This window comes from Pongo pygmaeus, chromosome 15 (genome assembly GCF_028885625.2).
Source record: "Pongo pygmaeus isolate AG05252 chromosome 15, NHGRI_mPonPyg2-v2.0_pri, whole genome shotgun sequence".
NCBI classification, from domain to species: Eukaryota; Metazoa; Chordata; class Mammalia; order Primates; family Hominidae; genus Pongo; species Pongo pygmaeus.
The window spans coordinates 48,182,589-48,433,123 of NC_072388.2; the positions used below are offsets into that span (position 1 = coordinate 48,182,589).

General features: G+C 41.8%; 7 protein-coding genes, 1 non-coding gene and 3 pseudogenes across 20 annotated transcripts; 6 read left to right on the forward strand and 5 right to left on the reverse strand.

Annotated features, from left to right (window-relative positions):
* Positions 1 to 53,900: 53,900 nt before the first annotated feature.
* Positions 53,901 to 54,417, reverse strand: LOC129012876 (large ribosomal subunit protein eL32-like; annotated as a pseudogene).
* Positions 54,418 to 60,136: 5,719 nt separating this feature from the next.
* Positions 60,137 to 63,655, reverse strand: RPS29 (ribosomal protein S29). Its single transcript, XM_054449037.2, has 3 exons — positions 62,871 to 63,655; positions 62,536 to 62,635; positions 60,137 to 60,240 (listed from the first exon to the last, which is right to left on the reverse strand). The coding sequence occupies exons 1-3, from the start codon at positions 62,930 to 62,932 to the stop codon at positions 60,232 to 60,234; spliced, it is 171 nt and encodes a 56-aa protein (XP_054305012.1). The 5' UTR covers positions 62,933 to 63,655; the 3' UTR covers positions 60,137 to 60,231.
* Positions 63,656 to 75,035: 11,380 nt separating this feature from the next.
* LRR1 (leucine rich repeat protein 1) lies at positions 75,036 to 91,084 on the forward strand. Of its 4 annotated transcripts, XM_054449034.2 has the most exons (5): positions 75,036 to 75,425; positions 78,074 to 78,210; positions 78,875 to 78,973; positions 83,895 to 84,616; positions 90,668 to 91,084. In XM_054449034.2, the coding sequence occupies exons 2-5, from the start codon at positions 78,205 to 78,207 to the stop codon at positions 90,906 to 90,908; spliced, it is 1,068 nt and encodes a 355-aa protein (XP_054305009.1). In that variant the 5' UTR covers positions 75,036 to 75,425; positions 78,074 to 78,204; the 3' UTR covers positions 90,909 to 91,084. The 4 variants fall into 4 exon arrangements, with proteins under 4 accessions (XP_054305009.1, XP_054305006.1, XP_063507656.1 ...); XM_054449031.2 differs by lacking the exon at positions 78,074 to 78,210 and having other exon boundaries at positions 75,040 to 75,753; XM_063651586.1 differs by lacking the exons at positions 75,036 to 75,425; positions 78,074 to 78,210; positions 78,875 to 78,973 and adding an exon at positions 75,454 to 75,753.
* LOC134738145 (rho-related GTP-binding protein RhoQ-like) lies at positions 76,539 to 77,182 on the forward strand (annotated as a pseudogene).
* A 4,052-nt stretch (positions 91,085 to 95,136) lies between the features above and the next one.
* Positions 95,137 to 97,131, reverse strand: RPL36AL (ribosomal protein L36a like). Of its 2 annotated transcripts, XM_063651194.1 has the most exons (3): positions 97,005 to 97,043; positions 95,972 to 96,049; positions 95,137 to 95,590 (listed from the first exon to the last, which is right to left on the reverse strand). In XM_063651194.1, the coding sequence occupies exon 3, from the start codon at positions 95,552 to 95,554 to the stop codon at positions 95,234 to 95,236; it is 321 nt and encodes a 106-aa protein (XP_063507264.1). In that variant the 5' UTR covers positions 95,555 to 95,590; positions 95,972 to 96,049; positions 97,005 to 97,043; the 3' UTR covers positions 95,137 to 95,233. The 2 variants fall into 2 exon arrangements, with proteins under 2 accessions (XP_063507264.1, XP_054304335.1); XM_054448360.2 differs by lacking the exon at positions 95,972 to 96,049 and having other exon boundaries at positions 97,005 to 97,131.
* Positions 97,005 to 99,751, forward strand: MGAT2 (alpha-1,6-mannosyl-glycoprotein 2-beta-N-acetylglucosaminyltransferase). Its single transcript, XM_063651193.1, has 2 exons — positions 97,005 to 97,476; positions 97,670 to 99,751. The coding sequence occupies exon 2, from the start codon at positions 97,693 to 97,695 to the stop codon at positions 99,034 to 99,036; it is 1,344 nt and encodes a 447-aa protein (XP_063507263.1). The 5' UTR covers positions 97,005 to 97,476; positions 97,670 to 97,692; the 3' UTR covers positions 99,037 to 99,751.
* Positions 99,752 to 101,609: 1,858 nt separating this feature from the next.
* DNAAF2 (dynein axonemal assembly factor 2) lies at positions 101,610 to 111,766 on the reverse strand. 4 transcript variants are annotated; one of them, XM_054448350.2, is made up of 4 exons: positions 109,937 to 111,692; positions 109,691 to 109,834; positions 104,461 to 104,604; positions 101,610 to 102,469 (listed from the first exon to the last, which is right to left on the reverse strand). In XM_054448350.2, the coding sequence occupies exons 1-4, from the start codon at positions 111,563 to 111,565 to the stop codon at positions 101,963 to 101,965; spliced, it is 2,424 nt and encodes an 807-aa protein (XP_054304325.2). In that variant the 5' UTR covers positions 111,566 to 111,692; the 3' UTR covers positions 101,610 to 101,962. The 4 variants fall into 4 exon arrangements, with proteins under 4 accessions (XP_054304325.2, XP_054304327.2, XP_054304324.2 ...); XM_054448352.2 differs by lacking the exon at positions 104,461 to 104,604 and having other exon boundaries at positions 109,937 to 111,766; XM_054448349.2 differs by having other exon boundaries at positions 109,691 to 111,692.
* Positions 111,767 to 121,139: 9,373 nt separating this feature from the next.
* POLE2 (DNA polymerase epsilon 2, accessory subunit) lies at positions 121,140 to 171,151 on the reverse strand. 5 transcript variants are annotated; one of them, XM_054448355.2, is made up of 19 exons: positions 171,063 to 171,151; positions 166,490 to 166,590; positions 156,478 to 156,553; positions 151,089 to 151,166; positions 150,862 to 150,955; positions 146,276 to 146,350; positions 143,082 to 143,165; positions 142,213 to 142,269; positions 141,705 to 141,753; positions 140,413 to 140,485; positions 133,057 to 133,229; positions 132,398 to 132,487; positions 132,177 to 132,231; positions 131,544 to 131,600; positions 131,379 to 131,456; positions 128,835 to 128,943; positions 127,831 to 128,007; positions 124,866 to 124,933; positions 121,140 to 121,255 (listed from the first exon to the last, which is right to left on the reverse strand). In XM_054448355.2, exons 1-19 carry the CDS (start codon positions 171,128 to 171,130, stop codon positions 121,237 to 121,239), a joined length of 1,581 nt encoding a protein of 526 aa, XP_054304330.1. In that variant the 5' UTR covers positions 171,131 to 171,151; the 3' UTR covers positions 121,140 to 121,236. The 5 variants fall into 5 exon arrangements, with proteins under 5 accessions (XP_054304330.1, XP_054304328.1, XP_054304331.1 ...); XM_054448353.2 differs by having other exon boundaries at positions 131,544 to 131,603; XM_054448356.2 differs by lacking the exon at positions 146,276 to 146,350 and having other exon boundaries at positions 121,145 to 121,255; positions 131,544 to 131,603.
* Positions 153,751 to 154,661, forward strand: LOC129012573 (serine/threonine-protein kinase 16-like; annotated as a pseudogene).
* Positions 167,449 to 167,570, forward strand: LOC129013453 (U6atac minor spliceosomal RNA). Its single transcript, XR_008493927.1, has one exon. It is a non-coding gene; the product is annotated as a U6atac minor spliceosomal RNA (small nuclear RNA).
* A 4,612-nt stretch (positions 171,152 to 175,763) lies between the features above and the next one.
* On the forward strand, positions 175,764 to 238,777 carry KLHDC1 (kelch domain containing 1). 2 transcript variants are annotated; one of them, XM_054447600.2, is made up of 13 exons: positions 175,764 to 177,708; positions 193,571 to 193,641; positions 194,121 to 194,238; positions 194,683 to 194,801; positions 208,193 to 208,271; positions 210,011 to 210,094; positions 213,237 to 213,320; positions 213,788 to 213,846; positions 217,005 to 217,117; positions 218,909 to 218,981; positions 224,738 to 224,822; positions 228,401 to 228,453; positions 236,308 to 238,777. In XM_054447600.2, the coding sequence occupies exons 1-13, from the start codon at positions 177,322 to 177,324 to the stop codon at positions 236,492 to 236,494; spliced, it is 1,512 nt and encodes a 503-aa protein (XP_054303575.2). In that variant the 5' UTR covers positions 175,764 to 177,321; the 3' UTR covers positions 236,495 to 238,777. The 2 variants fall into 2 exon arrangements, with proteins under 2 accessions (XP_054303575.2, XP_054303576.2); XM_054447601.2 differs by lacking the exon at positions 236,308 to 238,777 and adding an exon at positions 228,542 to 228,976.
* Positions 238,778 to 250,535: the final 11,758 nt, after the last annotated feature.

Sequence of the window (250,535 nt, forward strand, 5' to 3'; positions counted from 1 at the left end):
TTCACCTCACAACCTCAAGGTTCAAAGTTCAGAGCAGAAGCAGCCAGTTAGCCAAGGTGAGGTTATCTTCCCAAGTGGAGGGTTGGCCTTTGGTAGGATGAGGGAGGGATACCTCACCCCCTCATTCTCTCTAGCAAGAGGGTGGATAGTTTGGGTACAGATGCTGGGAGGGAGGTGGGTTTGGAGAAGGGAGATGAAGAAATCTGATTGCTTGCTTCTGCTTTCTCAATGCATGATGACAAAGGACTATCATGTCCTTTGAAGTGAGAAGTGAGAAAGCACCATTAGAGATTTGAAAAAAGAAAAGGTGTGAAATCGCACGTTTGGAGGGGGGTGGTCCAGTTATTTATGCTACATAACAAATGACCCCAAAACAGTGGCTTACAAGAATATAATAATTTATTTTACTTATGATTCTGGAAGTCAAATGTGTCCAGCTAGGCAGTTCTCGCTTAGGGTGCCTCATAAGTTTGCAGTCAGATGGTGGGTGGGGTGGGGTCATCTGGAAGGCCTATTCACATGTAAGCCTAGCTCCTGGGCTGGGGAGGCAACAGCTAGGGCTCCTCAAAGATGTCTCTTTCTCTCTTTATATATATATATTAAATATTTATTCATATATATATACATACACATACATATACATATATATAATTTGTTTATATAGCTATATATGTGTATTCACATGGCAGCTTAAGGTGTCCAATGTCCTAGGATAAATAAATAGAATCTTCATGGCTTTTTCTAACCTAGCCTCGGAAGTTACCCGATGTCCTTTCAGCTGTGTTCAAGTCATGAAAGCATTCACAAAGAGCTGCCCATACTCCAGAAAATGGGACACAGACTCTATCTCTTAATGGAAGAAATGCCCAAGCTGAAATATTTTGAAATCACTACAAATGGAAAGAAAAACAAAAATATTAAAGAAGTATAATAAAACTGTTGGGCTATATCAAGTGCTCATTTGAGATAGGTACTCATGAATTAAAGAGAGACCCTTTGGCAGAGCTGTGTTTTTTTTTAATCGACTTTTGGCTGCTTGGGTACCAATCCAGGAAGGAGGATGGTTGGGTGTAACATGGACTTTGCCAACGACTCCTGTCATCTCTATGAAGATGAAAGCACTAGGAGAGCAGGGACCTTGTCTGTCGCACTCATGGCAAGATCTCAGAGATTAGAATTGGGCTTTGTACAAAGGGGTCCCTCAATATGTCTGTGTTGTGGTTGAACCTGGCCCCTTTTTGCAGCTTTTGTTTAAGATGTTCTTTCCAATCAGGATGCCTCCCCACCGCCCCCATCACCAATCGACTTTATGACTTTGCACAGATCACTTAACTGCTTGGAGCTTCTTTTTTGCACCTATAAAATGAAGATTATATGGTATTTAAGGTTACTTTCAGGTGTAAAAATCATATCTTCCTATCTTATCCCATTCATCTGATGACTTCCAACAATGATGCCAAAATACATCAGCTCAGATAAGGGCACTAGCTCAGGTGCCCTCGGGTTTTTGCCTTACAACTGATCCACTTAAGACACAGCCTCTGAAAACACATTGAATCTAAAAGCAAAGCCTCCTACACTCAATAAATCCTTGTTGGATTTCAGCAAGAGACTGCAGATAGAGAAGTATTGATGCTGGAGCTGTAAAGTGCCTTAGAGAAAAGACAGATCTGGCCCATTCTTTGCCCTCTTGGGTGTTCACATCCTTTCTTAGCTATCACCCAATCCAGTCGGATAAATATATCTCTTTTTATCTTTCCACATATGTCAATCCCTTTCTTTCCTGAATCATTTTTGTTGCTTTACTCTCAATCTTCCCCATTCTGTCTCTTCCTTTTCTAATGTCAGGACCATCCACAGGGTAGAAGGTAGGGGGGTATGCAGTGGAAATAGAGGGGTGGAGGCAATAGACAAATAACACTTAGTAAGACAGCAATATTCACTGAGCATTGTCTGTGCCCTGAAAGCTGCAGTACATCTGGGAGTCAGATTCACAGAACTGTCAACTACCTATGTGGTGAATTTGGGGGCCTGAAGTAGGATCTCCCACTAAAAAACGGCTAGCCTAGATTCAAGTGCCACCTCTATCACTAACTAAATGTGTACGTGACCTTGAATAAGTTAATCCTTAACCATTCCATTCTTTAGTTTCCTCCTCTAAAAAGTGAAGATGATAGTACATCTGACTTCACAAAGTTGTTGTGAAGACTGAATAATACAATATACGTTAAGTGCTTAGAACAGTACCTAGCATATAGTAAGTGCTCAATAAATGTGAGATATTATCTATTATCTTTCATGGTGTCTGAAATTCTACCTGTTAAAGACTTAACCCTTGTGATTGAGGCAGAGAATCTATCCTTGGTGTTAGTCAAGGATATTCTATTAAATATGTTCTATTATAGTCTATTCATATTCTCAAGTTAAGACACCAGTTGTGCTCCTGCCTTACTCTGTGATAAATGGGATTCCAACCTTGGGTCCCTGTAACTATTCCTGCTTTTATAATCTGCCCAATGTCCAATTCCTCTACCACAGGCTCTATGCCTTTAGTCTCCAACTAGTTACTAAAATCCAGCTTCTGAAATTCAGACCCATGGATGGAGTTCTTCCAGGTATGCAGTAGCTATACAATACATATTCATTGACTGACTGGCCAGCTACCGTTTACTGGTCTCCTTGATGCTGACCTAGAATGATGCCCCATATACACCCTCCTCTGTGCTCTCTCACCTGCACTCAGTGGCTGCTCCCTTACTGCCCACATCTGAGCCCTCCTACCATCCTCCGTGAGCAGACAGGTCCAAAATGTCAGCCAAACCACCACCCTGTTTCCATCTTCTTGGCTGATTAAACTAGATCATAAAATCTTTGGGAGCTCTTCTCTTAAACACATATTCCATGAATCCCCTGCTCTAAAACTTCACTTTTCCAGAGTCAGACAACAAGGATCCACTAGGCACATTTAGCAACGTGTACCAGCTTCCTCCCTCTTCTGCATTGCCCTCTGCAGCTCTCCATGGGTGTTCCAGTGACAGCCCCCCACTCCTCCCCACTGCCCAGGATCCCTGCTGAGTGCAGGAAAAGAGTCAAAACTATGACAGAGGAGATAAGGCTACCAGATCAAAGGGTTCAGAACAAGAGAGGAGTGTAAATTAAGGCTGGAAAAGTAGGATGGTACCAGATCAAGGGGACTTGAAAGTAAGCAGACAAGTCTGAATGGGAGATTGGTATAAGAGTGATGTTTCGGGAGGGGTTCTGGCCCACGTCACCATGTTGGGATGAGAAGGGTTTGGAGGTGAGAAGACCAGTGAGGGCAGCACAGGCCCCCTTGAAACTCAGCAGAAAGGTAGACCTTTGGTCCAGGGGGGAAAAAATACTGAAAATTTTGCATAATATTTCAGGGAGTTGGCAGATCTTAAAGCCCATTCATAGGACTCTCTGGGGCATCCCTGAACTTTTAAAAATCCCTGGAGCAGAATCTTACAACCAATCAGCACCTGGCATAGGGTGGTCACCCAAATGGTAGTTGTTATGCACTGAATGTTTGTGTCCTTCCAAAATTCATATGTTGAAGCCTACTGTGGTTTGAATGTGTCCTTCCAAAATTCACGTTGAAACTTAATCCCCAGTGAGATAATATTAACAGCTGGGATCTTTAAGAAATGATTGGGTCATGAGGGCTCCACCCTCATAAGTGAGATTAGTGTCCTCACAAAAGAGCTCAAGAGAACTAGCTAGCCCCTTTTGTCTTTCTGCCATGTGAGGACACAGTGGGGATGCAGTGCTTCTCTCAGAAGCAGAGAGCAAGCCCTCCCCAGACACTAAATCTCCTGGCACCATGATCTTGGACTTCCCAGCCTCCAGAACTATGAGAAATAAATTTCTCTAAAAAGAAAAAGAGAGAGAGAGAGAGAGAGACAAGTTCTCACTATGTGGCCCAGGCTGCTCTTGAACTCCTGGGCTCAAGCAATCCTCCCACTACAGCTTCCTGAAGTACTGGAATTACAGGCATGGGTCACCATGCCCCACCACAAGAAATAAATAACTATTATTTATAAATTACCCAGTCTAAGGTATTTTTTTTAAAACAGACTGAACTGACTAAGACAAAGCCCTAACCCACAATGTGAAGGTATTAGGACAGAGGCCCTTGGGAGGTAATTAGTTCTAAATGAGGTCATAAGGGTGGGCCCCCATTATGGGATTAGTGCCCTTATAAGAAGAGGAAGAGACACTAGAGCTCTTCCTACTCTCTACCATGTGAGGATACAGCAAGAACATAGCCATCTACAAGCCAGGAAGAGGATCCTCACCAAAAAGTGAATATGCTGGCACCTTGATCTTAAACTGCTGAGCCTCTGGAAATGTGTGAAATAAATGTCTATTGTTTAAACCACCGCATATGTGGTCATCTAGTATAGCAACCTGAGTTAAAGCAGCAGTGTTTAATCCAAAAAAAAACTACTTAATCTCTGCTGAGAGAAAACAGAACTTGATAAGCACAGTAGTAAATGGTACTAATGGAATGGATGATAGGAAGTAAACTCTAGGCCATTAAGAAGGAGGGGGCCAGACGCGGTGGCTCATGCCTGTAATCCCAGCACTTTGGAAGGCCGAGGTGGGAGGATCACCTGAGGTCAGGAGTTCTAGACCAGCCTGACCAACATGGAGAACTCTGTCTCTACTAAAACTATAAAATTAGCTGGGCATGGTGGTGCATGCCTGTAATCCTAGCTACTTGGGAGGCTGAGGCAGGAGAATTGCTTGAACCCAGGAGGCGGAGGTTGCAGTGAGCTGAGATCGTGCCATTGCACTCCAGCCTGGGCAACAAGAGCGAAACTCCGTCTCAAAAACATAAGGAGGGCAAAAACCAAGACTTTGAATTTGGGGATTTTGGAAATGAAAAAAATGGAAGTTTGAATATTTCTAAATAACCGGATAGATGGTGATGTATCCAAATGAGAGAGGATGCCTGTGTTTTGTTGATTTGGGTTTTTTGCATTGCTTATGGGAGGGATGTAAAGTTTGACTCATTCATCCAACAAGCTTTAATAAACCGCCTAGAATGTGCTTGGCCCTGGAAATATCAAGAAGCAAACACAAGCAAATCCTTGCCCCCACAGAGCTTATACTGCTGTGAGAAAACATGCAGGCAAAGAGCAATGACAATGCAGGGGTTGCTGAAGGGCAAGGGAGGTTTGCACAAAGCGTGAGGAGCAGGCTGGAAGGCACAATTTGCCTGGGAAAACCATGGTGGAAATTGAGGTTGAGCTGAAACTGAAAATAGGCTTAGAGCTTTGCCTAATGGAATGAAGAAGGTTGGTATTACAGAGCCCTAAAGTTTGAGCAAGAGGAACTACATGTTATACTTTTTCCCTCAGGCCCAGTAGCCCACATCTCCCCTTTATGTTCTTGGCCAAGTGCCGCGTATGGGAAATAGGAAGAAAGCATCCATCCAAATGTAGGAAAATCACAGTAACAACTGAGGGGAGGATGGGAAGCAGGAAAAGATTTGAGACACTAGGGAAAAAAAGCAAAACAGTAAGGAGGTTGTATTCATGAACCTAAATTCCAAGCTGTTTCCCCCAGTGATAAGACAGAGGAAAAAGACAAAATATGAAAATCTGGACAGGCACAGTCAGATAGACTCCAGTTAGGTGACCTCTGGGAAAATAGTAAAATCACCCTGCAGGGATCCCAAGGAGCCTGAGTCTTTGAATTGAGTTTTAACAGCAACAGAGCCAGATTTTTTTTCTCTGCTCTGAAGTTGTATTGGCCTCCATGATCTCGGAATAAGTCAAGCAAGGGATTTTTCCTGAAGTGGGAAGCTTTCCATGGCTGGTTTCTTGAGAGCCTTGAACACGATGCTTTGGCAGGTATGTGGCTGCCCAGCAGGGAATCCTGGAGCTTTGAGCAGCTCTGGCAGTTGCAAGGAGGCAGGTCACACAGCTTCACAAATCTTCTAAAAGAAAAAGCAGGAGAGTCTAAATTTAAAGAGGAGAAGCAACGGCTACGGAAAAGAGGAGAAAAGTACCAAAGATTTTTAGAAAACAGAATAGAAAAGATAAATTAACTTCAAGCTCAGAAAGAAGCAAAGTAAAAGGAGGAATTGAGGCCGGGTATGGTGGTGTGCACCTGCAGTCGCAGACACTCAGGAGACTGAGGCAAGAGGATGGCTTGAGCCCAGGAATTTAAGGCTGCCATGAGCTATAATCATACCACTGCACTCCAGCCTGGGCAACAGAACAAGACTCTATCTCTAAGAAGAAAAAAAAAAATGGAGGAGTTTAGAATGATGCCCAAATTTCCTATCCAGGGAACTTGGGTTTTGATAGTGTACTTCACAGAAATAAGGACTGGTGGGAATTCCTGGAAGGTTGGGTGGGGATGGAGATCACTAGAAGGAGAGATAATGAGCTCAGGTAAGTTTTAAAAGTGTTGTTTTCATGCATCTTTGCAATACACCACTAAAAAATATATTAAATAGGCCAGACGTGGTGGCTCATGCCTGTAATCCCAGCACTTTGGGAGGCCGAAGCGGCCGGATCACTTGAAATCAGAGTTTGAGACCAACCTGGGCAACATGGCAAAATACAAAAATACAAAAATTAGCTGGGCATGGTGGTGTGCACCTGTAATCCCAGCTACTCGGGAGGCTGAGGCAGGAGATTCACTTGAACCCAGGAAATGGAGGTTGCAGTGAGCCGAGATTGCACCACTGCACTCCAGCCTGGGCAACAGAGCTGACTCCATCTCACAAAAGAATAAATAAATAAAATACATTAAATACACTAGATTAGAGTTCCAGAGAGAGTAGACTAAACACAGTGACTTTGGAAGTAACTCATGTAAGTGAGTGAAGTCATGAGCAGAGATGAGACTACCCAAGAAGAAGGTAGAAAATAAGACTACAAGGAGGTTGAGAGGAAAGAGGTTGAGGAAGATTTCCCTAAGGGAAACTAATATTTAAAGACTAAACAGAGGAGATTGAGAAGGAATGAGACAACTAGATTAAACAGCAGAATAGTGCCAAGAAAATGTAGAGAAGAATTTCAAGAATGGAGTGGTCAAAAAGTTCAAATGCCCCATAAGGTTTAAATAAAATGTCAACTGAAACATGTCTATTGAATTTAACAACTGGGAAGTCATTGATAACCTTTTCAAGATGGGGAAGAAAATAGATTACTGATGACTGAAGAGTAAACAAAGGTGAGGCAGTGTAGACAGCCTTGTGATGAGACTTGACTGTGAAGGGAAGAAGAGAGCTGGAGGTGAGCAGGGGATATCTACAAGAGGCATTGGGCCATCAGCAGATGTGTGTTTGTTGCCATTGTTTTCTATGGGGTAGATTTTAAAGTGTTTATATTTGGCAAGGAAGACGCCATTGGAGAGGAAGAGGATAAAAATACAGAAAATGGAAGGGAAATTTGATAGAGTGAGGTCATGGAAGAGACTGGAGGGGTAGTACTTCAGCTCACAGATGAGCCGTGGGAAGGAGAGACTCAACCTGAAAGCAAGGCAGCAGGAGGTGAAGGCTGATGCTGATGAGACAAACATAGACATGGAGCAATTACTGTCTGTCTTTTCCCGGGAAAATGGTAGGTAAGATTGTCCATAGAGAGTGACGTAGCTGGAGGAGAGCTGGAAGCCTGGAAAGACTTGGAGAGGTGGAAGAAAATGTTAAAGGGTTGCCAGAATTGTACATTGCCTTGACATTGGATGCTATAAACCTTCATCTATACCAGTATATGTGTATGTTGTGTGACTGCCTCCAGCATTTCTCAGACTCTCAGGTTTTGGAGATGGATCTCCCTAGATGTTAAGAAGATATGAATTGGAAGTTGCAGGACAGGTCTAACAAACAGACAAGGGAACAGAGGAATTAAGGATGTCAGCAAGGAAGATTGAAGGATTGATGTGCCATGAAATTTCATCTGGAATGATAAAGAAATGAAACCAGGAAGGGGCTGACAGAATTGAAAGAAACATGAGGGATCAGGAAACTGAAGAGTACAAAGAGCAAAAAGAAGCAGATTTTTAAAACCATCTTAAAGGACGTGTTAAGAGGTAAATCTTATGTTTTCTAATTTGGGGTACCCAAAATGTTTTTATTGTGATTATTCTACCTTGGGAAATGAGGGAATGAGAGCAAAGACCTAGTATGTTTATGAACTGCAAATACTATTTTTAAAAAGTAAAAGTCAAAACAAAATTCAAAAAATAACCTAACAATGCATCTTAAAGAACTAGAAAAGTGGCCGGGTGCGGTGGCTCACGCCTGTAATCCCAGCACTTTGGGAGGCTGAGGCGGGTGGATCAGGAGGTCAGGAGATCAAGACCGTCCTGGCTAACACGGTGAAACCCTGTCTCTACTAAAAATACAAAGAATTAGCCGGGAGTGGTTGCAGGCACCTGTAGTCCCAGCTACTCGGGAGGCTGAGACAGGAGAATGGCGTGAACCCAGGCGGCGGAGGTTGCAGTGAGCTGAGATCGCGCCACTGCACTCCAGCCTGGGCAACAGAGTGAGACTGTGACTCAAAAAATAAAAATAAAGAAAAGATCACTCATCTCATGTCCCCTGAAGGGACATGGATGGAGTTGGAGACCGTTATCCTTAGCAAACTAACACAGGAACAGAAAACTAAATACCATATGTTCTCAATTGTAAGTGGGAACTAAATGGTAATAACACATGAACACATAGAGGGGAACAACACACACTGGGGCCTATTGGAGTGTGGAGGATAGGAGAAGGGAGAAGATCAGGAAAAATAACGAATGGGTACTAGACTTAATACCTGGGTGATGAAATAATCTGTACAACAAACCCCCATGACACAAGTTTACCTATGTAGCAAACCTACACGTGTACCCCTGAACTTAAAATTAAAGTTAAAAAAAAAAAAGGATCCCTCATCATGACCAAGTGGGATTTATTGCAGGAATGCAAGATGGTTCAACATATGCAAATCAATCGATATCATGTATCATATCAACAGAATGAAGGATAAAAGCCATTTAATCATTTCAATTGATGCTGAAAAAGCATTTGATAAAATTCAACATCCCTTCATGATAAAAACCTTCCAAAAAGTGTGTATAGAAGGAACACACCTTCACATAATAAAAGCCATATATGACAGACCCACAGCTACTATCATATTGAATGGGGAAAAACTGAAAACCTTTCCTGTAAGATCTGAAACATTACAAGGGTGTACACTTTCACCAGTTATTCAACATAGTATTAGAACTCACAGAGCAATCAGACAAGAGAAAGAAAGAAATAAAGGGCATCAAAATTGGAAAGGAAAAGGTCAAATTATCCTTATTTCCAGATTATTTAATCTTTTTTTTTTTTTTTTTTTTTTTTTTTTTCCCAGATGGAGTTTCACTCTTGTTGTCCAGGCTGGAGTGCAATGGCGCAATCTTGGCTCACTGCAACCTCTGCCTCCCGGGTTCAAGCGTTTCTCCTGCCTCAGCCTCCCAAGTAGCTAGGATTACAGACATGTGCCACCACACCTGGCTAATTTTGCATTTTTAGTAGAGACGGGGTTTCTCCATGTTGGTCAGCTGGTCTCAAACTCCCAACCTCAGGTGATCTGCCCACCTCAGCCTCCCAAAGTGCTGAGATTACAGGCGTGAGCCCCTGCTCCCAGCCTATATAACTTTATATTTGGAAAAACCTAAAAATTTCACCCAAAAACTACTGGAAGTGATAAATTCAAATTCAGTAGAGTTGCAGGATACAAGATTAACATATAAAACATAGTAGCATTTCTATATGCCAACATCAAAAATCTGAAAAATCAATCAAAAAATAATCCCATTTACAACAGCCACAAATAAAGTTAAATACCTAGGAATTAACCAAAGAAGTGAAAGATCTCTACAATGAAAACCATCAAACACTGATGCAAGAAACGTTTTCACATGCACAAAAAAAAAGATATTTCATATTAATGGATTGGAAGAATTGGTATTGTTAAAATGTCCATACAACTCAAAGCAATCTACAGTTTCAATGCAACCCCTATCAAAGTACCAATGACATTCTTCACAAAAATAGAAAAAACAATTTTAAAATTTATGTAGAACCACTAAAGACCCAGAATAGCCAAAGCTATCCTGAGCAAAAAGAAAAACACTGGAGGAATCACATTACCTGACTTCAAATTATACTACAGAGCTATAGTAACCAAAACAGCATAGTACTGGCATAAAAACAGATGCATAGATCATGGAACAGAATAGACAACCCAGAAACAAACCCACACACCTACAGTGAACTCACTTTTGACAAAGGTGCCAAGAACATACATTGGAGAAAATAGTCTCTTCAATAAATGGTGCTGGGAAAACTGGATATCCATATGCAAAAGAATGAAACTTTATCCCTATCAAATCAAAATGGATTAAAGGCTTAAATCTAAGACCTCAAACTATGAAATTACTACAAGAAAACAGTGGGGAAAATCTCCAGGACATTAGTCTGAGCAAAAATTTCTTGAGTAATACCCCACAGGCACAGGCAACCAAAGCAAAAATGGACAAATGAGATCACATCAAGTTACTATTGCACAGTGAAGGGAACAATCAACAAAATGAAGAGACAACCCACGGAATAGAAGAAAATATCTGCAAACTACCCATCTGACAAGGGATTAATAATATAGGAGCTCAAATAACTCAATAGGAAAAAAATCTAATAATCTGATTTTTTAAATGGGCAAAATATTTGAATAGACATTTCTCAAAAGAAGATATACAAATGGCAAACAGGCATATGAAAAGGTGCTCAACATCACCAATCATCAGAGAAATGCAAATCAAAACTACAATGAGATATCATCTCACTCCAGTTAAAATGGCTTTTATCCAAAAGACAAGCAATAACTAACAAATGCTGGAGAGGATGTAGAGAAAAGGGGACCCTCATATGCTCTTAGTGGGAATGTAAGTTAGTACAACCATTATGGAGAACAGTATGGGGGGTTCTCAAAAAACTAAAAATAGAGCTACCATATGATCCAGCAATCCCACTGCTGGATAAATACCCGAAAGAAGGGAAATCAGTATATCAAAGAGACAGCTGCACTCCCGTGTTTGTTGCAGCACTGTCTGCAATACCCAAGATTTGGAAGCAACCTAAGTGTCCATCAATAGATGAATGGATAAAGAAAATATGGTACTTATACACAATGGAGTACTATTCAGCCATAAAAAAGAATGAGATCTTGTTATCTGCAACAACGTGGATGGAAGCAGAGGTCATTATGTTAAGTGAAATAAGCCAGGCACATAAAGACAAACATCCCATGTTGTCTCTTATTTGTGAGATGTAAAATCAAAACAATTGAACACATGGAGATAGAGAGTAGAAGGATGAGTATCAGAGGCTGGGAAGGGTAGTGGGGCCAGAGGGGAGGTGGAGATGCTTAATGGGTACAAAAAAAGTAGAAAGAATAAATAATACCTAGTATTTGATAACACAACAGGATGACTATAGTCAAAATAGTTTAATTGCACATTTTTAAATAACTGAAAGAGTATAACTGGATTTTTTGTAACACAAAGGATATACGCTTGAGGGCATGAATACCCTATCTTCCGTGATGTGATTATTACACATTGCATGCCTGTACCAAAACATCTCATGTATCCCATAAATATATATACTTACTGTGTACCCACAAAAATTAAAAATTAAATATTTTTAAAAACAAAAATAAAAGTAACTTTCTACTCATCTAAAACTGCTAATTGCGAAAGACATGACAGTTACTGGCATTGTTATATAAAAAAGCTGGAAGCGGTGAAGCCAATGAGAAATAAGTTCCTACTTCTGATGAAAACGGATCAATGAGAAGTAAACTGCTTCTAACAATAATTGAAAGCAAAACTCTATACTAAGATTGGTCAAGGACATGCCAGTGAGTTGTAGATCTAGCTTTTTTAGGCATCAAGTTGAAATGTTACTCGATTAATAATTTCCTCCGTGACAGCCAAAGCCATCGTCCAAAAGGAGTGATCTTCACTGCCCAGCCATGAGAGCAGTCTGCTTGGAGATGCCATTCTCCTCCCTTCCTCCACCTCCTACCTCTTCCTCTCACTGGCTGAACCCAATAGGATGCCAGAAAATGGCCATGGATGCAGTACATTCCATACAACATAGTGTAAATATGTTTTCAAATCAGAGGTTTGCTGATATAACTGGAAAGTCCAAGAAAAAATCAGATATAGTACAAGTGTTTTCAAATCGGGAAATAATCACATTAAAACGTAGATTCCTGGCTTCTCTTAAAAGTTGAAAGATCCCCCAGCCACGATGGCTCATGCCTGTAATCCCAGCACTTTGGAAGGCCGAGGCGGGCTGATCACTTGAGGTCAGGAGTTTGAGATAAGCCTGGCCAACACGGTGAAACCCCATCTCTACTAAAAATATAAAAATTAGCTGAGCATGGTGGCAGGTGCCTGTAGTCCCAGCTACTCGTGGGGCTGAGGCAGGATAATCACTTGAACCTGGGAGGCAGAGGCTGCAGTGAGCCAAGATCGCGCCACTGCACTCCAGCCTGGGTGACAGAGCTGGACTCCGTCTCAAAACAAAACAAACAAAAAATTTTTTTAATCTGGCAACACCAGATCTATTTTCTGTAGGGCAGCACTCAACTGGAACTGAGTAACTGCAGCTGCTCTAGACAGGGCACGCCCTCTCCAGCTTTCCCCCGGCCCTACCACCTTCCCATGTGAGGCTGAGGGTGAGTTTTCACCCTTGAGTTGTCAATCAGCAACAGGCTTGCAGGGTGTTTTCTTATAATAGAAAAGTCCTTTTCTGTATTTACATCTCTACTAAATAGGAAAACAAAAGATAGACCAAGAAGGCAGAATTATTCCTGAAAAATGGAAGAGAACATGTTTCTTATGAAAGGGAAGAGTATTCCTATGTTTTAATATGCACACAAAGTATTTCTTTATCAAGTGAACACAAATGAAGAGACCATCTGTCCACGGGAACAGAAAACCACATATGGCATGTTCTCACTTATAAGTGGGAGCTAAATGATGAGCACACACAAACACACAGAGGGGAACAGGCACTAGGGCCTACCAGAGGGTGGAGGGTAGGAGGAGGGAAAGGATTAGAAAAAATAACTATTGGGTAACCAGGCCTAATACCTGGGTAACAAAATAATCTGTACAACAAACCCTCATGACACAAGCTTACCTATATAACAAACCTGCACATGTACCCCTAAACCTAAAATAAAAGGTTTTTTTTTTAAAAGAAAAAAAAAAAAAAAAGCTGGGCACAGTGGCTCATGCCTGTAATCCCAGCACTTTGGGAGGCTGAAACAGGAGGATTGTTTGAACCCAGGAGTTTGAGACCAGCCTGGGCAACAAAGCAAGATTCCATCTCCTAAAAAAAAAGAGACCATTTGTCTTTTACCCAACCCTTCACTCAATTATGTTACTTGCCTGGACTCTGCTGGCATTTCAGCTTGAGATCCCGGACCAGAGCCATGCAGGCAGAAAACAGAAAAATCACCTAAATTTCATGTAATTGCCCACAGTATTCTTTATTCTTTATTACTTATCGCTATACCCTGCCACTGGTGTTAAACCTCTGTATGTTTCTGAGCCCAGGAGCTATCTTTGTCCTCTAAGTAACTTGAGGCATCTAGAGCTCAAAGGTTTTGTGGCTTTGCCAGGTGGGGACATCCTCTAGGCAGTTAGAAAAATGTTACTAAGGAAAAGGACACATAAGTCAGAGATGTTGGTTGAAGGCATGAAAGTCGATTAATTCACTTAAAGAATATGCAGAGGAGGCCAGGAGCGGTGGCTCATGCCTGTAATCCCAGCACTTTGGGAGACCAAGGCAGGCAGATCAAGGTCAGGAGTTCAAGACCAGCCTGGCCAACATAGTGAAATCCTGTCTCTGCTAAAAATACAAAAATTAGCCAGTCGTGATGCTACACATCTGTAGTCGTAGCTACTAGGGAGGTTGCAGTGGGAGGATCACTTGAAGCTGGGACGTGGAGGTTGCAGTGAGCTGAGATCGCGCCACTGTACTCCAGCCTGGGCAAGAGTGAGACCCTGTCAAAAAAGAATGAAAGAACAAAAGAATGAAGGAAGGCAAGGCAAGGTAAGGCAAGGCAAGGTAAGGCAAGGCGGAAGGAGAGGGAAAAAGAAGAGTGCAAGAACAAAACTATAACAGACACAAATAATTAAAAATTAAAGGCCAGTCATGGTGCTCACACCTGTAATACCAGCACTTTGGGAGGCCAAGGCAGAAGGATTATTCAAGGCCAAGAGTTCAAGACCAGCTTAGGCAACATAGTGAGACCCTATTTCTACTAAAAATTTTTCTTAATTAGCCAGACACAGTGGCTCAAACATGTAGTAGTCCCAGCTCCTCAGAAGGCTAAGACAGGAGGATTGCTTGAGCCCAGGAGTTCAAGGTTACAGTCAGCTATGATCACACCACTGCATTCCAGCCTGGGTAACAGAGTGAGCACTTATCTCTATAAAAATAATAATAAAAACAACAAATAAAATTGAAAGGAGACAATTCAAGCAGGAAGAATTTAATACAGGGAATTCATTACTTGAGTGATAGAAGAGCTGAGAAGCTAAACAGACAAGTTAATGCAGAGATTAGCAATAAATACCTGGAAGTTTTGCCACTGCTAGGGCTGATAGGACACAAGACAAGGGGGTGATACCAAAGCCAGGAGCCAGGCCTGCCGGTGGAAATCAGAAGGGCAGAGGCTACCTACCATGAGCTGGGACTACAGAAAAAGGGCTGTAGAACCTAGAATCATGGAGAAGACTAAGCCACTGCCAAAGAAACCACCTGACATCCTCTGTCAGCTCCTCTCATTGTCCACACTTACTCAGAAATGTAGGTTTAATACAGACAAAACAGGAAAAGAGTAGAGAATAAGTCTAGGAGCAATTGATAAATGACTAGAAATCAGGTTTTAAGGGATTTAAAAGGAATTGGGGAATAAGAAACAGAAGCAGCAAATGTAGACCACACATTTCAGCAGTTTGTTCTGTTTCAGTATTTCTGTGCAAACTTCCATTGTTTGCATTCTTCCTGTATTCTTAAGATTTTCAAGAAACTAATTCCAAAAAGCCTACTTATTAAAAAGCTCTGTTTCAAATTATGCTGCCCAAGATGAAATAGCTTTTTCCCAAGTTTCTCCTTCCTCTTTTCTACTGAAATTTATAACCTCTTCATTAACTTATAATTCCTTTTTTCCCAGAATATTAATGAAGATAATAAATAAGTGTATGATTCTCCCCAATAACATCCTGAATTCCCTCCTGGTATAAGCTCTTCTTATAAAAATGTTTAACTATTCTTCAATCAGGAATTAAATGCAGAATGCTGGGCCGGGTGTGGTGGCTCACTCCTGTAATCCTAGCACTTCAGGAGGCTGAGGTGAGAGGATCACTTGAGCCCAGGAGTTTGAGACCAGCCTGGGCAACATAGTGAGACCCCATCTCTACAAAAAATACAAAAATTAGCAAAGCATGATGGCACATTCCTGTAATCCCAGCTACTCAGGAAGTTGAGGTAGGAGGATCGCTTGAGCCTAGGAGGTTGAGGCTGCAGTGAGCTGAGATTGCATCACTGCACTCCAGCCTGGGCAACAAAGCAAAACCCTGTCTTGAAAAAATTAAATAAATAAATAAATAATTTTTTAATACCAGACTGCTGTTCTTGTTATTACTTTGTAATTACAAAACAGTAAATTTATTCACCTAAGAGAAAACCAGTGATTTAAAATAACATATGAGTAAGAGCTAGGAACACTCCCCTACTGACCAGATAAGGTTTTCCATTAAATCATGTGAATCACCTGAGTACAGAAACGCTATCGTTTTCAAGTTGTCTGTTCCTAAATCAGGTGATTGTTATTTTATCATATGTCATTTGGTCAGCGAAACAATCTCTAAGTGATTTATGAGAGAATGACATTACAGGGAGACAGAAGACCCAGACCTAGAATTAAAAAAAAGAAAAACTTAGATCTTACCTTCAGTTTCCTCATCTGAAAAATAGGAATAATCATTGGTGTCCAACTCCCTCATAGAGTTTTGGAAGGTCAAATAAGAGAAGTAGTTGGTTGCTCCTTATAAAATGCAATATAAAAATATAACTTGAGAGCCAGAATGTCTGGGATCCAAACTCAATTCCACCACTAATTTGCCATGTGGCCTCAAGCAAATTCTTCAACTTCTCTGTGCCTCAATTCCCTCATTTATAAAAATGGAAAGGGCAGGAAGGCCTTCACCATGACTTGTAACTAATAGGACAAGTGTACAATAGCCCTGCCCCCTTCCTCAACAATGGGACATAGTGCAATTTACACTCAAGAGCTCCCAGTGGATCAGGCTGAGACCACACCTGAAATCCCACCTCTAAATAGCACCTTCTTTCCTTACTCTGTTTCCCTCTCTCCCTTACCAGTTTTTCCTAAAAGCATTCTCTTAATAAATCTCATGTACACAAAATGTTGTTGCAGGCTCTGCTTCTAGGCAACTCAAACTAAATCAGTACGTGCTACTCTCATAGGGTTGTTCACAATACAGGTAGAACACTTAGAATACCACCTAGAACATAGTAATTGCTCAATAAGTCTGAGCAGAAAATGGTCCAGAAAGAATGTGATATGATGATTAGTCCAGAAAGAATATGATATGATGATTGTGGTGATGATGTTACAAAACCCCTAGCTTATGGTATAGCATGTAAGGTGTTTGGAAGTCACTACTCTATTCTAACAGGTGGAATATGAACAAAAACTGAAAAACCAAAAACTCTTCCTAGATCTGTCAGAGAAGTGAGATCATGAGGCAAACTTCTGCCCATAAAATTGGAGAGACAGACAGACAGATACAGAGAATCACAACTTATCAGAGCAGAAACTTCCACAGGAACCAGTTCTAGGGTAGGAAAACTCATGAATTGCTGGAGGCTCAGTGTGGACAAACTCCCAGGGGATCCAGTCATTGTGGGGGTCCCCACATTTTTGTGAGTTTTACCTCCAGAACCTCTACCAAATTCTCAGAGAGAAGACTGGAGAAAAATTCCTTCTGGCTTCTAGTCAGGAAAGGGGGAAAAGAATCATTTTTAAACGCACCAGAGCATTTTGCTTTTCTTATCAAGGCCTGCCCTCAAGAGAAACTATGGTTACTAGAGCCTAACCTATTGGGGTTTATTAGACCTAACCAGCCCAAAGGAAGGGAAACACCCAACTGCAGCACTCCCGAGCCATTCTGCCAATGGCTCAAGAGAAACTATGGTTACTAGAGCCTAATCTGTTGGGGTTTATTAGACCTAACCAACCCAAAGGAAGGGAAACACCCAACTGCAGCACTCCGGAGCCATTCTGTTCAACCTCAGAAGGGAATAAACTGAGAAGCACTTGTGAAGTTCACAGTCCAACGGCACAGGCCCACTAAAAGCCCCAATCATAGCAAATCATAGCACTACAGATTGCTTCCCCTCCTCCCACACCTTACCACCACATCACTTAAGGCCTATTTATGAGATATTTATTTTTACCCAGTGATATGGTTTGGGTCTGTGACCCCACCCAAATCTCATGTCAAATTGTAATCCCCAATGTTGGAGGTGTGGCATGATGGGAGGTGACTGGATCACGGGGGCAGATTTCCCCCTTCGTGCTGTTCTTGTGATAGTGAGTAGGTTCCCATGAGATCTAGTCATTTAAAAGTGTGTGGCACCTCCATCCCAACTCTCTCAAAGGCTGCAGAAATTTGCACGAGTAAAAAGGAGCCAAGTACTAATATCCAAGACAATAGGGAAAAGTCCTTGAAAGCATTTCAGAGATCTTCTCAGCAGACCCTCCTGGAGGCCTAAGAGGGAAGAATGGTTTCAGGGGCTGAGCCCAGGGCCCTGCAGCCCTGTACAGCCTCAAGATACTGCTCCCTGCATCCCGGCTGCTCCAGCTCCAGCTGTAGCTCAAAGGGGCTCAGGTACAACTTGGGCTGCTGTAGGCCCTTTAGAGGGTGCAAGCCATAAACCTTGGCAGTTTTGATGAAGTGTTAACCCCATGGGGCAAAGTGCAAGAGTTGAGGCTTAGGAGCCTCTGCCTAGATATTAGAGGATGTATGGAAAAGCCTGGATGTCCAGACAGAAGCCTGCTGCAAGGGTGGAGCCCTCATAGAGAACCTCTTCTAGGGCAGTGCAGAAGGGAAATGTGGGGTTGGAGCCCCCACACAGAGTCCCCACTGGGGCACTGCCTAATGGAGCTGCGAGAAGAGGGCCACCATCCTCCAAACCCCAGAATGGTAGATGCAGTGGCAGCTTGCACTGTGCACCTGGAAAAGCCACAGGCACTCCACACCAGCCCATGAAAGCAGCCACAGGGGTGAAGCTGCCCACAGCCTTGGGAGCCCACCTCTCACACCAGTGTGTGCTGGATGTGGAACATGGAATCAAAGGAGATTATTTTGAAGCTTTAAAGCTTAATGACTGCCCTGCTGGGTTTCAGACTTGCATGGGACCTGTATCCCCTTTTTTTTTTGGTTGATTTCTCCCTTTTGGAACAGGAGTGTTTACCCAATGCCTATACCTCCACTGTATCTTGGAAGTAACTAACTTTTTTTTTATTTTACAGGCTTATAGGCAGAAGGGACGAGCCTTGTCTCAGATGACACTTTGGACTTTGGACTTTCAAGTTAATGCTGGAATGAACTAAGACTTTGGGGGAGTGTTGGGAAGTCATGATAGCATTTTGCAGTGTGAGAAGGACATGAGATCTGGGAGGGGCCGGGGTGGAATGATATGGTTTGAATCTGTGTCCCTGCCCAAATCTCATATCAAATTGTAATTCCCAGTGTTGGAGGTGGGGCCTGGTGGGAAGTGATTGGATCATGGGGGTGGGTTTCCCCCTTGGTACTGTTCTCATGATAGTGAGTGAGTTCTTGTGAGAGCTGGTCATTTAAAAGTATGTGGCACCTCCTCCCCCTCTCTCTTGCTTGTGCTCTGGCCATGTGGGATGCTTAACTCCCCTTTTGCCTTCCATCATGATTGGAAGTTTCCTGAGGCCTCCCTTGAGAAGCTGATGCCGCCATGCTTCCTGTACAACCTGCAGAACTATGAGCCAATTAATCTTCTTTTCTTCATAAATTACCTAGTTTCAGGTATTTCTTTATAAGAATGTGAGAACAAACTAATACACCCAGCATATCATGTCAACTTTCAACAACAACAACAACAAAATGACAAGGCAAACTAAAAGACAAAAGCCAAGTTTGAAGAGACCAGAGCAAACATCAGAACCAGACTCAGATATGGCAGAGATGTTGGAATTATCAGACTGGGAATTTAAAACAATGATGATTAATATGTTAAAGGCTGTAATGGGAAAATTAGACCACATGCAAGAACAAATGGGTAATGTAAACAGAGAGAGGAAATTCTGGGAAATAACCAAAAATAAATGCTAAAGATCAAAGATACATTAAAAAAATTAAGAATGCCTTAGACAAGCCTACTAGTAAACTGGACACAGCTGAGGAAAGAATTTCTGAGCTACAGTGTATGTCAATAGAAACTTCTAAAACTAAAGAACAAGCAGAAAAAACATTTTTTAAAGAAAACCGGAATATCCAAAGAACTGTGGGACAACCACAAAACCCTTGGCTTTCCAAAAACCTCAGATAGATTCATAATATTTAAAAAGGACCTCAGTTTTCCTCCAGATAAATGAAAATTTTCCAACACTGAGTTAGGCCACCAGCTGCCATTAGTATGATATTAGAGAAGAGGTGAGTTCCCAGATTGGATCTCAGTGGCATATCCCTGGACAAAAGGGAGTAGAAAGGAAATAGAAGAAAATAGCATGGCTTCTGGACTTAAATTTTTATGAGGTCAAGAACCTTGTTAAATCCCTAAAGCCTAGCAAGTGTCTAGCACATAGTTGTAAAACTGTAAATAATTGTTGGGCACAGTGCTCACCTCTGTAATCCCAGTGCTTTGGGAGGCTGAGGTGGGAGGATCACTTGAGCCCAGGAGTTTGAGACTAGCCTGGGCAACATGGTGAGATCCTGTCTCTATAAAAGAAAAAAATTTGTAATTAGCAGCGCACCATAGTGTGTGCCTGTGCTCCTGGCTACTAGGGAGGCTGACGTGGGAGAATTGCTTGAGCCAAGAAGGTTGCGGGCACAGCAAGCCATGATCATGCCACTGCACTCCAGCTGGGTGACAGAGCAAGACCCTGTCTCAAAAAAAAAAAAAAAAACTATAAATAATTATTTAATGTGATTGTTTTAAACATATGTCCATAAATTCTTTGATACTCCTCTCCTTAAAAGGTAGAGTTTAATTTCCCTCTGACTGAGTATGGACTGAACTTACTGGGTCACATATATTGATTAGAATATGGAAGAAGTGATAGAAATGTCACTTCCAAGATTAGGTTATCCAAAGACTGGGATTTCCACCTGCTGTTCTCACTCTCTCTCTCCCTCTTTCTCCTGGATCCCTCACTATGAGGGAAGCCATGTCATAAGCAGTCCTATAAAAAGGCCCACATGGCAATGAGCTAAAGCCTCCTGCCAACAGCCATGAGAGAGCTGGGAACGGATTCTGGAGCCCTTCAGATGATGGCAGCCCAACAGCTTAACTGCAACCTCATGAGAGACATCAACCCAGTGTCTTGGTTCCCAACCTACAAAAACTATGGGATAATTTTTTTTTAATTTGTTATAAAATTTGAGGTAATCTGTTACACAGCAATAAATCACTAATAATGTGGAAAGACAATAAAATTCCAGATATCAGTGGTTTGATTGAAGAATAAGGGCAAAATAGCAAGACAAGGAATAAGAGGGGTTACACTGGAAATGGAGTTATCTGTGTGAATAAAGGGCGTTGGGAGAAGCAAACTGATGCTTCTCCAAATGTCAGCATGCCAATATAGAAAAAGCAGAAAGAAATATGAACTATGGCAAGCTCAGTGGAAACTGGATTCCTAAGTTCATTGAGGCCTCTGGTACTGTAGGGTACACTACCAATAGAAACTCGGTAACATTAAACAAATGCAAAGTGCTATCATTAAGGAGAAAGTGAACAGAAAATTTTTCCCTTGGGGAAAGAGAGCAAAGGCAAATCATCAGACCATTAAAAAAGATCAAGAATTAATCTTTACTCTTCTGCAGCTAGAACAAGGAATACCAGATAATACAAACTCTGTATTCAGAGTCACTTTTTCTGGTCACCTGAATATAAATTAATGAAGTGTTTGTATAAATTCAATCTTAACTAGATGAATTTCAATAAACTTTCCATAATTATACATTAATAGATTCCCCAGAAATTTTCCACCATGTTCAACTTTTCCTAGGCAGATCTTGCAGCTCTTTTCCTGAAGTTTGAATTACTATGTGATGACCCTGTTTGTCCCCCTGGCATTATGATGGGGGTGAAGTCCAGCAGGGTTAAGACTTGAGTTCTGGTCCCAGCTCTATCTAACCAGTCATAGGACCTCAAATAGGACCTTTTCTTTCTAAAACCTACCTCCTTATATATCAAACAATTGATAATGCCATACTTCACAGCACTGCTGTCAGAATAAATAATAGATGAAAAAGCACTTGGGAAACTGTAAAGTACAGTGCAAATTGGAAAGGTGAATTCCTTTTAGTGGCCATATTTTTCAAAGAAGGCCGCCTCTCAGCTACTGTCCTTTCCTCCGTCATTTTAGATCTTTTATTAATAGGAAATGTTCTCTCTAGTATCCGCTCTCCCTTTGATTATAACGATAACGATATATCTGTGCTTTCACCCACCCGCCCACCTCCTTTCCTCTCCTGTTGTTCACATTATTATTTCTGCCTTCTCAGAGCCTGCTCTCCATTTCCTTTCACTCCCTCTCTGCCTTCCTCCATATGGGAGACATTTCTCCCCAGTAACTGCTTCAGGCCCGCCCTTGAAAAAACCATGGTGGAGTCATTCTGTTATCTCTTTTCAAGAGAAAGAGCTACCTGCCCAGCGAGGGCTTGTGCCACAACTGTAAACGTCAGGTCTGAATTACCTGGGCCAGTGCAGTCCAGGACTGCCTGTAGCCCAGGGACACTTACATTCTGACCAACACTTTCTCGCTTTCCTAAGGCACCAAATTCTCCAGTGTTTTAAATTCCAGGAGATCTTATCTCCTACCAAGTTGGCCTACACCGCTTTCCCACAGGGAGACAGTTGGTGATTAAGAACATAGACTTCAGGTCAGGCCGAGGCAGGCAGATAACAAGGTCAGGAGTGTGAGATCAGCCTGGCCAACATGGTGAAACCCCGTCACCACTAAAAATACAAAAATTAACCGGGTGTGGTGGTGCCCACCTGTAATCCCAGCTACTCGGGAGGCTGAGGTAGGAGAATCACTTAAACCTGGGAGGCGGAGGTTGCAGTGAGCCAAGATCACGCCATTGCACTCCAGCCTGGGCAATAGACTGAGACTCCGTCTCAAAAAAAAAGAAAGAAAAAGAACATGGGCTTGAGAATAGAATGAGTCACCCTGGGCAAGTGACCTAAACTTTCTGGGCTCCAGTTGTCTCATGAGGATAATGTCTGCCTCCCAAGGTCACAGGTATGTGTCAGATAGGACCCGTATATAGAGTGCCAAAAAATGTACCAGGCACAGAAAATGGCTCCATAAATGTTAACTAACCAGTGATCATTACTGTTCACAAGGTTTCAGTTCTTCTCTCAAGCTATCCTGGCCTCCTGCTGCCACATTCCCTTCCTCTCTTTCAAAGTTCTCATTCCCTTTCTTCCTGCTGACCCTAATAGGCCCATTAGGGCCCACCCCTCTGCAAAGCTCTTCTTGCCACAACAGCCTACAATGAGATCTTCCTTATTAGAACTCTCATAGGCCTTGTCTTAACCACTCATTTACTTGTCATGTTCTTCTAGTGCTGGTCATTACCTTTCTACACGTGATGCCATTTAGCCTGAGCAAGCTTTATTTGCTGATTTTGTGACTTGTTATAAGTACTTTACCAAAAAGTACTTTACCTTTATATAGGCCCAGTCATGTGGATGCTGAATTTTGAAACAATACAAGGATATGCCAATGAATAACACTGAACAGATCAGTGTCAGCCACACTTAGAGTCCAGCAGTGGGCCAGGATTTCTTTGCAGCTCCCTTTGTATTTTCTAGAGATGGTCCAACTAATAAGAGGATACAGTTCCAACACTGCTTTGTCAGTAAAATCATCAGAAATGGAAATAACAAAAGAGATATAGACTTGTGTTCTGGAGTGGTAGTGAGAAGATTCTACAGTTAAAAGGTAATCAGATAAAAGTCAGTAGAGTCTAATTAAGGTCATCTGGCTGGAAATTGCAAAATGTACACCTGGAAGTCTTGATCTTTAAAACAGATAAAACCTGGGGCAAGGTTAGTAAAGTTGAAAAGGAGGGCCAGCAATAGACAGCAAGGAGGGGCAGTCAGGAGAGAGAGATATCCCACCACATCCTAGGTGCCAGGGCAGGGCTTCCCAGGACCCAGGAATAGATTTCAGCAGCCCCTACAAACTGAGGACGCCCTCTGGAAAGACCACATATTCCTTCGCCTCTCCTCCTGGCCCTATCCAAAGAGACTAAATCAGGGCTATTCCCAAGGCCAACATTAAAGGGGGCCTAGGATGATTGCAAGGATCCCTACCCAAAGAAATCTCTCCCCACCAACTTGCTGATTCTTAAAAAGCCTTTTTTCCTGCAATTAGAGACTGAGGTTTAAAAGGTAAATGCAGTTCACACATTGACTGACCAATTAACAAATGCAGACAGTGCTAAACCACCCTTTCTGGGTTTTATTTGGGTATGAGAAAATCAAAAACACTAGTGAAGGATGAGACTCCAAAGTGAGTCAACCAACTGTGAACTTCAAAGCCAAAGAGAATTTGTGTTCCAGGATAGCTTTCTCCAGCTGTGCTGGTATGCACAAAGGCAACTCTGCTACTTAGGACACTTTGTGACTCTAGTAAGGTGTAGACTTGAATTGCAAGCAACTCTAAACCCTCCAAGAAGTAAAACATCTTAAGGCTAGACAAGGTAGAAAAAGGTGACCACTAGCAAACCACATGGGCCTGCCCTGGAACTGTGCCACAGTCAAAGTACAGTGGTTAGTAGTCAGAATAATTTTTGAAGAGATTTTCTCCACACATGTCAATTAGCATTGAAGGGGGTTGATATGGACTGAACTGTGCTCCCCCTCCACCATCCACATGTTAAAGCCTTAACCCCCCATGTGACTGTATTTGGAGACAGGGCTTTTAAGGAGGTAATTAAGATTAAATAAGATTATAAGGGAGGAGGCTTAATTCAATAGCACTTGTGTCCTTATTTAAAAAAAAAAAAAAAAAAAAAAGGGCCGGGAGCAGTGGCTCATACCTGTAATCCCAGCACTTTGGGAAACCGAGGCAGGCAGATCACGAGGTCAGAAGATCAAGACCATCCTGGCTAACACGGTGAAACCCCATCTCTACTAAAAATACAAAAAATTAGCCAGGCGTGGTGGCAGGCGCCTGTAGTCCCAGCTACTCGGGAGGCTGAGGCAGGAGAATGGCATGAACCCAGGAAGCGGAGCTTGCAGTGAGCTGAGATCGCACCACTGCACTCCAGCCTGGGCGACAGAGTAAGACTCCGTCTCAAAAAAGAAAGAAAGAAAGAGAAGATCAGGCATGGTGGCTCATGCCTGTAATCCCAGCACTCTGGGAGGCTAAGGCAGGCAGATCACCTGAGGTCAGGAGTTCGAGACCAGCCTGGCCAACATGGTGAAACTATCTCTATTAAAAATACAAAACTTAGGCATGGTGGCACATGCCTGTAGTCCCAGCTACTCAGGAGGCTGAGGCATGAGAATAGCTTGAGCCCGGGAGGCAGAGGTTGCAGTGAACCAAGATCACACCACTGCACTCTAGCCTAGATGACAGAGCGAGACTCTGTCTCAAAAAAAAAAAGTAAAAGAAGAGACACCAGAAATACATGTACACAAAGGCACTGTGAGGACACAATGAGAAGGCAGCCATCTGCAAGCCAGGAAGAGAACTCTCACCAGAAACCAACTCGACCAGCACATTGATATTAGACTGGTAGCCTCCAGAACTATAAGAAAATAAACTTCTATTGTTTAAGCTACTCTGTCTGTAGTATTCTGTTATGGTAGCCTGAGCAGAAAAATACAGGGGTCTAATTTATAACTGTCCAACACACACGCACACACACACACACACAGAAAGAGAGAGATAGAGAGAGAGAGGAATACTTACCAGCAGAGAAGGCAATAGGGAACTAGGGCTGGCCCCTGCAGAATTCTTTCAATGGGCTCCAGGATAGGGGATGCAATGTCCGTGAATACTCCTGATATGGTTTGGCTGTGTCCCCACCCAAATCTCATCTTGAATTCCCACGTGTTGTGGCAGGAACCCAGTGAAAGGCAACTGAATCATGGAGGCAGGTCTTTCCCAAGCTATTCTTGTGATAGTAAGTCTCACAAAATCTGATGGTTATTATAAGGGGGAGTTTTCCTGCACAAGCTCTCTTTTGGCCTGCTGCCATCCATGTAAGTCATGACTTGCTGCTCCTTGACTTCCGCAATGATTGTGAAGCTTCCCCAGCCATGTGGAACTGTAAGTCCAATAAACCTCTTTCTTTTGTAAATTGCCCAGTCTCAGGTATGTCTTTATCAGCAGTGTGAAAACAGACTAATACACTCTCACATTAGTAATTTTTACCCCATCCCAACATAGTTATTATAATAGAAAGAAGTTTTTTCATAGGGTATTAGTACGTACAGGTCAACAAACACTTATGAGGCACCTACTGTGCCAAGCAGTAAGACAGGGAGTACAAAGATGATGATATCTGCCTTCAAGGACCTTATAGCAGGCTCACCAAGATCCTGGACTGAGCCACGCTCTGCCCACTCCTCCAGGCAGTTCATGCTGTGCACCTGAACCATAAGTATTCCCTAATCCTACAGACCCCCAGCTCTCTGGATGGTTTGCTAATGGACTCCTTTTTCTACCTTGTCTTGCCTTAAGAGGTTTTACTTCTTGGAGAGTTTAGAATTGCTTGCATTTCAAAAAGAACCCAAGGTTCTTCATTTGCAGTTTTTCTTGTTTTTGGAAAGCAGAATGGTGGCTGGGAAGAGCTCTGGACATGGAGTTGGGTCTGGGTGAGTTCCAGGCTCCCACTTCAAGCCGATGACCTGTCTGACCTAGTCTCCACCATTGGTAAATGAAGACAATAATACTTACCTGATAAAATGTTGTGAGGATTTAAAGAAATGTGTATACTTAAGTGCAAAGTTACATAAACAAAATGCAGTAGTACCGATAACTATCACGTACAGACTATTCTCTACACACCAGGAACTGTGGTTCTTAGAGATAGAGAAAAAAAAAGTGTTTTTCCTTTTCTCACAGACTCAACAAAACATTCTGACACCAGGTGTGTGGGGATTTCTTCCCACACATCCAGCAATCAGTGTTCCAGCAGACACCAAATAAATGCCCTCTAATTCAATTTAACTCTGATGCTATCAACCTGGAGATAGCATCAGGCCCCACAGGTTAAGGGTTCCTCCCACAAGACGGCCTCCCACTTCAGATGCCAATTGCAGGCCCCAGGTTGTGACCTGTGCTTCTGCCCAAAAGGCTGTAAATCAGGGTTCCCATGACTTCCTCCTAGGGTTCGATTAATTTGCTAGAGCAGCTCACAGAACTCAAAGAAACACCTTACTTGCATTTACCCACTTATTATAAAGGATATTCAAAGGATACAGATGGACAGCTGGATGGAAGAGATGAATTGGGCAAGGTACGGGGGGAGGGGCATAGAGCTTTCATGCCCTTTTGGGTGAGCCAGGCTTCAGGCATCTCCACATGTTCAGCTATCCAGAAGCTCCCTAAGCTCACTCATTCTGGGTTTTTATGACGGCTTCATTGCATAGGCATGATTGATTGAATCATTGACCAGTGAAGATCAACCTAACCTTCAGCTTCTTTCCCCTGTCTAAAAGTTGAGGGCTGAGGTTGAAAGTCCCAAGGCTCTAATCACATGGTTAGTACCCCTGGCAACCAGCACCCCCACTCCTAAGGCTGAGAGCCCCGGCCACCAGTCATCTCATTAGCATACAAAAAGACACCTACCACTTAAGGGATTTCAACGGATTTAGGAGCTGTGTGCCGGGAACAAATGGCAGAGACTAAATATATATTTCTTATTATATTACAACATAACGGTGGTCAATCTTCACAATAACCATGACGAGTCTATGACATGGTACTATTATGATCCTCGTTTTTACTAATAAAAAAAGCAGTGATTTAAGTAGTTACACAACCTGGCCAAGGTCACAGGACTGAGAATCTGAAGCTTGGTAGTTCAACTCCTGATCTCTAGGTACCTATTAACTTATTATATTTTCCCCCTGGTTGCATAACCTTTTCATCAATTATCTTAGGTACTTTCAAGTCATTTGGATTTATTCCTGATCATCATAATGTAAAGGATTGATACATACTTTACAGATGAGAGCCGCAAAGAAAAGAAAGAAATAAAATAGGTAGAAACTTAAGTAACAGGCTAATCATTAGAAAGGTTTAAGAGAGACTACTCATTCAGGCTGCTGCCAAGTCCACACCTCTGAATGCACTCCATTACTCTTTTAAAGAACCCTAATGCATGAAGTTGGTTATTATTATCAAATCTCTGGCATAAGGGAAATTTTTCTGATTTTTTAACCTTAAAAATTGTTCCTTTTAAATAATCATATTAGACTACATTTTTTTACCATTCAGACAGGTAAGCAGGAATGTCTTTTTTTTTTTTTATTGAAGAAAAGCTTAGTTTTTCCCTGCAACTGCATATAAAGCCTTTTAACTGTGTGATTACTCTGCCATCTAGCTTCCTAAGCCTATATAGCTGTTCATGAGATACTCCTGGGGTATATTAGGGATAAGCACTGCTTTGGTTTAAAATGCCTTGGTTTAGATTACTTAAATGTTCAATGATCATACACACACACACACATACATGACAATAACAGTAATCATCATGTCTCCTCCTCAACAGAAAACAGTCCTTGTTTGAAATGTCAATCTACAACGTTGTAAGGAACCCCTGAGCCAGTTGAAATTTCTTCTTGTTAAATAAAGGTCAACTGAACAGCGTTCTTTCTTTTCAAGTATCTGGAATGCAGATTTTGGACTTAAACTGTGTAAACTTAACATGAAAGGCCAACAGATAAATCATTGAGCATTCATCCATCTGTTGTTTGACTAAATCTTCTCAATTTAGATGAAAAGAGAAAGCTTTTTCTAGTTGTCTGTGTATGTCATGGGACATACCCTTAAGTTACCCAGAATAGTGTTTATTATAGAAATATTACTGTTCCAGGGCTAAGTGCAGTGGCCCATGCCCGTAATCCTAGCACTTTGGGAGGCTGAGGCGGGCAGATCACTTGAGGCCAAAAGTTCAAGACCAGCCTGGTGAACAAGGTAAAACCCCATCTCTACCAAAAATTATTATTGTTCCTAGACAATAGTAACATATCCCTTAGGAAATGAAGAGAAATCTCTATTTTTGGCCTGAACCTGGGTTTGAGACCATATGAAATCACAGTCCTTAGAGCTGGACATGGTGGCGCACACCTGTAGTCCAAGCTACTCAGGAGGCTAAGATGGGAGGATCGTTTCAGCCCAGGAGTTTGAGCCCAGCCTGGGCAACATAGTGAGATCCCTCCAACTAAATTTTTAAAAAAACAAACGCTGTCCTTGAGTAGAGTCATCAATATCAGGAAATAAATGTCCTCATCTCCCTCTGGGTAGGGGACTATGTTGCCAGCAGAGTATGAACACATGAGTGGCAAGGCTATTCTCATACCACATGGGACCTGAATCTTTTCCTATGAAATTGCTTCTTTGTTATCAAAGGATTTGTACTCAGTTGCCCTGGAGGTCTTGGTGTTCTACTGTGTGGCCCCCCTACACAACACAAACACATACACACACGCACACATGCACACACACATTTCTTTCTGTTAAGACACCTAATTCTAAGATGTTTTCAGTTTAAAATGAGTAGGAAAAAGTATGCTTCCTATGCCATCAGCAGTTTTCAATGAGCAATTGTAATGCAAGAAACAATTATAAAGTGATCAGATATACAACGTGATTTGTCAGAAAAAATTGTGGAAGACCTAGAAATGGACAGGCCAGGCACGGTGGCTCACGCCTGTAATCCCAGCACTTTGGGAGGCCGAGGCGGGTGGATCACGAGGTCAGGAGATCGAGACCATCCTGGCTAACATGGTGAAACCCCGTCTATACTAAAAATACAAAAAATTAGACAGGCGCGGTGGTGGGCACCTGTAGTCCCAGCTACTCAGGAGGCTGAGACAGGAGAATGGCATGAACCTGGGAGGCAGAGCTTGCAGTGAGCCGAGATTGCGCCGTTGCACTCCAGCCTGGGTGACGAGCGAGACTCCGTCTCAAAAAAAAAAAGAAATGGACCAAAAAGTCTATAGCCATACCATTCTGAACACGCCAATCTCATATGATCTCAGAAGATAAGCAGGGTCAGGCCTGGTTAATACTCAGATGGGAAGAATAAACCAAAAAGATAGCTAAGCATTTTCTGTAAACAAAAAATAAAATCCTAAGCCCCTCCACCAACTGAACAGACTCCCTCTGAGCCAAGGGAGCCACAGAGAAACCTGAAAACCTGACTTCCCAGCCATGACCAGAAAGGAGGTTAGATATGCCTCGTTACACCCTCCTCCCTTTTGGAGTTTAGGCACAACTGACTAGCATTAACATTAAAACAATGATCATAAGACTGACAAAACAGACTCTTTGTGACAATAAGATACCAAATTCCAACCTGACTCTGGTATAGCATCACATGACAGAGAGCAGACCCTGAAGAAAATGAAAATATTTTACCCCCAAATATATTTATTAGACATATTTTGAAATGGCCCTGAAAAGCTGTCTTTCATAGGGGAAATTTGCATCTTAGAGAATCTTTATTAATATAGTCAGGCCTTTCCTGGATATAGAAGAGATTAACTAACAGTCTGACACCTTTTATGATTCAAAAAGAGACATTTACTATCTATTCTCTCTGAAGGCTGTTACCTGGAGGCTTCATCTACATAGCAGGAAACTTGGTCTCTTCTGCTGAGTCATGAAAAGAAAATTTAAAAAACCTAGTCCCCTAAACCCCCTTTATCTTAACTAAAGCATTTCTTTCTATAGTCTTCAGACAAAGCTTAATTCTTCAACCAATTGCCAATTAGAAAATCTTTGAATCCAACAATGATCTATAAGTTCCTCCTCTTCAAGATATCTCACCTCTGTGTGCTGAACCAATGTACACACGGCATGTATTGATTTATAATTTCAGCTATAATTTCTTTCTCCTTCAATTGTATAAAACCAACCTGTAACCCAACCATTCTGGACAAACTTTCTCAGAACCTCTTAAGGCTGTTCCTGCGCCATGGTCACTCATATTGGCTCACAATAAACCTCTTTAAATATTTTCCAGAGTTTGGTTTTTTTAAATCAACATTTCAATGGGAAAAAAATGTATTGTTTCTAGCACTCTCTCCTGGCTTATCTGATTCTATTGATACAGGAGCTAGAAAAAAATTATTTAGGCAGATAGTAAGGGTAAGAGAGTCCTCAGCAAGATTTCCCTTTTAATAAAAATCAGCCCCAAAATCATTTCTTTTCTACAAAGAGCAGCCTGAAAAATCAAGCTGCAGACAGATAAGCAAACTGGAAGCTCCATAAGTAAATGCCAGCAGCTGTGTGAATAGAAAAGGGATACCTGGAAGCCAGGTATGCTCAACATGGAGGCTCCATCTTCCCTTTTCTTTATCACCAAGTATGCAGTAAAGAAGCAGGCAACATGGTGCTGGCCAGGTAGAGAACCTATCTGCATAATAAAGGATTAGGGTGGTGAAAGATTAGGGTGCAATGTAAATGGCATACCTGGTCCAACCAATCCTTTGCACCCTATGTAAATTAGACACCATCTCCTCAAACTCATCTATAAAACCAACCACCTCTTACTGCAAACCAGGAGATCCACTCAGAACCGCCTCCCTCTGCATGAGGGAGCTTTTCTCTTTTGCCTATTAAACTCACTCCTTGTGTGTCTGCATCCTTGATTTCCTTGGCAGGAGGTACCTCAGGTATTACCCCAGATGGATGATGCCGCTTCACTATTAGGTTTTATTATCTTTGGCCTATTCATAACTCTGTAAATAACTGATAGCAAAGCAAAAATTCTTGTCTACAGACATGCAAGTAGATTCTGACAGCTTGGAAGAAACACTGATTTCCCTCCACCCGTAGTGTTAAAGCAAAAATTATAGGCCAGGTACGGTGGCTCACGCCTGTAATCCCAGCACCTTGGGAGGCCGAGGCGGGCAGATCATGAGGTCAGGAGATGGAGACCATCCTGGCTAACACAGTGAAACCCCGTCTCTACTAAAAAATACAAAAAATTAGCCGGGCGTGGTGGGGGGCACCTGTAGTCCCAACTACTTAGGAGGCTGAGGCAGGAGAACGGCATGAACCCGGGAGGCAGAGCTTGCAGTGATCCGAGATAGTGCCACTGCACTCCAGCCTGGGCAACAGAGCTAGACTCCGTCTCTAAAACAAAAAGAAAGAAAAAATTATGGCCAGGCACAGTGGCTCACGCCTGTAATCCCAACACTTTGGGAGGCTGAGGCGGGCAGATCACCTGAGGTCAGGAATTCGAGACCAGCCTGGTCAACATGGCAAACCCCGTGTCTACTAAAAAAACAAAAATTAGCTAAGTGTGATAGTGGGTGCCTGTAATTCCTGCTGAGTAGCAGCTACTTGGGAGGCTGAGGCAGAAGAATCGCTTGAACCCGGGAGGCAAAGTTTGCAGTGAGTCGAGACCGTGCCACTGCACTCCAGCCTGGGGAACAGAGCAAGACCTCAACTCAACAAAAAAAAAAAAAGAGAGAGAGAGAAAGAAAGAAAAAATTATTCAATGATACTTGTTAAAGCATGGTAAGGCACACTTTATTCAGAACCCTTGAGATAAGTATAGGGACCACTACAACAGGATTTTGTAATGAGGGAGAGAGATTGTGCCCAACTCCAAATACAGCATGGGCAAGTGAAAATTTACAGCCAAGAACCAGGGTGGAGGTCAGTGGATGGAAAATTACTAAGGGGAAACATCAAGGGTAAAGGGGATTCTGCATAAACCCACCTAACAAGAGTCTTGCTGAAGACAAGCCAGGGTGATCAGACATCACCTGGGAGATGCTGGAGGATCGAAGGTCGAAGATGATCAGACATTGAGAGTAGGGGGTTTTTGTTAAAATGCCTTACCAGAGTTCTTGCTAAAATTGGATTTTACAAATGCATAAATGGGCCTAGGAGAAGTTTCAAGAGCCTGACTAAAGTTTGGTCAAGCAAAGAATATTTGTCAGTAGGAAAAGCCAGTTTTACATTCATTTGTAAATTTATTTCACGACCTATTTTTGTTTCTACTCTTTCAAGTTCTTCTTTGAAATAGCTGTAAAATCTTTCTGGTTCCCTCATCAATTAATGAGTTATGCCTGTAAGAAAGTCACGAATTTGCCGAATTTACCTTTTTTTTTTTTTTTTGAGACGGAGTCTCGCCTGTCACCCAGGCTGGAGTGCAGTGGCGCGATCTCAGCTCACTGCAAACTCCGCCTCCCGGGTTCACGCCATTCTCCTGCCTCAGCCTCCCGAGTAGCTGGGACTACAGGGGCCCGCCGCCATGCCCGGCCAATTTTTTTGTATTTTTAGTAGAGATGGGGTTTCACCGTGTTAGCCAGGATGGTCTCGGTCTCCTGACCTCGTGATCTGCCCACCTCAGCTTCCCAAAGTGCTGGGATTACAGGCGTGAGCCACCGCACCCAGACCCATTTTTTTTTTTTTTTTTTTTTTAATTATCCTCTAAGAGACCTTATTTTCTTACCAGCCAACTTAGGAGAGGAGTGGAAATCAGGTAGCAAGAAAATAAAGGGCTAGATATTCCACCGGGTTTCTCTAAAGTCCCCAGACTCAGTTTAAAAGAGAAGGGGCAGCCAGGTGCAGTGGCTCACACCTGTAATTTCAATACATTGGGAGGCTGAGGCAGGAGGATCTCCTGGCCCAGGAGTTTGAGACCAGCCCTGGCAACATCTCTACAAAATGCCATCTCTACAAAAAATAAAAAATAAAAAATTAGTCAGATGTAGTGATGCACACCTATAGTCCCAGCTACTTGAGAGGCTGATGTAGGAGGATCAGATGAGTCTGCGAGGTTGAGGTTACAGTGAGCCATGATCTTGCCACTGCACACCAGCCTGGACAACAGAGTGAGACCCTGTCTTAACAAACAAACAACAGACCAGGCACGGTGGTTCACACCTGTAATCCCAGCACTTTGGGAGGGTAAGGCGGGCAGATCACCTGAGGTCAGGGGTTCGAGACCAGCCTGGCCAATATGGAAAAACCTCATCTCTACTATAAAAATACAAAAACTAGCCAGGCGTGGTGGTGCGTGCCTGTAATCCCAGCTACTCAGGGCGCTGAGGCAGGAGAATCCCTTGAACTTGGGAGGCGGAGGTAGCAGTGAGCCAAGATCACACCACCACACTCCGGCCTGGGAGACAGAGTGAGACTCCATCTCAAAATAAAATAAAATAAACAAACAAACAAACAAACAAATAAGAGAAGGGGCAACATGACAATCCAGCCAGGCTTTCAGCCTCAGGTCTGAGCCTCATAGCCTGAGTGTCATTGAAGGGGTCACATCTAGGCTCAGGGATCCCTTTGATTTCCCAGTTTTCTAATTAAACCAGCTTGGATGAATCATGGCTTTTCCCAGAAGAGTCAGGAACCTCAGATATCACATTGTAGACAATGTACTAAGCACAATGATTACTTCCCTTTACCTTAAATAAGAATACTCCAAAAGCATATTTCTTATTTAGCAAAGATATGATCACGACCATTCATACAATACAGTAACCAGAGTTTCCCAAAAACTGAGACAAAATTGAGAAAAAAAAATACTCAATTTATTTAACATCCCTTTGTGCATTGTTGCAGGCAGTGTAATTAAGACCTTGAACTTTGAAGTCAAACAGCCTGAATTCAAATCCCAATTCTACCTTTTTTTGTAGCACTGTAGAAGTAATTGACCTAACTTCTCTGGATTCCAAATTTCCTTATGTGTTAAATGAAACTAATAATAATTCCCTCGCAGAGGTTTTGTGAGAATTTTAAAGTGTTTGGCAGGAACAGATGCATAGTAAATCCTCAACAAATGGTAGTTATTATTATTGTTATCATATTCTACACTTCTTTTATATAAAACATATAACTGGCCCAGCGCGGTGGCTCACACCTGTAATCCCAGCACTTTGGAAGGCCGAGGCGGGCGGATCACGAGGTCAAGAGATCAAGACTATCCTGGCCAACATGGTGAAACCTGTCTCTACTAAAAATACAAAAATTAGCTGGGCACGGTGGTGCGCACCTGTAGTCCCAGCTACTCGGGAGGCTGAAGCAGGAGAATCGCTTGAACCCAGGAGGCAGAGGTTGCAGTGAGCCAAGATCATGCCACTGCACTCCAGCCTGGCGACAGAGCGAGACTCCATCTCCAAACAAACAAACAAACAAACAAACGTAACTATACTATCGTACAGTAGTAAATAGGATAGGAGTTGAGGCTGAAGGCTTTGTGATCAAGACTTTTAATTAATTTTGAGGCCCACCCCTCCCCTGCCCCATTCCTAAGGTCCAGCCTCTGGAGCCTCTTTTATAAGGGCACTGCAGTAATTTGAATGTGTTCCCTAAGTTTAAGGGTTGGAAAGTTAATCCCCAATGTAACAAGTATTGGGAGGTGGGTCCTAATAAGAAGTGATTAGGTCATGAGGGCTCTGCACTCACGAATGGATTAATGTCATTATCAAGGGAGTGAGTTTGTTATGAAAGCAAGGTTAGCCCTCTCTTGCTTTCTTGCTCACACCCTCTCTTGTCCTTCCAGCATGGGATGATGCAGTGCAAAGGCCCATGCTATATGCTGGTGCCATGGTCTTAGACTTCCCAGACTCAAGGACTGTGAGCCAAATAAACTTGTGTTCATCATAAATTACCCAGTCTATGGCATTCTGTTATAGCAACACAAAACAGACTAACATAGGCACTTATCCCACGACCTTATCACCTCTCAAATGCCCCACATCTTAATACTGTTACACTGTATCACACTGTGGATTAGGTTTCAACACATGAATGGGGGGAAGAGGGGGCCGGGAACAAATATTGAGACCATAGCAACAATAAAACTTCCAGAAGATAATACAGAAAAACATTCTCATGGTCTTCAATGAGGGAAATATTTTTAAATAAGTTTTTTTAAAACCATAAATATTGATAAATCATACTATATTAAAATAAGTAATAACCAGAGGGTTTACCAGGTGATTACATATAAGATTTTTATGCAAAAATTGTATTTCTTTTCTATATCCAGCAATAAACAACTGGAAAACGTAATTTGAAGAAATACACCATTTAAAATAGAATTAGAGAAAATCAAGTACCTAAGATTCATTCTAATGAAAGATGTAGAAGAACACTACAGGGAAAAATAAAAACTTATTAAGAGACATGAAAAAAGATCCAAATTAGATGTATACCATATTTGCTGACAGGAAGACTATCATAAAAATATTAGTTTTCCCAAAACTGATCCACAGATTCAATGAAATTCCAAACAAAATCCCAACAGGATTTTTCATTGAACTTAACTAGCTGATTTTTAAATGTATATGGAAAAGTAAAGATTTTAGAATAGCCAGAATATTTCTGAATAAGAAAAGGCAGGGGGAGACTTGCCCTACCAAATGTGAGGACTTATTATGAAGCTGTAGCAATTATAACAGTATGATCAAAAATAGACCAATTGACCACTAAAATAGACGATAGAGCTCAGAAACAGACCCAAGCATGTTTGAAACTTCGGTATATGAGAGACGTTGCATATTAGATTTGCTAAAGTATAATTTTCTAATGGATTAAAAAAACTCTTTCATGCAAAAGATTTTATTCAATTCATTGATTAATGAGGAAATCTGTCAGATGCTAAAATTAGCCCAAAGAATATTTAATGAGTTAGATGTGTATAGAGGCAGTGTAAAAAAAAGAAATTTTAGGTAGTTTTGGGTTTATGGAAAACCAGTTCCTATTTCTCTAAGAATATTTGTTCTATTGGATAGCAATGATTTACATCTCTAGTAGAAAAAATCTTTAAGTTAATCTCTGTTCCTACAGAGTTGTAAATTGCTCATCCATTACAGAGTCAAGCCCAGAACCTCACCTGAAGGATACCCAGTAATCTCTTTCTGCTATTTCCACATTTCAGTAATTATTTTGACACATGAATGGGAAGAAAAGAGACTATTTAATAAAATAAAAAGAACTATTTAATAAAATAAAAAGAACCATATATAAATGGTATATATACCATATATGCATATATGGTATTTCATCTCTTTTCGTATGAATAACTACAAATATATATAAAAATAAACTCCAGATGAAGTAAAAATTTAAGTATCAAAAACAAACTTGAACAATCTAAGTATTAAATATACGTGAATATCTTTTAGAATGTGAGAAATTAAAGAATCTCTTTTTTATTTTTTCAAACTTTTACATTCAGAAAATACATATGCAGTTTTGTTACCTGGGTATATTGGGTAATGCTGAGGTTTGGGTTATGAATGATCCCATCACCCAGGTACTAAGCATAATACCCAATAGTTAGTTTTTCAACCCTTGCCGCCCTCCTTCCCTTCCCTCTTTAATGGTTCCCAGTGTCTGTTCTTCCCATCTTTATATCCATGAGTACCCAATGTTTAGCTCCCACTCGTAAGTGAGAACATGTAGCATTTGGTTTTCTCTTTCTCCATTAATTTGCTTAGGATAATGGCCTCCAGCTGCATCCATGATGCTGTACAAAGGACATGATTTCATTCTTTTTTATGTCTGCATAGTATTCCATGGTGCATAAGCACCACTTTTTTTTTACCCAACCCACTGTAGACGAACACCTAGGTTGATTCCATGTCTTTGCTATTACTGTGAATAGTGTTGTGATGAACATGTGAGTGCATGTCTTTTTAGTAGAAAGATTTGTTTTCTTTTGGATACATATCCAGTAATGGAATTGCTGGGTCGATTTGTAGTTCTGTCTTAAGTTCTTTGAAAAATCTCCAAACTGCTTTTCACGGTGGCTGAACTAATTTACATTCCCACCAACAGTGCATAAGCATTCTCTTTTCTCTGCAGCCTTACCAGTATCTGCTAGTTTTTGGCTTTTTAATAATAGCCATTCTAACTTGTGTGAGATGGTATCTCTGTGGTTTTAATTTACATTTCACTGATGGTTAGTGATGTGGAGCATTTTCTCATATGTTCGTTGGCCATTTGTAAGTCTTCCTTTGAGAAGTGTTTGTTCATGTCTTTGCCCACTTTTTGATAGGGTTATTTGGTTTTTGGGTTCTGTTTTGTGTTTTGTTTTGTTTTGTTTTGGACGGAGTCTCCCTCTGTCGCCCAGGCTGGAGTGCAGTGGCGCGATCTCGGCTCACTGCAAGCTCCGCCTGCCGGGTTCACGCCATTCTCCTGCCTCAGCCTCCTGAGCAGCCGGGACTACATGCGCGGGCTACCACGCCCGGCTAATTTCTTTTTGTATTTATGGTAGAGATGGGGTTTCACCTTATTAGCCAGGATGGTCTGGATCTCCTGACCTCGTGATCCGCCTGCCTCGGCCTCCCAATGTGCTGGGATTACAGGCATGAGCCACGGCACCCAGCCTAATGGGGTTATTTGGTTTTTGCTTATTCAATTGTTTAGGTTTCTTATAGACTCTGGATATTAGAAATTTGTCAGATGCATAGTTGTGAATACTTTCTCCCATTCTGTAGGTGGTTTATTTACTCTATTGGTAGTTTCTTTTGCTGTGCAGAAACTATTTAGTTTAATTTGGCCAACTTGTCTATTTTTGGTTGTGTTGCAATTGCTTTTGAGAACTTAGTCATAAATTATTTCCCAAGGCTGATGTCCAGAATGGTGTTTCCAAGGTTTTCTTCCAGGATTCTTCTTTTTTTTTTTTTTTTCACTTTTTTTTTTTTTTAATTATTATACTTTAAGTTCTAGGGTACATGTGCACAACGTGCAGGTTTGTTACATATGTATACATGTGCCATGTTGGTGTGCTGCACCCATTAACTTGTCATTTACCTTAGGTATATCTCTTAATGCTTTCCCTCCCCCCTCTCCCACCCCTCTTTTTTTTTTTTTTTTTTAAGTTCCGGGATACATGTTGATATGGTTTGACTGTATCCCCACCCAAATCTCATCTTGAGTTCCCATGTGTTGTGGGAGGGACCTGGTGGGAAGTAATTGAATCACGAGGGCAGGTTTTTCCCATGCTGTTCTGGTGATAGTGAATAAGTCTCATGAGATCTGTTGGTTTTAAAAACTGGAGTCTCCCTGCACAAGCTCTCTCTTTGCCTGCTGCCATCTAAGTAAACGCAACTTGCTCCTCCTTGCCTTCTGCCATGATTGTGAGGCTTCCCCAGCCATATGGAACTGTAAGTCCATCATAAACCTCTTTTGTAAATTGCCCAGTCTCAGGTACGTTTTTATCAGCAGCATGAAAATGGACTAACACACATGTGCAGGATGCAAAGGTTTCTTACATAGGTAAACATGTGCCATGGTGGTTTGCTGCACCTATCAACCCACCACCTAGGTATTAAGCCCTGCATACATTAGCTATTTAACTTCTAGGATTCTTATAGTTTGGAGTCTTACATTTACATCTTAATCCATCTTGAGTAAATTTTTGTATATGGTGATAGGTAGGGGTCTAGTCTTTTTCTTCTGCACATGGCTAGCAAGCTATCCCAGCACCATTTATTTAATATGGAGTTCTTTCCCTATTGCTTGTTTTTGTGTACTTTGTCAAAGATCAGATGGCTGTAGGTGTGCAGCTATATTTCTGGGCTTGCTATTCTGTTCCATTTGTCGATGTGTCTGTTTTTGTACCAGTACCATGCTGTTTTGGTTACTGTTGCCTTGTAGTATAGTTTGAACTTGGGTAATGTGATGCCTCCAGCTTTGTTCTTTTTGTTTAGGATTGCTTTGGCTATTCAGCCTCTTTTTTCTTCCATATTATTGTTTTTTTCTAATTCTGTGAAAAATGCTATTGGTAGTTTGATAGGAATCGAATCTATAGATTGCTTTGAGCAGTGTGACCATTTTAGTGATATTGATTCTTCCAATCCATGAGCATGGAATGTTTTTTCATTTGTTTGTGTCATCTATTATTTGTTTTAGCAGTGTTTTATAGTTCTCCCTGTAAAGATCTTTCACCTCCTTGGTTAGATGTATTCCTAGGTATTGTGTGTGTGTGTGTGTGTGTGTGTGTGTGTGTGTGTGTGTGTGTGTGTCTGTTGTAAATGGGATTCCTTCTTTTTTTTCTTTTTTTTTGAGACGGAGTTTTGCTTATGTGTCCCAGGCTGGAGTGCAATGGCATAATCTCAGCTCACTGCAACCTCCGCCTCCCAGGTTCAAGTGATTCTCCTGCCTCAGCCTCCCGAGTAGCTGGGATTATAAACATTTGCCACCACGCCCAGCTGATTTTTGTATTTTTAGTAGAGATGGGGTTTCCAACTCCTGACCTCCAGTGATCCGCCCACCTCAGCCTCCCAAAGTGCTGGGATTACAGGCTTGAGCCACTGCACCCAGCTGGGATTGCTTCTTGATTTGGCTCTCAGCTTAAATATTGTTGGTATATAAAACTGCTACTGATTTTTGTACATTGATTTGGTATCCTGATACTTTACTGAAGTCAAGGATTTCTTAAACAAGACCCAAAAGTACAAACTATAAAAGATTGACAAATTTAGTATATTAAAACCATCACTTTCATTCATTGAAATACATCTTAAAGAAAGTGTGACATTATAAACTGAGAGAACTACTTTCAATAGGCATAACTGAAAAAGGATTAGTATTAATAATATATAAGGGGCCGGCACCATGGCTCACGCCTGTAATCCCAGCACTTTGGATGGCAGAGGCAGGAGGGTCACCTGAGGTCAGGAGCTCAGGAAGAGCCTGGTCAACATGGTGAAACCCCGTTTCTATTAAAAATACAAAAATTACCTGGGCGTGGTGACACACACCTGTAATCCCAGCTACTCAGGAGGCTGAGGCAGGAGAATCACTTGAACCTGGAAGGCAGAGGTTGCAGTGAGCTGAGATTGTGCCATGGCACTCCAGCCTGGGTGCTCTGTCTCAAAAAAAGTAATAATAATATATAAGGAACTCCTACAATTAATAAGAAAAAGACAAATAGCCCAATTGAAAAGTGGGTTAACAACATGAATAGGCATTTCACAGAATAGGAAACACATATGGCCAGTAAAAATATGAAGGGATATTCAATTTTACTGATTATCAGGAAAATAACAATCAAGACTCTAATGTATCATTTTATGCCCGTTTTACTGGCAAAACTAAAACAATACACTGACAATTCCAAGTGTTGATGAAGAGGCAGATCCATGGAATATCTTTAAGCTTAACAGTGGGTGTGTAAATTGATACAACCACTTTGGAAAAACATTTGACAATATCTACTAAAACTAAATATATACCCTAAAGTGCATTCCATCCACTATTAGAAATAGACCCAAAAGAATGTACACCAAAAAAACACATATGATAATGTACATAGCAGTACTCTCCACAATGGCAAAAACATGCTAAGGAAGCAAATGCCTTTCAAGAAATACTAGATGGGCCGGGCGTGGTGGCTCCTGTCTGTAATCCCAGCACTTTGGGAGGCCAAGGCAGATGGATCACTTGAGGTTAGGAGTTCGAGACCAGCCTGGCCGAAATGGTGAAACCCCTTCTCTAGTGAAAATACAAAAAAAATTAGCCAGATGCTGTGGTTGGCACCTGTAATCCTCACTACTCAGGAGACTGAGGCAGGAGAATCGCTTGAACCTAGGAAGTGGAGGTTGCAGTGAGCTGAGATCAAGCCACTGCCCTCCAGTCTGAGAAACAGTGAGACGCCATCTCAAAAAAAAAAAAAAAAAAACTGGATGAATAAACTGGGATATATTCACATAATGGAACATTATACAACAGTCATAAATGATGACATATAGCAATACCCAACAAATATGAATATATCATAGCAATATAAAAACAAGTTGTCAAAATTGTTTAAGATGAAGACACATCAAATGTTTCTAATTCCAAATGTCTTAAATTACAATATAAGTAAAACTGGACATTTAAGCTGAGATGTAGCTGAAGAGTAGTTATGCCAGGTCACAACCTTTAGATAAACAAACTCATCTATTTTTTTGAAGTATAGGAGTAGGTTGCATGCAGTGACTCACGCCTGTAATCCCAGCATTTTGGGAGGCCAGGGTGGGAGGATCACTTGAAGCCAGGAGTTCCAGCCTGGCCAACAAAGTGAGACACTGTCTCTACTTAAAATAAAAATAAAAATAGTTAGCTAGATGTGGTGGCACACACCTGTAGTCTCAGCTACTTGGGGGACTGAGACAGGAGGATTGCTTGAGTTCACGAGTTTGAGGCTGCAGTGAGCCATGATCATGCCACTGCACTCCAGCCTGGGCAACAGAGCAAGACCCTATCTCTGAAAAAAAAATTAAATGTACATTTATCATATGAGCCAGTGATTCTACTCCTGGAAATTTATCCAAGAGAAATAAAGACATGTGTCCACAAAAAGACTTGGAAAAAAATCGTGCTAACATCCCATCTCAGCCTCCCAAGTAGCTATGACTACAGGCACACGGCACCATGCCCAGCTAATTTTTGTATTTTTGTAGAGACAGGATTTCTCCATGTTGTTTAGGCTGGTCTCAAACTTCTGAGCTCAACCGATCAGCCTGCTTTGGCCTAACTCAAATGTTTATCAGCAGAAGGCCAGGCGCAGTGGCTCACGCCTGTAATCCCAACGCTTTGGGAGGCCGAGGCGGGCGGATCACAAGGTCAGGAGTTCAGGAACAGCCTGGCCAACATAGCAAAACCTCGTCTTTACTAAAAATACAAAAATTAGCTGGGCATGGTGGCACGCGCCTGTAATCCTAGCTACTCAGCAGGCTGAGGCAGGAGAATTGCTTGAACCCAGGAGGCAGAGGTTGCAGGAGCCGAGATCGTGCCACTGCACTCCAGCCTGGGTGACAGAGAGAGACTCTATCTCAAAAAAAAAAAAAAAGTAAAAGGAGATGGTACTTGGAAAGTTCCTGGTCCAGGAATTTCATCTAATGGGTAATCAAAAATGTTGGCTCTTTAAAACAAAGCAAAAAAAATTTTTTTAAATGTTGGTTCCTTCTCTTTCTCTCTCTTACTCATTCTCTCTCTTTCATCCTAAATATAGAAACTCTTATGCTCTTAAGCACCTTGCTGGCATCTTTGTAGAAGATTTCAAAGGATATGTACACTGGAGAAGACAACAGTTTCTGGATTCTAATTGATTCTGCTTTAGAGAAATTTTTTGTACCTTACTGCTGTAAGGAATGGGAGTCTATTCCAGTCAGCTATGGAAAGAAGCAAAATTGAACTTATAGAACAAACTGATGAAATTCATGGTTTAGGCAATGGTGGTCTATAGTATGCCAAGCAATACCTCCCTGGTGTGGAAGCAATGTGGTCCTATGCAGCCCTTGCAGATTTAAAGCATCAAACAAAGGACCAACAGATATTTACAGATTCTAAAATGATACTACTCAGAAGGCCGAAGGGGGAGGATCACTTGAGACCAGAAATTTAAGACCAACCTGGGCAACACAGTGAGATCTCATCTTAAAAAAAAAAAAAAAAAAAAAAAAAAAGAGGCCGGGCACAGTGGCTCATGATGAAACCCCATCTCTACTAAAAACACAAAAATTAGCCAGGTATGGTGGCGGGCACCTGTAGTCCCAGGAGGCTGAGGCAGGAGAATCGCTTGAACCTGGAGGGCAGAGGTTGCAGTGAGCCAAGACTGCACCGCTGCACTCCAGCCAGGGTGACAGAGCGAGACTCCACCTCAAAAAAAAAAAAAAAAAAAAAAAAGAAGAAGGCTGGGCACAGAGGTGGCTCAGGCCTGTAATCCCAGCACTTTGGGAGGCTGAGGCTGGTGGATCACCTGAGGTCATTGTTAGAGACCAGCCTGGCCAACTTGGTGAAACTCCATCTCTACTAAAAATACAAAAAGTAGCCAGGCGTGATGGCAGGCACCTGTAATCCCAGCTACTCGGGAGACTGAGGCAGGAGAATCACTTGAACCTGGAAGGTAGAGATTTCAGTGAGCCAAGATTGTGCCATTGCACTCCAGCCTGGACAACAAGAGCGAAACTCCATCTCAAAAAAAAAAAAAAGAAGAAGAAGGCCAGGTACAGAGGTGGCTCAGGCCTGTAATCCCAGCACTTTGGGAGGCTGAGGCAGGTGGATCACCTGAGGTCAGGAGTTCAGGACCAGCCTGGCCAACATGGTGAAACCCCGTCTCTATTAAAAAAAACGAAAAGTAGCCAGGCATGGTGCTGGGCACCTGTAATCCTAGCTACTCGGGAGGCTGAGGCAGGAGAATCGCGTGAACCTGGGAGGCGGAGGTTGCAGTGAGCCAAGATCATGTCACCACACTACAGCCCAGGCGACAGAGCGAGTCTCCGTCTCAAAAAAAAAAAAAAAAAAAAAAATTAGTCCGATGCGGTGTTGCATGAATGTAGTCCCAGCTACTGGGGAGGCTGAGCAGTTTGGTTTCATTCACTTTTGGTTTTCCCCCCGTGTGCTGTCCTGAGATTGAGTAGCCATTATCTCAGTGTTTTAGTCTAGTAAATGCTAAGTCCCTTTATTTGCAGACCTAACACTCTCGATCAGGAGCCTGGATGTTGCAAGGACCACTGGAATGAGAACAGTGGCAATGAAAATAGGAAGGCATCTCTGGAAAAAGTGTGACCTCTTGGGGTGACCGAGGCACTCACTCCATAGTGGGTTGAGATTGTGCTCCCTGAAGATGTGCCAGGAGGACCAACATACTCTTCAGGCCCCCAGAGTTATAGTAATTCCCATTCTGGGTGATTATCTGACAAAACAACAATGTGAGATGTTTGCTCCTAGTGTGTACGGCCTCCCCTTGGGTCCTCAGATGCCTGGAGATGATTTATGCCTCAAGTCCCCAGCCTTCAAGGTCGTGCACCATCAAAACCATCCACAATCAGCTATCTGTGCCCTTTTTATACATTAACTCATTTGGTACTTGCAACACTTCGGTGCTTATTTTATAGATGAGATTATCTTCTAGACTGACCCACATTTCATTGACATTGTATTATGAAAACAACTATCCAATTAGGAATTTTTCGCTAGGACAGGAAGGATTATTTTAGTGATTAGATAACTGTAAACCAGCTAGTCTTTGTGTAAATACAGATCAAAAAGAGAAAAAAAGAAATTAAGCCTTCAATATCAGCCAGGAGAGGGTTTTGTTTGTTTGTTTGTCTGTTGCCCAGGCTGGAGTGCAGTGGAGCAATCTCGTCTCACTGCAACCTCCGCCTTCTGGGTTCAAGCAATTCTCCTGCCTTAGCCTCCTGAGTAGCTGAGATTACAGGTGCTCACCCCTAAACCTGGCTAATTTTTGTATTTTTAGTATAGAAAGGGTTTCACCATGTTGGCCAGGCTGGTCTCAGACTAACCAGGAGAGAGTTTAATAAATATTCTTGCCTGGAGGTTGCCTCCACTGGATCAGATGCTGATCTATCCTGCCTTACAGGAATTCAGGAAATTAGCTTCACTTATTGCATCTCCCAACTCCTCTGTCTTCACCTCTCCCCATCTCTACCCTTCTCTCCCTCATCTCCTAGGAAGATTCACCTTCAGTCTTGCCCAAATGCAGACCTACTAATTCCAGGCAGGCCTGAGGATTCTTCTTGGCTCAGGCATCCACATAATGCAATTAGGTTTAGGTAAGGTCTCAAAACCTAGCATCCCCTGCAATTATAACAAGGCCGAGTATGTGCACTTATGGGCCAATTACTCTCAACAAACTTTACAGATATTGTCTCACTTTTTCAACATTGTATTGCATTGAAAGAGGTAGGGGCCAGGTGCAGTGGCTCACACCTGTAATCCCAGCACTTTGGGAGGCCAAGGTGGTTGGATCACTTGAGACCAGGAGTTCAAGATCAGCCTGGCCAACATGGCGAAACCCATCTCTGCTAAAAAGAAAATACAAAAATTAGCCGGTTGTAGTGGCACACGCCTGTAGCCCCAGCTACTCGGGAGGCTGAGGCATGAGAACTGCATGAGTCTGGGAGGCGGAGGTTGCAGTAAGCCGAGATCCCACCACTGCACTCCAATCTGGGTGACAGAGTGAGACTCTGTCTCCAAAAAAAAAAAAAAAAGAGGTAGGAAATCAACATTATCCTGATGTTTTTCACACAGAGGTTAAGAAATTGAGCAAAGAGTGAATGACAGAGTCAGGAAATAGTGAGACCCTCAGAGCCATTCTGTTCATTTGCTCTTCACATAGAGACAGAATAGAAAGGAACAACGTGGTATAAACCAGCACAGAGTCCTAACTTTCTTACCTCAGAAAAGCCTAAGTTTAACAACTGCCTGTTATAGAAATCCTGATCAGTCACCTGGTTCTGCTATTCTAAATTTTGAAAAAGAGGTAAGAAATCTGGTATAGAGGAAGGAGGTATTATTGCATATAGCAAGTTAGCAGTGTATCTTGGTCTGTTTTGTGCTGTATAACAGAAGACCATAGACTGGGCAATCTATAAAGAAGAGAAATTTATTTTCTCACAGCTCTGGAGTCTAGCAAGTACAAGATCTGGGTGCCAGTATCTGGCGAGGGCCTTCATGCCATGTCATCCCATGGCAGAAGGGTGAAGAGAGAGACAGTGCAAGAGGGGGCCAAACCCTGCCTTTTATAAGGAGCCCAGCCCCAAGATAACAAACCCACTCCCAGATAATGGCATTAATCCATTGGTGAAGGTGGAGCCCTTGTGACTTAAACACTTCTTAAAGCTCCCGATACTGCTGCATTGGAGGTCAACATATGAACTTTGGGGGATACATTCAAACCATAACACAAGACTTTGTAGAAAAAGACTTTTGTAGCCAGAAAGAACCTTAGATATTAAAGGTCTAATAACCCTTTCATTTCACAGGAGATACAAATGAGGCTTGGTCAAGGTCACGCACCACGGTTATGACAGGAGTCTTGGGTATCCTGACTCCCAAGCCAGTGTTCTTAGTTCTTAGTTCTTTCTATACAGCATGAATGGTCCAATGACTCCAGCTTCCAGACAAAGTACAGATGTATCCTGCACATCCACTGTTCATAAATGATTTTCCACCATAATGGCTCTTGAAAATACCTTCTTTTGGGCCAGGCGCGGTGGCTCACACCTATAATCCCAACACTTTGGGAGGCCGAGGCAGGTGGATCACCTGAGGTCGGGAGTTTGACACCAGCCTGGCCAACGTGGTGAAACCGCATCTCTACCAAAAATACAAAATTAGCTGGGCGTGGTGACGCATGCCTGTAATCCCAGCTACTCAGGAGGCTGAGGCAGGAGAATCGCTTAAACCTGGGAGGCGGAGGTTGCGGTGAGCCGAGATCGCACCATTGCACTCCAGTCTGGGCAATGAGCAAAACTCCATCTCAAAAAAAAAAAAGAAAAAAGAAAAGAAAATACCTTCTTTCTCAGTTACTCTGTAAAGTGGTAAGTCAGCAGGCCCAGGTGGCTCAGACAACTACACATTCCAAAGAAAGGCCTGTCTTCGGGAGGACTGGCCCTTGACCCACTCCAAGAAGATAACCTCTGGGCCCTTGGAATATCACGCCTATTAAGAATGTTTTTCTATAGCTGAAGCCTTGGGTCATTTTGTATCAATGTGAGCTCTGAGGAGCAGTGTCTGAGGAGCTGAGGTCAGTGGGTGCTGCATGTCTATCTGACTGACCCCAGTAAAAACCCTAAACACCAAGGCTTGGGTTAACTTCCCTGATTGACAACACTTTGCACATGCTGTCACACATCCTTGCTGGGGAAGTAGGCAGCGTCCGTGTGAGTCCACTGGAGAGGAAAACTGGAAGTTTCTACCCAATTTTTCCTGGATATCACCCCATGTGCCTTTTCCCTTTGCTGATTTTAACCTTTATCCTTTCACTGTAATAAACCATATCAGTGATTATAATAGCTTTTCTGAGTCCTTTGAGACCTTCTAGTAAATCATTGAGTCTGAGAGTGGTCTTAGGAACCCCCAGGATACCAATATACATTTTTTTTTTTTTGCTCTAAAACACTCTAAATAAATGACTATGAGAACTGATCTTTCAACACTACAACTTCAGGCAAAGAGACACCAATTTACACAACAAAACAGAGACCATCACATAGAACAAAAGTGTGTTTGGATGAACTCAAAATGTTTATTTTGGGTACATGCACCAACTGAGTAGGAATAAAAGGAAACATCTTGAGAGACTTCATTCTGTGCAGATGAATGAGTACCATTTCCATGAGTTTAGCCTTTATTGTGCCCTAAAGAAGTTTTCCTGCACTGTAACTTTATTTTTAAGAGTAGTTTGAGTGCAAAACTGTAATAATCCCCAGAAAAGGTGAAAATTGGTCAAGAAAATGGTACAGAAAGAATACACTTTGCAAAGAACGATGCCCTCAGACCTCTCCTACCAACCAACACTCCACCATTGGCAAGTTCAATAGACTTGTGTTTGTTGTGTGACATAGTGTACACAGTATGTTTTCACATGCTTTCTGTTTTATAGTAAAGAATTTGACTGGCTTTTGTCTCTGGTTCCTAGGAGGCAGACTCAAAATAATTAGAATTCCCTAAGTAACAGGGATATCTTTGTTTTTCATGAACCTCTTGGATCACAGCTGAATTTGGGCTGGAAGATGAGATGACTCAAGATGGAGGCCAGTTACCAGTGAGAACAACCATGTGATTAGATAGTTGGTGCTCTGAGTCAGCGTGACCTCCAGAGTAAGGGGTAGGGTGGAGATTTAGTTCAATCACTTGGCCAGTGATTCAATCAATTATACATATATAATGAAACCCCAATAAAAACTTTAGACACTGAAGCATGGCAAAGCATCCTGGTTGGTGAACATATCAATGTGTTGAGAGGGTGACACACCCCAATTCCACAATGCAGGACATGAAAGCTTCACATCCAGGGCCCTCCTAGACCTTACTTTATGTGTCTCTCCATTGGCTGGTCCTAACTTGTATCCTTCATAATAAAACATAATTTTAAATACAGCATCTTCCTGAGTAATGTGAGTCATTCTAGCAAATCGACAAACCTGAAGAAAATCTTCAGAAACCCCTGGGTTTTATTTTTTTATTTTGTTTTTATTTTTTATTGAGACCGAGACTCACTCTGTTGCCCAGGCTGAAGTGCAGCGGCGCCATCTCAGCTCACTGCAACCTCTGCTTCCCAGGTTCAAGCAATTCTCGTGCCTCAGCCTCCCAAGTAGCTGGGATTACAGGCGACTGCCACCATGCCCGGCTAATTTTTGTATTTTTAGTAGATGCAGGGTTTCACAATGTTGGCCAGGCTGCTCTCAAACTCCTAACCTCAGGTGATCCACCTGCCTTGGCCTCCCAATGTGCTCGGATTACAGGTGTGAGCCACCACACCCAGCCAAACCCCTAGATTTGTAGCCAATTGACTGGGGACTCCCAAAGTGTGACTGGCATCAAAAGTGAGGACAACCTCATTTGGGATCATGCCCTTTAACTTGTGGGGTCTTCTCTAACCTAATTAGTGCAAGAATTGAATTTCAATATACCGGTTGAGGTCAGAATACTTTCAAATTATTGTACATTACTTTTATGAGCTTTTTTCAAAGTTTAACTAGTATATTCTTTTTGTGAAAATTACTCAAGTACCTTGTAATGTCATAGAATAAATAATTTTTTCCAAAAACTTAATGGAATTTTTTCACTTAATAGCTTTTAACTCAGTGGTGGAGTTTTCTGGAACAAATTAAAGTCATTAACAATGAGCAAGTGTATTTAGAAAATCTATAATGAAGGACACAAATGAGAAGTGGTCACTGTCATCATGCTTTGCTCCCTTGGCAGTAAAGAAGCTATAGTACTCAGAAATCAGATAATGAAGTCTCCTGACCATGTAGAAAACTTTAAAGAAAATTGTGTTTAAAGAGATTACCCTGGCCTGGCATGGTGGCTCACGCCTGCAGTCCTAGCATTTTGGGAGGCCGAGGCAGGTGGATCTCTTGAGCCCAGGAATTTAAGGCCAACCTGGGCAACATGACAAAAGTTTATCTCACCAAAAATACAAAAATTAGCCAGGCTGGTGACGCATGCCTGTGGTCCCAGATACTTGGGAGGCTGAGGTGGGAGGATTGCATTGAGCCCGGGAGATTGAGGCTGCAGTAAGCAGAGATCACACTTCACTCCAGCCTGCATGACACAGTGAGACCCTGTCTCCAAAGAAAAGAAAGAAAGAAAAAGCAAGAGAAAGAGATTACCAAAAGAAAATACAAAAAATAAAAAAATAGGCTGGGCGTGGTGGCTCATGCCTGTAATCCCAGCACTTTGGGAGACCAAAGCAGATGAAAGCAGATGGTCTTGAGACCAAACTCAAGACCAAAGATCACTTGAGATCAGGAGTTTGAGACCAGCCTGGCCAACATGACAAAACCCCATCTCCACTAAAAATATAAAAATTAGCTGGGTGTAATGGTGCGCACCTGTAATCCCAGCTACTCCAGAGGCTAAGGCAGGAGAATCTCTTGAACCCAGGAGACAGAGGCTGTAGTAAGCCAAGATCATACCACTGCACTCCAGCCTGGACAACAGAGCTAGAATCAAAAAAAAAAAAAAAAAGAGAAAGGTGACTTCTCCCCAAGAGTCTTGACAACACCAACAATTAAACCACACTGGGCAGAGGACTATTCAGAATTTCAGAAGCTATATTTGACAGAACCGGCCTAAGACAAAATTACACAATGGTAAAATTTGTCTCCTATATCCTTTTTACATTAGGTCAACACCCCTTGGATTTCTCAAGCATATCAGCACTGTTGGAGTGGACCATCTTTATCTCTTGGCCTCAGTTCCAAGTATGCATTAGTTTTTATAAACCCTATCTTTTCGTGATTGTCTGAATATGTCATCTGTGCCAGAGGCCCACACTTAGTCTTCGTGAGTGTTAATAAGAGTTAATTACCATCAAAGGAAGAACAGATGCACAAGCATCATCATGAAATGGGATGTGTGGGTGTGTGAAAAGAAAATCCAGGGTGAACCAGACTCAGCCTATGAAATCCAACTAAATAAATTGCCAAGAGACAAGTTTCATTTCTTTTTATTTTAGCCTCTTATTGATTTGTCTGTGCTGCCAGGAATGTTTATCACTCCGTCAACTTGTCCTTTAATATGCGATCTTGTTATTACTTAGGAAATGAAACGAAAACCTCCTTTGGCATTAAAATAATGAGATATTACTCTTTATGGGCAACTGTTAGGGGTTTTAGTAACCCACATATCTTTGGTTCCCTGGGTAAAGACTTATTGATTTTTCTAGCACTTGCTGTTAATGCTTGATGTTTGGCAATGGAGTCACAAGGGAGCTGTTCACACAGTCAGCATAATTATTATTGGGTTGTACAATGTACATGAAGCTACTGGTACTTACACTCTTACAACATTATTATTAAACTAAACCATTTTTTTAATTTCATTGCTGTTACAGTTAAGGTCATAAACACACCTACGGTGATCCCAGTCAAACCTAGATTATATACAGTAAGAAGTTACAAAGTCAGCTCCCGAATATGGACCTGTCCTAAAATGTGTTCAGAGAGATCAGTGGGATCCTGCATTACTGGTGGCAGAACCACTATAAGATACAAGCAGGAAAAAGGTGTCATTTTTCTTTTAACACCAGTCTCTTTCTCTCCCTACGTCTCCAGATACTTCACTCTCCTGCCTTTTTTCCAGACCTTAGTAACTCTAGCCATAGTCTCTATCAATGGAAATGCACTCCCTTTCCTATTTGTCAGTGATGTTATGTAAGTATTTCAAGGTTATCTGAATTAATCAAGGTTTTACAATAAACCTTTAGTGGCAGCCTGCTGGGTCTGGTGAGCTGACTCGGAGCAAAGCACTGGTAAGGAAGGGTCACCCACGAAGAAACTGGAAGGCCTGAGAAAAGAACAGAAATCGAGGAAGAAGACCAGATGGTATATGTCCAAAGTGAAGGCAAGGTTGGTCATTTAGGCTTAGAGCACAGCTTCCTGGAATGTGTCCTTTGGACTCTTGGAATAGGGTCCACTTGAGGTCCACACCAGCCACTTCTAGAGCCAGAGACTTTGAGTCCTTGCCCCAGGATCAGTGGTTCTCAAACTATACAGGCAGTCAGGGATCTCTTGCTTTTTCTTTTTTTTTTTTTTTTTTTTTTTTTTGAAATGGAGTCTTGCTCTGTTGCCCAGGTTGGAGTGCAGCGGCCTGATCTCTGCTCACTGCAACCTCCGCCTCCCGGGTTCATGCCATTCTCCTGCCTCAGCCTCCCGAGTAGCTGGGATTACAGGCACCCGCCACCATGCCTGGCTAATTTTTTTGTATTTTTAGTAAAGATGGGGTTTCACTGCGTTGGCCAGGCTGGTCTTTAACTCCTGACCTCAGGTGATCCACCCACCTCAGCCTCCCAAACTGCTAGGATTACAGGTGTAAGCCACTGTGCCTGGCATCAGGGATCTCTTTCTAAGGGGCCTAATAGGAGAAATGAAGTGGGTGAGTGACTGAAGGAAGGGGAAGGCATTATGGTTCTACAGGCCTTCGATATTTCTGTCCCATAAACAAATAATGGGAATCCACCATTTGTTTATAGCAGTCAGAAGGTCCAGTCTGGAATCTGCTCAAAGAATTTTCACCAAAGAAAGCCAGTTCTGGCTTCTCTAAATTATTTTCTGGCTGAGCACAGTGGCTTACCCCTGTGATCCCAACACTTTGGGAGACTAGGGAGGGAGGATTGCATGAGCCCAGGAGTTCCAGACCAGCCTGAGCAACATGGTGAGACTTCCATCTCTACGAAAAATTTTATAAAAATTAGCTGGGCATTGTGGTGCACACTTATGGTCCTAGCTACTTGGGGTCTGAGGTAGGAGGATTACTTGAGCCCAGGAGGTTGAGGTTGCAATAAGCCATGTTTGTGCCACTGAACGCCAGTCTGGGTGACAGAGCAAGGCCATGTCCAAAAAAATTAAAATAAATTCTAATTTAGCAAATGACTTTATGTTCAAGACATTAAATGATAATTACCTCATCTAGATTAAGCTTGTGACTTTCTGCATCTATTCTTTTAAAATTCTAAAAGATAGAAGATACCTGGAACTAGCACACATAATCTAGGCTAATTTTTGGACCCTGTATAGCCTTGATTCCTACACACACATATACTCAGTCTATCTACAAACTGAGCCTTTTATGTTCTACATTAACCTTCCTGAGAAACAGCTAATAGTGCAGCCTTTTTTTTTTTTTTTAAGTGGTGCAAACATGACTCATTGAAACCTGGACCTCTTGGGCTCAAGTTATCCTCTCATCTCAGCCTCCTGAGAAACTGAGACTACAAACATGCACCACCATGCTTGGCTAATTGTTTTTGGGTTTTTTTGTTTGTTTAATTTTGGTAGATAGGGGATCTCCTGATGTTGCCCAGGCTGGTCTGGAACTCCTAGCATCAAACCATCCTCCTGCCTCAGCCTCCCAAAAGGCTAGGATTACAGGCATGAGCCACTGTGCCTGGCCTCTTTTTTTCAATTTTTGTCAATATTGAGGAAATTAAAACACTTTATTATACCCTTCTTAATCGTACCACTAGGAGTGCTTTTTCTCTGCCTACCTAAAAACCCAAATCCCTAATACACCAATTACCATTAAAGATAGTTTTTAAGAACGATGTCCTAGCAGAGGTTATGCAAGCAGGCTGCTTTAAAACTGTTGAAGGCCAGGCGCCGTGGCTCATGCCTTGATTATGGTTTGTGGGCTCTGTGTCCCCACCCAAATCTCATCTTGAATTGTACTCGCATAATCCCCACATGTTGTGAGAGGGACCTGGTGGGAGATAACTGAATCATGGGAGTGGTTCCCCCATACCTTCTCGTGGTAGTGAATAAGTATCACAAGAACTGATGGTTTTATAAGGGATTTCTGCTTTCATGTCTTCCTCATTTCTCGCTTGCCGCTGCCATCTAAGAAGTGCCTTTTGCCTTCCACCATAATTGTGAGGCATCCCCAGCCACATGGAACTGTGAGTCCAACAAACCTATTTTTCTTCCCAGTCTTAGGTATGTCTTTATCAGCAGTATGAAAATGAACTAATACAAGCCTGTGATCCCAGCACTTTGGGAAGCTGAGGTGGGAGGATCCCTTGAGGTCAGGAGTTCTAAACCAGCCTGGCCAACAGGATGAAACCCCATCTCTACAAAAATACAAAAATTAGCCAGGTGTGGTAGTGGGCACCTGTAATCCCAGCCACTTAGGAGGCTGAGGCAGAAGAACCACTTGAACCTGGAAGGTGAGGTTACAGTGAGCTGAGCTTGCATCACTGCACTCCAGTCAGAGCAAGACTTCGTCTCAAAAACAATACATAAATAAAATTTTTAAAAATAAAACTGTTGGGGGCATTAGCCACACGAACAACTGTTCAAAAGCCAGGGTCTCTGGTTTTTGTTGTTTTTGTTTTTACAGTTGTATTGGTTTTATTTAAACCCCAATAAAACAAACACATTCACTGTCTATTCACTTTCTGCACTGTGCAGGCTGGCATTGGCATTGGTGACTCTGATGACCACCTGGGCTGCTCTTTCCAAGATGGCTTTGCAGTTCTTGGAAGAAACATCATGAGTGATCTCAACACAGTAAGATTTGTTGCACACCAGCAGTACTTCCAGCTCCTTAACGTTGTGGACCAAGAACTTCCAGAAGCCACTGGGCAGTATGTGCTTTGTCTTTTTGTTTCTCCCATAACCAATGTTGGGCATAGATCTGGCCCTCAAACCTTCTATGAACCCTGTTGTCAATACCTCTGTGTTTCCACCAGTTACACTTAATTTTGACATATCAGTCTGACTGGTGCCCAGTGAACTTCTTAGTGCTCTTTTTGATGATCTTGGGCTTCACGAGCGGTCTCAGGATGGCCATGATGGAGGAGATGGGTGTCACCTCCATAGGCAGTGCCAAGGAAGACAGCTCAGGTCTTTCTGTAATGGTAAAAGAGGACCCATAAAAAGTGAAAAAGCAATGATGCCCAACCAAATTCAATAAATTTGTATTGCACGCCTGCCCTGTGAAACATGTTATGTCACTATCAGGATCTAGATTGAGTGGAATTAATTCAGAGAACACCAAAGATCACTCTAAATCATGTCTTAGAGAAACAGTTGAAATAATCACAGATGGTTATACTGGAAATAAGAAGATTCTAGGAAAACATGAGAGCCTTCATGCCTAAATATTTAGCCCTTTTTTTTCAGAGATTAGACTTGTTTTGTACAGGACAACACAGAATTAATATCAATGAGTAGCAGTCAAAATCAGTAGAATGAAATCATAGCAACCTAAGAAAAAACTTACTATCAAAGCAGTCTAAAAATAGAATGAGCTGTTTTAGGAGGAGCAGAAGCCTCACTAGCAATATTGGTACCAGGGACATTATATACTGCAGTATCTGGATACTCAATCTCTAAATGAGTCTTAATCAGACACTGCTACAAATCAAATCATAAATCACATCACCCAAAGTCAAATGCTGCTAACATAATGACATGTTTTCTTCTGATTTTTTCCCTGTGAACTTGTTTTTAACATAATAAAATTGTAGCACATAAACAATTTTTCACTTTTTATAAAAAATTATTTCTTTCGGCAATTTTGTAGACTACCAATATTTACCAAAGCTTTCACTTTTTTTTTTTTTTTTTTTTTTTTTGAGACAGGGTCTCACTCTGTCTCCCAGGCTGGAGTGCAGTGGCATGATCTCGATTCACTGCAACCTCCCTTTCCCAGGTTCAAGCGATTCTTGTGCCTCAGCCCCCCAAGTAGCTGGGATTACAGGTGCACACCACCACACTCAACTAATTTTTGTATTTTTAACAGAGACGGGGTTTCACCATGTTGACCAGGCTGGTCTCAAACTCCTGGCCTTGTGATCCACCTGCCTCAGCCTCCTAAAGTGCTGGGATTACAGGCATGAGCCACCACGCCCAGCCAGCTTTCACTTTTTGTTGAACATTTACAGTTTAGTGGTAAGAGCAGTTTTCAAGACATACTACCTGGTTGAATCTCTCTTACTAGCTATATAATCTTGGGAAAGTTACTTATTCATTGTGCCTCAGTCACCTCATTTGTTAAATGGGGACGGTACCTCAGGATGTTGTTGTATTAAAGGAGATTCCATAGCCAAAATGTTTGTGTCCCCCATAAAATCCACATAATGAAACCCTAGCCTGTGAGTTCTAGGAGGTGGGGCATTTTGGAAAGAGATTAGAGAGGTCAACCCTCATGGGATTAGTTCCCTTATAAAATAAGCCCAAGAAAGCTCATTTGCCCTATCCACCATGTAAGGACACAATGAGAAGGCACCACTTATGAGTCAGGAAACAGCTCTCATCAGACATGAAATCTACCAGCACCTTGATCTCGGACTTCCTAGCCTCCAGAATTGTGAGAAATAAATGTCTGTTATTTAAGCCACTCAGTCTACTGGATTTTGTTACAGTGGCCCAAAGACACTAAGACAGAATCCAAACCTAAGAATATATCCTCTGCCAGAGTGGTGGCTCACACATGTAGTCCTAGCATTTTGGGAGACCAAGGCAAGAGGATCACTTGAGGCCAGGAGTATAAGACCAACCTGGGCAACATTGCAAGACCCTGTATCTACAATAAATTTTGAAAAAGAAAGAATAGATCCTCTATGTTCCAATGGTTGTTTGGGCCTCTCCTATAGCACCTATCTTTTGCCATCAACACTTATTGAGCTTTTACTAGGTAATTTAGTTCAATTCCCCAACAAATGAGGACCTATTAATCTACAAGGCATCTTGCTATGTGCTTGGTATACATGTAAATATGAAAGGAAACATTTACTCCTGCCCTCAAGCAACTAAGTGATCTTTGGGAATAAGAGATGCACAGTCCTTTAACCATACAATAAGTGTGTTGTGGATATTAAGAGCATAAGCACTGATTTCAGACAGACCCAGTTCCAGTCGTTTTGTCTCTTTCTTTGGGAAACTTTGGGGAAATTACTTCATCTCTAAGCCTCAGTTTCCTTGGGTATGTAATGATGATAACATCTACTGAAAAGTACTCTAAGACTTGAAAAAGGCAATGTGCATAAAGCACTTAAACCACCTATCCACAGCAGCCTTCCCACTCACTACCACCATGTATACACAGGGATAGGACGGGATAGGGAGTGTTCCCTTCCATTACCTAAGGCACTGCACATCTCTTACAGAATTTATACTAGGCCATCACACTAGACCAGAGCCCAGCTCATCCAAGAGACTCTCATGACCAAATCAAACACATATCACACCCTTGTTGACCTAACTCACCACTACATATGTAAGCTTCTCTCATCATCTCCCAAACTTTTTTACATTTGCTTAGCTGACACAGCTTCTCATCCACTCTATCTGCAATACCAGCTCATCCCATTACCAATAAATCTTTTTTACATCTTCAACCTCATCTCCCAATATTCTTCCCACCTCCTTACCCAGACTGAAACCTGGCTCTTTCCTAGACACTTCCCCAACACCAACTTTATCATCACATACACCTGGGGTTCAGGGTTAGGAGCATAGGTGGATTTACTATGAAGCTTATGAAACTTAAGCTCCAGTATCCCTAACTTCTACAAGCTCCTTCTAAGGGAAGTATACTAGGAATGTGTTCAATCACATGTTTTCAAAAAATTGGCGGCCAGGAGCGATGCCTCATGCCTGTAATCCTAGCACTTTGGGAGGCTGAGGCGGGTGGATCACCTGAGGTCAGGAGTTTGAAAGCAGCCTGGCCAACATGGTGAAACCCTGCCTCTACTAAAAATACAAAAAATCAGCCAGGCATGGTGGCAGACCTGTACAGGCACACCTGTAATCCCAGCTGCCTGGCAGGCTGAGGCAGGAGAATTGCTTGAACCCGGGAGGCAGAGGTTGTGGTGAGCTGAAATCATGCCACTGCACTCCAGCCTGGGTGACAGAGCAAGACTCCGTCTCAAAAGAAAGAAAGAAAAAAAAAGGCTGGGCATGGTGGCTCATGCCTGTAATCCCAGCACTTTGGGAGGCCGAGGTAGGCAGATCACCTGAGGTCTGGAGTTCGAGAACAGCCACTGACCAGCATGGAGAAAACCCCATCTCTACTAAAAATACAAAATGAGCCAGGCATGGTGGCGCATGCCTGTAATCCCAGCTACTCAGGAGGCTGAGGCAGGAGAATTGCTTGAACCTGGGAGGCGGAGGTTGCAGTGAGCCAAGATCACGCCACTGCACTCCAGCCTGGGCAACATGAGCAAAACTCCATCTCAAAAAAAAAAGAAAAAAAAATTGGCAAAGATAATTTAGCTGCAACCAGTTAAGATGCTCTTTCCATTCCAGCTTTCCTTCTGTCACACTTCCCCTCCTCTCAGATAAAACTGGGGTTACCAATTCTGTCTTAATCAAAGGCACACAATACAGTTGATCACTCACCTCACTGCTTAAAACAGATTCTACTTGGATGTCTAAGACACGTCTCAAAGTCAGCATGTCCAAACTGAACTTTCTATTCTTCCCAAACCTGGGAAGGCCTATCTCAACAGCAATTCTATCCTTCCAGTTGCTCAGGCCAAAATCCTTGGAGTCATTCTTAGACTGGATCTCATTCTGTTGCCCAGAGTGCAGTGGCACAAGCCTCCCAAGTAGCTAGGCGTGCACAACCACACCCAGCTAATTTTCTCTTTTAAATTTTTGCTATTCTCCTGCCTAGGCCTCCCTAAGTGCTGGGATTACAGGAGTGAGCCACTACGCCCAGCCCCTAGGAGTCATTATCTACTCCTATCTCCCATATGGGTTCCTTCAACAAACCTTGTCTCCCACAGTAAGGCTGGTTGTAGTGGTGCTCACCTGTAATCCCAACACTTTAAGAGACCAAAGCGGGCTGATCACTTGAACCCAGGAGTTCAAGACCAGCCTGGACAACAAACCCCGTCTCTACTAAAAACATAAAATATTATCCTGGCATGGTGGTGTACACCATGTCCCAGCTACTCAGAAGGCTGAAGTGGAAGGATAGCTTGAGCCCAGGAGGTTGAGGCTGCAGTGTGCCACTGCATTCCAGCTTGGGTGATAGAGCAAGACCCTGCCCCCACCCCCAAAAAAAAAAAAAAAAAACTTAAGTGACTATCTCAACCACTCCCATCTATCCTAATGCAAGCCAAAATCACTTGCCTAGACTATTGCAATAGCTTTATTTCTACCTCTGCCTCAGTGAAATGTTTTGCTCTTAAGAACTTAGTTCATTGCTGGGGACAGTAGTGCACACCTGTTGTCCCAGCTACTTGGGAGGCTGCAGGAGGATCAGTTGATCCCAAGAGTTCAGACTAACCTGGACAGCATAATACCACCCCACCTCTACAAAAGTAAGTTTCCAAATGGATGCTCATCTCACAATATCTAACTATAACCTACAGGGCTACTACAGACCCTGGCCAGTTTTCTCACTCTTCAGCCACAACTTTGCTATTTCTCTGATTCCATCCTGGAATTCTCTTCCCCACAGAATCTATGCTGTAACCTCTATTAAGTTCATAAGCCCAATTTAAGTATGGCTTTCTTCTCTGACCTCAACATCTAGCACATATACTTCTTTTAACCTGCTTTTCTTCAAATAATGCACATTATTATGTATTGCTGCTCTATCAGCATATAAATTCAATTGAGAACTTTTCATTCACTACAGAATTCTGTGTCTGGCCTACAGGAACTCAAGTATTTGTACGCTTGTTATCCACAAGTGGTAGAACGGTACTTTCCAAACTTGGATCGCGTAGGAGCTCTCGTTCAAATGTACACCAATTCAGGAGGTACAGGGTATACCCTAACAGGGCATTTCTAATAGGCTTCCAGATAACAACGTGTCAAATCCCAAGAATTTTCACCTACCTTCATTTATTCCATCTCATGTCAGCCACCTGCATTACCAATGTTAAAGCAACCACACACTATACCTACACTTCACCTTTTACTGAGTCCAACTTGCACAACCCCTCCAAGTGCTCCCAACTGCTTTTCCCCAAATACGCACATGCACACATTGACAGATGAGACCCTGTATCTATTCAAGTGTGTGAACATATATGTATATAAATTCCTTAAAACTTTTTCTTTCAAGAGACAAGGTCTCAGTATGTTGCCCAGGGTGGTCTCCTGGGCTCAAGCAATCCTTCCACTCTGACCTCCAAAAGTGCTGGGATTACAGGCCTGAACCTGCCAGGTTTTGTAAAGTATAAAAATAAAACTGGCATTTACCAGTTTACTGGCTGGTATGATTTTATGTTAACTCAGGGAAAATAAGCCATTGAGACAAGTTTATTGAGAAGGTAATAAAATTTGTTTTTAAAAGATTTCTTGCCAGGCACGGTGGCTCACGCCTGTAATCCCAGCGCTTTGGGGGCCCAAGACAAGCAGATGACGAAGTCAAGAGATCGAGACCATCCTGGTCAACATGGTGAAACCCCCATCTCTACTAACAAGGGAAGAATTAGCTGGGCGTGGAGGCTGAGGCAGGAGGCTTGAACCCAGGTTGCAGTGAGCTGAGATCGCGCCACTGCACTCCAGCCTGGCGACAGAGCGAGACTCAGTCTCAAAAAAAAAAAAAAAAGATTTCTATAAACAGTTAACTATTCCAGTCACATTAAAACACTCATAAACTGAAGGGTTTTTTCAAATGTTTATTTTATGTACAAAGAATTATCATGGTTTTTCACTGAGTAGATGCCTCGGATAATCCTCTGAAGGAAGATCATTTAGTCCAACTGAAAAAAAAAAGCAGATAATGATTTATTACAAAATGCTTTAAATCTCTACTTGATTCTCACAAAAAAAATGGTTCATTATAGAATGTTATATAATTACAGAACTGGACCTTTGACCTATCCAAACCACACCAGGTTCTACGTAGTTTAAATATTTACTGAATGCCTACTCCAGAATCAACCATGTTTTAGAATGATTTTTAGTTAACGCTATCCCACTTCTTCCATCAAAGTAATGTTTCCCAAAACAAAACACTAGTAAATGATCTTTACCAAATGCACAGGATAGTTTTCAGTAGGCAACTATAATTACACAGTTCATCATTTTTTTTTTTTTTGAGACAGTCTCGCTGTCTCCCGGACTGGAGTGCAATGGAGCCATCTCCACTCATTGCACCCTCAACCTCCTGGGTTCAAGCGATTCTCCCACCTCAGCCTCCTGAGTAGCTGAGACCACAGGCGCGGGTCACCATACAAGGCTAATTTTTGTAGAAACAGGTTTTCGTCATGTTGGCAAGGCTTGTCGCAGAAACCCTGGGCTCAAGAAATCTGCCCACCTTGTCGGCCTCCCAAAGTGCTGCGATTTCAGGTGTGAGGCTCCTCGCCTGGCCAAGTTTATCTAGGACACAGAGCTAGGGCGTGGGCCAAGGTCCATTTTCTTACGTGTGATATACTACCTCTCGAATTAGGTGAACCTCCTCATCTTAACAAGAAGCATATACTGATGAAGTATTTGCTGAAGGCTGCCAAGCCTAAGTTTAAACGTACTTTCTCTGTCCCTGCTGCACTGCAGAATTCACATTAACAATTCACAACAGACAGGGCGCCGTGGCTCACGCCTGTAATCCCAGCACACTGAGGGGTCAAGGCAGGCCGATCTCCTGAGGTCAGGAGCTCAAGACCAGCTTGGCCAACATGGTGAAATCCCATCTCCACAAAAAAATAAAAATAGGCCGGGCGTGGTGGCAGACGCCTGTAATCCCAGCTACTCGGGAGGCTGAGGCAGGAGAATCGCTTGAATCCGGGAGGGGGAGGTTGCAGTGAGCTGAGATCACACCACTGCACTCCAGCCTGGGAAACGGAGACCCAATTTGAAAAAAAAAAAAAAAATTTACATCATTATAGAACAGTACTATCCAATACAAAATAATTAAGAATCAGAAAGCTGGTGATTTTTATCTCAAAGAGCCAATAATAAACTCGTTTTCACCTTAAAATAAAAAAAACCCAAACTACTATTTAAAAGATTTTTAGAAGCCCAAAGTTTCACATAGTCAAAAGTTTCATATAAACATTAGCTTGACTCGGATGATCAAGAGATAGAAGCACTAAACGGCAGACCATTGTTTGCTGAATCTTAACAATGACTTTCTGGCCCCAAACTTTAAGTTCATTCCAGTGTATGACGCTATCAAACATTTTGGGTTGGCCGGGCGCGGTGGCTCACGCCTGTAATCCCAGCACTTTGGGACGCCGAAGCGGGCGGATCACGAGGTCAGCAGTTCGAGACCAGCCTGACCAACATGGTAAAACCCTCTCTCTACTAAAAATAAAAAAATTAGCCGGACATGGTGGCGGGCGCCTGTAATCCCAGCTATTCAGGAAGCTGAGGCAGGAGAAACGTTTGAACCGGGGAGGCGGAGGTTGCACTGAGCCAAGATCACGCCATTGCACTCCAGGTTGGGTGAGTGCGACTCCGTCTCAAAAAAGAAAAAAAAAACGGGGTCAGCGGTTAATACATAGATTTGGTTAGAAAATATCTAGGTACAGCCGCGCGTGGTGGCAAGCGCCTTTAGTCCCAGCTACTCGGGACGCCAAGGCAAGAGAATCGTCTGAGACCAGGAGGAGTTCGAGGCTGCAGTGAGCCATAACAACGCCACTGCACTTCAACCTGGGCGACAGACGGAGACCCTGTCTCTAAAAACAAAAAAAGAGAGAGACTAGGTACTTACAAGATTGATAAGTGAAATAAATGTAAAACAATTTTAGTGGCTTCTGTAAAGTGAATAATTTCACCCAACACAATACACGGCACCTAAAACTGGCTAAGCTATCTAGGTAAAAAAGGTAGTAGGAAAGACTAAGTCCTTCACCTTCTCCATTCTGTTAATCTGATTGCCCAAACCATCAACACTGTCACCAGCTACCAACTAAAAGAGGAGGAAAAGCTCTTGGTCGAACGCTCAGAATTACCACCCCAGGGAAGATCTGTCCCGTTGTCTTTCGCGGAAAAAATAAAGAACCCCCACAACCTTCTCTGCCCAAACAACATGGAGTACGTCTGCAGACGCCTACCTTAATGAAACCGATATCCTTCGCGTACTGACGGAAACACTGGCGGCACATATTGAGGCCATATTTCCGGATCAGACCGTGCCGGTTTGAACAGACGCGACTGTAAGAAAAGAGACAGCGGTTTTGCAGGTCACAGAAATTACAAGACTCCGCACTCAGACGGCTACTACCCGCATCCCGGGACTCTCAAGCTCCAGTACAGGCCTGTAATGGCGGCACCAGTGACTCCCAGTCGGCGTGCTCCCTCGTGCCGCCCGTGGCCTCCTCTACTTGATATTTTAAGCAGCCTAGCGCTCCAGGGCAACGCTTCCCCAAAATCACAAACTACTTCTCACCAAGAGCGAGAACCCTGGCCGAATTTTCGCGGGTGGCTCCAGTACAGCTGCTGGTGACCCATCTTGCTCTCAGCAGTGCAACGAGGTAAAAGGAAGAAGCTAGCCCACGCATGCGCTCTTCAAATTTTTGAGACAGTTTACCCAGAATGCAGTGCTCAAAGGAAACGCGTGCGCAGTGCGGTCAAGTTGTTTCGCTGGGTGAGTAAAATGAAATCTTAGAGGCGTTGTGGGCTGGCCCAGTTGATGACGTCACCATACCACAGCTTCTAGTGCTATTCCGCGCGAGTATCCGACCGCCGGGCGCGGTGGCGCGTGCCTGTAGTCCCAGCTACTCGGGAGGCTGAGGCTGGAGGATCGCTTGAGTCCAGGAGTTCTGGGCTGTAGTGCGCTATGCCGATCGGGTGTCCGCACTAAGTTCGGCATCAATATGGTGACCTCCCGGGAGCGGGGGACCACCAGGTTGCCTAAGGAGGGGTGAACCGGCCCAGGTCGGAAACGGAGCAGGTCAAAACTCCCGTGCTGATCAGTAGTGGGATCGCGCCTGTGAATAGCCACTGCACTCCAGCCTGGGCAACATAGCGAGACCCCGTCTCTTTTGAACAATAAATACGTTAATTTTGGACTCTCAAGAAATGAATATTCCATAGTCTCTTTTATTGATTAAACCTTTTACTTTCTTTTAATTAAAACGTTACACTTGGGAAAGGAGTTTTTCCTCGACTCACCAGTGACACCTACTGGAATAAATTTACAAAACAACTTAAAATCAGCTGTAATGATCACGAGTCAACGGTAGGGTTTGCTTTTATTTTGTTAAAGAGAGTACGTTTTCAAATTTATTTTTTTGACACACTCCAAGAAATACACCTACACCATTCCAGAAAAAAATGAGATTCTTTAGCATTTAGTGTATTTGATTCTTAAATGTAATTGGCTGAATGTAAAGTAATAAACAAGTAATGTGCAGTGTATGTTGCTTTGACCAGATAATTTGGTGACAAAACAACTAATGAAAAGCAAATGCAAAAATGCAAAAAACCAATGTCAATAAACGAATTTCTGCTGAAAGATACCTACATTCCATATGGTCATTTATAATGCCTCCAGATAAAACTGCTCTGAAATCAAAGCTTTAACTAGATTTATAAAATGTAGCACAGGGTGCAACAATTCAAGAAACTTTTACATATAAACTTTTATAAATTGAAATACAACACTTCTTTAAGGTATGTTATGTCAGGGTTCTAGTGGGGTCCCCCTACCCAATCATTAAGTTAGGCATTGTATTATATGATTAAGGAAGGAGGGGAGTCAGAGATTTGTAAACTAGATATAACTTGTTCCTGGCCCTCAAAATTTTCTAATCTAATCTATGGAAAACAGGATTATCTCCAAGACTTCAATGTACAACCTTTGTTCACCAACAACACGTATACAGCTAAGGAAAATATTCTGTATTAAATGATGGGTGTGCTCATGAAGTACGAAAGGAGCCAAGAAGAGAAATTAATTCCAGTTTGAGGTACATTTGAGAGACCTTTGAGGTAGACCTTGAAGAATGGGATTTCTACAGGCAGCACTTGACAGAAGGGAATGCCTGGTGAAAGGAAGCGCTTGAGCCAAGGTAAGGTGAACAACTTTGTGTAACTAGAATAGAAGATGCACAAAGGCCTAGTGATAGGAATGAAAAGGTATTTTATTTTAAAGCCTCACTGGGCAAGATCCAATGTCAAGTTTTTACAACTTTCTTATAATTTATATCAGTCACTAATGTGTGGTTTCCAAAAGCCATTTGCCTCTCAAAAGCTAATCTAACATTTGTCCACACTTTCTTAGGCCTCTTCTAGTTGGTCTCCATAATATTTAAGACATTACAGTGGTTCTGAGATCAATTCCATAAATATTTTTAGTACTCTGTTATATAAGCCTTTGGGCCTAAAGAAGTGAATTCATTTAGGACAGAAAAAAGACAAATGAGAAGCAATTAGTTGCACTTGAACAATCTTAATCTGAATACTTAAGTAATTCTTAATGCTTATTCTAGTCTATATATTATTCTCTTTGATAGAGATATTGCAGAAGTGCAGCTAAGAAGTCGTACTTCCTTTCAGTTTTAAGACAATGTGACACCATCTATCCATTTCTTTTTCAATAAACTGAGAACACAGCTTTAAAAGTTCATTTTAACTCGGTGTTTATCAAGAGCTTTTATGTTTTTGTTTTTCCTTTTTTTTTTGAGACGGAGTCTCGCTCTGTCGTCCAGGCTGGAGTGCAGTGGCACCATCTTGGCTCACTGCAACCTCCACCTCCTGGGTTCAAGGGATTCTCCTGCCTCAACCTCCCGAGTTGCTGAAATTACAGGCACGTGCCACCACACCCGGCTAATTTTTTACATTTTTGGTAGAGATGGGGTTTCACCATGTTGGCTAGGCTGGTCTCGAAGTCCTGACCTCAAGTAATACACCCGCCTCAGCCTCCCAAACTGCTGGGATTACAAGAGTGAGCTACCACGCCCGGCCTAAGAGCTTTTGTCTTAATCCTGTAGTCTTCTTACAGTTTCTGAGTTCTTTCTTTTCTTTTTTTTTTTTTTTTTTTTTGAGATGGAGTCTGGACTCTCGCTCTGTCATCCAGGCTGGAGTGTAGTGGCACGATCTCGGCCCACTGCAAGCTCCGCCTCCCGAGTTCACGCCATTCTCCTGCCTCAGCCTCCCGAGTAGCTGGGACTACAGGTGCCTGCAACCATGCCCGGTTAATTTCTTTTTGTATTTTTAGTAGAGATGGGGTTTCACCCTATTAGCCAGGATGGTCTCAATCTCCTGACCTCGTGATCCGCCCGCCTCGACCTCCCAAAGTGCTGGGATTACAGGCGTGAGCCATCTTAGTTCTCTTTTATACATGGGTTTGAAATGCTTCTTTTAGAACACATTTTCCTTTAATAGGATATTTATTGGGTTTGGGTTCTTTATTTTTTAAAAAATGTACAATGAAGTGCAAAGAAAAAGAAAAAAAAAATGTGCCATAATGTCCTTGCCCAGATAACCCTACTAATATTTTTCTTTTGAAAAACTAAAAGTAATATACATGTAAGATTGAAGCATTCTAACACTACAGAGTATAGATCTTACTTTTTAAGTACATTGGAACAATATGCATGTTAGGACACTGTTATTCAAGATGTCTTTAATTTTCTTTCTCAAATTATTCTTACAATCTTCTGTGATCATCCATCCAGAATTTAATAATTTAAAAACCTTCATCTTAGGCATATACACTGCTGATGAGAATGTAAATTACTTCAGCACTGTGGCAAGCAGTTTGGTGATTTCTTAAAGAATTTAAAACAGAACTGTCATTTGACTAGCAATCCCATTACTGGATATATACCCAAAAGAATATAAATCATTCTACAATAAAGGCAAATGCATATGTATGTTCATCACAGCACTCTTCACAATAGCAAACACACTGAATCAACCTAAATAGCAATTTTTTAAGCAACAGTAGACTGGATAAAGAAAATGTAGTACATATACACTATGGAATGCTACACAGCCACAGAAAAGAACAAGATCATGTCCTGTGCAACAGCATGGATGGAGCTGGAGGCCATTATCCTAAACAAACTAACACAGGAACAGAAAACCAAACACCACATTCTCACTTATAAGTGAGAGCTAAACATTGAATACACATGGACCCAAAGAAAGTAATAGACAGCAGGGCCTACTTGAGGGTAGAGGGTGGGAAGACGGTGAGGATTCGAAAAGTACCTATTAGGTACTAAGCTTATTACCTGGGTGATGAAATAATAACCCCTGTGACACACAATTTATGTATAGAACCAACCTGTACATGTTCCCTTGAAACTAAAAGTTTTTTAAAAAACACCTGGCCGGGCATGGTGGCTCACGCCTGTAATCCCAGCACTTTGGGAGGCCGAGGCAGGCGGGTCACAAGGTCAGGAGTTCGAGACCAGCCTGGCCAATATGGTGAAACCCGGTCTCCACTAAAACTACAAAAATTAGCCAGGCATGGTGGTGGGCGCCTGTAGTCCCAGCTACTCTGGAGGCTGAGGCAGGAGAATCGCTTAAACCCAGGAGGCAGAGCTTGCAGTGAGCCAAGATTGTGCCACTGCACTCTGGCCTGGGCAACAGAGTGAGATTCCGTCTCAAAAAAAAAACAAAAAACAAAAAAACCTGCATCGCTCTTGAGTTACTTTCAATTTCAGAACCTTTGGGAATAGAATCATACTTTTCCTCTAAACTTTACAAAACCTATTTTACCATAGACAGAGTCTAAAATACATGTTTTGCATGTTTGGTTATTACAATACACACACTTCAGTATCATGCCCCGGTTTTTTCCAGTTAGTTAGAATTAGGTCTTTTTTTTTTTTTTTTCTTTTTGAGACGGAGTCTCACTCTGTCACCCAGGCTGGAGTGCAGTAGGGCCATCTTGGCTCACCGCAACCTCCACCTCCCAGGCTTAAGCGATTCTCCTGCCTCAGTCTCCTGGGTAGCTGAGATCACAGGCGTGTGCCACCACTCCCGGCTAATTTTTGTGTTTTTAGTAAAGACGGGGTTTTGCCATGTTGGCCAGGCTAGTCTCGAACTTCTGGCCTCTAGTGATCTTCCCCCTCGGCCTCCCAAAGTGCTGGGATTACAGGCATCAGCCACCACGCCCAACCAGAATTAGGTCTTTATTAATAATTATTAACCCTTCAAAAAAGCCCAATTGTTCAATAGTGTTATGTGTTTGTCCATATCGATTTTAGCAAATATTAATATTTTAATTAACTGTACATATTATATTTTAAAGTAAAACATACATACTTCAGGAAAGGAGACTCAGAAAAAGGAAAAAAATACATACATACATGCATACATTAAATATATTGTTAAAAGTAAGTCTTTCTCCAACCCTAGACCCCTATTTTCCCAGTCTCCCTATCCAAACCAACAAGTTAGCAGTTTTTAGAGGTTTTCTGCTTGTTTGTTTGTTTGTTTTGACAGAGTCTCACTCTGTTGCCCAGGCTGGAGGGCAATGGCGCAATGCAATCTCAATCTCAGCTCAGGGCAACCTCTGCCTCCCGGCTCAAGCGATTCTCCTGCCTCAGCCTCCCAAGTAGCTGGGATTACAGGTGCATGTCACCACACCTGGCTAATTTTTGTATTTTTAGTAGACACGGGGTTTCACCATGTTGGCCAGGCTGGTCTCGAACTCCTGACCTCAGATAATGCACCCACCTCAGCCTCCCAAAGTGCTGGGATTACAGGGATGAGCCACCATACCTAGCCCAATTTGATTTTTTTTTTTTTTTTTGAGATGGAGTCTTGCTCTGTCAGCCAGAATGGAGTGCAGTGGCGTGATCTCGGCTCACTGCAACCTCTGCTTCCCGGTTTCAAATGATTCTCCTACCTCAGCCTCCCGAGTAGCTGGGATTACAGGCGCCCGCCACCATGGCCGGCTAATTTTTTGTATTTTTAGTAGAGACAAGGTTTCACCGTGTTAGCCAGGATGGTCTCGATATCCTGACCTCATGATCCGCCTGCCTCAGCCTCCCAAAGTGCTGGGATTGCAGGCATGAGCCACCACGCCTGGCCCCAGTTTGATTTTTTAAAGTCCACTTAGCAAGATTCAATTTGATTTTTTGATGAGACAGAGCGTATTTTCCTATGTTTATAAGCCAGACATATATATATCTTTATCTGGGAACTTTTTTGAGTCCACAGCCCAATTTTTTAAATCCATTGGTAAGCTAGTTTATATATTTATAAATACTTATGTATAAGGAAATACACCTTTGACCTTCATATAAGATGCAAGTTATTTTCTATGCCACTATCCCAGATTCTTACTTATTTTTTAAATTTGTTTATAGTATATTTTTCCATGCAAAAAGTTTTTTTTAATTTTTTTTTTTTTTGGCTAGTCAAGTGAAGCAGTGGGAGTGGAGAAGGAACAAATAAATCTGTAACTGGTTGTAATTAATTAGTTGTAAACTCCACTGCACTTGGACCAGCACCATGCAAAAAGTTTTAAAGTCTATGTATTTTTTTTTTTTTTTTGAGACGGAGTTTCACTCTTCTTGCCCAGGCTGAAGTGCAGTGGCGAGATCTTGCCCCAACTCAACCTCCATCTCCCGGGTTCAAGCAATTCTCCTGCCTCAGCCTCCTGAGTAGCTGGGATTACAGGCATGCGCCACCACCCCCGGCTAATTTTGTATTTTTAGTAGAGACGGGGTTTCTCCATGTTGGTCAGGCTGGTCTTGAACTCCTGCCGGCCAAAGTCTATGTATTAAAATTAACTTGCCGGGCGCGGTGGCTCACGCCTGTAATCCCAACACTTTGGGAGGCCGAGACGCGCGGGTCACCTGAGGTCGGGAGTTCGAGACCAGCCTGACCAACATGGAGAAACCACGTTTCTATGAAAAATACAAAATTAGCCCGGCGTGGTGGCACATGCCTGTAATCCCAGCTACTCGGGAGGCTGAGACAGGAGAATCACTTGAACCCAGGAGGCGGAGGTTGCAGTGAGCCAAGATTGCGCCACTGCACTCCAGCCTGGGCAGCAAGAGCGAAACTGCGTCTCAAAAAAAAAAAAAAATTAAAATTAACTTGTCACACTACTGCCTTTAGGTTTTGCATCAAAATTCTTTAAAGGTTACATGTGTTTTCCTGTGATATTTTTAAAGTTTTTATTTTAAATCTTGAAACCACCTAAAATTTATGTCACTGTTCCCCAGGAATGAGGGAGAAATTCAGCTTTTTTCCCCTCCCAAATGGCTACTTATCCCAACACAAGCCGTATTAATTGCATGTAAGGCTGCTGTATTCCAGCACAATGCATGCTTTCACAAACATTTGCTAAATGAATAAATGAAAAGCAGTATTTGTTTATTCTTTCTACAAATATGCATTGAGTACCGACTGCATATAACCACTATGCTAGGCTTTGCATATAACAGTAGTGACTCGGAAGCCAGGAAGCATATCATCTAGTGGTGAAGATAAGCATTAAATAAGTAATCATACAGCAATATTTTGAACAGGATAAAATTCCTCTTACAGTCAACACTCAAATGTGCTGGATAAAATATGACATTTTGGCTGGGCGCAGTGGCTCACGCCTGTAATCCCAGCACTTTGGGAGGCTGAGGTAGGTGGATCACCTGAGGTTAGGAGTTTGAGACCAGCCTGACTAACATGGTGAAACTCCATCTCTACTAAAAATACAAAAATTAGCCAGGCGTAGTGTAATCCCAGCTACTCAGGAGGCTGAGGCAGGAGAATCGCTTGAACCTGGGAAGTGGAAGTTGCAATGAGCCGAGATCACGCCATTGCACTCCAGCCTGGGCGACAGAGCAAGACTCTGTCTCAAAAAAAAAAAAAAAAAAAAAAAAAGACGTTTTAAAATGCAGAGGTGAGCTCACAAGAAAGGGGTATACTGGGGGCAGGTGCTAAGTGGGAACTGAAAAACAAGAGGCTGTCCTGGGGCAATTTGTCCTGCTAAGTAATATTAAATATAACCTGGATTCCAAAGGGAGCAAGAGACAAGCCTTTGGGCAACTGTATTTAATCAAATTGTGATGAGTAGAAATCCATGAAGGTTTTTGGGAGAAATTAAATACAGCATCTGAGACTTGAGTTCTAGTCCTGTTTCTTCTAACATTGACTATCTATGAGGTCATGGTCAAATAGTGTACCTTTACTCTTAATTCCCTTCCCTCTTGTGCAAAATGAGAGAATTGAAGTAAAATATCTGTAAACGACATTTCAGCTCTAAAACTTGAGGATTCTATGATAGGATATCCCTCTACAAATTTAATTTGGCTGCAGTATGGATGGTGGATTATTACAACAGCCTCCTAACTGATACATCTGCTTTCAGGCTTGCTCTACCTCCAAAATCATCTTTTTACTGACCACAAGAACCTTTCGTGATCAGGTCTGAATTTTATCCCGCTTAAAATTTTTCAAAGGTTTTCCAGAACTTTCAGAGCCTGGGGGACAGGGTGTGAACCTGTGTCAAAAAAAAAAAAAAAAAAAAAAATCCTAAGTGTTAAATGAATGAATAAATGTATTGAAGCAAGAAGACCTGGTAAATTTAGCAACAGCTCTGTAGCAAAGTAATGCAGCTCCGAATTGATATGGCACTGCTAAGAATGGAAAGGTGGTCATTCATTAGTAAATAATCGTGGAAACACAATCTATAAGACATAATCAAAGAGTGTCACTGAAGAAAGGCAGCACTTAGAGGAGTGAAAGTTGCAAATACCAAGATGAAATCATTTTTGTCAGAACCAAACAAAATAGGGCCAGAAAGGCAAAAAGGAAGGGGCTCATGTTTGTATGTCTAAGATAAGAACTGTTTCTGAAGGCTTTCTAAAAACTCCACAAGAGATCACTTCACATCCTTCACACATGTCCTCCTTTGCACAGTTGGCAGGTTTCAGACATATACATATATTTCTACGACAAGGCTTATCATTCTTTAGGACTGCAGTAATTTAGATAAGAAGCTCTCAAAAGAACACTTGCCCAGTAACAGCATCTCCACCAATGAACTGATGACAGCTCTGGCTCTGAGCCTCTGGAACCAATGAACTCTGTTCATTGAACAGAACTCTTGCTTCTGTTTCCAAGCAGCTTTATTTGAACTTGCCCTTTTTGCCAATAAAAGCTTCCTTTTACCCTTCCCTCACTGGACGTACTTTTGGCTTGCCGTTTCGTGCATTCTGAATTCTAATATTCTCTTCCCATTTCTGAATAAATTCAACATATTTGGAGATATTTTTCTCTAGTCTTTTTTTTTTTCCTTTTTTGAGATTGAAAGAGGTCTGATGCTTAGGTACATATTTTTTAACTATTTAGCTGTATTGAGTCTTAGATGATGTTTACCACTAAAAAAAAAACTAACTCCAACATCTAGATCAAATGTGCTAGGGCAAGCAACTCTACATTGTCCATAGATTGTGACCTCGTTCTTTAAGAATCTGATGTGGGCGGGGCATGGTGGCTCATACCTGTAATCTGAGCACTTTGGGAGGCTGAGGCAGGAGGACAGCTTGAGGCCAGGAGTTTAAGACCAGACTAGGCAACATAGCAAGAACCCCCATCTCTAGCAAAAAGTAAAAAAATAAACAAAAAAACCACACACATCTGGCCATGGTGGCACGCACCTGTAGTCTCAGCTACTCAGGAGGCTGGGGCAGGAGGATGGCTTGAGCCCAGGAGTTTGAGGCTGCAGTGAGCTATGAATGTTGCCACTGCACTCCAGCCTGGGTGAAACCCTGTCTCCAAAACTAAGCTAAACTAAAACAAAAATTCTGATGTGACTGTGATTTTACTAGCTCAAATATAGTGAGCTACAAAGTGAGCAAAGTTCACTATGACTACAAATGAAAAGTTAAAGAAATCCATTGTCCGCAGGGCGTGGTGGCTCACGCCTGTAATCCCAGCACTTTGGGAGGCTGAGGCGGGTGGATCACCAGAGGTCAGGAGTTCGAGACCAGCCTGACCAATATGGTGAAACCCTGTCTGTACTAAAAATACAAAAATTAAGTGGGTGTGGTGACAAGCACCTGTAGTCCCAGCTACTCAGGAGGCTGAGGCAGGAGAATCGCTTGAGCCGGGGAGGCTGAGGTTGCAGTGAGCCAAGATCGTGCCACTGCACTCCAGCCTGGGCAACAGAGCGGAAGGAAGGAAGAAATGAAGGAAGGAGGGAGGGAGGGAACCATTATCTGTTGAATGCCTAGTATGTGCCAGAAAGCCAGGGAAATAAATGAAAAGTGCAATTGGAGCTTGCAAAAAGGAAGGTCAAGATGCTAAAGAAGGTTTAGCGGAAACTGAACTGGGATTAGATCATATTAATTAATATGAACAAAAAGAGAGAGAGAAAAGAATGTAGTTTGTAGGCCAGGTAGAAGAACTAATTTTATAGAAGAAAAACAAATCTAAATGTTGTATCTTTTATTTCTCTTGTCAAAAACTTGTAGCCCAATTATTTTTAACTCCTTATGTATTTCCATTTTCAGTCTGTCTACAAGGAAAACTGACTCGAGGTAATTAAGGATAGAGATCAAAGGGCAGATTTTATTTGTATGGTGGTAAAGTTCAAAGGGCTCTTTGCTTCACAAGCGATCCACTAAGACCAAAAACTTTAGGTGTAGAGTGTCACATCCAAGTATTTAAATCATTAAATTTGGGTGGACAAAGGGGAGGATGTGGAAAGGGAAATGAGATATCAAAAACTGATAGATGTTTAAAAAAGAGGTAGTTTGGAAACTACCTTTTTTTGAGACTGACAATTAGGAAGATACGTTTTTGGCAGTATATACCACTGTTTCACTCTAAAATCGCCGTTGAACTGTTATGTAACTTTCATCTATTTATTTAATTACTGAATCCATGCTTCAACAACCCAAGCCTAAGTAACACCAAATAAAGGATTGAGATTGAGGCTGTTTTTTTTTTTTTTTTTGAGACAAGGTCTCGCTCTGTCGCCCAGGCTAGAGGGCAGTTCTTCGCTCACTACAACCTCTGCCTCCTAGGCTCAAGCTGGGACTACAGACGCGCGCCGCCCCGCCCAACTAATTTTTTTTTTTTGAGAGTCTCGCTCTGTCGCCCAGGCTGGACTGCAGTGGCACTACCTCAGCTCACTGCAACCTCCGTCTCCCGGGTTCAAGCGATTCTCCTGCCTCAACTTCCCGAGTAGCTGGGACTACAGGCACGCGCCACCACGCCGTCTAATTTTTGTATTTTTAGTAGAAACGGGGTTTCACCATGCTGGCCAGGCTGGTCTCCAACTCCCGACCTCGGGCGATTCTCCCGCCTCGGCCTCCCAAAGTGCTGGGATTACAGTCGTGAGCCAGCGCGCCCGGCCTAGTTAATTTTTTAATTTAAATTTTTTGTGGAGACGAGGTCTCACTATCGCCCAGGCTAATCTCGAGCTCCTGGGCTAAGCGATCCTCCTGCCTCGGGCCTCCTAAATTGCTGGGTTTACATGCGTGAGCCACAGCACCTGGCGGAACATTTCTACTCTAATGAAAATTATAACAGTTTTTAGTTTTCCTAGCTCCCAACTGTACCTATAAGTTCAGAGTTCATTTAATGTACTTGTAATAATTCAGGCTGGTGTTTTATTATCTTTTCTACATTATTACCCTCTCAAAGAACAAAAGCAGGTAACTCCTATAAAGTCTAATAGTCTGAAAATTGTAGTGTCCGTTTTCTCTTTAGCCATAAAGTTAAGTTTTGCTTAAATGCTGAGTAGCGTTTTAATGCTCTACTAGATGTACATATAAGAATACTAAATGGAGGGAAAGTAATTTTTTTCTTTTTGTTTTTTATTTGAGACGGGGTCACTCAGGCTGGAGTGCCAGTGCGCGATTACTGCTCACCGCAGCCTCTCGACCTCCCCAGGCTCAAGTGATCCTCCCACCTCAGCCTCCCCAATAGCTGGGACTACAGACACGCGCCACCACGCCCGGCTAATTTTTTTGTATTTTTCGTAGAGACTGGGTTTTGCCATGTTGCCCAAACTGGTCTTGAACTCCTGGGCTCAAGCGACCTGCCTGCCTCAGCCCGGCAAAGTGCTGGGATTACAGGCGTGAGCCACCACGCCCGGCCATAATTTTATGTTAATCACTTTTTTTCAGGAACTATTACGTTTTAAAGAATGAGGAATTAACCGACAACACTTCAGGTTCAACATGTAAATACGGACGCTCATTTGAGAATAAATCACATTTTGTCACAGTTGTATTGAAAAATCAGTATTTCTGAACGTCATTTTACCATTACGGAAGTATAACTCAGACACAATAAAATGTTTAATATACGGCTAGGATTAGGTTAAGGTGAGAGAGGCGCCTAGAGCACAAATTTTAAGGAGGCAAGACTACGACCCCGACAGTAAGCACCTCCTTAACATTTGCTCCCCAGGCGCTTCCCACTCCACAGCCGGGCCCCGTCCTAGTTCAATCAATCAAAATCAAGAGTACGAAGGCCTTGTGCGGTCTGGAAGGTCTTTCCACGTCTCAGGTGCGGTTAAGCCAGTCACACTCCATCCATCCTACCCGCCATGGAAAATTATTTGTTCAGCAGGAATTGCCAAGTCAAATACAACCATATAAAGCCCCCCTCCGACGTGCCAGGTGTGCCTCTGGAGAGCAGCCACCAAAACCACCAGCAGCCCGTCCGCGCCGGGAAATGCGCCCTCGCTGGCCTACAAGGCCACTCAGACAGTTCTAAGTGCCTTTCCCTGTAACGCAGAGGCACACCTGCCTTCCCTCGGGAAACAGCGGCCGGACGTGCGCCGGCAACGCGTAAAGCGTCAACAGCTGAAACCCTCCGAATCCTCCCCAAACAAAAACAACCACCGCTGCCAGCTGCGCGCTCGGGGGAAAAGACGTTGCGCCCCCGCCGATTGCCGGTTTCCGGGGCGCGAGCCCGGATCCCAGGTGGTCAGTCCCGGTACGCAGCCACCGCGAGGACCCGGGCCTGCTAAGGGAAAAGGGAAGCCGTTTCCCGCGGGCTTCATACAGACACGGTGGTAAGACAGCCCGAGTCGCGGACCAATCCAACAGGCAGGCGGATCAGTGGGCAGCCCGCGGGCGCGAGGACCCCGGTGGCGGCGCCGGGTGGCGGGAAGGGGGAAGTTTCAAAGCCAGCTGACCTGGTTGTGGCCGCTGGGCGAGATGAAGCTACACTGTGAGGTGGAGGTGATCAGCCGGCACTTGCCCGCCTTGGGGCTTAGGAACCGGGGCAAGGGCGTCCGAGCCGTGTTGAGCCTCTGTCAGCAGACTTCCAGGAGTCAGCCGCCGGCCCGAGCCTTCCTGCTCATCTCCACCCTGAAGGACAAGCGCGGGACTCGCTATGAGGTGCGTGAAGTGGGCAGGCCCTGTCAGCCGCGCGTTCTTCTCGGAAGCCGAGACGTGGGCCACCCTCGGTCCTCATGCGCCCGGCTGCTCCCTAGGCGAGAGCCCGCCTTGGGGGTTCCTGAACTCCCAGCCTTGAGACCTACCATCAGCCCGACCCCAGGGTCCTGTGCGTCTTCCTACGGACCCGAAAGAAGAAAGCTTTGAGAGTATACCTTTTCGCTATTTTTCCTCCCCACTTTTACGACTTTGAATTTACAGTGTTGCTATTTAGTAGTGGATGGCAATCCCGCCTGTTTCAAGTTTCTGAAATTTTGCGTGAAACAACCGCAAATGAAGCAGCTGTCCAGTTGGGGAACAGTAAAATAACTGCACTTCTGTTCAGTGAATTCTTTCTCCCACAATATTTTCCCTAGCTTAAAAAAGCAGGTCGGCCGCCCTCCCCAAAGTTGCGGTCTCCCCCGGGGCCGGCCGGTCTTATGATCCGGCGGATCCTCCTGGGGAGACCCGGCCGGGGAGAGGGCGCGGGCGCCGAGTGGCGGGGGCAGCGGGCGGGCGCAGCGACCGGGGCCGGGGCGGGGGGCCGGGGCGGGGATCCGGGCGGCGACCGCGGCGGCGGCAGCGCCCCGGGCCCGCCGCCCCCTCCCCTCCGGGGAGGGGAGCCGCTGCATGGGGCCGGGGGGGCGGCCCTGCGGTGCGGAGCGGCGGCTACGGCGGTGGACCCTCCAGGCGGGCTGAGGCTGAGCCCGGGGCCGGGGCGGGGGCTCCGGGGGCTCCGGGGGGACCATGCCCGGAGGCTGGCCGGCAGCAGCATGGCTCACGGGCCCGGCGCGCTGATGCTCAAGTGCGTGGTGGTCGGCGACGGGGCGGTGGGCAAGACGTGCCTACTCATGAGCTATGCCAACAACGCCTTCCCGGAGGAGTACGTGCCCACCGTCTTCGACCACTACGCAGTCAGCGTCACCGTGGTCGCTAAGCAGTACCTCCTAGGACTCTATATAACACGGCCGGACAGGAAGACTATGACCGTCTGAGGCCTTTATCTTACCCAATGACCAACGTCTTCCTTTTATGCTTCTCGGTGGTAAATCCAGCCTCATTTCAAAATGTGAAAGAGGAGTGAGTACCGGAACTTAAGGAATACGCACCAAATGTACCCTTTTTATTAATAGGAATTCAGATTGATCTCCGAGATGACCCCAAAACTTTAGCAAGACTGAATGATATGAAAGAAAAGCCTATATGTGTGGAACAAGGACAGAAACTAGCAAAAGAGATAGGAGCATGCTGCTATGTGGAATGTTCAGCTTTAACCCAGAAGGGATTGAAGACTGTTTTTGATGAGGCTATCATAGCCATTTTAACTCCAAAGAAACACACTGTAAAAAAAAGAATAGGATCAAGATGTATAAACTATTGTTTAATTACGTGAGAAACATCTTCAGTGGCCAAGGAAACTGTCCATTTCTCTCAGAAAGCAAATGAAATGCTGCAGCTATACCCAGACCTTTTATAGGTAATGAAGCAGTTCAAAACAAAACCTGTCCTCAGAATTGTGTAAAGTTTATTAAGAATGTTCCTTAAAGATTTAAGAAGCAGTAAGCAGCATCTGAAGCCGCAATCTATTATACTTTATTTCGACTAGAAGGTACAATCTCTCAGGGGTTTCATAGTTTTAAAAGCTACAATCACATCATGTTGTAACTACATAAAAAACAGAGCTGTAAATGGAACTGCTTGGCTTTGACTATACACATTTCTGCACAGCCCTTACAGAATCTGCACAAAGAAACATCTCCCTTTGCTCAAGTTAATTGTTCTTGTATGTAAGTTGCTTTCTATTCCAGTATACCCAGAGTGGTGAAATAACAAGGCCAGCCACGTAGCCAGAGGTCGCTCCAAGCGTACAGGAGATGGGCCATACCTGAGGAGAGAATGTATGAGATCAAAAAAGAACAAATGTTTTATTACTTGAGCACAAGTGTAACCTAAATATTTCTATATTAAAGCTTAATCTGCTTTCTTAAAAAAAAAAAAAAAAGCAGGTCATAGCATCCTGCACTTGCCTTGTCTTGATATTTGTTATGCTTATAAGTACTTGTTTAATAACTATCTCTCATCAGATTGTCAACTCTTTAAGTGTAGTTACCCTGTCAGTCTTATTCATTGCTGTGTCCCAAGCCCCTATTAGAGTACCTGGTACATAATGGGTTCTGAATCAATAGTTGTTGAAATCTAAAGCAGATGCAACAGCAATCATTAATTTTTTTTAAATTTTAAATATGTCATTTATATAGATGATAATCCTTAAATTTTTTTTCAGCACCCATTATGTGTCAGTCATCGTTCTAGCACTCAGGATAGAATAGCAAAGGAGACAAGATTCCTGCTCTCATGGAGTTTGTATATAACCTACTGGGAGGTGTGCCCACCCCAGGCTAATGGACTGAAGTTATGAAGGCAAGTAACTGCTATTGGCAACTCTTCCTACAGTTACATAGTTGGAATGGGAGAAGAGGAGCATTCTCTCAAAACATGGTGATCCTGTTCTCAAAGGAGAGTTACTGGACAGACGGAGCAGTAACATCCACCACCAGCTAGATGAGGAGTATAACTTCCCAACTGCTAAAAAAAAAAAAAAACTTTAAAACTTGGCCAGGCGCCATGGCTCATGCCTGTAATCCCAGCACTTTGGTAGGCCCAGGCAGGCGGATCACTTGAGGCCAGGAGTTCTAGACAAGCTTGGCCAACATGATGAAACCCTGTTTCTACTAAAAATACAAAAATTAGCTGTGCATGGTGGCATGCACCTGTAATCCGAGCTATTCAGGAGGCTGAGTCACGGGAATTGCTTGAACCTGGGAAGCGGAGGTTGCAGTGAGCCAGGATGGCACCACTTCACTCCAGCCTGGGTGAGAGTGAGTAAGACAGAAGGAGTCTCATTCTGTTGCCCAGCCTGGAGTGCAGTGGCATGATAAAAAGCTGTAAAACTTAAAATGAAAACACTCAGACTCAAGGACTAAAAGCCAAACCAAGGCAAAGTAACTGGCACGTTCTAGTTGTAATAAGTGTTACTAAGTAACAATAATTAGTTTTGTTCTTTTTTTCTACTGGTTTTATGCAGCTAAGGGAGAACATTGAGCAATTCTTCACCAAATTTGTAGATGAGGGGAAAGCCACTGTTCGGTTAAAGGAGCCTCCTGTGGATATCTGTCTAAGTAAGGTATGGTATTAAAAACATTAATGATTAATGTTTGGCTGTATTTTCTTTATTTTTTAGAAACAGAGTCTTGTTCTGTCACCCAAGCTGAAGTACAGTGGCACAGTCATAGCTCACTGCAGCCTCGAACACCTAGGCTCAAGCGAGCCTCCTGAATATCTGGGACTACAGGTGTACCTCACCACTCCCGGATAAATTTTTAAAATAACTTTTTGTAGAGATGGAGTCTTGATATGATGTTGCCCAGGCTGGCCTCGAACTCCTGGCCTCAAGTGATCCTCCTTCCTCAGCCTCCCAAAGTGTTGGGATTACAAGCATTAGCCACCATGCTTGGCCTGGTGTGTATTTGCTTGCTTGCTTTTTTTTGTTTGTTTGTTTGTTTTTTGTTTTGAGATGGAGTTTTGGTCTTGCTGCCCAGGCTGGAGTGCAGTGGCACGATCTCAGCTCACTGCAACCTCCACCTCCTGGGTTCAAGCAATTCTCCTGCCTCAGCCTCTCGAGTAGCTGGGATTACAGACACTCACCACCATGTGTGGCTGATTTTTTTTTTTTTTTTTTTTTTTTTTTTTTTTTTGGGTATCTTTAGTAGAGACAGGGTTTCACCATGTTGACCAGGCTGGTCTTGAACTCCTGACCTCAGGCGATCCACCCACCTCAGCCTTCCAAAGTGGTGGGATTACAGGCGTGAGCCACTGTGCCCGGCCTGGCGTGTATTTTCTTTAAAGAAGGCTGTTTGCACATTCTGATATTCCATATAGCTGACTAGGGACAGACTCTTGCAGGTTTGTTTGAAGAGGCAATGGCACAAGAGGCAGCTTCCCAAATATGCTTGTGTGCCTTCTAAAAGGGCAAAGTCTGCCTCAGTAAGATTGCCAGGATGAAAAGAAAACCGGGTTTGCTTCTGTGCTGAAGATGGAGCCCTAGGGTATTCTTAGACTGGAACTCTATAAGGCAACTGCACAGGTCTACATTTTGCCAGCTAAACCACAGGTTACAAATCTAAGTTTGGTATAATAAAAGAGGAAAAAATTCAATTAGAACCATCTTGTATTTTATTTACTGTAATCATTCTTCTTTCTTTTTTTTTTTTTTTTTTTTTTGAGATGGAGTCACATTCTGTCACCCAGGTTGGAGTGCAGTGGAAAGAGCTTGGCTCACTGCAACCCACAGGTGGGTGCCACCACTCCTGGCAAATTTTTGTCTACCGCGCCCAGCCCCTACTGTAATCATTCCTTTTTTTTTTTTTTTTTTTTGAGACAGAGCCTCTCCCTGTCACCCAGGCTGGAGTGCAGTGGCATGATCTCGGCTCACTGCAACCTTCGCCTCCTGGATTCAAGCGATTCTCCTGCCCCAGCCTCTGAGTAGCTGGGATTACAGGCACATGCCACCATGCCCAGCTAATTTTTTGTATCTTTAGTAGAGACGGGTTTCACCATGTTGGCCCAGCTGGTCTCAAACTCCTGACCTCGTGATCCACCCACCTCGGCCGCCCGAAGTGCTGGGATTATAGGCATGAACCACCGTGCCCGGACTGTAATCATTCTTATAAAAACATAAACTGAGGCTGGGTGCCATAGCTCACACCTGTAATCCCAGCACTTTGGAAGGCCAAGACTGGTGGATCACTTGATCTCAGGAGTTCAAAACCAGCCTGGGCAACATGGTGAAACCCTGTCTCCACAAAAAAAAAAAAAATTAGCCAGGCGTGGTTTTCACACCTGTGGTCCCAGCTACTTGGGAGCCTGAGGTGGGAGGATCACTTGAGCCTGGGAGGCGCAGGTTACAAAGAGCCAAGATTGCACCACTGCACTCCAACCTGGGTGACAGAGCCAGACCCTGTCTAAAACAAAACAAAACAAAAATACCATAAACTGGCTGGGTGCAGTGGCTCATACCTGGGAGGCCGAGGCAGGAGGATCACTCAATCCCACAAGTTAAAAGCTGGAGGCCAGACATGTTGGCTCACGCCTATGATCCCAGCACTTTGGGAGCCCTGGCTGGGCGGATTGCTTGAATCCAGGTGTTCAAGATCAGCCTGGGTGACATGGTGAATCCCCATCTCTACAAAAAAGTTAGACAGGCATGGTGGTGTGCACCTGTAATCTCAGCTACTTGGGAGGCTGAGGTGGAGGGTCACCTGAGCCTGGAAGGTCAAGGCTGCAGTGAACTGTGATTGCAGCCACTGCACTCCATCCTGGTTGATTAAAAAAAAAGGGTTGTTTTTATCATCCTGTCTCAAAAAAAAGTTCAGGGCTTCGGTGAACTATGATTGTGCCACTGTACTCCAGCATGGGTGACAGAGCAAGACACTTTCTCAAACAAAAAAATATATAAACCATTAGAATTTTAAAACTGGTGGTTTTTTTTCTGCCCTCTCCCCTTTTCCTCTTTCCCTTCCTGGTGGGTGGAAACGATGTCTCATTCAACCTTGCTTTTTTTTTCTTTTTGGTGAGACAAGGCCTCACTCTCACCTAGGCTGGAGTGCAGCGGCACCATCACAGCTCACTGCAGCCTCGACCTTCCAGGCTCAGGTGATCCTTCTCAGCCTCCCAAGTAACGGGGACTATAGGGGCACAACACCATACTAGGCTAATTTTTTTGTACTGGTAGAGACAGAGTTTCACCTTGTTGCACAGGCTGGTCTCAAACTCCTGGGCTCAAGCAATCTGCCCACGTTGGCCTCCCAAAGTGGTGAAATTACAGGCATGGTCCACCACATCTGGCCCAACTGTGCATTATTCTTAACTCCAAGCAAAGTGCTCTGCAACATTAAAAGTTTGATAACTAAGGAGTTTGGAGTGAATGGAATAATTTTGTCCCATCTCCTCCCTGTGATTTTTCATTTTTTTCTTGACTTGCAGCTTATTCTTTCACTAATTCTTCCTTTCTATCTAAAAACAAGCTGAGATCTTACTGATTTTAAAAAAAGAAAACAAATTTCTAGAAAGACAAGGCTGAATTCATTGTCTCCACTTTTTATCTTTTGACCTTTTTACTGGTTTACTGAAAACACTGTCTCAGAGATCAGTGATCTTTTCACTTGTTTATCACAGTATCATTATTTCTCATTATTTTTGCACTCTGTAGAATTTGACAATGATAATTACCCTTTTCTTAATAAAACTCTTTCTTTTCTTGGTATCTATGATAGGGCACTATGGTTTACCTTCAGTTTTCTTAGTCACTTCTTTGTCTCCTGCTTCCAGCAACGTTTTTTTCTATCCCCAAAATAAAGGCTTTATTTCAGTCCTCTGCTGTTTTCTGTCATACCTGCCTTCCATTTGATAGTTCAGCTGTTATATGGGTGACTCCCAAGTCTGTGAGCCAGTATGCTTTATTGTACCTAGTTGACCCAGGTCTTCTCCAGACTTTTCCCTACTCTGGTTCATTGTGTACAGTGCTACCAAAATAGTATTTAGCTCTTGTCATGTAACTTTCATACTTAAAATCCCTCCACTTTACGTTGGCATCTGAGCTCATTTACAATCTGTCCTCATACTATATTTCCAATCTTTTGCTCTACATAGCTTCCATGTTCCAACAAAAATTAGCTTTTTTTTTTTTTTTTTATATGAAGTCGCTCTGTCGCCCCGGCTGCCGTGCAGTGGTGCGATCTTGGCTTACTGCAACCTCTGCCTCCCAGTTTCAAGCAACTCTCCTGCCTCAGCCTACCAAGCAGCTGGGATTACAGGCACCTGCCACCATGCCCTGCTAATTTTTATATTTTTAGTAGAGACGGGGTTTCACCATGTTGGCCAAGCTGGCCTCGAACTCCTACCCTCAGGTGATCCGCCCACCTCGGCCTCCCAAAGTGTTAGGATTATAGGTGTGAGCCACCAGTCCCGGCCTTTTTTGTTTGTTTGTTTTGTTTTGTTTTGAGACCGAGTTTCACTTGTGTCGCCCAGGCTGGAGTGCAGTGGCGTGACTTCGGCTCACTGCAACCTCTGCCTCCCAGGTTCAAGCAATTCTGCTGCCTCAGCTTCCTGAGTAGCTGGGATTACAGGCATGCGCCACATTGCCCAGCTAATTTTTGTATTATTAGTAGAGAAGGGGTTTCACATGTTGGCCAGGCTGGTCTGAAACTCCTGACCTCAAGTAATCCGCCTGCCTCGGCCTCCCAGTTTTCTGGGATTATAGGCCTGAGTCACTGCACCTGGCCTTAAACTCAAATTTTTTTTTTTTTTTTTTTTAATTTTTCAGACGGAGTCTCACTCTGTTGCTCAGCCTGGAGTGCAGTGGCACAATCTCGGCTAACTGCAACGTCCGCCTCCCGGGTTCAAGTGATTCTCCTTGCTCAGCCTCCAAAGTAGCTGGGATTACAGGCATGCACCACCACGCCCAGCTAATTTTTGTATTTTTAGTAGAAGCAGGACTTTACCATGTTGGCCAGGCTGATCTCAAACTCCTGACCTCAAGTGATCCACCTGCCTCGGCCTCCCAAAGTGCTGGGATTACAGGTGTGAGCCACTGCGCCCCACCTAAACTCAAATCTTAAGTGTAATATTCAATCATTTCCTATCTTATTTTATACTGTTATGATTTCCCTTTATTTTTGTTATTTTTTGTTTTTTGAGACAGTCTCACTCTGTTGCCCAGGCTGGAGTGCAGTGATATTATCATGGCTTACTGCAGCCTCTACTTCCTAGGCTCAGGTGATCCTCCCACCTCAGCCTCCCAAAGTGTTGGCATGATTTCCCTTTGAACAGTTTTATTTAGAATGTGTCCCTCCACGTAATTTTTTTTCAAAAACTTTTAAACTTGAAATTTAGTCAAAATAAAGTACTAAAAAAATGTTTTACAGCCAATTTCAATAAATCATTGTATCACATTCATAAGTAATGCTATAGAATTTGTTATGGGAAGAACTAGCATGTATGCATTATCTCCAATGGAATTTATAATTCTACAACTTTTATTTATTCAGGCCAATTCCAGCAGTTTAAAAGGTTTCCTTTCAGCTGTGAGACTGGCTCATAGAGGCTGTAATGTTGATACACCAGTTTCAACGCTCACACCAGTGAAGACTTCAGAATTTGAAAACTTTAAAACTAAAATGGTTATCACATCCAAAAAAGACTATCCTCTAAGTAAGAACTTTCCATATTCTTTGGAACATCTTCAGACTTCTTATTGTGGGCTTGTCCGAGTTGACATGCGTGTGCTTTGCTTAAAAAACCTTAGGAAATTAGACTTGAGTCACAACCATATAAAAAAGCTTCCAGCTACAATTGGAGACCTCATACACCTTCAAGAACTTAACCTGAATGACAATCACTTGGAGTCATTTAGTGTAGCCTTGTGTCATTCTACACTCCGGAAGTCACTTTGGAGTTTGGACCTCAGCAAGAACAAAATCAAGGCACTCCCTGTGCAGTTTTGCCAGCTCCAGGAACTTAAGAATTTAAAACTTGATGATAATGAATTGATTCAATTTCCCTGCAAGATAGGACAACTAATAAACCTTCGCTTTTTGTCAGCAGCTCGAAATAAGCTTCCATTTTTGCCTAGTGAATTTAGAAATTTATCCCTTGAATACTTGGATCTTTTTGGAAATACTTTTGAACAACCAAAAGTCCTTCCAGTAATAAAGCTGCAAGCACCATTAACTTTATTGGAATCTTCTGCACGAACCATATTACATAATAGGTAAGATTTTAATAGTCATGTAATGTGTCTTTGATAGCATTCTAATATTCCCATCAAACTCAGAGTAATAAAGTCTAACATTGCTTACAGTACTATGCACAGTCTGACCCTTTGCTATAATGGTCTTCTTGCTGTTCCTTACCTCTGCTTAGAATGATTTTTCTCCAGGAAGTCTCATAGCTCACTCCCTCACTTCATTCAGTTCTCTGCCCAAGTGTCACCCCAGAAAGGTCTTACCTGTCCATTCTATCTAAATTTTATTTCTTACCTCCTTACATTGCTTGATTTTTTTTTTTTTGGTCATAGGACTCATTGCCTATTATATATTTTTAAACACTTTTTTTTGTTTACTGTCAGTTTTCCCCACTAGAATGTAAGATCCGTGAGCACATGGATGTTGTGTTATTCTCCACTATTTCCCTAGGATCTAAACCATGTATCCCCTGCTCCTAGCATATATTAAGCACTCAATAAGTAGTTAAATGAATGAATGGCATTGTTTCTGAAAGTGTGCTCCCCTGACCAGCAGGATCTGCATTACCTAGGAACAACTTAGAGATGCAGGTTCTAACATTCCAGACCTACTGAATCAGAAACTGAGAGTGGGGTCCAGCTATCTGTGTCTTAGTGAGTCTTCCAGGTGATTTTGATGTACTCTAAAATTAGAGAGTTGGCATAATGATGAAGGGTGGTCTTTGGAGTCAGACTTGGGTTTGATTCCTGGCTTCACCACTTTTTTTTTACTTTAACTTTCTTTTTTTTTTTTTTTTGAGACGGAGTCTCACTCTTGCCCAGGCTGGAGTGCAGTGGTGTGATCTCGGCTCACTGCAAGCTCCGCCTCCCAGGTTCATGCCATTCTCGTGCCTCAGCCTCCTGAGTAGCTGGGATTACAGGTGCCCGCCAACACGCCTGGCTAATTTTTTTTTTGTATTTTTAGTAGAGACAGGGTTTCACCATGTTAGCCAGGATGGTCTTGATCTCCTGACCTCGCGATCCGCCCGTCTTGGCCTCCCAAAGTGCTGGGTTTACAGGCTTGAGCCACCACACCCGGCCTTTTTTTTTTTTTTTTTTTTTTTTTTTTTTTTTTTTTTGAGACAGGGTCTCACTCTGTTGCCCAGACTGGAGTGCAGTGGTCCAATCTCAGCTCACTGCAACTTCTGCCTCCCGGACTCAAGCAACTCTCCTGCCTCAGCCTCCTGAGTAGCTGGGATTACAGCCACCTACCACCATGCCTGGCTCATTTTTGTATTTTCATTTTATTTGTTTGAGACAGAGTCTCACTGTGTTACCCAGGCTGGAGTGCAGTGGCACCATCTCAGCTCACTGCAATCTCTGCCTCCCGAGTTCAAGCGATTCTCCTGCCTCAGCCTCCTAAGTAGCTGAAACTACAGGCACCCGCCACCACACCTGGCTAATTTTTTTTGTATTTTTAGTAGAGATGGAGTTTCACTATGTTGTCCAGGCTGGTCTTGAACTCCTGACCTCGTGATCTGCCCACTTTGGCCTCCCAAAGTGCCGGGATTACAGGTGTGAGCCACCGCGCCTGGCCTTATTTTTTTAATTTTTGAGATGGAGTCTTGTTCTGTCGCCCAGGTTGGAGTGCAGTGGCACGATCTCGGCTCAACTATAACCTCCGCCTCCCGAGTTCCAGCAGTTCTCCTGCCTCAGCCTTCCAAGTAGCTGGGATTACAAGCATGTGCCACCACGCACAGCTAATTTTTGTATTTTTAGTAGAGATGGGGTTTCACCATGTTGACCAGGCTGGTCTCCCAACTCCTGACCTCAGGTGATCTGCCTGTCTTGGTCTCTCAAAATGCTGGAATTACAGGTGTGAGGCTCTCAAAGTGCTGGGATTACAGGCGTGAGCCACCACACCTGACCTATTTAATCTCTTTGATTTTATTTTCTCAGCTGTGAAACAGGAACAATAATACCCACCTTATAGAGTTGTGACGATAAATGAGCTAATGTAATGCCAAAGCATTTGGCATATAGTAGGATTCAGTAGCTGTTGGTTCTCTTCTTCTTGTCTTTGAACACTAACTGCATTTGGTTTCATGAGACCCTGAGCGCCAGATTCATTTTGTTCAGGCTTTTTTTTTTTTTTTTTTTGAGATGGAGTTTCGCTCTTGTTGCCCAAGCTGGAGTGCAGTGCCCAAGCTGGAGTGCCTCCCAGGTTCAAGTGATTCTCCTGCCTCAGCCTCCCAAGTAGCTGGGATTACCGGCTCCCGCCACCACGGCTGGCTAATTTTTTGAATTTTTAGTAGAGATGGGGTTTCACCATGTTGGCCAGGCTGGTTTTGAACTCCTGGCTTCAAGCAGTCCACCTGGATTGGCCTCCCAAAGTGCTAGGATTACAGGCATGAGCCATTGTTCAGGCTGCTTTTTATTTTTTGAGACAGTCTCTTTCACTGTTGCATGGGCTGGAGTGCAATGGCGTGATCTCAGCTCACTGCAGCCGCTGCCTCCCGGGTTCAAGCAGTTCTCCTGCCTCAGCCTCCCAAGTAGCTGGGATTACAGGCACCCACCACCATGGCTGGCTAATTTTTTGTATTTTTAGTAGAGACAGGGTTTCACTATGTTGACCAGACTGGTCTCAAACTCCTAACCTTGTGATCCACCTGCCTCGGCCTCCCAAAGTGCTGAGATTACAGACATGAGCCACCACACCCAGCTTGTTTAGGCTTCTTGAACGCGTGTCTGGAAGCTAAGATGTGGACCAAAGTATTACTGAGAGCCTATAAAATGGTAGAAAGATCATATTTCAAATAAGAAATTCTGAACTTTTCTAGGGGGGAGGGGCTCTTAAAACTGACCAAAGTTAAGGATCCAGAAAACTACACATGAGTACACAGAATTTTGCATAAAAGGAACCTGGCTCCCACTGAAACCCAGTCCAGTCCTCTCTCCTTGCCATCCCCAATGTAAGAACTCTTACTCTAAACCAATGGTTCTCAGACTTTACTTCAAATTTAGAATAACCTGAGAAACATTTAAAACATCTGAAGGCTGGGTGAGGTGGCTCATGCCTGTAATCCCAGCACTTTGGGAGATCGAGGCAGGTGGATCACAAAGTCGGGAGTTCGAGACCACCCTGACCAACATGGTGAAACCTCGTCTCTACTAAAAATACAAAAATCTAGCCAGGCATGGTGGCGCACACCTGTAATCCCAGCTACTCAGGAGGATGAGGCAGGAGAATCACTTGAACCCAGGAGACAGAGGTTGCAGTGAGCCGAGATGGCACCACTGCACTCCAGCTTGGGAGTACAGATTGAGACTCCGTCTCAGTCAATCAGTTAATTAAATAAAATCACCAGAGGTGATACTCATGATTCAGGTTAAATCCACTGATTTGAGGGAGCTCCAAATGGTATCTTTTGGCAGTGAGGTGCACCTGAGGCTATTGTTTCTCTAAGACATACATAAATTGTAAGAATTGTAAGACTGGGCACAGTGGCTCATGCCTGTAATTCCAGCACTTTGGGAGGTCGAGGTGGGTGAATCACTTGAGGCCAGGAGTTTGAGACCAGCGGGGCTAATATGGTGAAACCCTGTCTCCACTAAAAATACAAAAATTAACCAGGTGTCATGGCAGGCACCTGTAGTCTCAGCTACTGGGGAGGCTGAGGCAGGATAATTGCTTGAACCCGGGAGGTGGAGGTTGTAGTGAGCCGAGATCATAGCACCACACTCCAGCCTGGGCTGCAGAGTGAGACTGCATCTCAAAAAAATAAAATAAAATAAATAAATCGTATATTGTATTTATTCAAATTTGAAAATTATGTCCAAATGAGAAATGTTATAGTTTTGATTTGAAAAGACTATAACAAGTTTGGCTAAATGATCAGGTAAAAACATGCTGAAGTCCAACACGAAAAAGTACAAAGTTGGAAGGAAAAAAATAGATGATCAAAATGTGATATAATTGGCAAGGCACAATTTGGCAGAATAGTAATTTATTAGTGTTGAATGATTTCGCATTATAGCATTTATGTTACTTTTTAAATCTTACCCCTATTAATATAGCTTTCTTGTAAGATGACCGAACCTTTGTTGAAGTATAATTTTGCGTGTTTTAAGCTCCCTTGTTTTAAAAAGTATATACATTTAAAGCTGTGACACCAATACCTATTATCTAGCTGTTGATAAATGGCTCTAACTACTGGTTACAAGCATACAGTTATGATGTATTAGGAAAATATGTGGGAATTTAAGTTATGTCAGATAGAAAATATAGTTTTTAACTGTTATCTGTTTCCTCAATCTAGAACTATCTATCCTGAAAGATTAATGTAAACATGTGGGAGACACTCCCTGGCAGAGTTTTTAAAAAAATGGTTACTTAAGCAACAGATTAATAAGTCTTTTTATGAAAAATTTAAAAATTGCAAATAGGGCCATCCTAGATCTCGTACCAAAGGTAACCGCTGTTTTTTTATTTGAAATGTGTATCTTTTCAGACTTTTCTGGTAGGGTTTTAAACTCTCATTTTAAGTTATAAGACTAGGCTTGTTTATTTGTTGAAAAATATCTGAGCACCTATTATGTGCCAGCCTAAGCTAGAGACTAAAGAAACAACAAAGAACAAGACACTGTGTGGGAGGCAAAGTGGCTGGAGCATGGTTGTGTTTAGTGGGGAGGTTTGGGCAGTGGGCAGGCAATCTCAAGACTGTCTTTTAGTGTCTTGTAGATTATTTAATAACTTGACCTCGAGGCCCAGCGCAGTGGCTCTTGCCTGTAATCTCAGCACTTTGGGAGGCCGAGGTGGGCGGATCACTTGAGATCAGGAGTTCAAGACCAGCCTGGCCAACATGGTTAACCCCCGTCTCTACTAAAAATGCGAAAATTAGCCAGGCCGGGCGCGGTGGCTCAAGCCTGTAATCCCAGCACTTTGGGAGGCCAAGGCGGGCAGATCACGAGGTCAGGAGATCGAGACCATCCTGGCTAACATGGGGAAACCCTGCCTCTACTAAAAATACAAAAAATTAGCCAGGCGTGGTGGCTGTAGTCCCAGCTACTCAGGAGGCTGAGGCAGGAGAATGGCATGAACCCAGGAGGCGGAGCTTGCAGTGAGCCGAGATTGCGCCACTGCGCTTCAGCCTGGGAGACAGCCAGACTCCATCTCAAAAAAAAAAAAAAAGAAAAATTAGCCAGGAATGTTGGCGTGTGCCTGTAATCCCAGCTACTCGGAAGGCTGAGGCAGGAAAATCGCTTGAATCCTGGAGGTGGAGGTTGCAGTGAGCCGAGATTGCACCACTGCACTCCAGTCTGGGCAACAGAGTGAGACTCCATCTCAAAAAAAAAAAAGTTTAGGCCAGGCGCGGTGGCTCACACCTGTAATCCTAGCACTTTTGGAGGCTGAGGCGGGCAGATCACATGAGGTCAGGAGTTCGAGACCAGCCTGGCCAACATGGTGAAACCTCGTCTCTATTAAAAATACAGTGCAAAAAAAAATTAGCTGGGCGTGGTGGTAGGCGCCTGTAATCCCAGCTACTTGGGAGGCTGAGGCAGAAGAATTGCTTGAACCCAGGAGGCAGAGATTGCAGTGAGAGCGTGCGCCACTGCACTCTAGCCTGGGTGTCAAAGCGAGACTCTGTCTCAAAAAATAAAAATCAGAAGTTTGACTTGGGCACCATTGAAGGGTTTTAAGTGTGAGAGTGAAATGCCTTAAGCAAGGTAAGTTTAGCCTTACTTGCCCAGCCATTAAAGTAAAACTCATGTCCCAAGTAACATGTATTTTAAATTGGTCTTACAGAGTTTAAATTTCCCTTTTGAACAATTGATCCCTGGAAGAGCCTATTTAAAGGACAGGTGACTTTTTCATTCTATTTAGGGAGTTATGCTATTAAGTGGTTGTGCTGGAAGATATTTTATGGTGTGGTATCTGAAGTTTACAATATGGCATATGTTGTATTTTAGTATATTTTAAATATACTAATCACTTAATAAAGTAATTTTACTTTTCATTGTTACAATTCCATGTCCTAATAATTCATGTCCTAAATCTAGTAACGCATTATAAAATATTTTTATCATTCTTTCCAATAGGATTCCATATGGCTGTCATATCATTCCATTCCATCTCTGCCAAGATTTGAATACCGCAAAAATTTGTGTTTGTGGAAAATTCTGTCTGAACTCTTTCATTCAAGGAACTACTACCATGAATCTGCATTCTGTTGCCCACACTGTGGTCTTAGTAGATAATTTGGGTGGTACTGAAGCACCTATTATCTCTTATTTCTGTTCTCTAGGCTGTTATGTAAATTCCTCTGATATGTTAAAGTAATGGGTGAGACCAGAAAAAGAAATTTCAATAACAGATCAGTTTGGGGTGCATGTATGATTTTGCAGCGTCAAATTGGAGTAAGGGAAGATTTCTGTATACTTGCTGGAGAGGAGGAATGTGTATAGTTACTCATTTAAATGACTCCAAAACTTTTATTAAAACCAATTTTAATTTTACTGTGATGTTAACTTTTTTTTAATTTATTGCACTTGTGTTTATTTCACCCTAAAGTTTCCAAGATGGGTTGTGGAGATATCTTTTAATGTTAAACAGATATTGATCCCAGTTACTCTGTTCATAAAAATTTTATCACTTTCCTCTTGCATTTCAGTTAAACACATCTGAGTTTCTGTATGCAGAAAATATCTGTTGGAGGACTAATATGTCCTAAATTATAGTGAAAACTTGTTTATTATGAAATTATATGTAAGTTTTTAAGCATACCACTTTTTGTGTTTTTCAGATACATTATTCTACATGTGGAATTTACATTTACCAAGCAAAAAGTAGGAATTGTTTCAGGAAAGACTTTAGCTTTTATAATTTTTTAAAATGTTCCCATAGTAATTGTTGTGATTTCTTTTTTTGTTTTTGTTTTTCCGAGATGGAGTCTCTGTCTCCTAGGCTGGAGTGCAGTGGCACAATCTCGGCTCACTTCAACCTCCGCCTCAGCCTCCTGAGTAGCTGGGGTTGCAGGCGCACGCCACCATACCCAGCTAATTTTTTGTATTTTTCAGTAGAGACGGTGTTTCACCATGTTGGCCAGGCTGGTCTCGAACTCCTGACCTCAAATGATCCACTCATCTGGGCATCCCAGAGTGCTGGGATTACAGGCTTGAGTCACCGTGCCTTGGGATTTGGTGGGATGGGAAAGGGAACAGAAAATTGCTACTTTTTTTTTTTTTTTTTTTGAGACAGATTCTCACTCTGTCATCCAGGCTGGAGTGCAATGGCATGGTCTTGGCTCACTGCAACCTCCGCCTCCCAGGTTCAAGTGATTCTCCTGCCTCAGCCTCCCAAGTAGCTGGGACTATAGGCGTGTGCCACCACACCCGGCTAATTTTTTTGTATTTTTAGTAGAGACAGAGTTTCACTATGATGGCCAGGCTGGTCTCGAACTCCTGACCTCATTATACGCCCACCTTGGCCTCCCAAAGTGCTGGGATTACAGGAGTGAGCCACCATGCCCAGTCAAAAATTGCTACTTTTTGCTGATTACATTTTGTATTATTAGAGTGGGTTTTTAAATTATTTTTGTCACATAATATGACAAAAATGTCATATTAGTGACAAAATGTTTAATATATTATTTTTGTCATATTAAATGAAAATGTTTAATGTTTTTAATTTTAAAAGTAGTGGCAATACACCAGCTAAATGGTGATTTGGGCCTGGTGCAGTGGCTCACTCCTGTAATCTCAACACTTCAGGAGGTCGAGGCAGGCATATTGCTCAAGCCTAGGAATTCAAGACCAGCCTGGGCACAAAGATAAAATCCTATCTCTACAAAAAATGCAAAACTTAACTGAGCATTGTGGTGTATGCCTGTAGTCCTGGCTACTCTGGAGGCTGAAGTGGGAGGATCACTTGAGCCTGGGAGATTACAGTGAGCCAAGATCATGCCACTGCACTCCATCCTGGGTGACAGATGGAGACCCTGTCTCAGAAAAAGATGACGTGAACTAGGGCATAAGGAATGGAAAAATAACCAACTTGAAAGACTTATGGAAAACAGAACCAATATTAACTTTTTCATTCTGTTCATTCCCACTGACCTACCTCAAGTCAGCCTCTCCACCAGAACACTGCAATAACCTCAGCCTGGTTTTTGTGAACAAAGGAAAGAATAAAAGTTACTGGAGAAAAGCCCTCTCCAGTGTTAATGTAATTGCTGTTTTGGGCTTGTTAGCAGGGTCTCTGTAAGATTATTTCTTACAAAATAATTACCGCCTTTGCCTTCCTAAAATGTTTATTTGGGGCATTTTTTTTTTCTTTTTTGAAAGTTCAGATACTCCTGAGTAGATGCAGGTTTTTTTTGTTTGTTTGTTTTTTGAGATGGAGTCTTGCTTTGTCACCCAGGCTGGAGTGCAATGGCGTGGTCTCGGCTCACTGCAACCTCCGCTCTGCCTCCCAAGTTCAAGTGATTCTCCTGCGTCAGTCTCCGGAGTAGCTGGGATTATAGGCGTGTTTCACCACGCCTGGCTAATTTTTGTATTTTTAGTAGAGACAGGGTTTCACTATGTTGACCAGGCCGGTCTCAAACTCCTGACCTCGTGATCCGCCTTCCTCGGCCTCCCAAAGTGCTGGGATTACAGGCATGAGCCACCACGCCTGGCCATCTAATTTTTGTATAGTAGAGACAGTGTTTCACCATGTTGGTCAGGCTGATTTTGAACTCCTGACCTCAAGTGATCCGCCCACCTCAGCCTCACAAACTGCTGGGATTACAGGCATGACTCACTGCACCCAGCTGTTCCAGATGTTTTATAAGCAGCATTTAATCTTTAAAAATCACCTTACGAGAGAAGTACCATGAACCCAAATCAGATTTTAAGTCCAGGCTACTGTATTCTAGTTAATTCACTTTTGGCTTTAAAACCAAGAATTCCCTAAGTAAAATATTTTAGGATTTTCTAAACTCGTAGGTTGGTGAGGGATTGTCCATAAATATTACAAAATAGCTGCATTAAAACATTCTTTAAAAAGTGATGGTAGGCCGGGTGAGGTGGCTCATGCCTGTAATCCCAACACTTTAGGCTGAAATGGGTAGATAAGCTTTGAGCCCAGGAATTTGAGACCAGCCTGAGCAACAAGGCAAAAACTCCGTCTCTAAAAAATAAAAAAATTAGCCAAGCATACTGCTGCATGCCTGTAGTCCCAGCTACTAGGAAGGCGGAGGTGAGAGGATAGCTTGAGCCTAGCAGGCCAAAGCTGCAGTGAGCTGTGAGTATGCCACTGCACTCCAGTCTGGGCAACAGAGCAAGACCCGTGTCTCCAAAAAAAGGAAAAAGTGATGGTGATGTATTTAAAAATAAACTTGTATACAAGATTTTTACATTTTATTTTTTTTACAATCAAATGTAGCTGTAACAGTTATTGGGATTATGTGCAAACCATCTGTTACTCCTACACACCCTAGCCCTTTGCATTCCTCTATTCAGTCATTCCCATGTATCTTAGTCAACTTAAATTCATATACAAAAGGCAGAATTTGTCCTCTTATAACCCCTACCTTTTCCCAGTTTTTCATCTGATGCTGAACTTTTCTTGCCTTTCATAATTACAAGGCTCAACTTTCATTGTGAATTTCAATCTTTTTGTTTTCAGTCATAACTCCTAAACCTTCCCAACTGTCAAGAAGTTCTGGCCAAGCACAGTAGCACACTGTAATCCCAACACTTTGGGAGGCTGAGATGGGAGAATTGCTTGAGCCCAGGAGTTGAGACCAGCCTAGGTCAACATAGTGAGACCAGCCTAGGTCAACATAGTGAGACCCCATCTTTAAAAAAAAAAAAAAAAAAAATTAGCCAGGCAAATTCGCCAGGCATGGTGGTGCCCAACTACTCCAAGGCTAAGGCAGGACCTACAGAGCCTGAGAGGCCACAGTAAGCCATGAATGTGCCACTGCACTCCAGTGTGGGTGACAGTGACAGATTGTCTCAAAAAAATTTTGAGTACCTCCCAAAGTGTTCTAAGAGGTTCAAAAAACAAAGTTTATGCTATTGTGGACTTTCACTAGATGGAGAACTTTAGTGTGAAGTCAATTTTAAACTATCCTTTTATATTCAAGGCCAGTCTGTAACAGTACTGTCCAAAAGAACTTTCTGCGGTGGAAATGTTTTCCATCTGTGTTGTCCAATAAACTAGCCACACGTGGCTGTTGAGTACTAAATCTGACTAGTGTAACAGGAAACACACTACCTGGCTAGTGATCCCTACTAGACAGAATATTTGCAGTCAGCTCTTACTATCCCCCAACTTCCATCCTTTGCCCAACCCAACCTGCTATACACAAGCCTAGCATATCTTGTTTCTTCTCTTGCAAAATCTTAAAGATCCTTCTAAGCTGCTCAATGTTTATGAATTCATTCAACATTTGAAATTGACCAGAAAACAAAAAGTAGTAAAGTAGTATTTTCCCTTCATATATATATAAACTTGTTAGTAAAGTTTGAGGTGGAACTACACTAAACATGGAATTCTATTTATAAGTAAAAACCACAAAAGGTTTGCGTAAGAATATCACTGTATTTATTTTCCCTCAGGTAACTTTTCTATGTCTTCACCATTTTCTCTTCAAAATTAGAAGAAAAATATCCCAAAGTTTAGAACTGGATCACTTGGCCCTTTCTCTTCTTATCTCCTCCCAGTTCAAAATGCTTGCATCTCTTAATGGCCAGCATCCTCTTGGATCTGCAGTTAGGCTCAACACATTCCAGCCTTAGCACAATCTTCTTTGTGGTCTTAGCCTTCTTCCGGAAAATTGGCTTTGTCTGCCCACCATAGCCACTCTGCTTCCGATCATAGCGCCTCCTTCCCTGGGCATACAAAGAATCCTTGCCCTTCTTATACTGTGTCACTTTGTGAGGCTGATGCTTGCCACACTTCTTACAGAAGGTTCTTCGGGTTTTAGGTACATTGACCATCTTTGCAGCAGGGCTGTTTTGTCTATATGATGAAAACTGTAGCAAAATATTTAAAATAAGATAGCAGACATTAAACATTCCGAAAAGTGAAAGTGCTATACAAGTATATACAGGAAAACCGTATACATAAATGAGCAATATATAAATCCACCACGTACTCATTTTCCATATGAATAAACTTACATAGAAGTTCACACCTTTTTGAAACACTTCGTTTAAATTACTGGAGGACTAATTTGTCGACCTAAAGAACTGAGGCAAGGCCGAGCACGGTGGCTCATGCTTGTAATCCCAGCACTTTGGGAGGCCGAGAAGGGCGGATCACCTGAGGTCGGGAGTTCGAGACCAGCCTGACCAACATGGAGAAACCCCGTCTCTACTAAAAATACAAAATTAGCCTGGCGTGGTGGTGCATACCTGTAAGGAGAATCGCTTGGGCGGGGTGGGGAGGGGCGAAGGTTGCCGTGAGCCGAGATCGCACCATTGCACTCCAGCCTGGGCAACAAGAGCGGAATTACGTCTCAAAAAAAAAAAAAAGAACTGAGGCACAATTCATATAAGTAGAGTGTTTATTTGGGGCAAGTTTGAGGATTGCAACCCAGAGCACAGATTCAAAATGCCCTGAGTAGCAGCAGTTGCAAGTGGGTTTTTAGAGGAAAAAATGGCAGTTCCTAAACTGTTTACCAATAATTTACATTAAAATAACACAAGCGATTGACTGGCTATACATCATTCTTTTTATGACAAATTCCAGGAACGCGGACATAATGGGTAAAGCAGCTAGTCAGGAATAAAATGCCAGGCATTAAGTGGGGAGGTGTCTGAAGTCCCATACTGCTGTCTCTCCGGGCCCGGCAAATTTTGCACATCTCAACTCACAATGCTCCGAGCCATTTTTCTTTTCTCATACAGAACAAGACTCACGAAAACCGACAGCAGCAGCTTTAGGAGGCCCAATACAGTCAGTTTTCCGTACGAAATGGGTTTAATTAATTGTGACTGCCCCAAAAGAAAAGCGCGGTTCATCTAATTTTCTTCCGCAGAAAAGGAAGTTAAGGACCAGAGTTTGACTCCCTTCCCCCCACCCACCTCCTCCATTTTCCAGCTCTAGAGAATGGCTGAGACAGTGCGCGACGTTGTAGCTACGGTTACGACCCGCCCCGTTCCTTCTCCGAGAACAAAATCAGCGTGGTATCACTTTTCCCCTCCGAAGCACAGTCACCCGTCAGCAGCCTCGAGGGGTGACGTGTCCTTATCAAGCCGGCGCGCCTCGCGATCCTACAGCCGCCATGCCTGAGACCTTTTCCTGAAGGGAGAAACCTGCTCTCGAACTAAGGCCGGCGAAGGCCGTGGGTCTCGCCTTCCCTTTCCTAAGAAGGCCTAGTCCTACCCAGGATTCTGAGCAAGGGAGGCTCCTATTGGAACCGCTACAGCCTCGTTCTTAGCTTACCGAGAAACGGCGTCCAACACCCTCGCCTTCCGCAGCTCTCGCCTAACAGGAAAGGGAAGAAAGAGGCGGAAGTGGGAACTGCACCTGAGCGACAGTACTGCGAACCAATAGGCAGCCGGAGACTGCGGTCAGGCGCCTTCGGTCGCGTCTGGAAAGCACCAACCAACGGTCTAAGGGGCGGGCCGGAGGGGTGTGGGCCGGAGGGCCGCGGTGTGCCGCGGGCTAGTTGCGGGTTGTCATAACGGTCCCCGCCGGAGTGGGGCGAGGCCGTGTCGCTCAGTCCTGGCCATCTAGGGCCCCTGTAAGGATGAGAGCGCAGAGGACGCAGGGCCTCTGGAGGCGCAGGTAACAAAGCTAGGGTGCGGTGGGGACCCCGGCTGAGCTTCTTCCGGGACCCGTGGTGCTGAATGGAGAGGACGGAGACGAAGCCGAGCCGCGGCTCCTAGCGGCGGCGCCGATGCTCGAGCTGTAGCTGCCAGGCGAGGATGTGTGGAGCGCAGGCGGCGCGGGATAGCTGAGAGGTCTCGGGCCTCAGGACCCCCGGGGCCCGGGATGAGTTAGCGAGGGCAGCCGCGGGGGCCAGTTCCGACCGTGACAGGCCAAGGCGACGGCCGCCGCCCGCCCTCCCCTTCCGTGCAGAAGCAGCTGCTCCTTTCCCCGCCCGCCTGCGCTCCCGGCCCTGGAGACCATGAGGTTCCGCATCTACAAACGGAAGGTGCTAATCCTGACGCTCGTGGTGGCCGCCTGCGGCTTCGTCCTCTGGAGCAGCAATGGGCGACAAAGGAAGAACGAGGCCCTCGCCCCACCGTTGCTGGACGCCGAACCCGCGCGGGGTGCCGGCGGCCGCGGCGGGGACCACCCCTCTGTGGCTGTGGGCATCCGCAGGGTCTCCAACGAGTCGGCGGCTCCCCTGGTCGCGGCAGCCCCCCAGCCCGAGGCGGACAACCTGACGCTGCGATACCGGTCCCTGGTGTACCAGCTGAACTTTGATCAGACGCTGAGGAATGTAGATAAGGCTGGCACCTGGGCCCCCCGGGAGCTGGTGCTGGTGGTCCAGGTGCATAACCGGCCCGAATACCTCAGACTGCTGCTGGACTCACTTCGAAAAGCCCAGGGAATTGACAACGTCCTCGTCATCTTTAGCCATGACTTCTGGTCGACCGAGATCAATCAGCTGATCGCCGGGGTGAATTTCTGTCCGGTTCTGCAGGTGTTCTTTCCTTTCAGCATTCAGTTGTACCCTAACGAGTTTCCAGGCAGTGACCCTAGAGATTGTCCCAGAGATCTGCCGAAGAATGCCGCTTTGAAATTGGGGTGCATCAATGCTGAGTATCCCGACTCCTTCGGCCATTATAGAGAGGCCAAATTCTCCCAGACCAAACATCACTGGTGGTGGAAGCTGCATTTTGTGTGGGAAAGAGTAAAAATTCTTCGAGATTATGCTGGCCTTATACTTTTCCTAGAAGAGGATCACTACTTAGCCCCAGACTTTTACCATGTCTTCAAAAAGATGTGGAAACTAAAGCAGCAAGAGTGCCCTGAATGTGATGTTCTGTCCCTGGGGACCTATACTGCCAGTCGCAGTTTCTATGGCATGGCTGACAAGGTAGATGTGAAAACTTGGAAATCCACAGAGCACAATATGGGTCTAGCCTTGACCCGGAATGCCTATCAGAAGCTGATCGAGTGCACAGACACTTTCTGTACTTATGATGATTATAACTGGGACTGGACTCTTCAATACTTGACTGTATCTTGTCTTCCAAAATTCTGGAAAGTGCTGGTTCCTCAAGTTCCTAGGATTTTTCATGCTGGAGACTGTGGTATGCATCACAAGAAAACCTGTAGACCATCCACTCAGAGTGCCCAAATTGAGTCACTCTTAAATAATAACAAACAATACATGTTTCCAGAAACTCTAACTATCAGTGAGAAGTTTACTGTGGTAGCCATTTCCCCACCTAGAAAAAACGGAGGGTGGGGAGATATTAGGGACCATGAACTCTGTAAAAGTTATAGAAGACTGCAGTGAAAATCACAGTTACAAAAGCAAAAGTGACAGTCTTCTATTTTTGATATTTGTCCGAACAGGACATACAATTGAATAAAAGAGTTTAGGAACTGGTTTCTGCTTTAATACAAAAAATCTTGTAAAAGGTGTCCAAATACATAATAATCTTTTCCGGTTATGTCTGATTAAGATTTAAAACTGAAGGTTTCATTTTGGGAGTAGGGTGTTAAAGCTCAGTCTGTATCTGCTAAAACTGATTATTGTTGATTGATATGAGAGAAGAGGGGAAATTTTATTTAAATTGCATCTATTAATCTTTTTATCTGAAACTTTGTACACTTTTCCACTTTCAAAACCTATTTTAAGTACAGCAAAATTTATTTAAAACTGTCATAGCAGTAAAAAGTATTACGATGAAATTGTTAGGGTATTAATGGAACAAACCCAGTTTCACTCTCTTGACACACTTATTAGGAAGGGATTGCTTCACTGGTTTAATAATTAAAAAGTTATATTTGTTAAACACCCTGTCAGAACAGTCATTTTCAGTATTAGATTCCTGTACTATTGTGTTTTGAGTGTGTTTTGGAAACTTCATAGAACACACTTTTCTTTTGGAATGTATTTGATTGATAAAGTTTAAACATTGTTTTCACCTCAATGTAGAAATACAGTGGTTTTGTTTTTTTTTTTTATTTTAGTGCTGACAAAATAAAATACTCATTTTGCATAAAAAGGTTCCTAATCCTTTTGCAGAATAAGTTTTGTTTACTCTTTATACCAAAATTCAGTGAAGGCATTCTACAAGTTTTGAGTTAGCATTACATTTTAATATTTACTATTGCTACATTGTATAATTGAGTTTGAAATAAAACCCAGCTTATGACAATGCATTCCCTGTGCAAGAAACTGTTTGGCTTTCAAATTACCCAGGCATTGAAAATGAATGATAAAAAGTTGCTGTGTAAGGGAAATACAGCCTAAATTGTTTTTGAAAGCCAGAAATGATACAAAGTTCAGTCATGCCAAAGTGAAATACTTTGTAGTGCCAGCTTTAACTTAAATCATACTTTTTAAAAGGACAGATACAGAAAATTATAGGAAATAGGCTTAAATTTTGCTCCATATTTGATGTAGACATTTATAGAAGTTTCCCTTAATTTGTAATTGCATTCAACCAAAAATTTCTCATAAAAGACTAATTTCTGTGTAAAGATATTAGGGGCTGGGTGTGGTGGCTCATGTCTGTAATCCCAGCACTCTGGGAGGTTGAGGCAGGCAGATTGCTTGAACTCAGGAGTTTGAGACCAGCCTGGGCAACATGGCGAAAACCCATCTCTACCAAAAATACAAAAATTAGCCGAGTGTAGTGGTGCATCTGTAGTCCCAGCTACTTGAGAGGCTGAGGTGGGAGGATCCTTTGAGTCTGGGAGGCAGAGGTTGCAGTGAGCCTAGAGCATGCCACTGCACTCCTTCCTGAGCAACAGAGCAAGGCTCCATCTCAAGAAAAAAAAAAAAAAGTTCTTAAACTTGTAACTATTAAATGGCAGTCTCAAAATTATTGCATCAATTTAAGATTCATAGTAGTTTAAGAGCACATATGCTTATCTAAGGTGAGGCAAATAGTTCTCTTGCTTTACGAACTACCTTTAGACTTAGACTTACCCTCACAGCCCAATCTGGTGCAAGATTTTGCCTGGGGGTTATAAATAAGGGTGAATCAGGTACCTATTTCTGGTACCTATTTCTGGTACTCTGACCTGACATCACTAGTTCAAAGAACTAAAAAATTAGGTTATTTCCAGGACTGAGCTAAGAAGGCCAGAGTCTGAAGTAGTAGCTGTTTTTGAAACAAATAGATCAGCTCCTGGCTTTGGGGTTAGTGATTAAATCAACAAATATTTCCCTTTCTGCATTTCCTTCCTTTCATTTTCTTTGGCTGCCCTAAAATTTTTTGTAAGAAAAAAACCTGTTAGGATCTTCTCTTTGCCTCACATTTTAGGTGTTATAAAGGAAATTGATTATGCAGGAGGCTGAGATGAGAGGATCACTTGAGCCTAAAAGTTTGATTCCAGTCTGGACAACATAGCAAGACCCATCTCTTAAAAAAAAGAAAGTGATTAGGAAACACTGGCTTTTTGGTTTTTTGTGTAATAATATAATGAAGGCAATTCTCCTATCAAATTGCCAGATTTTAAAAATTCCAGTTTTACTCTTAAATTTCTATAAAACCACAAGATGTTTTAATATTTCAATAACTTCGAAGAAATACTTCAAAACTGAATTTTGAAAATCATTACTAAATAACTAAATCATATATACTTTATGTAAATAAAATATATATAGTTTGTGTGACAAAGTAAAATATAGAGTTGATGAAAAATACTACCTTTTATCTGGTGAATTTGTATCGTAATTGTTTAGATTAATATTGGTTAGTAAAGTTCTTTCCCCTCTAAGCTCCATTTCAAGCTTACATATGTCCTATTTAGTGAGACTGAGAAAGTTTTGAAATTCTACCCCCCACACATGTACTCATAATTACAGTTAATTGCATTCTTGAGGATTACTTTGTGTGACAAACACAACTTAAGTGAATATTTTGAAATTTTATTAAAGTAATGACAAAGCAAAATTTAACACAGAAGTATATATACATAGGTTGTATTAAAACTAAATGTTTTAACTCTCAAATAGAAAACATACACATCTATTACAGAAATCACAAAACTTATCTCCATAAGGAAACTTTAAACTCCAGAGGCAAAAAAAAAAAAATTATCTCCAATTTCCCCCATGAGAATCAAAATTGCAATTTTTTTTAAAAAATTGCAAATTTTAATTTTATACTTTAATGCCTTTAGTTTTAAGACAACAGTTAACGGAATCAATTTTAGATACAGGCATTTTTTAACCTTAATATTTAAAAGTCCGAAATTATATAGAATTAATCCAAATCATATAGCAAAGAATTCTGAAAACTGAATGCACAATTGGTCACATGATCTTTAATGACCTGCACACTGCCATCCTGCATATTGGTTTCTTTTATGCTGTCAAATCCAGGTATATTGTGAACTGTAGTTTTCTTCAGTAATGAAGATAGGTGATCTCCATCTGTTTCTTTCTCTTCAGTTATTACTGACTCGTTTAAGTTATCTTTTTCCTCATTTGAACAAGTAGCACTTTTTTCTTTTATAAATTCAGATTGCATTTTTGACTCAGGTTGCTGAGATTTTCCAAGTATCATTTGAGAAACATCAAGAGACTCTTGTTGAAAGCATGTAACTGAACCAAAGCTATCTATTTGTAGTGCTTTAACTGCTATAGATGAATCAGAATCAGTTGTAGAGGTGTTACAATGTTCTATATATTCCTTTTCAGTTAGATGACTTTCTTCATTTACTCTTTCCTCCTTTCCTTGTAGCTGATCAGAGTTACTACACTCTTGCAACTGTGTCAAGAGAAACAACAAATTAATAATTATTTTAAATAATACAAAATTAAATTGTACTACCCTCTGGAAATAAAATTTTTAACAGTTGTGAGGTAATAACCCTTACAGACCTGCAGGTATACTTCCAGGCTTCCCTGTCAAAATTCATCCTCCAGGCTGGGCACAGTGGCTCATGCCTGTAATCCCAGCACTTTGGGATGCCAAGGCGGGCAGATCACTTGAGGTCAGGAGTTTGAGACCAGCCTGGCCAACATGGCAAAACCCCATCTCTACTAAAAACACAAAAATTAGCCGGGTGTGGTGGTGCACACCTGATAATCCCCTCTACTTGAGAGGCTGAGGCAGGAGAATCACTTGAACCCGGGAGGTGGAGGTTGCACTGGGCTGAGACTGTGCCACTGTACTCCAGCCTGGGTGACAGGGTAAGACCCTGTCAAAAAAAGAAAGAAGGAAAAAAAAAGAAAAAGACAGGCAGCATTTGAAGGATGACTTTCTTTTTTTTTTTTTGAGACGGAGTCTTGCTCTGTTGCCCAGGCTGGCACAATCTCAGCTCACTACAACCTCTGCCTCTGGGTTCAGACATTTCTGCCTCAGCCTCCCAAGTAGAGGGGATTACAGGCATGCACCACCACGCCCAGCTAATTTTTGTATTTTTAGTAGAGACAGGGTTTCACCATGTTGCCCAGTCTGGTGTCGAACTCCTGACCTCAAATGATCCACAAAGTGCTGGGATTACAGGTATGAGCCATCACGACTAGTCTGCTGCCAGTCTTTTTTTTTTTTTTTTTTTGAGATTGAGTCTGGCTCTGTCACCCAGGCTAGAGTGCGGTGGCGCAATCTTGGCTTACTGCAACTTTTGCCTCCCAGATTCAAGCGATTCTCCTGCTTCAGCCTCCCAAGTAGCTGAGATTACAGGTGCCCGCCATCATGCCCGGCTAATTTTTATATTTTTAGTACAGACGGGGTTTCACTATGTTGGCCAGGCTAGTCTCGAACTCCTGACCTCAGGTGATCCGCCCACCTTGGCCTCCCAAAGTGCTGGGATTACAGGTATGAGCCACTGCGCCCAGCCTACTGCCAGTCATTTTTTAACAATGTAAACCTGGCACTAATATCCTGATTATATCCTTTCACAACAATAATCCATACTTTTCAACATGGTCTACAAAACTATTTAACAGTTATAAGCACATTGTTGAATTTCTTGAATTTTCTTGAATTCCTCTAATTTTTCAGAGCCACCCTTCTAATACGTATGTCTGTCAATTGTGGTAGTTACTAAATCATTTGCACCTTCAATACTGAAGACTATAAAAATGACCAAAATTAAGATTGAATTAGAAAGAAGGTACAAATTGTATAACATAGTTCCCATGGTTTGAGAGTCAAAAAAGATTGTATGTCCCTGGACTAGTACTCAAACTTCCTAAGTGTTAGTTTCTCTTTGTTCGTCATTGTAGGGTTATTTTGGGATTAAATGAGATAATGTGAAAATGAATAGCAAAGTGTTTAGCACATAATAAATACACAGACAAAAGGCTTTTCTTGGCTGGGCGCAGTGGCTCACGCCTGTAATCCTAGCACTTTGGGAGGCCGAGGCGGGTGGATCATGAGGTCAGGAGATCGAGACCATCCTGGCTAACACAGTGACACCCAATCTCTACTAAAAATACAAAAAATTAGCCAGGCATGGTGGCACGCTCCTGTAGTCCCAGCTACTTGGGAGGCTGAGGCAGGAGAATCACTTGACCCCAGGAGGCAGAGGTTGCAGTGAGACGAGATCGCGCTACTCCACTTCAGCCTGGGTGACAGAGCGAGACTCCATCTCAAAAAAAAAAAAAAAAAGAAAGACTTTTCTTCTCTTAACATCACTCTGCCCAACCATTATGTAAATTTTGTTTAAAGTTATGACATTAAGAAATCAATAATTTGTTAGGTTTTAACTCTGTGCTTCATTACTCCTCTATAGAGCCCACCAACTTCCTTACCTTTGCATTAATTTGAATCTTATTATCAGTAACTTGAAGAACTTCAATTAATGGTGGGGTTAAGGACATAGACTGTTTGAATGGAGAGCTCAGGACCTCTTCAAGAAACTCATTAACATTTTCTTCATTGACAAATAACCTTTCCTAAAATAAAAAGGGAAAAAACATTCTGCCTTATAAGTCATATTTGACAACAGTTGTATCTCAAAGCAGCTCACAAAAATTCTCACATTGTTCAGGGTTACACTTTTTAAAATGTTTATTTTAATATTATTCCTATGAGCTGTCTTGGAAAAATTTAAGTTTGGTATTGTACAGGGCAATAAGAGTTGTACTAAGAACAAACATAAATGTATAGAAAAAGAACCTAAAAGAAAGAGGTCTTGGTCCTTTTTCTGTCTATTAAATCTGACCTTTTAGTATTTCTTTTCTTTCTTTTTTTGTTTCTTTTGTTTTGTTTTTTTGAGACATAGTCTCACTCTGTCGCCCAGGCTGGAGTGCAGTGGTGCAATCTCGGCTGACTGCAACCTCCGCCTCCCAGGTTCAAGCAATTCTCCTGCCCCAGACTACCGAGTAGCTGGGATTACAGGCGACCGCCACCATGCCGGGCTAATTTTTGTATTTTTGGTAGAGATGGGGTTTTACCATGTTGGCCAGGCTGGTCTTAAACTCCTGACCTCAAGCTATCCACCTGCCCCAGCCTCCCAAAGTCCTGGGATTACAGGTGTGAGCAACCATAGCTGGCCTCTTTTAGTATTTCTTAAGAATAACATCATCTCTAGGGCTATAAATGGGATCCCAGATACAAAATATAATTCAGCTTTAAAACATTTCCTAATGAGGTGGCTAAGAAATATACATGAAAAGATCTATTCAAATTTTGTGTGACCAGTTGCCTTTTAGTTCTTGGGTGGGTAAGAGCCAATTACAGTATTTTATTTCAAAGAAGTGGTGTTTTTTTTGTTTGTTTTTGTTTTTGAGACAGAGTATTGCTCTGTCTCCCAGGCTGGAGTGCAGTGGCATAATCACGGCTCACTGCAGCCTTGACCTCCTAGGCTCAAGTGATCCTCCCGCCTCAGTCTCTACAGTAGCTGGGACCACAGAACATGCCACCACTCTCGGCTAAGTTTTGCATTTTTTTGTAGAGACAGCGTTTTGCCATGTTGCACAGGCCTCAAACTTCTGGACTCAAGTGATCCACCTGCTTTGGCCTCCCAAAGTGCTGGGATTACAGGCGTGAGCTACCACCACACCCAGCCCCCCGCCCCCCCCCCTTTTTTTTTTTGCCTTGAGACAGGGTCTCACTTTGTTGCCCAGGCTGGAATGCAGTGGCACACTCATAGCCCCCTGCAGCCTTGACCTCCCTGACTCAAGCAATCCTCCACCTGTGCCCCCAAGTACCTGGGTACCTGGGACTACAGGTGCATGCCATAATGCCCAGCTGATTTTTACATTTTTTGGGCCCGGTGTGGCAGCTAACACCTGTAATTCCAGCACTTTGGGAGGCCAAGGTGGGTGGATCACTTCAGGTCAGGAATTCGAGACCAGCCTGGCCAACATAGTGAAACCTTGTCTCTACTAAAACTGCAATCACTTGAACCCGTGAGGTGGAGATTGCAGTGAGTCCAGCCTGGGCAACAGAGTGAGACTCTGTCTCAAAAAAAAAAAAAAAAAATTAACATTTTTTGTAGATACAGGTCTCACTCTGTTGTCCAGGCTGGTCTCCAACTCCTGGATTCAAGCTGTCCTCCCACCTTGGCCTACCAAAGTGCTGGGATTACAGGCGTGAGCCACTGCATCCAGCCAAGTGTATTATATTTTTAAGCACTGGGATACTCCAGCGTGACATTAGCAAACTGTATAGTTACTAAAAGAATGAAGTAGCATATATTCAGGGCATTTTGAATCTATGCTCCAGAGAAAAAGTAAATTATGAAAAAAATTAGGCTGGGCATTGTGGCTCATGCTTATAATTCCAGCACTTTAGGAGGCCAAGGCAGGTGGATTGTTTGAGCCCAGAAGTTCGAGACCAGCCTAGGCAACATGGCAAAACCCATCTCTACAAAAAATACAAAAATTAGCCGGGAGTGGTAGCATGCACTTGTGGTCCTAGCTACTCCAGAGGCTAAGGTGGGAGAATCGCTTGAGTCTGGGAGGTTGAGGCTGCAGTGAGCCATGATCGCGCCACTGCACTCCAGCCTGGGTGAGACAGAGCGAGACTCTGTCTCCCAAAAAAATAAATAAATAAATAAATAATGAGGTAGATTTCGAGATGCTGACATGAAAAGATTTCCAAACTATTACTAGGAAATGCAAAAATCACTCTTTTACCTGAATCCCAAACACAAAGCAGTTTGTTCATGTCAAGTGAATACAGATATATAGTTAGGGTGTGGGGAGAATAACCATATTAACCATATTTTAAATTACTTAATTTATAAAAGCAGTTCATTGTTGCCCCAAATAAAAATGTTTTCCTCTGCAGTTTTATATAAGCAAATTTTGTAATTACAAAATAAACACAGCTCATTATTTGGTCCAAATAGGTGGAAAACATCAGAAAGAAACAAGTTTCAAGTTATCTTATATTGGGAACATATATTCAGAGCAACTTGAATATGTATCTCCCAGCTTGCAGTCCTCTATTTTGGCCCAAATAAACTCTCTCTCTCTACACACACACACACACACAAACATATTTCTTTTTTTTTTTTTTTTTTTTTTGAGAAAGAGTCTCGCGCTGTCGCCAGGCTGGAGTACAGTGGCGTGATGTCAGCTCACTGCAACCTCCACCTCCTGGGTTCAAGCAATTCTGCTGCCTCAGCCTCCCAAGTAGCTGGGACTGCAGGCGCGCACCACCACGCCCAGCTAATTTTTGTATTTTTAGTAGAGACAGGGTTTCACCTTGTTGGCCAGGATGGTCTCAATCTCCTGACCTCGTGATCTGCCTGCCTCAGCCTCCCAAAGTGCTGGGACTACAGGTGTGAGTCACCACGCCTGGCTATGTATTTTTCTTCCATTAAACAGTATTTAAAATCGTGAAAACCTACCAAACAAAACTGAACCTTGGGAATAGAAAAATTTTACATTTAGAGTAATTGGCTTTGCTATTATTTGAAGATCCAGAATAACACAGTGATACAGAAACATCCCCATCGAAAGCATTTCTAATGTTCATGCCTCTGGAAAAAGACAACATTTTTGACTCATTGCAAATAATACACCAAATATTTTAATTTTTAGTTATCCCAAGGAATATATAATGGAAATGGTTATGATTAAAATACAGAAGATTTGCAGCCGGGCGCGGTGGCTCACGCCTGTAATCCCAGCACTTTGGGAGGCCGAGGCGGGTGGATCACAAGGTCAGGAGATCGAGACCATCCTGGCTAACACGGTGAAACCCCATCTCTATTAAACATACAAAAAATTAGCCGGGCGTGGTGGCAGGCACCTGTAGGCCCAGCTACTCGGGAGGCTGAGGCAGGAGAATGGCATGAACCCAGGAGGTGGAGCTTGCAGTGAGTGAGCCGCCCCACTGCAGTCCAGCCTGGGCGACAGTGCAAGACTCCATCTCAAAAAACAACCAGAAGATTTGCATAAACTTGCCTTTTCACTCTAATGACTGATGAAATGACTAATGAACTGAAAAAGTTACTGACCTCAGAGGCTCTGAAGATTTTGGAAAATTGTCAGTGAACACTGAAAACTTCAATACATATATTTAGGATTTATTTGTAAAGTTCTGACCTTGAAAGCCACAAAACGGTCTCTTTATGATTATTTTCATGTAATGCATATAATATTATCATTATATATGTTCCACTACTCATGATTTTTTTCCAAAAATTTAACACTGAGAGCCTGGTCCAGTACAAAGTAAAGCAAAAGAGTTACATGCTGTTGTTCCATCAGCCTTAGAAAAATGTGATGATTAGTGAAGTAATTACAAATCTATTTCAGGCTTCAAAGATATAAAATACAGTTGCCCTAATCCCATTTTCGTCGTTTATTTTCTAAAATGTTAGCATACTTGAAAATCAGATTAAAATGTATTATTGAATATTTTCTTAATTGCTTGTCCACAAAGTTTTCTTCCCACATTGTGGGTTATTTTCATATTTACTAAAACAGTTACAGGAGAACAACTGCCCTTTCCTAAATGTCCCACTTCTGATGACATAAACAGATACTCAGTTTCATATTTTATATTCTAACAAACTACCTTAGCTAGCCCAGCTATTTATTTTACCACTTTTGGAAGGTTTCCAATTAGCCACTTCTCATAGAGATACCCAACTCAAAAATTACACATGTAACTTCCTAGCAAATTTCTAGAAAAACAAGAAGGAAAAGTAAAGTTTTCTGGTAAGTTAAAGCCCAAAGTCTAATACTTAATTTTTCTTTTTTTTTGATACAGAGTTTTGCTCTTGTTGCCCAGGCTGGAGTGCAGTGGCAAGATTTCGGCTCACTGCAACCTCCACCTCCTGCGTTCAAGTGATTCTCCTGCCTCAGCCTCCCAAGTAGCTGGGATTACAGGCGTCTGCCACCACGCCCAGCTAATTTTTGCATTTTTAATAGTGACGGGGTTTCGCCATGTTGGTCAGGCTGGTCTCAAAGTCCTCACCTCAGATGATCCACCCGCCTTGGCCCCCCAAAGTGCTGGGATTACAAGCGTCAGCCACCGCACCCAGCCAACTAATACTTAATTTTTAATATATAATCCGTGCAGCTAGTGTTGTTTGTCAGCACTCAACTCTTGTTTATGTTAAAAGAGCTAAAAAAAATTACATGTAACATTAACAAAAACCACCAATTGTTCATTTATGAGTTTAAAGAATCTTTAGAACTTCAAATTTTAAGTTTGTTTTGTTTTGTTTTGAGACGGAGACTCGCTCGGTCGCCCAGGCTAGAGTACCGTGGCGCGATCTTGGCTCACTGAAAGCTTCGCCTCCCGGGTTCAAGCGATTCTCCTTCCTCAGCCTCCCGAGCAGCTAAGACTACAAGCGCCCGCTACCATGCCCGGCTAATTTTTGTATTTTTAGTAGAGACGGGATTTCACCATATTGGCCAGGCTGGTCTAGAACTCCTGGCCTCAAGTGATCTGCCAGCCTCGGCCTCCCAAAATTCTGGGATTACAGGCGTGAGCCACCGCGCCCGGCCCGTAATAGCAAATTTTTAAAGTGAGATGGGATATTTCAAATATGAGGACTCCGGAAAGAATTGTTACCTCCAAAGAATCGTTGTTTACACCATAATACCACTCTCTCCAATGTCCATGGCTCTCTGGAGATTTTGCCAGTTCTATCACTGCATTGTTTGAAGAAATGCTAATCACAGGTTCTGTGGTACTCAATTTATTCTCTGGAGCAAACTGCAAAAAGAAGGAATAAACTAAGTCTTGCGCGGAGAAGCGTAATTTGTACCAGAGGGGATTCAAATCTCCTTGAAGACTTTGCGGCTGGATCCGAGGCACCTGAATGAGCAGAGTCAAGGTTTCTTTGTCCTGCTTACACAGTAACGGAGGACACAAAGGCTCCCCGCTCTTGGTCCCGGGACCACCCATGGCGCGGGCTGAACGCTCGCCGCCCGTGCCCTCCGACTCCTCGCGCGTTTCCACACTGCTATCTCCGCGCGCACTCTCTCTTCTCGCAGAAGAATCCCAGGCCAGGCCCCGGGAGGAAAAACAAGGGGAGCCTCCGCCACCAGGTGAGTTTTCTCCTCCGGGAGATGGCTCCTCCACGCTGCCCGGCGATGACCCCGCGTGCCTGCTCAAGTCCTGCTCCCCCGGCTTGGGGACACGCTCCTCTCCAGCGCCAGCCGGCGGAGGCGCCACCTCGGGGTCGCCCAGGGTGGTGACCCCGGAGCCCGCAGCCCCAGCCACGCAGGTATCGCGGCCTCCGTCCTCGGCGCGACTCCCCGCGGGTCCCGCCTCCCCCTCGCGAGCGGAAGCGCAGGCCTGGCAGTCAGTTCCGGACCGGTCCGCGGACTCTTCCGGCGCGGCGGCGGCGACGGCGGGCTCCCGGCGCGCGGCCGGCAGCACCACTGGCAGCGTAACCACCAGCTGCCGCCGGGCCTTGTTGAATTGTGCCTTGCCGCGGCCATGGTCCACTGGGTACGGGAGCGAGAGCCGCAGCCGGTAGTCGGGTTTCCTCGAGTCGAGGCACAGCAGCTTTCCCGTGACCTCCAGCGCCGCCTGCTCGGCCGAGCGCAACAGCGGCAGTTCGATGGTGATCACTAGCTCATGGGGCACGGGGCTCGGGGCTGAGTCCCTGGAGCAGCGGTAATCCTGGAGGTCCACGTGGTGGCGCTGCACCACGCTGTAGCGAGGCTCGGTGGGGGCGGGCTGCAAGGCCGCTTCCGGAGGGGAGGGCGCCCGGGGCCCGGGGGCGGCCGAGTTCCCGGCTGCTGCCGGGTACTGGTAAGGGTAGGGGAAGTCCGGGAGAGGACCCTTCGGCTCCCTCTCAGGCCTTGCCGGGATAACCCCGGGCAGGGGCGTGCGCAGCACCGCAGCCTCCGGGGTCCCCTTATACTTGGCCTTCAGGGTCTTGGCATTCCTGCGGTCCAGCTTCACGCTGAACTGCTTCTCGACGGCCTCCAGGGCCGTAGCGTCCAGCATCTGGCGGAAGCCCTCGTGCCTCCGGGCCAGCGCGAGCGCGTCTGGATGGAAGACCACGTCGTAGACCATGTAACGGCTGCTGCTGCGCCCCGCGTACTCGCGGCCGGGCGCCAGGCTGTAGGGCAGGGACCAGTGGCTGCCAGGAGCTGCGCCCCGGTCGCCACCGGAACCGGGCCGGCTGCTGGGCGCGCCCACCAGCGCGTTGCTGCAGACGTTCACGAAGCAGCGCCGCGCCCCGTCCAGGCTGGTGCGCAGCACGTGGCCCGGCTCCGGGTGCACGAACCGAACCTCTACCCCGCGCTCACGCTCTAACGCGGTGATCTCCGCCTCGTAGCGCCGCCGGTTCTCCGGGTCGGTGAGCTCCTCGGCGTACTGGGAGAACATTCGCCGGAACTCCGGGTCCTGGAAGGCGGAGGTGAGCCGCTGGACCTCCTCTCCGCTCAGGTCCAAGTCCTCCAGCGACGAGGAGGCCGCCGCTTTGGACATACTGTCCTGTGGCTCCTCACCCTTGGGCCAAGGGGGATCAATCTGACACTGGGTTGGGGGATCCGCCTCAGAGTCTTTGGGCAGCGGACAGTGACGCGGTGGAGGTCGGTAACGGCTGGAAAATTGAGCCTTGAGCAGCGCGTGCTTGTTGTCATAGTTACACCACTAACATTCGGAAGGAGGGGTAGAGATCTTGGTGGAATAGGCCGGACGCGGTGGCTCAGGCCTGTAATCCCAGTACTTTGGGAAGCATAGGCGGGCGGATCACGAGGTCAGGAGATCGAGACCATCCTGGCTAACACGGTGAAACCCCGTCTCTACTAAAAATACAAAAAATTAGCCGGGCATGGTGGCAGGTGCCTGTAGTCCCAGCTACTCGGAAGGCTGAGGCAGTAGAATGGCGTGAACCCGGGAGGAAGAGCTCTTGCAGTGAGCCAAGATCGCGCCACTGCACTCCGGCCTGAACGACAGAGCAAGTCTCTCAAGGAAATCATGGTGGAATAGTGGAAATGCCAGAAATAGCCCTCTTAGATTCTTCAAACCAATCCACCACCGTACTTTCTCTGTTTTGTTTTGTTTTTCTTTTTTTGAGACGGAGTCTCGCTCTGTCACCCAGGCTGGAGTGCAGTGGCGCAGTTTCGGCTCACTGCAAGCTCCGCCTCCCAGGTTCACGCCACTCTCCTGCCTCAGCCTCCCGAGCAGCTGGGACTACAGGCGCTCGCCACCACGCCCAGCTAATGTTTTGTATTTTTAGTAGAGACAGGGTTTCACCGTGTTAGCCAGGATGGTCTCGATCTCCTGACCTCGTGATCCGCCCGCCTCGGCCTTCCAAAGTGCTGGGATTACAGGCGTGAGCCACCGTGCCCGGCTTCTTTCTCTGTTACATGGATTCCTATGCCATGGTGCAGTTACTTCTGCAGAATAACTATTGTAACTGTCATAATTTCCAGCATTACGTACATTATCCCATTCGTTGTTCACACTACTTGAAGATAAAAACCTCATCCCCATTCCACAAACAAGAAGATGGGACCTGAGAAGTTGGACCAAGGTCACAGAGGCGGTGTATTCAACAGGCGAATCCAAACCTAAGTTTATCTGCCTTTTTTCACTTTGCTAAACCAACATTTCAGTCTTTTCTATTGTTGTTGAAAGTCTCACTCTGTCTCCCAGGCTGGCGTGCAGTGGCGGGATCTCGGCTCACTGCAGCCGTAGCCTCCCGGGTTCAAGCAGTTCTCCTGTCTCAGCCTCTCAAGTAGCTGGGATTACAGGCACCTGCCACCACGCCCGGCTAATTTTTGTATTTTTAGTAGAGATGGGGTTTCACCATGTTGGCCAGGCTGCTCTTGAACTCCTGACCTCAGGTGATCCGCCCTCTTCGACCTCTCAAAATGCTGGGATTACAGGCGTGAGCTATGGCGCCGGCCAACATTTCAATCTCAGTGTTCCTCCTTTGCATTTTCTGGAGATTCCACTATCATATTTATCCAGTTAAAACTCATTTGGGGCAAGACATATGGGCAGGCTATTCATAAACAATTACCAGTGGCCCGTGAACATATAAAACTAACTTGATTAATAATAAAAATGCAAATATACCACATTTAAACTACCAAAATAGCAAAGATTCTTACAGTTACTGTATTTCCTTGGGGTGGGAGTAGACTTTAGTAAAATCTTTCTAGAGAGCAGTTTTGCAATTGTATCAACACCATTTATTCATTTATATATGTATTTATATATTTTTGAGACAGGGTCTCTGTTGCCCAGGCTGGAGTGCAGCTTCAACCTCTGGGCCTCAAGCAGTCCTCCTGCCTCAACCTCCCAAGTAACTGGGACTACAGGCATGTGCTACCATGCCTGGCTAATTTTTTAAGTTTTTGTAGAGATAGGGTTCTCACTGTGTTGCCCAGGCTGGTCTCCAACTCCTGGATTCAAATGATCCTAACACCTCGGCCTCCCAGAGTGCTGGAATTATAGGATTACAGGCATGAGCCACCACACCAGGTCTAAAACCATTTTTTTTTTTTTTTTTTTTTTTTGAGGCTGTCTCACTCTGTCACCCAGGCTGGAGTGTAGTGGTGCAGTCTTGGCTCACTGCAACCTCCGCCTCCCAGGTTCAGGCAATTCTCCCCGCCTCAGCCTCCCAGGTAGCTGGGATTACAGTGACTCACCACCACATCTGGCAAAGTTTTGTATTTTTAGTAGGGATGGGATTTCACCATGTTGGCCAGGCTGGTCTCCCACTCTTGACCTCACGTGATCTGCCCACCTCAGCCTCCCAAAGTGCTGGGATTACAGGCATAAGCCACCGCGCCCGGCCTAAAACCTTTCTAATGTGCATATTTTTTTGACCCAAATGCCCTTAGAGTATTTAACACAATACTCTTAGAACATTCTCAAGGTGACATCATTTATGATTCTAAAGGTTTGAGAAGAATCTACAAGTTCAACAATGGAACTGATTGAGCAGGTTTTGGTAGAGCCACACAACAGAATTTTGTGCAACCAATCAAAATGATCCTATGGAAGTATATTTATTTACTGGAGTAGTTATTTATTCATTGGTAATTGGTCAATTCAGTGATCATTTTTCTATTCTCAGCAACATTTAACAGTTGATGTTGGCATTACCTCAGTGACAAGACACTTTCCAGATTTCTCTTCAGTCTCATCAGTCACTCTCATAGTTTTGCTCTGTAGGTATCTACTTCTTTTCAACTTCTACATGGAAATGCCCCAAAACTGGGACCCAGTCTCTTACCCATCTATACTCTCCTTCAGAAATATATTTACACTCACAAATACTTGTCTTACACTCAGGTTTTACACTCGTATATCCAGCTGCACGTTTGAGGTGTCCATCTGAGTGATTAATGCATAAGCTACTCAGGCTTGCAATGACGAAGATCAGAACTCCTGACTCCTCTTTTCCCAAACCACTGCCTTATCTTATGGTCTCTTGGAAGCATTCAAAGCAGTTGACTGCCCCCACAAAACACATTTTTCTCATGTTGTGCAGAACTCCAAACTCTCCCATTTTCCTCCTCCTTTATGCTCCTGCCAGTTCTGCAAATGTGGGAGTCACCCAAGGCTTTGTCTATCAGCCCTCTTACCTAATCACATTTCTTCCAAGATGTCTTATCCAAGCCCATAGTTTTAAATGCCATCTGTGTTCAAATTAGTCCTTTCAACAGATATTTATTGTGTGCTTATTGCACTTATTATATAGGTAATTAACAGGGATGTGAAGCAGTTGCATTGCTTTTTTTTTTTTTTTTGAGACAGAGTCTTGCTCTGTCGCCTAGGCTGGGGTGCTTTGGCGGGATCTTGACTCACTGCAACCTGCGCCTTCTGGGTTCAAACAATTCTCCTGCCTCAGCCTCCCAAGTAGCTGGGAATGCAGGCACCCGCCACTGCGCCCAGCTAATTTTTGTATTTTTTAGTAGAGATGGGATTTCACCATGTTGGTCAGGCTGGTCTCGAACTCCTGAGCTCAGGTGATCCGCCCACCTTGACTTCCCAAAGTGCTGGGATTACAGGCACAAGCTACCATGCCCAGCCAGCAATTGCACTTTCATATCCTGGGAGTATATATTGGAACACTGTTAACATAAGGCTTACGACAATGAAATTCTCCTCCCAGATACACATTCAACAGAAACACATATCCCCACCAAAAGACACGTACTACAATGTGTGTATTCATAGCGGCACTATTCATAATTGACAAATTCTGGAAACAACCCAAATTCTCATTCATAGTAGAATGGATAAATGTAAATATCTACCCACACAATGCACTACTCAACATTATAGATGAGTATCATTAACATAATGGTGCTTGAAAGAAACCAGATGTAAAATAACACATATGACTCTGTCATATAATAGACAAAACATGGCAAAATAAATCTGTTTAAGCCAAGCTAGTGATGGCCATGTTGGGAGAGCTTCTGGGTGAGGGTCTGTTAATCTTGGTTACATTGGGTGTGCAATTTGTGAAATTCATTGTGCTGTACACTGACAGTAGATTTTATGTATCTTATACTTTTAAAGTTAAAAAATGTACTTTTTTTTTTTTTTTTTTTTGAGACAGAGTCTCCCTCTTATCTAGGCTGCAGTGCAGTGGCACAATCTCAGCTCACTGCAACCTCTGCCTCCCAGGTTCAAGCAGTTCTCCTGCCTCAACCTCCCGAGGAGCTGGGATTACAGATGCCCGCCAACATGCCTGGCTAATTTTTGTATTTTTAGTAGAGACGGGGTTTCGCCATGTTGGCCAGGCTGCTCTCAAACTCCTGACTTCAGGTGATCCACCCTCCTTGGCCTCCCAAAGTGCTGGGATTACAGGAATGAGCCACCTTGCCCAGCCTAAAAAAAAGATTAAAAAAAAAAAAAACTTTGCCCTCATGAATCTCATCTGGGGTGAGACTAGTGACTCCAAAACTGTATCTCCAGTTCTACCTGACCACTGAGCTCCAAGAGACTCACATGCCACACAGTTATCCACCTTGATGTTTGATGGGCATCTCACATTAACAATTGTACATAGAAATCTTGATTTTTATATCTCAAACTTGTTCTTTCCCCAGTTGCACTAAATACCGCCTACCCAGCTACTTAAACCTAAAACATAAGCTGATTCCTCTTTCCCTCACCCTGCTGCCGTTCAGTTACATAGTCCTGTTGTCTCTTCTTGTACACTCCAAATATATCCACTTCTATTTCTGCTCTGAGCCACCATCATCTCCATCGCAGACTTGTGCAACAGCTTCCAATCGGTCTCTTCAGCTCTTCCCTTCTGACAATCTCTTTTCCAGACAGTTGCTTTAGTGATCTTTAAAATCAAATCAACTTACATCATTATCTTCTGAAAACCTAGTAACTTCATATCCAAGTTCTTTACGTGTGTCTACACTTAATCCCTAACACACTTCATATTCACCATCTAATTTTCTTCCCCAGATCAGTCTAATGTCAGAATACTCTTGACTCCTGTGCAGCCTGGGCACAGGCCATTGAACCTCAAGACCTTAAATGATGTCACCTTAGTGACTCCCTGTAACATGTTTCTCCCACCTCCAACACCTCATATAAAATGGCCAGCATCGTTTTTTGTTGTTCTTGTTTTGAGATGGAGTTTCACTCTGTCACCCAGGCTGGAGTGCAGCAGCGTGATGGTGGCTCACTGCAACCTCTGCCTCCCGGGCTCAAGCAATTCTCGTGCCCCAGCCTCCAAGCAGCTGGGACTAAAGGCACGCACCACCATGACCAGCTAATTTTTTTTTTGTATTAGTAGCGATGGGGTTTTCTCCATGTTGGCCAGGCTGGTCTTGAACTCCTGACCTCAAGTGATCTGCCTGCCTCGGCCTCCCAAAGTGCTGGGATTACAGCCATGAGCCACCATGCTTGGCTTTTTTTTTTTTTTTTTAACCATGGTTTGTATTTGGTATTTTCTTGCTATAAGGTATGGCTCTCCCCGTTTGAAAAGGTAAGCATCATGAAATCTAGGACCTTGCCTTTCTGGTTTACCACTGGATTCTCTGATGCCTAGAACATTACTGGGCAGGCAGACAAATGAATACAGTAAAGAAAAAACTAAGTTTAGTATGTATAGTATGATCCCAAAATATTTTTATAGAGAAAAATCTGGAAGCATATTTACCAAAACATTAACAATATTTCTGATAGTGGAATTGTAGGTTGTTATAACTTTTTTGTTATGCTTGCTTACATTTTATAATTTTCTATGAACTTGTTTAGTAAAAAGTCTTAGAATACCCTACCGTTAGGTTTTAAAGCTTTGCATCTAAAATAGCTTTGAGACATAAAGATGAGTTCCAAAAGGTTTAAAGCACCTGAGGGATGTGTAAAATTGCACTCTATTATAACCCTGACGTCAGTGAGCATAACCAAGGATTAATTGTCAACTTATTTTCACTCACCTTTGTAACATCAAAATTCTGGACGTTTGACCTTAAAAAAGGCATTTCCAAACATGAACACATGAACACACCATACTTCTCAAAGGACAACAAACTACAACTGGTTGTTTAGAAGTGATAATGGACTTTAGGGTTCCTGAACCCTCTGAAATTATGTGTAGGGGCAGGCTCATGTGGGGCTGGGGGACATGGGTCTCAGTAGAGGCCCATAGGGCCCATAGCTTTCATTAGATTCTCTGAGGGTTCCTGCCCTCTGCTTTGCCAAGTTTCTTACTATGTGATGTTCTCTTTCCCAGAAGAATCTCTTTGGGAAAAGACAGTGTACAGTTGTGGAAGAGCCCCCTTGCCCAAAACAAATGTTCTCTTGCCTAAAATTCATCCATTAAGGAAAGCTATCCTTAAAAAAATAATGGGCCAGGCGCAGTGGCCCACACCTATAATCCCAGCACTTTGGGAGGCCGAGGTGGGTGGATCACCTGAGGTCAGGAATTCGAGACCAGCCTGGCCAACATGGTAAAACATCACCTCTACTAAAAATGCAAAAATTAGCCAGGCGTGGTGGCGGGTGCCTGTAATCCCAGCTACTTGGGAGGCTGAGGCAGGAGAATCTCTTGAACCCGGGAAGCTGAGGTTGCAGTGAGCCACGATTGCACCATTGCATTCCAGCCTGGGCGACAAGAGTGAAACTCCGTCTCAAAAAAAAAAAATTAATGCCTTTTGGAGGGAGAAGTTCCTAGGTATTGAGCCATTATCAGTTATTAACCCCTTTGTGCAAACTCTCTTATCCTATCCTTCCGCAAATACTGCATTTGCTCTCTTCAGATGCCATTTGCTCTACTTATTGGGAAGTAGAGGTCCAGAGTAGATGGCTGAGACCTACTGACTTAAGTGAGATACTGTGATAGCACATGCCAGATCCTAATACATAACAAACAGCTTCATGAGACAAAACTTAATGCACTGGAATTTTCTATTCTGCCATGACTCATTAATATTTCAACCCACTGATCAGTTTGACCTTCAGTCTGAAACACTGCTCAAGATAAATGATCTTGTATAACTTCAGTAGCATGTTCAGTAAGGAAGTAGACGAAGGCAAGACAATACCATGCTGTTGAGGCGCCTGGACTCCAGTCAGATAACCCAGCATCAACTCTGCTGTGACCCTTACCAGCTGTGTGACTTTGGGCAACTTATTTAACCTACCTATGCCTGTTTTCTTCATGTATAACTAAAGGTAATAGTGAACCTAATGAGGATTAAATTGCGCAATGAATAAGCACTTAGCACAGTGCCTAGCATAGTAAACATTTAATACGTGTATTAAGGAATTGGAGCAATGGTCTTGCAACCTTTTCCGCAACCCCCCCACCCCAGCCCTTTAATTCAGAAAACCTGCCTAAAAAGCCCAAAGTGTAAGCACAATAAAAACAATAAAAGTGGAGCCTTTGAATAGAGTGGGTAAGAGCCTTGGCTCCAGAGAAAACGCATATATGTGCATAGGATCAGAATGAAATGTTCCATTTTAAGTTTACCTTCCCTGCTCTGAGCTACCACCACCATTACAAGAGGACACTAAATTTCACAGATGGTGGTGAATGATTGGGGCTCACCTGATTTTGCTTAATAGGGATCTCTTATGGACCACAAAATTAAATTCCTGTGCCTATAAGGCAGGGAAAACAGTTCATGAACACAATCCAATCTGTAAGCCTGTCTTCTTGGTTGCAAACTGCAGTTTAAATTAGTGCTTGCGAAGTCAGGATATTGTACCAAAAAATCCAGATTTCTCTAAAATGGCCCCATAGGCCTGGTTTCCTGCTTGGCTGCCCCTGGCTGAAGAATGCTTCATTCGGTCTGTCCAGTCTGGCATTCTGTGGTTTCCCTACAGAAAACACGTGTTTGCTTTTCTTATAGTAGAGAAACCTTACCACTGTCTTTGTGTGTTAACAATCTGGCTCCTGCTTTGAGGTGTACCTTCACTTAATGGTGCCTCATAAACAGATTGCAGCAGTGAGATCAGCCGGGCTTCAGCTGATTAAACACCCAGTTGGGAACACCCAGCTGGGAACACACTGTCTCTGTTCTTTACTAAAGCAAAGTCCAGACATTCTTTCACACCGGCTCCTCTGCTGTCCCGTCTTTCAGACCTTGGCTTTCTTTTCCATCTCTGGACGATGTTGATCCTCACCTGGTTCTAGTTCCTGCCTTACCTTATTCTAATACTGATGGCCTGCTTCTGGCAATTTACACTGCCTTGTTTCACTTCACTTCATCTTCTTTAACTCCTAAATGCACCCTACTTTCACTGTGTTCTTGAAAAGATCTCAAAATACCTCTGCTTTAATTATAGAAGCAATTATGTATCCAGTGAATGAGAGGACACCTTGATTTCAATTTCCATTTATAAACATCTGCCCATCATCATTCATATTTAGCTCTGTGAGTCTCATAACTGGACCAGCGGACTTGCGTGTCTATTTTACTGCCACTTTCTAGGCCCAAACTGTTTAAATTTATGTCTTGATTTCATCTTTAAACTTCTATTTTACCAGGTTATTCTTGAAATTAAAGTTAAACCTTGCTCTTCTAACATTAGGCCCCTTCTAACATTCTTCCAATTTTCCATCCCCAAACCACATATCAGATTGTCATGTTCTCTTTGCTGCTAAATTCACTTATCACTGTGTTCATATTAAATTTCCTTCAGGAATTTCCCTTTCACTGTGTCATTTTTATATTTTTTTATTAGTACCTTTTCTGTCAAAAGCTAATTGTCTTTGAAAGCAATATCTTCCAGTCCAGGCTCTTTGTAATTTTTTTTTTTTTTTTTTTTTTGAAACAGAGTCTCACTGTGTCGCCCAGGATGGAGTGCAGTGGCCTGATCTCAGCTCACTGCAACCTCTGCCTCCCAGGCTCAAGCGATTCTTTCATCTCAGCCTCCCAAGTAGCTGGGACTACAGGCGTGTGCTATCACGCCCGGCTAATTATTGTATTTTGGGGGGTTTTTTGTCTTTTTTTTTTTTTTTTTTGAGATGGAGTCTCTCTGTCGCCCAGGCTGGAATGCAGTGGCGCGATCTCGGCTCACTGCAACCTCTGCCTCCCAGGTTCAAGCGATTCTCCCTGCACTCTAGCCTGGCTGACAGAGCTAGACTCCGTCTCCAAAAAAAAAAAAAAGTATATACATATCCACATATTTTTATTTCTTTCTCTTTTTTTGACAGAGTCTTGCTCTGTCACCCAGGCTGGAGTACAATGGCACAATCTTGGCTCACCGCAACTTCCGCCTCCCAGGTTCAAGTGATTCTCCCTGCCTCAGCCTCTCGAGAAGCTGGGATTACAGGCGCCCGCCACCACGCCCAGCTAATTTTTGTATTTTCTTTTTAGTAGAGATGGGGTTTTGCTATCTTGGCCAGGCTGGTCTCGAACTCCTGACCTCAGGTGATCCACCCGCCTCGGCCTCCCAAAGCACTAGGATTACAGGCGTGAGCCACCGCGCCCGGCCCCCATATATTTTTCTTAAAAGACTATGCAGAAAATATTTTTCCTAGAAAACTTTCTCAAGTATACCATCATATTTATCACTTAGTATCAAAATTTCACAAAATACAAATTTAAGCAGAACATCCTAAAGTTTACCATAATTTTATTGTAATATCAAAATCACATAAGATATAGAGTTAAGCAGAAAACTGATGAATTTTCTTCAGATGGTCTTTAAGAATCTCAAAAGCCTTGAAGTTTGCTGAAAATAGAAAAAAAAATTAAATGTTTGGAAACTTAAGTTGTATACTTACTAATACTTAGTTGTAGTTACTTTTTTTAAAAATAGGTGTAGTTAATTGATTTAAAAAAATAGGTCAATACATACATACTGTTTCAAATTCAAAAGGAGACTCTAAAAAAATAAGTCATTCTCATGCCCCCTTTTCTGCTCCCAAAAAGCAAATATATGTCCCTTTTTTTTTTTTCCGAGAGGGAGTCTCACTCTATCGCCCAGGCTGGAGTGCAATGGTGTAATCTCGGCTCACCGCAACCTCTGCCTCCTGGGTTCAAGTGATTCTCCTGCCTCAGCCTCCTGAGTAGCTGGGATTATAGGCACTTGCCACCACGCCTGGCTAATTTTTGTATTTTCAGTAGAGACAAGGTTTCACCATGTTGGACAGACTGGTCTTGAACTCCTGACCTCAGGTGATCCACCCGCCTCAGCCTCCCAAAAAGTGCTAGGATTAGAGGCATGAGCCACCGGGCCCAGCCGACAACTATATGTCCTTACAAAGGTAGACTAATTTAAAAAAAAGGTAGCCGGGCACGGTGGCTCACGCCTATAATCCCAGCATTTTGGGAGGCAGAGGCGGGTGGATCACCTGAGGTCAGGAGTTCGAGACCAGCCTGACCAACTTGGAGAAACCCCGTCTGTATTAAAAATACAAAATTAGCCAGGTATGGTGACGCATGCCTGTAATCCCAGCTACTCAGGAGGCTGAAGCAGGAGAATCTCTTGAACCCAGAAGGCGGAGGTTGCAGTGAGCCAAGATTGCGCCATTGCACTCCAGCCTGGGCAACAAGAGCGAAACTCCATCTCCAAAAAAAAAAAAGTATTCTAATCATATATAAGCACATGTATATGTGGGCTTATGCTTTAAAAACACATACAGAAGTGATAGGATATTATGCATACTTTCTACACCTTTTTTCCATTAGTAGTAAATACATTATATTTATCTATATTTACTTCTTTGATGCTAAGAAATTTAAGTAAATCAGAAAGTTCTGAATAAGTACAAATATTTAGATATATATACATTTTTAAAATTTCTTGGTATAAAAACTGCAGTAAAAAGGCTGGGCGCAGTGGCTCATGCCTGTAATCCCAGCCACTTTGGGAGGCCAAGACCGGTGGATCACCTGAGGTCAGGAGTTTGAGACCAGCCTGGCCAACATGGTGAAACTCTGTCTCTACTAAAAATACAAAAATTAGCCAGGCATGGTGGCATGTGCCTGTGATCCCAGCTACTTGGGAGGCTGAGGCAGGAGAATCGCTTGAACCCAAGAGATGGAGGTTGCAGTGAGCCAAGACTATGCTGTTGCACTCTAGCCTGGGCAACAGAGCAAGACTCCGTCTCACAAAAAAGAAGAAAAAAAAAAACACTGCAGTAAAAAGCCAGCTGTACCTAATTCTATATGATGTACCTACTTGTATGCATAGGCTTAAGTATACCTATAGGATAAATTCCTAAAAGTGGAATTGTTGGTGTAAGCATTAATAAATCTTGTCAAATTGCCCTCCATAAAGGTTTTTGCCATTTTTCATTCTGACCAACTACATGTGAGAATGTGTATTTCCTCCAAAACATCACCAATATTGTGTTTTTAAATAAAACTACTTGAAAGTCATGTTTAAACAGGATTAATTTTATCAACTTTGACTACATTTCTGTGATTAATTCCATAATATGATTTCACAAATATTCTAACAGAAGGCTTCTTAGGAGAAACTAAATGGCAAGACGACCAGATTATTTCAATATATCTTGAAACTTTTGTTTTCCTAAAACATAAACTTCCATCAGTTTGTTTGATCTAGCATTGAAAGATTCCCCAGTTACCAATACAAAATTATAGTTTGGAAATTATGTCAAAGTTGTCAGCATCTGAGGCCACAGCAGATAAAGGAAGCAACTATTTCAGTTTGACAAAGAGTGAGCATCAACTACAAGTACCATGAGACAGGGTACTTGACAGCTGTCACCCAGGCTGGAGTGCAATGTGGACCAATCACAGTTCACTGCAACCTCTGACTCCCGAGCTCAAGTGAGCTCAAGTGATCTTCCCACCTCAGTCTCCCCAATAACTGGGACTACAGGCGTGGGCCACCACACCCAGCTAATTTTTTGTATTTTTTTGTAGAGAACAGGCTTTGCCATGATGCCCAGGCTGGTCTTAAACTCCTGACTTAAGTCATCTTCCTGCCTTGGCCTCCCAAAGTGCTGGATTACAGGTGTGAGCCACCACGAATGGCTGCAGACTGTTCTATGTCTACAAGTTTTATGCCAAATCTTATTTTAGTAAAAGACATTCTAACAGTGGACAAGACTGTATGCTCCAGGCTGACAGCCCTCAGAGTTGACTTAGTCCTGGGGTCACAAAATCAAGTGCCCTCAGGATATCCAGCGTAGACAAGTGGGCTGGAAAAGAGCCACAGCATCTGGCCTCCTTTTCAATTTTATATTTATAAGCATTGTTTTGAAAATTATTCATTTTGTATTCACTTTTATTTTAAATAAATATGTTAATTCCAAAAAGAAAAAGACATTTGGGCTGTGTTCAAGATTATATTCTCTGACAATAACCTGCAGGGGAGTTACTTGATTTGGTCACTTGCTTTTTTTTTTTTTTTTTTTTTTTTTTTGAGATAGAGTCTCACTCTGTTGCCCAGGCTGGAGTGCAGTGACGCCATCTCTGCTCACTCAACCTCTACCTCTCAGGTTCAAGCAATTCTCCTGCCTCAGCCTCCTCCTCCTGAGTAGCTGGGATTACAGGCACACGCCACCACACCCGGGTAATTTTTGTATTTTTAGTAGAGACAGGGTTTCACCATGTTGGTCAGGCTGTTCTCAAACTCCTGACCTCGTGATCCACACACCTCGGTCTCCCAAAGTCCTGGGATTACAGGTGTGAGCCACCGTGCCCTGCCTGGTCACTTGTTCTTAACCAGTGGTGGGAACTTTTTCAAAATATAGTTATCTGAGAAATCACATGTTAGGATGCCTGAAATTACAGGAAATAATATTCTTTACAATTAGAAAGTCATTTGATGAGTCTGAGGCAAAATCCTAACTTAACATTTTTAACAAGGACCCCAGAGGATTCTGATGTGGGTGATCTACATAGATCACCCTGTGAAAACTACTACCCACTAGGTGATTATTTTCTTCTTTCTCAAGACCTTTCTGTAACTCTAACCCCATACCATCACCAAACTCACACACAGCTCCCTCACTGTCAATTTAAGGGAAAGTACCTAAGAAGCAACCATACGGAGGGCAGGACTGACCTCTCAGAAGAATGAGACCATCCTCAGAAGTCGGCCTGTAAGAGAACTAGCCCACCTCCACAGCTGGCCTGAGATTTCCCCCAGAAAACAGTTCTTGATCTATTTCAACACAAACGTACCGTCATGTACCCACAATTCTATGTCACACAGCATAACCGTGATAAGCTCAGCCAATAATATTTCTTATGGGCCACTGTAGACATTTTCAAAAATCCCAATATACTGATAGAACATCTCATTTTCAGTAATTTAACACCTAGAGAAAGATCTTTCTTGCTGTGTCTGTGCACACACTTACCTATCTTCTACTGTCTTATTAGAAGGATAAAAAACTTTGAATGAAAATCCACTTCTTGGAAAAGAGCCCTTTGGGGGAGAAAAATGGCTGTAAGTGAATGCTCAGACTTTTTTTTTTTTAATAAATTTTTTAAAACACAATATATATATTTTTTATTTTTTATTTTATTTATTTATTTTTTTGAGACATGGTCTCACTCTCATCACCCAGGCTGGAGTGCAGTGGGGCAATCTCACTGCAACCTCCATTTCCGGGATTCAAGCGATCTTCCCATCTCAGCCTCCCAGGTAGCTGGGACCACAGGCATGGGCCACCACGCCTAGCTAATTTTTGTATTTTTTGTAAAGATGGACAGGGTTTCACTGTGTTACCCAGGCTGGTCTTGAATTCCTGGGCACAGGTGATCTGCCCACCTCGGCCTCTCAGAGTGCTGGGATTACAGGCATGAGCCACCGTGCCCAGCCGAATACTCAAGTTTTATAAAATAATCCCTGTTTTTTAAAATTCTTTGGTCATGACTTAAAATGACAAGATGTGACTATAAAGTAACATAACAGATTTTTACATGATCTTTGTACACAGTTGTTACAATAAAATATCTCCACTTGAAGCAAAAGTCTTTTGAGTTGGCTAGACAGTCTTATGCTAAAAGATGAGGTTGGAAATCCTTAGGAGGAGCTCTACTTAGTATAAGAAATAAACAGACTGTGTAACGCCAAATATGCATGTGAGACAATCAGCAAGTTCAAGAAGTCCTTCCTGCCCCTCTCTCTAATGCAAAACTGATTTGCATTCCTATGTGCCTGTTTGATTCCCTTCCTATGTGCCTGTAAAGCAACTGAGCAATAATCACACATACAATTGTTTGTCTACTATGAAACTCTCAAGTGGCTGAGCAGAGGCCCTGACTTTTCAGTCTTTGTGCCCCAAGCACCGAACCCAACACCTAGCCTATGGCAGGCATTCGTTAACGTGAATAAATATCAAGAAAGGATGAAGTAATGTCTAAGGCTAGTTTTGAGCTTGCCCCAAAGGTATAAATAAGGTAAAAAAGATATGATGGTGTAGGAGGTGGTGGTTTACTCACAGGGATGAAAAAGTAGAAAAATTCAGAAATAAGGTATATTCAAATAGAGCATTAACTAGGACAATGCCCAAAGTTTAAGTAAGGAAATAGCATCACCATGAAAGACTATTTCAATGTGAATAAAAATCAGGTCATAAATTTCTAAGCAATAAAACCAAATCAGTTAACTGTGTTCATTCTTAAAGCAGAGGTTCTTAACCAGGGTTACTTTGTCCCTCAGGGGGACATTTGGCCAATGTCTGGAGACATTTCTGATTGTTATAGCTGGGGAATACTACTGGTATTTAGTGGATAGAGGCCAGGGATGCTGCTAAACAGCTTACAATGCACAGGATAGCCCCTACAACCAAAAATTACTGGTCCAAAATGTCAAAAGTGCCAAGGCTGATAAGCCATGTCTTAGAAGAAGCCAGACAAACTGTGTGTTTGAGGAAAGCAAAGTAGGTAGAGACAGGCACTTTCTATGTTGCCCATGCTGGTTGTGAACTCCTGGACTCAAGCCATCTTCCTGCCTCGGCCTCCCAAAGTGCTGGGATTACAGACCCAGCACCATGCCAAAAATAAGGCATGATGTTTCTAGAAATTACTCAGATGAAACAAAAAATTAGTAAAGTCTAAAATTCACAAGAATCAAGGAAGCATGCATATTAAAAATCTCTAGTGGACATAGTTTTGTTTGACATAACTGTGTTTATGTCATTGTTTATGCAGTATTTACTCTCCAAGTTCAAAAAGTCAATTATATTCCTTTCCCTTTTTTTTTTTTTTTTTTTTTTTGAGGCGGAGTCTCACTGTCGCCCAGGCTGGAGTGCAGTGGCGCGATCTCGGCTCACTACAAACTCTGCTTCCTGGGTTCATGCCATTCTCCTACCTCAGCCTCCCAAGTAGCTGGGACTACAGGCACCCGCCACCTCGCCCAGCTAATTTTTTGTATTTTTAGTAGAGACGGGGTTTCACCATGTTAGCCAGGATGGTCTCGATCTCTTGACCTCGTGATCCACCCGCCTCAGCCTCCCAAAGTGCTGGGATTACAGGCGTGAGCCACCGCGCCCGGCCTATATTTCTTTTCTTTTCTTTTTTTTTTTTGAGATGGAGTCTCACTCTGTCGCCCAGGCTGGAGTGCAATGGCGTGATCTCCACTCACTGCAACCTCTGCCTCCCTGGTTCAAGCAATTCTCCTGCCTCAGCCTCCCGAGTAGCTGGGATTACAGGTGCGCACCACCACACCCAGCTAATTATTGTAATTTTTAGTAGAGATGGGGTTTCACCATGTTGGTCAGGCTGGTCTTGAACTCCTGACCTCGTGATCCACCCGCCTTGGCCTCCCAAAGTGCTGGGATTACAGGTGTAAGCCACCACACCTGGCCTAAAAGTCAATTATATTTCTGCAGAAATTCTGAAGCAACCTCAAGATTCTGAAGCAATTTCAAGGTTCTACATAAAACTAAGTAATAAAATATGTACCAATGAGGTTTCTACATTAATCAGGCTTAGATTTTTGGGACCTGTGCAATTTCCAAAAATCAAAATCATTCTCAAAGGACAAGTACCACCAATATGTAGGCTCTGAAGCAATTCCCAGAAAGGAATCCCAAGATAAGTTCTGAAGAGGAGAAAATTACTCTTTTGAATTTATGTTTTGGTATGCTTGTTTTTTTGTTTGTTTTTTTTAAAGTCACGTTACTTTATAGTCACTATACTGAAAGTTTAAGAACTTTCTGTGTATACCAACTTTCTGTGTATAGAAACTTAATTCAATGTTTCACTAATAGCATATTTTTACTTCGACAATAATTTTATTAAATATATATTTTTAAATTAAAAAATGCACTCTAATCTTGATAAACAATGACTATATAAGATTAACTACATTCTTACAGGGTTTATGCAGAGGCATTCAGTATTTGTCATAATGAAAGGATCATATTTGTCTGCAATGACAAGTAGATCGGGCACAGGATACACTCTCAAAGCATAGTCATATGCCCAATACACTGGGCAGACATAAAGAGGTAGGGGAGTCAGATGTCCTTGGGATAAGATAGTCTTTACAAACTACAAGAGAGCACAAAACAAAGCAAACTTCAGTTCATTTGCAAAAGTGAAAATAGCTAAACAAATAATTTCAAATTAAATATTAATTACCAAAAGGAACCAGAAAATTTGAGAAACTAGGAAAGCTTTGACTCACAGAGCTTTGGGAGACACTAATTTAAAAATGAAATAAACTATTCTGTATTTTAGGGAAAAAAAAATCTATGAGTTTTCATTTAATAACATATACATCATTATGCTGCCCAGGCTGGTCTCAAACTCCTGGCCTCAAGCAAGCCATCCAAAGTGCTGGGATTACAGGCATAAGCCACTGCACCTGGTCCATAAACTTTAAATATTATAAAATGAATAATAAAAATGCTCTGTAACATCTATTTCCGTACTTCTCAAATGGGGGTATATGTAACCTGGGATTGACAACTATTGTCAAGGAACCTCGAAGCTACAAGATAAATACTGCACATTCTTGTGATATGGACATACTATATAAAATATGTAACCAATGGGATAAATAAGAACAGTTTATTAAAACAAATATACATATATTTTCAAGTATAATTTAAGAGTTTAAAAGGCAAAACACGAAGCTTGAAAGAAATTTCATGCTTATTCTCAGCTTTTCTCTGTCCTTTAGGGTATACACTTCAGTAGAAAGCTGAGAAACACTGACTTCACTAACAAAAATTAACTTACTGACAAAAGTATGTTCAAACTATTTTGAACCATAAATAAATGTACTAACCCAAGGACAAATTATTAAGTGGCTTAATAAAATTTTATATAATGCAACATGTAAGGCAGTTTAATAAAAAAGTTGTTTCACTTACATGATTAGGAATAGCCAAATTGCTGCTAGGAAAACGGACACAGTTTCTGCACATTTTATTTACTAAGTCTTCACGGAAGACAATAATTTCCTGTGTACAGTACTGAATTCTGAAATGAAAACAGTAGTTGAATTTGACTTCTCAGAAAAAAATGAGATTAATTTTAAAGGTAAAATCTCTTACAATACAGCCCCATTCCCACATTGACTGTTCACCACACAAAACTTCAACCAGAGTCTGTCTATTCATCTATTCATTTAACAGCTATGTATTGAGCTCTTAATATATGCCTACCCCATTCTAGGGATTAGCGAACAGAACCAAAAGATCCCAGCCCTCATACAGTTTACATTCTAGTAGGGGGTGGGGCTGAGAAAATAAAAAGCGAACATAATCATATAGTATGTTTTAAGATAATTAAGCATTAAGAGAAAAAGAAAAAGACAGGCTAAGGGGGATAGCATATGTGGTAAGAGAGAGCCTAGAAGGCGGGCATATTAATAGGATGATCAGAACAGGCCGGGCTCATAATTTAGTGTGACTTGAGCACAAGCTTGAAGTGGAAGAGGGACTTAGTCAAGCAGATAGCCAGAGGAAGCGCACTGCAGGCAAAGGGAACAGATGGAGCCCAGGCCCTCAGACTGGAGCTCGCCCGGCATCCTTGAGGAACAGAAGGGAGGCTAGTGTGGCTGGAGTAAATGGGGAGGAGAGGAAAGCAGAGAGGTTATGGAGCCAGATCACACAGGGCCTTGATTACCACTGCAAGGATACGGCTGTCACTAAATCACATGAGGGGTCCCTTTTTCCAGGATCAGGAAGGTGGATGGGATATGCCTTATGCTTTACAGGATCACTTTCACACTGCATTAAGAATAGAATATGGAGGGGAAGGGGTAAAAGCTGGAGACCAATTAGGAGGCTATTGTAATAATCCAGGCCGAGAAGATGGCAGAGCAGGGCTCCTCAACCTCCAGGCTATGGACTGGTACCAGTCCATGGTCTGTTAGGAACTGGACCACACAGCAGGAGGTGAGCAGCAGGCTGCAAGCAAGCAAAGCTTCATCTGTATTTACAGCCACTCCCCATCAGTTGTATTACATCCTGACCTCTGCCTCCTGTCAGATCAGTAGGGGCATTAGATTCTCACAGGACCACGAATCCTGTTGTGAACTGCACATGTGAGTGATCTAGGCTGCACACTCGTTATAAGAATCTAATATCTGATGATCTGTCACTGTCTCCCATCATCCCCAGATGGGACCATCTGGTTTCAGGAAAACAAGCTCAGGGCTCCTACTGATTCTATATTATGGTAAGTTGTATAATTGTTTTATTATATATTACAATGTAATAATAATAGAAATAAAGTGCACAATAAGTGTAATACGCTTGAATCATCCCAAAATCACCCCCACCCCCCTGGGGTCTGTCTCCCATAAGACCAGTCCCTGGTGCCAAAAAGGTTGGGGACCACTGTGGTAGAGGGTTGTGGAGGTAGAGGTATAGAGAGGTAGCAGATTCTGGATATAATTTGAAGTTAATAGGACTTCCTGAAAAAACATGTGAGAGAAACCCCAAAGTGTTTGGCCTGAACAACTGGAATAATCATTGTTCAGACCATGAGGGTGCCATGAACTAAGATGGAGAAGTCTACAGAAGAGGTTAGGGACACTGGTGGGGAAGAAGATCAGGAGTTCACTTAGGTTGGGATGGTGATAAGTAGGCAACTGGATACCTGAGTCTGGAGTTTGGAAGGTAGGTTGAAGTGGAAATATAAATGTGGAAGGTGTCAATACACAGATGATACTTAAAGCCAGAGGACACTGGAGAAGGCCAGCAAAGGAGTCAATGTAGGCAGAAAAGAGGCGAACCAAAGCTGACTCTGATGGTATTCCCACAGGAAGAACTTATGATTACAATGAGCAATACCAACAGTAAATAAGTAATCTTTGCATTCTTCCTTTGTAACCTTTCTTAAAGGATGTGTAATAATAATATCTATTTTTAAACTGCTATCCATTATTCAAGAGTCTGAATTGACTACCAATAAATTATTTAAATGTAGTTAAACTATTTTCAAAGTTTTGAGAAACCTAAAACAAAAATAAATGTTCTTCTTATATTTATTCCATAACAGTCGAAATTCAGAGACACATTTTAGGAATCAAGTTAGTTTTTTTGTTTTTTGTTTTTTTTGTTTTTTTGTTTTTTGTTTTTTTGAGACAGGGTCTGCCCAGGCTGCAGGCTGGAATGCAGTAGTGCATTCTCAGCTCACAGCAACCTCTCCACCTACCAGGCTCAAGTGATCCTCCCATCTCAGCCTCTTCAGTAGAACCACAGACACGTGCCACCAAGCCCAGCTAATTTTTGTATTTTTTGTAGAGATGGGTTTCACTGTGTTGCCAAAGCTGGTCTCGGAACTCCAAGCAACCTGCCTGCCTCGGCCTCCCAAAGTGCTGAGATTACAGACATGAGCCACCACACCTGGCTGAGTTAATTTTTAAATGAAAGGAAAAATGTCTAACACAAAATACTAATTCTTACCTGCAAGGATTAGTAGTAAAAACTGAAAATGGTACCCTTTGTCTGAATTCATTAGTGATGCTTTCAGCAAGTGGTGGCCTATAAAAACAATTTATGTGATATAATTTATCTTTTTAAATTTTACAAAATTTTCTACACTGTTGCAAAAATTTGAACAAAACTTACCTTGGTAAGATGGAACCAAATCCAGGATCCTCTGGACCAGGTACAAACACAAAACGACTACTGTAGCAAAATTCAACACAATTCATTTAAAAATACTATTGTAACACTATCCAATAGCTTAAAAGCAAGTTATTCCCTTTGTTTTCACTTTAAAATTAAAAAAAATTTAAATTTCATGCATTATAATAAATGAACTATTAAGTCTCCAGACCAACACTGTCTAGTAATGTCATGATAGAAAAGTTCTATATCTGCACTGTCCAATTGAACACCTGAATTGTGGCTAGCATAGCTGATGGACTGAATTTTATATTTTATTTAAATTTAATTAAACTTAAATTTAAAGAGACATATGGCCAGTGACTATCATATTGGAGAGTGAAGCTCTAGACTCTTAAGAGTAATGCCATGAAGAAATTCCAAGTATGGCTGAAATTACCTCTATCCCTTTCAATACTTTTCATTATAAACCTCTAGTACAATGTGAGGATAACTTTATCTCTTAGCTCTTTTAATTTTCTCAACTTTATCTTTCTTCCTTAGTTTTGTAATAATTGCTGATATAGCAAAATTCATTTTTTGTTTATTTTTAAGCAAAACGGTGAAAAAATATATAGTGGTAGAGATCATTACCTTTGGTGAATATCTGGGTATTCACATATTATATCTGCCAAAGTTTTTAGGGAATCTAAAATTTTAAAAAGGTATTGAATTAAATTTGCATATAATGCCATAAAATTATATTTGATTAGATATAATCCTGTATATTCTTAATTAAAATATTATGGATAATTTCTTATTACTTTAGTTTATATGACTATAGAAACACTTCTTATTAAATAGATCCTTAATACCTTTCAAAGCTTGAACTTGATTTTTTCCATATGGTGCAGATGAAAAATTACCACACAGAATAAAGCAGGTTGGAGGTGCTGGTGAATAACCTAAAGAATAAAAGAGTAATGAACAATACTTTTCTAGTCTACAAATCAAGTTAAAAACCCTTTAACCATGACTTTCTAATAATAAAAATTTATATTAATTAAAATAACATTTTAATAACTTATTAAAATAATACTAATAACAGTACCCATTTATTGAGCACTTACTATAGGCCAGGCCTGCATTGGCTTAATTACTCCTCAGAACATCCATAAAATCTGAGACTTAGGTTAAGTAACCTGCCCAATGTAATAGGCTCACACTTAAACCCAGTTTGTTTTTGTTTTTGTTTAGAGATGGGGTCTCACTATGCTGGCCAGCTGGTCTTGAACTTCAGGACTAATTCTTATTTATCATGACTATAAACACACACACACACACACACACACAGGTTTTTTTCTTAATGTAAAAATTTAAGTCTTTAAAATGAAATCTAATTTAAATTATCTCATTGCTAACTCAGTGTTTTTTTTTAAATAGAATACTCAAAAAGATAAATAGAATACTCAAAAAGTTTTAAAACATGAACCCTCATAAGAGTTCGAGAAAGAAGAAAAAAAATAAGACCTACCAGCAAACATTATGCGAAGTTTTTCCAATACTTCCACCTGGTCCAACCAAACATCAGATAAAAACACAAACATAGCATCTTTATTCTCCTCTTCTAGTTGTTTTAGTTTTGCAGAAGTCTTCACAGATGTATTAGAAGGACCTCCAAAAAAATTAATATTTCCATAGTATGCCCTAGATAATTATAACATAATTATCTTCTGTATACTACTAGAGATATTTTTCTAATAATTGTATACATTTAGCTTCTTTGTATCTAATGAAGTTATTTTCCAGTGTAAATAGGTGAAAATGTACTCTTTGTAACACTTTAAAAGTACAAAGGTTATCTAAATATTCTAAAATAAGACAAGCAATATGGAAGCAGTAAATAAAATAATAGGCTGTATCTGTGTCTTAAAACTGACTAAAGCAAACATTAAAATAATAATTTCCTATGTCGCTGAAAGTAGGAGAAATGAGTACACCATTTGAACAATATCTAATAGAAACCTCAAAATATGTGCTAACCATCCGCCCAAGTAATTCCACTTCTGGAATGGCTAATCCTAAGGAATTAAGGATATATACAAAGACTAGCCTATATCCAAGAACTGTGAAAAAATTATTCAACAGTTCCTTCAAAGCTTGGTTTTATTCAACGCTCACCAAGCAAGGGTCAGTAGGAAAGTGGGTAATCTACACACTCCCAGCCTCCACCACTCTTGCCCACTCTACACTGACATCCTGCTGTTCCCAGCTTAAATGCAAATACCCCAGAGGCCTCCTCTGAGGATCCCAAAAGAGGTGAGATTTTCCCATTATACACTCTCATAGGAATCTGCACTTCTCCTTTGCAGATCTTATCAAATTTGTAATCAGGCCAGGGTGGCTCACACCTATAATCCCAGCACTTTGGGAGGCCGAGGTGGGGGGATTGCTTGAGGTCAGGAGTTTAAAACCAGCCTGACCAACATGGTGAAATCCACCCCATCTCTATTAAAAATATGAAAATTAGCCAGGCGTGGCAGCAGGCACCTATAATTCCAGCTACTCGGGAGGCTGAGGCAGGAGAATCGCTTGAACCTAGGAGATGGAGGTTGTAGTGAGCCGAGATCATGCCACTGCACTCCAGCTTGGGCAACAAAGCAAGATTTCGCCTCAAAAAAAAAAAAAAAAAAATTGTAATCAGCCAATTGTAATTGGGTGAGTGTTTCATGTCTGTCTCCCCTACCTAGTGGCAATACAGTATGTGCTCAAAACATATTTCCTGAATGTCACAAATCATGCTATAAAACAATATTTCACAGTAATAGAAAATGTTGATAGCATATTATTAGATGAAAAACACAGGTTACAAAGCAAGGTACAGTATGTATCCTTTTATAATGCCAAAAAAAGGGAATAGATATAGACCTGTGCATTCATGCATAAAAAGAAACTCTCCAGATATACACATACATATCTTGTTATGGTTGATTCCTTTTTTTTTTTTTTAGACGGAGTCTCATGCTGTGGTGCAGTGGTGCGATCTCAGCTCACTGCAACCTTCGTCTCCCAGATTCAAGCAATTCTCCTGCCTCAGCCTCCCAAGTAGCTGGGATTACAGGCACGTGCCACCACGTCCAGCCAATTTTGTATGGGGTTTCACCATGTTGGCTAGGCTGGTCTTGAACTCCTGACCTCAAATGATTCACCCTCCTCGGCCTTCCGAAGTGGTGGGATTACAGGCATGAGCCACCACGCCCAGCCAGTTGATTCTTGTTATTAGTGATAGTTATGTTCTATAAAATCTCTACAAAAAAGGAATTGGCAAACACTGAACCACTGCTCCTTGGGAAAATCTGTACTTATATATACATGGATTGATTATAGTCTTAAGTCCTAAAACCAATTTATCCTGGTAGATTCTATTTTTACAAATGAGAAAAGTTGGTTCAGAAATGTTAAGCGACTTATCTGAGGTTGCTCCAAAAACTGGTGCCAGAGGTTAGATTCAAATGCCCCCTCCCCACACACAACTGGCCCCAGGGCCAGAGCTTCTTGCACTACCCTGTACTGCTTCCCTGCAGTCTCTGTCCTCTGGTCATCTTTTTTTTTTTTTTTTTTTTTTTTTGAGACAGAGTCTTGCTCTGTCCCCCAGGCTGGAGTGCAATGGAGTGATCTCGGCTCACTGCAAGCTCCGCCTTCCGGGTTCACGCCATTCTCCTGCCCCAGCCTCCCAAGTAGCTGGGACTACAGGCACCCGCCACAACGCCTGGCTAATTTTTTGTATTTTTAGTAAAGACAGAGTCTCATCGTGTTAGCCAGGATGGTCTCGATCTCCTGACCTCGTGATCCGCCTGCCTGGGCTTCCCAAAGTACTGGGATTACAGGCCTGAGCCACCGCGCCCGGCCCCTCTGGTCATCTCTTAATGAGGCTGAAACAAGAAGGCAGTGTGGCCTTGTTCGACTTCAGCTGGGAACATGCATGCCAGGTGACTCAAGATTTTTTGCTGTTCTGCTGAGCATAAATGACCACTAAAGCACCTTTAGTATTGACTTTAGGAGGTACAAAAACATTTTAGCACCAATCTGTAAATAATAAGGATCTACTATATATGGACAGTCATGCACAGCATAAAAACGTTTTGGCAATGACGGACTGCATATATGAGTGGTTTCACAGAATGATAATGGAACTGAAAAGCTCTTATTGCCTAGTGACATCTTAGCTGTCAAAATGTCCTAGTGCCACACATTACTGTGTCTGTAGAGACACTGGTGTATACAACCTACTGAGCTGCCAGTTGTAGGAAAGTACAGCACATATAATAATGTACAATATGTAACACTTGATAACAATAAATGACTATGTTACTAGTTTATGTATTTACTGTACTTTTAATCATTGTTTTAGAGTGTAGTCCTTCTACTTTTTTTTTTTTTTTTAAGTTAACTGTAAAACAGCCTCAGGCAGGTCCTTCAGGAGGTCCTTCAAGAAGAACGCATTGTTACTACAGATGGCAGCTCCATGAATTATTGCCCCTGAAGACCTTCCAGTGGACAAGATGTGGAGTGAAAGACAGTGATACTGATGATTCTGTGTATAGGCCTAGGTTAATACATTTGTTTTAGTTTTTAACGAAAAAGATTTTTAGAAAATATAAAGATGGAAAAAAGTGGCTGGGCACAGTGGCTCATGCCTGTAATCACAGTACTTTGGGAGGCTGAGGTGGGAGGACTGCTTGAGGCCAGGAGTTCGAGACCAGCCTGAGCAACATAATGAGACCCCCCCCCCACCAATCCCTACACAATTTTTTTTTTTTTAATTAGCAGTCTTAGCTACTTGGGAAGCTGAGGCAGGAGGAACACTTATGTCCAGGAATTTGAGGTTGCAGTGAGCTAGAATCGCATCACTGCATTCCAGCCTGAAGAGAGAGTACAGTTGTGTCAGTAAATCAATTAATCAATAAAAGAAAAAAGCTTACAAAATCAGGATATAAAGAAACAATTTTTGTGCAGCTGTAGAATGTGTTTGTGTTTTAAGCTGTTTATTACAAAAGAGTCAAAAAGTTTAAAATTTTTTAAAGCTTATAAAGAATGTTATAGTAAACTAAAGTTAATTAATTTTATTTAAAAATTTTTATTTCAAGACAGGGTCTTCCTTTATCACTCTGGCTGAAGTATAGTGGCACAATGATAATTCACAGCAGCCTTGAACTCCTGGGCTCAAGCAATGCTGCCACTTCAGCTTGCCAAGTAGCTAGGACTACAGGTACACACTGCCACACCCAGCTAATTTTGTTGTTGTTGTTGGTAGAGATGAGGTTTTGTTATGTTGTCTAGGCTGGTCTCAAACTCCTGGCATTAAGCAACACTCCCTTCAGCCTCTCAAAGTGCTAGGATTGATTACAGGTGTGAGCCACTGTGCCCAGCCTAGGTTAATTTCTTACTGAAGAAAGAAAACTCTTTTTAAACAAATTTAGTATAGCCTAAGTGTACAGTGTTAATAGCCTACAGTAGTGTACAGTAATGTCCTAGGCCTTCAAATTCACTCACTACTCACTCACTGACTCACCCAGAGCAACTTCCAGCCCTGCAAGTTCCATTCATGATAAGCGTTCCATACAGGTGTACCAATTTTATATTTTATACCATATTTTTACTTTATCTTTTCTATATCTAGAGAGACAAATACTTATCATTGTGTTACAGTTGCCTATAGTATTCAATACAGAAACGTGTCATACAGGTTTGTAGCACAGAAGCAATAGGCTGTACCATACAGCCTTGGTGTGCAGTGGGCTGTATCATCTAGGTTTGTGTAAGTACACTGTGATGTTTGCACAATGACATAATCACCTAATGACACATTTCTCAGGACGTATCCCCGTTGTTATGCAATACACAACTGTATGTACATATATAAAGTAATGTTAACAGTTTTTTTCTGTTTAGTAAAATTACAGGTGATTTTCCTTTCCTTTTGTGCGCCTTCATATATTTTGTAATTTTTTTTTTGCAATCATGAACTACATTATTAATAAGAAAAAACTTTTTTTTTTAAAGACTCAACTACTTTTCCAATGCAGCATACTGGCTTGAGTCGGAAACCTTGGGATCAAAGCACATCTCTAACAATAAAAAGTTTGGGCCAGGTGCAGTGGCTCACACCTATAATCCCAGCCTCCCTCTGGGAGGCCGAGGCGGGTGGATCACCTGAGGTCGGGAGTTCGAGACCAGCCTGACCAACATGGCCAAACCCTGTCTCTACTAAAAATACGAAATTAGCTGAGTGTGGTGGCACATGCCTGTAATCCCAGCTACTTGGGAGGCTGAGGCAGGAGAATCACTTGAAACCGGGAAGTAGAGGTTGTGGTGAGCCAAGATGGTGCCATTGCACTCCAGCCTGGGCAACAAGAGCAAAACTCCATCTTAAAAAAAAGTTTGTGACCATGGACAAATTACCCAACCCTTCTTTTTTGGGGGGTAGGGGGACAAAGTCTCAGTGTGTCGCCCAGGCTGGAGTACAGTGGCAGGATCTCAGCTCACTGCAACCTCCGCCTCCAAAGTTCAGGCGATTCTCTCGCCCAAGTAGCTGGGACTACAAGCACATGCCACCACACCTGGCTAATTTTTGTATTTTTAACAGAGACAGGGTTTCACCATGTTGCCCAGGCTAGTCCTGAACTCCACAGCTCAAGCGATCCACCACCTCAGCCTCCCAAATCGACACTTCTTAACCTAACTCTTCAAATGCAAAAAAAACTAAAGTGGTATCTACTGCACAGGGTTACTAGAAGGAATACAAGTGATAATGTACAGAAAGCCCATAGGGCACAGTGCTTAGTACAGTGTGAGCCCTTAGACATGGTAACTGATATTATTATTGTCCCCACCAAGTGGACCAACTGGCATTTTCAAAGGTACAGTAATAATTTTGTAGTTGCTAGAGGAATGCAGTAAGTAGACATAATTGTATGATGATTTCAGTTAAGCATATACCCAAACATAAATCAGAGCATCACAGAAAGAAACACCTATTAAGCTAAATATTGAGAAATTAAACTTCAGAAAAGCCTTACTCACATCTTCCGTTTAAAAAAAAATTATTTGCATTAACTACACAATGGTAGGTAGGGTATTGAGTCAGTGTAAATCTCTTTAGGATAGGACCATGCTGTAGACCTATTTGCACTTATTTGTAAAACAGTATTTTACACATAAAACATACTCAGTAAAATATTAGTTGTTGAATTGATTGACTACCACCAGATTTAGTCTCCTGAATTTTATATTTTGAAGGCATTTTAAGAGAAAAGTAATTTATAATCCTAACAAGAATAAAATGATCATTTTATTTTAATGTACTTTATTACACCTCATACCAATCCTTTGGCTTACTAAGCATATACTAAGCAGTTGGATTTAGAGAAAATGGTATAATTTAAGTGGAAAATTATTTGAAACATTATAATAATGATCTCTTGGCTAAAGAGAAACGAATGGTAAACTCATAGCCAGCCAATTCAACTATACCTCTCATTCCAAAGTAGTAATTTTGAAGCTCGTACAAAACAAAAACACCACGACAATGGCAATTTTGCTCAAACATTCCAAAGGAAACTTACCATATTGAAAAAAGCCACAAACTGCACCAAAAGCACTCAGATAGAGGTGAGCTTGGCTTGATTAGGGCTTGTGTTCTCCTTAGGAAGATCAGCACCTTTCCCTCAGTTACTTTAACAGGAAGAGTAGATGCGCTGCAAAGGCCGCCCTGCCAGTAAACTCCCAGCCAGAAAATGTTGCCTTTACACCTTGAATTTATACAGGCATACTAAAACTAAAATCGTTGTTGTTGTTGTTGTTGTTGTTGATACGGAGTCTCGCTCTGTCGCCAGGCTGGAGTGCAGTCACCAGGCTGGAGTACAGTGGCGCAATCTCAGCTCACTGCAACCTCCACCTCCCAGTAAAACTGAAATCTTAATCTTTATGCTTCCTTTTGAAATCGTCACCATTATACAGAATCTCATGGTTAGAAGGCAACTACTTTAAATCCCCCAGAGGTGGCAAACTCAAATGCTTACAGGCTCCAGGAAGATAACACTAAATAACAAAGCAGCAGTCCACTGACACTAAGACACACATACATGCCCTGCCCAAAGTGGGCAACCACTGCAGTTTAGTTTTTGCCGTGTGAGAATTCAGGCTCTGTATTGCCAGATCCTCCTGTTAAGAGAACTCCGAAACCTAGACCTTTATGAGAAATCTTCTAGTTTTTATACACTGGAAACTAACTCGAAAAGTTTTTACACACCTCAAAGTGAGGAGAAGAAAAGAAAGGTCTATAAACTACTTTCAAACCATGGGCCACCAAGTACAATTTTTATACTATCATTCAGGCTCTGCCCAAATAATTCAAGTGACAGGGAGCTCAGCTCCTCTAAGAGAAGGCCATTTTGGAATAGGTCTAATATTATGATGCTTTTACTTATATTAAGGAGCTATAAGATACCTCACGTAACTTTCATTCATTAGAATATAAAAATAAGAATTTTATATTAACGTGGCATTATATGCTTCTAAGTGTTATCCTATCTCTCTTATCTCACTTGAACTTCTCATCAACCCCAGAGATAAATAAAACAGATAGACTGGAAATCTTTCCCAGTTAAAGCCAAAGTACAAAGATGGTATTGCAACTAATCTTTGGCCAATCTGCTAGTTTTCACATTACGTATAAAACCCAGTCTTCTAGTTCTCATTTTCCATTGCTTTTTCCATTTTGACACAAAGCCTTACACCTTGTAGTAACTGACATATAATGTACTATCTTACATTCACTCCTGCCAGTATTACCAAATTCCCATAGAGTATAAACCAAACATTTTAATACCTAGTAGTACTAGAGGGCTCAGTGGGTGGAAATCCAAAGGCATTGACATGAAACACTTGATCTTCAAACCAACCTGAAAAAAAGTAACGTCACTTTCATTTGTCTAATCCTCTGTGTTTAAAAGGACAAAATTATGTTACAACAAAGCAATAATGCCAGGCTAGTCTCATGCCCTGTGAACTAATTACAGAGGTTGCCAACCTCAGTGAACCACATTGAACAACTTTAGATCCACAGAGAGCCTCAACTTATAAAGTTCATTAAATAGAAATAGATTCAGAACTTTTCACTTTTCAGTTTGGCAGTACGTGTTGAAATACAGATTAGGAAATGTTTCATTTTATGGCCCTATATAAAATTGTTTTTTTCAGCTTTATTGAGGTATCATTCACATACTATACAATTCACCCTCTAAAAGTATATAATTCAGGGCGGGGTGCGGTGGCTCACACCTGTAATCCCAGCACTTTGGGAGGCTGAGGCGGGCGGATCACAAGCCCAGGAGATCGAGACCATCCTGGCTAACACAGTGAAACCCCATCTCTACTAAAAATACAAAAATAAAAAAAAATCAGCCAGGCGTAGTGGCAGGCGCCTGTAGTCCCAGCTACTAGGGAGGCTGAGGCAGGAGAATGGTGTGACCCCAGGAGGCAGAGCTTGCAGTGAGCCGAGATCGTGCCATTGCACTCCAGCCTGGGTGAGAGAGCGAGACTCCGTCTCAAAAGAAAAAAAAAAAAGTATATAATTCAGGCCGGGCATGGTGGCTCATGCCTGTAATCCCAACACTTTGGGAGGCCGAGGCAGGTGGATTGCCTGAGCTTAGGAGTTTGAAACCAGTCTGGGCAACATGGTGAAACCCCATCTCTACTAAAATACAAAAAATTAGCCAGGCATGGTGGCACGCGCCTATAATCTCAGCTACTCGGAAGGCTGAGGCATGAGAATCACTTGAACCCGGGAGGCGGAGGTTGCAGTGAGCCGAGATTGCGCCACTGCACTCCAGCCTAGGTGACAGAGTGAGACTGTCTCCAAAAAAAAAGGGTGTGTAATTCGGTGATTTTTAGTATATTCACAAGTTGTGTAGCCATTACTACTATCTAATTTCAGAACATTTTCATCACCCCAAAAAGATTTCTATTAGCCCATTAACAGTCTAAGAGTTATTTTGCCAAAAATATGCTCTTCTAATTAATCATATCCCAAATTATATCATGTTAACACATTTTACCCAAAGCAGAAATAGTTTTACTGGAGAATGAGAAGAAGGACAGTAACAAAGTACACTGACTTACCTTCTGCTAAGACAAAGCATGCCTCTGTGTATAAACCACTATGGAACTGGTACACAACAGTTGAGGAAAATAATTCTATTCTTGAGGCAGTAATAAAGTCAACATACATTTTGAGTCCTTCTAAATAATAAATTAACATTTATTATTTAGCCTTCTAAATAATAAATTTAAAGACTTCCCATTTGAAACTGTGAATAGACCACAGCTTAGAAAGAGCTTAAAAAAAATTTAGGTTTAAATGTCCTCATGTTTAATTCTTGGTAATATTGACAGGGTGGATCATTCTTACCATGATATAAATTTCATCAGTGATTTGTCTAGATTCTCCAAATAAGAGAAAATTAAAGTTGTTCTGTCTCTGTTTAGGATTAGATCTCTACATTCCTACACCAGCAACATAGAGAAGTTACATTGAGAACCCAAATAGGTAAATTTTAGAAGTATATATAATCAATTTCCCCAATTCACGTAATGCAGATTTTAAAAAATACAGACAAGTGAAGGATATAGCTTTACTAAGGTCTAGTTGTACTGTTCCAGTAGGATCTTCCAGAAAAAATTTTCCCTAAAAAAAATGAAAAGAAATCAATCCACATTTATGTAACAATGAAAACCATGACAAAAAAATTAAACTACGAGTTTGACAACAGAATACAGTAGGGAGAAAAGTGGATTTTAAAACCAAACACAGATGAAAAAGACACTTGGTGACTGAGAAAAAGTTTTTGTTTTTTCTGGGTTTTTTTTTTTACTATTACAAAAGTTTATTTAACAAAAAATGTACATGTACATGACCTAATTTTTACGTCATTGTAAAACAGGCCCTATGGAGAGAGGAAATGGGTTTCTCTGCTGAACAGCCACTATTATTTTATTTATTTATTTATTTTTGAGACAAAGTTTTGCTCTTGTTGCCCAGGCTACTGTGCAATGGCACCATCTCAGCTCACCGCAACCTCCACCTCCCGAGTTCAAGCAATTCTTCTGCCTCAGCCTCCTGAGTAGCTGGGATTACAGGCATGTGCCACCATGCCCGGCTAATTTTGTATTTTTAGTAGAGACGGGGTTTCTCCATGTTGGTCAGGCTGGTCTTGAACTCCCAGCCTCAGGTGATCCGCCCACCTTGGCCTCCTAAAGTGGCTGGGATTACAGGCGTGAGCCACCGTGCCTAGCCAACAGCCATTATTTATCCTTGTTCCAAGGCTTCTGACATGATGATACTATTTCCTCATCTTACCACTATTCCAATATTGTTCTGTTGGTGAGGCGAGTTTTCAATAAAGAATACATTCCTGTGCCCACTACAAAAATGTTCTATGTAACCAACATTTCATCAATCCAAGGCCAAAAACAGAAGTTTGATGCTTATTAAGTTACCTCTTTTAACTGCGTTATCATTCCAAGAACAATCACATCTCCGATTTTGGTTGTACTACCCAATAAGGTTTCTATTGTTTTAAGCTAAAATAAAACAAAACAAATGTTAAAGACTGTAAATATATTCTTTCAAGAAACAAAACGTTTTATAAATAAGTAAATTTGGGGTACACATTTCAGCATTTATAGCCACTTTACAGTAGAAAATCAAATAAAATGGAAATAAAGTTGTAAAATTAAACTTAGGATGTTTAATTTTGTCCTACAAAAAAGCTGTAAGATCAAGTGTATGATGCCTAAAGAAACACCACATCAACTCAGGCTCTTACCAATAACTGAATCCTCACACCAAATCATTCTGAATAATGATAAGTACATTTATTTTTTTAAATACAGAGAAGAATATCAATTTTATTTTATTTGAACAGTACCTTTTGAAAATTAGCAAGCTATTTAAAAATATATATTCCAATTTTACTTAGTATTTTAAAAGGCTCTCATTATTATTTACATTCTCAATCTGATCTTTTTTTCTAATCAGAAAGTTTAAGGTAGTAAAAATTGGGACACTACTGTAAAAAATCCTTTCCGGCCAGGTGCAGTGGCTCACGCCTGTAATCCCAGCACTTTGGGAGGCCGAGGCAGGCAGATCACGAGATCGAGACCACGGTGAAATCCCGTCTCTACTAAAAATACAAAAAATTAGCCAGGCATGGTGGCAGGTGCCTGTAGTCCCAGCTACTCGGGAGGCTGAGGCAGGAGAATGGCGTGAACCCGGGAGGCGGAGCTTGTAGTAAGCCGAGATCACCTTGCATTCCAGCCTGGGCGACAGAGTAAGACTCTGTCTTAAATAAATAAATAAATAAATAAATAAAAATCCTTTCCATCTTTTTCTATATGTAATCCTAAATATATGTAAATACATACATATATAATTTATAACACACACCTATACAGTTTATTTACAAAGATGAAATCATAGTATATGTACTATTCTGCAACTTAACTAATTGAAGTTAATATTATCTGAGACATCTTTCCATTTTTGTACATATAGATTTCCTTCTGTTTAAAGAACAGAGATATCTATATTATACATATGACCATTTATTTCACCAAACTCCTATTAAAGGACATTTAAGTTGTTCCCAGTTTTCTACTAATAAAAACAATGTTTAATACTTCTGTGCAACTTTCTTGGCCCACTACACAGATAGAAACTTTTTTTTTTTTTTGAGATGGGGTTTCACATTGCCCAGGCTGGAGTGCGGTGGCACTCTCATACCTCACTGCAGCCTTAAACTGGGCTCAAGTGATCCTTCCACCTCAGCCCCAAGTCACCAGGATTACAGGCACTAGCCACTGCATCCAGCTACAGATAATAACTGTTGAATAAAGTTCTACACATTCTAGAAACACAATTGCTAGATAAAAGGATATATAAGTTTTCATATTTATAGAAATTACCAAGTGGAGCTTCTTTTATCTTTACGTTTTATCTTTATGTTTTCTTATTACAAATAATTCATGTTTACTATAGAAAAAAATTTAAAATATAGACAAGAAAGAAAGAAAAACTTATATAATCCCATCATTCCATAATAATCACATTAATATTTAATATTGGAGTTACTCTTAAAAAATATGAACCTAGGGCTGGGCGTGGTGGCTCATGCCTGTAATCCCAGCACTTTGGGAGGCTGAGGCGAGCGGATCACTCGAGGTCAGGAGTTCAAGACCAGCCTGGCCAACACGGCAAAACCCCATCTCTACTAAAAATACAAAAAAATTAGTTGGGCATGGTGGTGTGCACATATGTCCCAGCTACTCAAGAGGCTGAGGCAGAATTGCTTGAACCTGGGAAGCGGAGGTTGCAGTGAGCCAAGATCGCACTACTGCACTACAGCCTGGGTGACAGAGCGAGACTCTGTCGGAAAGAAAGGGAAGGGAAGGGAGAAGGGGGAAGGGGAAAGGGGAAAGGGAAGGGAAAAGAACCTAGCTAAGTGTAGTGGTGCACACCTATTGTCCCAGCTACTCAGGAGGCTGGGGCAGGAGGATCACTTGAGGCCAGGAGTTCAAGACCAGCCTGGGCAACATCACGAGACCCCATGTCTCTATCAAAAGGAAAAAAAAAAAGAACCTAAAACAACAGAGGAGGAGTAAAAATAACAGTATTTTTTAGCACATCATTTTTGCAGTCTGTAAAAGGATGTCATCACACAGGCAGACAAATGTAATTTAAGTAGGGAATGTGCCATCACAGATACAGAATTAAGACAGTTTCAAAAGAATAATTATTTAGTTAAGCCTTAAAATTACTTTGTCAAAGAGGAGAAAAGGGAAAAGGCTCCTGGGCTGTGGGCATCTCAGTTGCCAGAGAAAACCTAATATAGAAAACATATAGATGATCTTTGGTAGGGAAATATAAGTAATGTCAATTTCTAAAACCTAATTTATACTCTAATAAAAGTCTTGTTTGTTTGTTTGTTTGAGAGGGGTCCTTACACTGTCACCCAGGCTGGAGTACAGTGGCATGATCTCAGCTCACTGCAGCCTCAACCTCCCAAGCTCAAGTAATCCTCCCACCTCAGCCTCTCAAGTAGCTGGGACCACAGGTGCACAACATCACGCCTGGCTAATGTTTTTTATTGTTGGTAAAGATGAGGTCTTGCTATGTTGCCCAGGTTGTGGGACCCATTTGTGTTCTCTCATTCATTCTATAAATGTTGTTTCCTTTGTACCTTAAGTTTTCACTTCAACCAACATAACACATTCTAGTTCAATAACTGTGTGTGGTGGTCACTGAGGGATGAGTTGGGCAAGGAACCAGCATTTGAGTTCGTTAGTGTTATGGTCACGAAGGGATGAGTGAGGGCCAGAAAAGAAATGTTGAAAAGTTATCAGAAAGCCAGTGTAGTATCCAAATGGGCTAGGAATCTATCTTGGAGGCCAGAGTGTATCTGGGGCTAGGATCGTATCAGGGCCTTCTCAAAGGAAGCAGTAGCTTCTGTTAGAGATTTGTGGGACACAGGACTCTAGGAATGGACTGTATCAAAAGTGGGCATGCAGCCAGTCCAGTTAGCTAAACAGTTACCAGTAGTTTATTTTCATTTAAAATTCAATGAATAGAAATAAGCAACAAATATTAAACTTATACACTTATAACCCCTACATAACTGGGATAATGTTCTAACCTGGAATTTGCTTCCGCTTTCATCAGGGTGAGAACCTATCACCGGAGGAGTAAATAATTCATGCCTGTGGGTCCTCTATAAAAAAGAAAGATTCACATGAATTCCTGAAACAGACATTTAAATATAAGATTCATTAAAATACTGCCCTGATGAAACATTGTCCTTAAACTAATGTCACTATTACTTATTCTCAACAAATTTGAAAACCCACATAATTTAACATACAAATATCTAGTAATGTAAGTTTTAAAATTAAAAAAAAAAAACGTAAAAATTTTAAAGATCTATTGTGTGTATGGCAGCAGCACATTGTGGGCTGAGGATATGAAGAACAACCAAGTGTCACCCTGAGAGCACTGGGGCTAGTGAAAGAGAAGTGCCACCACACAACAAAGTACTGTGAGGGCTGACTGTACCCCAGGCCAAAGGGGCCACTGAACAACAGTCCAGATGATAAATAAGATTTGGGTAGTAAGAAACAAAAGGAGGCTGAGATAAGACATTTCAGGGCCAGGCGTGGTGGCTCACGCCTGTAATCCCAGCACTTTGGGAGGTCGAGGAGGGCGGATCACCTGAGGTCAGGAGTTCAAGACCAGCCTGGCCAACATAGTGAAACCCCGTCTCTACCAAAAATACAAAAATTAGCTGGGTGTGGTGGCAGGTGCCTGTAATCCCAGCTACTCAGGAGGCTGAGGCAGGAGAATTGCTTGAATCCAGGAGGCAGAAGTTGCAGTGAGCTGAGATTGTGCCACTGCACTCCAGCCTGGGCAACAAGAGCGAAACTGTGTCTCAAAAAAAAAGACATTTCAGGCAGAGAAATTATAAGAGTAGAGTATTTAGGAAGCTATGCAAAGTTTAATACAGTTGAATTATGGGGTGCACAAGGTAGAACATGAGACAAGGCCAGAGATTAACAAGATCCATGTGGAGATACTTCCCTCCCCAACTCTCAGTCCATATAGTTTAGGTAGGATTGATACCCCTTCCCCCTTCTATAGATAGGAATTCAAGGCCTAGAAAATGAAAGTACTCCAACCTTTGGCCAGTGATTGGTTCAAGGATGAGCAAGTGCTTCAAGGTAAGCTCAAAAGAGACAGATTCAAGACTTCTGCTAGAACTATTAGAAAAGAGGAAATCTCTTTCCAAGAGTTGCTAAGGCTACTAGTGGAGATCTTTGTCACTTTATAGGGAGAATCTATTTGAAAGTAAAATCAATTTTTTAAAAGAGCTGGGACATGGAAAGAGACAGATGCCTCCTGATATTGTGTGAGCACCTGAATCCAGCCAGGCTTGAAACTGGTGGACTTCTAGACTTCATAATACAAGCTAAACCAATATATTCCTTTTTCAGTTTTAATCAATTTGAGTTTCTGTAACCTCCAACTCAAAAAGCCCTGACAATACAAACTTTGTATGCCCAGCCAAGAAGTTTATCCTATAAACAATGAGAAACAAAGATTTTGAAGTAGGATAATGATAACATCAGATTCATTTTCTGGAAGATAATTGCAATGAAAATATGGATGGACTGAACTTCAATGTGTTTATTTCACAGATGAATAAATGAGGCTCAGAAGGGATAAGTGGCACACCCACCATAACAGAGTAGACTTCAAAACATACTTAAGAAAAAACAAATGTGGTGTTTACTGAGCACCTTCTCTGTATAAAGGACAGTGCCAAATGTGGCACAGGAGATAAACAAGGAATCCACAGTCTGATCACAGGGATAAGCACCTCAAATACAAGGCAGGGCCAAGTCCAGTCAGTGACATAAAAGGCATACTACTGAGCTGGGCACAGTGGCTCACGCTTGTGATCCTAACACTTTGGGAGGCCGAGGCGGGTGGATCACGAGGTCAGGAGATGGAGACCATCCTGGCTAACACAGTGAAACCCGTCTCTACTAAAAATACAAAAAATCAGCCAGGCGTTTTGGCACATGCCTGTAGTCCCAGCTACTCGGGAGGCTGAGGCAGGAGAATCGCTTAAACCCAGGAGGCGGAAGTTGCAGTGAGCCGAGATTGCGCCACTGCACTCAAGCCTGGGCAACAGAGTAAGACTCTGCCTCAACCAAAAAAAAAAAAAAAAAAAGACGTACTACTGGGTTCAAGCAGAAAGAGATTCAGCTGGGCATGGTGGCTCATGCCTGTAATCCCAGCACTTTGGGAGGCTGAGGTGGGCAGATCACTCGAGGTCAGGAGTTCGAGACCAGCCTGGCCAGCATGGTGAAACCCCGTCTCTACTAAAATAAAAAAGTTAACTGGGTGTGGTGGTATGTGCCTATAATCCCAGCTACTCGGGAGTCTGAGGAAGAAGAATCACTTGAACCCAGGAGGCAGAGGTTACAGTGAGCCAAGTTTGCACCACTGCACTCTAGCCTAGGCGACAGAGCGAGACTCCATCTCAAAAACAAAATAAATAAAAAAGAAAAGTTGCATCCAACTGAAGATCAAGAAGGGCTCCAGAAAGGAGGACTCTGAGAAAAGCCTTCCAAAATAGGACGGTTTCAACAGTGGAGATAAGAGGGAAGAGCAGTCAACAGGATAAACAAAGTCACAGAAGTAGTGAAAAAAACAGAAACAATAATTCCATATTTCAGTTTTGGCTCCAGCCCAGAGTATGACTAGAGGAAAAGTAGAGATTAGGCCAATTATGTGTGAGAGAAGATCTTACATATTAAGGATAATCTGCATTTAATTCAATAGGCAGTGAATTTCCTTGAAAGACTTCTGTGCAAAACCCATGAGGTGGTCAGAGCTACACTTCGGGCAGATTAACCTGGCAATACTGTGTCAGCAATGGAAGCAGCAGAGGATGCTGGTTCCTCAAGATCATTCTTTTCAACCTTTATTTAACCTACCGCTGACCACCTGCTCCTCCTTGAAGCCTTCTTGTGCTTCTGCCACATAACACCATCCTCGCCTGGCCCCGAAGTTCTATCCTCTTCCCCTCTTTTTTTTTTTTTTTTTTTTTTGATACAGAGTTTCGCTCTTGTTGCCCAGGCTGGAGTGCAATGGCACCATCTTGGCTCACCACAACCTCCGCCTCCCAGGTTCAAGCGATTCTCCTGCCTCAGCCTCCCGAGTAGCTGGGATTACAAGCATGCGCCACCGTGCCTGGCTAGTTTTGTATTTTTAGTAGAGACAGGGTTTCTCCGTGTTAGTCAGGTTGGTCTCGAAATCCCGACCTCGGGTGATCCACCCGCCTCGGCCTCCCAAAGTGCTGGGATTACAGGCGTGAGCCACTGCGCCTAGCCTCCCTCTTGTCTTTTTATCACTTCTCTTTCTCCCAGGGTCTCATCCTTGCAGTTCCATTTTTTACTCTATGCAGATGCTCCCAAACCTCTCTCTTGCTACCAACTCTCTTTCCTTAGCTCCAGATGTACACTTCACTTGATACTCTCCTGGCAATCTTAACTCAAATGCTTAAAACAGACCCTGCTATCACCTTCTACAAACATTCTCTTTTTCCTGTTTAACGTATTATGCTATATTCTACTCTCTCAGACTCTAGGCCTTACTCATCTCTGATTCTTCACCCCCTCCCTTCTCCTTCACATCCAGACAGTCACCGCGTATTATAGTTTCTGCTGCTTGAGTGTGATGCCCTCATTTTACACCCCTTGCCACTTCCTTCATCCAGGCTATCATTTATGCCAAGACTAATACCACGGACTCCTAGAAGACTTCTCTCACACTCTAAGTCATCCCCATATCTGCTGGTGGAGGAAGCACTCAAAAAACCTGGCTGCGACTGAGTTTCTCTGGTATTCCAAAGCACCTCATACAAGGAGAACAGTCTCAACTCCCAAGGGTGGCATCCAAAGTGCTCCTACAATTTGGCTCCCACTTGCCTTTCCAAACTGATCCCACGCTACTCCTGATTTTCTCATCATTTCCTGCACAGAGTCCATTTTTTGCTGTACCTTTGTTCACAATCACCACCACCTTTTCCCCATTTCCACAAGATTAAGGCAATCTAGGTCCATGCCAAATGCTATCATTTCCTTGAAGCCTTCCCTGATTCTTCTATTGAATACATTGTTTGTATCTCTTTTATAGCACATATAAAATTCTACTTTATGTATTTGCACAAATGTCTATAACTTCACAGACTGTAAGCTACTTGAAAGTAGTATAGTAGGCAATGGTTGGGCTTTAGAGTCAGGCTGGATTAAAATCCTGTCTTACTATATGCGATCTATGGGCAAATTACTAAACTTCTTTAAGCCTCAGTTTCCTTATCTGTAAAATGAGGATAATAATAGCATTTACACATTATTAGTATTATGAGGATTAAATGAGGTAAATAATGTATGTTAAGTGCTAACTGGCATATCATGTATTAAATGGTAACTACTATTTTTACCATCATCATTGTTGTTAAGGGGAAAATAGCTTTTTCATCTCTGTATCTTCTACATGGTCTCAATCACAGAAATCTTAATAACAGTTTATTGAATGACCAACTTTGGACCACAAAATTCCATTCTTTAAATATCCCTGAGATTTCCCTAAACGGAAACAGTCTCCTTTTCTCTCAGTTTACCTAGTATCCTCCCCTCCGCCCCCTACCAAACTTACCTGGTGCAAAATGGTGTATCGCTCACGAAACATCTCTGCTTTATCTCTTGCTGTTCCAAATAAATTTGGTGCAGGGTGGTTGGTCATTAACAGACTAGAAAAAGAGAATGCCTATTTTTGACTATCATAATACACAAAGGTGAACCAAAAGTGAAGCAAGAGACTATACCTTCTGAAAAAAAAAGTATATTTGAAATTAATTTAAAATCAGTGAATGACATACTTACGGAAGAAACTTTTTTCTTTCTGAATTGTACACAAAGCGTGGAATATCAAATGCTCCTATGATATTGAAAACGTGCTCTCTGAAAAACATCCCACAAAACACAGACCTGATTTACTAAAACATAAGTACTCTAGGTGAACATGATAACTTGCATTATAAGTTTTGTAATAACACACTTTTCACATATTCTCAGGCCAGGCACACAATTTCTTTTTTCTTTTTTTTTTTTTTTTTTAAGACAGAGTTTCGCTATTGTTGCCCAGGCTAGAGTGCAATGGCGGGATATCGGCTCACTGCACGCTCCGCCTCCTGGGTTCAAGCGATTCTCCTGCCTCAGCCTCCCAAGTAGCTGGGATCACAGGCATGCACCACCATGTCCAGTTAATTTAGTATTTTTAGTAGAGACAGGGTTTCTCTGTGTTGGTCAGGCTGATGTCAAACTCCCAACCTCAGGAAATCCACTCACCTCAGCCTCCCAAAGTACTGGGATTACAGATGTGAGCCACCATGCCCAGCCCATAATTTCTTATAGTGTCAAAAATACTATGGGGGTAAAATGTTTAGCTTGTGCATTTTCATCTCAAGGGACAAGAAAGCATTGCCAAAACTTGCAAGAAAAAAAAATTAATCAAGTTAACTTCCAGTTAAGAATTTCATCTGTTGAAAAAGAACAATTATATAAACAATAGTCACATCTTAAAGAAATCTCTCCCTATATGCACTACTCTTATAAGCTACAGTTTTTTTTGTTTTTTTTGAGACAGAGTTTCGCTCTTGTTGCCCAGGCTGGAGTGCATTGGCTCAATCTTGGCTCACCACAACCTCCGCCTCCAGGGTTCAAGAGATTCTCCTGCCTCAGCCTCCCGAGTAGGTGGGATTACAGGCATGCACCACCACGCCCCGCTAATTTTGTATTTTTAACAAAGACAGGGTTTCTTTATGTTGGTCAGGCTGGTCACTAACTCCCAACCTCAGGTGATCCACCCACGTCAGCCTCCCAAAGTGCAGGGATTACAGGCAAAGTACAGGGATTACATGGCTGGGCCACCGCACCCGGCCATGAGCTACAGTATTATTAAAGGATATGATTAAGTTCCAACAATTTTTATTTTTTTGTTTTTGTTTTGTTTTTTGAGACAGTCTCACTCTGATGCCCAGGCTGGGGTGTGATCTTGGCTCACTGCAACCTCTTCCGCCCAGCCTCAAGCGATTCTCCCGCCTCTCAAGTAGCTGGGATTACAGGCATGTGCCACCACACCCAGCTAATTTTTGTATTTTTAGTAGAGACAGGGTTTTGCCATATTGGCCAGGCTGGTCTCAAACTCCTGACCTCAAGTGATCGGCCTGCCTCAGCCTCCCAAACTGCTGGGATTACAGGCATGAGCCACCATGCCCAATCCCAACAATTTTAAAAATCTAAAATGTTTTTTGTTTGTTGTTTGTTTGTCTGAGACAGAGTCTAGTTCTGTCGCCCAGGCTGGAGTCCAGTGGCACGATCTCGGCTCAGTGCAACCTCTGCCTCCTGGGTTCAAGTGATTCTCCTGCCTCAGCCTCCCAAGTGGCTGGGATTACAGGCACCCTCCACCACGCCCAGCTAATTTTTGTATTTTTAGTAGAGACAGGTTTTCACTGTGTTGGCCAGGCTGGTCTCAAACTCCTGACCTCATGATCTGCCTGCCTTGGCCTCCCAAAGTGCTGGGATTACAGGCGTTGAGTCACCACGCCCTGCCAAATCTAAAATGTTATGCAAAAGTGTCCCAGGAAAAGTTATACAATGGAAAAAGAACCCCCCCCCCCAATTCTGGCCATATCTTTCAGAGTTATACAATATATATATAGTGTTAGAGATGGAAAACCAAAAAAAATTATTTAATTTCAGATACTTTTAATAATATAACCATGTTTAAAAGAAGTTAAAAATTTCCACAGCACTATTGTATAAATATCCCAACCTAAAAATCTTTCCTAAAATTACATGTTTATCTCCCAAATTGAAAATGATCAAAAAAGATTCATGCTACCCTAGAGGTAACAAGTATAGAGTAGCTGGGAATCACTGAACTTGAGGAAAACCTAGACTCCAGACACTGCTCCACTATTTTCTGGTGGATCAGTCTGAGTAAGTTATTGAACTTCTCATGCCATCTCTTCATCTATGAGAACAAGAGCCTCTATTGTGGTATGATATAATGACTCTCTGACAATTGAAGGTACAAAAATCCTTTACCGTTCAGTCCCCACTGGACCTCCATGTAGGCTGGCTATAACATATAAACAGCCTGACAGAAATAGCCGAGCGAGGTCAGTGAGGAGTGCGGGCTGGCCGACCCAGGCACTGCGCACTGAGGCCAGGGATGGGCCTGAGCCTCGCACCTCCTCTGAAACTACCCTGTGCCCTGCCTTTGAGGCCTGACAGGTGTGGGAGCAGGAGCTGCCCAAAGGTGGGCTGGGGTTGGAGGAAGCAGCCTGGTCGTTGCTATGTGCCCTGAGGCTTTAAGGCACCCGACCCCACCCTTGTTGGAACTGGCGTCATCAGGACCTGTTTACGCTAGATGAAAATCATGATCCCTGGGCGCTTAGTGCATTGCCTGGAAGAGCCCACTCATCCTGGACGAGCCCTTTGGCAGCCTCAGACAGTCCTTGAGGAGGATGACTGAGACATCATGGGCCATGCACTGTGTGCCTGCTCTTAGGGAAATGTCATCATTGACAATAGCTATTTCTTCATCCAGAAGCTGGGGGAGAGTGGGTTCAGCTATGTGGACCTAGTGGAGGGGTTACAGGATGGACACTTCTACGCCCTGAAGTGAATCCTGTGTCACGAGCAGCAGGACCGGGAGGAGGCCCAGCCAAGAAGCAAACATGCATCACCTCTTCAATCACCCCAACATCCTTTACCTCACAGCTTACTGTCTGAGGGAGTAGGGTGCTAAGCATGAGGCCTGGCTGCTGCTTCTGTTCTTTAAGAGAGGTATACTGTGGAATGGAGAGAAAGGCCGAAGGACGATGGCAACTTCCTGACTTAGGATCAAATCCTTCAGCTCCTGCTGGGTATCTACAGCAGCTTGAGGCCATTCACGCCAAGGGTTAGGCCCACAGGGACCTGAAGCCCACCACTATCTTGCTTGGAGACGAGGGGCAGCCAGTTTTAATACACTTGGATGCCATGAATCAAGCATGCCTCACATGAAGGGCTCCCACCAGGCCCTGACCCTGCAGGACTAGGCGACCCAGCAGTGCACCATCTCCTACTGAGCCCTAGAGCTCTTCCCTGAGCAGTCACTGTGTCATTGATGAACAGACTGATGTCTGGTCCCTGGGCTGTGTGATATATGCCACAATGTTTGGGGAAGGCCCTCACGAAATGGTGTTCAAGAAACGTGACAGTGTGGCCCTTGCTGTGCAGAACCAACTCAGCATCCCACAAAGCCCCATGCATTCTTCAGGAGTGTGGCAGCTCCTGGCCTCAATGATGACTGTGGACCTGCAGCAGCACCCTCACAATGCTTGCCTCCTCAGTCAGCTGGAGGTACTGCAGCCCCCAGCTCCTGGCCAGCACACTGCCCAAATCTGAACAAAGCAGTGGCCATGTTGAGAAGGTGGCCCCTTGTGCCTTGGAAAGAGGCTCCCATCACTCACTGGAATCTCTACCCATTCTTTCTTTCTTTCTTTCTTTTTTTTTTTTTGAGAGACAAGTCTCATTCTGTCGTCCAGGCTGGAGCAGAGTGGCACGATCTTGGCTCACTGCAACCTCTGCCTCCCGGGTTCAAGTGATTCTCCTGCCTCAGCTTCCCAAATAGCTGGGACTACAGGCATGCACCACCATGCCCAGCTAATTTTTTTATTTTTTAGTAGAGACGGGGTTTCACTGTATGTTGGCCAGGCTGGTCTTGAACGCCTGACCTCAGATGATCTGCCCACCTCGGCCTCCCAAAGTGCTGGGATTACAGGCATGAGCCACTGCGCCCAGCCTACTTTTCTGCTTTCTTACCCCCAAGAGCAACACCTGGACAAGGGGTTTTACTGAGTGGGGGTGGAATAGGGGTTGGGAAAAGGAAAACTGATGGGATATGGTACATGGCTCTGTGCAGGACTGTTGAGCTCATATTACGTTCTGCCTCCAAATCTGGGAGCAAGAGAATGTATAAACAGAAGAATAAAGTGAATGCAGATTGGTGTGGGGGAAAACAATAAATAAATAACAGGTAACTTTAGAGTAAACAACGAGTAACGTCTATTTTAAGATAATAATCAAACTTTAGTACAATCATTTTGAATTTCTGTTGATGGCTTTAGGAACATTCATTATACTCCAGTATTTATTTTATTTTTTTTTTTGAGACAGAGTCTCACTCTGTCGCCCAGACTAGAGTGCAGTGGCATGATCTCAGCTCACTGCAACCTCCACCTCGTAGGCTCAAGCAATTCTCCTGTCTCAGCCTCCCAAGTAGCTGGAATTACAGGTGCGCCCCACTACCACCCGGCTAATTTTTATATTTTTAGTAGAGATGGGGTTTCACCATGTTGGCCAGGCTGGTCTTGAACTCCTGACCTCAAGTGATCCACCCACCTTGGCCTCCCAAAGTGCTGGGATTACAGGCATGAGCCACTGCATCTGGTCACACTATAGTATTTTAAATGAGTTTGCAAGGGTAAAATTAAAAATCCTCAATTTCTCAATTTTTTTTTTTAGCAGTTATAAGTTCTCACAGGGAAAAGATTATAACTTCTGACTAAAATAAAGATAATGACTCCTTTCAATCATCTCCATTGCCCCAAATAGGAAAGAAATGGCAATGTTAAAACTGTCTCTCAGCCTATTTTCTCCAGTGTTTTCCTTTCAGTTAAATGCCATGAATTTGTATAGAAGTATCATATCAAGAGGAAAGAGGGATATTCAGAGAAACAAAACCCAGAAGAATTACTCCCATATAAATTCTTAAACCTAAAAACATGACATAGTGGAGTCACAAAACTGAGGTCCTACCCTCATTTGCCATTCACCATGTGACCAAGTAAAGTTGCTGAACTTCTCTGGACATGGTACTTTCCTAAGAGCAAAGTAAATTATACTTCTGAATATTCATTTCAATTCAACTCATTTGTAGCATACAGAATAAAAAGTCAGATCAACCAGCTGGGTAGGCAGCAGAAGTTAGTAATGAATGGTACAAGCAACACTGTAACCTCAAATCCTAGGAAAAACCAGTAAAGATGAGTCATTTAATAATGAGGTTTGCAAAGAAAGCCATTATTTAAAAAGACACACAGAAATAACAACAGTAACCACTACGGAAATGTTGATCACTAATAATTTTCCAAGACAATAATTAAAAATAAGTGCTCAATAACACCTCCAAGGAGGAAAAAAGTTAACTGTACCCACATACATAGTTTCATCAACAGACTGACTGCATTCCTGGACTGCTGCTTCCACCACAGATCGTTCAATCATGTTTGATGACACTGAAAAGAGAATTTCAAAGTCAAAATTTAAAAACAAAAAAAAATTAGTTCTTTCCACAGATAGCTCTTTTCCCAAAAATAATTTGCAAATATTAATACTGAGATTCTCATTATACAGTTTTTGGAGAAAAAAAGTTTTAGGTCAGAACAATAACAAAAGCCTTATCTCAAATACCTTAATTTTCCACACTCAAAGTTACAATACCTTAATATACAGTCAAATGCCTTAATTTTCTAAACCCTGTTTAGTTATAAGAACATTTCTGAGCCAGGGTCGGTGGCTCACACCTATAATCCTAACACTTTGGGAGGCTGAGGCAGGAGGATGGCTCGAGCCCAGGAGTTTGAGACCAGCCCAGACAACATGGTGAAACCCCATCTCTACAAAAAATACAAAACTTAGCTGGGTGTGGTGACACATGCCTGTAGTCCCAGATACTCAGGAGGCCAAGAAGGGAGGATCACCTGAGCCCAGGGAGGTGGAGGCTGCAGTGAGCTGTGATCATGCCACTGGCACTCCAGCCTGGGCCACAGAGTGAGATACTATCTCAAAAAAAAAAAAAAATTCCCTAAGCTCCCAGTTTTAATGAGGTTACATTAGTATAACTTTATCATCATAACTGCTCAGTTTCAATTAGCATGACAGTAACAATAGCAGCTACCACTTATTAAGCATTGAGTAAATGTGTGGCACCATCCTCAGTACTTTATTTACAAGTATTATTCCATTGGGTAGATGTCCTGTAAGACTGATGTTAATATGCCCATATCTTATAGACAGGGAAAATACAACTTTAAGAGGTTGAAAGTTTTGCCCAAAAACTAGAAGAGATAGAGAGCAACAAAAACCCAGGACTGATTCCAGACCGGGCTCTTTTAATCACTTTGATATGTTGTCAAGCAAAATACCATGTGCCATCTTAAATCAATGTACACAGGGACAAGTATCATTTTCTTTTTTTTTTTTTTTTGAGACGGAGTCTCGCTCTGTCAGCTAATTTTTTGTATTTTTAGTAGAGACGGGGTTTCACTGTGTTAGCCAGGATGGTCTCGATCTCCTGACCTTGTGATCCGCCCACCTCAGCCTCCCAAAATGCTGGGATTACAGGCATGAGACAAGTATCATTTTCTAAATTTTCAACTGTAAAGGAATTTTTTAAGCAAAGGTATATGTAAAATTCTGCCTTTAGGAATGAAAATGAGATATAATAACCATTTATCCTGTATCACGGAGTATGTTTCTTCCTATATAATTGAAGTGAATGGCATCTATATAACATTAAGAGTGAACTCGGCACTTCTCAGCCTTTTGGCTAAGATCAAGTGGACAGTGAGCCATACCCACTTCTATCCTCAGGGTGCTATAAATATCAGACTTTTTTTCCGAAGGGAAGAGCATTTCTTCTTTCCAGGTCCATGCTTGTGGTATTAAGTATTTAACAAAAAGGTCCCTGAATCCCTATGGCAGTGTGGCAGCGGCAAGAGGAAACATACTGATACAGTTTTACTGACAGTTTGAATAGAAAGGTGTCTCAGAAAACTCCCCCAAGTATATGGTTGAAATGGACTGCAAATCATAAAACAGTAGAACAGAGGTTTAGTTATTGTATTGGTGGCCCCATTCTAGCTTCTTTGGGCATGTTTCAACAGATGTGAATTTCCAAAAAAGAACATGAAGAAGGAGAGGAGGGGCCGAGTGTGGTGGCTCACGCCCGTAATCCAACACTTTGGGAGGCCAAGGAGGGTGGATTACCTGTGGTCAGGAGTTCAACACCAGCCTGACCAATATGGTGAAACCCTGTCTCTACCAAAAATATAAAAATTAGCCGGGTGTGGTGGCACGCACCTGTAGTCCCAGCTACTCAGGAGGCTGGGACAGAAGAATCGCTTGAACCTGGGTGGCAGAGGTTGTAGTGAACCGAGATGGCGCCACTGCACTCCAGCCTAGGCAACAGAGTGAGACTCTGTCCCCCTCTTACCAAAAAAAAAAAAAAAAAAAAAAAAAGAGGGAGAAGAAGGAAGCAGTGTGTAGAAAGGAAATGCCTTGAAGGAGTTGAAGGAGTTCCCAAACCTCTACCTTCCTGGGTCACCTTATGTTTCATAACTTTGGTATACTCAAGAAAAAATGACCATCTTTTATAGAATGTGCTTTTCTTGAAATCCACTTATTCTTTTTTTTTTTTCTGAGACGGAATCTCACTCTGTCACCCAGTCTGGAGTGCAGTGGCATAATCTCAGCTCACTGCAACCTCTGCCTCCCGGGTTCAAGCGATTCTCCTGCCTCAACCTCCCGAGGGGCTGGGATTACAGGCGCCTGCCACCATGCCTGGCTAATTTTTGTATTTTTAGTAGAGACGGGGTTTGCCATGTTGGCCAGGCTAACCTTGAACTCCTGAACTCAGGCGTTCCCACCAGCCTCGGCCTCCCAAAGTGCTGGGATTACAGGTGTGAGCCACCATGCCTGGCCCCACTTATTCTTATCACAAGCGTTATATAATTTTGTATCAATGTCTATTTTCACCAGGCACGGTGGCTCACGCCTGTAATCCCAGCACTTTGGGAGGCCAAGGTGGGCGATCACCTGAAGTTGGCAGTTCGAGACCAGCCTGGCCAACATGGTGAAACCTCGTCTCTACTAAAAATACAAAAATTAGCCAGGCATGGAGGAGGAGCCAAGATGGCCGAATAGGCACAGCTCTGGTCTACAGCTCCCAGTGTGAGCCACGCAGAAGACGGGTGGTTTCTGCATTTCCATCTGAGGTACCAGGTTCATCTCACTAGGGAGTGCCAGACAGTGGGCGCAGGACAGTGGGTGCAGCACACCGTGCGCCAGCCGAAGCAGGGCAAGGCATTGCCTTACTTGGGAAGCGCAAGGGGTCAGGGAGTTCCCTTTCCTGGTCAAGGAAAGGGGTGACAGAGGGCACCTGGAAAATCGGGCCACTCCCACCCGAATACTGCACTTTTCTGACGGGCTTAGGAAACGGCGCACCAGGGGATTATATCCCACACCTGGCTCGGAGGGTCCTACGCCCACGGAGTCTCGCTGATTGCTAGCACAGCAGTCTGAGATCAAACTGCAAGGAGGCAGTGAGGCTGGGGGAGGGGCGCCCGCCATTGCCCAGGCTTGCTTAGGTAAACAAAGCAGCCGGGAAGCTGGAACGGGGTGGAGCCCACCACAGCTCAAGGAGGCCTGCCTGCCTCTGTAGGCACCACCTCTGGGGGCAGGGCACACACAGACAAACAAAAAGACAGCAGTAACCTCTGCAGACTTAAATGTCCCTGTCTGACAGCTTTGAGGAGAGCAGTGGTTCTCCCAGCACACAGCTGGAGATCTGAGAACAGGCAGACTGCCTCCTCAAGTGGGTCCCTGACCCCTGACCCCTGAGCAGCCTAACTGGTAGGCACCCCCTAGTAGGGGCAGACTGACACCTCACACGGCCGGGTACTCCTCTGAGACAAAACTTCCAGAGGAATCATCAGACAGCAGCATTCGCAGATCACGAAAACCCACAGTTCTGCAGACACCGCTGCTGATACCCAGGCAAACAGCGTCTGGAGTGGACCTCTAGCAAACTCCAACAGACCTGCAGCTGAGGGTCCTGTCTGTTAGAGGGAAAACTAACAAACAGAAAGGACATCCACACCAAAAACCCATCTGTACAACACCATCATCAAAGACGAAAAGTAGTTAAAACCACAAAGATGGGGAAAAAACAGAGCAGAAAAACTGGAAACTCTAAAAAGCACAGCGCCTCTCCTCCTCCAAAGGAACGCAGTTCCTCACCAGCAACGGAACAAAGCTGGATGGAGAATGACTTTGACGAGTTGAGAGAAGGCTTCAGACGATCAAACTACTCCAAGCTACAGGAGGAAATTCAAACCAAAGGCAAAGAAGTTGAAAACTTTGAAAAAACTTTAGATGAATGTATAACTAGAATAACCAATACAGAGAAGTGCTTAAAGAAGCTGATGGAGCTGAAAGCCAAGGCTCAAGAACTACGTGAAGAATGCAGAAGCCTCAGGAGCCGATGCGACCAACTGGAAGAAAGGATATCAGTGATGGAAGATGAAATGAATGAAATGAAGCGAGAAGGGAAGTTTAGAGAAAAAAGAATAAAAAGAAACGAACAAAGCCTCCAAGAAATATGGGACTATGTGAAAAGACCAAATCTGCATCTGATTCGTGTACCTGAAAGTGACGGGGAGAATGGAACCAAGTTGGAAAACACTCTGCAGGATATTATCCAGGAGAACTTCCCCAATCTAGCAAGGCAGGCCAACATTCAGATTCAGGAAATACAGAGAACACCAAAAAGATACTCCTCGAGAACAGCAACTCCAAGACACATAATTGTCAGATTCACCAAAGTTGAAATGAAGGAAAAAATGTTAAGGGCAGCCAGAGAGAAAGGTCGGGTTACCCTCAAAGGGAAGCCCATCAGACTAACAGCTGATCTCTCGGCAGAAACTCTACAAGCCAGAAGAGAGTGGGGGCCAATATCCAACATTCTTAAAGAAAAGAATTTTCAACCCAGAATTTCATATCCAGCCAAACTAAGCTTCATAGGTGAAGGAGAAATAAAATCCTTGACAGACAAGCAAATGCTGAGAGATTTTGTCACCACCAGGCCTGCCCTAAAAGAGCTCCTGAAGGAAGCACTAAACATGGAAAGGAACAACCGGTACCAGCCACTGCAAAATCATGCCAAAATGTAAAGACCATCGAGACTAGGAAGAAACTGCATCAACTAACGAGCAAAATAACCAGCTAACATCATAATGACAGGATCAAATTCACACAGAACAATATTAACTTTAAATGTAAATGGACTAAATGCTCCAATTAAAAGACACAGACTGAAAAATTGGATAAAGAGTCAAGACCCATCAGTGTGCTGTATTCAGGAAACCCATCTCACATGCAGAGACACACATAGGCTCAAAATAAAAGGATGGAGGAAGATCTACCAAGCAAATGGAAAACAAAAAAAGGCAGGGGTTGCAATCCTAGTCTCTGAAAAAACAGACTTTAAACCAACAAAGATCAAAAGAGACAAAGAAGGCCATTACATAATGGTAAAGGGATCAATTCAACAAGAAGAGCTAACTATCCTAAATATATATGCACCCAATACAGGAGCACCCAGATTCATAAAGCAAGTCCTGAGTGACCTACAAAGAGACTTAGACTCCCACACAATAATAATGGGAGACTTTAACACCCCACTGTCAACATTAGACAGATGAACGAGACAGAAAGTTAACAAGGATACCCAGGAATTGAACTCAGCTCTGCACCAAGCGGACCTAATAGACATCTACAGAACTCTCCACCCCAAATCAACAGAATATACATTCTTTTCAGCACCACACCACACCTATTCCAAAATTGACCACATAGTTAGAAGTAAAGCTCTCCTCAGCAAATGTAAAAGAACAGAAATTATAACAAACTGTCTCTCAGACCACAGTGCAATCAAACTAGAACTCAGGATTCAGAAACTCACTCAAAACCGCTCAACCACATGGAAACTGAACAACCTGCTCCTGAATGACTACTGGGTACATAACGAAATGAAGGCAGAAATAAAGATGTTCTTTGAAACCAACGAGAACAAAGACACAACATACCAGAATCTCTGGGACGCATTCAAAGCAGTGTGTAGAGGGAAATTTATAGCACTAAATGCCCACAAGAGAAAGCAGGAAAGATCCAAAATTGACACCCTAACATCACAATTAAAAGAACTAGAAAAGCAAGAGCAAACACATTCAAAAGCTAGCAGAAGGCAAGAAATAACTAAAAATCAGAGCAGAACTGAAGGAAATAGAGACACAAAAAACCCTTCAAAAAATTAATGAATCCAGGAGCTGGTTTTTTGAAAGGATCAACAAAATTGATAGATCGCTAGCAAGACTAATAAAGAAAAAAAGAGAGAAGAATCAAATAGACGCAATAAAAAATGATGAAGGGGATATCACCACTGATCCCACAGAAATATAAACTACCATCAGAGAATACTACAAACACCTCTACGCAAATAAACTAGAAAATCTAGGAAATGGATAAATTCCTCGATGCATACACTCTCCCAAGACTAAACCAGGAAGAAGTTGAATCTCTGAATAGACCAATAACAGGATCTGAAATTGTGGCAATAATCAATAGCTTACCAACCAAAAAGAGTCCAGGACCAGATGGATTCACAGCCGAATCCTACCAGACGTACAAAGAGGAACTGGTACCATTCCTTCTGAAACTATTCCAATCAATAGAAAAAGAGGGAATCCTCCCTAACTCATTTTATGAGGCCAGCATCATCCTGATACCAAAGCCGGGCAGAGACACAACCAAAAAAGAGAATTTTAGACCAATATCCTTGATGAACATTGATGCAAAAATCCTCAATAAAATACTAGCAAACCGAATCCAGCAGCACATCAAAAAGCTTATCCACCATGATCAAGTGGGCTTCATCCCTGGGATGCAACACTGGTTCAATATACACAAATCAATAAATGTAATCCAGCATATAAACAGAACCAAAGACAAAAACCACATGATTTTCTCAATAGATGCAGAAAAGGCCTTTGACAAAATTCAACAACACTTCATGCTAAAAACTCTCAATAAATTAGGTACTGATGGGATGTATCTCAAAATAATAAGAGCTATCTATGACAAACCCACAGCCAATATCATACTGAATGGGCAAAAACTGGAAGCATTTCCTTTGAAAACTGGCACAAGACAGGGATACCCTCTCTCACCACTCCTATTCAACATAGTGTTGGAAGTCCTGGCCAGGGCAATTAGGCAGGAGAAGGAAATAAAGGGTATTCGATTAGGAAAAGAGGAAGTCAAATTGTCCCTGTTTGCAGACGACATGATTGTATATCTAGAAAACTCCATTGTCTCAGCCCAAAATCTCCTTAAGCTGATAAGCAACTTCAGCAATGTCTCAGGATACAAAATCAATGTACAAAAATCACAAGCATTCTTATACACCAATAACAGACAAACAGAGAGCCAAATCATGAGTGAACTCCCATTCACCATTGCTTCAAAGAGAATAAAATACCTAGGAATCCAACTTACAAGGGATGTGAAGGACCTCTTCAAGGAGAACTATAAACCACTGCTCAATGAAATAAAAGAGGATACAAACAAATGGAAGAACATTCCATGCTCATGGGTAGGAAGAATCAATATCTTGAAAATGGCCATACTGCCCAAGGTAATTTATAGATTCAATGCCATCCCCATCAAGCTACCAATGACTTTCTTCACAGAATTGGAAAAAACTAAAGTTCATATGGAACCAAAAAAGAGCCCGCATCGCCACGTCAATCCTAAGCCAAAAGAACAAAGCTGGAGGCATCACGCTACCTGACTTCAAACTATACTACAAGGCTACAGTAACCAAAACAGCATGGTACTGGTACCAAAACAGAGATATAGATCAATGGAACAGAACAGAGCCCTCAGAAATAACGCCACATATCTACAACTATCTGATCTTTGACAAACCTGAGAAAAACAAGCAATGGGGAAAGGATTCCCTATTTAATAAATGGTGCTGGGAAAACTGGCTAGCCATATGGAGAAAGCTGAAACTGGATCCCTTCCTTACACCTTATACAAAAATTAATTCAAGATGGATTAAAGACTTAAACATTAGACCTAAAACCATAAAAACCCTAGAAGAAAACCTAGGCATTACCATTCAGGACACAGGCATGGGCAAGGACTTCATGTCTAAAACACCAAAAGCAATGGCAACAAAACACAAAATTGACAAATGGGATCTAAGTAAACTAAAGAGCTTCTGCACAGCAAAAGAAACTACCATCAGAGTGAACAGGCAACCTACAAAATGGGAGAAAATTTTCGCAACCTACTCATCTGACAAAGGGCTAATATCCAGAATCTACAATGAACTCCAACAAATTTACAAGAAAAAAACAAACAACCCCATCAAAAAGTGGGCGAAGGATATGAACAGACACTTCTCAAAAGAAGACATTTATGCAGCCAAAAGACACATGAAAAAATGCTCATCATCACTGGCCATCAGAGAAATGCAAATCAAAACCACAGTGAGATACCACCACACACCAGTTAGAATGGCAATCATTAAAAAGTCAGGAAACAACAGGTGCTGGAGAGGATGTGGAGAAATAGGAACACTTTTACACTGTTGGTGGGACTGTAAACTAGTTCAACCCTTGTGGAAGTCAGTGTGGCGATTCCTCAGGGATCTAGAACTAGAAATACCATTTGACCCAGCCATCCCATTACTGGGTATATACCCAAAGGACTATAAATCATGCTGCTATAAAGACACATGCGCACGTATGTTTATTGCGGCACTATTCACAATAGCAAAGACTTGGAACCAACCCAAATGTCCAACAATGATAGACTGGATTAAGAAAATGTGGCACATATACACCATGGAATACTATGCAGCCATAAAAAATGATGAGTTCACGTCCTTTGTAGGGACATGGATGAAATTGGAAATCATCATTCTCAGTAAACTATCGCAAGAACAAAAAACCAAACACCGCATATTCTCACTCATAGGTGGGAATTGAACAATGAGAACACATGGACACAGGAAGGGGAACATCACACTCTGGGGACTGTTGTGGGGTGGAGGGAGGGGGGAGGGATAGCATTAGGAGATATACCTAATGCTAAATGACGAGTTAATGGGTGCAGCACACCAGCATGGCACGTGTATACATATGTAACTAACCTGCACGTTGTGCACATGTACCCTAAAACTTAAAATATAATAATAATAATTTTTAAAAAAAAGCAAAAAAAAAAAAAAATTAGCCAGGCATGGTGGCGCACACCTGTAATCGGAAGGCTACTCGGGAGGCTGAGGCAGGAGAATCGTTTGAACCCAGGAGGCGGAGGATGCAGTGAGCCAAAATCGCACCACTGCACTCCAGCCTGGAAGACAGTGCAAGACTCCTCGGAAAAAAAAAAAAAAGGTCTATTTTCTATAGTTTGCTTTCAGTAAAATGCTTTCCAACTCTGTTTAGTGTATTCATTATCAGTGCATTAGTAGAATTGCTTTTTATTGAAAAGTTACTGTCTCTGCCCTTTAACTTAGACTACAAAATTAAGTTAAAATGACTAGCCATTCTATTAAAAAAAAAAAAAATCCCTGAAGAAATCAAGGAGATGGCAGCTCTGCTTACTTTACTCTTCTTTTTTTCCTCCCAAACATTTAGGAGTACCTGACTTAAATAAGACATGGTAATAGCCACTAGGAGAGACAAAGTGACCGTAAAGGACCAGATCAAAATCAGGAGCCAAGTGCAGGAAACATGGTGGTGACACCTCCACCGGGGGAGAGGAACTATAAAAGGGCCCTTGGGGATCATCCTGAGGTTCCAACTAAACTAAAGGTTTGGATGTCATCAACAGTTAAAATAAAAAAGAAGGCCGGGCGTGGTGGCTCCCGCCTGTAATCCTAGCACTTTGGGAGTCTGAGGCGGGTGGACTGCGTGAGCCCAGGAGTTCGAGACCAGGCTGAGCAACACAGTGAAACCCCATCTCTACTAAAATACAAAAAATTAGCCTGACATGGAGGTGTGTGCCTGTAATCCCACCTACTCGGGAGGCTGAGACAGGAAAATTGCTTGAACCCGGGAGGTGGGGGTTGCAGTGAGCCAAGATAGCGCCACTGCACTCCAACCTGGGCAACAGAGCAAGACTCCATCCCAAAAAAGAAAGAAAAAAAATTAAAATAAACTAAAGGTATTACCCCTCAGGAGGAAATGCTACCATGCATACATCTTATAACACTGGGACATCTTACTACTGAAGCCTCAACTTCAATTTAAATCGATACATCTAACTGAAGATGCAGAACTATATTAACAATTTAGGAGTTATCAGAAAATATTACTTACAGGGTTGCTTCTCAACTGCATCAATTATCTTTTCCAGTTTATCTTCAAGCTCTAATTCACTGACAGACTGAAGAGCTTCTGTGAGGTACTTAATAGCTTCACTAAGAAAAGGAAAGAAAAAATGAGGCAGGTCATTAGTAATTAAAGGCTAAAAGTTTTCTGCCAAAAAGCAGCAAACATTCATCAATCTGGCATTGAAAGGAAGAACCACTAACTTCTCTCTTCAAGTAGCACTCATCTTTCCTGTGCCTTCTGAACAAAATCATCCTCCTATGCCTTGCTAACATAAAGCCTCAAATCACATCCTTCCTCTAAGAAGCCTTCCTAGACCAGCTCTACCTGCTGCAATCTCCCCTTTCTTCTGAAATTGTTAAAAATCACATTTACCTATACCTTAGATCTGATATATCACAGTAGCCTTGTATTACTTACTACCCTACATTTAAGGCAAGAGTCCATCTGTTTCAATGTCAAGCACCATATCCTGAACATAACTGACCCTCATATATTTAATTTGATAATCCACTTGTTCAAAGTAAATTCCAATAATCACTGTTTTCAACTGTAAAATAAGAAAAAAAAATAAGCTTGGCCGTGCGCGGTGGCTTTCACCTGTAACCCCAGCATTTTGGGAGGCCAAGGCGGGCGGATCACGAGGTCAGGAGATCGAGACCATTCTGGCTAACACACGATGAAACCCCGTCTCTACTGAAAACACAAAAAAATTAGCCGGGCATGGTGGCGGGCGCCTGTAGTCCCAGATACTCGGGAGACTGAGGCAGAAGAATGGCGTGAACCCGGGAGGCAGAGCTTGCGGTAAGCCGAGATCGCGCCACTGCACTCCAGCCTGGGCGACAGAGCGAGACTCCGTCTCAAAAAAAAAAAAAAAAAAAAGGCTTTAAAAAACTATGACATTTGAATATAATCATAGAAGCAACTCAATAAAATCACATGAATTTGTGTTATACGAAAGGAGAGGTTGGCACTCCACTTGACAAAGATGGAAGAGGCCCTCCGGCCTGACAATACACATATGGTAAGGCATTGCCACCTGCTTCATGGAGTCTGACCATCATTAAAAAAAAAAAAAAAAAAATCACGGCTGGGCACGCAGTGGCTCACGCCTGTAATCCCAGCACTTTGGGAGGCCGAGACGGGCAGATCACGAGGTCAGGAGATCGAGACCATCCTGGCTACCATGGTGAAACACCATCTCTACTAAAAATACAAAAACAAAATTAGCCGGGCGTGGTGGCGGGTGCCTGTAGTCCCAGCTACTCGGGAGGCTGAGGAGGGAGAACGGCGTGAACCTGAGAGGCGGAGCTTGCAGTGAGCGGAGATCGCGCCACTACACTCCAGCCTGGGCGACAGAGAAGCTCCGTCTCAAAAAAATAAATAAATAAAATAAAATCATATTAATTCCTTACTTAAATCCCAATAATGATCAGAATGAACATTATTAACTAGTTACATGCCATTACATCCCATTCTGTATTTGTAGCACACAACTTTACACCTCACATCAATATTATTGCTGATTACAATATTAAACAATTAGCTAATTACATGCCATTCTGTATCTGTAGCACACAACTTAACATTTCACATATTATTGTTATAGTCATAACACTAACTGTTCTATATATTGGGTTGCTTATTAGTTGTTTTATGTGTAGGTGTTGCATCTCTCCAATTTATTATAGATAACTGAGAACTGAGTTATTATAGATAACTTTAAAACTGTAACTTAGAACTCTGTGCCATCCTTCCACAGAGTTCTAAATACACTTGAAGGTGGTCTATAAATATTTGACCACTGAGTCCCTAAAATAATATACATTTTGGTTGCATCTTGGGACAGTTCTTAGCACAGACCAAAGCCTGTAAAGCCATAAGGATCTTGCCCCTGCCAAATCCCATTAAGCTCATACCATGTCCCTGGCCTTCCTGGCACTCTCCTGCTTCAGGGTCTTTATATGGCCATTTCCTCCCACTCTTCTCTCCACCTAGTCAGGTCCTGTTCTTTCTTTTTTTTTTTTTTCTTTCTTTCTTTCTTTATTGAGACCGACTCTCGCTCTCTCGCCCAGGCTGAAGTGCAGTGGCGTAATCTCGGCTCACTGCAACCTCCACCTCCCGGGTTCAAGCGATTCTCCTGCCTCAGCCTCCTGAGTAGCTGGGATTACAGGTGCGCACCACCATGTCTGGCTGGTTTTTTTTGTTGTTGTTGTTGTTTGTATTTTTAGTAGAGACAGGGTTTCACGATGTTGCTCAGGCCGGTCTCGGGTTCCTGACCTCGTGATCCGCCCACCTCAGCCTCCCAAAGTGCTGGGATTACAGGCGTGAGCCACTGCGCCCAGCCAAGACCTGCTCATTCTTTAACAGTCAGCCGAAACCACTTCTGCAGTGAAGTTCTTCCTTGACTCTAGGGCAATTTGTACACCTTATCACACACTCTCTTAGCCCTTCTTTCCTGGAATCCCTTTCACAATTGAGATTAAATAGCTGTAAAATAGTCATTTAATATCCATGGTAGACAGACTTCTAAGATGGCCCCTAATAATCCATTACTCCTGGTAGTTACACCTATGTAATCCCCTGCACTTAAGTGTGGGCTGGACCTAGTAACTTGTTTCTAAAAATAGAATATAGCAAAAGGGATAGAATAACTTACTGTATTATAATTTTGAAAGTAAAATTTTAAAGTAAAAAGAAAAATTAAAAAATAACAAGATGTCACTTCCTTGATTAGGTTGCTTCAGAGTTACTAGAAGACTCTCTCTCTTAATGAAGCCATGTTGGGGGCACACATGGCAATGGACTGGGGGTAGCCCCCAGCCAACAGCCTGCCAGGCAATCAGGAACTGAATCCTGCCAACAACTGAATGAGCGTGAAGCGAATGCTGCCTGGGCAACATTTGAGATGATCCATCTTGACTGCAACCTTGTGAAAAGACCCTGAAGTTAAGGACCCAACTAAGCCACACCTGAATTCCTAGCCCACAGAAAATTTGAGATAATGTGTATTGTTTTAGCCTCTAAGTTGTGGGGTAATTTGTCACGCAGCAATAGAATACATTATCTGCCCCCTACAAAGCTCTTGCTCTCTCTTGCACCCCCTTACCCCACACAGTGCTTTGCAGCTAACAGATTTAAGTATACTTATGACTGAAATAATTAATGAACAAAAGCTTAATATTAGGTCAAATTCTAAGCGAAAAGAAAGTTAATTCATCAGTTGCTCATGCTTTCAAAATGTCAAGGACCAATTGAACAAAATTCATTATTTTCCCCCAAGGCACATCCACTGCTAATCCAAAGTACAGTTAAAAGTCCCATAAAACTCACAAAAACCAACCAAAAATCTACAAACACAAGAGCAATAAAAACTGATACAGAGAGGTATATCCAATCCAGCAGGTATTTCAATATGTATAAAATATTGTGTTCTAGGTCAGGCGCAATGGTTGACGCCTGTAATTCCAGCATTCTGGTAGGCCACGGCGGGAGGACTACTTGAGCCCAGGAGTTCAAGACCAGCCTGGGCAACATAGCCAGACCCCGTCTCTACAAAAAATACAACAACAAAAAATTAGCCAGGTACGGTGGCCCACGGCTGTAGTCCCAGCTACTTGAGCCCAGGAGGTTGAGGCTGCAGTAAGCCAAGTTCGCATCACTGCCCTCCAGCTTGGGCGAGAGTGAGACCATGACTCAAAAAAAAAAATACATATTTTATATATATATATATACACACACACACACACACACACACACACGTACATATAGAACTCTAAAACACGGAGCAGATTTAATGAGAGAAATCTTGGAAAGGTTCATATGTTCTATAGGTCCTCAAAAACACGGATATGCCCAGGAAACCTGATTTTCACATAAAGTGGCAACTGCAGACGTGCAAGTGGGCTTTCTCGGGTCTCTCATCTTATGTCTCAGCAACCTTCCCGGGAGCCTGAGAGCTGTCCAGGTCACAATGCTGATAACCAGCTGCCATAGACAGGTTGCAGCTTCTCGGGCTCAGTTTGACATGTGCAAGAAGAGCCTCGGCCTGCCTAGAAGAAACATAAAACTCCTCGCATGGGTCGGGGAAACCAAAGAAGGCACGGCAGCCTCAAGATCCACCTCGCTTCTTAGAACTTTTTTTTTAATGGAGTCTCTCTCTGTCGCCAGGGTGGAGTGCAGTGGCACGATATCGGCTCACCGCAACCTCCTCCTCCTGGGTTCAAGCAATTCTCCTGCCTCAGCCTCCCGAGTAACTGGGACTACAAGCGCGCGCCACCACGCCCAGCTAATTTTTGTATTTTTAGTAGAGACGGGGCTTCACCGTGTTGGACAGGATGGTCTCGATTTCCTGACCTCGAGATCCGCCCGCCTCGACCTCCCAAAGTGCTAGGATTACAAGCGTGAGCCACCGCGCCCGACCGCTTCGTAGACCTCTGTCATTTAAGGTCAAGCCCCCTCTCGGCGCGCGGGGAGCCGCCGCGGTGCGTCCCGCTGCCGACCCAGGCAGCCGGGCCCCAGCTCTTCCCTCTCGCGCCTCAAGCTGCCCGAGCCCACTCACCCACGGAGCAGCAAGCCCCGCAACTTGAAGGCGGAGAGCGCACGGCTCCGCAGCCGCTCCGGCGCCATATTCGCGATTTGGCGCCACCGCCGCAGCTCCGCCCCTTCCCGGGCGCGCCCCGGCCCAGCTCCGCCCCCGGCCCTGGCCCGGGTCGCTCTCAACCATGTTAAGATCCCTGCTTGGTCCCCGCTGCCTGCGCCGCAGCAACTCGGACCTAGCAGTTCGCAACCCCGGACCGAGTAGGCTGAAAGTGGAGACCACCTCGCGCTCCTTTGCCGCCGGGAAACTGAGGGCCAGAGCGTCTTCCCTGGTGTCGGGCTGCGTTGAGCCAGCCGCAGCGCTGTCACCGCTGCCCTAGACATTGCAGGACTGCGGCCGAGCTTCCCGGACACAGGATCCCCCTTCTTTCGAGGCCGTCAGAGCTGTTGGGTTCCCTACTTCGCACAAGTTCTGGAAATACTGTGCCTCGACATTTACCGGAAGCTGTTATAAATCTCCATCGCTCCCACCTACCCCGATTTTTATTTAACTTGAGGGCTTTGTATGCGCCATGCACTGTCATAAGCACTTTAAATGTGTGAATTGATATGTTGCTCATGACAGCCCAATGAGCTGTCTGCTCTCTTTTCCACAACAGCCTCATTTTACAGATGAGAAAACTGAGACACAAAAATGGTAAAGGACTTGCTCAAGATGAAACGACGAGTTAAGTGGTGTAGTCAGGATTTGAACTCAGTTATTCTGATTTCAAGTGGACTGTCAATCTGCCACACTTCAAAACGCTTGCTCCAATGAGTTGACTAAACCATGGAGTGCTTATAAGTTAACACGCGGCTTATAAAACAGGAGGATGATTTCACAGTACCAATATAAAGTGACCTCCGACGTATACGGGTTTTTTTTCTTTTTTAAAAAAGAGCAAAGTTTATTGAAGGAAGGGAAACAAAAATATATGTATTTGTTTTTGCATTTTAAAAACCTCTTGGCCCGGGCGCGGTGGCTTACATCTGTAATCCCAGAACTTTGGGAGGCCGACGCTGGCAGATCACGTGAGGCCAAGAGTTCGAGAACAGCCGGGCCAACACGGTGAAACCCCGTCTCTACCAAAAAAAAAAAATACAAAAAAATACAAAAATTAGCCAGGCGTGGTGGCGCGCGCCTGTAATCCCAGCTCCTGGGGAGGCTGAGGCAGGAGAATCTCTTGAGCCTCGGAGGCAGAGGGTGCAGTGAGCCAAGATCGTGCCACCACTCCAGCCTGGGCAACAAAGCAAGGCTCTGTCTCAAAAACAAAGCCAGGCGCGGTGGTTCACGCCTGTAATCCCAGCACTTTGGGAGGCCGAGGTGGGCGGATCATCTGACGTCGGGAGTTCGAGACCAGCCTGACAAACATGGAGAAACCCCCTCTCTACAAAAAATACAAAAAAATTAGCCGGGCATGGTGGCGCATGCCTGTAATCCCAGCTACTGGGGAGGCTGAGGCAGGAGAATTGTCTGAACCTGGGAGGCAGAGGTTGCAGTGAGCCGAGATGGTGCCATGGCACTCCAGCCTAGGCAACAAAAGCGAGACTCTGTCTCAAAACAACAACAACAACAACAAAACAACTCTGGAAGGTTAAATCAGAGACCACAAAAATGGTTAACTACAAAGGGGTGAGGGGATAGGGATGAAAGTGAAAACTTTCTTTACAGTGAGACTTTTAATCCATGTGTATGTTTTACATATTCAAAAAATATAAAATAAAAAGGTGAGCTTAAAATTGAATGCATACTAAAACTAATACACCTAATTGTATATTAAATTGGTAACATAACATCACAAGTGATTTTTATCACAGTTCTCTTTATTTAGTGAAATATTTTTCAAAGACAAAAAGTACAAAGAAATTTTTAATTTTTATGTAAGAAAGGATAGGAAATACAAATAGAAAGACATATAGTTAATTCTCATTACTGTACCTGTGATAGTTAGATTTTATAAGTAGCCACCAACAAATAATTATTGAATACTAAACCATTGCTACTAGGGGAAGTACAGAATTAGGTTCCTGTGAGCCTCTGGTGACAATGTTTTCATCAACTCATCAACATATAACCTTGTTTTATGTGTGTTTTTATTTAAAGACATCTTTACATTGTGATTCGTTAACACTAAACTCAAGGCCAAGAGCCCTATAACTCATAGCTGAAGGAAGCTTATTTATCACATGTATTTTCTCCATAAGGCACTCCCACTCTCAAATAATTCAACAAAATGAAAAAGACAGACACAAACATACCAACAAACATAAAGCTAGTATGGTAGTATTAATAATTATTAACCTGGAGTGGAAGATACACAGGTATTCCTTGAACTATTTTTTCAACATTTTTTGGTTTGCTATTTTTTATATTAAGAAATTGGAGAGAAAATAATCAATTCCAGTTGCCCAGCTTTCTCTCACAATCTGACCTCACAATTCCCCTTTTCCCATAAACTTTCCCAATCATAATGCTCTTTCTCTAATAAATTTTCGACTTCTTCTTCTATGGCTCCTTCACCTGGCCAGCTCATAAAGTCCCAATACTTAAATGAACAATTATATGCTGATGACTCCAAAATCCCTATCTCTAGCCCTTAGCTCTCTTAGACTTCAAATCCAACTCGATATGCCTCCAAATGAACTCACCATTAGCCCTGCCCTCTCCTACCACCACCAAAACCTGTTCCTCCTCCCAGGTTCAACAACCTAGCGAAGGGCTCCACCCACCTTCCACCCAGTGACCAAGCTGGTAAACTAGGCATATCCTTGACTCTTCCCTCTCACGAATTAAAGTTCCCTGAACAACCCATTCATCTTTCAGTTCTTAGCTTAGACTTTACTTTCTCTCAGGAACCTTCCCTGTCTCCCCACAATCTGAGTTAAAGGGCCTCTGTAGACCCAAGGTGCCCTGGACTTTTGCTATTTTCACACTTACTGCACGGTATGGTAATTGTCTGTTTGCTGGTCTGTAGACTCCACCAGATTCTACAGTCCAGGAGGACAAGTGCTCCATTTCAAAAATACAATACCAATATTCTAGTAACAATAAAGTGATGGAGTGAGAATTATAATTGACATATAGTTTACACTAAGTAAAATGCACATATCTGTATGCAGTTCAATGCATTTTGATAAATGTATACACCCATGTAACCACCACCTCAATCAAGATACAGAACATTTTAATCACCCCAGAACACTTCCTGTACTCCTTTCCATCAGTCCCCTCCCCCTCCCTACTCCCAAATGACCACTTTTCTGCTTTCTATTATCATAGATCACTTTTGTCTATCTTGAATTTCTTCCTTCCTTCCTCCCTCCCTTCCTCCTTTCTTTTCTTTCTTTCTCTCTCCTTTTCTCTCTCTCTCTTTCTCTCTAAGGAATCTTGCTCTGTCGCCCAGACTGGAGTGCAGTGGCGCGATCTCGGCTCACTGCAACCTCCACCTCCCGGGTTCAAGCGATTCTCTTGCCTTTGCCTCCCGAGTAGCTGGGATTACAGGCATGCGCCACCACGCCCGGCTAATTTTTGTATTTTTAGTAGAGACGGGATTGCCCAGGTTGGCCAGGCTGGTCTCAAATTCCTGAGCTCAAGTGATCTGCCCATCTCATCCTCCCAAAGTGCTGAGATTAGAGGCGTGAGCCACTGCGCCCGGCACAAAACTCCTATTGAGGGAAATCCAGTTACATTTGTAAAGTTAAATATGCATTTATCCTCTGACCCAGCAATTCTACATCTAGAATTCTACTCCAAAGATAGGCTTGTACAAATACAAAATAACATATGCATAACGTTATTCATCGCAGCATTATTTATTTATTTTTATTTTTTTTTTATTTATTTTTTTATTTTTTATTTTTTATTTTTTTTATTTTATTATTATTATTATTATTATTATTATTATTATTATTATACTTTAGGCTCTATGGTACATGTGCGCAACGTGCAGGTAAGTTACATATGTATACATGTGCCATGCTGGTGCGCTGCACCCACCAACTCGTCATCTAGCATTAGGTATATCTCCCAATGCCATCCCTCCCCCCTCCCCCCACCCCACAACAGTCCCCAAAGTGTGATGTTCCCCTTCCTGTGTCCATGTGTTCTCATTGTTCAATTCCCACCTATGAGTGAGAATATGCGGTGTTTGGTTTTTTGTTCTTGCGATAGTTTACTGAGAATGATGATTTCCAATTTCATCCATGTCCCTACAAAGGACGTGAACTCATCATTTTTTATGGCTGCATAGTATTCCATGGTGTATATGTGCCACATTTTCTTAATCCAGTCTATCATTGTTGGACATTTGGGTTGGTTCCAAGACTTTGCTATTGTGAATAATGCCACAATAAACATACGTGTGCATGTGTCTTTATAGCAGCATGATTTATAGTCCTTTGGGTATATACCCAGTAATGAGATGGCTGGGTCAAATGGAATTTCTAGTTCTAGATCCCTGAGGAATCGCCACACTGACTTCCACAAGGGTTGAACTAGTTTACAATCCCACCAACAGTGTAAAAGTGTTCCTATTTCTCCACATCCTCTCCAGCACCTGTTGTTTCCTGACTTTTTAATGATTGCCATTCTAACTGGTGTGAGATGGTATCTCATTGTGGTTTTGATTTGCATTTCTCTGATGGCCAGTGATGGTGAGCATTTTTTCATGTGTTTTTTGGCTGCATAAATGTCTTCTTTTGAGAAGTGTCTGTTCATGTCCTTTGCCCACTTTTTGATGGGGTTGTTTGTTTTTTTCTTGTAAATTTGTTGGAGTTCATTGTAGATTCTGGATATTAGCCCTTTGTCAGATGAGTAGGTTGCGAAAATTTTCTCCCATTTTGTAGGTTGCCTGTTCACTCTGATGGTAGTTTCCTTTGCTGTGCAGAAGCTCTTTAGTTTAATTAGATCCCATTTGTCAATTTTGGCTTTTGTTGCCATTGCTTTTGGTGTTTTAGACATGAAGTCCTTGCCCATGCCTATGTCCTGAATGGTATTGCCTAGGTTTTCTTCTAGGGTTTTTATGGTTTTAGGTCTAACATTTAAGTCTTTAATCCATCTTGAATTAATTTTTGTATAAGGTGTAAGGAAGGGATCCAGTTTCAGCTTTCTACATATGGCTAGCCAGTTTTCCCAGCACCATTTATTAAATAGGGAATCCTTTCCCCATTTCTTGTTTTTGTCAGGTTTGTCAAAGATCAGATAGTTGTAGATATGTGGCGTTATTTCTGAGGGCTCTGTTCTGTTCCATTGATCTATATCTCTGTTTTGGTACCAGTACCATGCTGTTTTGGTTACTGTAGCCTTGTAGTATAGTTTGAAGTCAGGTAGTGTGATGCCTCCAGCTTTGTTCTTTTGGCTTAGGATTGACTTGGCGATGCGGGCTCTTTTTTGATTCCATATGAACTTTAAAGTAGTTTTTTCCAATTCTGTGAAGAAAGTCATTGGTAACTTGATGGGGATGGCATTGAATCTGTAAATTACCTTGGGAAGGATGGCCATTTTCATGATATTGATTCTTCCTACCCATGAGCATGGAATGTTCTTCCATTTGTTTGTATCCTCTTTTATTTCCTTGAGCAGTGGTTTGTAGTTCTCCTTGAAGCAGTATTATTTATGATAGCCAAAAAACCTGGAAATAACTGATATGTCCATCAATAAGAATCTGTTTGAATAAGCTATGACACATCCAATCAGTGGAGTGCTATGAAGCTATGAAAAGGACTGAGGAGACTGCTGTACCCTGATATGGATCGTCAAGTGAAAAGAGAAAGTTAAGGAACACTGTATATACTTCCTTTTGTGTAAGAAAAGGAGCAGATACTGTGTTTATTTGTATCGTCAAAAATAAAAAAGAGAAAGTATCATTAAAGTGCACCAGACTTAAGTGCCTTCTAATGCGATGCAATATTAAGTATTTTTCAAAAAAAAATCTGAACTAGAATCTAACAAAGCTTTTAGATACAGCTTCCAGCCTAAAAGAAATATGAGGAAAGGATGCACAAGTTAATGAGAAAAGACATTGAGGAACCAAACCAAGAAGGTGGTACGGCTGTAGGAAAATAAGAAAACTAATCCATATAACAAAGCAATGGCACAAGAGAGAAGGGAGAGAAGCTATTCTAGAGTAAAAAAGACGTAAAGTCTTAAGAGGCGTTAACAACGAATTACAGTGCTGGACAAACCAACTGTAGAAAAGACATTTTGAGATAATCAAGGAATCTGACTACAGACTGACTACTAAATGAGGCTGTACTGCCAAAACACAATTCCAAGAGAAAAGGAATCTGCGCGTGGAAAGCCCAGGCCCCTTCCCCACTGCGAGGAGCCAGAACGTCCCTCCGTAGCCGCGCCGCCCCTGGCTCGACTTCCCGAGCGAGAGCCGCGGGACGTCGCAGACGCACTGGCTCCGCCTTCCCACCAATCTCGACCCTCGCCGCGTTCCGTTCGAGCGTGGAGCAGTCGGGACTGGAGGCGAGGCCGCCGGGCGGGCAGGGGTTGTGGCGCGGCAAGCGGCGGGCCAGCGACGGCGCGAATGGCGGACTCGCAGCTGTTCTGTGTGGCGGAGGAACGCAGCGGCCACTGCGCCGTGGTGGACGGAAACTTCCTCTACGTGTGGGGGGGCTACGTGGTAAGGGGAAGAGGCGGGACGGGGCGGACTCGCGCCGGGAGACACTCGGCCTGAGCGGACGCAGCGCCCGTCACACCCGCTCCCGAGGCTGCGGCCCAGGCCTGGCGCGCCCGGCGCCTGCCGCCCCCCCAGCCCCTCCGCTGGCCGCCGCCCCCACAGCCGCGCCAGGGCCTGACGTCATCCCGCCGTTGCTTCTTCTATTAAAGCCTCAGACCCGGCTCCGGGCCTCTTACCGCTCTCCGCCCCCCTTTCCCAGCAGTTCAGTAACCCCGGTTTGCCCAATGCAAAGGCAGTTACAGCGCGATTAATTATTATCCTTAAATACTGGCGCAGACCTAGAAGGACCCGGGGACGCCGTGCTGTATCATTTTGTATATATTTCCTTATTCCCACGGCGCGATTCGAAATAAAATATCGAAATCACTGAAGCATTTAAATATTTATTTATTTATTTATTTTTATTTTATTGAGATGGAGTTTCGCTCTGGTTGCCCAGGGCTGGAGTGCAATGGAACGATCTCAGCTCACCGCAACCTCCGCCTCCCGCCCCAGGTTCAAGCGATTCTCCTGCCTCAGCCTCCCTAGTAGCTGGGCTTACCGGCATGTGCCGTCATGCCTGGCTAATTCTGTATTTTTAGTAGGGACAGGGTTTCCCATGTTGGTCAGGCTGGTCTTGAACTCGCGACCTCAGGTGATCTGCCCGCCTTGGCTTCCCAAAATGCTGGGATTACAGGCGTGAGCCACTGTGCCTGGCTTGCATTTTAAATATTTCTAAGCTATTTTTAGTGGCGTTTCTTTACTAATGAGTATGAATATTTTTTCTAGTCTCAAAATAGGCGCATGTTAGCAATAATATGCTAAGAAATATTATGTTTTAAAATTCTTTTTACAATGGAGGTTTGAACGTATGTGTGTGTTGTGTGTCCATAATCACAGAATTATGGAAGCAAGAATGGTAAAGCTGGAAAACAGGAATACTATATGCCAACCCTCTTAGTTTACAGATTTTTTTTCTTAAGCCATCTGGAAGTTCTACTGATAGTAGAACCTACATCTGTCCCCCTACCATTATGTGACAGACCTGTAACGTGACTGAATCATATTGAAATGACCAACATACAGGCATACCTCGAAAGTATTGCGGGTTCTGTTCCAGACCACTGCAATAAAGCGAGGTCATACGAATTTTTTTGGTATCTCAGTGCATATAAAAGTCATGTTTACACTGTAGTGTGTTAAGTATGCAATAGTATTATGTGTAAAAAAAAACGTACATACCTGGCTGGGGGCGGTGGCTCACACGCGTAATCTCAGCACTTTGGGAGGCTGAGGCGGGTGGATTACCTGAAGTCAGGAGTCCAAGACCAGCCTGGCCAACATGGTGAAACCCCGTCTCTACTAAAAATATAAAAATTAGCCAGACGTGGTGGCGGATGCCTGTAATCCCAGCTACTCGGGTGGCTGAGGCAGGAGAATCACTTGGACCCGGGAGGCGGAAGTTGCAGTAAGCCGAGATCGCGCCATTGCATTCCAGCCTGGGTGACAGAGTGAGACTCCGTCTCAAAACAAAAAAACAAAGAACTGTACATACCTAATTTCAAAATTATTGCTAAAAAATGCTAAGGATTATCTGAGCCTTCAGTGAGTTGTATTCTTTTTGCTCATGGAGGGTCTTCCTCCATGTAGATGGCTACTGACTGATTAGGGTGGTTGTTGCTGAAGGTTGGAGTGGCTGTGGCAGTTTCTTAAAATAAGACAATGAAGTTTGCCAAATTGAGACTTCCTTTCACAAAATATTTCTCTGTAGCATGCAATGCAGTTTTGATAGTTGTGTTTGTGTGTGTGTTTTGAGACGGAATCTCTCCTGCAACCTCTGCCTCCCAGGTTCAAGCGATTCTCCTGCCTCAGCCTCTTGAGTAGCTGGAATTACAGGTGTGCACCACCATGCCTGGCTAATTTTTGTATTTTTTACAGGTGTGAGCCACCGTACCCAGCCATGAAATGAATTTTCTTAAATAATAAGTCTTGAAAGTCAAAATGATTCCTTGATCCATGGGCAACAGAATGGATATTGTGTAGCAGGCATGAAAAGATAAATCTCCTTGTAGATCTCCCATCAGAACTCTTGGGTGACTAGGTGTGTTGTCAATGAGCAGTGAGTGGTATTTTCTGAGCAGTAGTTCTCAACAGTACACTTGAACTACTCAGTAAGCCATGCTGTTAAAGAGACATGCTGTCATCCAGGCTTTCTTGTTCCATTGTTAGAGCACAGGCAGTGTAGATTTAGCATAATTCTTAAGGGCCCTAGGATTTTCAGAATGATAAATGAACATTGGCGTCAACTTAAAGACAGCTACTACATTAGCCACTAACAAGAGAATTAGCTGGTCCTTTGAAATTGGGCATTGACTTCTCTCTAGCTATGAAAGTCCTAGATGGCATCCTCTTCCAATATAAAGCTGTTTCATCCACATTAAAAATCTATTGTTGGCTGGGCACGTTGGCTCACGCCTGTAATCCCAGCACTTTGGGACGCTGAGGCGGGCGGATCACGAGGTCAGGAGATCAAGACCATCCTGGCTAACATGGTGAAACCCCGTCTCTACTAAAAATACAAAAAAAAATTAGCTGGGCGTGGTGGCAGGCACCTGTAGTCCCAGCTACTCGGGAGCCTGAGGCAGGAGAATGGCGAGAACCCAGGAGGCGGAGCTTGCAGTGAGCCGAGATCGCACCAATGCCCCTCCAGCCTGGGCAACAGAGCGAGACTCTGTCTCAGGAAAAAAAAAAAAAAATCTATTGTTTAGTGTAGCCACCTTCATCAGGTATCTTAACCAGATCTTCTGGATAACTTGCTGTAGCTTCTACATGAGCACATGCTGCTTCACCTTGCACTTTTTTTTTTTTTTTTTTTTTGTGAGACAGAGTCGCCCAGGCTGTGGTGCAGTGGAAAAGTCTCAGCTCACTGCAACCTCCGCCTTCTGAGCTCAAGCAATTCTCATGCCTCAGCCTCCTGAGTAGCTGGGATTACAGGTGCATGACACCACACCTGGCTAATTTTTGTATTTTTAGTAGTAATTTAGTAACTTTTGTATTTTCACCATATTGGCCAGGTTGATCTCGAACTCCTGACCTCAGGAGATCTGCCCACCTTGGCCTCCCAAAGTGCTGGGATTACAGGTGTGAGTCACCGTGCCCGGCCTTACCTTGCACTTTTATGCAATGAAGAACAGCTTCCTTCCTTAAAACTCATGTTAGCTTCAAACTTCTGCAGTTTCTCAATTCTCTCAGCCTTCATAGAAATGAAGAGAGTAAAGACCCTCCTCTGGGTTAGGCTCTGGCCTAAGGGAATGTTGTGGCTGCTATGATCTTGTATCCAGACCACTAAAACTTCCTCCATGTCAGGAATAAGGCTGTTTTGCTTTCATATTACTCATTTTTCATTAGAATAGCACTCTTGATTTCCTTTAAGAACTTTCCGTTTGGATTCACAATGTGGCTAACTGGCACGAGAGGCCTAGCTTTTGGCCTGTATTAGCTTTTGACATGCCTTTTTCACTAAGCTTAGTTGTTTCTAGCTTTTGATTTAAAGTGAGGGACAGTCCACTCTTCCTTCACTTGAACACTTAAGAGTCCATTGTAGGGTTACTAACTGGCCTACTTTTTTTTTTTTTTTTTTTGAGACGCAGTCTCGTTCTGTCGCCCAGCCTGGAGTGCAGTGGCACAATCTTGGCTCACTGCAAGCTCCGCCTCCCGGGTTCACACCATTCTCCTGCTTCAGCCTCCGGAGAAGCTGGGACTACAGGCGTGTGCCACCACACCCAGCTAATTTTTTTTAATTTTAATAGAGATGTGGTTTCACCGTGTTAGCCAGGATGGTCTAGATCTCCTGACCTCATAATCCGCCCGCCTCAGCCTCCCAGAGTGCTGGAATTACAGGCGTGAGCCACCGCGCCTGGCAAGGCCTCCTTTCAATATTGTTGTATCTGAGGGAATAAGGAGGCCCAAGGGGAGGGAGAGAGTGGGGGGAATGGTTGGTCAGTGGAATAGTCTGAACACACACATTTATCAGTTAAGTTCGCCATCCTATACGGGCACAGTTTATGGTGCCCCAAAACAATTACAGTAATATATGAAAGATCATTGATCACAGATCACCATAACATATAATAATAATAATGCAAAAGTTTGAAATACTGTGAGAATTACCAAAATGTGACACAGACACGAAGTGAGCATCACATGCTGTTGGAAAAATGGTGCCAATGGACTTGCTCAATGCAGGGTTGCCACAAACCTTCAATTTATTTAAAAAATGCAATATCTGTCAAGCACAGTAAAGCAAAGCACAATAAAATGAGGTATGCCTGTACTGTGTATGTTAAATAATTCTCAGATTCAAGTTGGCTTTTGTTGTTGTTTTGTGTGTTTATTTTTAATTTGGTTCAGTACCAGTGGGGGAAAATCAGAACTAACTTTTGAGTGCTTACTACATCTGGCATGTGCTAGGTACTGTCACATCCCTAATCTTATATATTCTTACTATATTCCTGTAAAGTAGGTAATATCCCTATTTTATAAATAAGGAAAAGGAGTCGATTAGAGTAAGTAACTTTAATGGACATTTCACCTCAAGAGCAGCAGATATCAACCGACATGTATAGGATTTCCAAAGGCAGCTTTTTAATGATAAACTAAATTAGGTGATTGTGCTTTATTAGTGTCTGATATTTCCACCATTTATTCTTGATGCAAAGAGTCTAGATATAAAGGTGGCTATATGCACAAGAAATAAATTTTGATTGTTTTGAGTTCTGCCACTTGTAGAGGTGTCAGACTTCATCTGCTGTATTCTTGATGTTGTAAAAGTTAAGTGAAAAAATCACTTAAAACAGCAATCTGTAATATATCTGTATAGATTTCTTTAAATGAAAATTTTTTCCCCCCAAGACGGAGTCTTGCTTTGTCGCCCAGGCTGGAGCGCAGTGGCACAATCTCAGCTCACTGCAACCTCCACCTCCTAGGTTCAAAAGATTCTCCTGCCTCAACCTCCCTAGTAGCTGGGATTATAGGCACACACCACCACACCCAGCTACTTTTTGTATTCTTAGTACAGGCGGGGTTTCACCACGTTGGCCAGGCTGGTCTCAAACTCTTGACCTCGTGATCCACCCGCCTCAGCCTCCCAAAGTGCTGGGATTACAGGCCTGAGCCACCGCGCTCGGCCTTTGTTTTTTGTTTTGTTTTGTTTTTTGAGACAGAGTCTCCCTCTGTTGCCCAAGCTGGAGTGCAGTGGCACCATCTCGGCTCACTGCAACCTCCGCCTCCTGGGTTCAAGCGATTCTCCTGCCTCAGCCTCCCAAGAAGCTGGGATTACAGGCACACGCCACCACGCCCAGCTAATTTTTGTATTTTTAGTAGAGACGGAGTTTTGCCATGTTGGCCAGGCTGGTCTCAAACTCCTGAGCTTAGGCAATCAGCCCACCTCGGCCTCCCAAAGTTCTGGGATTACAGGTGTGAGCCACTGTGCCTGGCCTAAATGTCTGAATTTTTTACATCTGGTTTTATTCTTAAGAATTATGTAATTGATAAGATCATAGTTCTTGCCGGGCGTGGTGGCTCACACCTGTAATCCCAGCACTTTGGAGGCCGAGGCGGGCGGATCACGAGGTCAGGAGATTGAGACCATCCTGGCTAACATGGTGAAACCCCGTCTCTATTAAAAATACAAAAAATTAGCCAGGCATGGTGACACGCACCTGTAATCTCAGCTAATCTGGAGACTGAGACAGGAGAATTGCTTGATCCCAGAAGGCGGAGGTTGCAGTGAACCAAGATCGTGCCACTGCACTCCAGTCTGGGTGACAGAGCAAGACTGTCTCAAAAAATAAAAATAAAAATAAAAATCACAGTTCTTCAGGTGGCAGTTATTGAATTGAAATACTTCTTTTCCTCCTGTTTATTAATTCAGTCAGTAGAGATGCTGTAAGAACCACTCTGGAAAATACAACACAGATGTAGATCCTGAGTCTACCACTTTTTTAAATTCCAGGGATTATCATTATCAGCAGTCAAGAAGTGTCTAAGGCATAAGTGGAAGGAAAGGGAGACTAGGAGGCAAAAAAGAAGCCTTATGGGTAGTATAGGCTTTAAAAAAAAAAAAAAAAAAAAGGAAGACATAGCATATCAGGAGAAAAAGTAGAATTCTTCTAACAATTATCTTATTCCAATCGTTCTAAATGGAAGATAGTTAAAAGGCCCTGGAATCTGGTGGTATTCCAGTACTCAGTTAAGTATAATGATCAGATAGTTCCAGATTATATATTCCAGTCACAATTTTCCTTTTCATTGATACAAACAGTGTATTAAAATGGACAAACATATGTTCTAAAGCTCACTGATATCTGTCTAAATTACTAATTGCTCCATTGTCAAATATATTCTGAAGGCCATTATATTAGTATCTGAAAATAGCCACCTCCAGAGGTAAGAGTGATAATATCAAAAAAGTAAATGGTCGATTCTAATTGGTGTCAGAATATGATTTTGCTCCTAGTTCTACATCCTTTCCACATTACAGAAATTCACACAGACTTTGGTGCTACTGCAAGGAACATTAAAAGTTGTGAATAGCTTTTCCAAATTTAGGGGAAAAACTTGGTATCTTGGCATGTTTGCAAGTAGTATGGTTTTCCTATTATGGCACTAATCATTTCAACAGTATTATTTCTGTAATACAATTGATATTAATATGTTTTGCTGTGAACCTTTTTTTTTTTTTTTTTTTTAGAAGGAGTCTCGCTCTTGCCCAGGCTGGAGTGCAGTGGCGCGATCTCGGCTCACTGCAACCTCCACCTCCCAGGTTCAACTGATTCTCCTGCCTCAGCCTCCCGAGTAGCTGGGACTACAGGTGCTTCCCACCATGCCCAGGTAATTATTGTATTTTTAGTAGAGACAGGGTTTCACCATGTTGGTCAGGCTGGTCTCGAACTCCTGACCTCAGGTGATCCACCTGCCTCAGCCTCCCAAAGTATCTTCACAGGGTGGGTGTGGTGGCTCAGGCCTGTAATCCCAGCCCTTTTGGAGGCCAAGGCAGGAGGATTGCTCGAGTCCAGGAGTTTGAGACCAGCCTGGGCAACATAGCAAGACCCTTGTCTCTGCCAAAAAGAAAATAATTAGTTGGGCATGGTAGTGTGCTTCTGTGGTCCTAGCTACTTGGGAGACTGAGGTGGGAGGATCACTTGAGCCCATGTGTTCAAGGATGCAGTGAGCTATGATTGTGCCATCACACTCCAGCCTGGGTGACAGAGACCCTGTCACTTAAAAGAAACAAATATCTGTATACATATGCTTAACCACATATTTCTGCTATGGATATGGACTTAAAGGGAAGAAGGATCAATTTAGAAAATGTTTGAACAAAGAATGAAGACGGAAGGTTTACCACATCAGATATTAAAATATGTCACTACCATAATAATTAGTTGACTTGATGCAAGTAGAGATAGTACAATGAAATGTGAAAGGAATTACGGAAACAGCCGGGCACGGTGGCTCACGCCTGTAATCCCAGCACTTTGGGAGGCCAAGGCAAGTGGATCACCTGAGGTCAGGAGTTCAAGACCAGCCTGGCCAACATGGTGGAACCCCGTCTCTACTGAAAATACAAAAACATTAGCCAGGCGTGGTGGCACATGCCTGTAATCCCAGCTACTCAGGAGGCTGAGGCAGGAGAATTGCTAGAACTTGGGAGACGGAGGTTGCATGAGCCAAGATGGCGCCATTGCATTCCAGCCTGGGAGACAGAGTGAGACTCCATCTCAAAAAAAAAAAGGAGAAAGAAAAAAACTACAAAAACAGCCAAGCATATAAGGAAAAAAAGTAAGACTATTTTGTATTTAAAAGGTATCATTTCAAATCTGGGAAAATGATCACTTATGCAATAAATGATCCTAGGATAGCTAGAGGAAGATATTATTGGTGCCTTAGGATTGAAGGGTTAAATACAGAAAAATTAAGCTATATAATACTGGAAGAGAATATATGACTTCTAAAATCTTGAGGAAAAAACTATAATGGAAAACGTTGGCAGATCAGACTTTTAAAAAACTGATTTTTGGCCAGGCACGGTGGCTTACGCCTGTAATCCTAGCACTTTGGGAGGCCAAGGTGGATGGATCAGCTGACGTCGGGAGTTCGAGACCAGCCTGACCAACATGGTGAAACCCCGTCTCTACTAAAAATACAAAATTAGCTGGTCGTGGTGGTGCATGCCTGTAATCCCAGCTACTCAGGAGGCTGAGGCAGGAGAATCGCTCGAACCCGGGGGCGGGTGGAGGTTGTGGTGAGCCAAGATTGCGCCATTGCACTCTAGCCTGGGCAACAAGAGCGAAACTCCGTATCAAAAAAACAAAAACAAAAAAATACCAAAAACTGATTTTTAAACACCAGAAAATGAGGAGGCAAACGGCAAAGGAGAAAATATTTGTAACCAGGGTCGCGCGTGGTGGCTCATGCCTGTAATCCCAGCACTTTGAGAGGCCTAGGCAGGCAGATCACCTGAGGTCTGAAGTTCAAGACCAGCCTGACCAATATGATGAAACCCCATCTCTACTAAAAATACAAAAATTAGCCGGGCGTGGTGACTCACGCCTGTAATCCCAGCACTTTGGGAGGCCGAGGCGGGCAGATCACCTGAGGTCGGGAGTTGGAGACCAGCCTCACCAACATGGAGAAACCCCGTCTCTACTAAAAATACAGAAGTAACCGGGCATGGTGGCACATGCCTGTAATCCCAGCTACTCGGGAGGCTGAGGCAGGATAATCGCTTGAACCTGGGAGGCAGAGGTTGCAGTGAGCCAAGATCACGCCGTTGCACTCCAGCCTGGGCAACAAGAGGGAAATTATGTCTCAAAAAAAAAAAAAGATAAAGATAACATCCCCATTGAATAATGAGCAATGGATAAGTGCAATTTACAAAATAAATACAAATATACAAACGAAAGAAACCCAGGTAAAAATTACAATGAGGTTTTTCTTCTCCAATTTGCAAAGATTAGAAAGAATTCTGGCAAAGAGTGTGGAGAAATGAATTATTAGTACACTGGTAATAAGAGTGCAAGTTTGTGTAACCTTTTTGAGGAGAAATTTAGCAATGTGTATCAAAAATGTAAGATGTGTTTTCTCTTTAACCTAATAGTTCTACTTTATATATTCATAAATGATCACATTGGTCATCTATGTCATATGGAAGACATTTATCATTCTTTTTAAATGACTAGAATATAAACCGCCTTTCTCTATTTGTGGTACTCCCCTAGTGAGTGAATATTGTCAGGGTATTTATTCTAGTTGTCTCCTACTTATCCTCATAAAATATAAGATATATAACTTGTTCTCTGTTGTATCCTCAATGTCTAGAACTGGTTACAGCTCATAGTAGGTACCCAATAAAAATACTTGAAAGTCAGGTACCAACTTTTCCTGCCTTACTTGCAGCTAGGTTGCAGGAAAGTCACTAGGACTCCATTGGTTAGATGAATCTGTGCTAGATTTGGACTTGGGAATAAAGATATAAAAAACTACGACCTCTAGAAGATTCTTAGCCTTTAATACAGTATAGGAAGATCAAGTTTCCTTGCATAAAAGGCAGCAGTGTGGTGTGCACCAGTGACCACAGACCTGCTCTCTTGGCATGGTTTCAGACCTCGCTCTTCCTTATGTAGACCAGAGGCTGGTTCTCCAGCCTCTCTGATGATTCCGTGAGCTACTTAATATTCATTTCTTAAAATTTTATTTACTTAGTTTTTGAATTTGAAATATATGTACAATAGAATATATAAAATAAGTATTATTTAAATATAAACAACTGTTTACTTTCCAGATTAAGAAATAAACAACAATACCTTAGAAGCTTCCTTTTATCCTGCATTGATTACATTGCTCCCACTACCCCCACTCACACAGGTTACCACTATCTTAAATTTCTTTTCTCTATAATTTTACCTCACATATATCTCTAAACAATGTATTATTTGGTTTGGAATCATAGCATATGTTTTCTTTCATGAATTTTTTTTTTTTTTTTGAGACGGAGTTTCGCTCTTGTTGCCTAGGCTGGATTGCAGTGGCGTGATCTCAGCTCACTGCAACCTCCGCCTCCCGGGTTCAAGTGATCCTCCTGCCTCAGCCTCCCAAGTAGCTGGGATTACAGGTACCCGCCACCATGCCCAGCTAATTTTTGTATTTTTAGTAGAAACGGGGTTTCACCATGTTGGCCAGGCTGATCTTGGACTCCTCACCTTAGGTGATCCACCCACCTCAGCCTCCCAAAGTGCTGGGACTACAGGTGTGAGCCTAGCCTCTTTCATGAATTCTTTTAGTTTTTAGATTCATATATTGCTTATAGTCAACTGGTGTGTGCTTGTATGGCTGTACCTGTTGTTGTTTGGCATCTATTCTGATTGGTCAATGCCTATGCTGCCCAGTTTTTAAATAATTTGAAAATCATCATCTCTAGATCCATTCATTTGATGTATATCCTGTATAACATTCTACTGTATGAGTTTACTGCAATTTATCCATTCCATTATTGGTGAATATTTGAATGTTTCTAATTTTTTGCTATTGTAAGCATTCTTATAACATGCTTCCTATTGTATATTCACAAGGGCATGTACATTCCCTAGGGAATCTACCAATGAATGAAATGTTAGATCACTTGATATGCACATCTCCAAAATTATTTGGAAGTGTCAGACTGTTACCAAAATATTTGTATCAATTTACACTCCCACCAGCTACTTCCTTGCCCCATATCTTTGACAACACATTTGGTACCATCTGGCCTTACATTTTTGCCATTCCAGTGAGTGTGACATGATAGTTCATTGTGGTTTTTGTTTTCATTTCCCTTGGTTACTGATAAAATTGAGTGTCTAACTTTATGGACTATTTGTGTCTTCTGTAAAAATGCTGGCTCATGTCTTTTGCTCATTTTTCTATTGGATTATTTGCTTTTTTTAACTAATTTATACAAGTTTTAAAATATAAAATTGTGTGAGTTGAATATGTCTTCAATTTATAGCTTGTCTTTTTATTTTTTTTTTCCTTTTCTGTTTCTTTTTTTTTTTTTTTTTTTTTGAGACAGAGTCTCGCTTTGTCGCCCAGGCTGGAGTGCAGTGGTACAATCTGGGCTCACTGCAACCTCTGCCTCTCAGGCTCAAGCAATTCTCGTGCCTCAGCCTCCTGAGTAGCTGAGATTACAGGCACCCACCACCACGCCCAGCTAATTTTTTGTATTTTCAGTAGAGGCCGGAGTTTCACCAGGTTGGCTGGGCTGGCCTTGAACTCCTGACCTCAGGTGATCTGCCCACCTTGGCCTCCCAAAGTGCTGGGATTACAAGCGTGAGCCACTGTGCCTGGCCTTGTCAAACATATTCTAACCATTCCTAGAAACAGGAAGAGAAGGAGTCAAGGGAGAATTTTTTTTTTTGAAAGATGAGATGAGGCATGTTTGTATATTGATAGGAATAATACAGTAGAGAAGGAAAACTTGGGCTGGGCGCGGTGGCTCACTCAATGAATAAATATTTTATTTGTCTTTTATGTGTGAGGCACTGTAGTAGGCTCTGGGAGCATAACAAGATAGACAAAATCCCTGTACTCATGAAGCTTACAGTTTAGCAGTATTGGTGGTGGTGAGGGTGGGTGTGATACAGACAAAGAACTTCAAAGGGAAAGTACAGGTCTATGAGAACCTTTAATAGGGGACCTTAATACTTTAAACTATTTTAGAGAATAGGTTAGAGAAGTACATTTAAGCTGATTCCCAAAAAAGAGGAGTTAGGCAAACTCTGAAAGAGCACTATAAGAAGAGAAAAGAGAATAGATGAATGGTCCTATCATAGCAAGGAACGAGGAGATGTTTAAGTACTGAAAGCGTACTTTGTGTGAAAGGCAACTTGAAGTTTCGAGGGATAGCAGCTACCATATATTATAGAATCATAAACATTTTAGACTATGCTAAAAGCAATAGGGAGCCATTGAAAGGACTTAAACAGAGTAATGACAATTCACTTTCATAATATTTCTTTTTTTTTTTTTTTTTTGAGATGGAGTCTCGCTCTGTCACCCAGGCTGGAGTACAGTGGCGTGATCTCAGCTTACTACAACCTCCGCCTCCCAGGTTCAAGCAATTGTCCTGCCTCAGCCTCCCGAGTAGCTAAGACTATAGGCGCCTGCCACCATGCCTGGCTAATTTTTTTGTATTTTTAGTAGAGACAGGGTTTCACCATATTGGCCAGGCTGCTCTCGAACTCCTGACCTTGTGATCTGCTCGCCTCGGCCTCCCAAAGTGCTAGGATTACAGGTGTGAGCCACTGCACCCAGCCTATAATATTTCTTTTGTAAAGGAGTACACATGAGGCTACTGGAACCTAACGCCATTAAACCATAGACTCATACAGTAGCTCCCCTTCTTATAATTATTTGTTTACTTAGCCATTTAATATGGATTCCTCAGTCAGACATGAGTGTAAGTTTTTATATTTTCACTGTTTGAAAAATTTTTTTAATTTTAATTTTTGTGGGTACATAGTAGGTATATATATTTATGGGATGTATGAGATATTTTGATACAGGCATGCAATGCATAATAGTCACATCATATAAAATGGGGTATCTATCCCCTCAAGTATTTGTCCTTTGTGTTACAGACAATCCAATTATATTCTTTTAGTTATTTTGAAATGTACAATTATTATTGACTGTAGTCACCCTATTGTGCTATCAAATACTAGGTCTTATTCTTTCTAACTATTTTTTGGTACCCATTAGCCATCCCTACCCACCCACTCACACCCTCCCACTACCCTTCCCAGCCTCTGGTAACCATCCTTCTGCTCTCTGTCTCCATGAGGTCAATTGTTTTGATTTTTAGATCTCATGTAAGAACATGTGATGTTTGTCTTTCTGTGTCTGGCTTATTTCATTTAGCTAATGACCTCTAGTTCCATCCATGTTATTGCAAATAACAGGATCTCATTCTTTTTTGTGGCTGAATGGTACTCCATTGTGTATGAGTACCACATTTTCTTTATCCATTCATGTGTTGATGGACACAAGTTGCTTCCAAATTTTGGATGTTGTGAACAGTGCTGCAACAAACATGGGAGTGCAGATATCTCTGCGATACACTGATTTCCTTTCTTTTGCATATATACCTAGCAGTGGGGGTGCTGGATCATATGGTAGCTCTATTTTTAGTTTTTAAAGAAACCTCCAAACTGTTCTCCATAGTAGTTGTACTAATTTACATTCCCACCAACAGTGTATGAGAGTTCCCTTTTCTTCACTTCCTTGCCAGCATTAGTTGTTGCCTTTCTTTTGGATAAAAGCCATTTTAACTGAAGTGAGATGATATCTCATTGTAGTTTTGATTTGCATTTATTTGACGATCAGTGATGTTGAGCACCTTTTCCTATGCCTGTTTGCCATTCTTATGTCTTCTTTGGAGAAATGTGTATACAAGTATTTTGCCCAGTTTTAAATTAGATTGTTAGATTTTTTTCCTGTAGGGTCATTTGAGCTCTGTATATATTCTGGTTATTAATCCTTTGTCAGATGGGGAGTTTGCAAATATTTTCTTCCATTCTGTAGGTTGTCACTTCATTTTGTTGATTGTTCCCTTCACTGTGCAGAAGCGTTTAAGCTTGATATGATCCCATTTGTCCATTTTTGCTTTGGTGGCCTGTGCCTGTGGGGTATTATTCAAGAAATTTTTGCCAAGACCAATGTCCTGGAGAGTTTCCCCCATGTTTTCTTGTAGTAGTTTTATAGTTTGAAGTCTTAGATTTAAGTCATTAATCCATTTTGATGTGATTTTTGTATATGGTGAAAGATAGAAATCTAGTTTTTTTCTTTTGCACCATCTATTGAAAAGACCCAGACATGAGTGTAAGTTTAATTTCCTTGGAACTAATACAACGGTTTTCTATTTTTATGTGTGTGTGTGTATTTGTGTGTGTGTGTGAGAGAGAGAGAGAGACATGGTAGACAAGATACTCTTTTTTTTTTTTTTTTTTTGAGACAGAGTCTCCATTTGTTGCCTAGGCTGGAGTGCAGTGGCACAATCTCAGCTCACAGCAGCCTCCACCTCTGGGGTTCAAGCGATTCTCCTGCCTCAGCTTTCCGAGTTGCTGGGATTACAGGCATGCGCCATCACGCCCAGCTAATTTTTGTATTTTTAGTAGAGACAGGGTTTCACCATGCTGACCAGGATGGTTTTGATCTCTTGACCTCGTGATCCACCTGCCTCTGCCTCCCAAAGTGCTGGGATTACAGGCATGAGCCACCACACCTGGCCTTTTTTTTTTTTTTTTTTTTTTTTTTTTTTAAGAAATAGGGTCTGCCTCTGTCATCCAGCTGGAGTGCAGTGGTACTATCATAGCTCACTACAGCCTCAAACTCCTGAGCTCAAGTGATCCTCCCACCTCAGCCTCCTGAGTAGCTAGGACTACAGGCATGTGCACCAGGCCTAACTAATTTTTTGGTGTTTTTTTTTTTTTTAGAGACAAGGTCTGGCTGTGATGCCCAGGCTGGTCTTGAACTCCTGGATTCAAGCGATCCTCCTGCCTTGGCCTCCCAAAGTGCTGGGATTACAGGAATGAGCCACTACACCCGGCCTATTTTTAAATTTAAAGAACATATGATGAGAAACAGCTAAATCTTCTTAGCATGTTAATAACTTATGTATTATATAGTTTTAGAAATTCTTAAGTGCTATTTTAAAACTCTAGCTTTTTTTTTTTTTTTTTTTTTTGAGACAAATTCTCACTCTTGCCCAGGCTGGAGTGCAGTGGCAGGATTTCAGCTCACTGCAACCTCCGCCTCCCAGGTTCAAGTGATTCTCCTGCCTCAGCCTCCCGAGTAGCTAGGATTACAGGCATACGCCACCATGCCCGGCTACTTTTTTTTGTATTTTTAGTAGAGGTGGAGTTTCACTATGTTGGCCAGGCTGGTGTCAAACTCCTAACCTCAGGTCATCCACCTGCCTCAGCCTCCCAAAGTGCTGGGATTACAAAATGTTGGCTGAGCCACTGTGCCCAGCCGGTTATTTTTGAAGTATTACATAGATTCTGAGAACTATGACAGATTTATGTAAAAATTTATTTTAACCCCTAAGTTTGTTTAAGCTCAAAATAAGTAAGATTGTTATACAAGTCTTATTTATCTTTTCATCATGAATGTCAGAATGTGCTATTCTATTTGTGATCAGCTTCTTTAGAGATTATTCAAGTTCAGAGTTATCATTTTGACTAGTTAAATGTATTGTGATCCTTATATTCTAGATTTAATGAACAACTAATACTATGCCTTGCATATAGTAGGCACTCAAAAAATATGTTCAGTGAATTAAAGTACCTGAGATATCTTAATAAGATATTTAATTGTGTCTTTAAAAAATTTCCTCCATTAATATTTCCTGTCACCCAAAATGTATTGCCCTTTTTTTGATGATCTTTTTCTTCATGGCTTTATAGTCTTTAATATTCTGCTCTAAATCTTATTGTTTTGCTATTTTCTTTTACATAAAGCCCCTTTTAAAGGTTTAATTGCCCTAATTATTTTCTTGAGACTTATATACTTGCTGTGTTTTATTTTGATCCTTTATTGTTTTCCCACTTTCTCTTAGAAAATCTTCTTTCCTTTTCTTTTGATATATTTTATTTTATATTGAAAAAAATCCTTGAGCCTTCTTTTGTGTTTTATAGTATTTTACTAGCAATTTTTCTCATCCTGAGAAGCTGTGTAACTGTTTGCTATGTAATTGATAAACATAATTTTATGTATTCTGTATTTTTAGTCTATTGAAGACAATGAAGTATATTTGCCTAATGATGAAATTTGGACCTATGATATTGATAGTGGGTTGTGGTAAGTAATTTTAAATTGCATACTGTCTGATCTTAATATCTATTATAAATGTTTCTGTAGACTTTAGGGAATTTGAGACCATACTTTGAACATACTGCAACATTTTTAAAGTCTCCCTTTCCTTTCCTTTCAATGCTTTTATTTTCTGACTCTTTCATTCCCCTACTGTTTTCCCTGCTCTATTTTTTGTCTTTTAGTATTTCTCTCAAGACCAGTGCTGTCTCTGAAGATTTTGTTTTATTCTGCAAATTTCCAGTTCTAGTGACGTGTGAAATTTTTGTGATTTTTTTTTTTTTCCTAGCAGATTGAAAAATTTTTACCCTGGATCTTCTTAGAGTTTTTACATTATTGGCCACCATTACATTGTAACTGTAATTGACAGTGACAGTTTTCACTGACAAAAGTACTCGTGGAGTTTAAAGAGAATTTTAATTTGCCTTTCTGGAAAGTTATGGGATTCCATGTTATTCTTGCTGCAGGAGAATGCACCTCATGGAAGGAGAACTCCCAGCCTCCATGTCAGGAAGCTGTGGTGCTTGCATTAATGGAAAGCTGTACATTTTTGGAGGATATGATGACAAAGGATACAGCAATCGAGTAATAATTTCTTTAATTCAAGAGTGCAGCAAAATGTAATATTTAATGTATCATTTCATCTCATAAGTTATAAATATTTTAAAAAGAAGATATATATAGAAAACCTTGAACTTGTAATTAAAGATTTTAAAGCTAGATTGAAAATGCAGCAGTCCTGCTCTTCTCTTCTTCTGTGTCTTTCTGCTTCAGAATTAACTGCATATTTAATTGCTATTCATAGGAAAAGAGCAGGATGCGAAAGACCCATTTTAATATGTTTCATATATCATTTTTACTCCTAAAACAGTCTCATTTTTATTAATTCTGTAATTTTTAATTTTTAATAGGTAACAAGCTTACCTATTAAAAAGAAAATAATAGTATTAATTCTTAGATCACATTCCCTCTGATATAGATTTAATTTTTAAATGCCCTGTCTGCTAATAGTGTTCTCATCTTTTAAAGCTTTATTTTGTTAATTTACGAACAAGAGATGGAACCTACATTTGGGAAAAAATCACCAACTTTGAAGGACAACCACCTACACCACGTGATAAACTTTCCTGCTGGGTATATAAAGACAGGTAATGCAGTAGTTGCACTTAATGCATTATGTCTACCTAAGCAAAGATAATAGCTTTTGGCTAAAATACAGAAAGCTTAAAGGTATGAGTTTTTTTCAGGATTGCAATTGATTTTCTAAATAATCAATATCTGACAATGCCCGTTTTATTTCTTCCTTTCTAATCTTTAAACTTTTTGTTGCCTTATTGCACTGGGTAGGACCTTGAGTAAATCCAGTGCTTATATTTATACTTTCATATATTACTCATTCTTTTTCTCTGAACAATGTCTATCATTCCCCTACTCTGAGCATCAATAAAACTAGATGGTAGCTTCTTCATCCCTCCTTCCCATTCCTTCAACGCCGGTTTTTGTGAGTTATGTTTTTAATCCTTCTGTTCCATTTTGGGAAGAAGGGGAACTTTAGTTATGAACATTTTAGCTCCTCACTCCCTGTTTATCATTTCTCGCTAATTCTTTTTAACTATTTTTTGTGGTTTTTCACATTTTTATTCTTTATGTCCTTTACTGTATTTTCTGTGATAACTGTCTCTTTGCTATTTGTAACATTGTCTTCATTTCTGAAATGAGTTTTTCTCCCCTTTTATTTCTTTCCTAATTTTTTTTGTTTGTTTTTTGTTTTTTTGGAGATGGAGTCTCACTCTGTTGCTCAGGCTGGAGTGCAATGGCATGATCTGTGCTCACTGCAACCTCTGCCTCCTGGGTTCAAGCGATTCTCTGGCCTCAGCCTCCCAAGTAGCTGGGATTACAGGTGCCTGCCACCATGCCCGGCTAATTTTTGTGTTTTTATTTTATTTATTTATTTATTTATTTATTTATTTATTTATTTTTGAGACAGAGTCTCGCTCTGTCGCCTAGGCTGGAGTGCAGTGGCACGATCTCAGCTCACTGCAACCTCCAACTCCCGGGTTCAAGCAATTCTCTTGCCTCAGCCTCCCGAGTAGCTGGGGACTACAGGGGCGTGCCACCACGCCAGCTAATTGTTTTTGTATTTTTATTAGAGACAGGGTCTCACTGTGTTAGCCAGCATGATCTCGATCTCCTGTGCTCGTGATCCGCCCGCCTCAGCCTCCCAAAGTGCTGGGATTACAAGCGTGAGCCACTGCACCTGGCCCTAATTTTTGTATTTTTAGTAGAGATGGGGTTTCACCATGTTGGCCAGGCTGGCCTCGAACTCCTGACCTTGTGATTTGCCTGCCTCAGCCTCCCAAAGTGCTGGGATTACATGTGTGAGCCACTGCGCCTGGCCTTCTTTCCTAATTTCTAACAATTCTGTTTCAGCTCCTCATATTTTCTGGCCATCAACTCTGTTATTTGAGTTCTTATATTTTTGTTTTAAGGGTTTTCTTCATTGCTAATTATTAAATTTTATTTGTGTTTTAAAATATCATTCACTATTCAATTTCCAGTTTTCAGATTTGGTCGTCTCTTAAATGTTTTTAAACAATTTGTTCAGTAGAGGACTAGATAAGGTCTATACATTATAATCGATTTATATGTCTTTTTCTTTTTTCTTTTTCTTTTTTTTTTTTTTTCTTTTGAGGCAGAATCTCACTCTGTCACCCAGGCTGGAACGCAGTGGTGCCATCTCGGCTCATTGTAACCTCTGCCTCCCAAGTTCAAGCAATTCTCCTGCCTCAGCCTCCCGAGTAGCTGAGACGACAGGTGCATACCACCATGCCTGGCTAATTTTTTTGTATTTTTAGTAGAGACTGGGTTTCACCATGTTAGCCAGGATGGTCTCGATCTCCTGACCTCGTGATCCACCCGCCTCGGCCACCCAACGTACTGGGATTACAGGCATGAGCCACTGCACCCAGCCAATATGTCTTCCATATATATAGTTGCTTTTATTCTAGAGATTTCCTTTTGGTCTTTTTTGTTGTTTTGTTCTTGAAATTTATTTGTTGAAGAAACCATGTCATTTGGCTATAGAATCCCAATAGTCTGCACTGTGTTGGTTGTATCTCTGTGATACCATTTAACATATTCATCTACACCTTCTATTTTCTGTAAATTGGTAGTTAGATCTAGAAAGTTAAGCAAATTCATGTTCTTGTGTTGGTTGTTGGTTTGGGAGCAAATAAAAAGTACTTCATAGCCTTTTTTTTTTTTTTTTTTTTTTTTTTTTAAGACGGAGTCTCCCTCTGTTGCCCAGGATGAAGTGCAGTAGTGGAATCTCGGCTCACTGCAACCTCCGCCTTCTGGGTTCAAGTGATTCTCCTGCCTCAGCCTCCCGAGTAGCTGGGACTACAGGCGTGTGCCACCACGCCTGGCTAGTTCTTTTTGTATCTTTAGTAGAGACGGGGTTTCACCATATTGGCCAGGCTAGTCTCGAACTCCTGATCTCATGATCCACCTGCCTCCGCCTCCCGAAGTGCTGGGATTACAGGCATGAGCCACCGCACCCGGCTTAATTTTTGTATTTTTTAGTAGAGACGGGGTTTCACCATGTTGGTCAGGCTGGCCTTGAACTCCTGACCTCAGGTGATCCACGCACCTTGGCCTCCGAAAGTGCTGGGATTACAGGCATGAGCCACCACACCCGGCCCATAGCTAACTTTTTTTTTTTTTTTGAGATGGAGTCCAGCTCTGTCACCCAGCCTGGAGTGCAGTGGCGCGATCTCAGCTCACTGCAAGCTCTGCCTCCCAGGTTCACGCCATTCTCCTGCCTCAGCCTCCCGAGTAGCTGGAGCTACAGGCGCTTGCCACCAGACCCGGGTAATTTTTTTTTTTTTGTATCTTTAGTAGAGACAGGGTTTCACCATGTTAGCCAGGATGGTCTCGATCTCCTGACCTCGTGATCCGCCCGCCTCGGCCTCCCAAAGTGCTGGGATTACAGGCATGAGCCACCGCACCCGGCCCATAGCTAACTATTTTTAGACATTAGTAGGCACATAATGTTTGGTTGTCTCTGTATGTTAGCAAGCACCGAAGATTGCTGCCTAGATCCATTTTTGTACAAGAAGATGCAAAGTGATGATATTCTAATTCTATTATTTGTTCTTAATTTATTAGTGGAATACTTCTATAAAAAGAAACTTTCTTTAACTGTTTATTAACCCTAAGGTACTGTTTGTATAGGAAAATCAGTATAAATGCTTGATTCTTTCCCCTTTAGAATCAATTGAGTCATTTCTCTAGTATCCTTCAAAATGGTCTGTAAGGTTTTAAATTACCATTTTAAAATCATGGATTTGAAATATTTGATGTCGGCCCGCCCTAGTGGCTCTTGCCTATAATCCCAGCATTTTGGGAGGCTGAGGTAAAAGGATCGCTTGGGGCCAGGAGTTTGAGACCAGCCTGGCCAACATGACAAAACCCCATCTTTACTAAAAAGACAAAACATTAATCAGGTGTGGTGGTGCACACCTGTGGTCACAGCTACTCAGGTCGCTGAGGCAGGAGATATATATATATATAAATTTTTTTTTTTTTTTTTTTTCTGACACAGAGTCTCACACTGTCACCCAGGCTGGAGTGCAGTGGCACGATCTTGGCTCACTGTAACTTCCGCTTCCTGAGTTCAGACAATTCTCATGCCTCCCAGGTAACTGGGATTACAGGTGCACACCACCACGCCTGGCTAATTTTTGTATTTTTAGTAGAGACAGGGTTTCACCATGTTGGCCAGACTGGTCTTGAACTCCTGGCTTTAAGTGATCCACCCACCTCGGTCTGCCAAAGTGCTGGGACTATAGATGTAAGACACTGTGCCCAGCTAGAATATATAAATATGTTTTAAATAAAGTTTAAATATCTAGGCTGGGCTGAGCGTAGTGGCTTACACCTGTAATCCCAGCACTTTGGGAGGCCGAGGTGGGCAGATCACGAGGTCAGAAGTTGGAGACCAGCCTGGCCAACATAGTGAAACCCCGTCTCTACTAAAAATACAAAAAATTAGCCAGGCGTGGTGGCAGGCACCTGTAATCCCAGCTACTTGGGAAGATGAGGCAGGACAATGGCTTGAACCCGGGAGGTGGAGGTTGCAGTGAGCCGAGATCGCGCCATTGCACTCGAGCCTGGGCGACAGAGCGAGACGCTGTCTCAAAAACGAAAAAAAAATCTAGGCTGGTTGTGGTGGCTCATGCCTGTAATCCCAGTACTTTGGGAGGTCAAGGCCGGAAGATCCCTTGAGGACAGGGGTTTGAGATCAGCCTGGGCAACACAGTGAGACCTCATCTCTATAAAAAGTAAGAAAAAAAAATACCCAGGTGTGGTGGCATGCTATGTACCTGTGGTCCCAGCTACTTGGGAGGCTGAGGCAGGAGGATATGTATAGTATAGTATTTGACTCATATACTCATGTATAGTATAGTATTTGACTCAAATACTCTGACTCATACACTATACTATACTATACATGTGTATGTTATATAACATATACTTTAGCATATACTTAACACATAGTATATATAATATAAAATATGTCTATTTATTATATATACTTTTACATGTATACTTAATATATATATACTTTATTTCCATATATATGGAAATTACGTATATACTTTATTTCCATATATATGGAAACTTATTTTTATCTATTTTATATTTTATATATACATATATACTTACTATATATTATATATGTTTTTTGTATTATATATACTTACTATATTATATTAAGTGTATATATATTTATATATATTTTACTTTATCATTTTTTTTTTCTGAGACAGAGTCTCATTCTGTCACCCAGGCTGGAGTGCAGTGGCATCATCTCGGCTCACTGCAACCTCTGACTCCCTGATTCAAGCTATTCTGCCTCAGCCTCCCGAGTAGCTGGGATTACAGGCACGCACCACCACACCCAGCCAATTTTTGTATTTTTTGTAGAGACGGGGTTTCACCATGTTGGCAACGATGGTTTTGATCTCTTGACCTCATGATCTGACCGCCTCAGCCTCCCAAAGTGCTGGGATTACAGATGTGAGCCACTGTGCCCAGCCTACTTTATTATATTAAGTATATTATATTAAGTACATATAAAAGTATATATACAATATAGGCCGGACGTGGTGTCTCACGCCTGTAAGCCCAGCACTTTGGGAGGCCAAGGCGGGCGGATTACTTGAGGTCAGGAGTTCGAGACCAGCCTGGCTGACATAGTGAAACCCCGTCTCTATTAAAAATACAAAAATTAGCTGGGTGTGGTGGCAGGTACCTGTAGTCCCAGCTGCTTAGGAGGCTGAGGCGGGAGAATTGCTTGAACCTGGGAGGCGGAGGTTGCAGTGATCTGAGGTTGTACCATTGCACTGCAGCCTGGGTGACAAGAATGAAACTCTGTCTCAAAAAAAAAAAATATATATATATAATAAAAGATAAAACATGGCCTTACCTTTTAAACCTAGATGTTTATGAGCAATGAATATTGATTTTTATTAAATACTTTTTCTTTTGAAGTTGTTTGAGGTTTGTTTTCTCATTTAAGTACTGATGTCATTAAATATTTTCTAATATGATATACTCGTGTTTCTGATACAAATCTTACTTGGTTGTAACAAGTATTTGAACGTATTGTTGAATTTTATTCACAGGTATATACAGAATTTTTTAGGAGGAGTAATTGATAGCTTTGTTGATTTGCCTCCTGGTTACACTTAATTTTTTGTCATTTTGGTTTGCAAAAAGCATTTTAAGGGCTAGAGGCAAACATAGGGCTGAACTCTATCTCTGAACCTAGCATAGGCTTGTATAAAGGGAGTATTGAATGCTTATGGCAATGACATGTGTTTCTGTAAACCACTATGGTTTTCTGCCTTTGTTTTTCCAGGTTAATCTACCCTATAAAGTATTTTTGGACCTTTAAAGGTTTTTTTGTTGTTGTTAGTATATAAAAGAAACCAGTAACAGTGATTGCCCTAGGCAAGGGAATTAAGTGACTGAGAGTAGGAGGGAGACTTAACTTTCGCTATGCTTTTTTTTTTTTTTTTTTTGAGACTAAGTCTCACTCTTGCTGCCCACGCTGGAGTGCAATGGCATGATCTCCACTCACTGCAACCTTCGCCTCCCTGGTTCAAGGGATTCTTCTGCTTCAGCCTCCCAAGTAGCTGGGGTTACAGGTGCCTGCAACCATGCCCAGATAATTTTTTTATTTTCAGTAGAGACGGGGTTTCACCATGTTGGCCAGGCTTGTCTCAAATTCCTGACCTCAGGTGATCCGTCCACCTCAGCCTCCCAAAGTGCTGGGATTACAGGCGTGAGATACCATGCTCGGCTTGCTATACCTTTTTGAAAGGTTGTCGTAAATACATAAAACATAAAAATTTTCATTTTAACTATATTAAGTGTACAATTCAGTGGCATTAATTACCTTCATAATGTCGTGCAACCATCACCAGTACCTACTTCCAAATTTTTTAATTACTCCAAACAGAAACTCTGCACCCATTAAGCCCTATCTCCCCATTCTCCCTTCTTTCCAACCCCTGGTGACCTCTAATCTTTCTGTCTATAATAATTTACGAATAAGCAGATAATAGGTATTTCATAAAAATTGAATCATAAAATGTTTGTTCTTTTTGTCTGCCTTATTTCACTTAGCATAACGTTTTCAAGGTGCATTATGTTGTAGCATATATTATTCCTTTTTATGGCTGAGTAATATTCTACTGTATGTATATACCGCATGTTGATTAGCCATTTATATGTTGATAGATGCTTGGGTTGTGTCTTCCTTTTGGCTATTTGTGAATAATGCTGCTATCAACGTGGCATATAACTTTGTGTGATTCAGTTTTCAATTCTTTTGAGTATATATGTTAAGAATAGAACTGCTGGGTCATTTGGTAAGTCTATGTTTAAGTTTTTGAGGAACCACCAACTATTTTCCATAGTGACTATACCATTTTATATTCCCACCAGCAAGGAACAAGGGTTCCAGTTTCCCCACATCCTCACCTATGCTTATTTTGGGTATGTGTGTGTGTGTGTTTTTAATAATAGCTATACTAGCAGATGTGAAATGGTATTTCATTGTGGTTTTGATTTGTATTTGCTAATGACTAATGATGTTGGCTTATTGGACATTTATACATCTTCTTTGGAGAAATGTCTATTCAAATCCTTTACCCATTTAAAAAAAAATGAGTTGTCTGTCTGTTTGACGTTACGTTACAGTAGTACTTTATGTATTCTGGGTGTTGATCCCTTATCAGATATATTTAATTGTATTTTATTTGTCTTGCTTTGGTATCAGGGTAATGCTAGCCTCAAACTAAGTTAGGAAGTATTCCCTCCTCACTTTTTTTTTGGGGGAAGAGTTTGAGTGGGATTGGTGTTAATTCTTTTTTAAATATTTGGTAGAATTTTCCAGTGAAGCCATTCTTGGGCTTTTCTTTCTTGGGAGGGTTTTGATTACTGATTCAATCGTCTTACTTGTTATAGGTTTATTCAGATTTTCTATTTCTTCTTGAGATATATTTTATTTTTGTTTTTATAAGAGTCAGGGTCTTTCTCTGTTACCCAGGCTGGAGTGCAGTGGTGCTATCATGGCTTACTGCAGCTTTGAACTCCTTGGACCCTCAAGCAGTCCTTCTACCTCAGCCTCCTGAGTAGCTGGGACTACAGGCACATGCCACCATCCCTGACTAAGATTTTTATTATTTGTAGGGATAGAGTCTCATTATGTTGCCAGGCTGGTCTCAGACTCTTGGCTTCAAGTGATCCTTCCACCGCAGCCTCCCAAATTGCTAGGATTACAGGCATGAACCACTGTGCCCAGCATTGAGGGTGTGGGTCTTTCCAGGAAGTTTTCCATTTCATCTAAGTTCTCCAACTTGTTGATATACCCTTCTTCATGGTATTCTGCTGGTTTTGTTGTTGTTGTTTGTTTGTTTTTGAGACAGGGTCTCACCCTTGCCCAGGCAGGAGTGTAGTGGTGCTGTCTTGGTTCACTGCAGCCTCTACCTCCTAAGCTCAGGTGATTCTCCCACCTCAGCCTCCCAAGCAGCCGGGACTACAGGTGCACACCACCATGCACAGCTAATTTTTTTTGTACTTTCAGAGACAAGGTTTCACCATGTTGGCCAGGCTGGTCTTGAACTCCTGGACTCAGGCAATCTGCCTACCTCCGCCTCCCAAAGTGCTGGGATTACAGGTGTGAACCAGCATGCCCAGCATAGTATTCTTTTGTTATCCTTTTTATTCTGTAGTATCAGTAGCAATATTTCTTCCTCACTTCTGATTTTAGTAATTTGAATCTGCTCTCTTTTTTCTTAGTGCAGCTGTTTAAGCATTTGTCAATTTTGTTGATCTTTTCAAATAATCAACTTTTGTTTTGTTGTTTTTCTTTTTCTTTTCTTTCTTTTTTTTTTTTTTTTTTTTTTTGAGTCGTAGTCTCACTCTGTTCACTTTGTTGCCCAGGTTGGAGTGCAGTGGCGCCATCGTAGCTCACTGCCTCCTGGCGATTCTCCTGCCTCAGCCTCCCAAGTATCTGGGATTACAGCTGCCTGCCACCACACCCACCTAATTTTTTTGTATTTTTAGTAGAGACGGGGTTTCACCATGTTGGCCAAACTGGTCTCTAACTCCTAACCTCAAGTGATCAGCCTGCCTTGACCTCTCAAAAGTGCTGGGATTACAGTCGTGAGCCAGCCCGCCCAGCCTGTTGTTTTTCTTGATTGTTTTTCTATTCACTATTTAATCTCGCCTCCAACCTTTATCATTTTCTTCCTTCTGCCCTCTATAAGTTTAGTTTGTTCTTGTCTAATTCCTTAACTTGTAGAGTTATGTTATGGATCTGAGATTTTATTTTTAATGTAGGCATTTACAGCTATAAATTTCCCTCTGAGCCCTGCCTTCGCTGCATCTCGTAAGTTTTATTGTGTTTTTATTTTCATTTATCTCAAGGTAATTTCTAATTTCCGTTATGATTTCTTTGACCATTTGGGTTGAGAGGATTTTTTTTCTTTCAGCACTTTGCAGGTTTTATTTATTTATTTATTTTTATTTATTTATATATATTTTTTGAGACAGAGTCTCGCTCTCTTGTCTAGGCTGACATGCAGTGATGCGATCTCAGCTCACCACAACCTCTTCCTCCCGGGTTCAAGTGATACTCCTGCCTCAGCCTCCTGAGTAGCTGGGACTACAGACATGTGCCACCATGCTCGGCTAATTTATTTTTATTTTTTATTTTTTGTAGAGACAGGGTTTCACTATGTTGGCCAGGCTGGTCTCGAACTCCTAACCTCGTGATCCACTCGGCCTCCCAAAGTGCTGGAATTACAGGCGTGAGCCACCGCACCCAGCCTACAGGTTTTATTACATTGCTTTTTGGCCTCCATTTTTCTTTTTCTTTTTTCTTCCCTTCCTTTCTTACTTTTTATTTCTTTCCTTTATTTATTATTATTATTATTTTTTGTTATAGAGATGGTTTCACTCCATCACCCACCCAGGCTGAAGTGCAGTGATGCAGTCATGGCTCACTGCAGCCTCAAACTCCTGGGCTCAAGCGTTCCTCCTTCTTCCTCTCAAGTAGCTAGGACTACAAGTGCATGCCACCACACCCAGCTCATTTTTTTTTTTTTTTTTTTTTTGAGACGGAGTCTTGTTCTGTTGCCCAGGCCGGAGTGCAGTGGCGTGATCTTGGCTCACCACAACCTCCACCTCCCGGGTTCAAGCAATTCTGCCTCAGCCTCCCGTGTAGCTGAGATTACAGGCATGCGCCACCAAACCTGGCTAATTTTGTATTTTTAGTAGAGACGGGGTTTCTCCATGTTGGTCAGGTTCGTCTCAAACTCCTGACCTCAGGTGATCCGCCCGCCTTGGCCTCCCAAAGTGCTGGGATTACAGGCGTGAGCCACAGCGCTCAGCCTTTTTTTATTTTCTGTAGGGTTGGGGATCTCACTATGTTGCCCAGGCTGACCTGAAACTCCTGGGTTCAAGCAGTCCTCCTGCCTCAGCCTACCACATTGCTGGTATTGCAGGTGTGACTCACTGTGCCCTGTCTGGCCTCCATCTTTTTTGTGACAAATTTACTCTCATTTGTGTTTTTGTTTCTCTGTATGTGTCTTTTTTTTTCTTTGTCTGTACTATATTTTTGCCCTTAAATAATTTGATTAAATATGCATTGGTATAGTTCTTTTGTATTTATCTTACTTGGAGTGTGCTGAGCTTCTTGGGTTTGTAGGTTGATAGCTTCCATCAGTTTCTTAGTAATTATATTATCAAATATTTCTTCTCCATATTTCTTTGTCTCCCCTTCTGTGACTCCCATTACATGCATGTTAGGCCATTTTGATACTGTTCCACAAAGCTTTGGCTACCTGTTTCTTTTCTTCCCATTCTTTCCTTTTCTTTGTGTTTTAATTTGGATTTTTTTATGAATCTATTGACTTGTCTTCAAGTTTACTGATGTTTTCCATTGCTGTGTCAAGTTTGCTGTTAATTACCAAGTTCCAGGAAGGAAATTTTTTTTTAAAGTTTGCTGTTTAACGTATATAATGAATTCTTTAGTTCTGACATCTTATTTTCTATTTTTAGCATTTCCATTTAGTTCTTTTTTATAGTTCTATCTCTTTGCTGAAATTACCCATTTATTCCTGCATGTTGTCCACATCCTTCTGCTATTAGTATCCTCATCATAGTTTTTTTAAAGGCCCTTTCTGATAATTCCATTATCTAGACCACCTCTGAGTCTATTTATATTGAGTCTTTTCTCTCATCATCATGGGCCACTTTTTTGTGCCTTTTCGTGTATTTTGTAATTTTTATTTTTTTGAGACAAGGTCTCACTCTCACTTAGGCTGGAGTGCAGTGGTGTGATCGTAACTCAGTACAACCTTGAACTCTGAGTTCAAGCAATCTTCCCACCTCAGCCACCTGAGTAACTGAGACTACAGGTGTGCACTGCCACACCTTTCTTTCCTTTTTTTTTTATTTTATTTCTTGTGGAGACAGGTCTCCTTATGTTGCCCAGGCTGATCTCAAACTCCTGCCCTCAAGCAATCCTCCTGCCTCAGCCTCCCTGTAGTTTTTAAATTATATGCCAGATCTTCTGTCTGAAAGAACAGTAAAGATTGGAATAAATTATGTTTATCTTCAGAAAGGGACATTCCCTTTCTTCTTTTTTAGGTTGCTAGAGTAAGAGTTGAGTCAGTCAAATTTGTAGGTGATTTGTATTTGGGCTTTGTTGTAGCTTTAGTTTGATTGAGTTTTACCTCTGGCTTCAAAAGTTTTGGGACAGTCCTTTACTAGGGCCCCCTATTTGAGCACTGAGATTTTCTAGAGCTTTGCAGCTGTGCTTCACAGCTGCGTTCCTACCTCTCAGAACTGTGGGAGATCTCTCCATGTTTTATAGTCCAGTTGATAGGTCATTGGCCACAAGGGAGTTCTCTTTGCTCTCTGATGGCACTTTATGCTTTCTGCACCCTGGAAGACCTCTTTCAGCCTTGCATCTCCTCCCCTGGCCTTTGGAGGGCAGGTACTCTATAGGGTGTAAATGTTTGGCATGCCCCTGAGGTGTTTCTTTCAGATCTCCTGTTTGCATCCCAAACTTTAGTAGTCCAAAGCTCAGATTGCCTAAAGGGGATTTTCTCAGCTCTCCTCTGCCTCCAGCTGTTGGTGACTGACCCTGATGCCTCCCTGAAGATTATGCGAAAGAGTTAAGGAGTAAGTTAAATTCCCTCCATGGCTGGGTTTCCTTTTTTTTTTGTTGTTATTATTATACTTTAAGTTCTAGGGTACATGTGCACAACGTGCAGGTTTGTTACATATGTATACCTGTGCCATGTTGGTGTGCTGCACCCATTAACTCGTCATTTACATTAGGTATATCTCCTAAGGCTATCCCCCACCCCACAACAGGCCCCAGTGTGTGATATTCCCCTTCCTGTGTCCAAGTGTTCTCATTGTTCAATTCCTACCTATGAGTGAGAACATGCGGTGTTTGGTTTTTTGTCCCTGCGATAGTTTGCTGAGAAGGATGGTTTCCAGCTTCATCCATGTCCCTACAAAGGACATGAACTCATCCTTTTTTATGGCTGCATAGTATTCCATGATGTATATGTGCCACATTTTCTTAATTCAGTCTATCATTGATGAACATTTGGGTTGATTCTAAGTCTTTGAGGCTGGGTTTCTGAAGATGCTAATTTGGGGCCAGGCGCCATGGCTCAAGCCTTGTATTAGGCCTTTTTCACACTGCTGATAATGACATACCCAAGACTGGGCAATTTACAAGAGAAAGAGGTTTATTGGACTTACAGTTCCATGTGGCTGGGGAGGCCTCACAATTATGGCAGAAAGTGAAAAGCAAGTCTCACATGGCGGCAGATAAGAGAAGAGAGCTTGTGGAGGGAAACTCCCCTTTTGAAAACTGTCATATCAGCGGGCACAGTGGCTCACGCCTGTAATCCCAGCACTTTGGGAGGCCGAGGTGGGCAGATCACTTGAGGTCAGGAGTTCGAGACCAGCCTGGCCAACGTGGTGAAACCCTGTCTCTACTAAGAATACAAAAATTAGCCAGGCGTGGTGGTAGGCACCTGTAATCCCAGCTAGTCGGGAGGCTGAGGCAGGAGATTCACTCGAACCCGGGAGGCAGAGGTTGCCTTGAGCAGAGATCACACCAGTGCATTCCAGCCTGGATGACAAGAGTGAGACTCTGTCTCAAAAAAAAAAAAAAAAGAAAAAAAAAGAAAACCATCAGATTTCATGACAATCACTGTCATGAGGTCAGGGAAAGACCTGTCCTCATGACTCAATTACCTCCCATTGGGTCCCTCCCACAGCACATGGGAATTCAACATGAAATTTGGGTAGGGACACAGCCAAACCATATCACGCCTGTAATCCCAGCACTTTGGGAGGCCAGGGTAGGAGGATAACTTGACCCCAAGAGTTCAAGACCAGCCCGGGCAATATGGTGAAACCCCATCTCTACAAAAATACAAAAATTAGCCAGGCATGGTGGCATGCACCTGTAGTCACAGCTACTCAGAGGTCTGAGGCAGGAGGACTGCTTGAGCCTGGGAGGTGGAGGTTGCAGTGAGCTGAGATCATGTTCATGCCACTGCACTCCAGCCTGGGTGACAGAGGGAAACCATGTCTCAAAAAAAAAATTTAAAAAAATCTAATTTGCCATGCCAATATAAATGTAGCCGTTAAAAATTTGGGTAGTTTCGTCTTACAAGCCCTGTATGTGCTGGATTCTTCCTCTTGCTCTTACACAAGGGATGAAAGCAGCTATGGGTCTCTTCTTTCTCATTGAGAGCTTATCACTTTCTGGAATTGGTTTATTTAGGTCTCTTTGTTCCCTCAGCTCTTTATTCTTTTTAAACTGTGATTTTGTGTTTGGGTTGTTAAGGTGAGAGGATCTTTTTCAGCTTTCTATGAACAAACTGGAAACAGAATTCCTAAAGTATGTCATTTCATATTTGTTTTTCAGACTAATATATTTTGGTGGTTATGGGTGTAGGAGACACAGTGAACTCCAAGACTGTTTTGATGTTCATGATGCATCTTGGGTAAGATAGTAATCACTGTTTACATTTTCCTCCAATTCAGTATAGCCTTAACATCTTAGAAATAATGAGTCTAGTCTTTCTCATTTTTGGAGCTACCCATTTGTCATAATTGACACTATGAAAAAAATGTGTTTTCTCTCTTTTAACATTTGTATCCATTTGGCAAAAGGTATCTCTCTAGTGGTATTAGCCTTCATGGCTATTGGCAGAGTAATTTCTTTTCTTATATCATTAATCACAGATACCTGCTTCTGTTAGACAGGTAGAGGCTTTAGCGCAACTTGGAAAAATTATGTTCATATTTAACCACAATAGCTATTGTTGACATACACCTCTTTTTAGATATGTCCACTAGAATTATTCATAGGTCAGACTGGCCTCTAGATAAGAGTCAGTTGGTAGTGATATTAATTTTTCTACTTATTCTTACCTATTAGACAATAAATCATTATTAATGAAAGAAGTCATGAATTACAAAAATGAAATTTTTAAACAGATAATTTAAAAAACCATTGATCCTACCACCAAGATGCAGTCTTATTAGTTTTACCTTCTACTAGCGTATATTATTCTACATTAGTGTAAATAAATATATACGTGTATATATATGTGTGTGTATATATATATACACAAACACATTTCATGTATATTGCTTTGTATGTGGGTATTATTGAAAATTCCCCATGTTTCTATGTTGTTTTTGAGTTTAAAAATGACATATCATTAAAGCTTTGCTACTTAAAGTATTGCTGAGAATTTTCAGGAATATAACTTCTATTTATATCTAGTTATTTTTATTCATCAGTGAAATAACTCAATTTTTTTCTCCTACAATACAGTTACTAAGCTAATTATCATGTCCTGAAGTTTCTGGAACACAAATAGGTTTTTTTTTTCATTTAGACTCTAAATGAGCTGGGTGTGGTGGCACATTTATATAATCCCAGCTACTAGGGAGGCTGAGGCAGAAGGATGACTTGTACCAAGGAGTTTGAGACCAGCCTGGGTAACATGGCGAGACCCTGTTTCAATTTAAGTAAAATTTAAAAATAGATTCTAAACTAAGTAAATTGTTTAGCTAATTTTACTTGCTTGACAAGGCCTGACAAAAATAAATGATGTCTTTCTGACACACAATATAAAACTGGCACAGAGATCATATAGAGTAGTGAGAGAGGATTTCAGCACCCTGGGAGATACTAAATATGGTATAGCTGCTAAGTCTTTGCCTTGCTGACAAAGAATTTTATATCTTAGGAGATAAAGAAGAGAGTGGTCATAAGTTTAATCTATAAGAACAAATTGCTTGGTGAAGTAGAAGTGATTGGAAGTTTTTGGAAACAGGATCCATGACCCACCCTCTAAAGTTTATTACGGCAAAAATGAGGAGTTCTGAGCATGTACTTTAGGAAAACAGATTTAAAAATGTAAACATCATTCCACCCTCTGCAATTTTAAAAAAGATAATCCTTAGAGAAAATTGAAAGATTGTCAACAAGTAAAATTATGATTCACTGCAAACAATACTATGAGAAGAAAAGTTGCCAGGTGGTGCTGCTACTGGTCTGGGGACCACTCTTTGGGAGGTACCCGTGTATCCATTGGCTTTGTGACTATGGTAACACTTAACTCTATTTTTGTAAGGTGTCTATTATTTAACCAGTAAATATGTGATAAAACTGTAATAATCATGTAAAAATTATTAAAGCTTTGAGATATTTAAAACATTTCTCTTTTAGGAAGAGCAGATATTCTGGGGATGGCATAATGATGTCCACATATTTGACACAAAGACACAGACTTGGTTTCAACCAGAAATTAAAGTAAGTGTTGTAAAAAGTCATGTTTATATATTTGTATTTAAAAATAAATTTTTTACTGTGGATTTTGGGGTTTTTTTTTTGTTTTGTGTTTTTGAGACAAAGTCTTGCTCTGTTGCCCAGGCTGGAGTACAGTGGCACAATCTCAGCTCACTGCAACCTCCGCCTCCTGGGTTCAGGTGGTTCTCCTGCCTCAGCCTCCTGACTAGCTGGGACTACAGGCGTGGACCACCATGACTGACTAATTTTTGTGTTTTTAGTAGAGACGGAGTTTTGCCATGTTGGCCACCCTGGTCTCGAACTCCTGACCTCAAGTGATCTGCCCACTTCAGCCTTGCAAAGTGCCCAGATTACAGGCATTATAGGTCACCACACCCAGCCTGTTATTTGGATTTTTGTAATTAGGTTTGTAATCACATACCAAGTAGTTCTCTTGAATACTTTCATTAATACCGTTAAGAAAAACATCAGAACCGTAGACGGCACTTGTAGTCCCAACTACTCAGGAGGCTGAGGCAGGAGGATCACTTGAGTCCAGGAGTTCGAGGCTGCAGTGTGCTACAATCACACCTGTGAATAGCCACTGCACTCCACTGCATTCTAGCCTGGGCAACATAGTGAAACCCTATCTCTCAAAATAAATAAATAAAACAAAAAAAATGCATATTCTTCTCCATGTCAGCTCAGGTTTTCTAGAAAAAAGTCTTTTAATGAGGTGCCATCATCATTCTTTACCCACAAGTGTCATGCCCTGATTTAATAAAGGCCTATTTTTAAAAATCCTTTTATAACAAAGCCCATGTTTTATATACCTTTGAATTCAGAGGTACATGCAATTATGGCATGACAAAAAAATACATTATCAGTATTCTTTCATTTGTTAGTGACCAAACACAAATTCAAATTAGTTTAAGCAATAATGAATTCTCACATAGCTGGAAAGCATATTGGAATGGCACACAAAGTAGAAGGAAGAGCCACAGGGACCACAGCCTCAGGAACCGGGGCAGGTATCAGCATCCTCACAATACTTTCTGTCTTTCTGTCTGCTTTTCTCTGCTTCTCTTTGTGTGCTTGTTTCATTCTGTCTATGGCAGACACACTGGCTCATTTAGGAGGGAATATGGTCCTAGTTACACACACAGTTATTTGTATTGTACTCTCTCAACGTCTATATATTAGTCTTAGAAAGGGATGGGCTTGGTGGCTCACGCCTGTAATCCTAGCACTTTGGGAGGCCGAGGCGGGCGGATTGCCTGAGCTCAGAAGTTTGAGACCAACCTGGGCAACACGGTGAAACCCTGTCTCTACTAAAAATACAAAAGAAATTAGCTGGGTGTGGCGGCATGCGCCTGTAGTCCCAGCTACTCGGGAGGCTGAGGCAGGAGAATTGCTTGAACCTGGGAGGCAGAGGTTGCAGTGAGTGGAGATTGCACCACTGCACTCCAGCCTGGGCAACAGAACGAGACTCCGTCTCTACAAAAAAAAAAAAAAAAAAGAAAGAAAGAAAAGGACTCTGCCTCTACTTGGGCATGTTCTTACCCTTTACAGCAGTTCCTGATGCCAAAGGGATGATTGGCCAGTCTTGAGTCACATGTTCATTGCTAGGAACAGGAAGGTATTGTGACTGGTAAGCTTACCAGAATTGAACAGAGTGGAATGCTAAGCAGGTCATATATGCACAGTTACATACATGTCTACTAATACACATATATGACCATAATTCCTTATAGTCCAACTTCTGTTCATGGAAATGATGGGAAGGCCTATGCAAAATAGTAAGTGTTAGAGTTTGGCCATTCTCTGGATCCTCTTTTTCCAGGCAATAAATTTCAGATTTCCAGTGCTCTTCTATTCTCTTCTATATAGTAGAAGAATTCTTCCAAAATTTCAGATCAAGCCTGGGGTAATAATAAAAATTTTGTTTTGCTGGAAGGGCTGGGAACCAAAATTCTTAAGTGGTTCTCATTTAAGTGTTATATAGGTAATATCTGAATTATGTCTTACCAAGTTGACCTCAGCACAGTTATTCAAATAAGGCTGAAAAGTTTAGGAAGTTATGATATTGGATGCAGAGCTTTAATTTCCTATACCCACTTTGAGTAGCCAGTGAGCTGAAAATGTCAGATTCTTTCAGAACTTGGAATTAAAATACATACATAAAGGCACCCACCATGAAAATATGGAAATTATGCAGACGATTCTTTCCTCAAATCTTGTTCATTCATCTACCCATGATACTCGCTTTTTCCACCAATTAAAAGCCTCTCTAGGGTGGCGTAATGGCTCACGCCTGTAATCTCAGCACTTTGGGAGGTTGAGGCAGGCAGATCGCTTGAGGCCAGGAGTTTGAGACCAGCCTGGACAACAGAGCGAAACCCCATCTCTACTAAAAATACAAAAATTAGCCAGGCCTGGTGTTGCACACCTGTAATCCCAGCTACTGGGGAGGTTGAGGCTGGGAATCGCATAAACCCGGGAGGTGGAGGTGGCAGTGAGCCAAGATCACGCCATTGCACTCAAGCCTTGGCGACAGAGCAAGACTCTGCCTCAAAACAAAAAACAAAACTTCTCTAAAGAAAAGATCTGCTATATTTATTCAAAATAAAGTGTAGAGAAGTGTTATCAATTAATGTTAAGAGTTTTAGTAAGAGAGAGAGCACTGTCTGGCTTAAGCCAAGAGTGAACTTCTTATTGTAAATTTGAGGCACCAAGAGTTTTGGGGCCATTTTTAATTTTACAGAGTTTCTGAGATAATCGCAATCACTTCTAATAGGAACTCTGTGTGTGTGAAAGAGAGACAGAGGAGAGAGGGAGAGAGAGAACATTTTAAAATTTGATTTTAAAATCTTTATACAGTATTTCAAACAAAAATTTACATGAAACCTTATTTTGCTAAATAGTGTCAGACATATAAGAAAAACATTTTCAAAAGTAAAGATCAGGGAGAATAAAATTTATTCTGATGAATAGTATTTGTCTACAATTAGTACTATTTAGAATAAACTTTTGCATTAGCGTTTTTAATTGAATTACATAGGTAATGATAACTTAGTGATTAAGACTTTCACATACTGAGCATAGGAATGTAACTTTATTACAGATATTTCAAGTCTTTGCAATCTGTTCTGATTTTTACTTGCAGGGTGGAGTTCCACCACAGCCACGAGCCGCGCATACATGTGCAGTTCTTGGAAATAAGGGTTATATCTTTGGCGGACGTGTTCTGGTTAGTGTTTTTAATGGAAATGGTATTTTTATGTGCAATGGCTCCTTATAAAAATGTATCCTCTGATTTCATGGAATAATTGAACATTCATGTAATCTAGAGATTAAAATGGCATTCAATACTAATTTTATTTATCTTCTAATTCATAAACAGACCATACATGAACAATCATAGATGATTATAAATCATATTTTAATGAGGAGACTCTTTCAGTGCAATATCAGAAGAAATTAATTTCTTGTCATCTAAAGCCTGTGAATTTAAACCTATTTCTTCCTTTCCCCTTTGACACATTGATTTGGGAGCTCTGTGTCAGTCTTATTAATGCTTAGCATTGTTTTCCAATAGTTAAACTTCTTATGTGAAGTAAAATAGAGATAGTCTATTTTTAGAACTTACTTTAAAAGAAAAATTTTAGCTGATAAAAGATGTGAAATACTGACCAATGTAACACACTTTTCTTTTAGCAAACTAGGATGAATGATTTGCACTATCTAAACCTAGACACCTGGACTTGGTCTGGAAGGTAAGTTTGAAGTCTAAGTACGTTTTAATCTATAGGCATGTGTATGTGTCTGTATGTGTCCATAATCCAAATGTGAATCTTTAAAACTGAACTGGTATTTTTTTCCTTCAGATTGTATGTCTAAGCAAGGACTATATAGATTTAAATAGAGTTTGTTCCTTAACCAAACAAGATAAAACATGAAAATACTAACAGTTGAAATTAGATTGTATAAAAGTACTGGTTTTATACTAAGTAGTTTTTGAGGATTGATCAGTAAAAGAAATGAAGAAGTGGTTGAATAGGGTCATCTCAGGTGAACAGGTAATGGAGTAAAGTCAGATTTTATTTGTAGCTCATAATATGTATTTAACAATAGAACAAATATATTTAGCTATCAACTTAGCAATTTGTATAATGAGATGGAATCAGAGCTATATATTATTCCAAAGTATAAGTACCATTAAATACCATAAAACCATGAAAGCATCAGAAGAAAATATAGCAGATTATCTTTAAAATCTTGGCATGGAGAAAGCTTTGTAAAGATGATATGAACTCAAAATCCATAAATGAAAAGACTGATCGATAAGACCACTTAAAAATTAAATATTTCTCTATAGAAAAATGTACCACAAAAAATTAAATGGCAAATTGTAAAATGCAAACAAAAAACTGGAAACAATATTTGCAGTTTTTTTTTTTTTTTTTGAGGCAGAGTCTTGCTCTGTCACCAGGCTGGAGTGCAGTAGCATGATCTCAGCTGACTGCAACCTCTGCCTCCCGGGTTCAAGCAATTCTCCTGCCTCAGCCTCCGGAGTAGCTGGGACTACAGGCGCACGCCACCACGCCCAGCTAATTTTTTGTATTTTTAGTAGAGACGAGATTTCACCATGTTGGCCAGGATGGTCTCCATCTCTTGACCTTGTGATCCGCCCGCCTCGGCCTCCCAAAGTGCTGGGATTACAGGCGTGAGCCACCGTGCCCAGCTGATATTTGCAATATTTTTAACAGAGAGATGTCAGGGCAAAGATCCACAAGAACTCAATAAATCAGTTAAAAAAAGACAAATAATCCAATAGAAAAGTGGACAAAGAACATGCATGAACAACTCACAGAAGAAATAATAGGTAAAAATTATTTTTAAAAGATGTTCAACCTAGGCCGGGTGTGGTGGCTCACACCTGTAATCCCAGCACTTTGGGAAGCCGAGGCGGGTGGATCACCTGAGGTCAGGAGTTTGAGACCAGCCTGGCCAACATGGTGAAACCCCGGCTCTACTAAAAATACAAAAAAAGCAAGGAGTGGTGGTGGACGCCTATAATCCCAACTACTCGGGAGGCTGAGGCAGGAGAATCGCTTGAACCCAGGAGGCGGAGGTTGCAGTGAGCCAAGATCGTGCCACTGCACTCCAGCCTGGGCAATAAGAGTGAAACTCTGTCTCAAAAAATAATAATAAAAATAAAACCAGGCGGGTGCAGTGGTACACGCCTGTAATCCCAGGACTTTGGGAGGCCAAGGCCGGTGGATCACCTGAGGTCAGGAGTTCTTAACCAGCCTGACTAACATGGCGAAACCCTGTCTCTACTAAATACAAAACAATTAGCCGGGTGTATTGGCGCATGCTTGTAAACCGAGCTACTTGGGAGGCTGAGACAGGAGAATTGCCTGTACCTGGGAGGCGGAGTTTGCAGTGAGCTGAGATCACGCCATTGCACTCCAGCTTGGGAAACGAGCAAAACACCACCCCCCCCAAAAAAAAAATTTTCTTATAATCAACACAAACAGTAAAAATATTTCTGTTTTGTAAAAAACAAATTGTATCTTCCAAAAATGGCCTGTGTTATTCTGGAACATTCCAGACTGTGGAAGAATGGTATCTTCTCACCTCCGAAATTAAATTCTTTTGCTTCTAACTTATGCTTTTTAATTTTATTTTATTTATTTATTTTTTTTGGAGACGGAGTTTCGCTCTTGTTGCCCCAGCAGGAATGCAATGGCGCGACCTCGGCTCACTGCAACCTCCACCTCCCAGGTTCAAGTGATTCTCCTGCCTCAGCCTCGCTAGTAGCTGGGATTGCAGGCACATGCTACCAGGCCCAGCTATAATTTATGCTTATGTTTTTATTTTTCATGCCCCATCTCTTTTAAATGTCCCTTTTATTATTATGATTATTCTTGTTGTTCTGTTTTCTTTTGTTTTAAGAGACAGTGTCTCTATTTTGCCCAGGATGGTCTGTCCAACTCCTGGGCTTGAGCAGTCCTCCTGCCTTGGCCTCCCAAAGTGCTGGGATTACAGAAGTGAGCCACTGTGCCTGGCATTGTTTTGGTTTTATTTTTTTGAGAAATCCTTAGAGGTTTACCCTGGATCTGGAATGGCTTTCATGCTTTTCTTTTGAAGTTAGAATAGCCAGCATTTTCAGAGGAAGATAATGTTTTGGGAAATTCTAGAAGTAGATCAAAGTAAAAACAGCAATATAAAAACCCGTAATATCCTTGGGGAAATCAGCTAAAAACACAAAATTAACCATGAAACAACAGTAAAAAGTTACAGACATGAAAAAAATTGTGTTGAAAAACTAAAGAAGCAGCTGATTAGCCAATAAGAATGATGCTGAGTATGCATTGTGCATTAATGGAGAATTGACTTTTTTTTTTTTTTCTTGGAGAAGCAGTCTCGCTCTGTCACCCAGGCTGGAGTGCAGTGGTGCAATCTTGGCTCACTGCAACCTCCACCTCCCGGGTTCAAGCAATTCTTCTGCCTCAGCCTCCCGAGTAGCTGGGACTACAGGCACATGTCACCAGGCCCAGCTAATTTTTTGTATTTTAGTAGAGACGGGATTTCACCGTGCTGCCCAGTCTGGTCTCGAACTCCTGAGCTCAGGCAGTCCACGCGCCTCGACCTCCCAAAGTGTTGGAATTACAGGCATGAACCACCGCGTCCGGCTGAGAATTGACTTTTATTTTCACTGTGTAGCCAGGTGGAATGGTCATTAAATGGAAAGATTTTTTAAATTCATCTAAGAATTTAATAATATTTTTCAAATATTCACGTAGGTGGGACTAGTAAAAGTTTTTTGGAGCAGTGAGGGCAGATTTTTTTTTAAGATCTAAGATGATTAAAAACCTTTTCTTTTGATTAATATAGTACCTAGACTGTTTTTTCCTCCTTGCCACAGGATTACTATTAATGGAGAAAGCCCAAAACATCGGTCATGGCATACTTTAACACCTATAGCTGATGATAAACTTTTCCTATGTGGTGGACTAAGTGCAGATAATATCCCATTAAGTAAGTTGATTAAGGTTTAGCCTATAATTATTATCTCATTCTTTTTTCTTAATTGTATTTCATACTTACAGTGAAGTAAATCTTCCTTTTTTCCTGTTTTTCTGGTTTGCCTTTATCCTCAACTATTTTCTTGCATGAATTATGACCTCCTTGCTTTTGTACCCTTGGCTCTCCACGTTCCCCTGTTTTCTAGGGAAAGAGAAGAGGAAGGGTGATTGAAGCTAGATGAAATAAAGCCCCTTTCTACTACTATATTCTGTGATTCTGTGTCTGCTGATTTTTGATACAAATGCTTGTACTGTAGGGTAGGATGCTTGCACTGTTCGCTTTTGCTGTACTGCAGGCTAGGGGGTTAGAAGAGCAGCCTTTCTTAGAAGGCCCTGGAAATACAAAGTGGGAAGCCCAGTTGCTTCTCTTTTTGTTCCAGAGCTGCAGAGGAAAGTGTTTAGCTAGGTTTTTTAAACTCCTGTCATTGCGGGTCCCAGTGGCTATGGGTTTTGGAATGCAATTTTTCTTTCAGCAGTAGAACTGTGGCATCAGGATAGACAGATGACCACGAATATTGACTTCTTAATTTGGCATGTTAGATGTTTTATGTTTTCTATTCTCTTTTCTTTTTTTTTTTTTCTTTTTTTTGAGATGGAGTCTTGCTCTGTGGCCCAGGCTAGAGTGCGATGGTGCAATCTCAGCTCACTGCAACCTCCACCTCCCGGGTTCAAGCGATTCTCCTTCCTCAGGCTCCTGAGTAGCTGGGATTACAGGTGCCCACCACCATGCTCAGCTAATTTTTGTATGTAGAGGTGGGGTTTCACCATGTTGGCCAGGCTGGTCTCGAATTCCTGGCCTCATGATCCACCCGCCTCAGCCTCCCAAAGTGCTGGGACTACAGGCGTCAGCCACCGCACCCGGCCGTTTTCTATTTTCTTAACCCAGAAGTTTTCTCTGGCTAGAGATGTTTTCATTAAGAAACATTATACACTATTAAAACATTTATATAATTATATATTAGGGTCTGGAAACAACTATTTTTTAACAAAAGTTTATTGAGCATCAGCTGTGTGTCTGGCAGTCAGCTGGCCACCAAACAAATTCCAGAGGTTAGTTGGAGAAACAACAGTTCCTAATAGGAGATGTTAGTTATTCTTGCATGTTATTATACTTCTCCAATTTGTGAGATTTTTAATTAAAAGTTATTTGGAATCTAACCAAAAACTAACATCTGTACATTTCACTAGGGGCTGTTTAATATCATATCTTCATGATCTCTAGTGTTTCTAGTTCCTATTTTCTGTTTTTGGTCATTGACCTATGGGAAATTAAATGTCCTAACTCATAAGCTAGTCAATTTCCTCCCTTAAAGATTCTGTTTCAGTCTAAGATTTGGTCATATGGATATTAGATGATCCCAAGACATTTTTTTTAGTTTGGTTGACTGTGATAATGGCATTGTGGTTATGTAAAAAATGTCCTTTTATTTTCAGTAATGCATACTGAAGTATGTATGGAGAAAATGATAGGAGATCTAGGATTTCATTTAGAAAAATTAAGCAATAATAACAAAAAGATAAGTGGAGCACACGTAGCAAAGTCTTGATAGTTGTTGAATCTGCGATATATGGAAGTTCATTGTCATGGTCACTCTATTTTTGTAAATGTTTGAAAATTTGTGTTGATAAAATAGGTGCACTCAGAAAAGACAGTCATTTAAATGTAGCATGATAAATTTGGGGGAAAATTAAAATTGTATCCCAAAGACCTAATCTTAATTTCTGAACTGTCATGATATTGCAGGTGATGGTTGGATTCATAATGTCACAACAAATTGTTGGAAACAACTTACACATTTACCTAAAACAAGACCTAGGTAAGTCTAGAAATTGACAAATAGTAAAATAGTTAAGAATTTTTAAAGTATTAAAATATAGTACTGAATTTATAGTGTTTGCCATTGAAACCATAAGCCATTGAGAAGGATATCTTTCAAATGAGCTTGATGTTACCTAAATAATTTAATTATTATTTTAATTATATCTGATTTTAGAAATGATCTATCCAGTTTTCACCCATACTTGCATATTTGAAAATGTTATTGTTTTAGGTAAATGCATAATCTTGTGTGATAACCGTGAAGATTAAGATAATTAAAAACATCATATGAGATTAATGTTTTTAATGTTAATTTTTTAATAAGCAGACAAAAATGGGGTTGGCTTTAATAGTAGTTATTTGTTTTTGGAAGAGGTTTAAAGCAAGTTAATCAGGAAATTCGCTTCCATGTTGATCCAGTGGATGGCAGGTTATTATTAATCTTTATTAACTGCATGATGTATTCATTGATGGGAATTTTTTGAAAAAGAAAATATGTTATTTATTTATGGTATATTATAGGATTAAAAATTTTAGAAATTATATACTATTATTAGACTACAAAGAAAACCACATTTGTACTATAATTCTAATTTTTTTCTAATTTTATTGAATAGTATAATAATATCTCCATAGGAAATTCAGATTCAGCACATTATGATCATTATAATTGGTAATTCTTTTTTTATGCTATGTATTTTAGAATTTAAAAATACAGATTATGCTAGTGTGAAATTAATTTAATGATATATATTTTGTTATTTAATAAATGACAGCTTATTTGAGAAAAAGGCCTGAAAATATATTTATTTTGGTATATGTATCTATATTAATATTCACAGTACATTTAGAATTCATAATTGCATTTGTGATTCTTATGTCTTCATGTATACAAATTCATTGGAATGTATTACTTTAACAATTCTGGCTCTTTTGAAATTTTTTTTTTTTTAATGTAAAGAGTTTTGTCCTAAGACATGGGAGCCCAGAGTCCTAGTCCTTGCTCAGCTACTACCTACTTTTTTGGCTTTGAAAAGTCATTTAAGGAAACTGAGCGTTGGCCAGGCGTGGTGGCTCACGCCTATTAATCCCAGCACTTTGGGAGGCCGAGGCAGGAGGATCACTTGAGTCCAGGAGTTTGAGAGCAGCCTGGGCAACATAGTGAGACCCCATCGCTACAGTTTTGTTTTTTTTTTAATGGCCGGGTGTGGTGGTGCACACCTGTAGTCCCAGCTACTCAGGAGGCTGAGGTGGGAGGATCACTTGATCCCGGGAGGTTGAGGCTGCAGTGAGCTGAGATTGTGCGACTGCACTCCAGCCTGGGCAGCAGAGCCAGACCCTGTCTCAAAAAAAGAAAGAAAGAAACTGAGCATCGATTTTTTCATCTGTGAAATAAGAGAGTTGGACTAGATAATCTCTTAGTTTATTCCAGTTGTTTGATTGTATGAATGCATTAATTATAGACCAAAGTATTAGTAAAAATGTTTAATTTTAAAATTGCTCCTATTTTATATTTCAACCCTTAATGAGTAATTAGAGCAACACAACTATTATCTATAATATACTATTAGTTAGAACTAGAGCTATGTAAAGAGATTTCTTTTAATTCAGCTGATGTGTCATGTAAATAATATGCTTTATTAGAATGTTTAGGTGATAAGTTTAGAGCAGCTGTGAAAGGACATAAACTATCAGTCTGTAGAAAAAACATCAGGTTGCAAGCTAGATGTCACCAAAATCAAGGCAGGAAAGGCTTTCCAGTGTTCTTCGATGATGAAATGGCCAGAGTTTCCCTAAGGCAGATAAGACAGAGGCAGATCTACAGGTATGAGGTGAGGAGAAGAACAGGTGGGATACAGTTGAGTGTAAGGAGAACATATATATGTGTCTATATATATACTAATTTTTATAAAAGTGACAATTTAGCTAAGATCTATAAGCATTTTGTACAAATTTTTCAAGTTGCAATTTGAAATGTAAGCTGCCCAATTCTCCTCTTAGAACTCTACAGCTAGGTTTCTCAACCCTGGCATTACTGACATTTTGGACCACATAATTCTTTGTCATGAGGGTGTCCTGTGCATTGTAGTATGTTTAGCAGCATCCCTGTCCTTTACCCAGTAGATGCCAGTTGTACTACCTTTTCTCTCCCAAAGTTGTGACAACTAAAAATATCTCCATATATTGTGAAATGCCTCTTTAGGGGACAAATTGCCCCTGGTTGAGAACGACTGTTCTACAGTGTAGCACTCCTATTCTCTGGGTCTCACCTTAGATAAACCTATAGCTGAAAAGCCATATATGTAGCCAGATCTGATAGCCTATATAGTTGGCTATCAGCAAGGACCCTTTTTTATGTGTCTGAAAAAGATATTAGAGAAAATATTAGTGTATAGAGCCCCAAGTACTGTTGGATCTCATGAGTATCGCCAAGGTTACACATAGCCTTCTCTCCAGGAAATTAATCTATTCCTTCCCATGTATGAGGGCATTTTTTGTATTCTCTGTCCTTTACCTAACCCTCTTCCAGTCCCCATCCTCAACCCCACCACGTAATCTGGGTTCTTGTTGAAGATTTATGTCAATGTATCTTCTAAGATAAGAGTTGGAGAATTGGGCAGAGTATTTCCCAAACAACATCTCTAATGACTTAGTTCCGTTTTGGGCCACAAGTGCATTTGTCATTGAATGTGTACATGATTGTTTGAGGAAAGTATTTGGTTTAATGAATTGTGCATAATTCCACTGTTTGCACTTGTGAAATTTAAGTAAAAGGGATTAATGTACTAAAAATTAGTTATGTGTCCCAGTTCCTGGGAAGTAGAAAAAATAAAATAAGTTGTGTGGTAATAAAATAAGTGATGATTTATAATTGTTTTAGGTATCTGTTGCTTCAACAGTTGGTATATTAAGAAAAGTAATCAAGGCCAGGTGTGGTGGCTGACACCTGTAATCCCAGCACTTTGGGAGGCCAAGGTGAGAGGATTGCTTGAGCCCAGGAGTTCAAGACCAGCCTGTATAATACAGTGAAACCCCATCTCTGAAAAAAAAAAAAAAAAAAATTAGCTGGGTGTGGTGGCGTGTGCCTGTAGTTCCAGCTACTCAGGAGGCTGAGGTGGGAGGGTCACTTGAGCCCAGGAGACGGGATGGAGGAACCAGAGATTGTGCCACTGCACCCCAGCCTGGGTGACAGAGCCAGATCCTGTCTCAAAAAAACAAAAAACAAAAAAAAAAAACAAGGAATCAAAGTACTCTAAAAGTCAAAGCAATGACTATGTAAAAATCCCTAATTTACCCTCTAAAATTGGGAAATTTTTTTGAGAGTTCTCTTACTCTGGAAATATTCAACTTTGTTAAACCATAAAATTAGTATTTTGTTTTTGTTTTTGTTTTTTGAGATGGAGTCTCGCTCTGTCATCAGGCTGGAGTGCAGTGGCATGATCTCGGCTCACTGCAACCTCCGCCTCCCAGGTTCAAGTGATCCTCCTGCCTCAGCCTCCTGAGTAGCTGGGACTACAGGCGAAAATTATTATTTGTCAATAATGTGATATTGGAAATACACGTTAACTATCAGACCACTTCCAAAAGAATATTAGATACTCTACTCCTTTATGAAATAATTTGTATAACTAATGACTGAATATATTATGTTTTTTTTTCATGTTCTCTTTTGTTTGGTTGTTTGTTTGTTTTTTTTGAGTCAGAGTGTCGCTCTGTTGCCCAGGCTGGGGTGCAGTGGTGTGATGTCAGCTCACTGCAACCTCCACCTCCTGGGTTCAAGCAGTTCTCCTGCCTCAGCCTTCTAAGTAGCTGGGATTACAGGCACGTGCCAACACGCTCGGCTAATTTTTTTTTATTTTTAGTAGAGATGGAGTTTCACCATGTTGGCCAGGCTGGTCTTGAACTCCTGACCCTGTGATCTGCCCACCTCAGCCTCCCAAAGTGCTGGGATTACAGGCTTGAGCCACCGTGCCCGGCCTCATGTTTGCTTTTGTTAATCACAAGTTTTTGAGCAGCTATTGGGTACAGAACACCACGTGAGGCTTTTTTTTTTTTTTTTTTTTTTTTGAGACGGAGTCTCGCTGTCGCCCAGGCTGGAGTGCAGTGGCGCGATCTCGGCTCACTGCAGGCTCCGCCCCCTGGGGTTCACGCCACTCTCCTGCCTCAGCCTCCCGAGTAGCTGGGACTACAGGCGCCCGCCACCACGCCGGGCTAATTTTTTGTATTTTTAGTAGAGACGGGGTTTCATCGTGTTAGCCAGGATGGTTTCAATCTCCTGACCTCGTGATCCGCCCGCCTCGGCCTCCCAAAGTGCTGGGATTACAGGCGTGAGCCACCGCGCCCGGCCCATGAGGCATTTTTAAGAAGCCATAAAATTAGATTCCCCAGGTTCCCATGGTGTGCTGGTAATGGCCAACAACCACTTTCCAGAGTGGGAAGATGCCCTGATTTGTAGCATTTGCTGATTTCCAAGGTGTAAATACTCCTACCATGGCCGATTTCAAGCTTCCAACGTGATGTCACTGCACTTGGAGTTGGATGCAGATATGTGCAATCAGCTTCTGCTAGCCAGTAAGCCAGTTCCAGCACACCACTGTGACAATTTCTTACCTCAAGGACCTCATAATCTTAGTAAGCTAGTCAAACAGCTAAAGTAGCATGCAGAGCAGTTCTTCTTCACATGTAAGTGAGGCAAGTATAAAATGAGCACATAAACATTAAAGGGTGCTGAATAGAGATGGTAACAGAACCAGTTTTGGGTGGGTATTTGGAATACTTCCTGGGTGTTTGGAGCCTGTTTTTAAGACCGAGTAAGAATGGCTTATTATTCTAAGCATAAGAAACAGAGTGAACAAAAGCCTAGAGATAGATAATAAGCTTTTCTCATAGGGGAAGCAAGAAAATGAATTTAGCTAAGTAGAGGGCTCATTTGGGAAAAGCCAAGAATTAAGATTTGTGGGAAAAAGAAACAGTGGTTGATCACAAATATTAGGCTAGGAAAAACAGCCATTGGTAGCGCAGATACTTTGTCATCAGGAAATTTCCATGGTTAAAGACAATATTTGAAAAATATTTGCTATTAGCCATATGTAGCTGGGGGAGATGAGAGACTGAAAAACTAGGAACATATTATGGTGTTCTGTACTCAGAGTGATGAGTAGTGTGACAATGGAAATGTGAAGGAGTGCCAAATTGGATTTGTTGGGTGATAGGGAACATAGAGTAGGAAAAAAAAGAGGCAAAAATTATAAGAACAGTAACATGGCAGATAGTAATAAGAAAACTGGGGAAAATGCCTGTTTCAGCAATAAGGTGATCAGTTCCTTTTTAATTTATTTCACTGCAGGGATAATACGTATGAGAGAAAAAGGTTATAAAAATATTGAAGGATATAGTAGAGTTATTAAGAGTCATCTCTGGCTGCGTGTGGTGGCTCATGCCTATAATCCCAGCACTTCAGGAGACCGAGGCAGGAGGATTACCTGATCCCAGGAGTTCACAATTAGCCTCATCTCTTTAAAAAACAAAAACAAAAACAAAAAACAGAGAGAGAGTCATCTCTTTAATGGTGTGATTTAATGAACTGTAGAGGAATCTTTATAACTCTTTTTAGGATATTCCAAAGATTCAAGTTAAATCATGTCTCTTTTAAATAGATTACATTTTAGAGTATGAAATTTAGAATTGATTTATATATAATGTACAGTTTCTCCCATGACAGTATTTCACTCTGTTTATAATTTTCAATCACAGGTTATGGCACACAGCCTGTTTGGGAAAAGAAAATGAAATAATGGTATTTGGTGGGAGCAAAGATGACTTACTTGCCTTGGATACAGTAAGAAAATCTTATATCTAAATATTTCCTCTGAGTAATTGTGTTATTCGCACTAAATGGCTATTCAGCAAGAATGTTGATATTCTAACATTGCAAAATATGAAGGGCATGAAACGTTACTCTGTGGTTTAATTAATCTTCAGGATGACTGGCTTTTTTTTTTTTTTTTTTTTTTTGAGACGGAGTCTTGCTCTGTCGCCCAGGCTGGAGTGCAGTGGTGTAATCTTGGCTCACTGCAAGCTCCGCCTCCCAGGTTCACACCATTCTCCTGCCTCAGCCTCCCTAGCAGCTGGGACTACAGGCGCCTGCCACCACGCCTGGCTAATTTTTTGTATTTTTAGTAGAGAGACGGGGTTTCACCGTGTTAGCCAGGATGGTCTTGATCTCCTGACCTCGTGATCCGCCCACCTCGGCCTCCCAAAGTGCTGGGATTACGGGCGTGAGCCACCGCGCCCAGCAAGGATGACTGGCTTTTATGAAGGCTTTCTGGATATTTTGGATTTACAAATCAAAATAGGTCTCTTAGTTTGATTAGCAAAATTATTAAGAAGACCTTTTAAAGGATGACTCCTCTTTCTCTTTTCTCTTACATGGGTTTCTCTAATATTATTGAATTAAAATATTTGTATGTAGGCTAGGTGTAGTTGCCCACGCCTCTAAATCCCAGCACTTTGGGAGGCCAAGGCAGGCAAATCACTTGAAGCCAGGAGTTCGAGACCAGCCTGGCCAACACAGCAAAAACCCATCTCTATTAAAAATACAAAAATGACCCAGGTGCGGAGGTGCATGCCTGTAGTCCCAGCTACTCCGGAGGCTGAGGCACGCGAATCGCTTGAACCCAGGAAGTGGAGGTTGCAGCAAACCAAGATCATGCCATTGCACTCCAGTCTGGGTGACAGAGCGAGACCCTGTCTCAAAGAAATATGTATTTGTATCTAATATTTGATACATAAAAAGAATATTAATAATGTAGATGCTAAGTATAATAAATACCTATGAATTTTGTTAGATAATTTTAGAGTTAGAACATCATCAGTACTATTGAAGGCACCTGATGATTCCTTCTGACTCTTACCTACTAGCTTGCCCCTTCAAGAGGAAACTACTTTGTTGAAATATTCCAAGAATATTCTTCTTTTTTTTTTTTTTTTTTTTTTTTTGAGACAGGGTTTTGCTGTTACCCAGGCTGGAGTGCAGTGGCATGATCTCAGTTCGCTGCAACCTCCACCTCCTGGGTTCAAGTGATTCTCCTGCCTCAGCCTCCCAAGTAGCTGGGATTACAGGCATGTGCCACCAAGCCCGGCTAATTTTTTGTATTTTTAGTAGAGATGAGGTTTCACCATGTTGGCCAGGCTGGTCTTGAACTCCTGACCTCAAGTAATCCATTCACCTCAGCCTCCCGAAGTGCAGGGATTACAGGCATCAGCACTGTGCCTGGTCTATTGTCTTTTTTACTATATATCTTTTACCACTGCTTTACTCAGCTGTTTTACATTTAAGTTTAAAGCATTTCAATTTTAAAATTTGATAAAACTAAGGTCAGAGGTATAAATGAGTAGCATTTGGAGAGTATGGTTGTTTCACTCCTAGCACCCTGGGAAATTCAGAGCAGGGCGGCCATATTTATACACTATACTCAATGGGACAGGAGTTCAGGAATGATTGATCTGGTTTTGTGTAGGACACTCAAAAATAGAGGATTCTGAGCCATCAGGGATGGGGTATGGTGAGCCAGAGCCTAACCCAGAGGGCACTAGCTCCCTTTCATCTCTTGAGGCGCAGTTATCTCCAGAGCTGCTCCTATGGAGTGGCAAACTCCAAAATAGGATGGCTTCTCTCCAGGGAATTTGCTTCATTTTGTAGTTATGAAGCCCCTAACTTAAATGTTTTGTATATTGAAAGTTTTAGAGCTTTCTTTGGCTGATAATTCAGTGCTTCATTAAAAGATTAAAACTACAACTTTGCATTTATTAAAAAAGCAAATTTTGTGGTTTGTCTTCTCTTTCTTGGCACTAGAAATCTTCATTTAGGATACAAAGTTTATCATGAAAATAGGAATTCTGATTAAAAGCATGATCATAAATTATGAAATTCTAAAGACCTATTTGAAAGGATTAGATACATTTTCTGTGACTTTTCTACCACATTAACTTTTAGACGAGAGACTCATTATTCAAATAATCTTCCAGATCTTGACTTTCAAATTAAGAATTCCCAGAGAGGGCTGGGCATGGTGGCTCATGCCTGTAATCCCAGCACTTTGGGAAGCTGAGGTGGGCGGATCACCCTGAGGTCAGGAGTTCGAGACTAGCCCGGCCAACGTGGCAAAACCCCATCTCTACTAAAAATTACACAAATTAGCTAGGGTGTGGTGGTGTGCACCTGTAATCCCAGCTACTCAGGAGGCTGAGGCAAGAGAATCACTTGAACCCGGGAGGCAGAGGTTGCAGTGAGCTGAGATCGCACCACCGTACTGTAGCCTGGGCAACAGAGCAACAGAGCGAGACTCCGTCCTAAAAAAAAAAAAAAAAATTTCCAGGGAATCTTGAGACCACCTGGAAAAGGAGGACAAGGTAAAGGGGAAATTTTTACATATGAGTTATTTGAAAGAAAAAGTTCAGCTTAAAAACAAAAAAAGTGTCAGGCATGGTGGCTCACACCTGTAATCCCAGCACTTTGGAAGGCTGAGGCCGGCAGATTGCTTGAGCTCAGGAGTTTGAGACCAGCCAGGGCAACATGGTGAAACCCTGTCTCTACAACAGCTGGACATAGTAGCCTGTTCCTGTGGTCCCAGCTACTTGCGGGGCTGAGGTTGGAGGATGGCTTGAGCCAGGAAGGCAGAGGTTGCAGTGAGCTCGGATTGCGCCACTGCACTCCAGCCTGGGCAAGAGAGCCAGACCGTTTCCAAAAAAAAAAAAAAAAGTTTGAAAACCACTACTGGGCTGGGTGTGGTGGCTCATGCCTGTAATCACACTTTGGGAGGCGGAGGCGGGTGGATCACCTGAGGTCAGGAGTTCGAAACCAGCCTGGCCAACATGGCGAAACCTTGTCTCTACTAAAAATACAAAAAAAATTAGCGGGGCATGGTGGTGTGTGCCTGTAATCCCAGCTACTCAGGAGGCTGAGGCAAGAGAATCACTTGAACCTGGGAGTTGGAGGTCGTAGTGAGTGGAGATTGTACCACTGCACTCCAGTCTGGGCAACAGAGCGGGACTCCATCTCAAAAAAAAAAAAGAAAAGGAAACCACTACTGTTATTTTTTAACTCACTTCTCAGTGAAGAATGTATTTCTTATTTTCAAATTTGCAATTATGTAGGCTATTGGTTGGGTTAAAATTTGGTCACTGAAAATTGGAAACCACAAACTCAAAGTCTGTAGGTAGCAGGTATATGTATGTATGTGTATGTTTATGTGTGTGCATGAATTTATGTGTGTGTGTGTGTGTGTCAACAGCTAGAAAGATTTATTTGCTGTCTTATACAATATATTTTACATTTATAAAATTAAGAAATATTCAATTATTAACTCATTGTTATTTTTATCAAAAACTTAATAATGCCTTTTTTATGTTGATTAGGGTCACTGTAATGATTTATTGATCTTTCAAACACAGCCTTATTCACTACTCAGGTAAGCAAATTTAATATTTGCTATATATTTGCTGTGAATATATGATAATTTCTTTCTCATTTTTGGGAAACATTGAAATATTTTTCAGGTTGTTTATGACATGAATTCAAGAATATGTTCACGTCTTCCTAAGAGTATAATCAAATTTATAATGGTGAACTATACACCAGTGTGAGTTTTAAAAATTAAAATATACATGCATGGCGTGATGGCTCACACCTGTAATGGAGTGCTCTGAGAGGACAAAGCAGGAGGATCACTTGAGGTCAGGAGTTCAAGACCAGTGTGGGTAGCATCGTGAAACCCACGACTCTACAAAAAAAAAAAAAGGAGCTGGCATGGTAGCTCACGTGTGTAGTCCTGGCTACTGTGGCTACTAGGGAGGCTGAAGTGGGAGGATGGCTTGAGCCCAGGAGTTTGAGGCTGCGTTGAGCTATGATCATGTTTCCTGTACTCCAGCCTGGAAATAGACTGAAAGCCTATCTCAAAAAAAAATAAATAAATAAATAAAAATATATATATAACATACACATATATACCTATGTGTGTGTATATATATTTTGTATATATGTGTGTGTGTGTGTGTATGTACACATACAGTACAGTCACTGTTTTGTTTGTAAAATTGCCTTTAGTTTATATGGTAATATTAAACATACTATATTTCCTTAATTCTAAGCCTGACATTTTTCACATTTTAACTTTTTGGAAATTAGAATGTGCCTAATAATATATATCATATATATGTTATATACAGTCATTCCTTGGTATTTGTGGGGATCGGTTCCAGGAAAACCCCCACTTGGATACCAAAATTCATGGATGCTCAAGTCTCTTATATAGGGTGATATAGTATTTGCATATAAACCTATGCCCATCCTACTATATACTTTAAATAATCGCTACATTACTCATAATTCCTAATAGAATTTAAATACTATGAAAATAATTGTTACACTGTATTGTTTAGGGAATAATTACAAGAAAAAGTGTCTGTACATGTTCAGTACAGATGCAACTGTCATACGCCTAACTACATTTTCAATCTGCAGTTGGTTGAATCCACAGAGGAGGAACTTACAGATACAGGGGGCCGACTGTATATACACACATACACAGACATTTAATATAGAATAATTTATTTTTTAACCCCAAAGCTAGTATTAAGTTGGTGATATGACTTATAGTGTCTTAGCTCATACATTCTTGCTCTAAAAGGAGTCTATATAAAGTTTAGTGGAAGGAATATGGAAGAAGCCCCTATTTCTACCTGTGAGAGTTGGGAGGAAGGATATGAGAGGTGTAGAAGTTTCCCAGTGAACAAGTGTGGGAATTTTATGCAGAGGGAATAACATAAGTGAAGACATATGAGAAAGAGAGAGATAAAGAGAGGGGACATGTTATATTTCAAGGAGTATACTGTAACATTTAGATGTTCTATAACATGAACCACCTGAAAACCATTAGACTAGCTCAAACTGGACCTTTCTGACATCTTTCTTAACTACCTCTTCTCTTAACACAGTAGTTCTCAAACTAAACTCTCATGAGGGACTTCAAAAAAATTAATACCTGTGTTCTGCCCCCACAGATGGTGATTTAATTAGTCCAGGGTGTGGCCTGCACTTTGGATTGCAAGTTCCTCATATGCAGGGATCAAGAAACACTTGAGTGCCTGCTTGGGAAGGCACTGTGCCATGAAATAAGAAGGCATGGCCTTTCCCTAACATTGCTAATAATATAGAAGGTAGACTTTCAAGCTTCAGACTTTTTCTACAATAGAAAAAGGAAATTGCTAAGAGAAACATATACAAAGTTTATGAGAATACTGGAGAAGAAGGCCTTTTGTCTGTCTATGATTAAGATGGCAAAGGTTAGGGAAGTCTTTGCAGAAGAAGGATTTGAGCTAAGAATTTGCCATGAACAAACAGTGCAAGGGTGTTAGTGTAAAGATATATATAAAAGCATAGTGTGTTCTGGATACTGAATTCTTGAGCATTCCTGGAATGTAGTATGAGGCAGAGAGTTGCAAGAAATGATGTTGGACAAGAAATCAGAAATCATATGGCGTCTAGAACTTTATCTCTCTTTTACAGTATCTGCTGTAAAAGAGATCAAGAGCCATTGAAAAATTTGGAGCAAGAGAATAAGATGATCATATTACAAGTTAGACAATTCCTCTGGCAACAGAGGGGACGAAAAATTGAAGGGATATGTGACTGGGTAAAGAAAATTGGTAAAGAGACTATTACAGTGGTTAGGTACAGAGTGAATGTCTGATCTGGAAAGTATCAATGGGGCTGGAGAAGGAAGAGAGGTGGAGATATTTAGGAAGGAGAATGGACTTGGTAGTTAAACAGATGCCAAGGAAAAGGAGTGGGAAGAATTAATGATAGGAGGAATATGGAGAAAGGCAGTCTGAAGATGGCATAAGGGTAGAAATGATGAGTTTGGTTTTGGACGTGCCAAGTGTTTATGGGAACTCTAGTGGAACTATCCATTAAATGCTTAAATATATGGAAAGAGGTCTGGGCCAGACATAAAATTTCAGAATCATTGGAGAATTAGTAAGTGTGGGTTAGCTCTGGCCAGGAGGAGTTTTAGGAGTAAGGAGGAAGCCAACAACTCAGCATTAGGACCTTACTACATTTGAGGGGTAGGGAGAAGAAAAGGAGGCAGCAAGAGAGTGACCAGAGAAGTTGAAGGCTAGCCAGGAGATAATGGTGGCACAAAAACCAAGAGAAGGGAGATCTGAACAAGGAAAGACTACTGTAAAGAGATCTTAGAACATTTGGATTGAAAAGCACTGTGGATAGTACATATTTTCCCTCATCTCCATTTTCACAGTTAAGGATCCAGTGTCTGTAGTCTCACTTCTCACCACTGCTTCCAGGTTATATCATTTCACATGCAGGTGTTGCCATCTACTAACCTCTGGCTCATTTTCCCCCAGTCACTGAAGACTTTGGCCTTGGCTCACCACAGTCCCTTTCCTTGACTGATTTTTGCATTTGTGTGGAGAACTCTTTTCATTCTTTATGACCTTGCTCAGCACAGTTCCACCTGTGAAATCTTAAACTCCCATCCTCCCCTTGGACCAGAAACCTCTTATCCTTTTAATTCTTACACTCCCTTACTCCTTGGACTCGTCTCGGTTCTCCAAATAATAAGACCCTTCCACCCTTCCAGTTTTAACTTTCTTTCTTTCTTTTTTTTTTCTTTTTTTTTTTTGAGATGGAGTCTCGCTCTGTTGCCCAGGCTGGAGTGCAGTGGCTTGATCTCGGCTCACTGCAAGCTCTGCCTCCCGGGTTCACGCCATTCTCCTGCCTCAGCCTCCCGAGTAGCTGGGACCACAGGCGCCCGCCACCACGCCTGGCTAATTTTTTGTATTTTTAGTAGAGACGGGCTTTCACCATGTTAGCCAGGATGGTCTCGATCTCCTGACCTCGTGATCCGCCCGCCTTGGCCTCCCAAAGTGCTGGGATTACAGGCGTGAGCCACTGCACCAGGCCTTAACTTTCTTTCATATCCAGCCTAGTTCACCTACACTTCTTTCTCTTGCCAGCAATTTTAGTCCCCTTCTCCACCATTTCTGTTAGTGAAGGGTGACTTCTGAGGAAGAGCACTAAGACCAAGGGAGGATGAGTATGTTTGTTTATATGCCGGTTGGGCAGGAGAAGCCAATGGAGAGTAGGTTGTTAGAAACACAAGAAAATGCAGGAAAAGCGGGTAGAGCAGTGTCTTGAGTAGGTTATTTTATCAAACAGATTTTTAAATTAGTCCTTGACTGGAGAAAGGATTCTTTTCTTTAAAATGGTGGAGAAAGAAGGAAGTATGGATATATAGATAGAAAACTTTTTTGGTTGGGGTGGGACATTGAGAAGTTCTAGTTGATAGTGAGGTCATCTGATAAGAGAAAAGAGAGGTGAGGATAAGAACTTAAGATGAATGGTGAAGATTTGAAGTAGCTGCCTAGGTGACTGCAGGAAGATGCCGACGTCTGTCTGTGGGATATATAACAAAGTAGCATGCAGCTGAGGTAGAATATCATCAATATGTAGTGGCACCATAGCTGAGAAACATGGCTTTCCCCAGTAGCACTAAACAGTTGGGTCGCAGGTGCAGAAAGGAGATGACTGGCTGAATTTATCCATCATTGCAGTTTGGCTGCAATGGGTAACAGAAACGGTGAAGGGGATTAAAATTGCTGACAAGAGAATGAAGTGCAGGTGAACTAGGCTGGATACAAAAGAAAGTTAAAACTGGAAGGGTCTTATTATTTGGAGAACCGAGAAGAGTCCAAGGAGTAAGGGAGTGTAAGAATTAAAAGGATAAGAGGTTTCTGGTCCAAGAGGAGGATGGGAGTTTAAGATTTCACAGGTGGAACTGTCCTGAGCAAGGTCATAAAGAATGAAAAGGGTTCTCCACACAGATGCTAAAATCAGTCAAGGAAAGGGACTGTGGTGAGCCAGGGCCAAAGTCCTCAGTGACTGGGGGAAAATGAGCCAGAGGTTAGTAGACGGCAACACCTGCAAGTGAAATGATATAACCTGGAAGCAGTGGTGAGAAGTGAGACTACAGACACTGGATCCTTGACTGTGAAAATGGAGATGAGGGAAAATATGTACTATTTTCTCAAGAAAGCTGCACACACAACAATTTTCTTAGATTTCAGAAAGTCAGAGGAAGCAGGGGTGTTTATAGAACATACAGCTGGTGTTCCAAAAAGCACAAAACCCAGGTTTGGGAGGAGAGATAAGCAATGATGCGGAAGATGAAAAAGTGTAGAAATGATAGAAAGTGGCTTATATCGTCTAGTAGATTTGTGGGATCATGTTCATCATACCTTTGGATATAAAAGAATATTATAAGAAATTAAAAGAAATAGCTATATTATTCTGATTGTAAAAAGATGTATTTACCAAGAAGATTCATACGATATGAAAAGTATATAGTAAAAAAATCACCTATGAACCATCGTAGGGGATATATATATATACATGTATTAGTAAAATTATAAAAATTGTACATGTACACATATATATGTATATATATCCTGAGAGAAATTTTTTTTTCTTTTTTTTTTTCTTTTGAGACAGAGTCTCACTCTGTCACCAAGACTGGAGTGCAGTGGTGCAATCTTGGCTCACTGCAACCTCTGCCTCCCGGGTTCAAGCAATTCTTCTGCCTCAGCCTCCCGAGTAGCTGGGATTACAGGCATGCACCATCATACCTGGCTAATTTTTGTATTTTTAGTAGAGACGGGGTTTCACCATATTGGCCAGCCTGGTCTCGAACTCCTGACCTCATGATCCGCCCGCCTCGCCTCCCAAAGTGCTGGGATTACAGGCGTGAGCCACCCCGCCCAGCAGAGAGAGATTTTATATATAAATCATTTATATAATGATCAATATATAACTATATATACATGATTTTAATGATTTTATTAAATGATTAGAGTGAACTTAATCATGCTAAGAGGTCATTGGAAACCACAGCAAGAGCAGTACACATAATATGTATATGTGAGTGTGTATAAAGGATCAAATTATGCGGGCTGTTTTGTAATATCTTTCATGTAAATAATCATTCAGTGTAATAAATCTATACTTTAGTAATGGCTATATATGTTCTATCTCATGGAAATACGATTTATTGGCTAGATGCAATGGCTCAAACCTGTAATCCCAGCACTTTCGGAGGTCAAGGCAGGTGGCTCACCCAAGGGCAGGAGTTCGGAGTTCAAGACTAGCCTGGCCAAGGTGGTGAAACCATGTCTCGACTAAAAATACAAAAAAATTAGCTGGGCATGGTGGCATGCGCCCGTAGTCCCAGCTACTCGGGAGGATGAGGTGGGAGAATTGCTTGAACCTGGGAGGCGGAGGCTGCGGTAAGCCGAGATCACATTACTACACTCCAGCCTGCGCAACAGAGTGAGACTCCATCTCAAAAAAAAAAAAAAAAAATACAGTTTATTAACTAGTCTATTAATACATATTTAGGATATCTGCAATTTGGGAATTTGGGGCTATTATAAAAATCAGGCATGAGGCTGGGCGCAGTGAGGCCTGTAATCCCAACACTTTGGGAGGCCAAGGTGGGCGGATCACCTGAGGTAAGAGTTCAAGACCAGCCTGGCCAACATGGCGAAACCCCATCTCTATTAAAAATACAAAAATTAGCCAGGCGTATTGTGGCACGCACCTGTAATAACAGCTACTCAGGAGGCTGAGGCAGGAGAATCTCTTGAATCCAGGAGTGGGAGGTTGCAGTAAGCTGAGATCAGGCCACTGCACTCCAGCCTGTGTAACAGAGAAAGACTCCATCTCAGGAAAAAAAAAATTAGTCATGAAATATTCTTATATATTACTATGGAAAGCTGACGTATCACATGTTGTGATGATTCCTGCTTGGCTCCCACTGCCAGAGACAAACTGTAGATTCCTTCGCATGGTCCTCAGGGCCTCCATTTATCTGTCTCACTTCTGGCCATGCCTCACTCTCACACTCTGCCCTCCAGCTGTATTTAGACAATGGAAGTGCAGTTTCTGTAATCTTATTTCTCATCTCTAGGGCTTTGCAAATGTGGTTCTTCTAGCTGGGATACCTTTGTTTCTTTAATTTGTTGAGGACCTCAAGGTCTCAGCTTGGACCTCCCATCTGGAGAATTTCCCCTGGCTTGCTAAGGTTGTCTTAGTTATTCTTCTCCTCTGATTCCCACAGAACCCTGTATCTGTACTTCAGCCTCCCAGGACATTTTAACTCACTTCTTGTTTAGAGTTGTTCCAGAGTGGAGGGAAAAAGCTTCATAAGAGTATAGAAGAACATCTAAATCTCTAGAGTTTAAGTGCTTGTAAAAATGACAACTAAAGTTACCCACAGCAGAATCAAATGAATCTGTTAAAAAAAATTTTTAACACATTTTTTTGAATTAAAGTTTATTAATTGAAACAGATGCTTTTTTGATAGTTCTTAAGTTTCTTGTGGTTTTAAAGTACAAAACCCTCTTCAAAATAGCATAAGATTAAAAAGGACATTGTACTTGGAAGGATACTGCCCTCTAGTCTAATGGAATCAAAGGGGAAAATAAATGAACACCCAGGCCCCCAGAAGAGTAGAAACCCAAGTGGTCTCTTGGCACTTCCTGTATTGCTCCATTCCTGTCTTTCACCCTGCTCTCTCTGGGTCAAACAAGTCAAGTGTGTAACCCCTGTGCAGTTGTTTATGGAAGAAACATGGAGCAGATATAAAAATAGATGTTTCATCTTGAGGTGACAGAAGCAAAGGACAGTTCTGAGAGAAGGGTATGTGGTTATTGGGCTGACTGAAAGGATAACATAAACAGGAGCTGCTATAGACTCATCTGGTTTGAAATTAAGTCTGAATCATTTTTACTTAAAGAACATTATGCAAGGTAAGCGGTATATTCTGTTTCCATTGGATTTTGGTCAGATTTAGTCTCTATGCTATAAAAATATATGATTATTATGGTGCTCTGGGGAGAAAAAATCCTATCATGTTCCAAACAAAACAAATGAATGCAATGCCATGTAAAATTTTTATGATGATTTTAAATTTTAAGAATACTTAACTATAACAAAGGATAAATGTTTGAGGGGATGGATACCCCATTTTCCATGACATGATTATTATGCATTGCATGTCTGTATCAAAACATCTCATGTACCACATAAATATATGTACTCACTATGTACTGATAAAAATTAAAAATTAAAAAAAGACCTGTGAAAATCCAATACTACAATGTTAAAAAAGAAAGAATTCTTAACTATAAATATTTTACATTATAACCTCAGGTTCAAGACTAATAATTCTGTTACGTTTTATTTACAGGTCATGCCTTGACTGCATTGGTAAAAATTCTATCATGTTAGAAAGTCAGATATCTTTATTACCTCCTAAACTTCTGCAACAAGTACTCAAAAAAATAACATTTTGGGCTGCAGTTAATCACCGAGAAGAACAAAGAGTCCAAAAAGAAGAAACAGAAAATAAATATCAGTGGATCAGTAGCAATTAAATTGTTATATACTCTACATATTTAGTATGTTTTAACATTTTAATCAGACTATACATTTACACTCCCAAATTGCAGGCTTTGTTTAAAGGATAAAATTTGGAATACAAATACTCTGTTAAGTGACTATATGCCATGGGATATATGGAAAAAAGATGTTAATGCAGATTAATTTATATTTGTAAACAAATTTCCTTACAAGCTGCAGAACAAATATTCTTTCTGAAAGTAAGTACAGTTATAACAGATTTTAACTCAATGTGTATTCTTTACTGGAAAGATTACATACATTTGAGAATAAGAAATTACTCTCAAGAACTTCAGAAATCCACAACATAATTTTATAAATATGTAAATACATGTATGTCAAAACACTACATATACACTTTCAGAAAGAATAAACTTTCTCAAGTCATTTTAAAGTTACCTAATGTTCTCCTTGAATAACTAATACAGTGGGCCAAATATTATAAAATAGGCAAACACCAGAATGGTATTAAATATTGAACTCCTGCCCTTTTCGACACTTACCTAGTAAAGTATTCTTAGGCATCATCATAACTTTTCCTCACCTTTATTTGAATAGAGGAATAAATGTCTTCAGTTGTCTCTCCATTACCCCTAAGTTATTAGTTTGTCTAGTTTATATATAAAGACCATGTTTTAAAGTACATAAAGTGGAGGTTTATTTATCATACAGGCTTTGAAACGTTGAGAAGCAGTTTTTTATTAACTTTTTGAGACATATTAAAATACATTTTGCCTTAGAAGACTGCTTCTAAAGTAATTTTTGTAAGTAATGAGATGGGATGGTAATCTAGTAATTTGACTTTATAGAAATCCCTCAGTTTGGCCCACACCATTCTACAGAGTTGTGCTCAAGACAGATACTGAAAAAATCTAATACCTTCTCTTTTATTTTCAGCATTACCATCTATACAGAAATGGAACACTGTATCTTTATATTCCTAAAAATGGTACTTTTGGCATAATTAAGAGATTTTTCTTCATGATTCTTCACAATCATGCCCTTCCATTGAATTATTAATTACAATTAATTACTAAAAAGCTTGGTATATAAAATTATTCTCCACAATATTACCATGCAAGTTATCTCTGAAATTTAAAATGTTAAAGAAAAATATTTCTATATTGAAATACATATAATTTGTAATGAAAATTATAGTAGTTTGTAGTATTTCATTGAATTTTAGAGAGATATTTCATATATATGTACTGTATTTTGGATGTGTAAAGCTTCTATTTATGTATTGAAATATTTTTTTACATTTTATTTATTGTACAAAGTGTATATAATTACTGTTTTCTTTTTTGTCGGTGTAAAGCAGTCATTAGAATTGATTATACAAAAAATATTTCATTCTCAGTTTTCATTTTTCTATTTTTAGGCTGAATAACAGATTTAGAAAATGAATCTCACAAGTAATTCACATCTTGGAAATAATTACCTTATTATGCTGTGATGCTGATGAACTTTAGCATCAGCCTTTTATATTTAAGGCAAAAATATATCAAAACCTAATTAGACACTGATAGATGACATTTAGCAGAAGGAACACCGTTTTAAAATGGCTTCTGGATTATGTGAATGCCTTGTCCCGCCTCTTAGAAGAGCACCTTTATTTTTAAATGATGTATTTGGAACATTAAAAGTTGGATTAGCCCCCTCAAAATACGCACTCTCATGGGCTTTAAGAGAATGAAAATCTGGCCTGGTGCAGTGGCTAACGGCTATAATCCCAGCACTTGGGAGGCTGAGGCAGGAAGCTTGCTTGAGGCCAGGAATTCAAGACCAGCCTGGGCAACATAAAGAGACCCTATCTGTTAAAAAAAAAAAAAAAAAAAAAAAAATCTCAGAATATTCTTACCATTGTCAGAAAGGATTCTTTTAAGGTTATTATTATTTTTAATGTGATAAATAACACATCAAAATTAGTGTACTTTGTTTCCAAGTAGTATTTTTGCAAAAGCACCTTTAAAAATACTTTTCAGAGGCCAGGAATGGTGGCTCATGTCTGTAATTCCAGCACTTTGGGGGGCCGTGGTGGACACATCACTTGAGGCCAGGAGTTCGAGACCAGCCTAGCCAACATGGCGAAACCCTTTCTCTACCAAAAATACAAAAATTAGCTGGGTGTGGTGGCATGCACCTATAGTCCCAGCTACTCGGGAGGCCGAGTGAGGCAGGAGAATTGCTTGAACCTGGGAGGCAGAGGTTGCAGTGAGCCAAGATTGCACCACTGCACTCCAGCCTGGGCAATGGAGCAAGACTCCGTCCCCCCCCAAAAAAATATATATTTTTATATATATAATACATATATTATATATATAATATATATATAATACATATATATAATATATTATATATATGTATTATATATATAATATATATTATATATATAATACATATATATAATATATTATATATATAATACATATATTATATATATAATATATATTATATATATAATACATTATATATATATAAATATATACATATATACTTTGGAATTTTGTACTGTCAGCCAACAGTACACAGTGATGTTTTCACCAATGTGGGTTTTTTTTGTTTTTTTGTTTTTTTGTTTTTTTGAGACAGAGTCTCTGTTGCCCAGGCTGGAATGCAGTGGCGCGATCTCGGCTCACTGCAACCTCCGCGTCCCAGGTTCAAGTAATTCTCGTGCCTCAGCCACCCAAGTAGCTGGGATTACAGGTGCACGCCACCACGCCCAGCACTAATTTTTGTATTTTTAATAGAGACGGAGTTTTGCTGTGTTGGCCAGGCTGGTCTCAAACTCCTAACCTGAAGTGATCCGCCTGCCTTGGCCTTCCAAAGTGCTGGGATTACAGGCATGAGCCACCACGCCCGGCCCCCAGTGTGTTATTTATACGTGTATGTGAGAGAAATAAAGTCACCATGATAGAATAATTGTCAGGGTAGTGCATACTATTGATGAATTAAAATTTACATTTCAGAATTTCTGGCAGGAAAAGAAGCAATTTTAAGGAGCAGATGATCCCCCAGTCACGTTTTTTTGCCTGTCTTTCCATTGTATTAATTTAATTTTTTTGGAATTTCCAGTTTGATGAAGTTGCCATAGAGTCCAGCATGTGCACACAGCATGATTTTTTCAAATGATTCAATGTCTGTTGTTTACATTATGGCTCATTCTTGGTGTTGTATATTCTATGGGTTTTGACATGTATATAAGGACATGTATTCACCAGTGTAGTATCATACAAAATAGTTTCACTGCCCTAAAAAATCCTCTGTGCTCTGCCTGTTCATTCCTCCCTCTTCGCTAACCCCTGGAAACCACTGACCTTTTTACTGTTTACATAGTTCTGTTTTTTCCAGAATTTCATATAGTCATACTGACTGCTTCACTTAGCAGTATGCATTTACGTTTCTTCCATTTCTCTTCGAAGCTTGATAGCTCGTTTCTTTTTAGCGTTGAATAATATTCCATTGTCTGACATACCACAGTTTATCCATTCATCTACTGAAAAACATCTTGGTTGCTTCCAAGTTTTGGCAATTATGAATAAAGCTGCTATAAACATCTGTGTGCAAGGTTTTGTGGATACATAAGTTTTCAGTTCATTTGGATCAATACCAGGGATCAAGACTGTTGGATCATATGGTAAGAATATATTTAGTTTATTAAGAAACCACCAGACTACCTTCCAAAGTGGCTATACTCAATGAATGAGAGTTCCTGTTGCTTCACTTCCTTGCCAGCATTTGATGTTGTCAGTGTTTTGGGTTTCTTTGTTCTACTAGATATGTAGTGGTATCATATTGTTTTAATTTGCAATTTCCTAATGACATATGATGTTGACATTTTTCATATGCTGACTTGCCATCTATATACTTTGGCGAGGTGTCTGTTCAGGTCTTTTGCCCATTTTTCATCAGGTTATTCATTTTCTTATTGTTGAGTTTTAGGAATTCTTTGTAATTTGTAGATAACAGCCGTTTATCGGCAGTGACTTGCAAAATTTTCTCCCAGTCTGTGGCTTCGCTTAACATTGTCTTTCACAGAGCAAGTCCATCTCATCAGTTCTTTATTTCATGCACTGTGCTTTGGTGTTGTATCTGAAGTCATCACCAAACCCAAGATTATCCAGGTTTTCTCTTCTCTTCTACAAATGTTACAGTTTTATGTTTTACATTTAGGTGAGTGGCCCATTTTGAGTTAAGTTTTTTTAAGGATGTAAGGTGTTTGTCTAGATTCATATTTTTGCATGTCAATGTCCAGTTGTTCCAGCACCATTTGTTGAAAAGACTATCTCTGCTTCATTAATACTGCCTTTTCTCCTTTATCAAAGATCAGTTTACTATATTCATGTGGATCTATTCCTGAGATCTCCATTCTGCTGCATTTGTTTATTCTTTTGCCAGTACTATGCTGTCTTTAATACTGTCACTTTATGGCAAGTCTTGAAGTTGGGTAGTGACAGTCCTCTGATGATGTTCTCTTTCAAAATTTTAGATCTTTTGCATTTCCATATTAATTTTAGAATCAGTTTGTCAATATGTACAAAACAACTTGCTGGAATTGTTATTGGGATTGCACTGAATCTGCAGAACAAGTGAGGAAGAACTGATTTATTTATTTGTTTATTTATTTGTTTGTTTGTTTATTTATTTATGTATTTGAGATGGAGTCTTGCTCTGTCGCCCAGGCTGGAGTGCAGTGGCGCGATCTTGGCTCACTGCAACCTCTGATTCCCAGTTTCAAGCGATTCTCCTGCCTCAGCCTCCTGAGTAGCTGGGATTACAGGTGCGCACCACTATCCCCGGCTAATTTTTGTGTTTTAGTAGAGACGGAGTTTACCATGTTGATCAGGCTGGTCTCGAACTCCTGACCTCTTGATCCTCCCACCTCAGCCTCCCAAAGTGCTTGGATTGCAGGCGTGAGCCACTGCACCCAGCCAGAACTGATATCTTAACAGTAAATCTCCTGTCCGTGAATATGGAATATATCTCCAATTATGTAGATGTTCTTTGAAGATTTTCATCCAAGTTTTATGCATATTTTGTTAGACTTATACCTATGTATTTCATTTTGGGTGTTGCTAACGTAATGCTAATGTGTTTTTAATTTCAAATTCCACTTACTCATTACTGATACAGGAAAATGATTGGCTCTTATATATTAATTCTGTATCCTGAAACCTTGCTATAATTACTTATTAGTTCCAGGAGGGATTTTCTGGTCAGGTTTTCTACATAGATGACCATGTCATCTGCTAACAAAGACAGTTTTATTTCTTCCATCCCAATCTGTATAAAATTTCCTTTTCTTGTTTTATTGCATTAACTAGGACTTGCAGTATGATGTTAGAAAGCAGTGGTGAGAGAGGGCATTGTTGCTTTGTTCCCGATCTTAAGGGAAAGCTTTGAGTTTCTCACCATTATGTCTTATGTTAGCATAGGTATTTTGTAGATGTTCTTTATTAAGTTGAGGAGATTCCTGTCTATTCCTAGTTTGCTGAGAGTTCTTATCATGAATGGATGTTGGATTTTGTCCAGTGCTTTTCCTGTATCTATTGATATGCTCATGTGATTGACTATGTAAATTGATTTTTTGTTGTTGTTGTTGAGACGTAGTCTCGCTCTGTTGCCCAGGCTGGAGTGCAGTGGTGTGATCTCGGCTCACTGCAACCTCCACCTCCCAGGTTCAAGTGATTCTCCTGCCTCAGCCCCCCCAGGTAGCTGGGATTACAGGCTCCTGCCACCATACCAGGCTGATTTTTGTACTTTTTAATAGAGACAGCAGTTCACTACGTTGGCCAGGCTGGTCTCGAACTCCTGACCTCAAGTGATCCGCCCACCTCGGCCTCCCAAAGTGCTGGGATTACAGGCATGAGCCACCACACCTGGCCGTTAATTGATTTTCAAATGTTAAACCAGCCTTGCGTATCTGGGATAAATCCTACTCAATTATGGTATATAATTCTTTTTGCACAGGATTTGCTAATAGAGATGTTCCTCAACTTTTGTTGCTGTTAAATCCCAATAAGCCCATTGTAAATTGAAAATATAAATCAAAAAATGCATAGTACACCTAACCTACCAAACATCATAGCCTAGCCTACCTTAAATAGGCTCAGAATACTGGCCAGGCACGGTGGATCACATCTGTAATCCCAGCACTTTGGGAGGCTAAAGTGGGCAGATCATAAAGTCAAGACATCTAGACCATCCTGGCCAACATGGTGAAAACCTGTCTCTATTAAAATACAAAAAATTAGCCAGGTGTGGCGCCGGGCGCAGTGGCTCACGCCTGTAATCCCAGTACTTTGGGAGGCCGAGGCAGGTGGATCATGAGGTCAGGAGATCGAGACCATCCTGGATAACACGGTGAAACCCTGTCTCTACTAAAAATACAAAAAAATTAGCCAGGCGTGGTGGCGGGCGCCTGTAGTCCCAGCTACTGGGGAGGCTGAGGCAGGAGAATGGCGTGAACCCAGGAGGCGGAGCTTGCAGTGAACTAAGATCGTGCCATTGCACTCCAGCCTGGGCAACAGAGCGAGACTCCGTCTCAAAAAAAGAAAAATAGCCAGATGTGGTGGCGTGCTCCTGTAGTCCCAGCTGCTCGGGAGGCTGAGGCAGGGCAATCGCTTGAACCCGGGAGATGGAGGTTGCAGTGAGCCAAGATCGGGCCACTGCACTCCAGCCTGGTGACAGAGCAAGATTCCATCTCAAAAAACAAAAACAAAAATGCTCAGAATACATATATTAGCCTATTGTTGGGCAAAATAATCTAAGACAAAGCCTCTTTTATGATAAATTGTTGAATATGTTGAATACAGTATAGTACAGTATTGGTTGTTTACCCTCATCATTGCATGGCTGATTGGGAGCTGCAGCTTGCCACAGCTGCCCAGCATAAGCGAGTATGATATTGCATATGACTAGCACAGGAAAAGATCAAAAATCAAAGTTTGAAGTACTGTTTCTACTTAATGGTTATTACATTCACACCATCATAAAGTCAAAAAACCCTTAAGTAGAACCATAGTAAGTTAGGGACTGTTTGTATTTTGTTGAGAATTTTTGCATCTATATTTATGAGGGGTATTAGTCTGTAGTTTTTTTACCCTGTCTTTGCCTGGCTTTGATATTAGGGTAATGCTGGCCTCATATAATTAGTTAAGATATGTTTTCTCACACTGGGCACAGTGGCTCACGCCTGTAATCCCAGCACTTTGGGAGGCCGAGGTGGGTGGATCACTTGAGGTCAGGAATTCGAGACCAGCCTGGCCAACATGGTGAAGCCCCATCTCTACAAAAAATACAAAAAATTAGCCAGGTGTGGTGGCAGGCGCCTGTAATCCCAGCTACTCAGGAGGCTGAAGCACGAGAATTGCTTGAACCCGGGAGGTGGAGGTTGCAGTGAGCCAGGATCGCATCATTGCACTCCAGCCTGGGAGACAAGAGTGAAACTACATCTCAATAAAAAAAAAAAAAAGGAAGAAAAAGTATTTTCTCTGCCTCTAATCTTCTGAAACAGATTGTAGAGAAATGGGGTGTTAAAGTCTCCAGCTATTATTGTATTGGGGGTTCTATCTCTCTCTTTAGCTCTACTAGTATTTGCCTTAAACATCTGGGTGCTCCAGTGTTGAGTGCATAGATATTTAAAATTGTTGGCCAGGTGCAGTGACTCATGCCTGTAATCCCAGCACTTTGGGAGGCTGAGGCAGGTGGATCACCTGAGGTCAGGAGATTGAGACCATCCTGGCCAACATAGTGAAACCCTGTCTCTACTAAAAATACAAAAATTAGCCAGGCATGGTGGCACACACCTGTAGTCCCAGCTACTTAGAAGGCTGAGGCAGGAGAATCACTTGAACCCGGAAGGTAGAGGTTGCAGTGAGCCGAGATGGTGACACTGCACTCCAGCCTGATGACAGAGCAAGACTCCATCTCAAAAAAATAAAATTGTTAAACCCTACAAGCCAGAAGAGAGTGGGGGCCAATATTCAACATTCTTAAAGAAAAGAATTTTCAACCCAGAATTTCATATCCTGCCAAACTAAGCTTCATAAGTGAAGGAGAAATAAAATACTTTACAGACAAGCAAATGCTGACAGATTTTGTCACCACCAGGCCTGCCCTAAAAGAGCTCCTGAAGGAAGCGCTAAACATGGAAAGGCACAACCGGTACCAGTCACTGCAAAATCATACCGAAATGTAAAGACCATCAAGACTAGGAAAAGACTGCATCAACTAATGAGCAAAATAACCAGCTAACATCATAATGACAGGATCAGATTCACACATAACAATATTAACTTTAAATGTAAATGGACTAAATGCTCCAATTAAAAGACACAGACTGGCAAATCGAATAAAGACTCAAGACCCATCAGTGTGCTGTATTCAGGAAACCCATCTCACATGCAGAGACACACATAGGCTCAAAATAAAAGGATGGAGGAAGATCTACCAAGCAAATGGAAAACAAAAAAAGGCAGGGGTTGCAATCCTAGTCTCTGATAAAACAGACTTTAAACCAACAAAGATCAAAAGAGACAAAGAAGGCCATTACATAATGGTAAAGGGATTAATTCAACAAGAAGAGCTAACTATCCTAAATATATATGCACCCAATACAGGAGCACCCAGATTCATAAAGCAAGTCCTGAGTGACCTACAAAGAGACTTAGACTCCCACACATTAATAAAGGGAGACTTTAACACCCCACTGTCAACATTAGACAGATAACGAAACAGAAAATCAACAAGGATACCCAGGAATTGAACTCAGCTCTGCACCAAGCAGACCTAATAGACATCTACAGAACTCTCCACCCCAAATCAACAGAATATACATTTTTTTCAGCACCACACCACACCTATTCCAAAATTGACCATATACTTGGAAGTAAAGCTCTCCTCAATAAATGTAAAAGAACAGAAATTATAACAAACTATCTCTCAGATCACAGTGCAATCAAGCTAGAACTCAGGATTAAGAATCTCACTCAAAACTGCTCAACTACATGGAAACTGAACAACCTGCTCCTGAATGACTACTGGGTACATAACGAAATGAAGGCAGAAATAAAGATGTTCTTTGAAACCAACGAGAACCAAGACACAACATACCAGAATCTCTGGGATGCATTCAAAGCAGTGTGTAGAGGGAAATTTATAGCACTAAATGCCCACAAGAGAAAGCAGGAAAGATCCAAAATTGACACCCTAACATCACAATTAAAAGAACTAGAAAAGCAAGAGCAAACACATTCAAAAGCTAGCAGAAGGCAAGAAATAACTAAAATCAGAGCAGAACTGAAGGAAATAGAGACACAAAAAACCCTTCAAAAAATAAATGAATCCAGGAGCTGGTTTTTTGAAAGGATCAACAAAATTGATAGACCGCTAGCAAGATTAATAAAGAAAAAAAGAGAGAAGAATCAAATAGATGCAATAAAAAATGATAAAGGGGATATCACCACCGATCCCACAGAAATACAAACTACCATCAGAGAATATTACAAACACCTCTACGCAAATAAACTAGAAAATCTAGACGAAATGGATAAATTCCTCAACACATACACCCTCCCAAGACTAAACCAGGAAGAAGTTGAATCTCTGAATAGACCAATAACAGGAGCTGAAATTGTGGCAATAATCAACAGCTTACCAACCAAAAAAAGTCCAGGACCAGATGGGTTCACAGCCGAATTCTACCAGAGGTACAAGGAGGAGCTGGTACCATTCCTTCTGAAACTATTCCAATCAATAGAAAAAGAGGGAATCCTCCCTAACTCATTTTATGAGGCCAGCATCATCCTGATACCAAAGCCTGGCAGAGACACAACAAAAAAAGAGAATTTTAGACCAATATCCTTGATGAACATTGATGCAAAAATCCTCAATAAAATGCTGGCAAACAGAATCCAGCAGCACATCTAAAAGCTTATCCACCATGATCAAGTGGGCTTCATCCCTGGAATGCAAGGCTGGTTCAATATACGCAAATCAATAAATGTAATCCAGCATATAAACAGAACCAAAGTCAAAAACCACATGATTATCTCAATAGATGCAGAAAAGGCCTTTGACAAAATTCAACAACGCTTCATGCTAAAAACTCTCAATAAATTAGGTATTGATGGGTCGTATCTCAAAATAATAAGAGCTATTTATGACAAACCCACAGCCAATATCATACTGAATGGGCAAAAACTGGAAGCATTCCCTTTGAAAACTGGCACAAGACAGGGATGCCCTCTCTCACCACTTCTATTCAACATAGTGTTGGAAGTTCTGGCCAGGGCAATTAGGCAAGAGAAGGAAATCAAGGGTATTCAATTAGGAAAAGAGGAAGTCAAATTGTCCCTGTTTGCAGATGACATGATTGTATATCTAGAAAACCCCATTGTCTCAGCCCAAAATCTCCTTAAGCTGATAAGCAACTTCAGCAAAGTCTCAGGATACAAAATCAATGTACAAAAATCACAAGCATTCTTATACATCAATAACAGACAAACAGAGAGCCAAATCATGAGTGAACTCCCATTCACAATTGCTTCAAAGAGAATAAAATACCTAGGAATCCAACTTACAAGGGATGTGAAGGACCTCTTCAAGGAGAACTACAAACCACTGCTCAAGGAAATAAAAGAGGATACAAACAAATGGAAGAACATTCCATGCTCATGGGTAGGAAGAATCAATATCATGAAAATGGCCATCCTTCCCAAGGTAATTTACAGATTCAATGCCATCCCCATCAAGTTACCAATGACTTTCTTCACAGAATTGGAAAAAACTACTTTAAAGTTCATATGGAACCAAAAAAGAGCCCGCATCGCCAAGTCAATCCTAAGCCAAAAGAACAAAGCTGGAGGCATCACGCTACCTGACTTCAAACGATACTACAAGGCTACAGTAACCAAAACAGCATGGTACTGGTACCAAAACAGAGATACAGATCAATGGAACAGAACAGAGCCGTCAGAAATAATGCCACATATCTACAACTATCTGATCTTTGACAAACCTGACAAAAACAAGAAATGGGGAAAGGATTCCCTATTTAATAAATGGTACTGGGAAAACTGGCTAGCCATATGTAGAAAGCTGAAACTGGATCCCTTCCTTACACCTTATACAAAAATCAATTCAAGATGGATTAAAGACTTAAATGTTAGACCTAAAACCATAAAAACCCTAGAAGAAAACCTAGGCAATACCATTCAGGACATAGGCATGGGCAAGGACTTCATGTCTAAAACACCAAAAGCAATGGCAACAAAAGCCAAAATTGACAAATGGGATCTAATTAAACTAAAGAGCTTCTGCACAGCAAAGGAAACTACCATCAGAGTGAGCAGGCAACCTACAAAATGGGAGAAAATTTTTGCAACCTACTCATCTGACAAAGGGCTAATATCCAGAATCTACAATGAACTCCAACAAATTTACAAGAAAAAAACAAACAACCCCATCAAAAAGTGGGCGAAGGACATGAACAGACACTTCTCAAAAGAAGACATTTATGCAGCCAAAAAACACATGAAAAAATGCTCACCATCACTGGCCATCAGAGAAATGCAAATCAAAACCACAATGAGATACCATCTCACACCAGTTAGAATGGCAATCATTAAAAAGTCAGGAAACAACAGGTGCTGGAGAGGATGTGGAGAAATAGGAACACTTTTACACTGTTGGTGGGACTGTAAACTAGTTCAACCCTTGTGGAAGTCAGCGTGGCGATTCCTCAGGGATCTAGAACTAGAAATTCCATTTGACCCAGCCATCCCATTACTGGGTATATACCCAAAGGACTATAAATCATGCTGCTATAAAGACACATGCACACGTATGTTTATTGCGGCATTATTCACAATAGCAAAGACTTGGAACCAACCCAAATGTCCAACAATAATAGACTGGATTAAGAAAATGTGGCACATATACACCATGGAATACTATGCAGCCATAAAAAATGATGAGTTCACGTCCTTTGTAGGGACATGGATGAAATTGGAAATCATCATTCTCAGTAAACTATCGCAAGAACAAAAAACCAAACACCGCATATTCTCACTCATAGGTGGGAATTGAACAATGAGAACACATGGACACAGGAAGGGGAACATCACACTTCGGGGACTGTTGTGGGGTGGGGGGAGGGGGGAGGGATAGCATTGGGAGATATACCTAATGCTAGATGACGAGTTGGTGGGTGCAGCGCACCAGCATGGCACATGTATACATATGTAACTTACCTGCACGTTGCGCACATGTACCATAGAGCCTAAAGTATAATAATAATAATAATAATAATAAAAAGAAAAAAAATTAAAAAATAAATAAATAAATAAAATAAAATTGTTATATCCTCTTGCTGAATTGACCCTCTTATTATTATGTAATGACTTTGTCTCTTACAGTTTTTGTCTTGAAATTTATTTTGTCTGAATAAGTATAGCTTCTCCTGCTCTTTTGTTTGTTTGTTTCCATTGGCATGGAACATCTTTTTCCATCCCTTTATTTTCAGACTGTGTGTCTTTATAGGTGAAGTGCATTTCTTCCAGGCAACAGATCATTGAGTCTTGGTTTTTTTTTTAAATTCATTCAGCCACAACATGTCTTTTGATTGGAGACTTTAGTCCATTTACACTCAATATTATTATTGATAAGTAAGGACTTACTCCTGCCATTTTGTTATTTGTTTTCTGGTTCTTTTGTGGTTTTCTCTTCCTCCTTTGCTTCTTGTCTTCCTTTTAGTAAAGATGATTTTCTCTAGTGGTATGATCGAATTTCTTGCTTTTTATTTTTTGTGTTTCCATTATGTTTTTTGATTTGAGGTGACCATGAGGCTTACAGATACTATCTTAAAACCTATTATTTTAAGCTGATAGCTACTTAACACTGTTTGCATAGACAAACTAACAAGCAAAAAGAAAACTAATAAAACCTCTACATTTTAACTTCATTCCCTGGCTTTTTAACTTTTTGTCATTTCTATTTATTACTGTCCTATATATCTCTTGAAAATTTGTTGTAGTTATTATTTTTGGCTAGTTCATTTTTAGTCTTTCTACTTAAGAGTAGTTTGCACACCACAGTTACAGTGTTATAATAGTCTGTGTTTTTCTGTGTATTTACTATTACCAGTGAGTTTAGTACTTTCAGATGATTTCTTATTGCTCACTGACATCCTTTTCTTTCTGACTAAAGTACTCCCTTTAGCATTTCTTGTAGGTCAGATCTGGTACTGATGAAATCCCTCAGCTCTTGTTTTTCTGGAAAAGTCTTTATTTCTCCTTCATGTTTGATGGATATTTTCACTGGACATACTATTCTAGGGCAAAAGATTTTTTTCCTTCAGAATTTAATTTTTTTATTTTTTTTATTATACTTTAAGTTCTGGGGTACATGTGCAGAACTTGCAGGATTGTTACATAACTATACACATGCCATGGTGGTTTGCTGCACCCATCAACCTGTCATCGACATTAGGTATTTCTCCTAATGCTATCCCTCCCCTAGCCCCCCACCCCCGGACAGGCCCTGGTGTGTGATTCCCTGTGTCCATGTGTTCTCATTGTTGAACTCCCACTGATGAGTGAGAACATGGTGGTGTTTGGTTTTCTGTTCTTGTGTTAGTTTGCTGAGAATGATGGTTTCCAGTTTCATCCATGTCCCTGCAAAGGATGTGAACTCATCCTTTTTTATGGCTGCATAGTATTCCATGGTGTATATGTGCCACATTTTCTTTATTCGGTCTATCATTGATGGGCATTTGGGTTGGTTCCAAGTCTTTGCTATTGTCAATAGTGCCGCAATAAACATGTGTGCATGTGTCTTTATAGTAGAATGATTTATAATCCTTTGGGTATATACCCAGTAATGGGATTGCTGGGTCAAATGGTATTTCTGGTTCTAGATCCTTGAGGAATCGCCAGACTTGTCTTCCCCAATGGTTGAACTAATTTACACTCCCACCAACAGTGTAAAAGCATCTCTATTCCTCCACATCCTCTC

Bases quoted from the DNA above. Each gene is read 5' to 3' on its own strand.
- RPS29 (XM_054449037.2), bottom strand. From the start codon at position 62,932: ATGGGTCACCAGCAGCTGTACTGGAGCCACCCGCGAAAATTCGGCCAG. The intron at 62,636-62,870 runs GTGAGAAGTAGT...CTTTTCTTACAG, and splicing joins GGCCAGGGTTCTCGCTCTTG to TCGCGTCTGTTCAAACCGGC.
- LRR1 (XM_054449031.2), top strand. From the start codon at position 75,571: ATGAAGCTACACTGTGAGGTGGAGGTGATCAGCCGGCACTTGCCCGCC. The intron at 78,974-83,894 runs GTATGGTATTAA...TTATTTATTCAG, and splicing joins TGGATATCTGTCTAAGTAAG to GCCAATTCCAGCAGTTTAAA. The intron at 84,617-90,667 runs GTAAGATTTTAA...TCTTTCCAATAG, and splicing joins CGAACCATATTACATAATAG to GATTCCATATGGCTGTCATA.
- RPL36AL (XM_054448360.2), bottom strand. From the start codon at position 95,554: ATGGTCAATGTACCTAAAACCCGAAGAACCTTCTGTAAGAAGTGTGGC.
- MGAT2 (XM_063651193.1), top strand. From the start codon at position 97,693: ATGAGGTTCCGCATCTACAAACGGAAGGTGCTAATCCTGACGCTCGTG.
- DNAAF2 (XM_054448349.2), bottom strand. From the start codon at position 111,565: ATGTCCAAAGCGGCGGCCTCCTCGTCGCTGGAGGACTTGGACCTGAGC. The intron at 104,605-109,690 runs GTAACAATTCTT...TTTTTATTTTAG, and splicing joins TAAACAACGATTCTTTGGAG to GAAAGGTTATTTGTCAATGA. The intron at 102,470-104,460 runs GTAAGGAAGTTG...CTCTTGACACAG, and splicing joins AGATTCAAATTAATGCAAAG to TTGCAAGAGTGTAGTAACTC.
- POLE2 (XM_054448353.2), bottom strand. From the start codon at position 171,130: ATGGCGCCGGAGCGGCTGCGGAGCCGTGCGCTCTCCGCCTTCAAGTTG. The intron at 140,486-141,704 runs GTAAGTCAGTGT...ACTTTTTTTCAG, and splicing joins ATGCTTTGTCTTAGCAGAAG to GTTGGTTTGAAGATCAAGTG. The intron at 128,944-131,378 runs GTAAGAATTAGT...TTTTCATTTCAG, and splicing joins TTTACTACTAATCCTTGCAG to AATTCAGTACTGTACACAGG.
- KLHDC1 (XM_054447600.2), top strand. From the start codon at position 177,322: ATGAGGCTGTACTGCCAAAACACAATTCCAAGAGAAAAGGAATCTGCG. The intron at 217,118-218,908 runs GTAAGTTGATTA...ATGATATTGCAG, and splicing joins TGCAGATAATATCCCATTAA to GTGATGGTTGGATTCATAAT. The intron at 218,982-224,737 runs GTAAGTCTAGAA...TTTCAATCACAG, and splicing joins TTACCTAAAACAAGACCTAG to GTTATGGCACACAGCCTGTT.